The sequence below is a fragment of the Electrona antarctica genome (genome assembly GCF_951216825.1).
Source record: "Electrona antarctica genome assembly, chromosome: 17".
NCBI lineage: Eukaryota > Metazoa > Chordata > Actinopteri > Myctophiformes > Myctophidae > Electrona > Electrona antarctica.
In genome coordinates, this window is record NC_136798.1 from 46,250,031 (window position 1) to 46,538,388 (window position 288,358).

General features: G+C 42.2%; 4 protein-coding genes and 2 pseudogenes across 6 annotated transcripts in view; 2 read left to right on the plus strand and 4 right to left on the minus strand.

The window, feature by feature from the left end:
* Positions 1-86,877: 86,877 nt before the first annotated feature.
* smpdl3a (sphingomyelin phosphodiesterase acid like 3A) lies at positions 86,878-97,816 on the minus strand. The gene is given in 10 exon segments (XM_079526477.1): positions 86,878-87,429; positions 88,510-88,634; positions 89,720-89,900; positions 92,593-92,649; positions 92,699-92,760; positions 93,014-93,056; positions 93,058-93,111; positions 93,849-93,993; positions 94,650-94,866; positions 97,575-97,816. Coding segments are annotated over 10 exon segments (1,344 nt in total). The 5' UTR covers positions 97,720-97,816; the 3' UTR covers positions 86,878-87,114.
* Positions 97,817-112,651: 14,835 nt separating this feature from the next.
* LOC306940481 (uncharacterized protein) lies at positions 112,652-123,264 on the minus strand. The gene is made up of 4 exons (XM_079525577.1): positions 123,231-123,264; positions 118,379-118,481; positions 117,810-117,948; positions 112,652-113,444 (listed from the first exon to the last, which is right to left on the minus strand). Exons 2-4 carry the CDS (start codon positions 118,463-118,465, stop codon positions 113,386-113,388), a joined length of 285 nt encoding a protein of 94 aa, XP_079381703.1. The 5' UTR covers positions 118,466-118,481; positions 123,231-123,264; the 3' UTR covers positions 112,652-113,385.
* Positions 123,265-134,735: 11,471 nt separating this feature from the next.
* Positions 134,736-136,337, plus strand: LOC306941385 (nuclear factor 7, brain-like; annotated as a pseudogene). Its single transcript has one exon. The product of its transcript is annotated as a nuclear factor 7, brain-like (transcript).
* A 7,843-nt stretch (positions 136,338-144,180) lies between these two features.
* On the plus strand, positions 144,181-238,786 carry cdc42bpb (CDC42 binding protein kinase beta (DMPK-like)). Its single transcript, XM_079526569.1, has 38 exons — positions 144,181-145,219; positions 166,509-166,600; positions 175,946-176,029; positions 178,055-178,150; positions 178,869-179,017; positions 180,378-180,471; positions 182,282-182,482; positions 183,170-183,418; positions 186,893-187,169; positions 188,279-188,377; positions 189,586-189,719; positions 192,631-192,873; positions 193,246-193,356; positions 194,415-194,659; positions 195,764-195,869; positions 196,978-197,102; positions 197,983-198,085; positions 200,728-200,876; positions 201,472-201,569; positions 205,669-205,748; positions 207,617-207,691; positions 207,843-207,917; positions 209,188-209,293; positions 209,593-209,729; positions 214,050-214,189; positions 216,935-217,016; positions 218,647-218,863; positions 219,837-219,899; positions 220,047-220,285; positions 221,280-221,426; positions 222,874-223,081; positions 223,862-223,959; positions 225,714-225,798; positions 226,778-226,895; positions 228,678-228,795; positions 234,627-234,735; positions 236,033-236,094; positions 236,710-238,786. The coding sequence occupies exons 1-38, from the start codon at positions 145,045-145,047 to the stop codon at positions 236,794-236,796; spliced, it is 5,076 nt and encodes a 1,691-aa protein (XP_079382695.1). The 5' UTR covers positions 144,181-145,044; the 3' UTR covers positions 236,797-238,786.
* Positions 238,787-255,396: 16,610 nt separating this feature from the next.
* On the minus strand, positions 255,397-272,691 carry LOC306941166 (eukaryotic initiation factor 4A-I-like; annotated as a pseudogene). The gene is made up of 12 exons (XR_013792575.1): positions 272,354-272,691; positions 270,974-271,022; positions 270,508-270,615; positions 269,940-270,066; positions 269,298-269,456; positions 269,220-269,256; positions 268,352-268,458; positions 267,253-267,432; positions 267,055-267,185; positions 266,190-266,271; positions 264,236-264,311; positions 255,397-256,469 (listed from the first exon to the last, which is right to left on the minus strand). The product of XR_013792575.1 is annotated as a eukaryotic initiation factor 4A-I-like (transcript).
* A 1,794-nt stretch (positions 272,692-274,485) lies between these two features.
* Positions 274,486-288,358, minus strand: part of LOC306941167 (uncharacterized protein) — a gene marked incomplete at its 3' end in the record, with an annotated part of 15,386 nt that continues 1,513 nt past the window's right edge. Inside the window, exons 2-4 of the mRNA XM_079526478.1 lie at positions 281,329-281,427; positions 278,704-280,104; positions 274,486-274,490 (exon numbers count right to left, since the gene is read on the minus strand). Of these exons, the coding sequence (XP_079382604.1) occupies positions 274,486-274,490; positions 278,704-280,104; positions 281,329-281,395 (1,473 nt within the window). The 5' untranslated portion in view covers positions 281,396-281,427. The remainder of the gene's footprint in view (positions 274,491-278,703; positions 280,105-281,328; positions 281,428-288,358) is intronic.

Sequence of the window (288,358 nt, forward strand, 5' to 3'; positions counted from 1 at the left end):
TAAAGAAAAATATATACTGATAAAAAATGCCATCATTATCTTCAATTCTTCATACAACAAAACACGAAAACAGCTGATCGACAAGCTTAAAATGTGTAGATACGCGACCCCATGTGAGCTTGTAGATCACCTATTTTCCCTATTTACAAAGGATTTTAAAGTTATATAAATGTTTAGAAGCATTGCAGTGATGAAAATAGGTTTTCAATGTAATGGGTCCTCTAGGCCCAGGTGTGCATGGTCTTTTAGATGGGTCCGTCCCAGGGACATTTTATGAGTCCCACTTTACTGATGTTAGAGTACAGTACTGAGTACAGTGTTGCATCCCAGTTCCCCCGGAGGGTGACATGATTGTGTCCTTTCTCAATTTAGTGAGTCTAAAGCCCAAACCACACCAAAGGGTCAGCATGCAACTCCTTGGGTCCAAACGGTTGCAAGGAGTTGCATGGTGACCATTTGGTGTGGTTTGGGACATTGAATTCCATGCGTTGAATCACTTGGGACAACGTGGAACGACGTGTGTCAACGTGCACCACTGGGACGACCGCTGGGACAACGCTAAAACCGTCTCCGTCTCAACCCTTTGGTGTGGTCAGGGCTTTAGGATGCAGGCTATTTGCATCACTGCATTGCTTAAAATAGAGACTAATGTAGGGTTGGTGTGGTTAAAATATTTAAATAAAACACATGTCTGTATAAATTCAGCAAACAATGTAAGAAAAACACATTTAAACACATTATACTTCATTAACATTTTGGAGGCAGTACAGTAACAAACTATGCTAAAAGGATGACGCAAAAATCACCCGCGGGCTTGTTTCTATTGTGGTGCGCAAACTGCGCATTACACTCAATTCATCATCATGACATACAATACACCATACATTTCATATCAGCAACTCTTAAGAGTGTGTGTGTGTGTGTGTGTGTGTGTGTGTGTGTGTGTGTGTGTGTGTGTGTGTGTGTGTGTGTGTGTGTGTGTGTGTGTGTGTGTGTGTGTGTGTGTGTGTGTGTGTGCGCACATGTATTTTGATTGCACATGCAAATTGGTTGTGTGCATGTGTGCCTATGTGTGTCCAATTGCCCATGTAATCGTTCTTGAATTTGGTTACATGCATAAATGTTACCCTGTATACCTACATACAGTACAGTATGCATACATATTTTGCCTGTACTATCCATGACCCATATGAGTTTTATTATGGTAATTTGGGTCCATGCTGCTTCACATATTTTTCTAAGAATTGGAGTTTGGAAGCACTTGTTTTTCATTTCATTCTTCTGCTGCCTCCTGCATTATGTGCAAATTCAAAACTCAGGTACTGTTGAGTGATATCCAACGAGCACTCCCAAACTCTGACACTTAGAAAAAAAATAACCTGCACAGAATTTCTTGACAGGAAGTACAGCTCATAACATATCTACGTGGAAAGCTTTACAGATTAAAAGAGGATAATTCAAGCTTTCCATACAGCTGCAATGTTGGTGAGTTAGACGTTGTTTAATACAATTAGAAAGGTTTGGATTGAATGGGCTGTCAATGGGAAGTTGCACCTAGGTAGCACCTTGCTGGCAAGATGGCAGCGGTGTGCATATGGGTCAATAACGCCCGAGTGAACCGGGTATTTTCAACGTGCGACACCGTCATGTAATGAATAGGCTGATCTAGGATCAGATAACTGATATGGTATAGGCAGCAGACTTTAAATATAATTTTAGTGGTTGTAAATGTAAACTATGTATTGCAATGTTATGTTATCCAAATGATAATAATATTTTGATCCTATTTAACGGTCAATTAAAAATGTCGTGGGTCAATGGTGGATATATATCGGCTAACGTAAACCTTGGTGCAGATCCATGTGTCTTTATCCACGTGTGGTGTTGGCTTTGGTTTTTCCTACACGGCTGTATCTGAGGAAATGAAACAGAGTTACAGTCACATTTTAAAACAGGACACTGTCATTAAACATGCAGTATATAAAACACAGTCTGTGTTTCCCTAAAAGGAATGTGAACAACTGTATTATTCACATCGTTCAGTTTTGTGATTATCATTCACAGTGGTGTCATGCTCCTAGAACGCAGTACCACGCCGTGGTACCAGTAATCTTTTGACGTGCACGCGCAGGGACGGAACGAAACGGTGCACGTGCGTGCACGCTATAACGCGTCCCCCTAGATTCAAGAGAAGTCACCACCAAGACGCACCAAGTACCCAGTGGTCTATGTTTACTGGCGCCCCGCTCCCCCCTATTTTCAACACTGTGTCAAGTACCGTGCCGAATTCAAATGGCTACTACCGGTACTTTGCATAACAACAGCTTTAACTGTGTACGTAGCCTATACAGTAAGCATGCACACTTGACTTACAGCAGTAGGCTATGGCTCCAGTAGGCTACTGCTGCTGTGTGGTGTTCTCCTCCACCAAAGATTCATTCGTCCAAAGCAAACTTTTTAGTTTCGCTAGTGTTCAGTAAAGATGTCTGTCTGACTATTTTAAGTCTACTTTAGTGTGTGTCTAAAACTCATACACTATTTAACAATAGGCTTGGCCATGCAGCTGTTCTGTGTGCATGCCGCGATGCACACGTGCGTGCACGTGCGTGTGTGTGCGTGCGCGTGACGTTCCGTGGTATCAGGAAAAAAATCACCATGACACCACTGATCATTCATTAAGTTCTCAACAACACATCACAAGAACCTCTGCTCACTGGAGTGGAAATTCACTCTTATGCTGCGTTCACAGCATTATTAGGCTCTAAATATGATTGCTTCTGGACTCTGATGCTACTAATCAGTGTTGTAATGTTTGTACAAACAGTATGGAATGAGAGTACAGTGTGCTGAATTAAAATCAGGTGATTGAATCTATAAAATATAGACGTGTATACTTTACCATTCTCATAGTCATCAGGGTGGTTGATTACTCCATAGTCACTTGTGTCACCTGAAGGGAAACAAAATGAGTCTTAATGTGATGTTTATAATTGTTATTTCAATAATGGTCCCTGGAACAAGACATGTTCCAGGGGCCGTGGTCCACGGCCAAATACATATCATTTTGGGGGGTCCTTGACACGAATAACTACTGGTTTAGAATGCATTTTGTAGAAATGGCCTCAGGTCTTAATGAGTTAATGGGATGATTAACATGATTGGTTCAAAGACTGACCGTACTGCAGCGGGCAGTATAGGTCATCATCTGGATCTCCTCTTTGATTGGTCGCCTGGTCGACTGTAGCTGAGGCCTGATTGGTTCCCTGAGACTCAATGACTCTGTTAATTAAAATAAATAAATATGTATCGGTGATGAAGAATAAACCAATATGTAATCCACTGCTGTCATGATGATGAATATACAGAGATCAATACTGTACCTACCTGACATAGGCTGGATCTGTCAATTAAAAACAATATACATTATAACATCAATATCTGAACCAAATACAAACATAATCTGGGTCATTTCATTCTCATTTCATTTCAAACCTTTTCAAAAAAATAGCAGATCTACAAGCTCATAGCACGTCACTTCGTGCCACACTATGAGTTTTTTTGAAAAATCGTGAACATTTATGTAAATCACAGGCACAAAACACATTTCTAACAAATCCAATTAATCTGAACCTGAAAATGTATGACTCTCCTAACATGAATGTTCCACAATAACACCAAATGAGACCAGATTTAAATCATTGGATTGGAAGTTTTAAAAAGTGCATACTGTACCATTTTCATAGTCATCATCAGGTTGGTTTATCTGAGACTCAATGACTCTGTAATTCAAATATAAATATGTATCAGTGATGAAGAATAAACCAAGATGTAATCCACTGCTGTCATGATGATAAATATACAGAGATCAATACTGTACCTACCTGACATAGGCTGGATCTGTGAATTAAAAACAATATACGTTATAACATGAATTCACTAAAGTCACTTTCTTCTTCATGTTAACCCAATCTGGGTCATTTCATACTTGGAAAACATTTTTCTTTTTTTTAAGATTATTATTTTTTGGCTATTCGCCTTTTTATTGATAGAGCAATAGATGAAAGTAGGCTGACAGGAAATGGGGAGAGAGATGGGGGGGGGGGGTGACACGCAGTAAAGGCCATCGGGATCGGGAGTCGAACCCGCGGCACACTGCCAGACTGGATTACCAGCCAAGGTGCCCAGGCAGCTACGCCAGCCACCCGGGCCCGGAAAACATTTTTTCTAATGAATCCATTTAATCTGAAGCTGACAATGAATTGACTCAGATTTAAATCATTGGATTGGACGTTTAAAAAAGTTTATACTGTACCATTTTCATAGTCATCATCAGGCTGGTTTATCTTCCCATAGACGCTTGTGTCGCCTAAATGTAAATGACATGCATTAATGTGGTGCTTAATTCAGTTATTTCAGTGAGGGTTTTCTATTCTATTGTGCAAAAAACAAACACAACTGAACTTCCAAAATGGACTTTAAATGTCTAAAGAATGAAGATGTATTTTATTTTAAGTTAGACATTAATTGATGTTCAAAGTACAGTAGAATCAGTTGTCACAGGTGTCCTTAATGAACGTGATTGGTTAAAAGACTGACCGTGCTGCAGTGGGCAGTACACATCATCAGGAGACGCACTCTGATTGGTCGTCTGGTTTGTAGCTGTGCTCCGATTGGTTCCCTGAGACTGAGCGGGTCTGCAATTAAAAGATCCATATTTATCAGCAGTAATGGAGTATAAACAAATATGTAATCTATTACTGCGGTCATGTTGATGAGTAGACAGAGTAATACTTAGTAGTACTCACCTGACACCACATGAACCTGTAAATGAAAAACAACACCTTATAACACAGTATTTAAACCTTATAATTATCATGTCATGAGAGTTGCTCAGTGATTGTAATCTAGATGTAATCCATGGAATGAAATCTAGAGGTAATCCATCTAATGCAGGGCAGTGATGTAAATAGGTTTTCAATGTAATGGGTCCCAGAACCCAGGGGTGGTCTTTTAGATGGGTCCCAGAACCCAGGGGTGGTCTTTTAGATGGGTCCCAGAACCCAGGGGTGGTCTTTTAGATGGGTCCTAGAACCCAGGGGTGGTCTTTTAGATGGGTCCCAGAGACATTGTATGAGTCCCACTTCAACAACATTAGGAGCCTTTTTTATTTTTATTTTATTTTTACATATTGTAGAATTTAACTTATATGGTTATAATATGAGAAATACATACAATTCCAAATTTGACAACTTTAATATTTGCAAAGATGTATGCAAACAGTGCAAAGTAAATAAAGTATATAAAGTATATATAAGTATATCAATTAAATTAAATAGCACCAAAATAAATAAAGTAAAAATGCGATAAGTAAATGTAATACTTTGTGGTACAGTCAGTGAGCTAAATAAAGTATAGTGCAATTATATAGAGCTCAATTAAAGTTCTCAATTAAAGTCTCTAATTGTCATTAGTAACACAAATCAAGGCTTTGTACTTTGTAGTGCATCTGGGACTCCATTGTTCCACTTGGATGTGTGTTTCCCATTCAGTCGGGTCAGCTTGTTATGTTTCTCACCTTTAGATGTTCTGTTTGGCCACAGCAGGAGCAGCAGGATGGACAGTACAATCACAACAACAAGTCCTACTATCAGACCCACATTTAGAGAACTCAGTCCTGCAGGTCTAGGAGACACTGAACGTTGAGACAGGATCGACAAAGACAATAGCATTTTAGTTACGGTATACCTTCATAAATAGGTCTACAGCCCACATTCAGTATAGTCTAGAAAACAATTACAATTATGATGGATGACAGGATGTATGGCATTTTGTGTAAGATATCATTGTCACATGACTTACAAGATAATTTTTTGGTGATACTGATAATAATTTATATTTCTGCAATCAACTTTTTGTAGCATTTTAGGTCCTCCCAGTGGGGGCTCCTCACTCAACAGCAGTGACGACACAGGAATGTTTGTGGGGAAGGAATTAATCGGCATAACGACAAAATAAAAGATTATTAGGCCAAAACGTAAAGTATAGCCACCGATTTGGCACATTTGGGACGGTGCGTCTTCCTTGGTAGCTGCCACTTGGTAGCCTATGCTGGGGAGTGTGCAAGCAAATTATGACACTGATCGGCCCATTGGTGTCCAAGACTAGCTGCTCACAGCAGAGATAATGACTCACCAACAGGTGTGTTCAAGGTGAGAGCATCACTGAACTGAGAGTAGTAAACTGGAACTCCTCTCCCTCCACTGCACCTGTAGACTCCTCCCTTGGACACTGTGATTGGTCCAGTAGAGTTCTGAACAGCCTCTGACACTGTGATTGGTCCAGTAGAGTCCGAGTGTTGGTACCATAGACTGTAAAAAGGTTGGTACCAGTAGTAGTTCCATCCAGAACCCTCCACGGAGCAGTTCAGTGCAACACTGCCCCCTGCTGGGATGACTGTCTTCTCAGCTGTCAGTGTTGCCTTTGGTTGATCTGGTGTTCACATTAGGACATAATGGAGTATGAATGGCTTTTAACTGGAATGTACATTTACTACATACATACACAGTAGAAATGTGCAGACTGGTTATGACGAATTCACTAATTCAGAGATACACATCTGAATAGTGCAGGGTTCCCATGATAATGAAATTCCTGGAAATATTTAGAAATCAGAAAAAAAGAAAAGAAGAAAATAACATTTTGCTGTTGTGGAAAGGTTTATCAATTTATCATCAAAGGTCCTGGAAAAAATATTTGGATATGTATTGTTTTTGGCTATTGATTTAGGCCTAGTTTAAATTTGTATTGATTTAAAAACATTTTCCAAAACGGGTATAATATTAGTCGAAAAATGTAAGATCGTCGGGCTGTGTGATTGCAGCCTAATGTGTACCAGACGTGACAGAACAGATCTGGGGCGCCCGCTGGCCTAGCGGTCCTGCAGGCGCATGCCACATATAGGCGTTTGGCCTGACAGCGTGTTGCGTGTTCGAGTCCTATTCATGAAGACCTTTGCTGCGTGTCTCTCCCCTTCTCTCTCTCCCTCTTTCCTGTCTGTCTTCACTTGATACTATCAATAAAAAAGGCAGAAAACCTAAAACAAATCTTTTTTTTAAAGAAAGAAAGAACAGATCTACAGGGCAAGCTCACAACGTGTTGTAGGCAGCGTGATCCTATGCCTTTAAAAAATTTGCCATGAAATTTGGATTGGAATTATACCATTCCATATTCTATGCTTTATTTTTGCTACACTTCCTGTATTTGGGCATTGCACGTACAGTAGGAGTAAGATCAACAATTATTGCGCTGAATGATTGTTATATAGGCCTGGAAATGGGTTAAATATTCTGGAAACAATTTTGGAAATTCATTGGTAAAAATGTGTGGGAACCCTGATAGTGAGATACATGACAAAGACCTGCTATTCAGAGTCTAGAATACTAGTATCCCAAGCAAGGTACTTACCTGTTAAAGACACTGTGATGGTTTCGCTGCTTTTGGAAAATTGTTGGTCTTTTTGCGTTGACCTTCACACTGGTATTCACCACTGGGATCCTTTTCAGAAGGCCCGAAAATGTATTCAGGGTTTTCACTGGAAGACTCAACTCTATCCTTCCACCACCTGTATGTCCAGTCAGAAGCTCTTCCTGGTAGCGTACACTTCAGAATAAGAGTCTCTCCGATGTACGTCTCAGGCCAGTGTTTGCTGAGAACAGGTGCTTCTGTAGAACAAGAGCACACACACACATTAGGAAACGTTGTGACGTCGACCCCAGGCAGGGTTCGAACCCACAACCTTCCACATGAAAAGCATGTGCTCTAACCACTACACTACTACTGTGATTAGGCCATTCTCAAATCTTTCATTTGAGTTAGGTGTTGTTCTGTCATGCTCATTTTCGCACGACTGGACAGCCTTTTTCTACCAATCAGATTGCTTGGTTGTAACTACCTGTTGTAAAGCTATCATATTATAGTGTTATATTGATCTATACATTGTTTATAACTCACCAGACACAGTGATATCAACAGGGTTGCTGTACTGTGTGTAGTATGTTGGGTCTCCTCTCCCTCCTCGACACCAGTAGGTTCCATTCTCTGAGAATCTGGATGTGTAGGTTGTCTCTCTTGTCACCTGCTTCACTGGTTCAGAGTCTTTGTAGTCTCTGTACCAGTAGATGTTCCATGGAGCTGTACTGTATTCCACAGTACAGGTGAGAGTCACTGTATTTGATGTCAGCACACTGGTTCTGACGCCAGTGTAGTTGGTTTAGCTGTTGATATGAGTATGACAGAAAATAATTAATTGGTGAGTCTCAGTATTTCTCTTAACTGCTAGAATTGGAAAAAGGAAATAAGGAAATAAAAGACAATCAGACAATAATAATAATAATTATAATAATTCATAATAACAACAACTTTGTAAAGAGGGATATTTAACAAAACACACACACAAACCACAATGAATAAACATATTAGTGTTGTAAACAATTGTAAGCATAATGGCCGAGTTTCCCAAAGAGAACTTTCGTAGCGTGAGTACGTGCGGTCCTTATGTGGGGTCTGCTGTGAAGGGTGCAACATGCACTCTATGTTACAGAAGCGCACATAATCGCCTCTCTCAAAACAGGCTACAATGTACCTAAACGTTGTTTTTTTACCCATATGTTGCATTGTACAGCAGCGCAAACTGAAGCCGACGCATAGAGTTATATGAGCTGACGTTTCCTAAATGGGCTGTCACGGGCGATCCGATAATCTTAAAAAAATCAAAAAAAATATGGCCAGTTAGCTAATGTTCTCTAGTTGATACTGAAATAAACGTGTCAGTTTAATTTATACGTTTTTATATTTAAATGAGATTGAGAAAGACACAACTCGCCACACACATATCACTGCAAAGGGTCTTAAAGTGCCCCAGGTCAGTCTTTCAAACTGCTGTGTAGGACAGTTTTGCGTAGGCTAAGAATTCTTTCGGGAAAGGGGTTTGCTTCTAAATGGCTTCGTATGGGAGGCCTTACGCGCTGTTTCCCGAAGCCAGTTAAGGAGACACGTAAGGCAGTGCTCTTGAGAATCTACGCAAGTGGTGTTACCCGAAGCCAGTTAGGTCGCACGTAACGCTGAACCGTCTGCGCACTGCATAGCTAGCTAACGAAGGCTTTTGGGAAACGGCTTACCTACCTAGAGGGCATGTGTGCATGCGCTACGCACAACCTAAAATCCCTTTGGGAAACTTGGCCATTGTCAGTAATGAGTAAGTGATGATGTCACTTACCTGGCTGATACCATCAAGGTGACTTTATCACTTTGTTTCACAACCTGGTTATTCTCTGTAAGACGACCGGTACACTGGTATTCACCACTGTCCTTTGTGCTGTATGGCGTTGTTTTAAATACATAAGGACTCTGAGCAGAGTAGCTGTTAAAGTTAGCACCATCTTTGTGTATTGTATAAGACCAGAGCTTTCTTTCTCCCATGTCACATGTGAACGTAACAGTCTCTCCAGTAAATGCTGGCTTGGGCAGAACGGTCAGAACAGCTGGAGGTCTCTCTACACAAACACATGCATGGGTCAATAATGTATTATGAATCTACAGCAAAACATTGTGGAATAACGTGGGATGTAGTTGTGAAATAGTGTTTATAACTCACCAGAGACAGTGATATAAATGTTATTTTATTTAGAGTAGACAATATTATGTATGTTTTACAACCTGGCCAATTATCATTATGTCAATGAATCCTCCACACACATTTCTGTGTTTTCCCTAGTGTGTGACAGGTGTAAATATGATATTTACTGAGTGAAGACAATAGATAATACATTTACCCTTACCTTCACTGAGTCCACAGGAGAAGAAGCTGCTCACTGAAAATAAATAAATATAATACAAAATGAATGAATTGATGAGACAATAATACACTTTGCATAAATATCTGCATTTTAATTATCCCTAATAAAAGAAAAAAAAAACACCATCTGACTGAAATTCAATTAGAACAATTTTTTTTGACTGTAAAACACGCAATTCTTACATCTACCCTGGCTTTTGTGTTCACCACAGACAGTTTTTAAGTTGCTTGATTCAATCAAATATCTACATTTATTTGATATCCATTTTTATCAGATCTTGTCAATGGAATTGCGTGTTGAGGAGTCTCTATAGAGGGCCATTCCAGAAGCACTTCCACTTGTGCTACCCCACAAAAGGTTTCAGTTTACGTCATGCAGCTTCCTGGGGTTCTGACAGCAGTAGTAACCCACGACTTACACAGTCCTGAGTAACGCCCCTTTATAGCATGTGTACGTGTGTTTACGGTGTTCTGAAGAACATGTTGAAATGCTTTCATAAAGTATGACAATACCAAGCTTTCATCTGAGGCCAGGGGTGGACGGGCATATTCCCGGTGGGCCGCGACCGCAGGGGGCCGCTCAAGTTATGATATTATTTTTTTTTGTCAGGCAGGCAGGCCAATAGGCAGCAGGCCACCGGGAAAGGTCCGGGCCTGCTGCCATTCTGCCAGTGCCATCATGATAATTTCACTGTAGCTGTATCAGTGAGTGACAAATAAACCCTCTATCTTGAATCCTTTTGCCAGCATCATTTTAGTGAGAGCAACAATTTACAATTTACAATTTAGGCATTTAGCAGACGCTCTTAATCCAGAGCGACTTACATTAAGCAAGAACAAAAAAGCATGGGAATACATCACATATATAACATGCATTTATCATGAAACATGCGTAAGCTAAGAACGTAACTAGAACATATCTATATAATGACACTATACATATAAACTATACATATAAACTATATACTATACTATACTATACATATGTACTATGAAGTGCTATGACTACATACAATGCAATTATTGTGCTGTCTACATGAAGTCTGTTTCAAATGCTATCTAAGTCTAAAAAGTGCTATCTAAGGGGGTAGGGTAAGTGCTATGGGCCATGATGGAGTCTGAAAAGGTGTTGTGTGTCAACAAAGGGTTGTGTAGTTGTCTGTTGGTTTGTATCATTTATGTTCTGTAAAAGTGGTGGTATTAGGGCTTGTTTGTTAGCAGTTAGTACACCGCCCGCTCCGTCGCTGGTTGTGGTGGGCTGGTCTGGGCCAAATTTGCGTGAAATTGACCGGGACGGATTTTTGTCCCAGTTCAGCCCTGTCTGAGGTTACACATTAATGCATAGTTTGATGTATTGGAGAAGAACGTATATGTCATTTTATGATGGTGTCTCTGTACTGTATATAGTTGCATCATCACTGCTGTGCATTGGCCTGTTTAGTTTTGTATTGCTTATAGTCAATACAAATATTGTTGAAATTGTAAATATACAGCGAGGTTAAAACATTGGTCAAGATCCTAAATAAAATAAAAACACTAAGCGTCACTATGTAATTTTGTTTTTATTAATAAAATGTCATTTTGTCCAATCTGTATGTTAATATATACATTATAGCTTATATAATGTTGTATTTTGTTTAGATCGTGTCAAAGGTCATGTCTCACCTAGACACAGGATCTGACCTGGCAGGCTCTATTAGCTCAATGGTAAAAAAAATAAAAACTCAGAAAACGGGTTCAACGTGGTTCAACAGAGCTACCAGTAATTGTGTTGAAACTATAAATGATTACTCACAGAGGAGAACGCAGGCCACGGTGTGTAGTTTTATCTTCTCTTGAACGGCTCCGAAAAACCTTCTACTTCCTGTTCATAGTGAACAGGGTTGGGAAGTAACGGATTACATGTAACGCCGTTACGTAATCAGAGTACAAAAAAACGGTAACTGTAACGTCTTAGAGTACATTTTAAAATGTGTAATCTGGATTACAGTAACGGAGGTATAGTAACGGGGGTTACAGGCTTGATTACATTCTCCCCTTCCTTCCCCTCATCAATCTTAGGGCTTCACATAAGTTAAAACACCAAACAATAAAATAATCAGTCGATTACGCATGATGATCATCAGTGCGCTGTGTCGCTGCTGCTGCCCATACAGCATGCACACTGTGGGCACACGAGCAGCGCGCTCGCGTCGGTCCCCCAGCAGCACCAATGGTTTTCCCCGCCGTCAGAATCTAACTCTCCACTGTCTCCAGTCCCCATATACCATATTTATATTATATTTTATAGCGTGATCTGTAGCCAGCGGACACTGACAGCTCTGTAACCGCGGGGACAAGAGAAGGCGGGGTGTGGAGCCTCTGGACGCGGGGACACGGGTGGCCGTGGGTAGTGAGATTCCGACGGGGAGTGGAATGATACGATAGATACTGTTCAAATGGCACACCAGGCTATGCATTGCTCACTATATGATGCGGACATAACCATAACTCCATGGATGGCTCCATGGCTTAGCGTTGATTTCTAGATGCAAACTGAATCAGTCCACGATTAATTACAGCTGTGGATCGCATCGCGCATGGCGAAGTCAAACTGGTTCACTCAATCGCGCATATAACATTTGCGCTAGCAAGCTTATTTGTGTGTGTGTGTGTGTGTGTGTGTGTGTGTGTGTGTGTGTGTGTGTCGTGTCTGCCTGCCTGCCTGTCTGCCAGCTCTGCCTGCCTGCCTGCCTGTCTGCCTGTCTGTCTGTCTGCCTGCCTGTCTGCCTGCCTGCCTGCCTGCCTGTCTGTCTGTCTGCCTGCCTGCCTGCCTGCCTGCCTGCCTGCCTGCCTGCCTGTCTGCCTGTCTGCCTGTCTGCGTCTGCACTCTGTCATGGGAGAACATAGTTGTTAAAGTGCCATTTTTTTCTTTCTTTTTTTTCTCAGGCCTACCAATTTGTACAGCATGCCTTGATTTGGCTGTATACATATATTATTTATATTTGTATATTATAATGATTAGGAATTATTATTATAATGATTAGGAATTAATTTGCCTTTTGTGCAAACCTGTGCCTAGCCGAATAAGACTACATATTAACATGAATCATAATGGTGGTACTTGAGAGCCAAATACTTTCTGAGGTGGTACTTGTAAAAAGGTTGAGAACCACTGATTTAACAATATTTCTGTAGTTTTTTCTTAATTTTATATAGGCTAAACATTCTGCTCTGGTTATCAATGGTAAAACTCTTTTTATGTAATTAAATAGAGGTTTGCTTAAAAGTAATCCAAAAGTAACTGAAAGTAACCCGTTACTTTTTAAATCGTGGTACTCGGATTACGTTACTGACTACAATTTATAGCAAGTAACTTGTAACTGTAGGGGATTACTTTTTAAAAGTAACCTTCCCAACCCTGATAGTGAACTAATAGTTACAGAGAGAGAGAGAGAGAGAGAGAGAGAGAGAGAGAGAGAGAGAGAGAGAGAGAGAGAGAGAGAGATAGGTGGGCAGTTCACGCCATACCATGAGCTCGATCAGCATGCAAGTTTTTAAATCTTCTTCTTTAGTAAACTGCTCTAACTTCCACTTTTTCGGAAGAGAGGCTGAGAAAAAGAAGTGAGTTCATTCCTTGCAGGTCCAACAAGATTATTTTTCTTATTAGAAGTAGAAATCAACACGTTGCATTAAAATTACACATTCCATGATTGGACTCAGGGTCACTGTATGCTCATTCATAAAGTATCATTATTGTTACAGGTCTCTCCATTCCAGAGATAATACTGATTATGTCATTTTGACCATGACCTTAGACCTTTTAAAGTCTGTTCTGGATGTTGGTTTTAAACTCATCCGCCGCCTGGAGGGCTCAACTTGGGGAGCTTCCCCCCAGACCATACGCGTATCCACACAAGCCCTGGTCCTACCCGTAGCAGAATAACAAGGTAGATACTGTCATTAACAGCGCCCTCCGGATAGTAACCTGCCAGTCCTGGCTGGAATTGCTCCAGCCAGTCTCCGACGGGATGCGGCTACGCTAAGCCCTGGCAAGAAAAGCCCAGAAGTACGACTGGCATATATTGCACAAAGCCACAACAACACCGGCACCACCAGGCAGGCTCAAGTCTCGCCATCCCTACAACGAGGCAGCTCAAGAGATGCTACAGTCGATTCCTGAGGACTTGCCCAGAGACGCCTGGCTGGCATCATCCTGGAAACAGTCGTGGGAGACGGCCGGGCCCTCCCGGATCCAACAATATATCCGGGACCCAGCAGGTGGCGTAAAAGGAGAAGACATGCCACGCCATCTATGGACCTCGCTGAACCGTCTGCGCTGTGGCGTGGGACGCTTCAAGTCATCTATGAAGAAGTGGGGCCTGTCGGACAGTGCGGCATGCGAGTGTGGCGAGCCTGAACAGACTGCCGAGCACATCATCACAGACTGCCCCCTATACAGCCCACCCTCAGAAGCTGGCCTTTTTTACTTAGGACCGGAGACGAGGGCATGGCTGTATGACACTGAGTTGGCCATCTGATGATACACGAAAGAAGAAGAAGAAGTCTTAAACTAAGTAGTAGTTCAGATGTTTTTTAACTTAAGTTGTATGAAATACTTGCAATTAATATGGTGGTGGCAACTGTATTAATTGATTGCCCGAGTCCCGTGGTGGGAGTTCTGCTCTGGTTTTGGTGAAATATTAAGTACGTAGTTCCGGTCATTTTGTGGAGGGCACTGGGGCCACGCAGTAAAAGTAAATTCATTCACAAAACCGATGTCATTTGTATCATTGACCTATTTCTAAAATATTAGTGCAACTTTCGTTCATTTTTTACCCCTCTATTACACAGAACTATGTTTTTTGTGTCCATATCACTACGCCCAAAAATAGTTGCATGTGATAGAGGGGTCAAAGTTGAACGAAAGTTGCACGAATATTTTAGAAATAGCCTAGGTCAACAATACAAATGACTTTAGTCAAAGCGGCAGCGGTGGCCGAACGGATTGCGGAGCGGTCTTGATCCCGGCAGGTCGCCAGTTCAAATCAGCGGTCCAACACTTTGGATTACCACCGTGTGCCCTTGAACAAGGCATTGAACCATGCACTACGATGAAATGTTCTATGAGCAGGGCCTGGCTGGAAACAAGTTCTTGAGCTTAGCCCAGATACCCTGGGTAAATAAATATAGTAATCATTTCATTTCAGTTTTGTGGATTAATTTACTTTTAATGCGCGGCCCCCTGTGCCCCCCACAAAATGACCAGAACTAATATTCACCAAAACCAGAGCAGAACTCCCACCACAGGACTCGGGCAATCAATTAATACAGTTGCGCAACCACTATTTGAATGGCAAGAATTTCATACAATTAAGTAAAAAAAATGTGAACTATCCCTTTAACTGTTTTGACAGTCTGGGTGGGTCAGTGAAGCGTCCCCGTTTTTACTACCCACTTTCGCACCAGTGAGGGGTGGGAGGGGCTAGCCCACACCGGGCCCGCAGCAGTCAGCACAGAAGTCAAGGCAGACGGCTGTGTGGAACGTGAAGCACAACGGAGCTGCGCTTATGAGAAACAACACAAATAAAAACTTCGGCAAAAACAGAAGCCCAACACGAGGATAAAGGAAACATTCAGTCCAAATGTCCAGTTTGCTAATTCACTACAACTAGCCTACTTGTGTTGAAACTTTGAATTTAAATAAATAAATGTAAATGTATGCTATGTGGTTATTATCTGTCGAGGTTAAACCTTACATAGGCTATACTAGCCTACTAAATTGGACAATATATGTAAAATAATGTAGCCTTTCCATAGGAGTATTTTTTTGTATTTGTCCAAGAAGAATACAGCCAGTAGCATATTTGAAATAACTAAAACATAACTCATTTACCTCAGAGAATGTTTTCATTCTGGATAAAATCATAAAAATGGTATATGGTCTAATCTAATGGAATAAATGGATGATCAGATGCACTAGTTTTCACAACTCATCTAACTGTAACTAGGGCCGTCACCTTGCCCCCCCGCCCCTCCCACCCCTCACTGGTGCGAAATGGGGGTTGAGAAATGACAGAGTTAAACAACCATGCTGTTTGAATGCTCATACATACCCAGCCAGCCAGCCAGCCAGCCAGCCAGCCAGCCAGCCAGCCAGCTACCCACACATAAGTCCGTAAGGGAGTGGTTTGCACCACTCAAAAATAGCAATGCATGTTAAACATTTTAACAACACTGTTAGCCTACATGCGTTTGTGTGGCCCGGAAGATTAGCTGCTACTAAGGTAGTAGCCAATGTGGATCCAAATAAACAATCGAATGCAGGGTGCACAGGGTAGCATATCAACAGTATCATTCCATTTTGTGCCATGTTTAAAATCTCACATGTTCATATAATGATTCAAGGTTCAAGGTTGTCCTTTATATCTTGTATAGATAGATAGTCAAGATAGATAGATTTACATAAGAGTAAAACTTATTTTTGTTTGGCTTTCTTCAGACAATGCAGCAGCATAGATAATAACAAAACATGATACAATTATGTGATTTTGACTATAGCCACGGTGCACGCAGCACGCACTCCTGCGAGGGTGCACTGGACGTGTGTGACGAGATGGTGTCACATACGTGATGGAAAACACAACAGTATAGGCCATTGTGGTGGTAGTCTATTATCTTTCTGAGATCTAGCCTGGGTGCAGGGGGCGTGGTTTTGTTCCTCAATCGTTTGTGGTGGTTTCCTGCCTCTCTACATGCTTGTTGTGAAACCGTAAATACATACAGTAGAATAGCAAGAAGTGTAGCCTATTAAACAAAGTGATGAAGTCAAATGATCACTTGTAGGATGTAGGTAAATATAAAGACAAACAACCGATAATGTGGAAAGTTTAGTGTATCCATGTTTTTAGACAGCATTGTTTTATTTCCATAGCTGTAGCAGTGCAGTGGTAAGCAGCAATACACTAAAGACAGTGATGCAGGAGACATTGACATTATGAAATGTAATGTAAATAACTATACAATGATGGAAACTGTTTACACAGAACATCTTAAAAAGTAGTTAAAGTCTGAAGGAAAGAATGAGCATTGAAATGCAGTACATGCGCCTGACAGGCTAAATGCATTTGTTGCACAATTGAATCTTTATCTTCAGAGGTGTACATTGTTACATTAGGCACTGTCTAGAGGCGGCCCCCGAAGGACAACACACTTTACACAGCAATGTCTTCCAGCGTGGCAGATGTGCAGCGACCGGATAGCTCTTGTGGTGGTATAGCCTAGATATCTTTCTTTCTGAGGTCTAGCCTATTGGTGCTGAGACCCCCCCCCCCCCACCATGGACCAAACACCCTGAGTGATGTAATTACTCTGTCTACCGGTGCAGTATAGGTCGTGTTGTAGCGGTCATATCCTACATATGAAATATGAGCAATTTAATAGAGTGATGAAATATATATATTACAATATAATTTGTAAAAATAATAATATTAAATGGGCAAAGGCCAGAGCCATGACTCATCATGTGCATGGTGTAGCTACTGTAGGGTCTGAGCACTGAAAGAGGATGTGGTTTTGTTCAGGTCTTGTTTGTGTTTGTGGTGGTTTCCTACGTCTCTACATGCTTGTTGTGAAACCCTAAATGCATGGAATAGCAAGAAGTGTATTAGACAAAGTGATGGAAGTCAAATAATCACGGATAGGTTAATATAAAGACAAACATAGGGTAATATGGCAAGTTTGGTGGAATGAAGTTTAGTTTATGCATATCTTTAGACAGCAATGTTTTTGTTTTACAGCTGTAGCAGAACATCTTAAAAAGTAGTTAAAGTATGAAGGAAATAATGAGCATTGAAATGCAGTACATGCGCCTGACAGGCTAAATGCATTTGTTGCACAATTAAACATCTTTATCTTCAGAGGTGTTACATTAGGCACTAGAGGGGCCACCCGAAGGCCAACACACTTTACCCCACAGTCTTCTAGCATGGCGGATGGTGGGCATGGACCAGATAGCAACACGGTAACACCTCTTTACAATGACATATCAGTAGGAAACCTCCCCCGTGTCATTTGTCAGCAAGCAGAGCAGCAAATGGAATACATGCCGTCATGCCATATAAAAGTGAGATGGAGAGAATGGCTCAGTAGTCAAAGTTGACAAGTTGTCCTACACCAAAAAGTAACCACATTTTGTACTTTAAAATGATGAATTATGCGATATAGAAATACTCTGGTAAAAATCCGGTTCAAAATTTACTTAAGTAAAAGTACTAAAGTATATTTGTATCAAAATGTATTTAATGCTTAGAAAAAAGAAAAGAAGAAGTGCTTCGTGGGTCCTTTGTGTAGAAAAACTGCAGACGGGTGGTCTTTGGAGAGGGTTTCAAATAATACAGCACACAAGTTCTTTAAAAGTTCTATACCTTGAATGAGTCCAAATCAATGTGGAAGGAGGTAAGAAGGTGGCGAACTATAAAGAGGGTCCAAGACAGCTCTGTGCAGTTGAAGTAGAAAAATCCTTTATTTCATGAAGATTAAAAACAACAAGGGTTAAAAAACGACCAAGACGTTTCGGCCTGCATGGGCCTTCATCAGGGTCAACTGTACTTAATGCTTGTTCTTTTATAACTTTAGTCATTTCAAACATTATTACTTGGAGAGACTGGTAAAACTGTCTTAAATACATGACGCATGTCATAATAATAATAATATTGATAAGAGAAGTGGGAGGAGTTTCTACAACAAACTGCTTTTAAATAAAATGCTAATTATATACAAGCACACATACCGGATGAACCATGTTTATATTCAAACTTCAGTCAAATGTAACAAACTGAAGCTACTGCACGTTTATTCTAAAATATATATTAAAAAAAAACATCTTCACATAGCCTACTTTAAAAATATGCAAATATAAACACTTATTTGACCAAAGTAAAGAAACATATATACTGATACAAAATGCCATCATTATCTTCAATTCTTCATACAACAAAAAACAAAAACAGCTGATCGCCAAGCTTAAAATGTGTAGATACGCGACCCCATGTGAGCTTGTAGATCACCTATTTTCCCTATTTACAAAGGATTTTAAAGTTATATCAATGTTTAGAAACATTGCAGTGATGAAAATAGGTTTAAAATGTAATGGGTCCTCTAGGCCCAGGTGTGCATGGTCTTTTAGATGGGTCCGTCCCAGGGACATTTTATGAGTCCCACTTTACTGACGTTAGAGTACAGTACTGAGTACAGTGTTGCATCCCAGTTCCCCTGGAGGGTGACATGATTGTGTTCTTTCTCAATTTAGTGAGTCTAAAGCCCAAACCACACCAAAGGGTCAGCATGCAACTCCTTGGGTCCAAACGGTTGCAAGGAGTTGCATGGTGACCATTTGGTGTGGTTTGGGACATTGAATTCCATGCGTTGAATCACTTGGGACAACGTGGAACGACGTGTGTCAACGTGCACCACTGGGACGACCGCTGGGACAACGCTAAAACCGTCTCCGTCTCGACCCTTTGGTGTGGTCAGGGCTTTAGGATGCAGGCTATTTGCATCACTGCATTGCTTAAAATAGAGACTAATGTAGGGTTGGTGTGGTTAAAATATTTGAATAAAACTGCATGTCTGTATAAATTCAGCAAACAATGTAAGAAAAACATAATTATAAACACATTATACTTCATTAACATTTTGGAGGCAGTAGAGTAACAAAACTATGCTAAAAGGATGACGCAAAAATCACCCGCGGGCTTGTTTCTATTGTGGTGCGCATTACACTCAATTCATCATCATGACATACAATACACCATACATTTCATATCAGCAACTCTTAAGAGTGTGTGTGTGTGTGTGTGTGTGTGTGTGTGTGTGTGTGTGTGTGTGTGTGTGTGTGTGTGTGTGTGTGTGTGTGTGTGTGTGTGTGTGTGTGTGTGTGTGTGTGTGTGTGTGTGTGTGTGTGTGTGTGTGTGTGCGCGCACATGTATTTTGATTGCACATGCAAATTGGTTGTGTGCATGTGTGCCTATGTGTGTCCAATTGCCCATGTAATCGTTCTTGAATTTGGTTACATGCATAAATGTTACCCTGTATACCTACATACAGTACAGTATGCATACATATTTTGCCTGTACTATCCATGACCCATATGAGTTTTATTATGGTAATTTGGGTCCATGCTGCTTCACATATTTTTCTAAGAATTAGAGTTTGGAAGCACTTGTTTTTAATTTCATTCTTCTGCTGCCTCCTGCATTATGTGCAAATTCAAAACTCAGGTACTTGGGCTGTTGACTGATATCCAACGAGCACTCCCAAACTCTGACACTTAGAAAAAAAATAACCTGCACAGAATTTCTTGACAGGAAGTACAGCTCATAACATATCTACGTGGAAAGCTTTACAGATTAAAAGAGGATAATTCAAGCTTTCCATACAGCTGCAATGTTGGTGAGTTAGACGTTGTTTAATACAATTAGAAAGGACTTTTCTGTTTGGATGAATGGGCTGTCAATGGGATCGTTGCACCTAGGTAACACCTTGCTGGCAAGATGGCAGTGGTGTGCATAAGGTCAATAACGCCCGAGTGAACCGGGTATATTCAACGTGCGACACCGTCATGTAATGAATAGGCTGATCTAGGATCAGATATAACTGATATGTTATAGGCAGCAGGCTCGTATTAAACTTTACATATAATTTTAGTGGTTGTAAATGTAAACTATGTATTGCAATGTTATGTTATCCAAATGATAATAATATTTTGATCCTATTTAACGGTCAATTAAAAATATCCTGGGTCAATGGTGGATATATATCGGCTAACGTAAACCTTGGTGCAGATCCATGTGTCTTTATCCACGTGTGGTGTTGGCTTTGGTTTTCCTACACGGCTGTATCTGAGGAAATGAAACAGAGTTACAGTCACATTTTAAAACAGGACACTGTGTCATTAAACATGCAGTATATAAAACACAGTCTGTGTTTCCCTAAAAGGAATGTAAACAAACAACTGTATTATTCACATCGTTCAGTTTTGTGATTATCATTCACAGTGGTGTCATGCTCCTAGAACGCAGTACCACGCCGTGGTACCAGTAATCTTTTGACGTGCACGCGCCTCTGGTGCTACTAATCAGTGTTGTAATTTTTGTACAAACAGTATGGAATGAGAGTACAGTGTGCTGAATTAAAATCAGGTGATTGAATCTATAAAATATAGACGTGTATACTTTACCATTCTCATAGTCATCAGGGTGGTTGATTACTCCATAGTCACTTGTGTCACCTGAAGGGAAACAAAATTAGTCTTAATGTGATGCTTATAATTGTTATTTCAATAATGATCCCTGGAACAAGGGACCACCCTATCATTGGACCACCCTATCATTTTCAGATAGGGTGGTCCACGGCCAAATACATATCATTTTGGGGGGTCCTTGACACAAGTCAGGTCTTAATGGGTTAATGGGTTGATTAACATGATTGGTTCAAAGACTGACCGTACTGCAGCGGGCAGTATAGGTCATCATCTGGATCTCCTCTTTGATTGGTCGCCTGGTCGACTGTAGCTGAGGCCTGATTGGTTCCCTGAGACTCAATGACTCTGTTAATTAAAATATAAATATGTATCAGTGATGAAGAATAAACCAAGATGTAATCCACTGCTGTCATGATGATGAATATACAGAGATCAATACTGTACCTACCTGACATAAGCTGGATCTGTGGATTAAAAACAATACATTATAACATCACTATCTGAACCAAATACAAACATAATCTGGGTCATTTCATTCTCATTTCATTTCAAACTTTGGCTATTAAAAAATAGCAGATCTACAAGCTCAAAGCACGTCACTTTGTGCCACACTATAGAGTTTGTAGATCTGCTATTTTTTGAAAGATTGTGAACATTTATGTAAATCACAGGCACAACAAATTTCTAACAAATCCAATTAATCTGAACCTGAAAATGTATTTACTCTCCTAACATGAATGTTCCACAATGACACCAAATGAAACCAGATTTAAATCATTGGATTGGACGTTTAAAAAAGTGCATACTGTACCATTTTCATAGTCATCATCAGGTTGGTTTATCTGAGACTCAATGACTCTGTAATTAAAATATAAATATGTATCAGTGATGAAGAATAAACCAAGATGTAATCCACTGCTGTCATGATGATGAATATACAGAGATCAATACTGTACCTACCTGACATAGGCTGGATCTGTGAATTAAAAACAATATATGTTATAACATGAATTCACTAAAGTCACTTTCTTCTTCATGTTAACCCAATCTGGGTCATTTCATACTTTTTTTTAAGATTATTATTTTTTGGCTATTCGCCTTTTTATTTACTTTCATCTATCTAGCGATAGATGAAAGTAGGCTGTCAGGAAATGGGGAGAGAGATGGGGGGTGACACGCAGTAAAGGCCATCGGGATCGGGAGTCGAACCCGCGGCACACTGCCAGACTGGATTACCAGCCAAGGTGCCCAGACAGCTACGCCAGCCACCCGGGCCCGGAAAACATTGTTCTAATGAATCCATTTAATCTGAACCTGACAATGAATTAAATCATTGGATTGGATGTTTAAAAAAGTTTATACTGTACCATTTTCATAGTCATCATCAGGCTGGTTTATCTTCCCATAGACGCTTGTGTCGCCTAAAAGTAAATTACATGCATTAATGTGGTGCTTAATTCAGTTATTTCAGTGATGGTTTTCTATTCTATTGTGCAAATGAGGAAAAACAAACACAACTGAACTTCCAAAATGGACTTTAAATGTCTAAAGAATGAAGATGTATTTTATTTTAAGTTAGACATTAATTGATGTTCAAAGTACAGTAGAACCAGTTGTCACAGGTGTCCATAATGAACGTGATTGGTTGAAAAACTGACCGTGCTGCAGTGGGCAGTACACATCATCAGGAGACGCACTCTGATTGGTCGTCTGGTTTGTAGCTGTGCTCTGATTGGTTCCCTGAGACTGAGCGGGTCTGCAATTAAAAGATCCATATTTATCAGCAGTAATGGAGTATAAACGAATATGTAATCTATTACTGCGGTCATGTTGATGAGTAGACATAGTAATACTTAGTAGTACTCACCTGACACCACATGGACCTGTAAATGGAAAACAACACCTTATAACACAAGTATTTAAACCTAATTATCATATCATGATGGTTGCTCAGTGATTGTAATCTAGATGTAATCCATGGAATGCAATCTAAAGCAGGGCAGTGATGTCAATAGGTTTTCAATGTAATGGGTCCCAGGGGTGGTCTTTCAGATGGGTCCCACAACCCAGGGGTGGTCTTTCAGATGGGTCCCAGGGACATTTTACGAGTCCCACTTAAACAACATTTTCTTTCTTTACATATTGTAGAATTTAACTTATATGGTTATAATATGGTTGTAATGGTTATATTCATGTAGAAAAATATATCTGAAAGAAATACATACAATTCCAAATCTGACAACTTTAATATTTGCAAAGATGTATGCAAACAGTGCAAAGTATGCAAAGTATATAAAGTATATATAAGTATATCAATTAAATTAAATAGCACCAAAATAAATAAATTAAAAATGCGATAAGTAAATGTAATACTTTGTGGTACAGTCAGTGAGCTAAATAAAGTATAGTGCAATTATATAGAGCTCAATTAAAGTTCTCAATTAAAGTCTCTCATTGTCATTAGTAACACAAATAAAGGCTTTGTACTTTGTAGTGCATCTGGGACTCCATTGTTCCACTTGGATGTGTGTTTCCCATTCAGTCGGGTCAGCTTGTTATGTTTCTCACCTTTAGATGTTCTGTTTGGCCACAGCAGGAGCAGCAGGATGGACAGTACAATCACAACAACAAGTCCTACTATCAGACCCACATTTAGAGAACTCAGTCCTGCAGGTCTAGGAGACACTGAACATTGAGACAGGATCGACAAAGACAATAGCATTTTAGTTACGGTATACCTCCATAAAGGTCTACAGCACACATTCAGTATAGTCTAGAAAACAATTACAATTATGATGGATGACAGGATGTATGGCATTTTGTGTAAGATATCATTGTCACATGTCACATGTCACTTACAAGATCATTTTTTGGTGATACTGATAATAATTTATATTTCTGCAATCAACTTTTTGTAGCATTTTAGGTCCTCCCAGTGGGGGCTCCTCACTCAACAGCAGTGACGACACAGGAATGTTTGTGGGGAAGGAATTAATCGTTATAACGACAAAATAAAAGATTATTAGGCCAAAACGTAAAGTATAGCCACCGACAGGGCCAGATTAACACTTCTGAGGGCCCCTGGGCACTGAAGCTCGAAGGGCCCCCCTTAACACGCGCGCAACGTTTTGGAGCCGTTTTGGGGCCGTTTTATGCCGTTATATTGGCCTATTTCTGGTCGCCTACCCCCCCCAGAGTGACAGCCAATCTAGCGCATTGTTGCTGCTTTACACACAATTGCACTTTTCAGCTGCCCTTCTCACCAACAATAAAACACTAATCTTTTTAGACACCATTTATTTCATTCGGATTAGCAGGGAACTTTTCTGTGGAGCTAAAAAAGAATATATATTTTTCTTTTTTTAGGGGCCCCTGGTGCCCAAGGGCCCCTGGGCACGTGCCCAAAGTGCCCATATGGTAGATCCGGCCCCACCGATTTGGCACATTTGGGACGGTGCGTCTTCCTTGGTAGCTGCCACTTGGTAGCCTATGCTGGGGAGTGTGCAAGCAAATTATGACACTGATCGGCCCATTAGTGTCCAAGACTAGTTGCTCACAGCAGAGATAATTACTCACCAACAGGTGTGTTCAAGGTGAGAGCATCACTGAACTGAGAGTAGTAAACTGGAACTCCTCTCCCTCCTCTGCACCTGTAGACTCCTCCCTCGGACACTGTGATTGGTCCAGTAGAGTTCTGAACACCCTCTGACGCTGTGATTGGTCCAGTAGAGTCAGAGTACTGAACAGCATCCTGCATGATCAGTGAGTCGTTCTTTTGGTACTCGTAGTTCCATCCAGAACCCTCCACAGAGCAGCTCAGTGCAACACTGCCCCCTGCTGTCAGTGTGGCCTTTGGTTGATCTGTTGTTCACATTAGGACATAATGGAGTATGAATGACATTTAACTGGAATGTACATTTACAACATGAATACTCAGTAGGTTATGACAATATACACACACAAACCACAATGAATAAACATATTGTAAACAATTGTAAGCATAATGGCCGAGTTTCCCAAAGAGAACATTCGTAGCGTGAGTATGTGCGGTCCTTACGTGCGGTCTGCTGTGAAGGGTACACTACGTTACGGATGTTTCCTGTAATCGCCTCTCTCAAAACAGGCTACAATGTACCTAAACGTTGTTTTTTTTATGTTGCATTGTACAGCAGCGCAAACTGAAGCCTACGCATAGAGTTATATGAGCTGACGTTTCCTAAATGGGCTGTCACGGGCGATCCGATAATCTTAAAAAAATAGAAAATCGAAGAAAAAGTATGGCCAGTTAGCTAATGTTCTCTAGATGATGCTGAAATAAACGTGTCAGTTTAATTTATACGTTTTTATATTTAAATGAGATTGAGAAAGACACAACTCGCCACACACATATCGCTGCAAAGGGTCTTAAAGTGCTCCAGGTCAGTCTTTCAAACTGCTGTGTAGGACAGTGCGTAGGCTAAGAATGCTTTCGGGAAAGGGGTTTGCTTCTAAATGGCTTCGTATGGGAGGCATTATGCGCTGTTTCCCGCAGCCAGTTAAGGAGACACGTACGTAAGGCTGTGCTCTTGACAATCTACGAAAGCCAGTTAGGTCACACGTAACGCCAAACGAAGGGGTTTGGGAAACGGCTTACCTAACTTAGAGGGCATGTGTGCATGCACTACGCACAACCTAAAATCCCTTTGGGAAACTTGGCCATTGTCAGTAATGAGTAAGTGATGATGTCACTTACCTGATACCAACAAGGTGACTTTATCACTTTGTTTCACAACCTGGTTATTCTCTGTAAGACGACCAGTACACTGGTATTCACTGTCCTTTGTGCTGTATGGCGTTGTTTTAAATACATAAGGACTCTGAGCAGAGTAGCTGTTAAAGTTAGCACCGTCTTTGTCTATTGTATAAGACCAGAGCTTTCTTTCTCCCATGTCACATGTGAACGTAACAGTCTCTCCAGTAAATGCTGGGTTGGGCAGAACGGTAAGAACAGCTGGAGGTCTCTCTGCACAAACACATGCATGGGTCAATAATGTATTATGAATCTACAGCAACACATTGTGGAATAAAGTGGGATGTAGTTGTGAAATAGTGTTTATAACTCACCAGAGACAGTGATATAAACTAAGTTGCTGTAATGTGTGTAGTATGGTGGGTCTCCTCTCCCTCCTCGACACCGGTATCGTCCACTCTCTGAGACACTGGAGGGACTGAATGTGTAGGTTGATCCACCTGTCTTCACTGGTCTAGACTCCCTGACCCAGTAGATGTTCCATGAAGCTGTACTGTCTTCCACAGTACAGGTGAGAGTCACACTGTCAGATACCAGTACACTGGTTCTGTCTGATACCAGTGTAGACGTTGGTTGAGCTGTGTGGTTTATGACAGAGAAGAAAATCACACTAGTGTGAAGTGAGGCTCTTATCATCATACATCATCATGTATCATCACATTCCGTGCTCAGCCAATGAAATCATCACATTTCGGGCTCAGCCAATTAACTCATCACATTCCGTGGTACAAAGACACAAAGCTGTGCATGGGAGGGGCTAGTGCCTCTCAAAAAGTATTATTTCACAAATAAATACAAACTCAGGACAAGTGGGATTTTAAAACATGCATGTACATACACACACGCGCGCGCACGCACACACACACACACACACACACACACACACACACACACACACACAGACACACACACACACACACACACACACACACACACACACACACACACACACACACACACACACACACACACACACACACACACACAATACCTCTGCCCTGAAGCACTGCTGATTATAGAGTCCCATTTCCCACATCCTTACAGTACATTCATCTCTTTATGGCTACAGTACTACAGAACCATAGTTAAACCATCATATTAATGTTATGTTATTATCATGAACATAATGTCAGTGATGAGTAAATGATATGACTTACCTGATACCGTCAAGGTGATTTTATCACTTTTCACAACCAGGTTATCCTCTGTAAGACGACCGGTACACTGGTATTCACCACTGGCACTTGTGCTGTGTGGCCTTGTTTTAAATATAATAATCTGACCATAGTAGCTGGTAAAGTTAGCACCATCTTTGTGTATTGTATAAGACCAGAGCTTTCCTTCTCTCATGTCACATGTGAACGTAACTAACTCTCCAGTAAATGCTGGGTTGGGCAGAACGGTCAGAACAGCTGGAGGTCTCTCTACACAAACACATGCATGGGTCAATAATGTGTTATGAATCTACAGCAACACATTGTGGAATAAAGTGGGATGTAGTTTTGAAATAGTGTTTATAACTCACCAGAGACAGTGATAGAAACTAAGTTGCTGTACTGTGTGTAGTATGGTGGGTCTCCTCTCCCTCCTCGACACCGGTATTGTCCACTCTCTGAGACACTGGAGGGACTGAATGTGTAGGTTGATCCATCTGTCTTCACTAGTCTAGACCCCCTGACCCAGTAGATGTTCCATGAAGCTGTACTGTCTTCCACAGTACAGGTGAGAGTCACACTGTCAGATACCAGTACACTGGTTCTGTCTGATACCAGTGTAGACATTGGTTGAGCTGTGTGTTTTATGACAGAGAAGAAAATCACACTAGTGTGAAGTGAGGCTCTTATCATCATACATCATCATGTATCATCACATTCCGTGCTCAGCTAATGAAATCATCACATTTCGTGCTCAGTCAATTAACTCATCACATTCTGTGGTACAAAGACACAAAGCTGTGCATGGGAGGGGCTAGTGCCTCTCAAAAAGTATTATTTCACAAATAAATACAAACTCAGGACAAGTGGGATTTTAAAACATGCATGTACATACACACACGCGCGTGCGCGCGCGCACACACACACACACACACACACACACACACACACACACACACACACACACACACACACACACACACACACACACACACACACACACACACACACACACACACACCTACCTGATACCATCAAGGTATATAAATATACACACACACACACACACACACACACACACACACACACACACACACACACACACACACACACACACACACACACACACACACACACACACACACACACACACACACACACACACACACACACACACACACACACACACACACACACACACACACACACACACAATACCTCTGCCCTGAAGCACTGCTGATTATAGAGTCCCATTTCCCACATCCTTACAGTACATTCATCTCTTTATGGCTACAGTACTACAGAACCATAGTTAAACCATCATATTAATGTTGTAAATGATCATGAACATAATGTCAGTGATGAGTCAATTATATGACTTACCTGATGATACCGTCAAGGTGATTTTATCACTTTTCACAACCAGGTTATTCTCTGTAAGACGACCGGTACACTGGTATTCACCACTGTCCCTTGTGCTGAGTGGCCTTGTTTGAAATACATAAGGACTCTGACCAGAGTCACGGTGAAAGTTAGCACCATCTTTGTCAAATGTATAAGACCAGAGCTTTCCTTCTCCCATGTCACATGTGAACGTAACAGTCTCTCCAGTAAATGCTGGGTTGGGCAGAACGGTCAGAACAGCTGGAGGTCTCTCTACACAAACACATGCATGGGTCAATAATGTGTTATGAATCTACAGCAACACATTGTGGAATAAAGTGGGATGTAGTTGTGAAATAGTGTGTTTATAACTCACCAGAGACAGTGATAGAAACTGGGTTGCTGTACTGTGTGTAGTATGGTGGGTCTCCTCTCCCTCCTCGACACAGGTATCGTCCACTCTCTGAGACTCTGGTGGGCCTGAATGTGTAGGTTGATCCACCTGTCTTCACTGGTCTAGACTCTCCGTACCAGAAGATGTTCCATGAAGCTGTACTGTCTTCCACAGTACAGGTGAGAGTCACACTGTCAGATACCAGTACACTGGTTCTGTCTGATACCAGTGTAGACGTTGGTTTAGCTGTGTGCATGACAGAGAAAAAAATCACACTCGTGTGAAGTGAGTGGCGGTCTTATCATCATACATAATCATGCATCATCACATTCCGTGCTCAGCCAATCAAATCATCACATTCCGTGGTACAGACATAAAACTGTGAAAAAATGAGTAATTATTATTTCACAAATAAATAAAAACTTAGGACAAGTGTTTTTTTGAGTGGTGTAAACCACTCCTACAACTGGCTTTTGTGTGCAGAAAAAAATGAGCATTGAACGGTCAGAACAGCTTTTGTTGTATCTACACAAACACAAAAGTAGAATTAAACTAAATGCTACATCATGTCCCTAAATCACAAAAAGTAAGTTGACTAAATTTACAAAATATGATTTTATACCTATAGTATAAAACTGACATTTGTAATGAGAGGATGAAGTGTGTAAAGGTGTAAATAATATGATATTTACTGAGTGAATAAAGACAATAGACAATAGATAATAAATGAATCCTCACCTTGACTGAGTCCACAGGAGAGGAAGATGCTCACCACTAGAGAAAAACATTTGATGAGACAATATCAAGCTAAGCATGAACTGCATTCATTATTCCTATTTAACACAATTCCAACAGACAGCTAGTTGGCTCATGTTCAATTAGAACAAATACATAATAACCTGAAAGGGTATTTGACTTCAAAACACTTCTGCGGTTATTATAACATCTACTCTGGCCTTTTGCACCCCAGACAGTTTTTAAGTTGCTTTATTCAATCAAATAGCTACATTTATTTGATATCCGTTGAGGAGTATCTATAGAGGGCATTTCCAAAAGCAATTTCACTTCTTCTAAGTTCTAAGTTCTAACCCACGAATGAAAAGGTTTCAGTTTACGTCATGCAGCTTCCTCATGTTCTGACAGCAGCAGCAACCCACGACTTACACAGTCCTGAGTAACGCCCCTTTATGCATGTGTACATGTTTACAGTGTTCTGAAGAACATGTTGAAATGCTTTCATAAAGTATGACAATACCAAGCTTTCATCTGAGGCTACACATTAACCCATTGGGGTCCTCATGTCAAGGACCCCAAAAATTATATGGAATTGGCCACCGACCCCCATCTGAAAATATGTTGTTCCAGGAACACCCCCAGAGGCAAAGACATGAGTTAAAAACGTTCGCTCTGAAAGAATATACATTCCAGATTTGAGCGTCATTTTCACGATTTTTCAAAAATAGCAGACCTACAAGCTCATAGCGCGGCACTCGGTGCCGCGCTACGAGCTTGTAGATCTGCTATTTTTCAATAGCTAAAGTATAACAATGCTTTAAAACACCAAAAGGGGTTTCCGCCCAAAATGGGTTGATGTATTGGAGAAGAACGTATATGTCATTTTATGATGGTGTCTCTGTACTGTATATAGTTGCGTCATCACTGCTGTGTGTTGGCCTGTTTAGTTTTTTATTGCTTATAGTCATTCAAAATATTGTTGAAATTGTAAATATACAGCGAGGTGAAAACATTGATCAAGATCCTAAATGAAATAAAATGAAATAAAAACACTAAGCGTCACTATGTAATTTTGTTTTTATTAATAAAATGTAATTTTGTTTTTATTAATAAAATGTAATTTTGTTTTTATTGATAAAATGTAATTTTGTCCAATATGTAAGTTAATACATTATAACTTATATAAGGTTGTATTTTGTCTCCCTGCTCTTCTATCTACATACATTTAGATCGTGTCAAAGGTCACGTCTCACCTAGACACAGGATCTGACCTGGCAGGCTCTATTAGCTCAATGGTAAAACTCAGAAAACGGGTTCAAATCCGGGTAGAAGAGTAAAGTTACATATTTACAGATTGAATGAATTCAAACTCATAATCTTAATAATAACTATAAATAATTACTCACAGAGGAGAACGCAGGCCACGGTGAGTAGTTTCATCTTCTCTTGAACGGCTCCGAAAAACCTTCTACTTCCTGTTCATAGTGAACTAATAGTTACAGAGAGATAGAGAGAGAGAGAGAGAGAGAGAGGGAGAGAGAGAGAGAGGGGTGGGCCGGGGGGGTGGAGTTCACGTCATGCAATGGGCTCAGCATGGAACTTCTTCTTGCTCTAACTTCCTCTTTTTCGGAAGAGAGGCTGAGAAAAAAGATCTTGCAGGTTCTTTTCTGATTAGAAGTATAGAAATCAACACGTTGCATTAAAATGACATCTTCCATGATTGAACACAGGGTCACTCCATGCTCATTCATAAAGTATCATTCTTTTTGTTACAGGTCTCTCCATTCCAGAGATAATACTGATTATGTCATTTTAACCATGACCTTAGACCAGCTGTGTCCAAAGTGCGGCCCGCGGGCCAAATACGGCCTGCAGCTTCATACCTGAATTGTATTATGATCAACGGCCCACCCAACAGTATGGGACATTAGAGTTTGGTAACCTGGGCATTTCCCACAGTATAATTTGTCAGTGTTCCTTGTATTTTTTTTACCTTTTACCTTGCTTGCTTGGTTATACATTTGGAAAATGTGACATAAGGCTGAAAAAAGGCTGAGATACACGTTTTGTTCACAGCACACACCTGACCATTGATATGATGATGATGATAGTTAAATAGACTCGTTTAAATCCGAAGCTAAATTGTTAGCCCTTGGTTGTTTTAATATTTTCCAATATGGCCCTCTTTGAAAACAGTTTGGACACCCCTGCCTTAGACCTTTTGAAGTCTGTTCTGGATGTCGGCCTTAACTGTCTTGACAGTCTGGGTGGGGCAGTGCATGGAAACCACTTACCCATCTCACATCTTGAGCGAGGTCATGCACACACACTTGGACCATTATTATTACCCAAGTATCTAGCCAAGTATAAATATCTACACCAGTGGTTCTCAAAGTGTGGTCCAGGGACCCCCAGGGGTCCTCGAGGGGCTTCCAGGGGGTCCCCGGCCAACATTAAAACCAGTTTCACCACTTTAACCCTTTACATCGGCTATTTCAAAACAGCCGATCTACAAGCTCACAACGCGTCACACTGTGAAACATTGTGTTGCTTGTGTAGATCTGCTATATTCAAAAAATAGCAATGCATGTGAAACATTTTAACAACACTGTTAGCATACATGTGTTCGTGTGGCCCCCAGGAAGAGTAGCTGCTACTACAGTAGTAGCTAATGTGGATCCAAATAAACAATCAAATGCAGGGGGCACAGGGTAGCATATCAACAGTATATCATTCCATTTTGTGCCATGCATGCATGTTTAAAATATCACATGTTCATATAATGATTCAAGGTTCAAGGTTGTCCTTTTTAGTTATATCTTGTATAGATAGATAGATATATTTCCATAAGAGTAAAACTTATTTTTGTTTGGCTTCCTTCAGACAATGCAGCAGCATAGATAATAACAAAACATGATAAAATGATGTGATATTGACTATAGCCACGGTGCACGCAGCACGCACTCCTGCGAGGGTGCACTGGACGCGTGTGACGAGATGGTGTCACATACGTGATGGAAAACACAACAGTATAGGCCATTGTGGTGGTAGTCTATTATCTTTCTGAGATCTAGCCTGGGTGCAGGGGACGTGGTTTTGTTCCTCAATCGTTTGTGGTGGTTTCCTGCCTCTCTACATGCTTGTTGTGAAACCATAAATACATACAGTAGAATAGCAAGAAGTGTAGCCTATTAAATAAAGTGATAAAGTCAAATGATCACTTGTAGGATGTAGGTAAATATAAAGACAAACAAAGGATAATGTGATAAGTTTAGCGTATTCATGTTTTTAGACAGCATTGTTTTAATGTCATAGCTGTAGCAGTGCAGTCGTAAGCAGCAATACACTAAAGGCAGTGATGCAGGAGACATTGACATTATGAAATGTAATGAATGAAACAGAACACCTTAAAAAGTAGTTAAAGTCTGAAGGAAAGAATGAGCATTGAAATGCAGTACATGCGCCTGACAGGCTAAATGCATTTGTTGCACAATTTAATCTTTATCTTCAGAGGTGTACATTGTTACATTAGGCACTGTCTAGAGGCGGCCCCCGAAGGCCAACACACTTTACACAGCAATGTCTTCCAGCGTGGCAGATGTGCAGCGACCGGATAGCTCTTGTGGTGGTATAGCCTAGATATCTTTCTTTCTGAGGTCTAGCCTATTGGTGCTGGGACCCCCCCCCCCCCCCCCTCCCCCCATGGACCAAACACCCTGAGTGATGTAATTACTCTGTGTCTATCAGTGCAGTAGAGGTCGTGTTGTAGCGGTCATATCCTACATATGAAATATGAGCAATTTAATAGAGTGATGAAATATATATTACAAATATCATGTGTAAAAATAATAATATTAAATGGGCAAAGGCCAGAGCCATGACTCATCATGTGCATGGTGTAGCTACTGTAGGGTCTGAGCACTGAAAGAGGATGTGGTTTTGTTCAGGTCTTGTTTGTGTTTGTGGTGGTTTCCTACGTCTCTACATGCTTGTTGTGAAACCCTAAATACATGGAATAGCAAGAAGTGTATTAGACAAAGTGATGAAGTCAAATAATCACTTATAGGATAGGTTAATATAAAGACAAACATAGGGTAATATGGCAAGTTTGGTGGAATGAAGTTTAGTTTATGCATGTCTTTAGACAGCAATGTTTTTGTTTTACATGCTGTAGCAGAACATCTTAAAAAGTAGTTAAAGTATGAAGGAAATAATGAGCATTGAAATGCAGTACATGCACCTGACAGGCTAAATGCAATTGTTGCACAATTAAACATCTTTATCTTCAGGTGTTACATTAGGCACTAGAGGGGCCACCCGAAGGCCAACACACTTTACCCCACAGTCTTCTAGCATGGCGGATGGTGCGCATGGACCAGATAGCAACACGGTAACACCTCTTTACAATGACATATCAGTAGGAAACCTCCCCCGTGTCATTTGTCAGCAAGCAGAGCAGCAAATGGAATACATGCCGTCATGCCATATAAAGGTGAGATGGAGAGAATGGCTCAGCAGTCAAAGTTGACAAGTTGTCCTACACCAAAAAGTAACCACATGCACACACATTTGCAGTGGTGGAAAAAGTACTCACATTTTGTACTTTCAAATGATCAATTCTGCGATATAGAAATACTCTGGTAAAAGTCCGGAATTCAAATTTTACTTAAGTAAAAGTACTAAAGTATATTTGTATCAAAATGTACTTAATTCTTAGAAAAAAGAAAAGGAGAAGTGCTTCGTGGGTCCTTTGTGTAGAAAAACTGCAGACGGGTGGTCTTTGTAGAGGGTTTCAAATAATACAGCACACGAGTTCTTTAAAAGTTCTATACCTTGAATGAGTCCAAATCAATGTGGAAGGAGGTAAGAAGGTGGCGAACTATAAAGAGGGTCCAAGACAGCTCTGTGCAGTTGAAGTAGAAAAATCCTTTATTTCATGAAGATTAAAAACAACAAGGGTTAAAAAACGACCAAGACGTTTCGGCCTGCATGGGCCTTCATCAGGGTCAACTGTACTTAATGCTTGTTCTTATAACTTTAGTCATTTCAAACATTATTACTTGGAGAGACTGTTAAAACTGTCTTAAATACATGACGCATGTCATAATACTAATACTAATATTGATAAGAGAAGTGGGAGGAGTTTCTACAACAAACTGCTTTTAATTAAAATGCTAATTATATACAAGCACACATACCGGATGAACCATGTTTATATTCAAACTTCATTCAAACTCATACAAACTGAAGCTACTGCACGTTTATTCTAAAATATATATTAAAAAAAACAACTTCACATAGCCTATTTTAAAAATATGCAAATATAAACACGTATTTGACCAAAGTAAAGAAAAATATATACTGATAAAAAATGCCATCATTATCTTCAATTCTTCATATAACAAAAAACGAAAACAGCTGATCGACAAGCTTAAAATGTGTAGATACGCGACCCCATGTGAGCTTGTAGATCACCTATTTTCCATATTTACAAAGGATTTTAAAGTTATATAAATGTTTAGAAACATTGCAGTGATGAAAATAGGTTTTCAATGTAATGGGTCCTCGAGGTCTTTTAGATGGGTCCGTCCCAGGGACATTTTATGAGTCCCACTTTACTGACGTTAGAGTACAGTACTGAGTACAGTGTTGCATCCCAGTTCCCCCGGAGGGTGACATGATTGTGTCCTCTCAATTTAGTGAGTCTAAAGCCCAAACCACACCAAAGGGTCAGCATGCAACTCCTTGGGTCCAAACGGTTGCAAGGAGTTGCATGGTGACCATTTGGTGTGGTTTGGGACATTGAATTCCATGCGTGAATCACTTGGGACAACGTGGAACGACGTGTGTCAACGTGCACCACTGGGATGACCGCTGGGACAACGCTAAAACCGTCTCCGTCTCGACCCTTTGGTGTGGTCAGGGCTTTAGGATGCAGGCTATTTGCATCACTGCATTGCAATAAAACACATGTCTGTATAAATTCAGCAAACAATGTAAGAAAAACATAATTATAAACACATTATACTTCATTAACATTTTGGAGGCAGTACAGTAACAAAACTATGCTAAAAGGATGACGCAAAAATCCCCCGCGTGCTTGTTTCTATTGTGGTGCGCATTACACTCAATTCATCATCATGACATACAATACACCATACATTTCATATCAGCAACTCTTAAGAGCAATATAGATATATGTACGTGTGTGTGTGTGTGTGTGTGTGTGTGTGTGTGTGTGCGTGCGTGCGTGTGTGTGTGTGCGTGCGTGTGTGTGTGTGTGTGTGTGTGTGTGTGTGTGTGTGCGTTGCGCATGTATTTTGATTGCACATGCAAATTGGTTGTGTGCATGTGTGCCTATGTGTGTCCAATTGCCTAAATGCATAAATGTTACCCTGTATACCTACATACAGTACAGTGTGCATACATCTTTTGCCTGTACTATCCACGACCCATATGAGTTTTATTATGGTCATTTGGGTCCAGGCTGCTTCACATATTTGTCTACGAATTGGAGTTTGGAAGCACTTGTTTTTCATTTCATTCTTCTGCTGCCTCCTGCATTATGTGCAAATTTAAAACTCAGGTACTTAGGGCTGTTGACTGATATCCAACGAGCACTCCCAAACTCTGACACTTAGAAAAAAAATAACCCGCACAGAATTTATTGACAGGAAGTAGCTCATAACATATCTACGGTGGATTTTTATGAAACAAAAACTTTACAGATTGAAAGAGGATAATTCAAGCTTTCCGTACAGCTTAGACGTTGTTTAATACAATTAGAAAGGACTTTTCTGTTTGGATGAATGGGCTGTCAATGGGAAGTTGCACCTAGTTAGCACCTTGCTGGCAAGATGGCAGCGGTGTGCATAAGGTCAATAACGCCCGAGTGAACCGGGAAAACTTTTACTCAGGAGGAGAGAGAGACAGCTGTGGGAAGTCTGATCATATGTTTCGTTGCACGACAGTGTTGTACATACAAAAATATCCAGCCTACTAGCTAAGAACGAGATGCGTTGAGACGCGTTGTGAGCTTGTAGGTCGGGTATTTTCGACGTGCGACACCGTCATGTAATGAATAGGCTGATCTAGGATCAGATCACTGCAGCGCAACTATAGGCAGCAGGCTCATATTATATTTTAAATATAATTTTAGTGGTTGTAAACTGTATTCCAATGTTGTGTTACGCGTGTGGTGTTGGCTTTGGTTTTCCTACACGGCTGTATCTGAGGAAATTAAACAGACTTACAGTCACATTTTAGTGAGTGTATTATTCACATATCATTCAGTTTTATCATTAATTAAGTTCTCAACACGTCACACGTAGCTCTGCTCACTGGAGTGGAAATTCACACAACAAACACTTATTTGATGTATTACCATGTTTTGTTCTTGCTTACTGTAAATCGCTCTGGATTAAGAGCGTCTGCTAAATGCCTAAATTGTAAATAGTAAATTGTATGCTGCGTTCACAGCATTATTAGGCAAAATGTGATTGCTTCTGGACTCTGATGCTACTAATGAGTGTTGTAATGTTTGTACAAACAGTATGGAATGAGAGTACAGTCTGCTGAGTTAAAATCAGGTGATTGAATCTATAAAATATAGACGTGTATATATATATACTTTACCATTCTCATAGTCATCAGGGTGGTTGATTACTCCATAGTCACTTGTGTCACCTCACCTGAAGGGAAACAAAATGAGTCTTAATGTGATGCTTATAATTGTTATTTCCCTGCAGGAACAAGACATTTCAGATAGGGGCGGTCCATGGCCAAATACAAATTATACAACAGGTCGTCTGGAGGAAGCAATCTGATTGGTTCAAACAGCCATCTAGCCGTGCTTCAAGCGAGCATGATGGAACGCCTAATCAAAACATAAAAATCAGCTGCACTGTTCTCCCAGAGTGCAGCCAACCGGGTGACTAGGCTGGCAATTTTCTTGGTACATTTGTGGTCGTAGTGGCTAAAGTTCTCAAACTCTGCCCGAACCCGACCAGGCCCGGCCAGGCCCGGCCCGACCCGACGTTTTCGGGCCGGGCCGAGCCCAAACAATTATGCTAATTAGTCGGGCCGGGCCGAGCCTCGGGCTCGGTGATTTTCCGCGATTTTGTTCTTTTTCTTTCTTTTTTTAAAAGAGTGTTATTATAATAAAAATAGCAATTCTGTTATTTGTGTAATGTTATTGTGTTGTACTGTATGTATTTATTATGAAGAGGGCTGCGCTAGTCGATTCACTTGTGACAGGAGGAGGACTGGAGACGGGGGTCGCATCGCACTGGCATTTCAGACTCAGAGGCCTCTTACACACATGTCAAACCACGTGACTTCCATTGGAAAAGCATTGAGCTTGAGGCGGCCATGAACACAGACAGAACAGATCATGTCCATCCGGCATGTGTGTACGAGGCCAGAGCAGCAATTGCAGCCTGCCCCGCAGTCCTGCACTGCGCGCAGGCAGTACAGTAGAGAGAACAGTGAACGGTGTGAGACTTGCTTGCTTGCCTTGCTACCGCTGGTTTCCCTCTGGTTTGCGCACTAAACGAGCTAACCACCAGTTAACTTGCCAAGTTGCCATATGCTTAAATATTTTATAAAATCAATCGGATTATCACAGCTGAAGAAGCGTCAGGTTTTCGTCATGTTGCAGTCTCGTTAACCCAGCTGGCTGCGATAAATAAAACCTAATTATTAATCAACGTCACCAAACGATCCATGGTGATATATAACTACACGCTACACGTATAGCAACTTCACTTCAGAGGAAACTAAGGGAGGGAGCTGCAGCTGCTATTCGTGTTTAGCCTACTCACCAGTCAGTCACCACCACCACTGTATGGAATCCATTAGAATGATTGGAAATGGAAGTTATGGAACATTAATAGCCTATTCTAACGTGAGTTACATACATCCTTTATTTCGATAAATCCGTTGATCTCCGTTCTCACTTTCACACTGAGACACGGCGCCGCAACGCCGATCTACAAGCTCACAACGCGTCGCGCTGCTTTTTTTTCTCTCTCTTTTTTTTCTGTCGGGCTTTTGTCGGGCTTCGGGCTTAACATTATGGTAATTGTTAGGGTCGGGCCGAGCCTCGGGCCGACCCAGTTAGGGTAGGGTCGGGCCGGGCCATAATTTTTGGGCCCGTTGAGAACTTTAGTAGTGGCTACATCTGTCATACAAAATAGCGAATATCCTAGTTTTAATGAAATTGAGTCAACGTGTCTTTTTTGTTTGTAACTGTTATATAATCGCATATCATATTGTGGTTTAGAATGCATTTTGTAGAAACGGCCTCAGGTCTTAATGGGTTAATGAACATGATTGGTTCAAAGACTGACCGTACTGCAGTGGGCAGGATAGGTCATCATCTGGATCTCCTCTTTGATTGGTTGCCTGGTCGTCTGCAGCTGAGGCCTGATTGGTTCCTTGAGACTCAATAACTCTGTTAATTAAAATATGAATATGTATCAGTGATGAAGAATAAACCAAGATGTAATCCACTGCTGTCATGATGATGAATATACAGAGATCAATACTGTACCTACCTGACATGAGCTGGTTCTGTGAATTAAAAACAATACATTATAACATCAATATCTGAACCAAATCTGGGTCATTTCATACTAATTTAATTTACTTTGGATATTTAAAAAAAGCAAATCTACAAGCTCACATCGCGTCACTTCGTACCGCACTATGAGCTTGTAGATCTGCTATTTTTTTGAAAAATGGTGAACATTTTGTGCAAATCACAGGCACAAAATACATTTCTAACAAATTCAATTAATCTGAACCAGAAAATGTATTGACTATCCTAACATGAATGTTCCACAATGACACCAAATTAAACCAGATTTTAAATAATTGGATTGGACTTTAAAACAGTGTATACTGTACCATTTTTATTTCCATGTTATCATCAGGCTGGTTTATCTGAGACTCCATGACTCTGTAATTAAAATATAAATATGTATCAGTGATGAAGAATAAACCAAGATGTAATCCACTGCTGTCATGATGATGAATATACAGAGATCAATACTGTACCTACCTGACATAAGCTGGATCTGTGAATAAAAAACAATATACATTATAACATCAATATCTGAACCAAATACAAACATAATCTGGGTCATTTCATACTCATTTCATTTACTTTGGATATTCAAAAAATAGCAGATCTGCAAGCTCACAGCACGTCACTTCGTACCGCACTATGAGCTTGTAGATCTGCAAAAAATAAATAATTGTGAACATTTTGTGCAAATCACAGGCACAAAACACATTTCTAACACATCCAATGAATCTGAACCTTAAAATGTATTTACTCTCCTAACATGAATGTTCCACAATGACACCAAATGAAACCAGATTTTAAATCATTGGATTGGACGTTTAAAAAAGTGCATACTGTACCATTTTCATAGTCATCATCATGTTGGTTTATCTGAGACTCAATGACTCTGTAATTAAAATATAAATATGTATCAGTGATGAAGAATAAACCAAGATGTAATCCACTGCTGTCATGATGATGAATATACAGAGATCAATACTGTACCTACCTGACATGAGCTGGATCTGTGGATTAAAAACATCAATAGTTGAAACAACTGAAAACATGCAGCAACAATTGTTTAGTCTGTTTCTTCCTTCATACTTTGGCTATTCAAAAACTAGCAGATCATGTCACTTGTAGATCTTCTATTTTCGAAAAACTAATTTCTAACAAATCCGATTAATCTGAACTTGAAAACTATCCTAATGAATGTTCCACAATATAACACTAAATGAAAGCAGATTTAAATCATTGGATTGGACGTTTACAACAGTGTATACTGTACCATTTTCATAGTCATCATCAGGCTGGTTTATCACCCCATAGACGCTTGTGTCGCCTAAAAGTAAATAACATGCTTTAATTTAGTTATTTCAGCATTGGTTTCTATTTTAGTTAATTATGAGGAATAAACAAACACAATTGAACTTCCCAAAAGGACTTTAAAATGTCTAAAGAGTGTATGTAGTGTATGTATTTTATTTGAAATTAGACATTAATTGATATTCAAAGTAGAACTATATTTATCAGCAGTAATGGAGTATAAACAAAGATGTAATCTATTACTGCGGTCATGTTGATGAGTAGACAGTGTAATACTTAGTAGTACTCACCTGACACCACATGGACCTGTAAATGAAAAACAATAACACAAGTATTTAAACCTAATTATCATATCATGATGGTTGCTCAGTGATTGTAATCTAGATGTAATCCATGGAATGAAATCTAGAGGTAGTCCATCTAATGCAGGGCAGTGATGTAAATAGGTTTTCAATGTAATGGGTCCCAGAACCCAGGGGTGGTCTTTTAGATGGGTCCCAGAACCCAGGGGTGGTCTTTTAGATGGTTCCCATGCAGGACCCAGGGGTGGTCTTTTAGATGGGTCCCAGAACCCAGGGGTGGTCTTTTAGATGGGTCCCAGAACCCAGGGGTGGTCTTTTAGATGGTTCCCAGGACCCAGGGGTGGTCTTTTAGATGGGTCCCAGAACCCAGGGGTGGTCTTTTAGATGGGTCCCAGGGACGTTTTATGAGTCCCACTTTAACAACATAGGAGTCATATTTTGTCATGTTTACAAATTGCAGCATTTGAATCCCATTTCATTTTTATATGATTATAATTAAATTCATGTAGAAAATGTATCTGAAAGAAAGAAATACAATTCCAAATTTGGCAACTTTAATATTTGCAAAGATGTATGCAAACAGTGAAAAGTAGGCCTATATAAAGTATAAGTATATAAAGTAAATTAAATAGCTCTAAAATAAATAAAGTAAAAATACAATAAGTAAGGGTTGTTTACGGTGCATTCACCCAACCTCCTCATCCACCCATTCCTCCCAGTCGTTCACAACGAACGGTGGGACACGACCACGTCACCACCCGGCGACTGGCTCTAGTATACTAACGATAGGGTCCCTAACCCTGGGGTGGTCAAGTTTTATCCTTTATTGTCTCCACCAGGCCGAAGGCATGGGGAGAGAGTATGTTTGTCTCCACCAGGCCGAAGGCATGGGGAGAGAGTATGTTTTGCACTCCGTCCGTGTGTGTGTGTGTGTGTGTGTCCGTCCGTCCTTCTGTCCGTCCGTTACCAGCTAATCTCCGGCACCGTTAACCCGGTCGATGCCAAACTTTTTACACACACTCCCTGGATGCCAACGATGAACCTCTGCCCCACATTTTCCAGAACGGCCTGTTATAGCGCCACCATGAGGCAGCTTTTCAAATGTTTTACCTAAAACTGCACCGATCTGCGTGAAACGTTGCATGCACACTCCCTAGAGGCCAAGGACAAACCTTTGACCTGCATTTTCCGCATCTGCCTTTTATAGCGCCACCAGGAGGCCGACTTTTGTAAAACACACTCCTCCAGATTCTGTCCAAAAATCTCACAAATCGTTACACAGTATCTCTATGGTCATGTGCTCAAGTCGGATCTGTCGTGAAATCTTTCACACATTTTCTTACTAGGCTGAGGAATATATCCCACCCTTTTCACATTGGCCTGTTATAGCGCCACCAACAGGTTAAAAATTGTTGCAAAAAACAAACAAACAAAAAAACATGTTTATATTACTCCTAAACATTGTTTTGCATTCATTGTTTATTTTGTTGAGTTAGCCACCACCAGTATCATAAGCCGAGCTATTTCTCCATAGGGGAGGAACTTTAGAGTACTGCTTTTATATTGCCCTTAAGAAGCAGTGGCCTATATGTATTATATAGAGTGCTGCTACTCATGATGATATTAACCCATTTTATCCTGTTGCTGCATGTACTCTTATTCTGCTGATTTGAAATATCTTAATATTGACTTCATAATAATGAATTGATGTTGGTTAATCACATAATTGCTGCTGCTATTGAGTTTAATAAAACCTTTTGTAATTTTGATACACACGTCTCTGCCTGCCTTCATCAATGTAAAACAAATCTGTGTTGGGGAGTCATTAAATGTTCCGGGTGTTCAGTGTTATATGTTAATAAATATCTCCTGGGGCGCAATTCCCCAGGTGGCGTAGTAGGCTATAGGTCAATCCTTATCACCCCGTCACACTAACATGCTGTCTTCATCAGTATAGCTGTCAAACCCACAGCTGCTATAGTTCATTTCCAAAGTGATCAAGCTGACCATTTAATTGCACAAAATAATTTGATCATTATCTATAGCTGCTATAGATAGGTGAGTATGTGAATACCAATGATAGTACCAATGATATTTCAGGATATTGTTTACTAATGAATTACATTGTTTCGGTACTTTGGTGTTTAAACTTTAGCATTCCTACTTCATCTATAGTGTAAACTCTAAACAACTATCCTCTCTCTCTCTCTCTCTCTCTCTCTCTCTCTCTCTCTCTCTCTCTCAATTTAAATAAAGGTGAAGTGAAACAAAAATGCAGTAAACCGCGGCGAGACAGAAAACCATGAGTTCTCCAGATACCGTGTAGCTACTGTAAGGCCTGACAACTTAAAGGGGATGTAGTTGTGTTCATGACTTGTGTTTGTGGTGGTTTCCTGCCTCTCTTTTGGAATGCAAAAAAGAACAGAAAAGCAACCAAATTAATAAAGCATGACGTGTATTAGACAAAGTGATGAAGTGAAATGATCCCTTGTACGAACAATGTAGGTTAATATAAATAGAAACATGGGGTATGTAGGATTTGGACTGAAGTTGAGTGTAATGTTATATATATACAGTATAAGTGCAGTGGTATTAGCAACAGTATTTGGGTAGAGGAAGTGACGCAGGAGACATTTTAGACTATATATGACATTTATATAACCAGTTTAATGACCAGATCTGTGTAGAAAGAACATCTGAACAGTAGTTAAAGTATGAAGGAAACAATGTGTTGCCAGAGCACATCTGCAGGAAGCAGTAACATAGTGCAGGGTTTCTCTAAGTGGCTGCCGTGGCACCCTAGGGTGACCAATCAGAGCCCACTGGAATCTGTTTGTAAACGCCCCTTAGAAATAAACCTTCCACACCGAAGTTCTATGCATTAGTCCAGGGGTGGGCAACTTTGACGATGGAGAGAGCCACTATATTTCCACACTCACTCCAGAGGGCCGCATTGCATATTACTGTCGTAGCAAAAATAGCCAATCTATAAGCTCAAAACGCGTCGCGCTGCGACGCGTTTTGAGCTTGTAGATCAGCTATTTTTGCTATATTTGAATTGAAATACTGAATTACTTTTTGCTTTTATTTTATTAGAATCCTGAAAAGTAACCTTTTTATTGATTTTCAAATGGATTTAGTTTTAGTTATTATAACGTTATGAACTAAATACAAATTGTACACAAAAAGACAATACTACTAATACTAGTTGTTAAGTACTAGTCATTTAATACTAGTCATTAAGTATAATTAAAGCAGGTCATGTTTGCATGTTTGGAATTGCAACAGCTGAAATCAATAGTATTCTGATATTAACCTGCGGGCCGCACTAAGTGAAGGTGGGGGCCGCATGTGGCCCCCGGGCCGCCAGTTGCCCACCCCTGCATTAGTCTAAAGTTGTTATGCTCAGTAGATCAAAGGGGCGACCAAAAGTTCACCTTTCCCTCTTTCTATTTGGCAGGTGAAGTATTAGAGGTTGTAAAAAAGTTTAAATACTTGGGGCACATAATCAGGGAAGATCTGTATATGATGATGATGATGATGTGCAGCGCCAGTGCTGTAAGCTATATGGGCAAGCCAACATGCTGGCACAAAAGTTTCATATGTGTGTGTACAATGTTAAAATAGCACTTTTTAAAAACTACTCCACTCCACTATATACAGCTCACTTGTGGTGCCGATATAGCAATGCGAAAATGAAAAAAAGTTCAGGTGGCGTATCATGATGCTTTTACAATCTTCCTGAAACTCCCAAGATGGACCAGTGCAAGTGAAATGTTTGTGACTAGTAGTAATGTACCCACCTTTCATGCTGAACTGACAAATTTCAGATTTATGTGTAGACTGAAGGAATCAAATAATGTATTAATTATGGCCTTAACAGGGATCACACAGAGTGATACAATCTTTTCCTCATGTTTCTGGAAACACTGGAGGCAATGTTTATATGTTTCAATTTGATAAGGACTGTCTGGAGTGAAAATAGTCTCTTTTTTTTTTTTACTGTGTCTTGTTTTTCCCTGTTTGTATATGGACCCATTGTGTCTGAAATAAAGTTTTCAATCAATATTTCTATATTACAGTATTGGTTCTTTTACTAAAGTAAGAAATGTGAGTACTATTTCCACCACTGGCTTTAGAGCACCAATTATATGAAGATAATGTTGAAAATGGGTGTAGATAATGAACTCAGAAACCTAATCAGTAGGATTGTATTAGTATCCTATCTGCTCAATGTCGTGCATCCCCATTTCAATAAAAGGAGAGATCACACCAATAATGAATAAGCGAATGTTTATTGGAAGGATTATTTTGGCAGCAATTTAACAAGCAAAATGGCAAACGTTTTATAGCAGAAGATTGTGGCGAAAAGAGAATGAAGTGTCAGAGGCAGTGATATTTAAAGGCAGAGTCAAATCACCTGCTGCAAAGTGCTTGGATTTGCGAACGGATTTTGACAGTGTGGGAACAGAAATGACGAGCTATGATAGTGCTGAAAGGCCGAATAAAAGCGTTGGTTTAGATCTTCCTTATTGAGCCTTCGCTAAAAGCTACATATCGAGATGGAGTCCCAGTCTGCAGCAGTGGGCCTCAACTTTTACATGCCGTGACCCTTCCAGACTAATCATAATTATGTGAACTGGGGACCCTCCAAAATAATCATATTTGAACTGGGAACCCCCCAAAATAATCATATTTGAACTGGGAACCCCCCGAAATAATCATATTTGAACTGGGGACCCTCCAAAATAATCATATTTGAACTGGGAACCCCCCAAAATAATCATATTTGAACTGGGAACCCCCCGAAATAATCATATTTGAACTGGGGACCCTCCAAAATAATCATATTTGAACTTGGGACCCCCAAAGATAATCATATTTGAACTGGGGGGGGACCCCCCAAGAAAATCATATTTGAACTGGGGACCCCAAGTCAAAAGTCAAAGTCAAAATCGTACGATTTGTCACACACGTTACCACAGTAAAATTTGTTCTCCGCATTTGACCCATCTCTTGGAGCGCTGAGCTGCAGCCAAGGAGCGGTGAGCTGCAGCCGTGCCGCGCTCGGGAATCATTTGATTAATTGATTTGACCCCCCAATCTAACCCTTTGATGCTGAGTGCCAAGCAGGGAGGCATTGGGTCCCATCTTTGGTATGACCCGGCCGGGGATCAAACCCCGAACTCCCAGTTTCAGGGCGGACACTCTAACCACAAGGCCACTGTCTGGTTTTAACTGGGGACCCTCCAAAATAATCACATTTGAACTGGAGACGAATTTGAAGTTCTCGAGTTACGTGGATTACAGACATACAATACGTCGTACTTACCGGTATTTTATGCATTCTTTGTAAGATAAGGAGTCATGTTGTTAGAGGGTGGTCTTTAGAGGAGACTCACATGGCATGCTAATACAAACCAGTAACAATTAGAGTAAATCGACGATCAAAATGCTGATTAAAGACTATTAAAGGGTCACTTCACCCCTTTTGCAACCAGATCTTATTTGAATGGCGTTTGGGAGACAAGAAACACTTTCCTGGTGTTCCTCACTTCCTGCTGTACAAAACAAAAACGTAATCCTATTCTTTTACTCATTTATCTATCATATTAATGAATGAATTGGCGGCAGCACTACCGCTGCGCCATCTAGTGGTGATTCCAAATATTTGAGGAGTTTCGCCTCTTTATATAGAATCTCTTTGGTCTTACTGAGACGACATGAAAACTTTCCTATTTCGGAAGGCCTTTACGTGTTGAACTGTTGTCGTCTTGCGCTTGATTTATTTTTTTATAAACTTTTTTTTTTTAACCTTCTATGATTGATTATATGTTTTTAACCATGCTGTAGCACTCTGGGATTCCTTGTGAATCCAAATAAATACAAATAAAATTCATTATTATTATTATTACATGTAGACCAGGAAGTAAGTGAGACCAGTGTCCATGACATCATGGACACTTTGATAAAAAAAAAACAGGAGAGTTATTCTCGTCTCCCAAACATCATGGTTGCAAAAGGGGTGAAGTGTCCCTTTTAATGCTTTGTACAACACCATGAAGTACTTGTGGTCCATTTTGAAAAGCTTTTGCACCCCTATGTGGAGAATCAATGCTACTACATGGAACAGTGTTACCATGTCAAATCAAATCACACCCATTCACATTGCTTAACATGTTGGTTAACAATAGCTGTTTAAAAGTACATTTATACTTTCAGTACAATTTTGAGATATGTGTACTTTACTTGAGTATTTCCAATTTCCCATAATATGTGACATATTATGCTAACCAAGCTTAATCTCATCTGCTAAGCCTATAGATGACATTTCAATCCTAAAAGTTTACATTAAACAACATGTCTGGGTCTAACATGGGACCTATGGGGGCTTCCAGTAGACTACTCGGATCCAAATATTGTACTTTTACTCCACTTCATTTATTTGAAAACTTTAGTTACTAGTTAGTAGATTTGAATTATTATTACAAAACATACATTAACCACTTCGGCTATTTTCGGCTATTATCAAAAGACTTTTATACATTTAAATACTTGAAATGAGACATTCTGCATAATTAGTATTTTTAATTTAGGTTTTACTAAGTACATTTGATGCCAATACTGTTGTACTTTTACTCAAGTACATTCTGAATTCCTGACTTTTAACTTGTAACAGAATATTTCTATATTGCAGTATTGGTACTTTTGGTGAGACATGGCAGGTGAAATCATGACTTTTCAAAAAAAAATGTTTTACTATTTTGCTTCCTAAACATGTTTTCTTTCAAACAAAAGCAAAATAAACATTCAAAATACAGATTTAGATGTTTATTTTAGTAGTTTATTTTAGCCAATGAAAATCCACCCTCTCTATTTTCATGATTGGTTGTTGGTACTTGGTACAAAGGAAGTGACCATATTTGGATCAAACCACAGTCATCCCGAGGTCCATATGGCATTATATGTTGTTGCCAAGGTTTGGATGAGATATTTTGTCTCAAAATAGTGGCTTCAAATAAAACGTTTTGGAATTTTACAATACAAATCTTTAAAGGCTGTTTTCTCAAAATGAGTTTTCCTCATACCTGAATGTTGTTCATTCACAGCCTGATTTATATCACATTTTATATCTAAAAACATGCCGAAAATTGGTTGGTTGGTAATTAGAGATATCTAAAATCCCCTGTAATTTTCTTTGTCTCTAATATGTCAACAAAATGAAACAATAATTTTGAACCTGGCTTTATCCGATCTTCAGATTTATCGTCCCGAAATGTATGCAAATGAGCGCATATAGTGCCTAATTTGCATATTTAAACAAATCATTTCAGAAAACTTGTAATATAAAAAATCTTAGTTGTAATATAAGTAATCAACTGGAGAAGTTTCATTGTGATAGCTATTAGTTAACTTTTTCCCCCTATTCACCTACCATGTCTCACCTTAAGTAAAACAGTTGAGTACTTTTTCCACTGCTGGTGTTCAAATATTTTTTCAAAAATACAATGCTGTAAGTTGTAACTCACAAGTTGTAACTGTACACAGCTGCTTCTCATTGATGCATATATCTTTATCAGATGTCCAGGTTAACTGAAATAATGTGAGGCTGTTTAAACCTAGCTTGTGTGACCTCTGCTTCAGACATTTCAAACACTTTTTTCCCTATTTCTCTTGCCATCTACTCTTAATGTTTTTTTAATGTTTGTTCTTATCTTTAGTCATTAAAACATATGGAGAGACTTTCAAAACTATCTTAAATACATGACACGTTTAATATTACTAATACAGATATTGAAAAGAGAAGTGGGAGGAGTTTATATGGTAAATATGGTAAATAACGCTATATATTTTCAAAACCTTCCCTCCTCGAGCTGGCTGTATGTAAGCCATTGCGTCTTATGACCCTATGAAGTGCTGGACCCACGTGTGCTGACCTGTGCACCTTTTTAAATGCTCTGGACGATTGTAGTCGTGCATACTTAGGTAAGTATTGTGAGGACAATATTTGCTGACCAATGAAAGACTAACTTTGCCTAAAACGCAAACATATTGTAGGCTATAAGGCATAGTAGACCTATGTCATTTTTACCACATGATATGTCGTTATACGACATAAAGATGGTTTTCTTTTACCACATAAGAGGCCGTTCACCACCGTAGTTGTTTGCATTAGGACATAATGGAGTACGAATGGCATTTTAAACTTTCATCAAGAGTGTGTAAAGAATCTGAAGTCTAGAGAGAAAGAAAGGTGTGAGAATTGTTGAAACACAATCACTATTTTATTCAAGAGCGCTCCCAGAAATCACACCACACTGAAGTATCATGTAATCTCCCCCAGTAGGCCTACAGTCTTACACTCTCTCTTATACACGTCTAGAGGTTCAAAATAAGCACACCACTAATGTAACTAGGGATGCACGATTCATCGGTAGCATAATCGGAATTGGCCGTATCGGCTATATTACAATAATACAAATAATAAACTTCTACATTTAATTTGTGTACTCATCTCCTTCAGTAGTCATTCAGTTATGTGAAAACAGACACTTGGAAAAGAGTATTGATTGATTGAATACTTTAATAACAGGCTTTGGGCCAAGTCCCTATATGGCCTATAATATAGGCCATATAATATCGAAATCGGTCAGAATCGGTATCGGCAGATATGACCCTGCAAATAATCGGAGATCAGTCATAATTTCATAATCGTGCACCCCTAAATGTAAAATATGGCCTTAAATGGCTGTTTCTTCAGGACTGCAAGAAATAACTAAAACAGACTGCCGGTGACAGGTGAAAGAGTCCCGTTACCTCAGCAGTTATAGTAGCATATGGCTTATGCAGATTCTCTTAAAACAGAATAACCAATTTACATTTATAGAAATGTCATCCAGCTAGTACAACATTTACAACATAAAATACACAGTAGAAATGTGTCTGGTGATGACAAACACTGTAGTTTTGAAAATATATTTTCTTTTTCTTTTTCCCCATTTCATATAAAAGTGGAGAATCATAGCAACAACATTGCTTATTTAGATTGACTCAATATTTTTGGAACAAAATCTTATACAATGAAATGCATATTTAAACAACACTCATACACACACTTGTATAGAGACACATGACAAATGTCTGATATTCGGGAGTCTAGAATACTAGTATCCCAAATTAACTTTAGAAGACATTGTGATGATATTGCTGCGTTTGGAATATTGTTGGTCATCTTTGCGTTGACCTTCACACTGGTATCGACCACTGGGATTTTCAGAAGGACCTAAAATGTATTCAGAGTTTTCACTGGAAGACTCAACTCCATTCTTCCACCACCTGTATGTCCAGTCAGAAGCACTTCCTGGTAGCGTACACTTAATAAGAATAAGAGTCTCTCCGATGTACGTCTCCGGCCAGTGTCTGCTGAGAACAGGAACAGGTGCCTCTGTAGAAGAGACACGCACGCACGCACGCACGCACGCACGCACACACACGGACACGGACACACACGCACGCGCGCGCCCACACACACACACACACACACACATTCGGACACACACACACAGACAAACAACATAACTTCACTGTTAGCTCAATCTCATATAACCACTTTGTATGACAGATTAGGCTAGTTTGTAAACTTCCCATGCAGAGTGCTAGCACTAGTTGACTAGCACTGTGTCTCTATCTCTGAAGACAGATTATGCTTGTTTTTAAAAAATGCCTATGGGTTCCCAGATTGCCAAGACACTGACTCACACAGCTGATGAGGATGTCAGAATGTGACTTTCTACAAAGACATTATTTCTAATCAGTGACAAATATTTATATTGTGATTAGGCCGTTCTCAAATCTTTGATTTAAAAATGGCCATGTGTGTTGTCATGCTCATTTGGTGCACTGGAGAGCCCTTTTCAACCAATCGGAATGCTTGGTTGGAACTACAGTAGGCCTACCTGTGTTATATAATACGAATCAATCAGATGATAGTGTATAGTTTTATGCTATAGAACTCACCAGAGACAGTGATATGAGCTGAGCTGCTGTACTGTGTGTAGTATGGTGGGTCTCCTCTCCCTCCTCGACACCAGTAGGTTCCACTCTCTGAGACTCTGAATGTGTAGGTTGATCCATCTGTCACCTTCACTGGTTCAGACTCTTGGTAGTCTCTGTACCAGTAGATGTTCCATGAAGCTGTACTCTCCACAGTACAGGTGAGAGTTACTGTGTTTAATGCCAGGACACTAGTTCTGTCTGATACCAGTGTAGTCGTTGGTTGATCTGTTGTTCATGAAAAAATATAATTAAACAAATAAACAAATAAATAAGACCCCTGAGGGTGAGAGTCGCGTGCACGCATCCGCCTGGGTGACAGCAGACTGCTGGACGAGCGCTGGTGCTTTGGCGTGGGGGTTAAGATCTTAATTTTCGGGCCTGTTGAGAACTGTAGTTTTCGCCGGCTGCCGGGCGCGGCTGCACTAATAATAACTTTGGAGCAGGCCCGTCTAGAGTTTGAATGGACAGGTATATCAGTCAAAAGGGACACATCGAAGAGGAAGGATGGATGGGGAAGGATCAACATATTGATCTCCATATATGTGCTTAATAGAGCGTCGCAGTCCTGCCCCCTTTCATGACGACACCAGGTCCAGGAAATAATTCCCAATGCATTTTCCCCATAGACATTTCAAAAAGTATTTATTTAAAGACCTTTTAAGCGTTGTACGTTGCCAACTCGAGTCGTGACAAATCATGACAACAAACACAATATTTTGGACCAAACAAATAATTACAGAGAAGAAAAACAACAAAAAGTGTTGTAACCTGCCGTTTTTTCTTCTTTCTAATTATTTGTTCGGCCCAAAACAATTTATTGTGTTTATTGTCATGATTTGTCACGACAAGAGTTGGCTTTGTCCGCGGCGTAAACGTCTTTAAATAAATACTTTTTGAAAAGTCTATGAGGAAAATGAACGGGGAATTATTTTCCGGGTCTCTCGAGGGGGCGACGCTCTATATTGATGACATCAGGGATCTCCATCCCTGATGATGTCACGTGATGTCACGTGATGATATCAAGTGATGTCACGCGCCCGACCAACACACAAACTGACGGGAAATGCACGATTCCATAGTTAACTGCGTGCTTCGGTTGCAATAAATAAATAATAAAGTGTGACACCTAGTAAATTCCCCCCCCCCCCACACACACACACACACACACACACACACACACACACACACACACACACACACACACACACACACACACACACACAGTATGACCTCTAAGATTAGGTTTTAAACGCGTCACATGTTCCATGAATCCCCCAGTGAGGGGATTCATCTCGACCATAACCATAATTAACGTGTTCATAAATATGTGTACAGTAAAGGATCATAAAGTTAATGTCAGGCATGCAATAAGTGTGATGACTTACCTGATACACTCAGAGTGACTTTATTGCTTCGTTTTATGACCAGGATTTGCTTCTTACGCCCAGTACACTGGTATCCACCACGGTGGTCTGGCTGTGCATTAAATACATAGTGATTCACATGATTCTGATGATAGATAGCACCATCTTTGACTAATGTATAAGACCACTTAGACCAGTCATCGTCCTCTCCTTCTCCCATGTCACATGTGAACGTAACAGTCTCTCCAGTAAATGCTGGGTTGGGCAGAACGGTCAGAACAGCTGGAGGTCTCTCTACACAAACACATGGATCAATAATGTGTTATGATTACAGTAAGACCATGCAGTGGAATATAGTGGAACATAGCAGTGGGCGTGGTGTTCTGGTTCCACTGAAAAAATATTGGCCATTCATTTTTCCCATAGAGATTTACAAACATATTTATATCAATTATTTTTTTCTTCACATAATCAAATGTTTTATGGTCATGATTCACCAGGATCGTCATCCTGGATGGCTTGATTCTAGGCGTAAAATAATTGTTTTTTTTGTAAATCTCTATGGGAAAAATGAATGGCTGATTTTAAAGTGGTACCAGAAGACCACACCCACTGCTATGCCCTATAAAACAATAAAAATATATAGTGTGTTTATAACTCACCAGAGACAGTGATATAAGCTGGGTTGCTGTACTGTGTGTAGTATGGTGGGTCTCCTCTCCCTCCTCGACACCAGTAGGTTCCATTCTCTGAGACTGTGGTGGGCCTGAATGTGTAGGTTGTCTGTGTTGTCACCGTCGTCACTGGTCTAGACACTTTGTAGTCTCTGTACCAGTAGATGTTCCATGAAGCTGTACTGTCTTCCACAGTACAGGTGAGAGTCACACTGTCTAATGCCAGTACAGTGGCTTTGTCTGATACCAGAGTAGGCTTTGGTTGAGCTGTTATGATGACAGAGAGATGAGAGAGATTGAGTGTCTGTATTTCTCCCAACTGACAAAAAACTGAACAAAAAAACTAGAAAAAAGTATTATTTCACAAATATGCACGCGCACGCACACACACACTTCCCACATCCTTGAAACAGTATATATTCATCTCTTTATGGCTACAGTAGTACAGAACGATAATTAAACCATTAGCTGCTTACATAAAGACACGTCAGTGTGGCCTTTGGTTCATCTGTTGTTCACATTAGGACACAATGGAGTATGCATGGCTTTTAACTGGAATGTACATTCACTACAATACATACACAGTGTGGCTGGTTATGACAAACACCCGCTATTTCACATGAAAGTATACTCATAGCAACAACATGAGATATTGCTTATTTAGATTGACTCAATGAAATGCATTTTTAAACACACTCAGGGATACACATTTGAATAGTGAGATACATGACCTGCTATTCAGAGTCTAGAATACTAGTACCCCAAGCAAGGTACTTACCTGTTAAAGACACTGTGATGGGTTCGCTGAGTTTGGAAAATTGTTGGTCTTTTTTGCGTTGACCTTCACACCGGTATTCAACACTGGGAGTATCAGAAGGACTGAAAATATATTCAGAGTTTTCACTGAAAGACCCAACACCATTCTTCCACCACCTGTATGTCCAGTCGGAAGCTGTTCCTGGTAGCGTACACTTCAGAATAAGAGTCTCTCCGATGTACGTCTCAGGCCAGTCAGGGTGTCTGCTGAGAACAGGAACAGGTGCCTCTGTAGAAGTAACACACACACACACACACACACACACACACACACACACACACACACACACACACACACACACACACACACACACACACACACACACACACACGTGACTTGAGTGATTATTTATTGATTAGGATAAAATTCCATTTTCTCTATTTAACTCAGCCTCATAACCTTTATTTTACCTGCCAATACAAATTGATTTTAACAACTTTTCTCCCAAATGTAGTTGTAATTTAATCCTCCACATACGTTTTGGTGTTGCGACTGCTAATGTATCTCAACATTTCTCACTGACAGGCACCAACTCAGCTATATTTCTAATGAAATATGAATGATATTTATATTATCCATCCATCTTCAACCACTTATCCGTAGTCGGGTCGCGGGGGCAACAGCTCCACCAGAGAGCAACATTAGTGACTTCCTCCTGGGGGATCCCCAGACGTTCCAAGGCCAGTTAGTCGATGTGTTTCCTCCTTGATCTGCCCCGGGGTCTCCTCCCAGTGGGACGTGCCTCGAGGACCTCCCTGGGGAGATGCCCGAGAGGCATCCTAACCAGATGCCCGAACGACCTAAGCTGGCTCCTTTCCAGGCGAATAAGCAGCAACTCTACTCCGAGTCTCTCTTGTGTGACTGAACTTCTCACCCTATCTCTAAGGGAGATGCCAGCTAGCCACCTGTTGAAGAAAACTCATTTCGGCCGCTTGTATTCGTGATCATAACCATAGGTGAGAGTAGTAATTATATTATGATTAGGCCATTCTCTCTAATCTTTCATTTGAGAACTGCTAGGTGTTCTGGCATACTCATTTTAGCACGACTGGACAGCCTTTTTCTACCAATCAGATTGCTTGGTTGGAACTACCTGTTGTAAGCTATCACATTATAGTGTTATAGTGTTCTATAGATTGTTTATAACTCACCAGAGACAGTGATATCAACAGGGTTGCTGTAATCCGTGTAGTATGATGGGTTTCCTCTCCCTCCTCGACACCAGTAGGTTCCACTCTCTGAGACACTGGATACTCTGAATGTGTAGGTTGTCTCTCTTGTCGCCTCTGTCGCCTGTTTAGAGTCTTTGTTGTGTCTGTACCAGTAGATGTTCCATGAAGCTGTACTGTCTTCCACAGTACAGGTGAGAGTCACTCTGTTTGATGACAGTACACTGGTTCTGACTGACGCCAGTGTAGTTGCTGGTTTAGCTGTTATGACAGAAAAAGATTATTGGTGAGTCTCAGTATTTATCTAAACTGCTATAATTGGAAAAAGAAAATAAGGAAATAAAAGACAATCACACATAAATAATAATAATAATAATAATAATAAAAACAACTTTGGAAAGAGGGATATTTAACAAAACAGACACAAATCACAATGAATAAACATATTTGTGTTGTAAACGATCTTAAGCATAATGAACCTTGGGAGCGTGCTTATACGTGCGATCCTTACATGCGGTCTGCTGTGAAGGGTGCCTTACGTTACGGGTGTTTCTCAAAGGCTCACGTAAGTGCCTCTCTCAAAACAGGCTACAATGTACCTTAAGCACACACGTAAACTGTCGGAGATCCCTAGCAATCGATGCCAGACTTAACTGATTGTTACACGCAACTTCCTTTTAAGGCGCTTACAAATGAAGTGTGGCTAAGTGGGATTGTACCGGCCCGTCAATAGAATAATGCTGACAATTAACAAGCTTTAAGCGCTGTTGTATTGGTAACTGTGGCTGCACAATAGCCCTTTCTTTTCATCATCTAGCTATATCATTACTCAGGGATTCAGGGATTAGCACAGCTGCTCCTTATTCAGCATAAAATCTCCTCATTCCACTCCAGACATCTCAATGAAATATCATCTCTCTTGTTCTTTATTTTACTTATTTTATTTTAGTTTTGCTGCTCAAAGCACCCCCTCTCTCTCTCTCTCTCTCTCTCTGTCTGTGTCTCAATACGAGAGAGAGAGAGAGAGAGAGAGAGAGAGAGAGAGACCGTGAACAGAATGCGCCGATTATAATCTCTTTGTCTTTGATATGTATAGGCCAATTAACCCACAATCAAATGTTATTCTATTTTATTTACTGGCATAATTGGGGCACTATATTGTTTTCATAAAGGCCTACATGTATTGCCGACATGAGACATCACCTGAACTCTATAATTCATGAATCCAAACGTGTTTGGACTGCTTGCTTTGGACATGGACATCTGACAGTAGTCTATATATCTCACATACAGTAAGAGTGGGCTATTATAGCCTCTGTCTGTCTGTCTGTCTGTCTGTCTGTCTGTCTGTCTGTCTGTCTGTCTTACTATTTGATAGGACGGATACCTCCGTTTATGACACTCGGGGTGTTAAGGAGACACGTACGGCTCTTGAGAATTGACGCAAGTGGTGTTTCCAGAAGCCTGTTAGGTCGCACGCCAAACGAAGGCTTTTGGGAAACGGCTTACTGTACCTACCTTAGAGTGCATGTGTGCATGCGTTACGCACAACCTAAAATCCTATTGCGAAAATTGGCCATTGTCAGTAATGAGTAAGTGATGATATAACTTACCTGATACCATCAAGGTGACTTTATCACTTTGTTTCACAACCAGGTTATCCTCTGTAAGACGACCGGTACACTGGTATTCACCACTGGGCCTTGTGCTGTATGACATTGTTTTAAATACATAAGGATTCTGACCAGAGTAGCTGTTAAAGTTAGCACCATCTTTGTCTATTGTATAAGACCAGTCACTCTGCTTTCCTTCTCTCATGTCACATGTGAACGTAACAGTCTCTCCAGTAAATGCTGGGTTGGGCAGAACGGTCAGAACAGCTGGAGGTCTCTCTACATAAACACATGGATCAATAATGTGTTATGATTAGGACCAATGCAGTGGAATATAGTGGAACATAGCAGTGGGCGTGGTTTTCTGGTTCCACTGAAAAACCGGCCATTCATTTTTCACATTGACTAGAGATTTACAAAAATATTTATATCATTTATTTTGTAAAATGAATGTAATGAATGTGTGCGTTTGACTGTGTGCGTGTGACTGTGTGTGTGTGTGTGTGTGTGTGTGTGTGTGTGTGTGTGTGTGTGTGTGTGTGTGTGTGCGTCCTGAGCATGACGTTAAACTGCACCATTGTAACTACCATCGTCAATGTAGTAGGTGCATGGATGCATTTGCAATATCTGTGGACTATGAAACTTGCATGCAAGGCACTATTCACCAGTGGAATCTACCAACAATCAACGCTACCTGACGGCCCCTCCTATGAAGAGCTTACTGGCGGTACGTCCGTCCGCTGTCGGACTAACCCGGAATGGGTGGACTTCCAGGCACATGCATGAGAACAACTACAGTCTCTACAGAGAGCGCTTTAACACCAAGCAACAGTCAGAGATGGGCAGTATTTGAAATACATGTATTTGAAATACGTATTTGAAATACTTTTTTGTATTTTGTAATTTGTATTTCGCTGGGATGGAAAAAATGAGATGTATTTTGTATCTAGATACTTTCAGGTTGAGTATTTTCTGTATTTCAAATACATAAAATACTTTTTTTGTTTTAATGTAATTTTATTCTCAAATGGACACATGTTAAACATTTACACAGCCTCAGGTTTAAACTAGGGGCAAAACACACGCACCCATACACACAACACAACACAATGTGTGATGTCACTTCTATTCCGCCTTCTGATTGGCTTACACTCAAATTGAACCACAAATGAGAGGCAGAGTAGGGCGGGCCTTCAGTTGATCATGGAGACTTACCTCACAAGGCAGCAGGCTCACATCTCCAAGTTGCAAACTGAACCAAATGATTACTTGGTTCCCCCGGAGATAAAAAGGTATGTAATGTATTAATCTAAACATGATTTTTGGATATTGCAAGCTAAGGCAAGCTTACAACAGGATACATTTAAATATTAGTAAAGTAGTGGAAGGTGGAGGGAGGCTTTAGAGCTGGGCATGTCTGACCCTGGACAGGCAGAACATGTGTGGACACATGGAAGTGAACAAAACGGGGCACATCAAACAACCAACATATGTTAAATAAATATGTTTGTTAAATTGTTCTACTGTTTGGAGCCTAAATGTGCAGTTGCAGTACTATTTCAACACAGGGTGGGTGTATAATTCTATTTTTGGTGTTTTGTTTGGCTGGATCAGTCACAAAAACACACCTGACTGCAATGAATCTCATTAAAAAGTAACAGTTGCCACCTAGTGGCACGTTCAATATAAAACCTGTCCATGGACCATGCCCTCTTTGAACTCTCATTTTTAGCCTTTATAATAATGAAGTGCCTTTTTGTTGTGATATCATGCTGTTCAGGTTAAATTATTAATGGCAATTCATTGATAATCTATTCATCTTAGTCATTAGTATCTTGTTTACTTATCTTGTTTTTTATTGTTGGTTTAAATTTACAATTGGTGGTAGGCCTAATCAATCAATCAATCTCTTTCTACATTTTTCTTGAGGTAGAAGTCAAAGATGAGTGACAGTGAGGAATCAGATGGCCCATCTGCCACACCGCCATGGCCAGAAGTTGAACCAGAAGAGGCCACAGCTGCAGCAGACACAGACACAGAACTGTCCAACGGCAACTGTGCAATACTGGATGGGAAATTCTTTAAAATTATTCAGCAGCATAGTGAAAGTGGAAAGATACTGGCAGAGTGTCAGATGTGCACATCTAAAAAATCAATAATAAGTGGCACACTCCAGGCAACATCAAATTTTAAAACTCACATGAAAAGGAAACATAAAGAGAAACTTCCGGAATTTGAACAACATAAACTACAAGTATCCACTGGGAAAAAAATAAAGGCTGCCACTTCCGAAGGCCCAAGCAAAAGTAGGCAACGTACATTATTTGACTGTGCGCCAGTGACACAAAACAAAATTGACACTTTAGTCACAGCATTTGTTGTAAAAGGCATGCACGCATTATCCACTGTGGAGCAAGCGGAATTTGTGGATTTGGTGCAAGGACTTTCCCAAGATGGTACCGTTATGTCAAGGAGGACACTTGGGAGGAGGATAAATGCCCAATATAATAGTCAAATTGCCGACTTGAAGGAAGCACTGAAGAGCGTAAAACAGGTTTGCACCACTGCCGATATATGGTCAACAAAGAAAACCAGTTTTTTGGGAGTCACTGTTCACTGGATAGTTTCTGAGAGCGTAGATCATCTGCCCTGGCTTGTAGGCATTTCCCCAGTCCACATACATACAACAGAATTGCTGAACTACTGGAGTAAATCCACTCTGAGTATGGGCTCACACCTGACACTGTCGTGGCTACTGTTACTGATAATGCAAGCAACTTTGCCAAAGCCTTTAGAGAATTCAACATCACACTAGTTTCAAACCAGCATGATGATGAGACAAATGATCTGGAAGAGGAGCTAACATTTGTGGAGATTGATCCAGAGGGAGAAGGAGTGACAGAAGGTTCCATCATTCTGCCATCTCACATCAGGTGTGCAATGCACACACTCAGTCTGGTATCAACCACTGATGCAAAAAATGCTATAAAAGGAAATGCAACTCTCTCTAGATTGAATCATGCAGCCATGGGAAAGTGTTCAGCTCTGTGGAATGCTTCTGGGAGACCAAAGAGTGCTGAAACGATCCATGGCATTATCAAGCAGGAATTAAAGACACCCTGCGTTTGTAGGTTTATGACTGTTTGAGCCAGTTGACATCTTTACGGGAGAAGCTTCCTCTTGTCATGGCTGCCTTGGACCTTCCACACTTCAAAGAAGTAGAGCTCGAATTCCTAGATGAATACTGCCGAGTCCTCAAGCCCATAGCCACCTCAATTGATAGGCTTCAAGGACAGAAGGACTGCTACTATGGACAGCTCATACTGTAGCTACGCTCTTTACTATTCAGGCAAAACTCTGTGACTTGCGATCTTCAAATCTGCGATACTGCTCTCATATCTTGCAAGCCACCATAACTGGCTTTGAGAAAAGGTTCAGTAGCTACTTGGAGCTGAAGACCGATATCAACGAAGCCATCCTGGCTACAGCAACCCACCCATTTTTCAAGATGAGGTGGTTACCTCTCAGACTGGCTGCAGAGAAGAAGAGGATCCATCAGCTGTTCCTGCACTCAGCTGAAGAGCTTGGCCTTCTGTCCGAAAGTGAGACTACCTCATCAGCCGGCGCTGAAGAGAGTGAAGATGAGTTCTTCGTCTTTGCTGATCATGCTACAGCTACAGGTAGACTACTCTCACACTTTAAGTTAAACTGCAATTTCATGAAGTAATCATCAATACATACAATTTCATATTGGATCAGAATATTAATCAATTAAAAAGTAAATTAGTAGTTACTTTCATGTTATGATTTTAAAAAAGAATAGTGAATTGAATGTAAATTCATAATAACACCCTTCCCTTCTTTGTCTCTAATGTCTCCAATCCCATAACAGAAACTGAAAGCCAGAACTCATTGCCCAGCCACAGCAAAGCAGAGTTGGAGGTGCTTCACTTTCTGGAAGACAGCAGAAAGGACCTTTCCTCGCTGGATTCATATCCTTTGATCAAGAAACTCTTTGTGAGATTCAACACCACTTTGCCGTCATCTGCACCAGTTGAACGTCTCTTCTCCTTTGCTGGTATGGTTTACCGCCCTCACAGAAGGCGATTATCAGCTGAACTGTTGGAGAAATTAGTGGTACTAAAAAACAACTAACTGAACTCAGGCCAATGTGTCCGCACATTGACAAATGAGTCCATGGCAAGAGATGGCCATGTCTGTGAATCTTCTTTTCTTTTTTTTTTAAAAGAGGAACGAGGGGTATGAAAAATGTTCATAAAATAACACAAACTTGCTTTTGTTGTAATGTGAGATGAAAGCACTGACAGTGATGATCATAAGATGCAGTTATTGAAAATAATGGCAAAATGGCAAGACATGGCCATGTTTGTGAATTATCTTGGGGTGGGGTTAAAAAATGTTAAAAAAACATTTTGTTTTTGTTTTTTGTCACTGGCATATTGACAAATATGTTCCCCTGATGATCATAAGATGCAGTTATTGAAAATAATGGCAAGACATGGCCATGTTTGTGACTTCTCTTGGGGTGGGGTTAAAAAATGTTAAAAAGAAAACATTTTGTTTTTGTTGTGTGTGATGACATTAATTTCTGGATTTTTTTTTTGTCACTGGCATATTGACATATGTTCCCCTGATGATCATAAGATGCAGGTATTGAAAATAATGGCAAGACATGGCCATGTTTGTGACTTCTCTTGGGGTGGGGTTAAAAAATGTTAAAAAGAAAACATTTTGTTTTTGTTATGTGTGATGACATTAATTTCTGGATTTTTTTTTTTGTCACTGGCATATTGACAAATATGTTCCCCACAAGCCAGCATAGTGGAGTCAGTTTCAGTTCTTGACTTTGTGAATTGATTACTGAATAAAGTTCAAGTTGTGGCATCTGTGTGGCCTCATTTATTCACCATGTCCATGGAAACAACAAACACAGCCATAAAGTCTGTTTTTCTTATGCATTATTAAAGATAGTTTACTTTTGTGATAACTACTGTGTGCATAACACAATTGGTCAGACAAGCCTAATATTATTTGTGTTGCTATTTGTATACTACAGTATGCAGCCAGTTCAAAGATATTGCCACATTTTCTTTCAATCTAACACACTGTTTCTTACAATGGATAATCCGGCCATTGAATTTGACACTAACAGGTCCAAACCGTTTTTCACCACTAGATGGGAGTGTTTGGTTATCTATGAGTTACCATACCATTTGTGGGTCCTGTTAAAATAAAATATAAAGTGTATTAGACATTCTGACAGGTCATTAATTTAATATTATATATCAATTATGAATTTACTTATCATTATACACATGTTCATGAAAATGTATTTTCAAAATACGTATTTGTATCTCAAATACATTTCTCAGACCAGTATTTGTATTTTGTATTTAGATACATCTTTTGACCCAGTATTTGTATTTTGTAACAAAAGCCCATCTCTGGCAACAGTGCAAGGCTGAGCTCACACCTTTCATGCAATTCTCTGTGCTCGTTGGGTGTTGTGTCATGGCCGCCCAGCGGCCCAATGCATTTCCAATGCATTGACCCAACATTGTGTTGTGTGAGGGGGAGGGGCGCAGTCGTCCGCCCCTCCCCCTCACACAACACAATGTTGGGTCAAACCATGTGACCTCCATTGGAAATGCATTGGGCCGCTGGGCGGCCATGACACAACACCCAACGAGCACAGAGAATTGCATGAAAGGTGTGAGCTCAGCCCAAGACTAAGAACTTTGTTTCCTATGGTGAACCAGCCTAGAGGACATACCCACGGACTGGTTGTCAGAGGGTTTCCACAACTTGGGATGCCCGCCCAAAGACAAGGAAGAAAGGCTGGCAAAGTGTGCCATTTCTGCTGCCCTTTATGGCGGAGCTGCCACTGCTTGTGGCCAAGGAGTGCTGAGTGTGTGTTGTATCATGAGGACATATCCATGAGTTTGTGAATGTAACTGCTCCATAACAAATTGTAAATAAATAAATTGTTAAACTGTGTGTGTGTGTGTGTGTGTGTGTGTGTGTGTGTGTGTGTGGCAAGCAGCATTAATAACTGAGAGGATGAAGTGTGTGTGACGGGTGTAAATATGATATTTACTGAGTGAATAAAGACAATATATAATAAATTAATCCTCACCTTCACTGAGTCCGCAGGAGAGGAAGCTGCTCAGCACTGAAACACATTTGATGAGACAATATAAAGCTCTGCATAAAATATATATTTTTTAAGTTTAATGAGTCATATTTAACGCCAACATACTGTAGATTCAAGTTCAATAAGAACAGAACAATAACTTAAAGAGATATTGAAACAAATGTGTTTCAACAGATGTACTGTATATACCGTAGAACACACATGTCAAACTCAAGCATTAGTACAGGACAGGATTTGATTTTGTCTGTTTGCCTGTAGATCTTTTTTCCTCAGTTGAATGGACTCAGATAGAACCATAAGAAATTAATGCAAATGATTTGATTTACTTTCTCATTTTACTATATGAAGGCAGATATTGGTGAGGATCATAGAGCAGCAAACTGAGCTTTAATCATGCATTTTCAGTTTTTAACGCATGCAGTTTCATTGTTTGCACGTATATTGCTATTAAGGGACTTATTCGATACATTTTGTTTGCCTGTTGAAAAATGTTTTCACTGACGAGAAATGCGACTGATTTTATTTATATTTTACTTTAATCATTATTTTAATGATTATTGTTAGTCCAATCATAATATAGGCTGTGTTAGGTCCTGGTTCAATGTTATGTGCAAATTTGCAATCATTTCAATACGTTTTAAATAAACATTGAACCAGTCCGGCCCTCGACTTGTACCAATTTATTTTATTTTGGCCCACTCTGTATTTGAGTTTGACATCCCTGCTATATATAGACGTTTAAAAAAACAGCTAATCAACGTCTAAGCTAAGCCTAGACGGCAAAAACAAAAAAAATAGACCAGTTATAACCCTAATAGCGGACTATTGCTCAGTGGGATGATTATTTTAACTGAGTGTATGACAGGTGCAAATATGATCTTTACTGAGTGAATAAAGACCTTAGATATTCAATCAATCCTCTTTTCGACTGAGTCCACTAGGAGAGGAAGCTGCACAGCACTGCAAAAAAAATAATACTGAAGAAAAGGCGGCGATCCAAGCACTCAAAAAGGTATAAAAAAGAGGAGAGGGTGGATGTAAAATCTAAAATTATTAAAATATAATCTAGCACTTTTGTGTTGCTGATTGTTAAAATGTGTAATGTCTCTGTTTGCCTTGTGGGAGACTGGTCACTGGTGTGTCAAAGCTGCTGGCAGCTTTAGATGGTGAAACATCATGCCACAGTGTGGTAGTTGTATATGCTGGGGGGGACGATGGTCTCGGCTGGCCTTCCGCCTCTGAGAGGTGGAGCTCCAAACAAGCTGGTGCTGTTGTGCATTAGGGCTAGAGCTGACAGGATTACCTGCCCCTCAGCCAGATACTGCCACTGTTAAAAGTATTTTAACTTCAGCAAGCATATTTTGTGCTCTATTTTGTATTTTGTATTGGTTTGCTGTTTGCATCTAAATTGGGGGGGGGGGGGGGGGGGGGGTTAAGTCTGCGCAAACGTCTTCGGTTTGGTGTGGGAAAAACAAACATCTGCCAAACAGACTTTGGTTACATTTTCGAATTATTATTGATTGCTAAATGTCACAAATATTTAGTACATGAAATTATTAGCTGATAGTGTCTCGGTCCCTTAAGGGTCCTCGTTTTGTAGGGGGAGGGTGTCACAGCGCCCTGTAGTTTGGCCTACTGGGGCCTGTGTATTCCTGTAGACCTATGCATATAAAGGGTCGGTTGGGGAGGGGGGTTTGGTCAAGGGCAATGCTGGATGGATAGGTGTGGGGCTTTGTGCGCACACTCCCGGTGAACTGGGAGGAGCCTCCACCTTCTGTTGTATTCAGGTTGGCCTTATTAAAGGGTACTGAATGACTGGATTTTGTATATTGGATCAGAAAATGTTGTGAGGGAGTGTCTTATGTTGGACAACGTGAACTGTGTTTTGTCATTTTCAAGTCTGGCCTGTTTCTGTCTCGTATCTATGTCCCTGTTCCTCTACTCTTAAATGCTTCAAGAAAACCGGTAATCTTAGTTGCTGATAGAAGGCCTGGTGTGCTGGATACAGATTGAATTGGTTGAGCTGAAATTCATTTTGGAGTTTGTCTTAATGTTGGTTTATAGTTATCTTAGGTAAATTATGTCTGGTACGTTGGTTATATTGGTTTGGTTAAGTTGGTTTGGCAGGTGTATGGTTTGCGCAGATTCCCATCCTTAAAAATAATAATAATGAATTGACTAGCACTTTTGTGTTGCTGATTGTTAAAATGTGTAATGTCTCTGTTTGCCTTGTGGGAGACTGGCGTGTCAAAGCTGCTGGCAGCTTAGATGGTGAAACATCATGCCACAGTGTGGTAGTTGTATATGCTGGGGGGACGATGGTCTCGGCTGGCCTTCCGCCTCTGAGAGGTGGAGCTCCAAACAAGCTGGTGCTGTTGTGCATTAGGGCTAGAGCTGACAGGGTTACCTGCCCCTCAGCCAGTTACTGCCACAGTTAAAACTCTCTTAACATCAGCAAGCATATAGGGTGTGCTCTATTTTGTATTGTTATTGGTTTGCTGTTTGCATCTAAATTGGGCGGGTAAGTCTGCGCAAACGGTTCGGTTTGGTGTGGGAAAAACAAAACATCTGCCAAACAGACTTGAATTATTATTGATTGCTAAAATGTCACAAAATAATTAGTACATGAAATTTGGATTATTAGCTGATAGTGTCTCGGTCCCTTAAGGGTCCTCGTTTTGTAGGGGGAGTGATGGATTTATAATTAAGATAAAACCCATTTGTTGCATATAAAATGCAAAAGGGACCAAAGATATAAAGGACTGTATTATACTGAATTACTGAGCCACACAGGGCTAAACTATAAAAAACTACTCTTGAGAAAGTACTCAAAGAGTACACAGAAATACTCAGCACCACAACTAGGCCGAGAGCCTATGACCAAGTTAACCATTAGTTTTAACTCTTTTAGAAAAATACCTTCAAGTCAATAAAAAGATGAAACCACCAGGAAGAAGGATTGTCCAGTCCGAGCAATTATGGTTTAGTTAATTCATTTTCAGATCAGAGAGACAGAACAGATCCGCATACAGCCAAATTACTCTCCCCTGTACCACCAAAAGGGCACAGGGTAGTCTCTGACGAACAATTCATTACAAAGGCATTAATACTGTAGAATTACAATTGTTGATACACTTTCATTGGCTCAATACACAGTTAATTTCCACAATGCCACGCTGGCACTAGGTGTCGAACGCTCATTGGACCAGCACATAGCTGATGAGACTGATATTGGGACAACTTCCTTAGTTTCCGTCATGAAAGCCATAAACCGGGAAAGCGTGGACGCTGGCGTTGCCATGGCAACCTGAAGATAACATTCTTTCCCTGCTAGCAGAGACAGAGAGAAATACTCCTATCTACTTTCTCACTGGGCACCAAGGTCAAATGCATGTAGTGTTTATCCAAATAGACCTCTCAATATGCCAGCTAACTTTTGACTACAGGCAGACAGTATGGAGCCTAATTAAGATATAAAATCTGAGCTTGGCGTCAGGCAATCCATAATATAATATGATATAATAATATAGGTCTGAGATGATTAGGCCTGTGGAGGGTGATAAAACTGATGGTCAAAGGGCAAGATGACAAAATATGAACACTTGACACATGTCCACAAAAAATACCAAAGTAGCAGATCTACAGATCCATCAACTCCATCACGTTTTGTGGATGAAGTGTCAAATGTGATCAATAATCAATCTTCAGGGAATTAAATTAAAATAATATAAGGGTCAATTGGGAGATGAGAAATAAAATTAACTCTATACTAAGGCAGTGGAAACAGGAACAATGAAAAATAAAAAAATAGTTTTGACTTAAGACTAGGCAAACAATCACTCCTTATTTAGATGGTACTGTGGGAGAGAGACAGAATGACTTTTCTCTCTCGATCTTCTATCTTCGGGGTTCTCAAAGAACTCAGCAATGTTGCAGCGTTCCTACGCCGTCGAAAGTGTCATTTGACAACAAAGTTCATTGTGGCTCATCAGAGCAGACACTGGATGGTCTTTTCTTGGCTCGTTGTCGGAGCCGAATCTTCGCCCCGCCCCCCAGGATGGGTGACATAACAGGTGACCCATAGGTGACAATCTCAGCCTACACTTTCTCATTGACAGATACTTGATCGGGAGAAAACGGCCGGAGATGCCCCTAACAGTTCTTATACCAAGCAGAGCTTGGAAAGGGGGGACAGGGTAATTGATGATGTCGTGTCGCTTCCTGGCGAGTCCATTAGTACCATGAAGGCCAAATATAGAATCAAGTCTATCCAGGGGAGGATATATGCCTAATCAAGTCAAACTCAAGGTGATGAAAACAAAATAATAAAATGAAATGGAAGGGAAAGATGTCCCTATTCTAAATATCTCAATGTAAGGTCAAGGGGTGGTTCGGGGATAATAAAGGTTAAATGTTTACAATGGAGGGATATTCCAAATTATGAATCAACTCTAAAATAATAAAAATATGATGAGGTGGGATAATGAATCCTAATGGAATGGAATTTAGATTGTCCAAAGATGGGATAATTCAGTTTACATAATCTATATAATGAAGCAGATCTGGGATCTGGAAAATGAATAGTCAAAATACCATATTAATTAATTGAGGGGAGAAGGAATGATCAAATGAATCCTAATACTAGGTAGGGAAGGGTAACAGCGTTTTAGCAAAATACAGTGTCTTAGAAAAGAAAAACATGGAAGAAAAACATGAAACAATTATGTGTATGGTGAAACATGAGTGGAATTTTGAATTGGTTCCCGATGGGAAATCTATGGGCCGATGGCATAAGGCCTATACTGTTCTAGGGGGTCGGGCCTAATACTGTTTTTTAAACGGTTCTGAGTGGGTCGGGGTCTAAGGGCAAACCCTAAACTTAAGGGAAAAGGGATCTCGAGGTCGACAACACATTCCTTCACTATTCTCCATCACTTCTTGTTGACCTCTAGATTACTCTGTCCCGGGTTTGTTCCTGACCACGAAACCACCAGAAATCCGTATCTGAGAGATAAAAAACAGAAAGACAAAAAACAACTGGTGAATGAAATGAAACAACAATAATTATAAATAATTCATCAACAGGGTAAACATCCACAGGGTATAGTTTTAAAAAAAAAAAAAAATGAAAATGACTGTTCTACCAACCGCGCATGTTACACAGCTATGGTGAAAGTAGGGCGTGTAGGTAGACAGGGTATGGTTTAAAAAAATTAAAATTAAAATAATAATAAAAAATAATATTAATATTTGTACTTCTCCTGACCGTTCTTACAGTACGTATTTCACAGTTATATGGAGGGAGGGTACTTAGAGAGACAGACGTTCTCACAGCACGCATTTCACAGTTATATGGAGGGAGAGTACTTAGAGAGACAGGTCAAGGAGAGAGAGATAGAGAGAGAGAGACCCAGCGTTCTACGTACGCATTTACACAGAGATAAACAACTGGAGGGAGGTTACGTAGAGACAGGGAGAGAGAGAAAGATATCCCAAGAAGAAAACTATTTAATTGTTTTCTATAATACTGGTGCAGTGATTAATCCGTTAACACAGGAAACACAGCTTGATGATGACAGAATAAACGCACAAGTCTATTTTGCCCTGTATTTGCACTGGACTTTAAGACTATCATGCATAATATGGCATGGCATTGCAAACACGGACAGAAATAAACAAAATGTAGGTCATCACTCCTAAAAAAACACATGTATGCTAATGTACTTATCAAATACGCTATTAATGACGTAGCTAATGTCACGTATATGACGCCAAAAAAAGAAATTGTGAGATCACAAGTTCTACCTGTAGGAGCCTGCAGAACTCGTTCCAGGCAGAGAAAAAGAGAGAGTAGAGTACAAATAAAAATAAAATAATAAGTATTATAATAATAGGGAATTTAAAATGTCTTGGGAATGAATGGGTGACACCACTCAAAAAAATAAATGAAATGAAATAATAACAAAATAATAAATGAATGAAATCAATAAGGGGATTGGTTGAAATCAGTAATAAATTGTCATGATAATGGGCATTTAAATGTTGAAGGGGACCTATCTAAAATTGAAAAACCATGGCACAGCCACTAGGCAATTATAAAGTGTATGAAATGATGATAAATGGCGGGACACGGAGCCTGACCGATAAATAAATCAATAGTAAATAGTCGTCACGCATCCCTAATATTATCACTAATCATTAGAATGGAGGCTATACGCAAGTACCCGTACTGTCACACTCTAAAAAAAAACAAAAAAAACAATCAAATGGTGTTTCACCCACACACATATACACATGAACACGGACAAACACATATGCACGCACACACGCACCCTGTGCGTAATTGTCTCAGCTACTGACACACGCACGAACGCATGCACACACATAGACAAGGGCAACATATCCGCCCACAGGATAAACGTACTCACTCAGTCACTCTAAATACAAATAAAATTATGTACAGCGTAAATAGGTGACATTGAACGAATGGCACGCTACACACACACCCACATCATTCAACTATTAGGCCTAAAAGAAGAATAACTGTTCTACGGGACAAACACATACATCCATTCAAACACAAGACAGTGATATACACACCTACGCACGAACACGCACGCAGACAGACAGAGAGGCCCACAGGCAGATAGAGAAAAAGGAGAGAAGGAGAGAGAGAGTTGGAGGCATGCGTTATCACACGCACGCACACGCACGCACTCAGTCCCAAAGAGGGAGTGAGAGACTAAATTCCTTAGATAAGAAGCCTACACACTCTAAAAACAATGTAAAAGGGGTGATAAAAAAATGGTGTAATCAAATGGTGAAAGGAATCACAGACCTTTTTACGGTATAAAAAGAACCTACTCTACTCTCGCACCCCCGTCGAGGTTTGAGAGAAAGAAGACTATAAATTAAGTAACATGTATGGGTTCCTACAGCGAGATAACAATAAGGGGATCAAGCAAACGATAACCACATGTAGGAAGGCAAACATATTATAACAGATAAGAAATCGAAGTGGAAAGTAAAATAAAGGGTGAGGATGATGTGCCCATCGATGGTTGCGCTACATCCTGAAAATCTAAAGTGGAGGAAGAGTAATGTGACTGAGACATGTTCAGGGATTAAGTCCCAGACATGAATGTACGGCAATAAATTATAATAACAGTATAATCTATGAAAGTAACAGAAAGGTAAATTACTTAACTTCAGAAAAGCAAGCTGGGAGAATCACGTAGGCAGACCGGACCCAGACAGAGGGCACCGAAGCGGAGAGGAACCGTCGTACGGACAGACGATCCAGATGGGGGGGGGGAAATCTGTGGAGGACCGGTCAAGCTAAGCTGTATAACTCATGCTTCGTTCGTTCGTCCACAGATCCGCGGCTTGTATGTTCCCAAAAATGGGGAGGATCGGTTCCAGAAGTGAACATGCATCGACCAAACCACTGCTCCAAAAATATGACTATGGACTTCGTTCTTCCGGCAGGAAAAAAAAAAAAAAAAAAAAAAAAAATGAAAATGGGGATGGGGCTGGTTCCTTTTTGTCGGAGGTGCTAATTAAATAAATTAGACTTATACTCGGAAAAAAGACGGTTCGAAATGGACCAATTTGATGGATTTATAATTAAGATAAAACCCATTTGTTGCATATAAAATGCAAAAGGGACCAAAGATATAAAGGACTGTATTATACTGAATTACTGAGCCACACAGGGCTAAACTATAAAAAACTACTCTTGAGAAAGTACTCAAAGAGTACACAGAAATACTCAGCACCACAACTAGGCCGAGAGCCTATGACCAAGTTAACCATTAGTTTTAACTCTTTTAGAAAAATACCTTCAAGTCAATAAAAAGATGAAACCACCAGGAAGAAGGATTGTCCAGTCCGAGCAATTATGGTTTAGTTAATTCATTTTCAGATCAGAGAGACAGAACAGATCCGCATACAGCCAAATTACTCTCCCCTGTACCACCAAAAGGGCACAGGGTAGTCTCTGACGAACAATTCATTACAAAGGCATTAATACTGTAGAATTACAATTGTTGATACACTTTCATTGGCTCAATACACAGTTAATTTCCACAATGCCACGCTGGCACTAGGTGTCGAACGCTCATTGGACCAGCACATAGCTGATGAGACTGATATTGGGACAACTTCCTTAGTTTCCGTCATGAAAGCCATAAACCGGGAAAGCGTGGACGCTGGCGTTGCCATGGCAACCTGAAGATAACATTCTTTCCCTGCTAGCAGAGACAGAGAGAAATACTCCTATCTACTTTCTCACTGGGCACCAAGGTCAAATGCATGTAGTGTTTATCCAAATAGACCTCTCAATATGCCAGCTAACTTTTGACTACAGGCAGACAGTATGGAGCCTAATTAAGATATAAAATCTGAGCTTGGCGTCAGGCAATCCATAATATAATATGATATAATAATATAGGTCTGAGATGATTAGGCCTGTGGAGGGTGATAAAACTGATGGTCAAAGGGCAAGATGACAAAATATGAACACTTGACACATGTCCACAAAAAATACCAAAGTAGCAGATCTACAGATCCATCAGGGAGGGTGTCACAGCCCCTGTAGTTGGCCTACTAGGGCCTGTGTGTATTCCTGTAGACCTATGCATTTGGCTTCCCACAGGTTCTTCTGAGTTGCTGATCAGGTGCATTGGGAGCACCTGGCCAGTGTTCCCAAGGTGCACTATAAATGGCTGGGCGTTGGCCACGCTCAGTCTCCCTCTCCTTCCATGAGAGCAGCAGCATTTGTTTGCACCATTCAACACCCCACACTACACTCACCACACATCCACTCACTTACACTACTGATCTACTGATTAACACACCCCACTTAGTATGTTAGTATTGTTTGATGCATATTAAGTTGTTTATATTGTAAATAAATATTGGTTTGTGCACTTTTGAACAGCCGTGTGTCTTCCTCCTTTGTTATGGCCCAAGAGCCAGGTCATAACAACATACTTATAACTAAATACATATGGAATAACTAAAAAAGTGACTTTTCAGGATTCAAATAAAAAAATGGCAGAAACTAATTCAGTTCCAATTAAAAATAGCAAAAATAGCAAGGTGCCTGCCTGACAGTATACTGTAAGCAATGTGGCCCTCTGGAGTGAGTGTTATTATAGACAGTGGCCCTGTCCATCATCAAAGTTGCCCCCCCCCCCCCCCCCCCTGATTTAACAGTGTTTTAAAGTAAATTCAATTAAGCACCATGTTCCCAAGTGCAGCCACATATTTTGTTTCAATGATGTTGCTTCAAATAGTAGTTCAATTGAGCCACTAGTAATAATAATTATAATATAAATATACTCACAGAGGAGAACGCAGGGTAGATAATAGACTCCATATTCTGCTGTGATGGACAGCTCTGAATAACCTTATTCTTCTTGTTCACAGTACACTGAGAGAGAGAGAGAGAGAGAGAGAGAGAGAGAGAGAGAGGCCGGCCTACTGGTCAGCTCCCAGGTTTTAAAGGGGATGTGGTGTTGTTCAGCTTGTGGTAGTTTCCTGCCTCTCTCTCTCTACATGCATCTCTCACTCTCAGGGTGGACATTCTACAAAACCACTGAGCAAAGATTTCAGTTAAAAACGTTCGCTCTGAAAGAATATAATTATATTCAAAAATGTGCGCCATATTTTCACGATTTTTCAAAAATAGCAGATCTACAGGCTTGTAGCGCGGCACTAGGTGCCACGCTGTGAGCTTGTAGATCTGCTATTTTTCAATAGCTAAAGTATAACATAATGCTTTAAACACCAAAAGGGGTTCCCGTCCTGAATGGGTTAAGACAACGTTTGTGGACGGAACCAAAAGCTGGATGTAGGAGGGGCTAGTAGCGCCCCTCAAAAAAGTGGGGATCTCATATCTAGCGGCATAGTTGACTAATGTAAAAAAAAAAATCAAAGTGTGAAGTGAGGGGCGCTCTTATCATTATACATCATCATACATCATCTCATGAACAACTGAATTTATGCGATTGGTTGGTTAAATTTACGTCATACTTGGCAGACATTTGACCTAATTTCCCCCTCCTTGTCAATGGCAAATATTGAGACTTGTGAGGACTAGGGTTGACAGATGTCCCCCTGTGCGTGGGCCAGTCCCTCATCTCCAAGACTTTTCAGGCGTCCCACAAATTGAGACCCATAACATTGTGACTGGCATGGCATCAGTGATCAAAATGTAATGTCCTAATAGTTAGTTCCCTAATTAATAGTTGGGCTTTCTCTTGTAAAGCTCTCTTGTTGTCTCTTTTCCTGCAAGTTGTGTTGTTAAAATATCATGAGAAATATCCCCTATAGGCTACAGTACCAAGTTGGCCATACCACCCATGACCACAATTATCATTTTAAAACCAAATGTGAGACACCAGAGGGGTTTAATAACAAAATAATAGGCAATATTAGGCCTATGGTCGAATTTGACATCAAGACATTTAAGTTGCTAACCCCGTCCCGTCCCACTTACACAAGAGATACTTCTGTCCCTCAAATTAATAGTTTGGATCTGAAAATCACTGCTAGATTTGGATCTGGTCACCCTAGTCGGGACCCATATGGGGTTTTTGGCACTGTTTTATTGGTCATGAGTGAATATCACTTTATTTTAGAGCGGCACCAGCCCCTCCTATGCCCAGCTTTGTGCGTGCGTCTGTGTGTACTAAATTGATTGTGATTATGTATGATGATGATGAGAGCACCCCTCACTTCACACAAGTGTTACTTTTGAGGGGCGCTAGCCCCTCCTGCCTTATAAAGGATATATACACCGTAGAACCTTATGTGAAGTGAAGTATAATTTAAACAAAAGACAAGGATCTCTCTGTTCACAAATACGGTCAGGAACATTACCATTAGCACTGGAGACTGCAGGCAGGTTTAATGTCACTCCCGGAGAAGAGATATTGCTTGTTCTGTAAACTTGGTGAAATTGAAAACGAGGTTCACTTTTTCTTTTATTGCTCTAAATATGATGACATAAGGGATATTTTGGTTACTAAGATGTCTTGGGGATTTCCTAGATTTAAATGACTATGAAAAAATGGGGATATGTTTTGCCAAAGGGACTTTTGTTGTGGCAGATTTTGTTTGTCAAGCTTGGGAAAGAAGACAGAGTACTCTGTATAACTCTGGGCTGTAATGTGATGAATTATAATGTAAACATGCTGTAAATGCAATTGTGAAATGGTGTCTTATAAACCCATGAGGGTTGGGCACATTGTGTGCAGGACACAAAAATAAATAAACAATCAATCAATCAAAAAAAAATACAGCTTTTGTCTTATATTTGCCATTGACAATGAAAGAAGAAATTAGGTCAAATGTCCGCCAAATATGACTACATTTGTGGCAACACAAACATTAAATGCCATTGACAATGAAGGGAAAATTACGTCATATGTAGACGAGCAAGTGATTGAGGACTGAGCAAGTGATTGAGGACTTTGTGGCCTGGAGTCACCTGAACTTGCTTCAGCTCAATGTCTCCAAAGGAGATTGTGATTGACTTTCGGAGAGCCCGCCCCACCCCTCAGCCTGTTTCCATCGGGGGGGGGTGGAGGTCGAGGCAGTCAAGTCATAGGCCTACAAGTTCCTGGGCGTGGAGCTTGACCATAAGCTGGACTGGTCAGTTAACACAAACTGTCTGTATAATGGCTCGTACACACTTGCCTGATATTTGCTCCGATAATGCTGTCGGGGATAATTTTTGGCGCTCGCCGACAAAACTCCCGATCTGACGCAAGATCGGGGCTTTGATCGCCAAAGTTTTGCTCGCTGTGTGTGAAAGGCTCTGCGAGAAGATATATCGGCGATAAAAGCACTCGCCGACGCCGTCCCGTTTCTGAATATAGCAGGTTTGATATTTGGCTCCCTCGCCGACTGGACATCGTACAGTATGAACTGGGTTGCAACCGCGTCCCGAGAAGACCATACATACTACAGCCAATGAGAGCACAGGACAGCTGTACTCACTCACTGACACTGTCTGTCTGTCTGTCTGTCTGTCTGTATCGATAGATGATCATGATAATATATAATATAACCTTCATTCCTTGGGTAAATCCCTGTGTCGTATAGCTATATTAACGCAATGTTGCTGTTAAATAGTCTATAAAACCAACGCATTTCACTTGAATAATGTTGATAAAACCGCATCGGAATCAACAGTGCAAGCTTTTGGACCTTGTGCGCTGTGTGTGTGTGTGTGTGTGTGTGCACATACGGAGAGAGACAGTTATTAAAATCAAGATTTAACGTCCTGTCTCGCTATAGCGCACGTATAGGCTATACACACATTTCGCCCTGTGTAGCCTGGCTATTCCTGTGTGTGTGGCACACAGAGAGAGAGAGAAAGAGAGATAGAGAGAGAGAGGTGTCCACTTGTATCATGGTATCCTGCACGTGCGTGAGATGTCAAAATGAATTGGAATAAAAAACAAATAATGTAGCCTATATGTATCGGGTCTGGATCGCATCTTGGTGAACTCTTGCAGTGTGATCCCTAGTCGGCGATCAATCGTTTAGTGTGAAAGCCACAAAGATAAAATTTGACAGGTCACGGTGTCACGGTGTGTCAGGTGAGGACCGAGAAGCAGAACCAAGCAGGAAAACTGACGGTCCAATGATTTATTAACACAGAAGCTCACAATGCACATGTGGCAGGTCATAAGCAGACATCAGGAAACACAGTAGCATAGACTATAATCTGGCAAGGGAAGACTGGACGCAGGGAGGTTTAAATACACAAAGACTAACTAGATACATGTGCAACATAACTACAATCAACACATCATTGGTTGAGACTAAACAAGACACAGGTGAAATACAATAGCAATGCATGCAGGTGAGACAAGGCAGGTAACAACAAATACAGGAAACACTAGGACATCACTACATAATACAAGTATGCAAGAACAGTCTGATATCGTGACAGTGAAATACATAACGATCTGATGACTCGCCGACAACTTTAAAACTCCTACAATGTGTAGGGGCCATAAGAAGGGTCAGAGTAGGATGTATTTCCTGAGGACACTCTAGGTCGTCCTCAGACGAGCCCTCCATCGTCGCCTCCAGTCATCCCGGTTCCCCATACATCCGGCCAGCTCGTTGGTGCTTTGCACTACTGCATCTTTCTTGAGTACATCCACATATATTAGCATGGGACGTCCTCGTGACCGGTGCCCATGTGTTGGTTCCCACAGCACCAGTTTGCTGGCTGGGAGCTCTTGGTGCCTCTGGCAGTGTCCTGCGAGTCTCATTCTCCTAGCTGCTATTTTGTCGCTCACCCTGAATATTCCGGCATACAGATTCTCATTGGTAGCATGTGTACTCTTGCTGATGTTGAGCACTACACGTAACATTCTGGCCTCTTTCAACATCTGCATTCCATACATTCCATAGGGCTAGACCACACATGAACATATGACATCATCAACTTGCGACAGGAGCAGTCCCTATTGAGTGCAAAATTTGCAATTTATGAAAGAAATATTTAAGGTTTTTTTATTTTGTAATTTTAGTTATAGAGGGCAAGTATAATGTTTTAAGGCATATTTGTCTCATTAGCCAGGGATCCTTTTAAGAACTCCTTTATCCCAAGGGCCATTAGACTATAGAGCGTCGCAGTCCCGCCCCCTACCATGGACCAGGAAATGAATCCCAATGCATTTTTCCCATAGTCATTTCTTAAAGTATTTATTTAAAGACGGTTACGCCGCGGACAAAGCCAACTCGAGTCGTGACAACTCATGACAACAAATACAATATTTTGGACCAAACAAATAATTACAAAGAAGAAAAACAACAAAAAAAGTGTTGTAACCTGCCGTTTTTTTCTTCTTTCTAATTATTTGTTCGGCCCAAAAAATTGTGTTTGTTGTCATGATTTGTCACGACTCGAGTTGGCTTTAAATAAATACTTTCTGAAATGTCTATGAGGAAAATGAACGGAGAATCATTTCCTGGTCCAGGGTAGGGGGCGGGACTGCGACGCTCTATATAATGAATCAATGGGTGCCGTGGGGGGGAGACGAGGGGGCAGGGGTTTGGCCAGTTAATGTATTTGTTTTGTTTTTTTAGTGGCGTTGCACTCTTAAATCTCTCCTTTTCAGAGACCAAACTAGATGACTCAGTAAACGATTCCGAAAGAGATTATAGGTTATAACATTATCAGAAAGGACAGAGACCGCTCAGGGGGGGGAGTGTGTATATACATAAGAAACAATATTAATTATAATGTACTCTCTGAATTAGGAAAACATTCGGAATCCATCTGGGTGAAGATCATTTTTCAGACCAAAACCAATTTTACGACCATATTGAAGAGGACTTAACAGAAATAGGAAATTTAGAGACAGTCATTTTAGGTGATTATAATACCCACATTTACCGTAAAGACACCATCATTTTCAAATCATTTTCCAGATTTTGTAATTTACAAATTCACTCAACTGATAAAGCACGTTACTAGGCCAGCTTCTCACTCCACAATCGACCTAATATTGACATCCGACCTGGCCAAAATATCTCTAAGTGGGGTAATCAAAAGCAGTTTGAGTGACCATAACATTATCTTTTGCACACGTACAATTCACAAATCAGCAGTTCACTGTCATACTACCGTTAAAAAAAGATCCATGAAACAATACTCCAATGATGCTCTCACAGCAGCTCTAGAAGAAATAGACTGGTCTAACATATTACATTGCACCTCAGTGGAAGACGCTTGGACCTCCTTCAAAATAAAGTTTCTGGCTATCCTGGATAACATTGCTCCCACAAAAGTGGTGAGAATCAGGGCCCGTACAGAGCCATGGATGAGGGGAGAAATATTGCATGCCATCAAACTGAAAAACAAATACTACTCTGAATATAACACAAATAAAAATGTCCAAATCCATGACAAATTCAAAAAACAACAAAATATAGTAAAGAGATTAATCACAAACGCCAAAAAAGACTTCATTAATGATAATATTGAATCAAACAAACAACATCCAGAACAATTATGGGAGGCTCTAAACAAACTTGGTTGCAGCAACAAACTTCAAACGAAATCGTCAAATTTCTGTATCATTTCAAGCGGTTCCCTTATCACTGACAAATTGCTTGGTAGCAAACTGTTTCAATAATTTCTTCACCAATATTGCCACACAGTTAGTAAATAAACTCCCCCCGCATTCTGGCTTTCGATACTGTCAATCATTCAATCCTACTGGACAAGATGAAGGCGACTGGCTTTGATAGTACTTCATTATGTTGGATGAGGTCCTACCTTGAAGGTAGAGAACAAATGGTTGACATAAACAGAACCATGTCCTCCCCCCTCCCAGTGAATTGTGGGGTTCCCCAAGGAAGCATATTAGGGCCATTACTTTTCCTACTATACATAAACGACATGAGCGTTTATGTATAGTAAACTGTAAGCGGTTCTTGTTTGCCGACGACTCAGCACTCCTGATATCGGGAGAAAACAAAGCGCAGGTTGAGGAAGCCCTTAGTATAGAACTCACCAAAATCCGAACCTGGCTCACCGACAACAAACTCTCATTGCACCTCGGTAAAACGGAATCCATCCTTTTTGGGTCCAACCATTCCCTGAGTAGGACAAATGCAAATGATTTAAGGTCCGAGTCGATGACATAGTAATCTCCAGCAAAGAAGAGGTCACATATCCAGGATGTATCCTTGACAATAAACTGACAGGGGATAGCATGGCAACAAGGGCGATCAAAAGAGTAAACCAGAGGACAAGATTCTTGGGAAGAATCTCCTCCTTTATTAACAAAAAGGCCCTCAGGACCTTAGCTGGAGCCCTCATACTGCCCATTTTTGACTATGCTTGTACGTCCTGGTTCTCTAACATCTCAATGGCACAGAAAACCAAGCTTCAAACTTCCCAAAACAAACTAATCCGACTTCTTATTCACCTAGGGCCCATGACCCACCTATATGCGGAGCATTTTGACAGCATAGGCTGGCTCAGGGTGGAAGACAGAGTCAAGCAATTGAAGATGAGCCTGACATTCAAAATTGTAAATGCAACTTTACCCTCCATGCCCTCAGTACCCACTTACTTGACTAATTACTTTAAAAAAAAGTGAGCAATACCCACAGCCATAATACTAGAGGGAGCGTGAACAACGATCTGGTGCCACCCATTTATAAAACAAATATGGGCAAATTCACCTTCCAAAGCACTGCTACCCAGGTGTGGAATGCCCTCCCCCCATCCTTCAAAACAAACAAATCTCTGGCTTCCTTCAAGACAGGCCTAAAAATGCACCTATCAGCAGGTCAAAGGGAGAGGAGGTGATCACCCCAGCCTCTTTATACTAATAATCCCCTACCGATTAACTTCAGCCCCAACCTGTGCATACTGTATATTTCATGTTTAGAGGAAATTGATATGCTGTTATATCAACTGTTGTTACTGTGTTAAATTATTATTCATGTCATGTGTGAGTGGATGGGACCTGAATGGAAACAAGGCCGCAAGGTCTTTCTTCGGTGAAATCCTTTTTTGGATGCCTGACTGTACATTGTGCTGTTTATATGTTGCCTAATCAAATAATCAATCAATCAAAAAACTCATGCCTTTTAACTTATAGCTATTGCCTCTTATCAAATCGGATAACCAGTCACATTAATTCAGTTGTTCATGAGATGATGTATGATGATGTATAATGATGAAGAGTGCCCCTTACTTCACACAGGTGTGATTTTGTTTTCCTACATTTAGTTTTTCTATTGCAAAGAAAATCTCATTTCTTTTTGTCGACTTCAGCGTGAAGTCGGTCACATTGGCAGGTCTCCAAATCCCCATATATGGTAGGATACACATTCACAGACAGACCTGTAGAATGTATAGATACCATGATAAGGGTTCATTGTCATCGGCTTCCCTGATTGGCCAACCCAACCCATCGGCCACACTGATTGGCCTAGCTTCTCTTGTCATTTGTGCCACCGCACCGATATAAGTGGTAGCGAGTGCATTAATACTCACTAGTTTGGTGATACTCATTAGTTTGATTATACTCACTAGTTCACCAGAATATCTTGTTGGTGTATAAAATGCACCGATGGACAGTGAATTTGAAAGGAGCGCCCAACGGTAGCTTACTTGGTGCTGCAGTGGCAGTTGGACACAAAGTGTACTACTTTGGAGAGGACCCTGTGCGCGTGTTCGACACAGTGTCTTTGTGCTGGAGGACGTTGCACACAGTGACAACTGAAAGAGTAGTTGCCCTTGATGTCCCCCCCTTGCTCGTCAACCACACAGCTGTGCTGATAGAAGATATGATCTACCTTTGGGGTGGGTATCGTGAACCCAATAGTGAGCACTGGAAAGTTCTTTATGCGTTTGATGTCGACGCCCACAGATGGTCCAGACCCGAGATTTCCGGCACCGTTCCTGATCCGAGGCAGCACGCCTCAGCCTGTGTCTTGGGGAAGGTCATGTTTATTTATGGAGGATGGAACCAGCTGACTGGATGGACTAATGACATGCACAAGTTGGACACCACCACGATGGTCTGGACTTTGATTAACACCAGAGGCACTCCGCCACCTGTTTCATCTCACCCTGTCACCATGATCGGGACAACGATGTTTGTATTTGAGCACCAGGACAACATCAGAGTGTTTGACACAGAGACCAACCGCTGGCTGAGCTCTCCTTCTGGACAGCTGCTTCCAGAAGAACGCAGGAGTCATTCAGCGTTTGTCCACAATGGAGAGCTGTTTGGTGGTGAAAACTATAACTTCAGTTATTATCATTATAATAATAATGGTGGTCTGTGGAAATTCAATCCAGAGGACTTCTCCTGGAAGAAGGTTGAGCCAATGGGGAATGGCCCGTCTCAGGTGTATTACCACCACTGTTGCACGGTGGGAGATCGTATCATTGTCTTTGGAGGACACGACGGAGTGTCTACATACCCTGATGACCTGCATATCTTAGACTTAAATCCTAGTCTCAAGACATTATGCAAGCTGGCAGTTATTCAGTACGGTCTGGAGCAGTCAGAACTCCCACATGACATCAGGTGGGATTTGGCTGCCATGACTACCAACAGCAACAGATGATAGAAACGTCCCACTTAAAGATGGAGTGCTGCAATTTTTTTCCACCCTAAAACGTGATCATCAGGTATTATTACTTGCGCAAGCAGAGCGCGCGCGCAAGTACTAGTTTCGCCCAGGACGATGCGTATGCACCGTCCCAGCAAATGACGTAATGACTACTCGTGCCTGATACGGCAGTGGTGCCAGACTACATACATGTATACATACTGTAGGAGCATTACCTCTAATCCTCCCGACACTAAAACATAGTGTCGTCTTTATTACGTCATCATTGAGAGCTAGTCATCATTGAGAGCTAGCATATGACGCCAGTTATACCCTGACGTCATATTCTGGGACGGTGCATACGCATCAAAAGTAACCACAGTATACCACTAATCAACTTACAAATTACATATAAATATACATAGAGGCATTTCCTGTAATCCACCCGACATTGATCGAGATATACGTCACCATCGAAGGCATTGGGTCCTTTTAATCTCTTTATTACGTCATCATTGAGAGCTAGTCATCATTGAGAGATAGCTATACCAGTTATACCCTGACGTCATATGCTGGGACGGTGCATACGCATCAAAAGTAACCACAGTATACCGCTAATCAACTTACAAATTACATATATAGAGGCATTTCCTTTAATCCACCCGACACTGATCGAGATATACGTCACCATCGAAGGCATTGGGTCCTTTAATCCACATCTTTATTACGATATACTTCATAATACTACTTTTTTACGTGCAAAAAGTAGGTACGTAGCAAATAGCTAAACCTAATAATTCAATATTTCAATCGTTCTTTCAAAGAGAAGCTGAGATTTGACAGTTTGTAGCGGTCGACAGTACTTGCGCGCTCTGCTTGCGCACTACGCCTACTTGTGTGCAACAAGCAAGTAGGCACTCGACAGAGTGCAGTTCTAGTTATAATATATTTTTTCTTCTTCAAAAAGTGTACAGTATTTGTAAAAATGATGTTTTAATGTGGACACGCCCACCAGTGCATTAAGTATACGTACATGAGTTTAACCTTAGCACAGGGCTACTCAACTTTGGATGGCCCAGGGGCCACTCAGCAAAATGCCAAAAGTCCAAGGGCCGCAAGCCCAAATAATGTTGGTCGTATATTGGATTTAGTAGTCTAAGAATTGAGGAAACATACAGAATCTGCCTACATTTCCATCTATATAAGGCCAAACCTCATTGAACAAAAATATTGTCATGACATGGAATAATTAATGATGAAATGAAGTTACAAAATGAGGCTTTTATTCACAGAATGTGAATAACATGAACATATTACTGTTGCAAATGAATAAAATATGAGAGGTAGGTTAGAGGCCAATACTACTGAAATAAAGCCTGGTACAAATAACATGTACCTAAATTACAGAAACAAACATAACTTGTTCCTACTTTTTTTTGTTTCAGGCTCTGTGGATATAAGGCTCTCTGGACATAAATAAAATATTCCAAGTCAAGAAACAGGCTTTATTTACCAAATGTGAATATTTAAGTGCAATGTAACAATTGTGTTACGTGCAATAAGGCAAAATACTCAAATTAAATATAGGCCTGTACTTGAAATTAAATGAGGCCGTTATTCTTTTTGGAACAATAAAATAAGTCTTGTTAAAAAAATAGCCAAAAATAGTTTCTTAAGGGTTCATGAAAAACATCTGACTTCAGCTTGCTTGACAGGCTGTTATAATTGGTCCAGACCTGTAAATACAGTAAAAGACAAACACAGAATCATGAATATCTTTCAATGACATTCAGTCACACTTTACTTAAATTCACTCACATGAAAATTAAAACGAATATTACATCTATTAAAGAGGAGGCAGGAGAGAGACGACATCGGGGACAGTAAACACAGCTACGTGACACAAGAGAGACGGGGCAGGGAGAGAGGGAGGGGGAGAGAGAGAGAGAGGGAGGGAGGGGGAGAGAGAGAGAGAGGGAGGGAGGGGGAGAGAGAGAGAGGGAGGGAGTGACAGGGAGGCAGGGATGGAACGAGAGAGAGGGCGAGATAATTACTTACTTAATGTGAGACTTGAGTCTGCATTTTCACCACTAATCGTCTCAGGTCTGGCTCGTATGCAGAGGTTGCTGTGCGTAGACAGTCGTGGAGGTGCTTGTCACTGAGAGCGTTGCGCTGTTTCTACTTGATAATTCCCATAGTAGAGAATGCACTTTCACACACACAGGTTGAGCCGAAACACGTCAAGATCTTCTTTGCACAAAGAGTGATGGTGCTGTATGACTCGCCAGGCACATTGTGATTGCGCAGCTGACTGACTTGTGAGCGTAACATTGGGAAGTGCTCGAAATCAGAGTCGACAATCTGAGCTTGATGAAGAGAAAGCTTCTCTCTGAAGGCTGAAACATCATTCACTAACAGGCAGCACTTTGTCATTTCCTTGAAGCTTCAAATTGAGGGAATTTAAGTGCTTGGTTATGTCCGCCAGAAAAGACACTTGTAGTGCGAATTGCTCATCGCTGACATAATACAGATCACTCTGCTTCCTCTGAGTAATGAACTCTCGAATCACAGGCAGTAAGTCCATAAACTTCTCCAGTACGATGCCTCTGCTCAGCCATCGGACTTCAGCATGCAATGAGAGGTCTTGATATTGTGTGTCGTATTCTTCAACCAATGTGACGGAATTGTCGGTGCTTAAGTGAATAACCAGTAAAAAGTCCATGATTGTCAAACACACGTCCTCTCCTCTTGTCTGACCAGTTAATGGCAGAAGTACCAGAAGTTCCTCCTTGAAACAAGTGCCATTAAAAAAACGTACCCAAATCATGAGCTGTGCTGTGTCTGACATGTCAGTAGACTCATCTATGGCCAAGCTGAAATGGTTTGATTTCTTGAGATCTTCTATCATTTTCAAAAACAAATCATCAGAAATGTTTTCCACACGTCGGCAGAGCTGTTGCCAGCAGAGCACTTTTTGAGGCTAATTATTCAGAAAAACCCAGACCACAGAAAATCCACTGAATGTTCAAAGTTCAGGTTTTTTGGGTGCAAGAAAGGTAAAAGAAATCGTCACCAGGATTTTATCCTTTAAGAATAATTATCATGACAAAGATCTGGACTGGATTACAGTAATTGTGGCATAGGAGCGGAATTAATTTAATCCCTTGTTGGGTTGCACATGGTTTGTTGAACTCCATCTGGTATTGTGAGTGTGGGCCACTATATGTCCACACTCACTCCAGAGGGCCACTATATGTCCATACTCACTCCAGAGGGCCACTATATGTCCACACTCACTCCAGAGGGCCACTGTATTTCCACACTCACTCCAGAGGGCCAGTGTATTTCCACACTCACTCCAGAGGGCCACTATATGTCCACACTCACTCCAGAGGGCCACTATATGTCCACAGTCCACACTCACTCCAGAGGGCCACTATATGTCCACACTCACTCCAGAGGGCCACTATATGTCCACACTCACTCCAGAGGGCCACTATATGTCCACACTCACTCCAGAGGGCCACTATATGTCCACACTCACTCCAGAGGGCCACTATATGTCCACAGTCCACACTCACTCCAGAGGGCCACTATATGTCCACACTCACTCCAGAGGGCCACTATATGTCCACACTCACTCCAGAGGGCCACTATATGTCCACACTCACTCCAGAGGGCCACTATATGTCCACACTCACTCCAGAGGGCCACTATATGTCCACACTCACTCCAGAGGGCCACTATATGTCCACACTCACTCCAGAGGGCCACTATATGTCCACACTCACTCCAGAGGGCCACTATATGTCCACACTCACTCCAGAGGGCCACTATATGTCCACAGTCCACACTCACTCCAGAGGGCCACTATATGTCCACACTCACTCCAGAGGGCCACTATATGTCCACACTCACTCCAGAGGGCCACTATATGTCCACACTCACTCCAGAGGGCCACTATATGTCCACACTCACTCCAGAGGGCCACTATATGTCCACACTCACTCCAGAGGGCCACTATATGTCCACACTCACTCCAGAGGGCCACTATATGTCCACACTCACTCCAGAGGGCCACTATATGTCCACACTCACTCCAGATGGCCACTGTATTTTCACACTCACTCCAGAGGGCTGCTACTTTTTATTTGTAATCCTGAAAATAAATTGTTTTTATTTAATTTCAAATGCATTTAGTTATACTTATTTTAACTATACAATACATTGGACATAAAAATACAATACAAATGTAATACTAGTCATTAAGCTACTAATATAGACTGAAGTAATTAAAGAGGGTTATTTTTGCATGTTTGGAATTGTAAAACGCTCCATAATATATCAGTATTTGGATATTAAGATAACAAATGACACAGGGCCTCAATTCAACGTGTGACATGATCACATTTTAATTGTACAAAAATGAAAAGTCCAATAAAAGACAAAACATTGCAATTATATACATAATATGTGTTATATTCACACAACGATGTCCCATTCATGAATAGTTTGCTCTACAAAGTGTAGCGTTTATGACATGTGATGCTTTGTGATGTTTTTAAAAAAGAAAAATAATGGGTGACTTATGTGCAAAGATTTTCTTGTCAGATGTGCTGCCTAACTGTCCCCAATAAAAAAAACTATAAAAAAGTAGTGTAGTGTAGTGAAATAATTTCTAAACTCTTAACATGACATTTACATAATTTTGATTACTTTGACTGTGCTACTGGTATGTATGCTACTTGCATAAAGAGTTTGAGTTTAGACGATGTACAGTAAGTAAGTAGATGAGCTATAGGTCCATGCCACAAAACAGATCATTTGAGTGCCATGTTCATGAAGCTACGCAAGCTCAAATACAACAATATTGATTTGCATCCATTCACATACAAATAGAAAAATAAGAATCAGTGCTCCTAGGCTAATGTATCCCTTCTTGTCACTATTACGTTGTTGATAGATGCTTGTTTATACAGTATGTTGGCTACTTATTGTGCAAATTTGTTTTTCTTACCACAAATATACAGAATGTTATTTAGATAGAATGTTGTTTAAACAGATGCTAGGGTCATACCTGGTATCTTAGTATATTTGAGGCACTATTGTTCCTTCTGTACTCTACGTATGTAATCTCCCTTATGGTTTAACAGGCTCTATATCAAGGGGGCAGGCAGGCTTTCCAACGTTGAAGCTCTCCTCCCTAGTGGTAGGAGGAGGGACTACAGGCGGACCCGTGGATTCATGACCGGGAAACCCCGTGCAGCTGGGCTTTAACATTGAGCGCTCGGTTGCACTTCCGCATTTGACCACCAAAATTTGGTGGTCAAATGCGGAAGTAGACGTTCTGAGACGGTACTTCCGGCAGTCTTCCGGGTGCTTCAAAACGCCACTGAGCAACTTCCACTGACATGAATAGCGGAGGGGGCGGAGCTTCGCGCCAGTTCAGTCTCTATTATATATATACTCTATGCTCTATATACACAGAATAACCCTTCCTACTTCCTTAAGGGGCCCCTTCCCTACTTCCTTCACAGGTGTTACCGATGCTACTAATGAAGGACTCTGTTCCATTCTGGTCTAACAGAGTCAGCGTGCTGTTATTGTGCATGTTGGCTCTCTGGAAACACTCTGCTACACCAGTGAGGTCACAAAATAGTGTCCTTAGTTGAGTGGGTCCATTTGGTTACATTTTTACACTCTTAAAGTGTTATATGGGCGTCCTTTGGGAACCGCTTTACACTAACTGGAAAAAAGCCTTAATTAGTATCAAACTCCACACAGAAAGGCCCTTTCGCCAACCCCGCCTCGGGTATGGGCACTGATGACGCGGAGGAGGAAACACGCCGCCAGAACCCACAGCGTCCCGAGCGGGAATCGAACCCAGGACCTTCTAGCTGTGAGGCGACAGCACTACCAACTGTGCCACCGTGCCCCCGTTAGTCTAGTTTTAGTCTAGTTTTAGTCGACTAAATATCATACGATTTTAGTCGACTAAATGTACAGTTGATTTAGTCGACTAAAATGTATTTTGGCAGGCCTTGATGCCGTCGTAATGCCTGTTTTTACACTTAGCCGATCTACAAGCTCACAACGCGTTGCAGCGTGACGCGTTGTGAGCTTGTAGATCTGCTTGTAGATCTGCTATTTTCAGCATGCAACCAAGCGCAAAATAACTTGTACTGGATCGCTTGTCCACTAGTCCCTTTCTAACATTTTAGTCTAGTTTTTATTTGTTGACGAAATTGTCAGTATATTTGGTCATAGTTTTAGGCGTCATAGCTTAGTTTTCATTTAGTTTCCATTTAGTTTTCGTCAGTGAAAAAAGGTAGTCGACGAACATTTTTCGTCTTAGTTTTAGTCGACGAAAACAACACTGGAGTCCATTACAAACTCCATTCCAGTCCCTTTGTGACACACTTGTCATACGACTCCTGGTCCAGGTAGAGCACGGCACACACCTGCGTGAGCCTGCAGTCTCCCTCACACGTCTCACTGCTGTCGTAGCTCACCATGAAGTGGTGGAAGTACGTGTCAAAGTGCTTGGTCTGTGGCAGCCGGAGGCTCAGCGCCAGCTGCAGTAGACTCTCTGGCCCGAGGTCCGCCAGTCCGAAAGCTTCGGTCATGACGTACTCCAGCTTCCAGTCGGGAGTCTGCTTCTCGTTGGCTTCCGTCAGATTGAGGAAGTACTGCCAGATGTCCTTCGGGAGGAGATAGAGACAAGCTCAGGGAAATGTCCTATTCATACTAGTTCATGCTTTCCTTTCATCCATTTTGAACTTTTCTTCATATAACTGGCATTCACTTGTGCTCATTATAAGTAACATGGCACCATTTCCGCCTACCAGTAGACAGGTTTGGTAATTTCAAGCAACATTTAATTTTTGTGTTGCCTTCCAGGAATAGAGCACCGAAGTCTGACGTCAATATCGGTACAGGGCGCAAATCCACGGGTTCATGTACTTTTTATTTGCATTGTAATCCCCATAGGGGGATTTTAGATCGCCTCAAATAAGAACTGTGTTTGAAAAATAAACAAATCATCCAGGCCGCTTCACTCATATGGATATGAAGAATCAACTGACTGAGAGAAAACGCTAAAGTTAATGCTGAATTAGTTACATTTTCGCTAGAAACAGATTGTATCATATATGAGTGACTGACTGTCATAAAAGATACAGAGACGGCTGCTTTATTTTTGGATTTTTGGACGAGCGAGTGATGCCAGGACTTCGGCGCTCTATAGAAAGTCAGCCGTTTCTCTATTAGCTTTGATTCCCCATTGATGATGTCACTGGTAGGCGGGTTTCTGAACTGTCCACAGCCCTCCTCTGAGACACAGTGAGTGAGAATTAGCATTAGTGAGGTCCAAGTATGTGACGATAGGTTGAAAATGGGCGAAGTTGGTCCTTTAACACATTTAGACCTGAGAACGATTCTACAAAATGTCTTCTAAATCATGACAGTTTTCTGGAAAAACCCATGTTTCTATGTCAGTGGTGCTCAACCTTTTTCATGTCAAGAACCCCCAGAATTATCTGTATTTCTTCTATATAAAAACGTTCACTCTGAAAGAAAATATATTCAAAGATTTGCGCCACATTTTCACGATTTTTAAAAAATAGCAGACCTACAAGTTCATAGCGCTATTTTTCAATGCTTGAAACACCAAGAGGGGTTCCCGCCCAGAATGGGTTAATAAAATCACCATCCTTAAAAGGTTGATGTCCTCAGAATACATGTAAACGTGTGAGTGCAACTGTGCGTGCGTGCGTGCGTACCTTCACAGTGTAGTGCAGGGGGTCATAGTGGTACATGCGGAAGGAGGGGTTGTTGGAGTAAGGCTCCCACACACTCCTGATGGGCGTGACGGCCGGGGACACGAACAGAGAGCCCACCGCCTTACCTGCAACACAACCAAAGGGGTGTAGTGGCTCAGCCAGATGGGAAAACTGTGAGGTTCCCAGTTCGATCCCGGGCTCCCCCAGAGTTAAGGTCCCCACACACAGAGCGCATTTTTCGGATTTTTAGCTGCGTTTCTCCATCGGTTTTCCGAAAAACGCGTCCAGTGTGCAACCACCTTTAGTGTGTGTCAAATCTATGTAAGACACTGTGGATAAAAGCACTATATAAATGCAACCCACCATTTATTTAACCAAAGAATGAGAACAAAGTGGGGTATGTGCGTCCGTGCGTAAGTCTGTCAGTGTCGATTTTGATTTAGTTGAAGTCATAGTCTTTTGAACAAAACTGTATTTAGTTTCCGTCATATTTTAGTCACCTGAAATGTTTTAGTGTTAGTCGACTAAATATCATCAGGTTACAGTTGATTTATTCGACTAAAATGTGATGGCGTAATTACACTTGGTTGCGTGCTGAAAATAGAGCAATCTACAAGCTCACAACCCGTCACACTGCGACACATTGTGAACTTGTAGATCTGCTATTTTCAGCGTGTGTAAAATGTCTTTTAGTTCTACTGGATCTCTTCGCCACTAGTCCTAGTCTAGTTTTTATTTGTGGAAAAAACTGTCAATATATTTAGTCATAGTTTTAGTCTCATCATAGCCTCGGAAACCCAGACGTTTTTATTTCCAGGGAGAAAAAATAAAAGTCTGGGACAGAGTCCACTTCAATTCGGCATAGAGTAGCGCAAACGTCGATCACTCTGCTGATTTCTGATTGTCTGCACCTTTGTTAAATTGACGCGCACACGCACACATACACACACACACACACTCCTCTCTCTCTCTGTTGCTCGAATTAATTAGTCTCATGTCGCGCAGCTGCGTCTAGATTCTCCCGGCGGATCCTGCCGGGAGGACCCCAGGCTATACTAGTCTCATCATAGCTTTTTGTTTTTATTCGGCTGACGAAGAATCTTCGTCATAGTTTTAGTCTCATCATAGTTTATTTTTAATTGTGTTTTTATTCGGTTAACGAATATCTTCGTCATAGTTTTAGCCGGCAAAATCAACACGCGTGCGTTACCTCTGTGGTCCAGCAGCACCATGACGCTGTCTCGGTGGGTGTGGCCATAGAAGTGTCCGTCGATGACGTGGCTGTAGTTCCTGTAGATGGCCACTAGTCTCTGGTTGTAAGTCTCCCTGATGGCCGTGGTGTTCCTGGCATAGGGCAGGTACCCCACTGGAACATGACCTATGATATACACCTGTACAACGATAGTGGAAAACAGTACCACAATGTTTTTACTTCATTAAAAGTATCAATGCTAAAACGAAAGAATAAGGTCGCGAATACAAGCGGCCGAAATGAGTTTTCTCCGACGGGTGGCTGGCATCTCCCATAGAGATAGGGTGAGAAGTTCAGTCACGCGAGAGAGACTCGGAGTAGAACCGCTGCTCCTTCGCCTGGAAAGGAGCCAGCTTAGGTGGTTCGGGCATCTGGTTAGGATACCTCTCGAGCGTCTCCCTAGGGAGGTCCTCGATGCACGTCCCACTGGGAGGAGACCCCGGGGCAGACCAAGGTGCAGATGGAGGGATTACATCGACTCACTGGCCTTGGAGCGTCTCGGGATCCCCCAGGAGGAAGTTACTATGTTGCTCTGGAGAGGGAAATCTGGAGCTCTCTGGTGGAGCTGTTGCCCCCGCGACACGACTACGGATAAGCGGTTGAAGATGGATGGATGGATGCTCTGTTACAAGTGTATATTTTTAGAACTTACACTCAAAGAAATACAAAAAGGTAGAGTGGAATTAAGCAATATTACACGAGAGGGGGTGGTTTAACGTCATTAATGCACGCCTTAATGCGATGCTGCAGGAACGAGCCCGCAGGGCGAGTTCCGAAAGCACGCTAGAAGGCTTTTTCAGCCAATCAGATTGCTTCCTCGAAACGACCTGTTGTATAATGAATTAATGTTCTTTTAATACATGAGCTTCCGGACAGCCCAGGGAGACTGCATGCAGTGCAGCCTCCTGAGTTCCATACATGTGTCTCCTTTATAGACAAACAAGAGACTCCATAGGCTGGAGGTGTGGTTTAGTGGACAGAGTCAAACATGGATCTGTGCAAGAATAGTTCTTCTGACAGACAACTAACAGGTGAATACTGAGGGATCTAAATAGACCTGCAGAGACAGGCCAAATCCTTTCAGTGTAACGGTCATATAGGATCTTCTGTGACTGTAATCATGAATAAGAATAGTGTAGTATTGTCATAATGCTATTACACAAGTAAAAGTCCAGAATTCAGTACCAAAAGTAAAAGATGCTCATTGTGCGAAATGTATATAGGGCTGAAGTGGCTGTGTCGTGTCCATGGTTCTTATTCTCATGGCTGTGTTGTGCAGTGTCCATGGTCCTTATTCTCATGGCTGTGTGGTGCAGTGTCCAGGAGGGTACAGGCTTTAATCCTGACCTAACCCTTACCGCAACCACGACGCAACGCATGTCAGACCAACCCATGTCGGGAGCGATGGGTGTTTTCTGCATGCCGGACCTTTGGGGTGTCGGATAAGCGTGCGCACCCCGTCCAGGGTTCTTATACCTTCTCATGGCTGTGTTGTGCAGAGTCCAGGGTTGTCTTACCTTCTCATGGCTGCGTTCTGCGGTCTCCAGGGTTGTCTTACCTTCTCATGGCTGCGTTCTGCCGTCTCCAGGGTTGTCTTACCTTCTCATGGCTGTGTTCTGCCGTCTCCAGGGTTGTCTTACCTTCTCATGGCTGCGTTCTGCCGTCTCCAGGGTTGTCTTACCTTCTCATGGCTGTGTTCTGCCGTCTCCAGGGTTGTCTTACCTTCTCATGGCTGCGTTCTGCGGTCTCCAGGGTTGTCTTACCTTCTCATGGCTGTGTTCTGCCGTCTCCAGGGTTGTCTTACCTTCTCATGGCTGCGTTCTGCGGTCTCCAGGGTTGTCTTACCTTCTCATGGCTGCGTTCTGCGGTCTCCAGGGTTGTCTTACCTTCTCATGGCTGCGTTCTGCGGTCTCCAGGGTTGTCTTACCTTCTCATGGCTGTGTTCTGCCGTCTCCAGGGTTGTCTTACCTTCTCATGGCTGCGTTCTGCGGTCTCCAGGGTTGTCTTACCTTCTCATGGCTGTGTTCTGCCGTCTCCAGGGTTGTCTTACCTTCTCATGGCTGTGTTCTGCCGTCTCCAGGGTTGTCTTACCTTCTCATGGCTGCGTTCTGCCGTCTCCAGGGTTGTCTTACCTTCTCATGGCTGCGTTCTGCGGTCTCCAGGGTTGTCTTACCTTCTCATGGCTGCGTTCTGCGGTCTCCAGGGTTGTCTTACCTTCTCATGGCTGCGTTCTGCGGTCTCCAGGGTTGTCTTACCTTCTCATGGCTGCGTTCTGCGGTCTCCAGGGTTGTCTTACCTTCTCATGGCTGCGTTCTGCGGTCTCCAGGGTTGTCTTACCTTCTCATGGCTGTGTTCTGCCGTCTCCAGGGTTGTCTTACCTTCTCATGGCTGCGTTCTGCCGTCTCCAGGGTTGTCTTACCTTCTCATGGCTGTGTTCTGCCGTCTCCAGGGTTGTCTTACCTTCTCATGGCTGTGTTCTGCCGTCTCCAGGGTTGTCTTACCTTCTCATGGCTGTGTTCTGCCATCTCCAGGGTTGTCTTACCTTCTCATGGCTGTGTTCTGCCGTCTCCAGGGTTGTCTTACCTTCTCATGGCTGCGTTCTGCGGTCTCCAGGGTTGTCTTACCTTCTCATGGCTGTGTTCTGCCGTCTCCAGGGTTGTCTTACCTTCTCATGGCTGTGTTCTGCCGTCTCCAGGGTTGTCTTACCTTCTCATGGCTGCGTTCTGCGGTCTTCCAGGGTTGTCTTACCTTCTCATGGCTGTGTTCTGCCGTCTCCCAGGGTTGTCTTACCTTCTCATGGCTGTGTTCTGCCATCTCCAGGGTTGTCTTACCTTCTCATGGCTGTGTTCTGCCGTCTCCAGGGTGCTCTGCAGCCACTGGAACTGTCCCTGCAGGGTCACCTCATGTTGACGGTGATCCGGTCAGGACTGTAGGTACAGGATTGGTGTTCACACTGACCACACGCAGACCAGGCCGGACCAGCTGAGAGTAGAAGCCACCTGTACGCACGCACTGCACGCACACCACACACAGGCTAGTCTGAAGCTGCACACACACCCACACGTGCTGCACGCCCCCCCCCCCCCCCCCCAATGCTGATCACAGTGCCGCAGAAAATAAATGAATATCTACATTGCCAATCACGTACTGTATGTGCCACCGAAGAATTATTACAAATGCGTCCAAAAGGACTGACTGTCTGTCTCAATAAAATCAACTACTAGTGCTAACACTAGTCCACTGTGCTTATACCTTCTCTCAGCGTCAGCAAGGCCTCGGGTTGCAGCCAGCGTACCCCACAGCTTGGCGGCTGCCTGGTAGATGCTGTTAGTGCTGGTTGGCATCTGATCCTGACGGGGTGCATACTTAGTTTAGACTAGTCATTGGTTAGACATGGGTTAAGGTTAGGTTTAGGTGTCTCAAACCCTCACCCTAACCTCCCACGGGGCAGCACACCTAAACCTAACCTTAACCCATGTCTAACCAATGACTAGTCTAAACTAAGTATGCACCCCGGAAATAGGAATATGGAAAACTAGTCTAACTAGTCAATTGATTCAATTACCTGCAATTAGAAAGCTTGAGAATCACTTGCTACAGCCACATCGAATCAATCTCCTGTTATGGGGGTCATATCTTTTCAAATGGGGATCTGCAGGCTAATAATTATGTATCAGTTTGGGTTGTCCTTGATATGAAAATATTTGACAGCCACTGCTCTACAACCAGGGGGTTTCTCTTCTTGTATCACTCACTATCGGTGGGGCTGACCTGCATACATTTCATTGCATTTTAGAAATACTACTTTTTTGAGTGGTGCAAACCACTCCAACAACCAGCTTTGTCTGTACCTGTACGTGTACCCGTGTACCTGTACGTGGTACCTGTACGTGGCCACAGGTGAGCATGGTTGCTATGGTCAGTGTGTGACGTCACTGCACCACTCAGTTCACACAGGTGTGATTTTTAATCTGTATGTGATACCTAACCTTAACCCATGTCTAACCAATGACTAGTCTAAACTAAGTATGCACCCCGTATGGGATGAATAAAGATTGATTGATTGATTGTTTGATTGATTGATTACCTGTGGCCAGTAGTCATGGTTTCCCAGTGCAGGGTACACAGCCATGCTGGGGTAGTGGTGTGTGATGGTGTCTGTCATGTTCCTCATCACCTCGATCACCATGTCTGTAGACAGCTCATCTACTGGAACATGAGGAGGACTGTCCCTGCGAAGTACGTTTTATTTATAATATCAATGCATTGCTCTGTTGAAATATTTGACAAAATATCCAAAAATATCAATAGTGTGAAAATAGCTGATTGATTGATTGATTTATTGATTGATTGATTGATTGACATAAACTACTACTACTACATTTGTATTTCACAGTAAGCAGAATGGGAAACATTTCAAACAAAAGTACAGGTCAATACAAAAACTGCTACTTGAGGATAGAACCAGAACAAGCACAAAGACTAGTTTACATAAGGGTCCTCCATTTTCAATTCATCGGCGATCTAGCAGATCTACAAGCACATGATTTTGTACAACATATTGAAAGCTTCAAACAACATCCAAGCAGATATATATGGGGGCCAGGGGCCGCAGGTTGGGAAACACAGGTCTAAACCATTTTGGGTGGGAACTCCTTTTGGTGTTTTAACTAAGCATTATGTTATACTTTAGCTATTGAAAAATAGCAGATCTACAAGCTCATAGCGCGCCACCGAGTGGCGCGCTACGAGCTTGTAGGTCTGCTATTTTTGAAAAATCGTAAAAATGCGGCACAAATCTTTGAATATATATTCTTTCAGAATACTTTTTTTTTTTTTTTTCGACGCCAGGCCTTAAATGGGCTAAAGAAGACAAACAAACACAAACCCTGTCCAGACGATGAAGTCGGGCTGCGGCGTGACCTGGGTCATGTGACTGAAGGCCGACTGGATGAGGCGGTACGGCGAGTCGCACAGGAAGTCCCCGTAGGGCCCGGCGCCAGCGGCAGCGGCCCCTTTGGAGGATAAACACACCTTGGTGGGGTCTGGAGCCCCCTGGTGGAAGGAGGGGTCCAGGTGTAGGTCTGTGATGTGCCAGAACCTTCCTAGAGAGAGAGAGAGAGAGAGAGAGAGAGAGAGAGAGAGAGAGAGAGAGAGAGAGAGAGAGAGAGAGAGAAGAGAAGAGAAGAGAAGAGAAGAGAAGAGAAGAGAAGAGAAGAGAAGAGAAGAGAAGAGAAGAGAAGAGAAGAGAAGAGAAGAGAAGAGAAGAGAAGAGAAGAGAAGAGAAGAGAAGAGAGGAGAAGAGAGAGAGAGAGAGAGAGAGAGGATATCAATATGTCCACATGTAGCTTAACTTGAGCAACGCTGCAGATTGATTGATTGAAATATGTATTAACAGTTTGGAGAATGACAGTACATTTCAAGCACAACTCAATACAAAAACTGTTAACTGTGGACGACACCATAAAGCATTACACTAGGGTCCACCCTTTTCAATTCATCAGAACATGTAGAGACGTACAAATATATATACACTACTACTATATAACCAAAAACAGGAAATCATCATAAATCATAGATAACAATCATCATGGATAACAATGAATCATAGCTAATAGGCCTATTCATTAACTTTAATAGACCTATTGCTTACTCCACTATACGTGCAGGTATTCGAGCCTCAATTCTTACTAAGTAATTAAATAACTAAAAGGAATAATTAAAACCAGTGTTGGGCAGGTTAAGCTACATGTAGCTGACCCAACAATGGGAGCAATTTATAATAGGATAACCTTATCGATCGATTAACCGGTTAGTTGATAAGTGGCGTTTAAAAAAAGAAAAGCTGTGAATCTTCATTTCCCTCAAAATAATACAAAAGACATATTATATATATATATAGGGATGTCACAATCTCATTAACAAAGCAAAAAGGGTGAAGTGTCCCTTTAACAACCTGTAGTCCGTGGCAAGACTTAGCCTCATCAGTGGCAAATTCTAGATTTTATTTTTGTATTTTATTTTTTTACCATTATAATATTGTCATCTTGATCCAAATACTGAATGTCATTCTCCAGGTTTTATTCGGAATATTTACTATTTACACATTAGGAGTCCTTGTGGACTCCTAATGTGTAAATAGTAAATTACAGTGGTTCTCTAACTTTTTTTTTTTTTTTCAAGGACCCCCATTACTCTGAGAGTGTACAAATGGAACCGAATTGAGGGTTATTTGGTTCCATTTGTACACTCTCAGAGTTTAGGGATATGGCTCTATGTGTTTCTGGTAATAATATTATTCTCCGCTCGTGTGTGTATGCCCATGGAAAAAATAGAATTTTGACAAAAATGTCCAACACAAGTCAGCATGGCGATGTCCCCCTGGTCAGGAGACATAGAAAAGACAAGGGACAAAACAGGAGAGAAACAGTACTATGTGTATAGGCTATGCCATAGCCTATACACATAGTACTGTTTCTCTCCTGTATTATAATAGTAATGATAGTTATAGGAACCAAACAGACCCTTAACTCTGAGGGTACCAGGTCGTCTCGCCCCTTTTCCAACTCGCCCCCGCCCCTTTTCCAACTCGCCACAGAATTTCGAAAAGTGAAGACGGCTCGCCACAGAATTTCGGAAAGTGATGACGGCTCGCCCCGAGCCGTGGAGACCAGGTGGATTTTTGAAAATGACTCAAATCATGAAGGCAGCGTGCAATTTACGTGGAATCTTTCGGCTACTATTGTGAATCAGTGGACCATGACAGCTTAAACACAACTCTTCTTTACTTTCAAAACTCAGAGTCAATAATAAGGCAAAGCAACATCATCACACATCATGTTGTATGTATGTCAAGACTGAAGGGGCGACCGCTCTTCCCGTTGGGGCGACCGCTCTTCCCGTTGAGGCGACCGATCTTCGCCGCTTTGGGCGAGTTGGAAAAGGGGCGAGCCGTCTCGTATTCACTCTGAGAGTGTACACATGGAACCAAATGGACCCTAAATGGTACACTCTCAGAGTTAAATTAACATTTATTTTACAATATAAATTGGGCTCTCAGCAATGCCATTAAATGGGCGTCCGTAGCTAGCTGGCGGTCGTTGAAATAAAAACGGTTGAAAACCACTGCTAGAGCCGTACAAATGGGGGTCTGCAGGCAGATAAATGTCAATATGGGGGTCCTTGACATGAAAACATTACATTACGTTAATTAAACATTAATATTATAATGGTCCATAACCTATACAGTGTGTGTAGCCTATGGAATGAAATGAGAGAGAGAAGCATGGAAATGCCATCTAGTCAAAGCAGGTTATTGATTAAAACATATGAATAGAATGGAACAGTGTAACCATTCCTTATTGATTAAAAAAAGACATTTTGCATATAATTGTATATAATTATATATAACAAAAGGATGCATAGCAAGCGACTGCATCTTTAATTCCTGCAAAGTGACTCCAGTTCAATTCATACTTAGGATATGGTAGAATAAATTATATATATTATATTATATATATATATATATATATATATATATATATATATATATATATATATATATATATATATATATAATGTACGATTGTTGATTGATATGTATTATTGATGGAGAAGGGGTGGGAGCAATTCTATGATTCTTCTCACTCCTTTTTGAATATGCAATCTTTGTACTGTTATTCGTATTCTTATTCGTATTAGCATATATTTGTTTTTAAAATTGCCATTATTCAAAAGAAACATTTCAAATCAAATCAAGACATGATAACTGAGACAATGGATCAGATGTAATAAGTTATATAGTTCAACTCACCAATGGTTGACGAAGAAGGGTGCAGGTTTTTTGCAGTGGGCGCTGCACCCACGGCCAGTGGATCAACACCCAGCAGCAGTGTACTAACAACACAAAACACAACACTACTACACGTTCCTGCTGCCAGGTGTAGTAGCAGCTCCATTTAAAAGCTTGTTTAAACCCGTTGATGAAGTTGTTGTGCAGAGCGTCGGAACTATACTAGCAGCTATGTGTGTAGGATGATACCAACACTTTTTACATAGAACGATCATCATCATACAAAGATCAACAGGAAGGCTGCGTGTTTACTTTAGTTCACCGTGCAAGCGGGTTAATCCAGCCTTGCGGAAAATAGCCGATCTACAAGCTCACAACGTGTCGCCGACGGGACGCGTTGTGAGCTTGTAGATCGGCAGTAGCGCTACTGGCGCAGCACTTCCTCTGCCGTCCGTACGTAAATAAAACCTCCCAGTGTGGCAGTGTTGCCAGTTCTTGCGTGAGAAACAAGCAACCGGGTCTATGAAAACAAGCCAAAAGAGACGCCTTTCATTGAAGACCCTAACAGGAGGAGCAGGAGCCCTCGTACAAGGTTTCTTCGACTATGCATGCACCTCCTGGTACCACAGCACCTCAAAGGCCCTTAAAACAGACTTTCCAAAACAAACTGGTCAGGTTACTACTTGGCCTCACTCCCTGAACATAGGGCAGCGGTGGCCTAACGGTTTGCGGAGCGGTCTTGATACCGGAAGGTCGCCAGTTCGAATCCCCGGACCGACACGTTCAAATTACCACCGCTGAAGTGCCCTTGAGCAAGGCATTGAACCCCAACCATGAAATGTTCTATGAGCAGGGCGTGGCTGTAAACAAGCATCTTGAGCTTAGTCCACTTACCCTGGGTAAACAAAGAACTTTGCTTTGCTTTGCTTAACCCATCTCACCCCTGCCCATTTTGACAGGCTGGAATGGCTTAGGGTTCAATTGATTGATTGATTGAACATAACATTTCACAGTAGGCCTATGTAGAATACTGTGAAAGACTCATAGTCTACTTTATTTACAGGGGCCAGTTTCGAATTCATACCTTAAACCATTACATTAGGCTATAATTAAAAATATATAATAATAATAATAATAATAATAATAATAATAATAATAATAATAATAATAATAATAATAATAACAATAATAAATAAATATTGGTCCTGTCATGTGCGCTTGATGATTTTTTGGGTTCCTCCATCCCTGGCATAAAATGATTTCAAATTTTGGTGGCCCTTGACTTGAAAACAACATTAGGAAACAACCCCAAAAAAACACAATCCGCAACTGCAAATATTAACGACAAGTTAATATTCTGATGAAAATGGAGGACCCTTGTAAACAAGTCTTAGTGCTTTTTCTGGTTTTATCCTTGTAGCAGTTTTTGTATTGACCTGTACTTTCGTTGAAATGTTATGTAATGTACCCATTCTACAAACTGATTGATAATTGATTGATTGAAATCTTTATTCAATCTTTACAAGCAACTTTACAGAAAAAAACAAGCCCAGACGCTTATAACAAGAGGACATGGCAACCCGACCGTCACGAAAAGCCTGCTGGTTTCTATTTACTGTTCAGTGTTCACATCCGGTCTAGAGCCCGCCCTACTATATCCGGTCATTTACCCGGACAAACACACACATGAACGTTTCCGTATGCGCTCCGTAGAGCCGGACGGATCAGGGACCTGCAGAGTGATGTATCTCTAGTCTAGTCTACTCTACTCGCGTAGCCTGCTGCCAGACAACTATTCCACAATCTCTAGTCTGGCTCAGTCGAGCTGCAGCGTACACTGCAGACCCAAAGACAGAAGAAGTAACAGAATAAAAGTGTTATATGGCCAGAAATAAATTAGTACTTTTTTCCACCACTCTGAATTGTAAAGAAGAAGTAAGAACAGACCTGAACAATACTGTGAAAGTTCAGTCTAACCGTGCAACGGCGTGGTTACAACAGCAGATGGCAGCAATTTATCTGTAATAGAAAGCAAATCCAGTCCTTCCGTGGGATTGATTGATTGATTGATTGATTGACAATTGAAAAGTTTGTAGAATGGCCCTGGGTATATTTCAAGAAAGTAAATTTTCAATTCATCAAGAAAGACATTTAATTAAAGACATACACAACTATGCAAAATGAAATAGAAATAAAAATCATCAACTTTATACACAGAAAAAAGGGAATATGTGAACAGTATAGAAACATAGGGGGGGGGGGTACTTTTTTACAGGGGCCAGTTTCTAGTTGCAGCCCTCTTTGAGAGTGGTTTTGAAGGAGGCTAGGGATTCACATTTCCTAATGGCTGTTGGTAGGGCGTTCTACTTTTTAGTGGCATAGGAGCCACATTAATTTAACCCCTTGTTTGAGCCGAATCTGGGTTGCAACGTGGTATGTTGAACCCCCTCCCATCTATACAAAATGATCTATTTGACATGTTTCTGTCATTTCAGACAGTGTGTGTGTCCTTACAGCCCACATCTATTCAAACACCGCACCTGTTTGCATAACAAAGCCAGGCAGAGGTCTGCACATCACTTAAAACAAACACACACATAGTAAACAAATGTCCCCACTTGAAATATGGACACATGTATGTTTAATCCAGCATATTGGTTGCCATAGTGAATTTCCACAAATGCAAAAAAGAGAAAAACTTTTCTTTTCTTTTCTAGAGCATGTCTGAAATAAGTGTCAGAGCTGAAATCGACATGTAAATATGAAATAAATGCTTAAACATGTAGCTAGGTGTAATGTTAGAGACTACTGTACAGAAGTGAACCTTTCAAGCCTGTTTACTCAACTCGCTGTTTTCTGCAAGACATTACTCTATAAGCCATATCTCCAAAACTGGTGGGTCAAACTGAATATATTTGAAGCTATGGTTCCCTGCTTTCATATGACTAAAAAAACAAAAAAAACAATGGCAGTCAAATTTAGTCACTTAATTTGTTAATAAGGTCCTAACTATTACATTATTCTGAGACAAATGTCCCATTTTTCTGTTTAATTTTGGCATGAGGCATTGAGGGAGATGGCTAGTGACATAACGGGAACATTTATGGAACATTAATACTCAAATAAATGCTCAAATGTAGGCAAATCAATAGGCGGAATTGGGCCAGAGGAACGTTACAAATTCACATGAAGGTATTTTCAAACTTCTGTAAAGTTGTAGGTTTCTGTGAAAAAGGCCAGCTCAATTACTGACCTGTGGTCAGCTGACCTCCTCAATGTAGAACAGCTGGTTGACAGGGGGCAACTTAACCCTAGCCTATCCTAGCTGTATTCCCAATTTGCTGCACATGTATCTCCTTGTAATCAGCACAGCAAATCTTATAGCAGGTGATGCCATGTCTTTTCTTCTTTTTAGTAGTGAACACAGCAGTGTCTCTTTGACTCTTGCAACTGTACCACCACAGGAGAAAAAAATGCAAGAATTAGCTAGCTGACTCATCATTACAGTATCTAATGTTAACAGTAATGTGGGAAACTGATGGTTTCGACATTGGACATTGGAAGAAAAGATAGTCACCACTATAATATGCTTATAATATGCGTTGCCAATCATGCCCAAGTCAAATAGACACAAGAAAGAAAATAATTGGAGCATAGAAATTTCACACCATTCTGCCAAGTTAAAGGGTCTGCAACTGACAAGCTTTCCCAGCTACACAGCATCCGTGATAGACGTCTCCAAGAACCTGTTGATTCTGTTCTTCGCATGGAGGATGTATATAACCTTATTCCAGAGAGTCTTGCTGGTGCCAATTTAGAAACAACTGGTTATCATCGAGCCTGCAACCAAAAGTTTACAAAGAACCAGGAACGCTTACGCTTACAGAAAAGGTCTACTGAGGCATCTCAGGTAGCTTCAATATAGCGGTCACCTCGTAAACGAGCTTCATCCTCTGCCACACCTGCCACACATCCTCTGTTCCCTCCAGAGTGTATCTTTTGTGGAAAGCTTGAAGTAAAAGTGTTGGGAAAGACCTAAAGATGCATTAAGTTTCCAGTATATAAGAATAGCGATGGAGTATTTAAGGAGCCTATGGAAACAGATTGAGCCTCAAGTCTTGGTACTTGGACTTCACCGTCTCCATCGCATGGTGCAAGGTGAGGACCTGTTTGCAAGAGAAGCGAACTACCATCAGTCATGTCGCAAGTCTTTTAATCTGAAGTATTCAAATCATAACCGATTCACATCACAAGTTGCCCTTGATACTAACCCTGTCAGTGAAACAGAGAAGAATCTCATGGCTGCTGCACATCAGATGACATTTACTGCTGTGCTTGATATCATTCAGGATCTAGTGATACGGCAGAACAAGATTGTCCACTTTGCACCACTGCGTCTCATCTACACACAAGAGTTGGAGAGAAATGAGTTCCCAAATCCTGAGTACAGACGTGAGAGACTGAAGAGCAAACTTAAGAAGCATGGGGGGGTTGCCTTTGCTAAGTTCAAAGCAGATGACAAAAGTTGTATGACCTATAACTTAGTATACAGTGCTAGCGTATTTGTCTCAGATGCTGTGGCCCATGCATATAAGCTGGGGAGCAAGGACAAGAATGAAAACGTGGCCCTACTAATTTGTGGTACAATCCAGAAGACATTACGTGAGTCAAAATCACTTCCACAGCTGATGATCTGATCTTGGCTTTGGATAACCTCCTCCCAACTGATCTCCTGGAGTTCCTGACCCTCATCATTTCTGGTGATGCTGACATGGAGAAGTGTGACAAGACGAGACGACTGTATTTACATTACAAAAAATATAATAACTATTATCTTCAGGGGGGTTCACTGGGCTCTTCTCCATGTTCGGGGCCTACCAGCGATGGTGTCGCACAACATCAAACCGGGCTCAATACTTTGAGAAGATGCTGGAGATGTGTGACCTAATCGAGGACCCAGACAGCCCAAGGGCTGGAAAACATCGAGAACTTGAGAGATCTGAAGTCAAGAAATCGGAGGAGGCAGTTCAGCGGACTATCACTGCTATTCGAAACTTCACCAATCCTTTCTCCTTGGTTGACAAGCCTCTACAACACCTCTACAATCTCGCATCTGGTCCACCTGCTTCCCCAGAGGTGGAGTGTGATGAGGAAGCTGGTGAGCAGTCCAAGCTAGCTCTCATTCAAGATCATTTGTAAATGGGTCTTCTGAGGAGATGTTCTTTGAGCCAATCAAGAAGATGAAGCTCAACACAATGGATGCCTCAAACAAGACAGTCAAGCTCACTGCCTCCCAGGGAAAGGTAAGAGAATTCATTCTCCTTGTAGATGATATTATTGTATACACGCCACGGTATACTGAGTAAAAGTGTATTGTATTGTTTATTGTTCATCTTTGCAGGTAGTGCAGTACCGTGAACAGAGTGACCTTGCCTTCATGCTACTCACTGGCCCTTTTTGAAACCGCCTCCTCGCCACTCGCCCTACACACTTGCACTCCGTATGCGCGTTCACGCAAGGCTGTGCCATATTAAGTGCCGTCCGAAACCAAGCAGCCTTGAGTGGAAGTGGCTTAAAGCACTTGCCGATCTAGACTCGATTGCCTTGTGCAGCCCTGCTCTCTGTCCGAATGGAAAAGTGCAGTGCATTTCCAAACTGTTTTTCATACCCAGCACCCTAATCAAGGGAACTTGATTCAGCTGGAGGGGCACTTCCTGACGAGGGAACCTCCCGAGAGCACTTCAAGTCAAGGGACTGGTTTCAAAAAGGGGGATCAAGTCCCAAAACATGGATGAACCCCTAAACCTCCCAGCCTAGGCACAGCTGATGGGTTTTTCAACAAGACTAACAATGAGAGGCTGCAATGCTCCATTTTCTGATGGAAGATGCTCCAGAAGATGTGCTTTATCCTAATGAGGCATCCAGGATGGCAACGCACTCTTCCATGTCATGTCGAACCTCCCACCAACGTTCAAGGGGATTTTTTCTCCAGGCTCTGGATCCTATGGTGGCTAAGAAGAATTTCATATTCTCAACTGACACATATGTTACGAATCATAAGTCTAGGGGTAGTAGGTAGGTAACATGTGACTGAAGAACAAGGAAACCGTGCTCAAATGGGAAGTTTTATTATAAAACTATATGAGTACCACAGACGAATAACAGTCTAAGTCCACACTATTGATCCATAATATATAAATGATAGATAAGGGTTCAGGACAACGAGGCCTTTTCGTGGAGGGGTCAGTCTGAAATTTGGACTTAGACTGTTTTTCGTCTGTGGTACTTTATATATAATAAAACATAACTCAAAATATATATTTACAATAAGGCTCGATAACAAACAAACAAAATAAACAAACAACGCCTTTCCGAAAGGCGGACACAACATGGGTTTAAACAATAAGGTTTTAGATAGTTGACAGTTAGTACTCTAGTTGTTACACATATCAGTAGCAGCGGGTCGGGGGAAGATCCTAGTGATGTTCCCCGGCGAGCTGTCAGACATGAACTGGCTAAGTAGAGAACACAGTGCACTGCTGCAGCGAGTGCACGCGACCGGCAGCCAATCAGGAAGCCAAGCGTTGATCAGACGCTGGGCTAGAGCCGGCCCCTTGTTGATGGAACTACAAGGCAAACACAGCCAATCCAACCTGGAGTGGAGAAGAACACATATATAATAGGAGGCGCCCTCTATTCCAATATATGGTTCATAACAAGTCTACTGGATGTATAGCTATATATATATATATAATAAGAGATATCAAAGATAGGTCTAAACATATATACAATATAACTATAACAATACCACCAGTTACCTCATATAGATATATACATAATATTAACCAATAAATATATATATCTGAAATGGTGCACTACTGTAATTTCTCACTAACTTGTTTCAGGTAACCACATGTGAGATACCTGGGCTGGAGTCATCCCAGGAAGAGACAGACACCCGTGTTGTTCTGTACCTGCTGTATGCCGCTCAACTGGGGCACAAGGCGGCTGTCGTGAGGACACCAGACACCGACATTTTATTCATCCTCCTGCACCATGCCCAATCCATCCCGCTGACCGTCTACATAGACATTGGGACTGGAAAGCACAGAAGAATGTTAAAGATGGAGTGCCACGATTTATTCCACCCTAAAACATGATCATCAGGTATTATTATAATATAAGGAGGAAGAACTTTTTCCAAAAAGTGTACAGTATTTGTTAAAATCATGCTTTTATGTGGACATGCCCACCAGTTCATTAAGTATGCCTGGTTTGCCTGGTGGGTGGTGATGGGTGGTGATCCACCTGAACTGAAGCCGCACCCACAGCTGTAGTTTTATGATAAAGGGGGAGGGGTTAGCTGAGGGGCTGTTAGTGTGATTGATAGATAATTTTGAGTTATGGTAGATCTGTTATTTTGGAGTTTGGTGGATGGAATTGTCAATTTCCCTTGGGCCCAGACCGTGTTCATATTTTGTCATCGTGCCCTTTTACCATCGGTTTTATCATCAGCCTACTGCCTGTTTACTCTGGGTTGTTCTCCTTATCCTATTTATGTCATGTCACCCTCCACGTGCCTAATCATCTCAGCCCTATATTATCATTTATATTATGGATTGCCTGACGCCAAGTTAAGATTCACTGTCTGTCCCCAGTCAAAAGTTAGCTGGCATACTGAGAGGTCTATTTGGATATAACACTGCATGTATTTGACCTTGATGCCTAGTGAGAAAAGAGATAAGCTGCTCAGGGGGAGTCAGGGAGTATTTCTCTCTGTTAAGAGTTCACCGCTAGCCGGGAAAGAAATGTTATCTTCAGGTTGCCATAGCAACGCCAGCCTCAGTGCTTTCCCGGTTTATGGCTCTCCAGGACGGAACTAAGGAAGCTGTCCCAATATCAGTCTCATCATCCATGTGCTGGTCCAATGAGCGCTTGACAACCAGTGCCAGCGTGGAATAGCGGAAACTAACTGTGTATTCAGCCAATGAAGGTGTATCAACAACTGACGTATTCTACAGTATTAATGCCTGTGAAATGAATTGTTCGAGAGAGACTACCCTGTGCCTTTTGGGGGTACAGGGGAGAGTAATTTGGCTGTATGTGGATCTGTTCTGTCTCTGATCTGAAAATGAATAGACATTAATCATATTGCTCGGACTGGACAATCCTTCTTCCTGGTGGTTTCATCTTTTTATTGGTTACTTAAAGGTATTTTTCTAAAAGAGTATTTCCTGCTCAGATCAACATCTGGATGTTGATCTCTCTGCTTAAAGTAATCCTGTTAAAGCTAATTGTTAACCTGTTGTGGTGCTGAGTATTCATCAGTACTTTTAAATACTTCCTTAAGAGTATTTTTTTATAGTTATAGCCCTGTGTAGCTCTATAATTCAGATATACAGTCCTTTATATCCTTGGTGAATCATTAATTGTCCCTTCTGCATTTTATATGCAACTAATTGGTTTTATCTTCATTATAAATCCATCAGTGATGTCACTATATTACTGTTTATTTCATTGGCCCGTTTGACTGTCAAGGGTTCAGCCTCCAGGAAGAAACCCTAAATACAAAGTTAATACACCATTACACATAAAAACGACTCCAGGGTGTCTAATGAAGTACTGTCACCTCATAGACACATGAAAAACTGGCAAAATACAAACATTGTCCATCTTTCTTTAAATGTCAGTGAACTGGCAGAATCAACGGGGGCAGACTACTGCACAACATTACTCGGCCTGTATGTATTTACAGGGGAAGATGTGACCAGCACCTTTAAGGGCAAGGGCCTCTGAAAAAGCTGCAGAGCTATCCATGGTATATAATGCAGCCTTCAGGTGAGTATCTATTCAGATGTTCAGTAGCATGTCATGGCAATCAGACTCCCGCCTTGCAGAGACAACCTAGTGACACACATCCACCGTGTCAACCACCGCCTGGCCATCTACAAGCAGGCAGCCACACCAATATACTGGTGCCTCATGCCCTATGATCCAAACCAAGGCTGGGAGAAAAATGAAGAGGGAACCCTGGAACCGGTGTCTTGTGGCCCAAAACCCTCCCCACTTCACCCATTGACTTGCTGGAGGAAACCGTTGAGGAGATGGATGGGGAAGAAAATGAAGAACAAGATATTGATTGGTATATGGTGCATTTATTGATTATGAAGACATGGATGATGAATGAAGATCATTTGCCCTTGACATTTGTGTAATATATGCATACATTTTCAAAATGCAGTCAGTAGCCTATATAACTTACATGCAACCCCAATGCACAATTTCTGCTGCTGTGCTAATTGATCTATGTTTAACAGACTGCAGAGACCTCTATGCGAAACATTTAAAAACCCAAATCGAGTTGGGAGAGGTCCAAATTGAAATAGGAAGGAGAAGAAAGATGAAGTTAGACCTCGACATTGAAATAGGAAGGAGACAAAGGAGGAAGTTGGACCTCGAAATTGAAATGATGGAGAAAGCAAGTATGGTCATCATTTCAATGCAGTGTAAGCATGACTGAAACACAATGTATAGTAATCATAATTTCCCCTCTCTCCTAAGGTTCCAACAGCTCCAACTAAATAAATAAAAAATACTATTAAATGCATGTCATCTCTCTCATTAATGTACAGTAGGCTAGTTATTCGTCCACTGAAATAGTCTAGGGGATCAATATTATATTTTTACATGTATTATTTTGTTAATTATTTTGTTCTTAATTGTAAGGTCAGTTTAATATTGGCTATCTTCTGAATGTGGTTTATCTTCTTTAAGCTATTTGAGTACATTTGTCCTTTTTGCAATGTATTTATCAGGTGTAAGTTTCTATACGAGTGTATTTTTGGTGTAATTTATTATAGCTGTATATTATTATAGTTTGAGTTAATTTAGTTAGTGGTCATTGTGAAGGATTATACAAAAATTAAACCAAAAGGTGCTTCAATGCCAAATACGATAGATACACAAAGAGTAACGGAAATTATTCTTTACTGCAAAGGTTTAACAAATTAATAGAATAACAAAAAAGGAGAGGAAAACAAATCATCCAAAATAGCTTTGGGCAATTCTTTCCCTGACAACCGTCCCCTCAGGGTTGTCAGGATAGTGATGTGGGATGTCATCCCAGTCCCTGTCCTCCAGCCCTCTCCTTCCTAATCGTTGCAATATTGTGGAGGACAGAGCATGCTACAGTTATGTTGCATGCCCTGTACGGGGTGACTCTGAGGTGGTTGAGACACTGGAATCGGGCCTTCAGCACCCCAAATGTCATTTCGATCCGTGAGCATAATTGTAGTGCTCTGTAGGGGTCTGGGGTTCTGGGAATGGGGTCAGGAGGTAGGGTTCACACGGATACCCCTTGTCTTCCAGGAGGTAGCCTGGGAATTGAACACAAATGCAATAGTTATAGTTAGGGCTGCATAAATAGCAGGATAAAACGGTGGAAAAAAATTGTGTGACTATACCGAGTTCCAGTCTCTGTCCCAGAGTGCAGGATCTAAAGATCCTGGCGTCATGCGCTGACCCTGGCCACAGTGCCACAACATTGTTGATTAGGAGGTCAGCATCACATGTATCATCTGAAACCGTCAAATGAAATGTGTTAATTTAGCCTATATGTAAGCTAATTAATGCATATATTTAACATGAACAATGAGTCATTCTTACTTATGCTGTGGTACCACTTTCGATTAATAAAATCCCCCTCATGGTCACCTGAGGGGCTTTTTCTTTTTATACGGGAACAATCTAGAGCCCCAATGACATTTGGAAATCCTGCAAAATTAAATAAATAGTTTGGTTAATTTACTGTTCGAAAGTTTCACATTATTATTAATAATAATAATAATAATAATAATAAACTTTATTTGTATAGCACCTTTCATACATAAATGCAGCTCAAAGTGCTTCACAGGGCAGGACACAAAAATAGAATACAATAAAACACAGTCAAGTAGTTAAAATGATAGAACAATGGCAAAGAACAAAATAAAAGTATAAAAACATAGAGAAAAAATAAATAAAAACACAACATGCAGTAAATCAGACTATCTTGACTTAAATTCATGTTACCGCCAATTTGGTAGAAGTCCTCCTTGATAACGTTGATGTTTCTATGGCCAGGGAAGGTGATGAACACAGGTGATGAACACAGTTCTTTTAAGGCAAGGTATACTCTGCGGATTGTCCTAATCAAAATGAGTCCATATACAAATATAGGTGTTGAATTAACAGTGGAAAAAGTCATTGGTTTAAGAGCTGTTTCACAAAACGAGGCGTAAGACATCAGGATTTGGTTAAACCTGGCTGTTAGTCTGGTCCGGAGCAGGTTAAGGCCAAAGCATTCGTTTCCATGGGAACGAATGTGGCATTGCTTTCATGAAACCGAATCAAGCCTCAACATATCCAGGTTAACTGGCCAAGTTAATCTGGCAAGATTAACCAGTTTTCATGAAATCGGTTAATCGCTGATCAAGGCTATAATAAACCAGGATATCTGTTAAATCTGGGTTTAATCGCTAATCCAAGTTTCATTTCATAGGCCCCTGGTCTACTGTATGGAATCCCCCTTCCAGTCTTTGGAGAGGGCAAACTTAAATTATGTGCTCCATAGTTTGCTCCTCGCCACACGCACACAGTGGCCTTGGGCTACTGCCCCATTTGTGAAGGCTGGCCAAGCAGGGGCCATGTCCAGTCCTGAACCTATTAAGCGTACACCACTGTCTCGTTGGGAAGGTGGTGCCAGGGACCTGTTGGTTGGGGTCTGACACGATGACACAGGCACACAACCGCCTGTGGGACTGAGAGCGCACTCCACAAGGAGCATATCGGCATCATGGGCGCTCTACAAGGGCGTTTCGATTCAGGATGTCTGCACGGCGGCAAGTTGGTCCTCACCGTCAACTTTCGCTAGATTCTATAACCTGGACTTCTTAAATTACCTCTGTTAACATGTAGCGTCTATGGAGTGACGTCACGCTATCAACACTAACCCCAAAAGGGGGCGTATTAAGGGGGGTGGGGAAATTCTGTGAGATAGGCTTATTAGGAGTGGAGAGAGAGAGAGAGCAGCACAGAGTGAAGAGAGGAGAAATGTTTGTGAAGAGAAATTAATGTAACACACATTGTTTTATAAATCTTGACCAGATTAGTGAAAAAGTAATCTGTAGAGTTGAGTTGCAAGTGTTGGACTGGTTGATGGACAGTGATTTCAACAAGGAATTACAAGGACGTTTTCCAGCTTCACTGTGACTGTATGCTGTTAGCATGCTAGCTGGCTAAGCTAGTTGGACAGTGTATTATGATAGTGGGAGGAGGTAGCCTGTTTAGCTAAAGCAGTCAACTCCTAAACTACTAAACCTTCCTGAAGACGTCGCCTGAAGCAATACATCCCAGATAGCGGGTTGAGCTACCAGGCAACGCTCTAACCTTCCTCTGGCAACGTGGGACCTGCCCCTCATCTCTTCTGACAGACTCTGCCCAGCTAAGTCCATTGTTCACCATCCACCTGCATGTGTAGGCTGCACTATGCATCAAAGACACAGTGCTCACACCACCACCATTCTTCTGAACTGTAAGTTGCCCTTTGACTCACAAGAGTGAAGACACAGGCCTGCAACGGGGGGTTTTGAGTACTCATTTTATTTGGTTTATTTTTACATGCCGGCTTAGATAGTTCATGTGTTAAAGGTTATAAGGTATTATAATTGTGAATACAAGTTAACTGAAATGGTATTGTAAAGTGCATTTTGCTGAGTATCATCTACTGTACCAGTGAGAACTTTATTCTGTTTTTTATTTTAAGATAATTTTATTTGAAGTAAAATTATAAAAGACATCTGGTTGTTTTTTCTATTTGCTTAGATAAGGATTTCATAATAAGGTGTGCATTTAAAAAGGTTTAAAAAGGTTTAAGCTAAAAAGGTTAAAGACGAGTGATTTCATTGTAATTAGTTAATAAGGGAGCTCAAGTTTATATTTAAAATATTAAAACTGCTAGGTACTTTTAAGTTAAAAGAACTTAGGGGCCCTGCCCATAATTCATAAGGGGTAAAAGGGGCAACATTTGTTTGTTTGTTCAGTCAGCCATGGTGACTGTTGAGACTATTTACTTCTACTTTCTACTGTATTTCTTTTCTTTGTCATTTTTTCATTGTATTTGCCATTCGTTTATACAGGGTGCAGGTGTCACGGCAAGCCCCCCCGGACCACCCCTGGCGGGGAAGCGCTATCATTCTAATCTTGCATAGGACCACCTGACCTGAGTCCTAGAACTGGCACTGCATGTTTGATTTATCAACGCAATATGACATTTATTTTTGCCCTCTCAAAAATTGCAATTGACCCCTCAGTCATTTCATCCTGCAGCCGGCCCTGCTCCCTACCCAAACACTGAGGAAACTTGTTGTTTGATTAAACATAATGTGCCACGAAAAATAGCTTCCAATAGCTTGTTATTTTTGCGCCGAGGAGGTATGTGTCCATATCGCCTTGAACAGCCAAAAAAATACATCTCCCTCCGGCTCCCACAGACTAGTGAGTGAAGCGCAGTAATGCATGATTTATTCTTCGTCGTACAACGTGTTCCGTGCTGAAAATAGCGGATCTACAAGCTCACAGCGTGTCGCGTCCGCGACGCGTTGTGAGCTTGTAGATCCGCTATTTTCAGCACGAGGAGATATGCAGGCTGTGAGAACAGAACATTCAGACACTTTTGCCATCACAATAAAAGCATGCAGCTTTCAGAAGTTGGCCCATACACTGACACCACGCTAGACAGGAACGCCCAAAAACGTCACATCCGGTTTTAGCCTGGGGTAAGAATTTTCTATGGCTGCCAATGCAACTTGGTCCAATCCTTAATCACATACGGACAAACATCTATGCCGATGCTATCTAACTTGCGGAGGTAGCGTACGGCCTTGTCCACGGGCAACAGATCTTTCAACGTATGGCATTGCAAATACGTTTGATAATCGCTACTCTGCTCAATATTGTTTTGAAAATGCCGCAAATTGCATTGCAGTGAACGAGCGCAAATCACAACTTCCCCCGGGGGTGGGCGGAGTCACCGTTTGAGGCGCTGATTACGCGCCGTGGTGTCAGTGTATAAAGTATTAAAAATTTGCTGGCATTTCACATTACAAAAGAGCTATTATTTGGATAATGGTAATGGATTGTAAAAGTTGTCACTTTATTAATCCCAAAGGTTGGAGTTCATTCCCAATAGCAGACTTTATTCCTATGGGCTGTGGCAATAATAATATTATTTTTAAAAAGAACTATAATAGTGCATTTTTTGGAACCATGAACTTTAGTTCAACATTTTTAATGATGAACTATGAACTGAACGAGTTCATTTAAAAAAAAAATAACTGTGAACTGAACTAGTTCATAAAAATAAATAACTTTCCCAACACTTCCACCTGGGAGCACAGCTGCAAGCTGTTGGACTAATTGTGACTTCATTATTAAGTGCCAGCTTTCTGTGTCGGTTCTTGACCCGGAACTACTTCGTTTTACGAACGGCACTGCGGATGCGCGACCCCGTCTAGGATCACTAAAGAAGGAAAAGCCAAGCAAAAAAAAAAAGAAAATCAATAATAGCCTATCTGACGTAACGTTCCGCCAATAGCGGGTGCAGGTTGGATTCTAATTGGCGGAACGTTCCATCACAAGCAGTACATTTGTTAAGTGTATTTCGCCCTGTGAGGTGTACTTCTGTTGTGTTTATTTTGACACAGTAAAGACTGTAGTGCTGCCAGTCTGGTTTCCATCTCTGGTTCCACACAACACTCCCGGGTCACAGCGTGACAGCAGGTCGAGGGCCTCCTCGTTCATTTGAGCTATTCTGCGTGCCATGTACCTGTAGTCATATCAAGTTTGTAATCTGTTTGAAGAGAAATACTGTACATATATTGAAGTGAAGGGCAATACTGTACATGTATCTGACAATAAAGTGATCAATGGAGTTCCATTTTGAGAGTCTCATTCACAGCTGAAATCAGGCTTTATTCAACTGCCTATAAGTAAAGAATGTGACATTATAGAAGGTCTTTTTCTGGGTAAAGTACATTTGATCTATTTTGTGACATTGTCGTCATTGGTACAAATGGCCAAATAGCCTGGCAGAGTTAAGAGACAGACTGAAAACAATGCTGGCAGTCAAAGGCTGCTGAAGGCTGGCTACGCGAGGCGATGTATATATGGGACTGAAGAGGCTAATGTAGTGTGTTTTGTAATAATAATGAATATCTAGAAAGTAGCAGTAACTAAAGTTTTCAAATAATTGTAGGGGACTAAAAGTAAAATATATGCCAGTAGAAGTACAATTTAAAAATAGAACTACTCCAGTAAAAAAGTAAACAAACAAAAACAAAACAAAATCAAGTATAGTACTTGACTAAATGTAGTTACTTTCCACCTCTGAGTGGGGCTCCCTGCTTAGTCTCTCTCTCTCAGCTAAGATCCTTGACTGAAACACCTGTTTTAAGATTATTAATTACCGTTGAAATACAAAAACAAATCACCAAAAGTCGCTACATTGTACCTGCAGTGACCTGGTCACTAACGCTTGGCACATTAAAAAACAACAACAAAAAAAACAATCATAACATTATTGACTGCTGCCCCCAGTGGTGTGGAGGTCTACCAAAAGTCACACTTCCTGTCGGACAGGAAGGGGGGGGGGTTCTCCTAGACCCGCCTCATGCTGCTGTCCTCCATCACACAGATATTCTCAGGCTTGGAATAGTGGGAGGGATCAGCCCTGTCAATCAGTCTGAAACCCCGCCCTCAACGGCTCCACTGCATGGCTCCTCCTCCTCTGCTGCAATCAATCTGAAACTCCGCCTCTCAACGGTTCCACGGGCTCCTCCTCCTCAGCAGGCAGGTCTGGAGAGAACACGGAAGGGAAGTGATGTCATTGTTCACACAGAATTGATGCACCACTGTGCACAACCTTCAGGTTTAGTATTTTAAACTAACTTGTGATTGGACAGGCCTTGATCAATGCTGCTTTCGGGGAACTAAAGCCTACAGTTTGCAGGTCAATTAGAAAATTATGCCAGGCCAGCAGTCATGTTGGCTTGTGGTAGATGTTTTTGTCAACATTCCATTTTTGCCACGGACATGCCAAATGAGACAATACTATTACCAGAAACACATAACAGAATAACAGGTTGCCGAACGGATTGCGGAGCGGTCTTGATACCGGAAGGTCGCCAGTTCGAATCAGCGGTCCGACACGTTAAAATTACCACCGCTGAAGTGCCCTTGAACAAGGCATTGAACCACTACGATGAAATGTTCTATGAGCAGGGCCTTGCTGGAAAGAAGTTCTTGAGCTTAGCCCAGATACCCTGGGTAAATATAGTAATCATTTCATTTCAACTCTTGAGTGTTCAAATGGAACCAAATCCATTTGGTTCGATTTGAACACTCTGAGTTAAGGGGGTCTTTGCAAATAAAACATTTGAGAACCACTAGTACTAAAACTCTAAGAAGAGAACACCAGCACTCACGGACATGTAATTTAAGGCACTTTTATTCTTTTCTGATTGGCACTGTATGCTGCAGACAGCAAAACGTACGTGTTTCGGCTTGGAGCCTTCGTCAGCGTTGCATGCTATAAAAAACAGTGTCACTTTTATAGTGTCCGGGGGTGTGACACCTTCCCTTGTCCGTGTCGATACAAATAACAAACAGCCAAAACCCAAAAGTGCAAACATAATATAGCAAAAATACAAATACACATTAATATGATAAACTCTGAAAATTAATGCGAGCATTTCATGTCAGTCTCAGTCCTTTAGCCAATAATTATGAAGGTACAGATAATTAAAGATGCAAAATGCAAAATTTAGGCATAAATGGCTAAGTCCTTGATGGGGGGCGGGGGGTTGTACATGATTAAACATTGCAGGTATTTGAGAATATATTGTTAAAATTAGCTGCAAAGTTTTTTTCTTTTTTTTGACAAGACAGGTTGAGCAACAAACCGAAATTAGAGAACACTTTAAAGTTGACTAATACAGGGCAAGTCTTAGGGCCTCTCTTCTCAAAGTATATTTAATTGAAGTCCACCCCTCTCTCAAAGTGGTCATTTAATCTACACATGAGACAAGGGACTCATAGTAGCCTGAAGAGTTTCCTATGTATAGGGTCCTCGTCTCAATAACCATTAATGGAAAGAGTCACTCCATGTTTTCCACTACTATACTTAAATCCATTTTGAAACCACACCAATACAAATACATTTAGACAAATAAATAATGATATACGTGCACGACGCATGGACATATTTCATCCAATGTCTCAATAAAAGGCTACTGGTATCTTTTGTCCACGGCTCGGATCTTCAATGGTGCTTTATAAAGTAATAATTTGGCAAATTGCCTGGATACTAAAAGGTGTTTAAAACCTGTAGAAGCTATCACCAGACAGAACCAGGAACGTTTGTTTGATGTCATCCCATGTTTCGTGTTTTTTTCTTTATCCAACCGGAGGTCCATTCTGACAGGCTCCTCCTTCACACGTAGACGGTGTTGAAGCATCCACCCCTGGTCCCGCCCCTCTTCGCACCCATTGGTTGCCGTTTCGTGGTTGGACAAAAATCCTCTCTCCATCCACTACCATTGAAATAATGTGTTTCAGTTGCTTCGTATTGATATTCTGTGCATTCAGTTCTTATTTTAAACTTGGTGTCAGTAAAAAGGAACATCACAGGTGCAGCATGGTGACTGGGCATATCATTTGTTGTTTGTTTTTATTTTTTTCCAAAAAATGTTTTAGCAAATTTAACATAAACAAGGCGGAACCAGGGCGGAACAAGGCAGAAAGAGCCTGCTGGTTAGTCAGTCAGGGACCAATCAGAAGGCTGACAAAGGGTGAATTGCAGAAGTTGTGAACAGCCCTTTCTTCATGATTGATAGGCAAATTTTCGACATACTTAGCTACAACAGCTTCTCCCAGACGGGCAGAGATTTCTAGAACTCGATCATATTCGGGTTTTGCCAAAGACACTCAAGCCCATATACACAGCAAAGGGTGTATCAGGATCTTTTGAATGTTGGTGATGAGCAATGAGCACCCTCCTTATACTTGGCAAAGCAGTTATACTGCAATAGCTGTGCAATTGCCATTGCCAGATTTCGATGCCCCATGTTCCAGTTATGATTTAATGTCTGAACCATGCTCTATCATGAAAATAAATTGAAGGAGTAATGGTGGATAAGCGGGGACCACATGTAATTCCGACGGAGCATTAGTCCAGTCGCGTCTGCCCCCGTGCTTGCGGTTATGGTTAGGTTAGGGGTTGAGGTGGGTTGTCGTTTGTCGGACCAATGACTAGTCAGAACAACGTACTGCACCCGTTGCAACAACAAATGAGTCAAATGTTGACTTATGTTGCAACATCTCATGTCTTAGCATTGAGCTGCCTTATTCAAATCAATAGCTTCATCATACTTGCTTGAACCAAACTGTTTTAAACGCTCCTTGTAAATGTGAACAAGTTCTGCAAGCCTAAAGATAGGCGGCTTTACTACAGGCCTGGAAGTCGGATAAGCCTCCGACAGTTGATATGTGGCTAAGGGAGCTGGGAGGAGTGCTGCATTTGGAGAAAATTAGATTTACCCTGTCGAAAAGGGAACCCTTATTTCAAAGAATCTGGTCACCCATTATTGAGATGCTTGTTGTGTTGGACTGAAGTGATTGAATACGATATTGTTCTGCCCCGTAATGTCATCTAATTAATGTAAATGTTTTTTAGATTGTGTTGTGATGTTGTTTCTGTCCTCGGAGTGCGGTGTAGTCATCAGCCATGTCGGTTATTATTTTATTGTTTTTGTCTTTTTCTTTGACTGTTATGTTTTGTCTCTTTTTATTGTAAGTCTTGTTTTGTTTGTATGTTTCTACTATTTTTTTTGACCAATCTGTAACGTGTTGCTTAAATATTACTGAAATGCCTGTATACCATATACATTTATATCATAATAAACAGATGTATTTTAAAAAAAAAGATAGGCGGCTTCACTGGACTCTTCACTGGCAATTTTGGTCTCAAATATGTAGCTGACTGACTCAGAGATTTGGATCTGCTTCCTTCTTGTGTTGAACCTGATTATTTGCAAAGGGTGATATTTTATTAGCTCCTGAGCTACAGCATGTCCAGCACTTAGTATAGTGCAAGTAGACGCCCATCATTTAGACACAATCATTTATCCTTCAGTCAGATGCATGGTCATGGCCTGCCTCAGGTTTCTCACAAAGAAAGCATATTGCCTTTTGATCGTGACATGTTCTGGGAAGCTTGCTTGTGCTGCAGCCCTCTTCTGAATCCGAGGAGGATATATATAGTCTCTCTTGAGATCTTTTGTATTTGAATAAAATCTTACATCTAGCATATGATACTGCAGTGCATCATTTTTTCGTAGAGTTTCCTCTATACCTCCATCCTTTCCTCTCACCATCATCTAATCTGGTTTGGTCTAAATCAATTAGCATAATATCTATTGCTATGTTGCTATCCGGAATCAGCATTATGTAATTTTCGTTTTGGTGACGATTCATTTTCATTTGTATCTTGCTGACAGACAACACTGTGTCCATTTTGTCTTAAGTCTGGCATCGATCGCTGCAGACATCCTCTACAATTTGAAGGCTGATTTTGTATGAAAACTATCGGTGGACAATGTTTCCATAGCATGCATAAGTCTCTCTCTCTGCTGATGTTCTCTCTGGTGTTGTGTGTCAAAGACTGAGCCCAGCCACAGCATGCAACTACGGTATATAGAGGAGAGCTTAAAGGGTAAGACCACTTTTGTAGAGGTTTGGGTTGTGTACAGGTACCTTGCCATGATGTAACTCCAAATAAAAAATAGAAATTGATAATTCAAAATATGCTCGTCATTGACTTACATTGTACGCTGAAACAGCTCTCGAAGTCACTCTTTTAGTACGTAAACAAACACAAACAAAGTTGATTCAGACAATGTAGAGCATCACCCAAACTCATGTTGTTTTATTTTTTATAAATGTTAACTTCCTGTTGATTTTACTATTTAATTTAATATCTGGATCCGGATCCACGGATCCAGTCTGGGTTTTCCTCCTAATAAAAATGGCGAAATCAACAGTTAGTTACTGCGAGAGTGAGTGAAACTCATTTCGGCCGCTTGTATTCGCGACCTTATTCTTTCAGTCATGACCCACACTTCATGACTTCATGGACTGACAGATCATGTAATAAATAAATACCTGCCCCCTGAGGCTGGTGGTCTCCGGGGTCGTCGTTGTTGTCATGACAACAGATGTGTTCCGGGGGCCAACGCAGTTCCCCGCTCTCCACCTCCCCCCCCTCACTGAGGTGCACCACGATGGAGGGGGTGAAGATGTGCTGGAATAGAAATAATACACTTAGTCACTTAACGGTATTACTTTGTTAACTTAAGTGGTCAATGGCTCTAAATTGTGATAGTAATCATTGCGATAGTATAGAGTGTTTGTTCAGTATATCAGTGTTAAATACCTCTACAGTATATTGTGACAGTATTATCATTGCTATCCAGCTCTTTAGTAAAACCGAAACAAATTATAAGTAAAATAAATCTACGATTTTCTGGAGAAAGAAAGTACTTTTTCAAACTTCATAAATTGAATAAACAATATATAAAAATACGAATGAATAGCACCGGCAGTAACACATCTACAATCTCACAACATCAGGGAGACGGAACATTTTGTTCTCCGTGTCTGTATGCGTGTCTGTGTATTTGCGTGTCCGTGCGTGTGCGTGTCCGTGCATGCGTGCGCGTGCGTGATTCCACCTGAAAGGGCATCCTCTTCTCCCCCGAGGCTCCGCCCATGCTGAAGTCCCCTCCGGACGAATCACAGCTCTTCATCACCTCTGTCATGTCGTCCAATCAGAGCCTAGAGATGGTACAAAGCAGTCACTCCATTTAAGTATTAGAAGAGGAACATCACGGGGTGCATACGTTTGTTAGACACATACTAACAGTTCGACAGGCATTAGTCCGGTTAAAACTAACCCGTGGCAGGTTAAAACTAACCCGTGGCCGGGTTAAAACTCACCCGACACTTACAACTAACCTGTGGCGGGTTAATACCTGACACGCATGTCGGCTCCTGACATGCGTGTCAGATTAAGATTCGGCATTAAATGCCATTAATCCACCAGAGATTGATTTGTAGAAAATAAACCAGTTGCAGCTTTTAAACTACAGCAGATTTAAAACATGGTAGACTAGTTTCATCCCACGATTTTTGCAATAAATGTTTTTCACACAGTGTCAACTATCTAATGTAATCCTGGGCGCTACACTCCCTCTGCCAACCTGGGGAGAGCAACGGACTGGCCTCATGCTTCCTTCAATGCACGAGGAGTCCAAGCCGCTTCATTGTTGTAAAGAAGTGGTTTGGACTCCAGGGGGGGTTTCCCCGGTATAGGACATAGCGCGTGGAAGGAACACGTTATTCCAACCAGTTCCTTTCCCTCCCTCTGGTTTTTCTCCAGTGTGGACAATCTGTTGTGTCTTCAGATTACCTAATGGTTCGTACACACGATATTTGCTCCGAATATGCTGTCGGGAGCATTTTTGGCGCTCGCCGACAAAACTCCCGATCTGACGCAAGATTGCTCGCTGTGTGTGAAAGGAGGTGCGAGAAGATCCAGCGCCGATAAAAGCGCTCGCCGACGCCTTCCCGAGCGTTTCTGAATAGCTAGCAGGTTTGATATTTGACTCTGTCGCCCTGTGTCGTAGATATTAGTAGCTATATTAACCCAATATTGCTGTTACGCATTTCACTTGAATAATGTTGATAAACCGCATCGGAATCAACGCTGCAAACTTTTGGACCTTGTGTGCTGTGTGTGTGTGTGCGTGCGTGCGTGCACATACGGAGAGAGACAGAATTATTTAATGAGAATCAAGATTTAACATCCTGTCTCGCGCATGTAGGCTACACTAATCACAAGCATTCGCCCTGTGTAGCCTATAGGCCTATCTCACAGCATTTCCCCGCCCCCTTTCCACGCCCCCTTTTGGAGCTAGTGGTGTTATTTTTTTTGCGGTCCATAGGCTTCCATGTTAAAAGAGGTATTTTCACAAGCCACAAACTACCGTTTTGTAAAGGTAAGGTTTATTCTACTTATTTGAGTTGTTATACCATTGTGTTTTCTTCATATTATTATCGGTCTTTGACATTTTAACATTAGGAAATGTACTTAGATTCTCCAGAGAAAAAAAGTGTAAATGCCTAATGTTAAATGACACCACTATCAACCGGAAGTGGGCGTGGAAAGGGGGCAGCCTATTTCTGCGTGTGTGCACACAGAGAGAGAGAGAGAGAGAGACGTCCTAGTGTCGGTCTGGGGTCTCGCGCTTGTATCATGGCATCCTGTGCGTGTACGTGAGATGTCAAAATGAATTTGTGAACTCTTGCAGTGTGTGATGCCTATTCGGCGACCAATAGTTTAGTGTGAAAGCCAGCTTGCACTAGAGGTCCCATCTGTACAGTCTGAACTGGGAAAATCTGCTTTCTGCTTCGATGCCCCTACTTCATGGAACACTGTGTGTGTGTGTGTGCGTGTGTGTGTCCGTGTGTGCTTGTGTGCGTGTGTGTGTGTGTGTGTGTGTGTGTGTGTGTTGCGCACAGGTGGTGAAAAACAACCATGCAGTTTTCGTGCTTAGACGCACCCAGCCAGCCAGCTAGTACCCAGCCAGCCACCCACACACAGCTCCGTAAGGGACTCAAAAAGGAATACCCCAATATCCTATGGACAATTTAATAACCTGCTTTTAAATCTCCCTACCTCGATATGTGATTGTTTTTTAACTTATGCTTTATTTCACTGCTTGTGTGTTATATCTTTATGCCTTATACTTGTAGATTTGTGTTTGTGTTTTATATCTGTCTTAATTTTTGATTGTTGTGTATGTGATCTAGGCAGCACTGCATGCAAATGAGGGTGAATAAATAAAGGTTTCAAACTTTCAATCAATCAATCAGTTCTGATTGACATAAAGAAAGTCTTGGTAAACTATTGACTATACTGTAAGATGTTGGTTCTTCTGTGTCTCCTTGCTGAATGCGTGTGGTCAGGAACAGTGGGTCATTGGCAATTATACCACAGGTCGTTTCGAGGAAGCAATCTGATTGGTTGAAACAGCCTTCTAGCCGTGGGTTAAACCAGCACCGTTCACCACCTAATCAAAACAAAGAATTCAGCTGCTCTGTTCTCCCAGAGCGCTAGCAAACTCGGTGGCTAGGCTAGCTAGTTTCTTGGGACATTTGTGGTCGTAGTGACTACATCTGTCATTAAAGAAATATATTCTTTCAGTGATTTTCTTAGTTTTAAGGGTAACTGTTGTATAATTGCAATATTACACTCGAGTAACTTACTACCACGACAGGGATGCGGTGAGGAACGAGACGAAGTCGAGTTCCGCAAGCATCACTGAAGTGGCAATAATCACGTTAACCCACACCCTCTCGTGTAATATTGCTTAAGTGTGCTGCTATATATAGAGTGCCACAGTCTGATCCCCTGGTCTGCGGAAGTAATTTCTCTATGGAGAATCAAATTGGGTCATCGTAAAAATCGTCTCATATAAGAGTTGTGGTCCAAAAACAAACAAACTGTCTCGGCGATATTGTCGGGGAGGTGTGTATAGTTTACGACAGTCAGTCACTCATATTTGATACAGTCTGTTTCTTTTTTTTTTTTTTACAGTCTGTTTCTAGCGAAAATGTAAAGATGGAATGCTGTCAGTGCCAATTTTTCCAGTTTTCCATGTGTTTATGAGGTGACAGCACATCATTAGACCCCTTGGTGTGGTTGTTATGTGCAAAGATACAAATGAAAAAAACAGTGATAACAGTGACATCACAATATCATCCCCTCCCCTAACCCCTCCCCCTTTATCATACAACAAGAGCTGTGGGTGCAGCTTCAGTTCAGAAGGATCACCAGGCAAACCAGGCATACTTAATGAACTGGTGGGCGTGTCCACATAAAAACGACATTTGAACAAATACTGTACACGTTTTAAAAAAAATAAAATCTTCCTCCTTATCTGATGATCACGTTTTAGGGTGGAAGAAAAATCACGGCACTCATGTTTAACCAAATCGTCAGCAGTAACATTAGCGTTTTCTCGTAGTCAGTTGATTCGTCATATCCATATGAGTGAAACGGCCAGGGATGATTTGTTTATTTTTCAAACACACAGTGAGGCGATCAATTGATTGTGTGTGTGTGTGTGTGTGTGTGTGTGTGTGTGTGTGTGTGTGTGTGTGTGTGTGTGTGTGTGTGTGTGTGTGTGTGTGTGTGTGTGTGTGTGTGTGCTATATGCCTACTGTATGTAAAACTATTCAAATGACCAGACATCAGACAAGTCACACACACACACGCACGCACACACACACACACACACACACACACACACACACACACACACACACACACACACACACACACACACCACCTCAGTGTATGACATCAGACGAGTCATACACACACACACACACAGATCAGACACACACACACACACAGAGTCACACACACACACACAGATCACGTGACAACTGAGGGACTGTACAGAAGATGATGATGATGATGATGATGGTAATAATAATAATAATAATTATAATAAGCCTATACATTAAACTGTTAAACTGATCTGAGACAGTGTCTCCTTTGTGGAAAACCAAACTCCTACCGCTCATTCAAAGACAACATAACAGGTTAAATATAGTATTTATTTATATGTGTCTTCATTGTATATTTTGAAACAATACATATATTGTTTTTTAAATGTTGTTTTTAAATTGCGGTTTCGCGCCACGTTGTGAGCTTGTAGATCGGATATTTGCACTACTTCCTAGACATTTGTTTTCTAATTCATGGAATTTCTTCGATTTTTTTTGGTTCGATTCTGCATGAAATTACTGAAAATATCTTTCAATTCAATTTTTAATTCATATTTTTTTAGTTTTTTTTTTGCTTTTTTGGGAATCTTTTTTTTAAATGTTGTGAAATAAATAATAATTACAAACTAAATGTAGTTAACAAATAATAGAGGGACTCATAAAAGTGTGTCCGCGAATGGACCCGACCCACATTCATACACCAATGGCAGCAGAAACCATCAGAAACATCAGGAGCAATTAGGGGTTCAGAGTCTTGCTCAAGGACACTTCGACACTAACCCGGGTTCGAACTGGCAACCTTGCGGTTACTATCCAGCCACACAATATAGCGCTAATTTAACACTGTTACTGAACACACACTCTATAGCAATGATTACTGTCACAATATAGAGCTATTTAACACTGTTACTGAACACACACTCTATAGCAATGATTACTGTCACAATATAGAGCTATTTAACACTGATACTGAACACACACTATAGCAATGATTACTGTCACAATATAGAGCTATTTAACACTATTACTGAACACACACTATAGCAATGATTACTGTCACAATATAGAGCTATTTAACACTGTTACTGAACACACACTATAAAGCAATGATTACTGTCACAATATAGAGCTATTTAACACTTATTTTAAAGAGATGGAACGACTCAACGAGAGATGGGAGGTGGAAATCATTACAGCTGATGTTACAGTGATGAACTGTGTTCATACCTGTTGAGACTCGGTCGCTGATAATCCTTTCCCGTTACGGAGACAGAGACAGAGAGCTTTGTTCTGAAGAGAGAGAGAGAGAGAGAGCTTTGTTCTGAAGAGAGAGAGAGAGCTTTGTTCTGAACCAACAGGAAGAATAATGTACTGGAGAACTAGAGTAGAGACATCACCTGGAGAGAGAGAGAGAGAGAGAGAGAGAGGGAGGGGGGTGCGTGAGAGAGAGAGGGAGAGAGAGTGACACAGAGAGAGATACAAAGAGAAAGATAGAGAAAGTGAGACAGAGAGAGAGAGAGACACACACACACACGCACGCGCGCGCACGCACACACACACACACACACACACACACACACACACACACACACACACACACACACACACACACACACACACACACACACACACACACACACACACACACACGAGAGAGAGAGGGAGAGAGAGTGACAGAGAGAGATACATAGACAAAGATAGAGAAAGTGAGACAGAAAGAGAGAGACACACAAACACACACACAAGAGAGAGGGAGAGAGAGTGACAGAGAGAGATACATAGAGAAAGATAGAGAAAGTGAGACAGAAAGAGAGAGACACACACACAAACACACACACACACACACACACACTATAGTCTACACTTTGGCGGTTATGAAAATTGCCACCATTATTTGAATAATAATAACAGTGATGTGTAGCACACACGCACTATACCCAGATCTAAAGTGCTTTACATAGATTGTGTATTACATTCACACACACACACACACACACATCCACACACCGATGGCGGAGGAATTAACCATGCAAGGCACCAACCTGCACATCAGGAGCAATTAGGTGTTCAGAGTCTTGCTCGAGGACACCAACTCTGAGGGAGCTAGCCCACAGGGATCGCACTGTGGGAACCTCACTGTTCCCATCCGGCCACTCTATACCCCTGAGCCATCTGTGGCTCAGGTCAGGTACGTCACCCCTGTAAATAACTTTATCACCCTCGGCACCCCCTGGATCATCATGGATGACATTGTTCTTTTATTAAAGGTATATTCAGTCATTCAAATACGACTTACTGATCGAGCCTTGATGCACATGCGGTTGGCCTGTTGCACTTCCCCCCACTGTAGAGCGTGCATGTGCACATTTAGTTACCAAATCACCCAAATCACTGAAAGGTTTCATGACATAGATTTTCATTTGTTTTTCTTTTTCGTTTTTCTTTTAGGGTTTTATGACCTCAATTGCAACCCACCTAACCTGAACTTTGAACATTGAGTGGATTTTCTGTGGTCTGGAATCTTCTCTGTAACTAACCCGTGGCTCCCGACATGTGTGGCAGGTTAAAACTAACCCGTGGCTCCCGACATGTGTGGCAGGTTAAAACTAACCCGTGGCTCCTGACATGTGTGGCAGGATAAAACTAACCTGTGGCTCCTGACATGTGTGGCAGGTTAAAACTAACCCGTGGCTCCTGACATGTGTGGCAGGATAAAACTAACCCGTGGCTCCTGACATGTGTGACAGGTTAAAACTAACCTGTGGCTCCCGACATGTGTGGCAGGTTAAAACGAACCCGGTGCGTGGCCTCCCGACATGTGTGGCAGGTTAAAACTAACCTGAGGCCTCCCGACATGCGCGGCAGGTTAAAACTAACCCGTGGCCTTCCGACATGTGTGACAGGTTAAAACTAACCTGTGGCTCCCGACATGTGTGGCAGGTTAAAACGAACCCGTCGCGTGGCCTCCCGACATGCGTGGCAGGTTAAAACTAACCCGTGGCCTCCCGACATGCGCGGCAGGTTAAAACTAACCTGTGGCCTCCCGACATGCGTGGCAGGTTAAAACTAACCCGTGGCCTCCCGACATGTGCGGCAGGTTAAAACTAACCCGTGGCTCCCGACATGCGTGGCAGGTTAAAACTAACCCGTGGCCTCCCGACATGTGTGGCAGGTTAAAACTAACCCGTGGCTCCTGACATGTGCGGCAGGTTAAAACTAACCCGTGGCCTCCCGACATGCGCGGCAGGTTAAAACTAACCCATGGCTCCTGACATGTGTGGCAGGTTAAAACTAACCTGTGGCCTCCCGACATGCGTGGCAGGTTAAAACTAACCCTTGGCTCCTGACTTGTGCGGCAGGTTAAAACTAACCTGTGGCCTCCCGACATGCGCGGCAGGTTAAAACTAACCCATGGCCTCCCGACATGCGTGGCAGGTTAAAACGAACCCGTGGCAGGTTAAAACTAACCGGTGGCTTCCTGTGAGGTTAGGTTTAGGGTTGGGTGTTGGACTGGGTGTTGGACTTACGTGAGTCCGCTCTACACCACATATCTTCTTCCTGCTCCTTTTCTGTAAAAAAATAAAGTATAGTAATAAAATGATAATCACGTGAAGCCATAAATTAAACGAAATAAAGACATAATATCTTTGGTGAAATTAGCCCGATCTATAAGCTCACAAGGTGTGCTAAGTGCCATGTCGATAAGGCTGGAGAAGGAGGTGTTGTCGATCTGTTTCCATCACTGCATTTAGTTTCACTGATGCCACCGTGTGTGTGTGTGAGTGTGTGTGTGTGTGTGCGTGCGTGCGTGCGTGCGTGCGTGCGTGCGTGCGTGCGTGCACGTGTGCGCGCCCTCGTCCATGAATGTGTGTGCAACTGTAAGTTCGTCATACCACCCATGCCCTGTTCCTTCTATAATTGATCGGCAGACTGTCAATAATTAATCGGCACCTATTGATCCAGTTACAGTGATGGGCATGCAGGTTCTAAGTACAGTTTAAGTACTATTACACATGCACGCGCGCACACGCACACACACACGCACACGCACACACACGCACGCACACACACACACGCACACGCGCACACACACACACACACACACTGTGTGTGGCCTTGTTGCACAACAGGTTGTGATGAGTGCCCTCTTAGGCTCTCAAGTGCAGATAGTGTGAACATTCACGTCACACATCACAGGAGGCTAGACCAAGTCGAGACCGAGACCAGATTTTCCCAGTTTTCTTTTTTCTCATCATTGCGAGAGCAGACAGGCGGACAGTCAGCTGCACTCAGCCGGGAGGCCGAGACAGACAAACCTGGGCATCGATCGTTGGACGCCTCCCCGGGTCCTGGTACGGCCCACGATATCGCTGTTTTATGCCAAAATGCGAGTGATGCAAGTTATGCAATGCTATGTGTGATACCATATCACGGTACCACACTAGCATTGCATTACTTGATGATGTCTATATAGAGCGTCGCAGTCCCGCCCCCTGTCATGACGACGCCAGGCCCAGGAAATGATTCCCAATGCATTTTTCCCATAGACATTTCAAAAAGTATTTATTTAAACACGGTTAACAAATAATTACAAAGAAGAAAAACAACAAAAAAGTGTTGTAACCTGCCGTTTTTTTCTTCTTTCTAATTATTTGTTCGGCCGAAATAATTGTGACAAGGGTTGGCTTTGTACGACGCTTAAAAGGTCTTTAAATAAATACTTTTTGAAAAGTCTATGAGGAAAATGAACGGAGAATCATTTCCTGGGCCCTGGTAGGGGGCGGGACTACTTTGATGATGGAGAGGGCCACTATATTTCCACTCTCACTCCAGAGGGCCACTATATTCCCACTCTCACTCCAGAGGGCCACTATATTTCCACTCTCACTCCAGAGGGTCACTATAATTCCACACTAACTCCAGAGGGCCACTATATTTCCACACTCACTCCAGAGGGCCACTATAGTTCCACACTCACTCCAGAGGGCCACTATAGTTCCACACTCACTCCAGAGGGCCACTATATTTTCAGTCCATACTCACTCCAGCGTACGACCAAATTATTTCCACACTCACTCCAGACGGTCACTATATTTCAATAACTTGTTTGATTTTGTCCTTCGACATTAAATGAGAAAACGCAACATTTTGCATATTATTAAACATTCACTTGCGTTCATCATGTTCTATTTTTGTACATGTGTCAAATCACTCGCAAACACACGCACACACACACGCACACACACACACACACACACACATCTCTAGTCTTTCCACTCGTGGTTCACAGTGGAAACCAGGGCAAGGTTTCAAAGGTCATGACTCAGCCCCACTCCGCCTCTGATTGGCTGAGGGCAGTGTGACGTCATCAGTGGAAAGTCGCTCTCATGCATGGAAGTGATGCTGTAGCGTGCCAAGCTACCTACGATCTGCACTGGCTCCATTACCCAGCAGGCATTGGGTGTCTGCAGGAGAGAGAGAGAGAGAGAGAGAGAGAGAGAGAGACAGACAGACAGACAGACAGACAGACAGACAGACAGACAGACAGACAGACAGACAGACAGACAGACAGACAGACAGACAGACAGACAGACAGACAGACAGACAGACAGACAGACATCTAATTTAAGCTACAGTGTAAATAGAACTTTCTCCAGCTCTTTACTGTAATAATAATAAAAAAAAGGAAATATATTCTCAGGTCAGGATGCCAATACTCTTTCACTTTCATGGGCAAACCTTCATTCAGTTAGGTACCCAATTTTACCTTAAGTGGTTGGCTGGTCTATTGTAGTGTAGTGCAGAAATTAGATGTATGCTTTACCCAAATTAGTGAATATAGCATATCTACAAGCTCACGTCACAACGCATGGCTTAACGCCGCATTGTGAGCTTCACCACTTTTCAACTTATCTTCATATAAGTGGTCCTCCTCACTAATGTTCATGATAAAATAGCACATTTGTTTTGTTGTGTTGTGCTGTTGTGTCATTAGAAAGCCTACTTTCCTTTCACATGTATATAAATGGTACTTTTTGGCCAAAAGGGGATTTTGTTTCCACCGGAAAAAAATACTTTTAGTTACTCCACTGCGCCTTCTACTGATATTGCCCAGAGAATAGAGCTCCGAAGTCTGACGTCACTTTCAGTAGAGGTCGTCAATCTCCAGGTTCATGTATTTGTTTATTTGCATTGAGATCCCCAAACGGCGATTTTAGGTCGCTTCATATAAGAACTGTGTTTGAAAAATAAACCGACCACCTCGGCGTTTCTGTCAGGGGAGTGGCTGTGCGTCGTTAATGATGTCCATTCATATTTGATACAGCCAGTTTCTAGAGAAAATGGAATTAATGTGACCGCAAAAGCCTTGAAACTACATATGAATGCAATGTCGCTGAGCATATACGTCACGCCCAGCTGTCAACATATTGCGTTCCTGAGATTCCTCGTTGACGTAAGCTCAGCTGGTGGTGACTCGACTCGTACTAACCACGATACATTATATATCAATCAAATAAAAATAAAAATAAACGTAATTAACGTTCAGTTTCTGTTGTGCGACGGGCTGCGGGCAGAAGCAGCCTACCCGGAAATGTAGTCTCTGAGCTAGTCTCATAGGATGGCTGTGGTCAGTTCAGAAACCCGTCCACCAGTGATCCAAGCTAATGGAAAGAAACTACAGGCTTTCTATTCCTGAAAAGTTGCAATGCGAAAATGGAAGACACAGACCAGGTAGAAAACAAATGTGCTATTTTATCATGAACATTAGTGAGGACCAATTATATGAAGATAGGTTGAAAAGTGGTGAAGTGATTATTGGAAATTATGGAATTTCTGGATTTCTCTTAATGACAATACAGAAAATAAATGATTTGAATTCATGAACAATGTTGCTTTTCTGGGAATGTTTTAAAATAATAATAATTAAAATCAAAATGTAAAGACACGCATTTCTGAACACAGAAGCATAGCATCCGCAACCAAGATCAAAAGAGCCCTGTTGCAATGCACTTCATTATAATACATAATGTGGCCACTCTCTTATATCAGGGGACTGAACATGCAAAATGTCTAGACGATCGAGGAGGATCAGATTTTAATAGATTGCTGCTGCAGTGGGAATCTTTTTGGATTTATTCTCTAAACACGATGTCTCCTAAAGGAATGAATGTCTCGTACTGCAGGGGTTCGCAAAGTTTTTGGCTGGGGACCCTCTGACAAATTATAATAGACGGCTACAATATCCTTAATAATAGACAAAATACATCATAAATCAATACTGAAACCAGGTATAATCAGTAAGGAAATCTATGCAGGCAGTATGTGTACTATGTAAACTCTAAATTTCCATTTTCCAGCCATTCAGTTATTTTTTATTTTTTTGAAAATAATTTGGGGACCCCCCCAAAATAAATTTGGGACCCTCTGAGGTAGCCTGGCTAATAAGCCAGACTAATATCACACAACACTGTCGCGGTATATTAGTCTGGGCTGGCTCCACTTGGATTTCATTTCCCGGGGGGCGGGTTCAAACATTTTCTCTTTGACGCAATTGGTCAGAGCTACTGTCAGTCAAAGGTCTCAAGCATTGAACGTCACTGTACCAAAGCCCGCCCATATTGCATACCGTGTCCCGATTGGCCCGACCTGTTCTCGGTTGTAGGAAAGAGGCGTGCTACTGAGCCTCGCCAGACCCTAATCCGCTGGCAGGCAAATTTCTTTTTGCCAACGGCTGATTCGGTCTGGTTTATTAACCAGGCTACCTCTGAGGGGTCGCGAAATATATAGTGGCACAGTGCAACTGTAATGAATGAAAGTGACTGGCTGCCACATAATGTGCAGGCTTCTAAAAGTCAAAATGATGCTTCAATGCTTCATTTCAACATTGTGTGCCCCTCAACATTCAACATTGTGTGCCCCTCACGTCACAAGAGTGTGATTTTCTTTATACCTGAACAGGAAAACTATAGGGCATAGCAGTGGGTGTGGTTTTCTGGTTCCACTGAAAAATCTGCCATTCATTTGTCCCACAGAGATTTACAAAAATATTGATGGAGCCGGCCAGCAACTCTACCTCTGACCTCAAACCCTCCATCTACTGTATGGAGCTGACCTGTTCTGCATATGTTGATCCTACCCCACCCGTCCTTCCTGTTCTGGCATTCCCTATGTTGATCTGACCTCATCAAACCCTGTACACTCAAGACACACTCCATATATGGCCAGTGCAGAATTAAAGCCAGCGCTCTCCCAGCAGTCTGCCATCTGCCGTCACCCAGGCGGATGCGTGCACACAAACTGTCATGAACCTTGTATTTCACTGGCTAAACCAATAACAGTGCAGACAGTGCCGTTACAATTTGGTGACACTGGCCTGGAAAGTTTTTATATATTTTTTGCCCATGCAAAGTTTACAACGGACATTATATTCTTGGCATCTTTGACAGACAAGAATTCAAAATAATGGCGATAAATGTCTGATCTTTCTGTCTGCTCAGCGCATCGTATGCTACGTCATAACTGTGCGCAGGCTGTGACGCACGCATTCTAAAAGAACAGATCTACAAGTTACAATGCATCTCTGTTGTTAGCTGTTGATAGCTTGTAGATCAGTTCTATTTTCGCATGCAACAACTTGCTGCTCTGAGTACATAAATGAATGAATGAACAAACAAAAACAAATGACGCTCATTTGTAACGAGTAACACAGCGTGTTTTGGCGGAGTAAATAGGTATACTACTCGTTACTGGGTAAAGTAATAATATTACAGTAATATATTACTTGTAACTCGTTACTGCCCAACACTGTTTGTAATGCACAGCACGGGGGATTTGAAACCCACAGCATGGATGATTTGTAACCCACATCACGGGTGATTTGTAACCAACAGCACGGGTGATTTGTAACCCACAGGACGGGTGATTTGTAACCCACAGCACGGGTGATTTGTAACCCACAGGACGGGTGATTTGTAACCCACAGCACGGGTGATTTGTAACCCACAGCACGGGTGATTTGTAACCCACATCACGGGTGATTTGTAACCCACAGCACGGGTGATTTGTAACCCACATCACGGGTGATTTGTAACCCACAGCACGGGTGATTTGTAACCCACATCACGGGTGATTTGTAACCCACAGCACGGGTGATTTGTAACCCACATCACGGGTGATTTGTAACCAACAGCACGGGTGATTTGTAACCCACAGGACGGGTGATTTGTAACCCACAGCACGGATGATTTGTAACCCACAGCACGGGTGATTTGTAACCCACAGCACGGGTGATTTGTAACCCACAGCAAGTGTCAGACTAACGGGAGGACACACACACACACACACACACACACACACACACACACACACACACACACACACACACACACACACACACACACACACACACACACACACACACACACACACAACACACACACACACACACGCGGCTGTGGTCACTAACCTGGCCAGAAAGTACAGAGAAGAGATGTGAAGCAAGGGTTAACACCTGCTGTGCAAGGAGGAGTTTCTCAGTATCTAAACTGAAAGTATTGTCACATGCTCGCTACAAAACCTCCAACAGCTGCACTTTCACAGAAATACAGTCAACTTTAAAGACCGGTGAGTACAGCAGAGAAAGAGGTAATATATGTAACAAAGAATTAAAGGTTTGTTAAACTGTATCTTCCGATATTTTCATATTCCTTGAAATTGGTAAACATTACATGTTTTCATGGAGTATAGAACACCTTTCAACATGATTGTGCTCAATTCCAATACAATTCCAATACAATTCCAATACAATACAATACAATACAATCCATGGCAGATAGTATTCAGATCAAGTGGGTTGGCCATCTATCGCAGTTTGCAAAGAGCAACATTGTATTGTATTTATTTAAGGCCGTGTGCGGTAATAAGTTCCTTTGTACCTATCCTCGCCTAGATCCAAAGGTTACACGAAAGGGTGCGCTTTACCGTCATTACTGGCACTCCTGCGTTGCTGCAGGTGCAGGAACGAGCCGATGAGCAAGTTCCGTAGGCAGCGCACTAGGTGCCATGAATGACAGTAACACCCTTGAGTGTAACATTGCGTTTACCCTATAACAAAAAGGAGAAAATAAAACTCAACTAGAAAAAGTGCCCTTCTGGGCACAGGTCTCCACCAGGAGGATAGGAGTGTGTGTGATGTTTGGCAAAATGTTTAGCAGTAATATAATCATGTTTTGTGTGTGTGTGTGTGTGTGTGTGTGTGTGTGTGTGTGTGTGTGTGTGTGTGTGTGTGTGTGTGTGTGTGTGTGTGTGTGTGTGTGTGTGTGTGTGTGACGCGGCTTGGCCTGTTGTAGCGCCACCATGAGGCTGATTTGAAAACTGTCAAGTGGCATTTCTTCCTCAGCCTAGTGGGAATATGCATGCACAGTTTCACCGCAATCGGACGCTGCGTTGAGTAGTTGTGACAATTTGTACAAAACGGGTACAAAGCGGGCTACTCCTGAAAGGTTTAGAAGCCAATCGTAGGCAATGAAGGTGGATTATGAGACATCAAACAAACGCGTCTTGATCACATGACTATGGAGAGCATGTGTACCGATTTGCGTGAAATTTTGATAAAATCTGAAGGAGTAATATTAGAAAATGTGTTTTACATATGTCGGCCTCCTGGTGGCGCTATAAAGAGCAGATGTGAAAAATTCCAGGCAAAGGTTTTTCCTTGGCCTCTAGGGAGTTGGCATACAAAGTTATCCACAGATCCGTGCAGTTAGAGGTAAAAACTGTTTTCGGCGAGTTATAGCGCCACCATGAGGCTGAGTTGAAAATGTTCACGTGGCATTTCTTCCTTGGCCTAGTGGGAATGTGCGTGCACAATTTCACGGAAATCACACAATGTGTTCATGATTTGCAGCATTTTGTTTGAAACTGAGCACTGCTGCGAACTTTAGAAGACAATCTTAGCCAATCAGGATGGAGTCTGAGAAATCTGAAAGACCCGTTTCGTTGAATGGCTCTAGAGAGACTGTGTACCAATTTGCGTGATGTTTGGACAAAATCTGTAGGTGTACTGTCCAAAAACTTGTTTTGCACAAAGCGGCCTCCTGGTGGCGCTATAACAGGCCGTTCTGGAAATTCTGGGGCAGAGGTTCATCTTTGGCATCCAGGGAGTGTGTGTGCAAAATTTGACATCGACCGGGTTAACGGTGCCGGAGATTAGCTGTTCACAGACGGACGGACGGACGGACGGACACACACACACGGACACACGGACGGACGGACGGAGTGCAAAACATACTCTCTCCCCATGCCTTCGGCCTGGTGGAGACAATTATAAGCTGATTTTTATGTTTTGATTAGGCGTGCCATCATGCTCATTTGAAGCAATAGATGTCTATTTCAACCAAGGGATCAGATTGTTTCCTCGAGACTACCTGTTGTATAATGGACATTCATTAGGTATGCCAGCCCACGCAAGAACAGTGAACAAGGAAAGACTGCTTTCATTGTCTCCACCAGGCCGAAGGCATGGGGAGAGAGTATGTTTTGCACTCCGTCCGTCCGTCCGTGTGTCCGTCCGTCCGTGTGTGTGTGTGTGTGTCCGTCCGTCTGTGAACAGCTAATCTCCGGCACCGTTAACCCGGTCGATGTCAAATTTTGCACACACACTCCCTGGATGCCAACGATGAACCTCTGCCCCAGTTTCAAACAGAATGCTGCAAATCATGGACACATCGTGTGATTTCCGTGAAATTGTGCACGCACATTCCCACTAGACTGAGGAAGAAATGCCACAAGAACATTTTCAACTCAGCCTCATGGTGGCGCTATAACTTGCCGAAAAGTGTTTTTACCTCTAACTGCACAGATCTGTGGATAACTTTGTATGCCAACTCCCTAGAGGCCAAGGAAAAACCTTTGCCTGGAATTTTTCACATCTGCTCTTTATAGCGCCACCAGGAGGCCGACAGATGTAAAACACATTTTCTAATATTACTCCTTCAGATTATATCCAAATTTCACGCAAATCGGTACACATGCTCTCCATAGTCATGTGATCAAGACACGTTTGTTTGATTTCTCATAATCCACCTTCATTGCCTACGATTGGCTTCTAAACCTTTCAGGAGTAGCCCGCTTTGTACCCGTTTTGTACAAATTGCCACAATTACTCAACGCAGTGTCCGATTGCGGTGAAACTGTGCATGCATATTCCCACTAGGCTGAGGAAGAAATGTCACTTGACAGTTCAAGTCAAATCAGCCTCATGGTGGCGCTACAACAGGCCAAGCCGCGTCACACACACACACACACACACACACACACACACACACACACACACACACACACAACATCCTCCTGGTGGAGACCTGTGCCCAGAAGGGCACTTTTTCTAGTTTGGTATGCGCCACACAAATGGAACAAACTTCAAAACTCTCTGGAAGTGGTTGCATTGGTCCCCATAGAGACATTTAGGGTGCTTATTGGGGCCACTGACTGCACCTGTTTCATGTAATACTATATTTATGTGCAGCTGTGACATTGTAATGTGGTTGAAATGATTGGCATTGTATTTCATTATAATTTATTGTGTTTAATGTGGGTGTCCTTCAAAAAGAGAGCTTATTGCTCTCAATGGGCTTCCCTGAATATAAATAAAGGAAAAAGAAAGAAAGAAAAAGAAAGATTCACAACTAACTATCTAATACTTTCCCTTTTTTATTATCAGAGTGTGTAGCAATGGCCTCTGCCAGTGTTCTCCATTCCGAGGAGCAGTTCCTGTGTTCTATCTGTCTGGATGTGTTCACTGATCCAATCAGCACTCCATGCGGACACAACTACTGCAACACCTGCATCACACAGCACTGGGACGGCGCTGATGTGTCTAAATGTCCTTTGTGCAACAAAACCTTCTATAGGAGACCAGAAGTCTCTGTCAATAAAGTGCTCTCTGAGATGGCTGATCAGTTCAGGAAGTCACTGCAGCTGAAAATAAATTCCAGCATGAACCAGGAACCTGCAGAACCACACAAAGTCTCCTGTGACGTCTGTACCAGCACCAAACTCAAGGCCCAGAAGTCCTGCCTGGTGTGTCTGACCTCCTACTGCGACACTCACCTGGAGCCTCACCACAGAGTTGCAGGGTTAAAACGGCACAAACTAATCGACCCTGTGAAGAACCCGGAAGACTTGATGTGTAAGAAACATGACCGACCTCTGGAGCTGTTCTGTAACACAGACAACATGTGTATTTGTCAGTTCTGCACGGAGTTAGACCACAGGTTACATAGAGTTGTCTCTCTGGAAGAAGAGTGTGGCAAAGACGGAGGCTGAAGTTCAGCAGATGATCCAGGAGAGACAACTGAAGATTCAGGAGGTCCAACTCTGTGTAGAGCTCAGCAGGAAAGATGCAGACACAGAGATAGCAGAAAGTGTGCAGGTCTTCAATTCTCTGATCAGCTGTATTGAGAGAAGCCAGGCTGAGCTCATTGATGTGATTGAAGAGAAGCAGGAAACAACAGAGAAACAAGCTGAAGGCTTCATCAAAGATATGCAACAGGAAATCACTCAGTTAGAGAAGAGAAGCTCTGAGCTGAGGCAGCTCTCACACACTGAAGACCACATCAACCTCATCCAGAACTACACATCCATCAACACCCCTCCAGCCACCAAGCCACCACTGGACAAAGGTCAAGGTCCATCAGTCTCCACATGTGGGGACTATGAAGACAGCTGTGGCTCAACTGGAGAAGACACTCAGTCAAAAGATGGAGAAGAAGCTGCGTGATGCTGAGCTGAGGAGCATCCAGCAATATGCAGTGGATGTAACTCTGGACCCTGATACAGCACACTGCACACTCATCCTGTCTGAGGATGGAAAACAAGTGAGTCATGGAAATGTAAAGAATAATCTCCCAGACAACAAAGAGAGATTCTCTCAATGTATCAATATCTTAGGGAAACAAAGCTTCTCCGCAGGAAGGTTTTACTATGAGGTTCAGGTTAAAGAGAAGACTGCCTGGTCTTTAGGAAGGGAAGGGAGCAATCAAACTGAGTCCCCGAAACGGTTACTGGTCTATATGGTTGAGGAATAGAAATGTGTACAAGGCTCTTGCTGGCCCTGATGTCCTCCTCGCTGTAAATCGTAAGCCCCAGAAAGTTGGCGTGTTTGTAGATTATGAGGAGGGTCTGGTCTCCTTTTATGATGTGGAGGCCAGAGTTCATCTGTACTCTTTCACTGGCTGCACTTTCACTGAGAAACTCTATCCATTCTTCGGTCCTTATCTTAATAATGATGAAAACTCTGCTCCTCTTATCTCTCCTGTCAACCACACAGGCTAATTTTCATTTACAAGATACTTTGTAAATTAGACTAATTCACTTTCCTGGTCACTGTGCACTAAAACATGACATTCCGAATTAGACGATTTTAAATCTAATTTTCAGCTGAAATCATTCACATATTTCTGCAGAAAATTTGTATAAATGTTAAAATTGTTGTATGAATCAAACTCATAATTATAGCACTGTGTTATGTGCAAATAATGAAACCTTAACTTTAACATAAAGTGACAAAGGGTATTTTGATATTGTTATTTGTTGGAATCTTAGAACTAAACGCTTATTTTGGAATACATAAGCATTGCTTGTAGTTCCTCCTACTCTTTAAAATTCAGTTTTAAATAAATAATGAAGAAACAAATACATGATTTTGTATATTTTGTTTTGTTTTTACGCTAATGTAAGAATACAAATATTTTCACATCACAATCAATGTAAAACAAGATTGACACTGGAATCTGCACTCTGAGCCCGAGGAGTGCAAGTTTTGATTTAGTTTTAGTCATACTCGTTTCCACTTAATTTTAGTCATATTTTAGTCATCTGAAATGTTTTAGTATAGTTTTATTCGACTAAATCTAATGAGTAATGCCTGGTTTATCAGCCTTACTCATCAACGAAGAGCTGATTCATACTTTGCTGCATGCCGAAAATAACATATGGCAAGCTCACAATGCATTGAGTTTTTGTCATCATAACTTAGCCTTTATTGTTAAGAAAGGTAGTCTATGAACATTTTTTGACAAAATCAAAACTCTGAGGAGCACACATTTCTCGTTCAAATTATTTTCAAGGTTTCAGGATTTAAAAATAAATCCTTTTTTTAAATGTATTTATTTTTGTAAAACTTTCACATATCATGCATTATGATGCATTGTGATCTTATAGATTGGTATTTTCGAATAGCCCCGAAGTATAAATAGGCTTCTTCATTCAACAAAAACAACGACACATTGCCACGTGACACAATGTGAGCTTGTAGATCTGCTGTTTTTTGGGAATAGATTTTGTGTAGATGGGGAAAGAAAGCTGGTAAGGCTGAGCTCACACCTTTAATGCAATTCTGGTGCTCGTTGGATGCATGTTGTGTAGTGTCATGGCCGCCCAATGTATTTCCAATGGAGGTCACATGGTTTGACACAACATTGTGTTGTGTGAGGGGGAGGGGTGTTTCGACTGCGCCCCTCCCCCTCACACAACACAATGTTGGGTCAAACCATGTGACCTCCATTGGAAATACATTGGGCGGCCATGACACTACACAACATGCATCCAACGAGCACGAGAATTGCATTAAAGGTGTGAGCTCAGCCTAAGGGTGCACTCACACGGTTAATGCAATGCTCTGTGCTCGTTGGGTGTTGTGTCATGGCCGCCCAGCGGCCCAATGCATTTCCAATGGAGGTCACATGGTTTGACCCAACATTGTGTTGTGTGAGGGGGAGGGGCGCAGTCGAAACGCCCCTCCCCCTCACACAACACAATGCTGGGTCAAACCATGTGACCTCCATTGGAAATGCATTGGGCCGCTGGGCGGCCATGACACAACACCCAACGAGCACAGAGAATTGCATGAAAGGTGTGAGCTCAGCCTAAGTGGTTAAGAAGGGTATTTTCAGTGGTGTAAAGTAACAAAGTACATTTACTTATACTTACTTAAGTATAATTTTGATATATTTGTGCTTTACAAATATATAGCCGATCTACACTCTCACGGTGCGAGTGCGACACATTGTGAGCTGGTAGCTACATCTGCTATGTTCAAATGGTTTTTATACATTTGAAAACTTGGAATTGAGACATTCTGCATAATGAGTAGGCCTACATGTACTTTTGGTACTTTAAGTACATTCTGATGCCAATACCTTTGTACTTTTACGCAAATACTTTTTTTAAATTCCTGACTTTTACTTGTAACAGAGTAGTTCTCCATTGCAGTATTGATACTTTTACTAAAGTAAAACAATTGAGTACTTTTCCCACCACTGCCTTCAGTAATGATGCTACGACAAATGAATATTAATATGATTACTGTATATTCATATAGTCATATAACTGAATATTAATGTTGGTGGTTTTGTTTACTGCATATTATTAACCTATTAAAACCAGGAAAGCATCTGTGTCGTCATTTTACATAATTTCGCCTTTTTTTTATGACTTTTATATATTTTTCTGTTCTGCATGTGTCCGTGGAGTTAGACCCCCAGGTGTGGTTAGAATATTAAATATTGTATTTTTGGTTTCTTCCTCAAAGCTGATCCAATTGAGTCAAAAGGTCCAATCACTTTAGTGACATCTTTTTTATTTTATTTTATTTTTTACTCAAAGCTTTGCTTCTGTGTGTGTCCCTGGAACAACATATTTTGAGATGGGGTATGCGAACAGATATATTTGGGGTGTCGTTTTTCAGAGAACTTGTTAGGATGTAAAATCACAATGACAATATTTGTAGAATAGGCCTCTGCTCTTAATGGCTTAATACAAAGTGCATTATGCTATGTGGCTGGTGCTGAGTGAGTTACATAGAGCGTTAGTAGGTCATTTCACAACTCATAAAGAATTAAAAAAGCACCACGATGATGACCTACATACCACCCCCAACAGCTGGCTGCAACGGCTGCACGTGCATGTGAGTGTCAGCAGGGGGAGCTGTTTAACCGCTTAAACGGGTCAATTGATCCTTATTCAGTTCACACATGTTCTGGTGAACATTAGTGCGTTTTGCACACACACACACACACACACACACACACACACACACACACACACACACACACACACACACACACACACACACACACACACACACACACACACACACACACACACACACACACACACACACACACACACACACACCTTTCCTTAACATAGCCGACCACACCCAAGTGTATAGCCTTCTGAACCTCAGGACACGCGCGCGCACACACACACACACACACACACACACACACTCACACACACACACACACACACACACACACACACACACACACACACACACACACCCTGCGGCGCAAACGTGTTGACTCACATCTTCTGGGTTCCTTTGCCCGTCTTTCTGTCTGTCTGCCTGTGTGTGTGTGTGTGTGTGTGTGTGTGTGTGTGTGTGTGTGTGCGAGAGAGAGAGCGAGAGAGACAGAGAGAGAGAGAGATTTGTGAGCTGTTGTGACAGGAAAAGGATGTCAAATGGAACAACCAACTAGGTTTTCTGTAGGCCTATTACATTTATTAAGCATTCAAATGCTTAATAAAAAAATAAGGATGTATAGCCTACATCAGATTAACATTAATTTACTGTAAAACTTTCAAATAGTAGCAAAGCACATTATGAATAGTATAGCCTCTAGTACAGCAGTATTAGGTACTGGTAGCCTTTTCCTGTCACTACAGCTCACATCTCTCTCTCTCTCTCTCTTTCTCTCTCTTGCGCGCACACACACACACACACACACACACACACACACACACACACACACACACACACACACACACACACACACACACACACACACACACACACACACACACACACACACACACACACACACACACACACACACACACGCCTCCTTTTGTAGGAATGTGGCAGGAGGCAGGGACTTCCTGAAACATTTGCAGTCACATGACCACTCCCCCTCCCCCTCCCCCTCTCCCATTAGTTAGTATTTACACATCTCCACATCTTGCTACTATAGTCTACTACTAGTCTATTACTAGTTCTAGGCTAGTAGGCATTACATGTAGTAGTTTGATCCGGTTCCACAGATAAATATTTTGAAAATAGCCGAATCCTACAAGCTTATTTCCAGTCGTGTAAACTGTAAAGTAGGCCTAACTTAGTGCATTTTCTTAAGTACAATTTTGAGTTATTTGTACTTTACGCGAGTAATTCCAATTTCCAATACTTTTACTTCCACTCCACTGTATATCAGATCAAAATATTATACTTTTACTCCACTACCTGTAGATTTTTTTATTTAATATTATTACACAACAAAGCTTCAGCCCTATTACATTTCGGCCATTTGAAAATAGCCAATCTACAAGCTCAGAATGTGTCTGGAATCTCTGGATGCGATTTTAGATGACTATTTCTATCTATTTGATGTATTGCCATGTGTTGTTCTTGCTTAGGTTACTGTAAATCACGCTGGATTAAAAGCATCTGCTAAATGCCTACATTGTAAATTGAATGAATGAATGAACGAATGAATGAATGAATGAATGACAATGGACGAAGACTCCCGGTGGGGGCTCCTCCCTGGTAGGTGAACCGGTAGCAGTGTTGATTCCGTCGACTAAAACTAAGACGAAAAATGTTCGTCGACTACCTTTTTTCACTGACGAAAACTAAATGGAAACTATATGAAAACAAAGCTATGATGACTAAAACTAAGACTAAATATACTGACAATTTCGTCAAGAAATACAAACTAGACTAAAATGTTAGGAAGGGACTAGTGGACAAGAGATCCAGTATGAGTCATTTTACACTTGGTTGCATGCTGAAAATAGCCGATCTACAAGCTCACAACGTGTCGCGCTGCGGCGCGTTGTGAGCTTGTAGATCGGCTATTTTCCGCAAGTGTAAAAACAGTCATTACGACGGCATCAAGGCCCGCCAAAATGTATTTCATTTTAGTCGACTAAATCTACAGTTGATTTAGTCGACTAAAATCTGCAGTGACAGCAGTGACAACACACAACTTTGTTTGGGGAGGAAACAATTGGCATAATAACTAAATTGTGGAGAAAAAGGGGGTCAAAAGCTAAAAATACAAACTAAAATAATTTAAAAAAAAGTGTGTAGGCCCTAGATATATTAAAAAGCACACCCTATAGCCAAGCTTTATTATCAAGTGTTTATTTTTGCTGCATCGGAGAACATGTCTGAGAGTGAAATCAAATTAACATTTTAATATTGAATAATTAGGGTATGATAACAAATAATATTAATTAGGGAAATTGACTTCCACTTTTACTTTTACTGTTCATTTCTATCTTTAATGGATTTGCTTTCACTTTTTTCGCTGTTTAAATATTCCCCTTTTTAAGAATGCGGTGCTTGGAGTTGAGCCGGGGCGACTGGCGACTGGCGACACCAGTCTTCCGGTGTCCATGTAAGATACATGAAAAGACATGAAAATACATCATTAGGCCTACAATATATTCTACAAAATGAAATACATGTATCACGTAAATGCATAATTGCAATACAGTATATTCTACAAAATTAAACATATAGGCCTATTACATAACTATTAAATAAGATCTTATCAAACTTATACATTTGATTATGATGATGATTATTAGTATACTACTACTACTACTACTACTATACTACTACTACTACTACTACTACTACTACTACTACTACTACTACTACTACTACTACACATTTACCTAATTACTGTACTTAAGTACAATTTTGAGGTAGGCCTATACTTTGATTATTATTACAAAGCATACATTAAACACTTTAGCCCTATATAAATCGACCATTTGTAAAAGCATTGTGATGCAATATGCATTGTGAGCTGGCAGATCTGCTATTTTCAAAAGATTTGTACACATTTGAACATTTTGAAAACTTGTCAAATGGGACATTTAATGAGTATTGGCTATACTTTTCTTTTGTACTGTAAGTGCATTTTGATACCAATACTACAGTACTTTTATCAAGTAGGCCTATATTTTGAATTCTGTACTTTTACTTGTAACAACTTTTACATTGCAGTATTGATACTTTTACTACTAAATGCGTACTTTCCCCACCACTGAACAGTATGCGATAGCACTGCAGTATACTATAGTAGGCTACTTATAGGCTGTATCTCATGCAGTGTTACTTGTGCTGTGTGTGAAACAACAACAGTGTGTTCCAGTGCGTGGATGGACTGGTCAGTCACTAGTGTGAGAGAACAGGTGACGTCAATACCAGTTCGTTCCCAGTCCGTGTCAATCACGATGACGCGACGTTTGTCACGTATCCATGGCGTTTCCGGTCCGGGAGGGGGCGGGTCTTATTCCCTCCCCTCCCGCAAATCAGCTGCGTCAAGTCAGCTGGAACTAGCACGCGCAGCACAACAGCTGCTGTGTGGATTGGATGGTGAACTGCAAAATAAAAGCATGGAGTAGACAGAAAGCAAGCATCAAGAAGTAGGCGTATCTGTGTCAAACAGTGAAGTTCTTGGGACTTTAATATTTGTCCCATTAAAGATTGTGCTAGAACCTAAGCCTACCCCCTTTACCCGTCGGGCAGAAACCGCATAACTCCATATTTTAACTTTTGTTATTGGTAAATGAATGTTCCACTTTTCCAGTGTCATACAAAAGTAGCAAAATCACTGAAGTTCACTGTGAACTGAGTGGTGCAACTCCCCTCTCTCCCCCCCCCCCCCCCTCTCTCTCTCTCATTAGCAGGCAACAGTGCAGCACTATCTCTCTCTCTGTTTATGGCACAACAGCGCCACTTTTGCCCCTACTGGTACTCATGGTCACACACATGGGTTGACTCACAGTCACATAGGTTAACACGGACATTGCTGTTCCTTGGAGTGGTTGCACCACTCAACAATTAGCAGATCTAGGCCTACGAGGTCAAAACGCTACGCGTTGACTGGCATTTCTGCTTTAGAAGAATATATTTAAGAATATAAAATTACAAATAAGAAAATGAGTGACAGACTTGAGATCACCCTGAGCACATTTAGCCTACTCTTTAACTGCTTTTTCCATGTTCTACTTATGGCGCGGAAAGCCGGCATCATAACCACTAAGCCAAAGGGATATCCTCATGACTCGGGGGAGTCATTATAGGCCTATAGAACAGTACCATTTCTCAAACTTTTTTAAATCGACCCATCACCCAGGGACGGATGGACCTCCACGAGGGCCACTGGGCCGCAATCTTTTTTTAGCATCTTTTATACCTAAATTTAACACAATCAACGGCCAATGAATGGCCCCAGGAGCCCTTGTGAAAACCCAGTAGGCTACCGCATGGTCCAGTGTCCCCAAAGGGTGTCTAGCCATGGCCAAGGGCCTTGATTTTGTACTTTCAGTTCACTGTACGGTCCAATAATTATGTAAAAATATGTAGGCTACCAATAATACATTTAAATGTGTAGGCATATGTTAGACATACGTGTAGGCCTATGCAGATTCATCAGAAAACAACACGTGGAACAATCTTTGGCTTCAGACAGACAGACAACATGAATGAATGAATGAATGAATGAATGAATGAATGAATGAATGAATGAATGAATGAATAAATAAATAAATAAATAAATAAATAAATAAATAAATAATGGAGGATGCTGAGGAAAAATCCTCGTAGCAGTTCTTGTATTGGCCTTCACTTTCGTTGAACTGTAGCCTATAGCTATTCTAAAAACTGTGAATACAATTTTCAATCCATCAACCAGACAGACAGACAGACAGACAGACAGACAGACAGACAATTTACAATTTATTTCAGTAAACCAAGATGGCACTTTCCAGCTGGCATCCAGCTTTTTATGTGTCACTTTTTTTGATTGATTCATTGATTGAAGTATTTCCAATCCAATCCAATTTATTTATAGAGCACGTTTAAAACAACAAAGTTGACCAAAGTGCTGTACAATTAGGCAACAGGCAACAATTATTTATTAACAGTTTGCAGAATTACAGTACATTTCAAGCACAACGCAATACAAAAGACTTGAGTGGACGACCCAATGAAGCGCTGCTACACAGTACTCAAACATACGCTTTTATTGTGCTGAACCCAGTGGCGCACAGCGGAAGCAGCGTGCTGCTGGTTTGTGTGCGCTGTGTGTGTTGACTCGCCCGGCAGCAGCAAGCAAGCAGGTCAGGATAGATCCTCCATATTATTCCTGCTGCTGCTAGCTCCGTTCCAACCACACCGGCAAAAAAAAAAAAAAAAAAAAAAAAACACAACCACCACACACACACACACACAGTACTGCTGCCACTCCCGAATTCCTCCTGACTGCTGCTTTTCTTTGTGTTTCGGGACGAAAAGGACAGGGACATTGTGGACACTTTCTAACGTGGACTTTCTAAGCATGACGAGGAGGATGAGGAGGGCGATGATGGACGTGATGGTGGACATCTGATCTCACTGGACTGGGCTGTGTGTGTGGGGAGGGAAAGAAGAATGATAATCCCATGGTGGCTCCACCAACAACCTGGGATCATCAGCCCACACCACCACGTCCAGATCTGTGATCATCGGGATTCAAAGACCAACAACGGGACAGAATCAGCAGTCGAGGCCTCGATCGCTGACTAGAATAACCGTGGAAATAAATCAGATCGGCTAGCAAACGGTGGAGGATGGACGGGAGGGATCGCAGATTTTTTTCCTCCATGGATTAAATAGGAAGCCCAGCAGCTAGCCTAACGGCGGCTAGGCTAACTAACACAGCAGTATAAAGTTGTGTACTGTGTGGCTGTGGTTGGTTGGGATCGATCGCTGGTTTGTAGAAGGCTGGGTGTGAAGCCAGTAGGACTTGTTCTAAAGGTCCTCTGACTCACTGACGTGGTGATTTATACAGTGTTTTTTTTTTTTTGGGAGGTATTGTGTTTTATTTTTTTCTTCTTTTTTTTGAACCCCCCCCTGTACGGACTGCACGTCAACGAAAACGTAGCTTTGGGATCTATTCAATAAAAATAAAATAAAGTTGACAAGATGTCAGCCAAGGTCCGCCTGAAGAAGTTGGAGTCTCTGCTCCTGGGAGGCACGCAGGAGAACCCCAGCTGCCTGAGCGTGGAGACTCTTTTGGACCTGCTCATCTGTCTGTTCAACGAGTGCTCCAACTCCCCCATGAAGAGGGAGAAACACGTCCAAGACTTCCTGGAGTGGGGTGAGAGATTGTTATATATTGTTAATTTTGTTATTGTTGTTTCAGAGTTTTGGGATATTTGGGATATTGAAGGAATTGTAGCAGTGGTTCCCACTATAGGGGTCCTTTTTGGGTCTGTAACTCCGAGAGTGTACAAATGGAACCAAATGGACCCGTTCCATTTGTACACTCTCAGAGTTAACTTGACTTTGATTTTACAATATAAATTGGGGGTCCCAGAGATAGAAATGCCATTAAATGAGGGACGGTAGACTAATTCACGTCAAACTGGGGGTCCTTGAAATTAAAATATGGTTGAGAATCACTGCTAGAGCTGTAAACAATATTCTTTTATGGGGGTCCCTGGCATACCTTTTTAAATGGGGTGTCCGCGGGCTAATGAGTGTCATTTTGGGGCTCCTTGACATGAAAAAGTTTGGGAACCACTGGATTATGGCCCCCTTTTGAGATGCAGCATCTCATTTTCAAAGGGGGACCCTCCTAGCCCCTTTCGGGACCCTCCTAGTCCCTTTCGGGACCCCTTGGTTATATTTTCTGTATTTGGGGCGTCGGGGGGGACCCGACAATTAAGTTACAGTATACTGTAAGGGTCCATTTAAAGCCCCCCCTCAATCAATCAACCAACCAACCAGGGGGTCTAGCTGAGAGCGTTACGGGTCCATTTGGTTACACTTGTGTGCTCCCAGAGTTATGGTGCTCCTTATTGAACTGACAAAAAGATTGAGGAGCAAAATGTTGCTCTTCTAGGCCTACAAGCTTTCTTCTGATTCGCGACGAACCTCTGGTCCATGGAAGCCCCTCACCACCTGTTTAGTGCAGGGGCTTCTCCACGTCTGGCCCCTGGACCCCCCCCCCCCACCCCACCCAATTTAATATCAGTTCAATATTATGTCAAGGGGAGGAAGATGAGGATGTTTAGGCCTGTCACAAAGATGCAAAAACGATATTATACTATATATCTTGATTGACTTAGTCTTTTATACCACTTAAATGGTATAAAAGGTTGGTTTCTCCAGATGGGTGAAGTGAGAATCGGCCGATTGATCGGAATGAACACCTCTGAATTGGGGGTCCAAGAAGGCCTCATACGTATCATTTTTGGGAGGTCCTTGACCTTGACCTGAAAGGGTTTGAGAACAACATGGTATAATCCTGTCTGGGTGGATGTCTACTGCAATTTGCAATACTATGTTAAATGTTAGAGTTGCAACGTTGACAGCCCATAACACCCAAACAGAAAAGAGCTATCAGATTGCACATTAAACCATGCTTAACTCACCAACATTGCAGCTGTACGGAAAGCTGGACTAATCCTCTTTCTGTCCGCAAAGTATTTGTTTCATAAAAATCACACTCGTGTGAAGTGAGCGTCTGCCATAGACCTGTGTAAACACCTGTTATGAGCTACTTTCTGTCAAGAGATTCCGTGCAGTGTGTGTGTGTGTGTGGCGTGTGCGTGTTCTCCCCGTGTCCCCTAGGGCAGTGGTTCCCAAAGTGGAACCAAATGGACCCTTATGGATCTGTAAATCTGAGACTGTACAGATGTACACATTTGTACACTCAGAGTTAAATTAACATTGATTTTTTTTTTATACAATATATATTAGGGGTCCCACTGATAGAAATACCATTAAATGGGGCTCTGTAGACTAATATGCATCACTGCTAGAGCCGTAAAAGTCTTCTCTTATGGGGGGGGGTCCCTGGAATATCTTTTCAAATGGGGGGTCCGCGGGCTAATTAGTGTCCATTTGGGGGTCCTTGACATGACGGTAATCTACGGGCGCCTGATGGAGGGGAAGGGACCCCTGCACACACACACACACACACACACACACACACACACACACACCATGACCTCATGCATTGAAGGAAGCATGAGGGTCAGTCCGTTGCTCTCCCCAGGATCGGCTATTTTCACTCAGTTTGGGTCACGGCGGGGAGAGACGTCAAATCTTCCTTTTTGGGGTCACAAGCTAAAACGTTTTAGGAGGAACCTGCCCGGTCTAGTTTGGTCTGAATGGATGTTTGTTTAATTATGTGCACAGTCAGTCTGCTGTGTACTGTTGTATGTGTGCATGGTATGTACAGTATGTGTGTGTGTTGTTGCATGTCCATGCATTGTCCAGTGGTTGTGTTTGCGTGTTGTTGTTGTATTGTCCCGTGTTGCATTGTGGGTACATTCCTGCCGCCTATATGTAACGGGCTACATGGTATACTATAATAAGCTGCTGGTGATTTTCATTAACAATTTAGGCCTAAGTTCGATTCTGCAAATGTCTTTATAAAACATGAGCGTTTTTCTGAAAAACCTGCGTTTCTATGTCAGTGGTGCTCAAACTATTTCATTTCAAGGACCCCCCCCAATATCATATAGTAATTGGCTGCCGACCCCTATCTGAAAATATGTTGTTCCAGGGACCTTCCAGAAGCAAAAGATTTGAGTTAAAATGTTCACTCTGTAATAATATATTATTCAAAGATTTTTCAAGTTTTTTTTCAAGCAGACCTACAAGTTGCTTGTAGATCTGCTATTTTTCAATTGCTAAAGTGTAACATACTGTAATGCTTTAAAACAGGGTTCCCAACCCGTGGGTCGCGACCCCTCGGGGGGTCGCCAAATTATTTTAGGGGGTCCCCAAATTATTTTCAAAATAAAAAATAAAAAATAATAATACATTTTATTTTCACGATTTTTCAAAAATAGCAGACCTACAAGCTCGTAGCGCGCCACTCGGTGGCGCGCTATGAGCTTGTAGATCTGCTATTTTTCAATAGCTAAATTATAACAATGCTTAAAACACCAAAAGGGGTTCCCGCCCAAAATGGTTTAAGGTTATTTTAGCAGTCAATTTATATTGGGGGTCGGGAGGGGGCGGGGCGGGGGTCCCGAGACATTGCCAAAGCATTTCCGGGGGTCCCCGGCCAAAAACGTTGAGAACCCCTGCTTTAAAACACCAAAAGGGGTTCCCGCCCAGAATGGGTTAAGCATGCCCATGAGTTCAGTTCCACGTCCCACATGGGCCCATAGTGTCAGGTATTTGATTTATCAACAACATCGAACGAAAAGGTCTAGGGATCATGTGGCGATGAGACATCTTCGCCAATATCGATATCCGATATAATTAATTGAATTGCTGTTATGGCCGATAACACACAGGGGTGGCACGATTATGAAATTATGATTATTTTCATCTGCTGATACCGATTCTGACCGATTCCGATATTATACAGAGGACCACAATGGAAACAAGTGTAGGCCCTATAGGGGCTTATTGGCCCAAATCCTGTTAATAAAGTATTCAATCACTCAATAAATAGCCTATACTCTTTTTCCAAGTGTCTGTTTTCTCACAACTGAATGACAACTGAAGGAGATGAGTACACAAATTAAATGTAGAACAAAATGTGGCTTTTGTTGTAGACTAGAGGTACTAGACACTTTTGATTTATATTGAACTCATTGATGATTTTTTTTACATGTTTAATTTAAAAACATTTTTGCTGGTGAAAACCGATTCAATAATCTGTATTATTTTGAGACCGTTTCCGATACCGATATGGCATTTTTATGGCCGATATGGCCTATTCCGATTATGCTACCGATTAATTGTGCATCCCTACCGATAACCGATATTACCGATGTAGATATGATCTCATTCTGTATTAAAAAAATATATATATATAATAATTTTGTCCATTCTGAAATATACATGTAACAGGGTATATCGGCACTGCAGGCTTAATCAAGTCAGATTTAACTTTAATACCGTATATTTATTGTGAGCTTGTTGATCTGTTACTTTGGGCTCGTTTGTCTGATTATTCAGGCCGATGCCGATTAATCAAATGACCAACTAGAATTGGCCGATACCGATAGACTAATTCACGTCAAACTGGGGGTCCTTGAAATTAAAATATGGTTGAGAATCACTGCTAGATTAATCTCATATCACTAACAAGTTCAGAACTTTATGTTTGGTGCACTAGATTTATGTCTCTGTTCGCAGTGTTGTTTTCGTCGACTAACACTATGACGGAAAATGTTTGTCGATTACCCTTTTTAAAAACTAAGCCATGATTACTAAAACTATGACTAAACTAAATATACTGAGAATTTCGTCGACAAATAAAAACTAGACTAAAATGTTAGGAAGGGACTAGTGGATAAGAGATCCAGTATAAGTAATTTTACTCTTGGTTTGCATGCTGAAAATAGCAGATCTACAAGCTCACAACGCGTCGCAGCAGCGGCTATTTTCAGCAAGCGTAAAAGCAGCCATTACGACTAAAATATGTGACTAAAACTAAAATCAAAATATTCTGCCAAAAACAACACTGCTTACAAGCTCACAACACGCCGCTTTCAAGATTTGTTTTGGAATGTCTTTTTTTCTCTCCTTTTGGTTTCTTCATGAACTGGAAATCATTGTTGCATTTTGTTTTTTGGGAATGATGTTGTTGAAAAATAGAGATGCTCCGATAATCGCCCAGTGATCAGCAATTGACCCTATCCGGAGAAACCGATCTTTTACATTTAAAGGAGCATTCAGTGATTTGAGTGATTTGGAGAACCACCCAGTCCGCCCCGGTAACAAAATGTGCACATGCACGCTCTACAGTGGGGGGAAGTGCAACAGGCCAACAGCATGTGCACCCCACTCGATCATGATTGGAGGAAGGCCCCTCTCATCCTGATTGGATGAAGGCTTTGCCACCCGCCACCAAAACTGAAACTAGGGTTTTTTGACCCCAGGGGCTCACTGGGGACAGGGAGGAACTCCTTATATGGTCAGCACACTCTATAGTAGGGAGGATTATCCAGAAAAAATAAGTGATATTTAGATTAAGTCAAATCACTGAATATACCTTTAAGTGGTATAAATGTCAATCAGATATATAATATAACATCATTTTTGCATTTTTGTGATAGGCCTAAACATTCTCCCCTTCCTCCTCACACACACACACAGGAACAGTTTTGATTTCAGATCATAGTGATCGGGATCGTTCCCCCCCCAAAAAAAACCCTGATCGGAGCATCCCTAATATTGCAAATGTTTTGAAACAAAAAAATTTAAACACAAAATGTAGGAAACCAAACATGAAGGGACCCAAAAAACACATGTCCGCGACCCACAAATGTTTATTTCCCACAGACTGTGCAGTGCTGAGTCTGTGGGTTGGCATCCTTTAGCTCCCATTCTGAACGGGAACCACTTTTGGTGTTTTAAGCATCATGTTATACTTTAGATATTGAAAAATAGCAGATCTACAAGCTTGTAGGTCTGCCATTTTTGAAAAACGTGAAAATGCGGCTCAAATCTTTCAATGTATATTCTTTCAGAGCGAACGTTTTTAACTCAAATCTTTGTCCCTGGAACAACATATTTTCAGATGGGGGTCGGTGGCCGATTACATATAATTTGTAAGGTATACACACAGGTATTCCTATATACAGTATTCATTTTTTTTTTTTTATGAACACCATACATTTGAAAGTCAGAATCTTCAATAGATCAATTTCTATGTACCAAGATCACTGGATGCAAGTATAGTGCAGGAATATACACAATGATTAGTCTTTAGGGTGGTTGTGTTCCGTTTGATATCCTTCTCCTATCACAGCAACTCACAAATCTTGCTGCTGTGTTTGCACATTGTTGTACTTCGCTCAGCAGATATGGGAGTTTTTTGTCATTGGTCATGTTTTCAAAATCTCCGTGTGTGGTTGTAATCTATGGGAAGTATGTGTCTCTGATGTCTTGGTACAATGGACAGATGGTTAGGAAGTGTAGCTCGGTTTCCACTTCATTTTGTGTGCAGTGGGTGCATAGTCTTAACTAGAGGCGGGATCGAGGCATACACAGTGCTGCCTTGATCCCGCCTCTAGCTGCCGCTGATTGGCCAGGCCGTTTGGTGGCCGGAGCATCAAGTCTGCCTGAGAGTTCCCAGATGGGAGCAGGAGGGGGGAACCCAGTGTACTCTCTGCTGCCCCATCTGGCGGAGTCAGGTTAGCATAGTCTGTCTTCTCTCAGGATACAGGTCTGCCTATGACGGCCTTTCTCAATAGCAAGACTGTGCTCATGAAGTCTGTACCTAGTTAAGTTGTTCTTTGTTCATACAGTATTGCATACTTTGTGTGTGTGTGTGTGTGTGTGTGTGTGTGTGTGTGTGTGTGTGTGTGTGTGTGTGTGTGTGTGTGTGTGTGTGTGTGTGTGTGTGTGTGTGTGTGTGTGTGTGTGTGTGTGTGTGTGTGTGTGTGTGTGTGTGTGTGTGTGTGTTTGTTTGTTCCATTCGTACACTCTCAGAGTTATAGACCTGGCTGTAAGGGTCCATTTAAAGCCGCCCTCAATCAACCAGCTGAGAGCGTTACGGGTCCACTTGGTTACATCTGTGTGCTCCCAGAGTTATGGGGCTCCTTAAACTGACACAAATGGACCCTTACAGGTCTGTAAGTCTGAGAGTCTACAAATGGAACCAAATTGACTTACTTTATTTTAAGGCAACACAAATTTCGAAACGTTGCAACTTGTTGCCTTAAAGGGGAAAACCACCCATTTTCAACATTTTACTATGTCATTAATATACCTTAGAGCTGTTGTGTGGAAATAATAAAAAAGTCCCCCCATTTTGTTTTTCCTAGAACTGTAATTATGAAAAAAATCATTAACATGGTGAAACACATCTTGATGACATCATAGATGACCTCTAGTTTTAGGAAACACAGAATGGGGGAACCTTTTTATTATTTCCACACAACAGCTCTAAGGTATATTAATGACATAGTAAAATGTTGAAAATGAGTGGAATGCCCCTTTAACCCTTTTAGAAACGTTGCAATTTCGAAACGTTGCGATCTGTTGCCATTTAGACCTGAGGACGATTCTATAAATGCCTTCTAAATCCTGACAATTTGACATGTCAAGAGGACCCCCAAAAATATATGTAATTGGCCGCCGACCCCCCCGCCCCCCTCTCTCTCTGAAAATATGTTGTTCCAGGGACACCTCAGAAGCAAAGATTTGAGTTAAAAAACGTTCGCTCTGAAAGAATATATATTCAAAGATTCGCATAGATAATATATATTCAAAGATTCGCTCATAGCGCCGCGCTAGGTCTGCTTGTAGGTCTGCTATTTTTCAATAGCTAAAGTATAACATAATGCTTTAAAACAACCAAAAGGGGGTTCCCGCCCCAAAATGGGTTAAAATAAAGTAAGTCTCGGAGCTCTAAAAACTGGTGTGCGGATGTTCTTCCTCTTCCTTGATGGTCCTTGGGATTAAAACTATTTTTTTCTTCGAACAACCGGTATTGCAATTAGTCGGGAAGTCCACATAGCAGCAGCAGCTCTGCCATTGTTATCAGATAAAACCGGTTCACGGACTTCCTAAATGTGATGGAATGGAACCCATTCTGGTTCCTCCATGATGTTGGATCCGGCTCCTCCGGTTCTGCCGGTTCCGGAATTCAGTGTTGATTTTTGTCACAGCACATTTTTTATTTCGTTTATCATAGTTTAGTCACCTGAAATGTAATATCATACGATTTTTGGGTCGACTAAAACCTACAGTTGATTTTGTCGACACAAATGCATTTTGCCGGTGCCTTGATGGCGTCGTAAATGCCTGGTTTTACACTTGGTTGCGTGCTGAAAATAGCCGATCTACAAGCTCGTAACTTGTAGATCTGCTATTTTCAGCACGCAACCGCACATTCAAGGACTTGTCTTTTAGTTCTTACTGGATCTCTTGTCCACTAGCCAGACATTAAGTCATTACATTTTTTGACGACATTATATATATTATATATTTATATATATATTTACTCTGTTTTAGTCGGTCCGTTTTCGTCATTGAAAAAAGGTCGTCGACGGCCATTTTCAGTCATAGTTTTAGCTGACGAAATCAACACTGTTCCAGATCCCAACTCTACCATGAAAGAATTTAGACCTGAGGACGATTCTACAAATGTCTTCTAAATCCTGACAGTTGTTTTTGAAAAATCCATGTTTCTATGTCAGTGGTTCTCGTGGTTCTTCATGTCAAGGACCCCCAGAAATATCTGTAATTGGCCGCCGACCCCCATCTGAAAATATGTTGTTCCAGGGACCCCCCAGAAGCAAAGATTTGAGTTAAAAACGTTCGCTCTGAAAGAATATATATTCAAAGATTTGCACCACATTTTCACGATTAAAAACAAATAGCAGACCTACAAGCTCGTAGCACGGCACTCGGTGGCGCGCTATGAGCTTGTAGATCTGCTATTTTTAAATAGCTACAGCATAACATAATGCTTACAACACCAAAAAGGGTTCCGCCCAAAATGGGTTAACAGGGAAATAAAACAAAGCTTTTATTTGTATTTTTATTCTTACAAAGACGCAATCTACCAAACACAATTTGTGGAACTTTTTGCATAGCAAAGATGCGTCATCACTCCTTTTAACCAAACACTATCCTACTATAAATACGCCACGTCTCTCGTGTGTGTGTGTGTGTGTGTGTGTGTGTGTGTGTGTGTGTGTGTGTACGGTTGTAATCCACGTAACTCGAGAACCGTTTGCCCCACCGACTTCACATTAGTTCACGCGCCTTCCGCACCCCCGCAGGGAGTGCAGTGCCCGACATCGAGTTGGTCGGACCCACGGTTCTCCAGAACCGCCCACAAAAAGGCTCTGCTCAGGCGCTGCCAGTGGGCCTAATCAGCCTAAAGCCCCTCCCTCACCTGTGCAATGTCCAGCCTCTGCCTCAGCCAATTGATTGCCATGGCAACCCCACACACCTGACAATTGATTAGCCTACTTAACCAGTCCACTTTTCACAGTCAGGCAGTTTGCCCTCTTCACACACAGGCAGATACAGAGATCTCCATGTGGGACACAAACAGACAGTTAAAACGGGTGCTATGACAAGTTGACAACGGGTATTATTAGCACGAGGCCCGCCAGGAACATAGACAATTAGACACGTAGAATAGCGTACCGTGCCACACCCGGAAAAGCCGTTTTAACAGCGATGTATTATTTAATGCATGTATTAATACGATCGTATTAAAAGCTACCGTTCGTTAGCTTTGTTATGCTTCTGAGCCAATGGCCGCGGCCATTTTGAAGATGCGCGCGCATCCACTTACATTGCCTGCTCTGTTTTCAGACGGCTTTATCTCCAGAAGCGACATTGCAGGGGTCGTTTTGTCCCAGACAAGCGTTTTCAACGGCCTGTAGCAGGCGCTGTGATACTCGCAGTCCACTTTTTCCACCACCGACCGAGAGAACAAGCACCAGCTTCGTCAACACACACGGAATGGTTTCATAGTAAAATGCGATTACGGATATTTGGCTCTTCAAAGTAAGTGTCACGCGCGATAAAACCCTGGCAGGACGCGACGGATGGATTAAATAATGGTAGCGGTCAAACGGTTAAGTTCCCAAGTTGCAGGTACAGGTCTAGTATAGATAATGACAGCCATGGATATCTCACCCATATCTATTACTGTCGGTTTACTATCCTACCAGGACCTCTAGTACCGCTGGCTTTATCTACCTACCAGGACCTCTAGTACCGCTGGCTTTATCTACCTACCAGGACCTCTAGTACCGCTGGCTTTATCTACCTACCAGGACCTATAGTACCGCTGGCTTTATCTACCTACCAGGACCTATAGTACCGCTGGCTTTATCTACCTACCAGGACCTATAGTACCGCTGGCTTTATCTACCTACCAGGACTTCTAATACCGCTGGTTTTATCTACCTACCAGGACCTCCTAGTACCGCTGGCTTTATCTACCTACCAGGACCTCTAGTACCGCTGGCTTTATCTACCTACCAGGACCTCTAGTACCGCTGGCTTTATCTACCTACCAGGACCTATAGTACCGCTGGCTTTATCTACCTACCAGGACCTATAGTACCGCTGGCTTTATCTACCTACCAGGACCTATAGTACCGCTGGCTTTATCTACCTACCAGGACTTCTAATACCGCTGGTTTTATCTACCTACCAGGACCTCTAGTACCGCTGGCTTTATCTACCTACCAGGACCTCTAGTACCGCTGGCTTTATCTACCTACCAGGACCTCTAGTACCGCTGGCTTTATCTACCTACCAGGACTTCTAATACCGCTGGTTTTATCTACCTACCAGGACCTCTAGTACCGCTGGCTTTATCTACCTACCAGGACCTCTAGTACCGCTGGCTTTATCTACCTACCAGGACCTCTAGTACCGCTGGCTTTATCTACCTACCAGGACCTCTAGTACCGCTGGCTTTATCTACCTACCAGGACCTCTAGTACCGCTGGCTTTATCTACCTACCAGGACCTCTAGTACCGCTGGCTTTATCTACCTACCAGGACTTCTAATACCGCTGGTTTTATCTACCTACCAGGACCTCTAGTACCGCTGGCTTTATCTACCTACCAGGACCTCGTTTAGAGCTTGTTGTGTAGATCTGCTATTTGCTCAGATCCCATTTTGGGTGGGAACCCCTTTTGGTGTTAGCATTATGTTATACTTTAGCTATTGAAAAATAGCAGATCTACAAGCTCATAGCGCGGCACCGAGCTTGTAGGTCTGCTATTTTTGAAAAATCGAAGAACCACTGACATATAAACATGGCTTTTTCAGAAAACTGTCAGGATTTAGAAGACATTTTTAGAATCTGATCTCAGGTCAAAATGGGTTAAAGCCATCAATGTACGTAAAAGCATAGAACACAAGGCGTTTGCCCGACAGCAACTGTATGTGTTATTATAATCTTTCTTGCTAAAAACACAACTCACTCATGACTATTTACCATATATGTATAATAATATACCTGTGTCAGACCGAAAAAATGTGTAGTTTGGTAAATGTGCTAAATGTGGTTTGTTGTTGTTTAAATATGTACGGTATTATCTTAACATATTCTGGGCGGGAAGTGGAACCCCTTTTGGTATGTTATACTTTAGCTATTGAAAAATAGCAGATCTACAAGCTCATTTCATAGTTTTCTGAAATACCTATGATTCTGTATCAGTGGAGCTCAATATTTCATGTCAAGGACCCCACAATTATATGTAATTGGCTTGTAGATCTGCTATTTTTCAACAGCTAAAGCACAACCAATGCTTAAAACACCAAAAGGGGTTCCCACACCAAAATGGGTTAATATCAACGCCGCCATCATTTAGCTGGGGACCACCTGGAACCCCCTCAAGGACCACTGGTGGTCCCCGGACCCCACTGGTTGAAAACCACTGCTGTAACCACTGCGTAACCACCTGAATTACATTGTTACTTTTTAGCATGGTGTGTACATCTTTACCCCAAAGATGCAGTATGTCATGAGGAAAGCTGGATGCAGTGTTGTTTTTGGCAGCACATTTTAGTTTTAGTCATAGTCTCTTCAATAGTTTTAATTTAGTTTCAGTCACATTTTAGTCACCTGGAATGTTTTAGTGTTAGTCTAGTTTTAGTCGACTAAATATCATACGATTTTAGTCGACTAAATCTACAGCTGGTTTAGTCGACTACAATGTATTTTGGTGGGCCTTGATGCCATCGTAATGACTGATTTTACACTGTAGATCGGCTATTTTCAGCATGCAACCACTAGTCCCTTCCTAACATTTTAGTCTAGTTTTTATTTGTTGATGAAATTGTCAGTATATTTAGTCTTAGTTTTAGTCCTCATAGCTTAGTTTTCATTTATATTTTCCATTTAGTTTTCGAAAAAAAGGTAGTCGACGGACATTTTTAGTTTTAGTCGACGATATCAACACTTATGCTAGAATATTTAGGACAGACTGAAAATAACTGTTATACTTGGCACTGTGAGCTTGTAGATTTGCTATTTTTTGGTGAAGAGACTTGGGACTTAATTGTCACCAGTGCCCTTATCCGTAAACCTTTTTTTTTTTTTTTTTTTACTATTTTGAAAAACATTTTAAAATTGTTCAACTACTCGAACTATTAACTATGAAGTTATTAAAATAGTAAAAATAATGGGGGGCCTTGGTGTACTGTAGGCTGAAAAAGAATGCACCAAGTACCGTGTTACCAAGTATAGAGGGTCTAAGTGGGGACATCCACACAAGATCTACAAGCTATGAGCTTGTAGATCTGCTATTCTTTTTAAAACCGTGAAAATGTGGCGCGAATCTTTGAATATAAATGATTTCACAGCGAACGTTTTTAACTCATATCTTTGCTTCTGGGGAGTCCCTGGGACAACATATTTTCAGATGTGGGGGGTCGGACGACGGAGGCCAATTACATATAATTCCGGGGGTCCTTGACATGAAAAAGGTTGAGAACCACTGACATAGAAACATGAGGTTTTTCAGAAAACCCGTCTTATTTAGAAGGCATTTGTACAATCGTCACTCAGGTCTAAATGGGTTTAGATAATTGACACTGGGTGAAGAAATGGGTTGCAAAATCGTAGGATAAAATTTATATTAAAAAAAGGGCACCCTATAGGGGGTATGCGCGTGACATCATCATCATACCCGGAAGTTATGCGGGAATGCCTACCGAGTGGCACAAAACTACCTTGACAGCCCATACATCCAAACAGAAAAGTCCTATTTGTTTGCATTAAATGACTTTAAACAACATTAAATTCACTTTGTCACTCACTTTGCCACTCGATTTGCCACTCGATCAGCCAATCACTTTATGCATGCGCATACCCTCTATAGGGTGACACCACGGCGCCCACTTTTGGAAGCCCTGATGTAGGACAATCACATGGACGGAGGAGCCCTGGAGATGCAGTCCGTCCGTCAGTCAGCCCCCCCCCCCCCTCACTCACACAGTCTATAAATGCAGCATGAACACGCTCCCTGGCGGTTTGGTGCCCTTGCTTTGTGTCCTAGTTTAGAGTGTTCCTCTTCTCTCTCTCTGCTGCAGAGGTGAATGAACGCACGCTGCATATTCGCTCCCCTTATCAGCCCCTGCACTGTGACTAGAGAGAGACACAGACACGTGTGTGTGTGTGTGTGTGTGTGTGTGTGTGTGTGTGTGTGTGTGTGTGTGTGTGTGTGTGTGTGTGTGTGTGTGTGTGTGTGTGTGTGTGTGTGTGTGTGTGTGTGTGTGTGCGTGTGCGCAAGACTCGTGAACTGCTCTGTTTACGTTGTGTCAAAGTGATAGTGCTGTTTTTGAGGAAGTGGAGTGATAGCTCCTCTGATAGCGGTGAGCCCGCCTTATATAATTGTTTTCTCTCTTCAGTATTATCAAGGCCTGTCACAATTGTAATTACATAATTACCTGGATTATTATCATTTTTTTTGTTGGAGTTTGGAGTTACATTCATGGCAATGTAAACTACACAACCCAATCCTTGAATTGGCAGAATTGAATCATTAAGACCCGAAACACATCCGTGTCACCTTAGCTTTTTCCTAACTTTTAGCTATTGAAAAATAGCAGATATACAAGCTCATAGCGTGGCACCGAGTGCCATGCTATGAGCTTGTAGATGTGCTATTTTTGAAAAATCGTGAAAATGTGGCACAAATCTTTGAATATATATTCTTTAACATTTTTAACTCGTAGGGGTCAAATCTTTGAATATATGTATTATTTCATGAGTGAACGGTTTTAACTCAAAACCTTGCTTCTAAGGTGGGGGGGGAGGTGGCCAATTTACATATAGTTTTGGGGGTCCTTGACATGAAGTTAGTTCGAGAACCACTGATATAGAAAGATGTATTTTTTTCAGAAAACTCAGGATTTAGAAGACCATTTGTAAAAATCGTCCTCGGGTAAATGGATTTAAAAAGCCAGAATCTTCAGAATGTGATGGTTTGCACTAATGTAACCCAGCAGGAGGAAGGGAGGAACGTAAAGGTATTAGGAGTCTTGTTTGGACACGAATGGATTCAATGATTCCTGCAACACATTGTTCAGACGATAACATGGGCCCCGGTCTTCCTTTATTGGCTTCTTGATAGGGCTGTTAAAACATTGGCATCAATCAATCATTACACAACACCTGGCGTTGACCTTTGGCATTCCGCGGCGGTGCAACGTAATTGAGAATGTTTATACCCAAGTGCTGTTATTTAACCCATTTAGAGAAGATTCTACAAAATGTCTTCTGTTTCTATGTCAGTCATTCTCTAACATTTTCATGTAAAGGACCCCAGAGATTATATGACTTTGGCCGCCGACCCCCCCCATCTGAAAATATGTTGTTCCAACTTTCAAGGACCCTCCAGAAGCAAATATTGGACTTAAAAACGTTGCGCCACATTTTCAAGATTTTTTCAAAACATAGCAGACCTACAAGCTCGTAGAGTGCCGCGCCATACGAGCTTGTAGATCTGCTATTTTTCAATAGCTAAAGTATGACGTAATGCTTAAAAACACCAAAAGGGGTTCCGGTTCTAAATGATTCCAATGTGCTTTTACTTGAGCATTTAAATACTTGGGCTTTTGAAGATTACGTCATACTCATATGGCAGCCAAGGCTATGGGGTTTGTTTAGAGCCCTTAGTTCTGACGACATGTCTATTGACTTTAATGTTTGTTTAGGGCACTTTAAAGTCTATGGACTTTAACCCATTTAGGCCTGACGTCGATTTTTTTTTAAATCATGACAGTTTTCTGGAATACCGATGTTTCTATGTCATTGGTGCTCAATATTTCATGTCAAGGACCCCAAAAATTATATGTATTCGGCCACCGACCCCCATCTGAAAATATGTTGTTTCAGGGACCCCCCAGAAACAAAGATTTGAATTGAAAACGTTCACTGAAAGAATATATATTCAAAGATTTGTGCTCACATTTTCAAAAATCACACCTGTGTGAAGTGAGTGGTGCAACTCCGTCGGGGGGTTCCTGTGGGTTCCAGGAACGCACCCAGGGTGCCGGCTCGATTCCGGCGAGCCGCCCGCGTCCGAAACGGTTGAGAAATGACAGAGTTACCGTGTGGCAGTCCCTCTACTGTACCCTCTACTGTACTGTACTGTCACTGTGCTGTAGTGGCACACCCGAAATCACCATATATGCAGTTAATATGTGCGTGTGTGTGCGTGTGTGTGTTAGGTTGCGTACAGGTGGTGAAAAACAACCATGCTGTTTTCGTGCTCAGACGCACCCACCCACCCAGCCAGCCAGCCAGCCAGCCACCCACACACATAGCTCCGTAAGGGAGTGGTTGCACCACTCAAACAAATAGCAGACCTACAAGTTCATAGAGTGCCGCGCTACGAGCTTGTAGATCTGCTATTTTTCAACAGCTAAAGCATAACATAATGCTTAAAACAATAATGTTTGTCTAGGCACTAAATAACAACGTATATAAGACGCCATGGGGCCGATATAAATACATCTTGTAACTTATTTTGTTGAGAAACAAGCCAGGATTGGATACAGTCTACGGACCACCCTCGCCAAATACAAAAGTCTAAAAAACAAAGGCGCCCCTCACTTAAAACACAAGTGTGATCCTTTGATACTCTTTGGCAGTGGTTCTCAATTAGTCGTACGGCGGAACCACCAGTGGTCCTCGAGGGGGTTCCAGGTGGTCCCCCAGCTAAACGATTGGAGAGCCGGTGACCAAAATGGACCCTTATTAGATTATTTTTTTACCAGATGGACGACCCATTTTGGTTTCATTTTTACATCTGCAGTATGACTTTAGTTAATTTACAAGAAGTCAGAGAATGTAGAAGAATTGTTATGTTGATCAGAGATTAAAATAGGGTGCAACATTTGTGTACTCATCTCCTTCAGTAGTCATTCAGTTGAGCAGAGATTACAATAGGGTGCATTTTGCATCCCAAAACGCAGTTTATAGTTAAGGGATGCAATAAAACAACGACCTCTGCATCCACGGGATGCACTACTGTACTACTGTACTGTTTTTTTATTCTAGTTTATTTTGTTATGTTGTTCTCAACGTTTTTGGCCGGGGACCCCCGGAAATGCTTTGGCAACGTCTCGGGACCCCCGCCCCGCCCCGCCCCCTCCCGACCCCCAATATAAATTGACTGCTACAATAACCTTAAACCATTTTGGGCGGGAACCCCTTTTGGTGTTTTAAGCATTGTTATAATTTAGCTATTTAAAAATAGCAGATCTACAAGCTCATAGCGCGCCACCGAGTGGCACGCTACGAGCTTGTAGGTCTGCTATTTTTGAAAAAATCGTGAAAAAGAAATTAAAAAATAAAAATCTTTTTCTTTTTTTTTTTTGAAAATAATTTGGGGACCCCCTAAAATAAGTTGGCGACCCACGGGTTGAGAACCCCTGGACTAGTGGACAAGAGATCCAGTGTAAGTCATTTTAACACTTGGTTGCATGCTGAAAATAGCCGATCTACCGATGAGCTTGTAGATCGGCTATTTTCAGCAAGTGTAAAATCGGTCATTACGACGGCATCGAGGCCCGCCAAAATACATTTTAGTCGACTACATCAACTGTAGATTTAGTCGAGTAAAATCTTATGACATTTAGTCGAGTAAAACTAGACTTAACACTAAGACATTCCTATAGTGACTAAAATGTGGCAAAAACTTTAGGACCCTCTCGAAAACGAGATACTACTATATCTCAATGGGGGGTATTCCTAAATAAAGAATTTCAAACAACAAAACCAAAGGAAAACTATTCAAAAGACTATATGACTAAAGCTAAAAATCCAAAATGGCTGCCCCAAAACAACAGTCATGCTAATAGTGGTAGTGTTGGTTCTCTGTGTATTCTGCATTAGGAGGCTATGGCTTTCTCTAGGGTGTGTCCTGTTGGCCTGGTATTTTGGGTTTCTGCATTGACGCTTTTCATGTTTACATGTCAACTCATGCTGGTCAGTGTACTGGTTCGACCGGTCTGTCTGTCTGTCTGTCTGTCTGTCTGTCTGTCTGTCTGTCTGTCTGTCTGTCTGTCTGTCTGTCTGTCTGTCTGTCTGTCTGTGTCTCAGTGTCTCTACATATATGTACATATATACAGTATTATCCATATACGTGGCATATATGTGGACATATACAGCATAAGGCATAATCTGTGTGATATATTTCCTCCTACTGTGTAAAGCACATATATGAACCTGGATATTATTATGGCATATATATATATATATATATATATATATATATATATATGTGTCAGCATATATTCCGCATTATACTAGCTATATATTGGCACAATTATGTTCATATATTTAACCCATTTTGGGCGGGAACCCCTTTTGGTGTTTTAAACATTACGTTATAATTTAGCTATTGAAAAATAGCAGATCTACAAGCTTGTAGGTCTGCTATTTTTGAAAAATCCTAAAAATGTGCCTCAAATCTTTCAGAAATTTGTCATGATTTAGAAAACATTTTTTTTTAGATTTCGACGTCAGGCCTGAATGGGTTAAAGTAACACCATAGTAGTGCATGCACCACCGTGTGGGAATCCCTGGAGTGGGTTCATTAGCCCCCCCCAAAATATATATAAAAAAGAATCGATATCCCGATATCGAAGGTATGTTTAAATTAGTTAAAACAGGCAGGCCACAGGCTTTTACCCTAGACTAGACTTGTCTTTTACCAGGAATGTACACACACACACACACACACACACACACACACACACACACACACAGGCACACACACAGGCACACACACAGGCACGCACGCATGCAGAGAGAGACGCTGTCCTACAGAAACAAACAAAACGTCAAGATCATGAATCTGTCTGTCTGTCTGTCTGTCTGTCTGTCTGTCTGTCTGTCTGTCTGTCTGTCTGTCTGTCTGTCTGTCTGTCTGTCCGTCCGTCCATATTGTCTTCAGGAAGTGGCACAACTCCCACAGTGGGGGAAAAAAAGGAAATTGCGTGCATGCGTTTGTGTGAGATATTCTCATACTTGCGAGGGACATTTTGTGTGCCAGTTTGATTCGTATACTTAAAAAGGGTATCTTTGAAAAACAAAGAAAAGGTCCCGCACACTGTCAGACACTTGCCAAAATGTCGCTATTTATTGGGTCGACGTTTCGGTCGATTAGACCTTCATCAGGACAGACAATGATTCCTGTCGTGTTGTACTTTAGCTGTTGAAAAATAGCAGATATACAAGCTCATAAATAGCGTGGCACCGAGTGCCGCGCTATTTATTTATTTGTTTATTTGGATCCCCATTAGCTACTACCTTAGTAGCAGCTACTCTTCCTGGGGTCCACACATAAAATACATTACAATCAATACAGTCATATGAAATACATTTTACAAGACTGTAAGAAAAACAGTTAAAAAAATAAAATACAACTAAATATAAAACAAGTGATTAATAACATTGCATATATATACAATTTCAGTTTGAGTAGCCTACCGTTACAGTATGAAATATTTTAAACAGTGCTCAATGACTCAAAAAGCAAGTGACATGAGATATTTCTTTAACTTATTTTTTAAAATGAACTAGCTATGAACTTGTAGCTCTGCTATTTTTTTTAAATCGTGAAAACGTGGCGCAAATCTTTGAATATATATTCTTTTAGAGGCCTGACTTGTGTGCCAGCGTTGTGTGCACACCGACATAGCAGATATCTCACGCAACGTTGTGAGCTATACCAGATTAAAAAGGACACACAAAAAAAAGAAACGGCTACAAAATAAATACAAAATATGACATTCATCAAATTGCTTTCCTAAAATGGGGATTACGGATGTCCTTCGCGCGCGCGCGTGTGTGTGTGCGTGCGCATGTGTCATGATTTTAAACTGCTCCGTTGTAACTACCACCGTTAGTGCACTGTGGGTGCAGATTTAACTCATTCAGACCTGAGGACGATTCTACAAAAATGTCTTCTAAATCCTAAAAAGTTTTCTGAAAGGTTTCTGTCAGTGGTTCTCAAACATTTTCATGTCAAGGACCCCCCAGAAATCTTATGAAATTGGCCGCCGACCCCCATCTGAAAATATGTTGTTCCAGGGACCACAACAACCCCCCCTCCAGAAGCAAAGATTTGCCTTTAAAACGTTCACTTTAAAATAATTTTCACGATTTTTCAAAAATAGCAGACCTACAAGTTCATAGCGCGGCCGCGCTATGAGCTTGTAGATCAGCTATTTCTCAACAGCTAAAGTACAACATAATGCTTAAAACACCAAAAAGGATTCCCGCCCAGAATGCGTTAAGATCATAGGTTAAGATGCATTTGCAACCTCTGCGGACGGTGTGCTTCAACACGATGGCTTAGTAGATACCGACGCATCGCACCTTTCTAGCGGTGTGTCGCTGTGAAATCCACCCACATTTAGATTTTTTGTTTTAGTCATGGTCTCTTGAATAGTTTTAGTCGCATTTTAGTCACCTGGAATGCTTTAGTTTATAGTTTTAGTCGACTAAATCGACAGTTAATTTAGTCGACTGAAATGTATTCTGACGGCCTTGAAGCCGTCGGAATGGCTGATTTTACACTTCTACAAGTGTAGAAGTGTACTTCTACAAGTGTACTTCTACAAGCTCACAACGCGTCGCACTGCGACGCGTTGTGAGCTTGTAGATCGCTATTTTCAGCACGAAACCAAGTGTAAAATGACTTATAATGGATCTCTTGTCCACTAGTCCCTTCCTAACATTCATTTTAGTCTAGTTTTTATTTGTTTGACGAAATTGTCAATATATGTCATAGCTTAGTTTCCATTTAGTTTCCATTTAGTTTTCGCCAGTGAAAAAAAGGTAGTCGACAGACATTTTTCGTCTTAGTTTTACTCGACGAAATCAACACTGATGCAACTATGACCCGGCCAGGTCATACCAAAGACTGTAACAATAATAATAATAATAAAACTTTATTTGTATAGCACCTTTCATGACATGAAATGCAGCTCAAAGTGCTTTACACAAAAAAGAAAAGAAAAGCAGGGCATAAACAATACAGTGAGGACATGAATAACATTTTTTTTAAAAAGACAGATAAATCAATTAAAAGCAAGGGTGTAAAAGTGGGTCTTGAGCTGAGCTTTAAAAATGTCTACAGAGGCTGCCTGTCGAAGGTACAGTGGGAGTTTGTTCCACGCCGTCGGCCCGTAGAAGCAAAAAGCTGCTTCCCCGTATTTTTTTGTTGCCATTTTTTTAGGCAAAGCGAGCAGGCCAGCAGTGGAAGACCTTAGGGGGCGGTTTGGGACATATTTCGGCAGGCAGTCATGTAGGTAGGAAGGTGCGAGACCATTGAGAGCTTTATAAACAAGTAAAAGAATTTTAAAATCAATCCTAAAAACAACCGGAAGCCAGTGCAATGAGGCCAAGACTGGAGTAATATGTTCTCTCATCTTAGTTCTAGTTAAGACTCTGGCTGCTGCATTTTGGTTGTAATCTGTCAGTTGATTTCTTAGGCAATCCAGAAAAAAGTGCATTGCAGTAATCAAGCCGAGAAAAAACAAAGGCGTGGATTAGCGTTTTTGCATCGTGCAGTGACAAATAGGCTCTGATTCGTGCAATATTTCTAAGATGAAAAAAGGCAATCTTGGTAACATGATTAATGTGTGAATTAAAATTCAGTTCAGAATCAATAGTGATCCCCAAGTTCTTTACTGTACTGTTACTTTCTACAGTGGGACCCAATGCCTCCCTGCTTGGCACCTACGATTTGGGGGGGTCAAATCAACGAATCAAATGATTCCCGAGCGCGGCACGGCTGCGGCTCACCGCTCCAAGAGATGGGTCGAATGCGGAGCACAAATTTCACTGCGGTAACGTGTGTGACAAATCGTACAACTTTGACTTTGGTGGGCTTTTAGACTGGATCAGGCTTTCCACAGCTACCCCACACAACACAGCAGGCACACAGCAGAAGCTCTCAATGTACGTTTAATCATACAACTAAATATACAATAACTAAACACAAATCTCACTTGAATTGGATTGCAATCATTTGCAAATGTTGTGTTTCCAGTCAGTCAGTTGATGGTCTGTTGTTGTGTTTCCAGTCAGTCAGTTGATGGTCTGTTGCTGTGTTTCCAGTCAGTCAGTTGATGGTCTGTTGCTGTGTTTCCAGTCAGTCAGTTGATGGTCTGTTGTTGTGTTTCCAGTCAGTCAGTTGATGGTCTGTTGCTGTGTTTCCAGTCAGTTGATGGTCTGTTGTTGTGTTTCCAGTCAGTTGATGGTCTGTTGTTGTGTCTCCAGTCAGTTGATGGTCTGTTATTGTGTTTCCAGTCAGTTGATGGTCTGTTGTTGTGTTTCCAGTCAGTTGATGGTCTGTTGTTGTGTCTCCAGTCAGTTGATGGTCTGTTGTCGTGTTTCCAGTCAGTTGATGGTCTGTTGTTGTGTTTCCAGTCAGTTGATGGTCTGTTGTTGTGTCTCCAGTCAGACCCTTCACCACCACGGTCAAAGAGATGCGGCTCCACCGAGACGACTTCGAGATGCTGAAGGTGATTGGCCGAGGAGCCTTCGGAGAGGTGAGACCTGACGTCTGTCTGTCTGTCTGTCTGTCTGTCTGTCTGTCTGTCTGTCTGTCTGTCTGTCTGTCTGTCTGTCTGTCTGTCTGTCTGTCTGTCTGTCTGTCTGTCTGTCTGTCTGTCTGTCTGTCTGTCTGTCTGTCTGTCTGTCTGTCTGTCTGTCTGTCTGTCCTCTCCGTCTCTCCTCTCCTCTCCTCTCCTCTCCTCTCCTCTCCTCTCCTCTCCTCTCCTCTCCTCTCCTCTCCTCTCCTCTCCTCTCCTCTCCTCTCCTCTCCTCTCCTCTCCCCTCCCCCCCTCCCCTCCCCTCCCCTCCCCTCCTCCTCTCCTCTCCTCTCCTCTCCTCTCCTCTCCTCTCCTCTCCTCTCCCCTCCCCTCCCCTCCCCTCCCCTCCCCTCCCCTCCCCTCCCCTCCCCTCCCCTCTCCTCTCCTCTCCTCTCCTCTCCTCTCCCCTCCTCTCCTCTCCTCTCCTCTCCTCTCCTCTCCCCTCCTCCCCTCTCCTCTCCTCTCCTCTCCTCTCCTCTCCTCTCCTCTCCTCTGTGAATGTCGGTCTATGTCTGGAATGTAGCAAGCATTTCTTTGCATTGCTGCAGCACGTGTGTGTGTGTGTGTGTGTGTGTGGGGGTGTGTGTGTGTGTGTGTGTGTGTGTGTGTGTGTGTGTGTGTGTGTGTTGACCTGACTCAGCAGGACACAAATATGCGGTGTATTTGCTTTGACAAAACACGCACACACACACACACACACACACACACACACACACACACCTATTCCATTCTACCCCAATACACGCACGCACGCACGCAATTTAAAAACGCCAACTATTTGACAAGAACCTTTGCAATGCGCTTGAACTATCACTTTACATGTGGTTTAAGTGATGTTTCTGTTTCCCTTTGTGATATTCCAGTAACAGTGTTAACCCATTCTGGGCGGGAACCCCCTTTCGGTGTTTTAAGGATTATACGATATGATACGATACGATACAACTTTATTGTCAGCTTTCACTGAAATTTGCTTTGCGTCCATGATGTCACCGTTCAAGATACAGACAGGACATACACAATACATTACACAAGGTACATTACAGGACACAACTCACAGAAGCAGACAGGAACAAGAACAATAGAACATATCCTCTTGGTTTACCGATTTTGGTGTAAAAGCAGAACAGACTGGTGTACAAAAGAGTTCTTTAGCCTGTTTTTCTTATATTTTGGGACTCTAAACCGCCTCATGGAAGGCAACAGTTGATATTCATCATTTAAAACATGTAAGGGGTCAGAGGAGATGCTCTTCGCCAGTCTAAGCATGCATGCTCTTGGTCTGGGCTTCTTTAAATGAATGTAACACGACCTCAACAGGCCTACCAACAATTTTAGCGCAGATCTTAATTTGGCTATACAGTTTGTTCTTATATACCATTGATAGGCTGTTAAACCAGGCCGTGCTACAGTACAACATCACAGTTTGAACAACAGACGTATAGAAAAGAGACAAGATCTGACTGCTAGCACCAACCGATCTAAGTCGGCGTAGGGAGTACATACGCTGCTGGATCCTCTTACAAATATAGTCAATATGAGATGACCATGATAAGGTGACGTCTATCATCACCCCCAGATATTTGTAAGATGGGACTTGTTCAATAGCTGAACCATGGATTATGTTATACTTTAGCTATTGAAAAATAGCAGATCTACAAGCTCATAGCGTGGCTACGAGCTTGTAGATCTGCTATTTTTGAAAATTGTAAAAATGTGGCGCAAATCTTTGAATATATATTCTTTCAGAGCGAATGTTTGTAACTCAAATCTTTGCTTCTGAGGTGGGAGGGGGTCCCTGGAAGTTGGAACAACACATTTTGAGATAGGGGTCCGCGGCCTAATACAGATAATTCTGGGGGTCCTTGACGATGGTTGAGATGGTTGAGAACCACTGACACAGAAACAGATTTTTTTCTGAAAACTGTTAGGATTTATTGAGGCATTTGTAGAATCAATGGTAGGTCCAAATGGGTTAAATAGCTCTATATTGAGATAGTAATCATAGAGTGTGTGTTCAGTAACAGTGTTAAATAGCTCTATATTGAGATAGTAATCATAGAGTGTGTGTTCAGTAACAGTGTTAAATAGCTCTATATTGAGATAGTAATCATAGTGTGTTCAGTAACGGTGTTAAATAGCTCTATATTGAGATAGTAATCATAGTGTGTGTTCAGTAACAGTGTTAAATAGCTCTATATTGAGATAGTAATCATAGAGTGTGTGTTCAGTAACAGTGTTAAATAGCTCTATATTGAGATAGTAATCATAGAGTGTGTGTTCAGTAACAGTGTTAAATAGCTCTATATTGAGATAGTAATCATAGTGTGTTCAGTAACAGTGTTAAATAGCTCTATATTGAGATAGTAATCATAGAGTGTGTTCAGTAACAGTGTTAAATAGCTCTATATTGAGATAGTAATCATAGAGTGTGTGTTCAGTAACAGTGTTAAATAGCTCTATATTGAGATAGTAATCATAGAGTGTGTTCAGTAACAGTGTTGAATAGCTCTATATTGAGATAGTAATCATAGTGTGTTCAGTAACGGTGTTAAATAGCTCTATATTGAGATAGTAATCATAGAGTGTGTGTTCAGTAACAGTGTTAAATAGCTCTATATTGAGATAGTAATCATAGTGTGTTCAGTAACGGTGTTAAATAGCTCTATATTGAGATAGTAATCATAGTGTGTTCAGTAACAGTGTTAAATAGCTCTATATTGTGACAGTAATCATTGCTATAGAGTGTGTGTTCAGTAACAGTGTTAAATAGCTCTATATTGTGACAGTAATCATTGCTATAGAGTGTGTGTTCAGTAACACTGTTAAATAGCTCTATATTGTGACAGTAATCATTGCTATAGAGTGTGTGTTCAGTAACAGTGTTAAATAGCTCTATATTGTGACAGTAATCATTGCTATAGAGTGTGTGTTCAGTAACGGTGTTAAATAGCTCTATATTACATACATATACAGTAATCATTGCTAAAGAGCGTCGCAGTCCCGCCCCCTTTCTGAACGACAAGTGGCCCAGGAAATAATTCCCCGTTCATTTTCCCCATAGGCTTTTCTTGAAGTATTTATTTAAACCATTTTGGGCGGGAACCCCTTTTGGTGTTTTAAGCATTATGTTATACTTTAGCTATTGAAAAATAGCAGATCTACAAGCTCATAGCGCGCCACCGAGTGGCGCGCTACGAGCTTGTAGGTCTGCTATTTTTGAAAAATCGTGAAAATGTGGCACAAATCATTGAATATATATTCTTTCAGAGTTTTTAACTCAAATCTTTGCTTCTGGGGGGAGGGTCCCTGGAACAACATATTTTCAGATGGGGGTCGGAGGCCAATTTCACAAGATTTCTGGGGTCCTTGACATGAAATAGTTTGAGCACAACTGATATAGAAACATAGGTATTTCAGAAAACTGTCAGGATTTAGAAGACATTTTTTAGATTTCGACGTCAGGCCTAAATGGGTTAAAGCCGTTTGATCGGCTTCAATTTGACCGTATTCCGAATCCAATTCCGTCTGTCTTCCTCGTTTCACCACTTCCTGTTTCACTCGTTTATCTCGTATCCTCCTCCTGTCTCAGATCTCTCTCTTGATTGGATGAGATTGGTATCCCGACCTGAGAATTTGAGTTTTCTGTTTATCGACCCATTTAGACCTGAGACCAGTTTCTACAAAATGTCTTCTGAATCATGACAGTTTTATGAAAACCCATATGTTTCTATGTCAGTGGTTCCTCAAACTATTTCATGTCAAGGACCCCCAAAACTTATATGTCTGAAAATGTTGTTCCAGGGACGCCCCCCGGAAGCAAAGATTTGAGTAAAAACATTTGCTGTGAAAGAATATTATTCATATGCGCCACATTTTCACGAAGAAATAGCAGATCTACAAGCTCGTGGGCCGATGTACGAGGTGCCACATGTGAGCTTGTAGATCGGCTATTTTAGCAGTATGCGCCCAGGGGTTCACGTGGATTCATTTATATATTCTTGGGCAGCGCGGATTTGCCAAAAAAACGGATCGACGGGCCCACGTTGGCCCACGTTGGGTGAGCTTGTAGATCTGTTCTGGTTGTGGCAACGAGCAGGCATGCCTGGAGATTCAAGAATACTATCGTCATGACATCATGGAGTGTGGTCTAGCTAGCTATGAGTTCTGTGTGTGTCGCGATTGGTTACAACAAGTGAACAGGAAGTTAGGTCAGGGCAGAGGCTGGATTCCCGGGAAGTCTTAACAGGAAATACCTGATACCTGAGCCAGACAGGAAGTAATGACCAAAAATAGAACCCCCCCCCCCCCCCCCCCACCCCCCCCCAACTAGTCTCCGGTAGCCAGCCAGTGTTGATTTCGTCGACTAAAGACTAAGACAAAAATTGTTCGTTGACGAAAACTAAACGGAAACTAAACTGTTAGGAAGGGACTAGTGGAGAAGAGATCCAGTATTTATAAGTCATTCTTACAATTGGGTTGCATGCGGAAAATAGCCGATCTACAAGCTTGACGCGGTGTGAGCTTGTAGATCAGTTATTTCCAGCAAGTGTAAAAAACACAGTCATTACGACGGCACCGAGAACCGGCAAAACACATTTTAGTCGACTAAATCAACTGTAGATTTAGTCGACTAAAATCCTATGATATTTAGTCGACTAAAACTAGACTAACACTAAGAGATTCCAGGTGACTAAAACATGACTAAAACTAAATGAAAACTACTCAAGAGACTATGACTAAAACTAAAATCTAAATTTTCTGCCAAAAACAACACTGGTAGCCAGACAACTATTCCACAATAACCGTCTATAGAGTCTGGAACTACCCAAAGTCTGAGTAAGGAAGATGCCATTTCCGTTTCACGAAAACATATTTGAACATTTCTTCAGAGCTTACTTCTTTGCTCAACCTTTTGTAGCAGACCTACCTTTTATAGCAGATCTACAAGCAGATCTACAAGCAGATCTACAAGCTCGTAACGCGGCACTCGGTGCCGCGCTACGATCTTGTAGATCTGCTATTTTTCAATAGCCAAAGTACAACATAATGCTTTAACCTATTTTGGGCGGGAACCCCTTTTGATGTTTTAAACATTGTTATAATTTAGCTATTGAAAAATAGCAGATCTACAAGCTCACAGCGCGCCACCGTGTGGCGCGCTATGAGCTTTTAGGTCTGCTATTTTTGAAAAATCGTGAAAATGTGACTCAAATCTTTGAATATATATTGTTACAGAGTGAACATTTTAACTCAATTCTTTGCTTCTGGGTTGGGGTCCCTGGAACAACATATTTTCAGATGGGGGGGGGGGGCGGAGGCATATTACATATAATTTTTGGGTTCCTTGACATGAAATATTGAGCACCACTGATACAGAAACATGAGGATTTTGAAGACATTTTTTAAATTTCGACGTCAGGCCTAAATGGGTTAATTAAAACACCAAAAGGGGTTCCCGTCCTGAATGGGTTTAACAAAAAATACCGAAAATTGAAGCTCAACATATTCCAGTCATCCCATCATCAACGTGTCGCCGTGAGCTTTTGTGAAAACATTTTTGTGACGCAAGGGTAAAAGTGCTCATTCACTCATTTACACGGACAATTATATATGCGGTGATAGCATGTTAATTTGCTTAACCCATTTAGACCTGAGCTCGATTCTGCAAAGGCCTTCTAAATCCAGTTTCTGTCAGTGGTTCTCAAACTATTTCATGTGAAGGAACCCCCAGAATTATCTGTATTTGGCCACGGACCCCAATCTCAAAATATGTTGTTCCAGGGTCCCCCCACCCCAGAAGCAAAGATTTGAGTTAAAAACGTTTGCTCTGAAAGAATATATATTCAAAGATTTGCGCCACATTTTCGTGATTTTTCAAAAATAGCAGACCTACAAGTTCATAGCTTGTAGATCTGCTATTTTTCAACAGCTAAAGTATAACATAATGCTTTAGAACACCAAAAGGGGTTCCCGCCCAGAATGGGTTAACGCACGTCTTAACGAGCGCCGTCGAGTCGTTGAGTGTCAGTCGTTGAGTGTCAGTCGACTTCCTGGCCTGACTTCTGAACAGGAAGTTCCATGAACGGCGTGCGCGTCTCCAGCGGAGCGGCAGGAAGTGTTTTTCCAGATAAGCGTAGCTTGTAGCATTTCCTGTTTATCACCAGTGGGCGTAAAGTAACTTCTAACCCATTCTGAGCGGGAACCCATTTTGGTGTTTTAAAGCATTATGTTATACTTTAGCTATTGAAAAATAGCAGATCTTCAAGCTCGTAGCGCGGCACCGAGTGCCACACTACGAGCTTGTAGGTCTGCAATTTTTTTTGAAAAATCGTGAAAATGTGGCGCAAATGTTTGAATATATAGAGCGTTCGTTTTTAGCTCATATCTTTGCTTCTTGGGGAGGTCCCTGGAACAACATATTTTTAGATGGGGGGGTCTGCAGCCAAATACAGATAATTCTGGGGGTTCTTGACATGAAATAGTTTGAGAACCACTGACATAGACACACAGGGACATTTGTAGAATTGTCCTCAGGTGTAAATGGGTTAAGTACATTTACTCTTCTAGGCGGTGCGTGGCATGAATTGAAAAGGCTAATGGTGTTATTTCAAACATACTGTATGAACATATCTATAGTATTTCCAGAGTATTTCCAATTTCCAGTACTTTTACTTCTACTCCACTACATGTCTGAGGCAAATATTGTACTTTTATTCCACTACAGTTATTTGAAACCTTTAGTTACTTTGGATTTATTATCACAAAACATTAGGGGTGTTATGTAACGATACATTTTAACAGCGATACAATACGTATCACGATACGTAAACACAGACACAGTGATTCTCTGGCAAATTGATGGACATTGTATTTGAATTTTGAACACATACGGACAATCCCACGCCTTGACATGAACACAGAGAATACACACATTAATACAAAACATGCATGAACCACTTCAGCTCTATATACATTTCAGCTATTTTCAGTAGTTTTGGGTCCCGGGCAAATATCTCATTTCGGTTTTTGGGTCAACAGGCTGAAAAGTTTGAGAACCACTGGTTTAGTCGACTAAATCTACAGTTGATTTAGTCGACTAAAATGTGTTTTTGGTGGGCCTTGATTGCGTCCTAAAGCATGACTTTAGGACGTAGGAATTATGTGTACTTGTTGACGGAATTGACAGTATATTTAGTCATATTCTTTTGTCATCGTCGCTGAGATTTTTTTTGTTAGTTTTTGACAGTGAAAGGAAGGTCCTCGACCGACTACATTTATTATCAAAACGTTTACTAAAGTGTGAGAAAGAAGGGTGTGTGTGTGTGTGTGTGTGTGTGTGTGTGTGTGTGTGTGTGTGTGTGTGTGTGTGTGTGTGTGTGTGTGTGTGTGTGTGTGTGTGTGTGTGTGTGTGTGTGTGTGTGTGTGTGTGTGTGTGTGTGTGTGTGTGTGTGTGTGTGTGTGTGTGTGTGGCTTAGTCATCCTGGCTCTGAGTCAGAATCAGGGCAGCCTTAATGTTTATAGAGAGAGAGAGAGAGGGGGAGAGAGAGCGAGAGAGAGAGTGAGCGAGAGAGTGGGAGAGAGAGAGAGTGGGAGAGAGAGAGTGGGAGAGAGAGCGTTGTTGTGGCAACCAGGTATGGTTGTTGTGACACACCTCTTCTTTGGCAGATAAATGGTACACGCACACACACACATGCACGATCAGACTTGTTTTGACCGGGGCAGAAGGGATTTAGAAATGACAGCAGCCTATTGTGTCGAAATTGAAATTAAAATGATGATTAAAATGATGATTAAAGTAGTCAGAGCCCAGAGCATGCAGCTAGGGATGAAATACAGACTCACAGTACGTGAGCATGGGACTAACAGCGGGCGACCGACGGCGAGCGTCGCTTGAATTTCATTGGATATCGCCCACTATCGCCGGGCAACGTCGCCCAAAGATGAATTATTTGTATCTTTTCGGCCGACGTTCCCCCGCCCACTTTTCGACCATCGCCTGCTATCGCCTCTTATCGCCAGTAGGTGCCAGTAGGGTCCCATTGACAAATAATGCACTTCCGGAAAATTCGTCTGGCCGTCGCCCGCTGTTAAAACGTACTGTAAATGTTTCAGCATGGCCCTTAAAATCGAGTGCCGTCGACAGACATTCTCCGTCTTAGTTTTAGTCGACAAAAACAACTCTGCTTCCATGCTAGTTCCATGCTACGTTTAGCAGGTTAGCGTCCTTCGTGCTATAGTTCCATGCTACATTTAGCAGGTTAGCGTCGTCAGTGCTAGTTCCATGCTACGTTTAGCAGGTTAGCGTCCTCCGTGCTAGTTCCATGCTACGTTTAGCAGGTTAGCGTCCTCCGTGCTAGTTCCATGCTACGTTTAGCAGGTTAGCGTCCTCCGTGCTAGTTCCATGCTACGTTTAGCAGGTTAGCGTCCTCCGTGCTAGTTCCATGCTACGTTTAGCAGGTTAGCGTCCTCTGTGCTAGTTCCATGCTACGTTTAGCAGGTTAGCGTCCTCCGTGCTAGTTCCATGCTACGTTTAGCAGGTTAGCGTCCTCTGTGCTAGTTCCATGCTACGTTTAGCAGGTTAGCGTCCTCCGTGCTAGTTCCATGCTAGATCGACCGCGCTGTTTAGCATTCGGCCAATACTTCCCGGTTCAACAGCCGCATCACGGGGTCCTGAATTTGTAGTTTGTTTTTGCAGTTTTCGCGTGGCAAGGTTTACAGAGGTGCCCAAGAACATGCCGGAAGGGGAATGTGAATTGTTTTCCTGAGGCACTGACACTCTGTCTCTCTGCATTCCATGTATGTGTTGTTGTTCTTGCTTACTGTAAATCACTCTGGATTAAGAGCATCTGCTAAAGGCCTACAATGTAAATCGTAAGTAGGGTTGGCTGTATTATTATTATTAATTATGCCTCTATGGGTGTGTATTACTCATAGAGGCACAAGCTGCCAAATGCTGGCGTGGCATCGTCATCATGTCCACAAGTCTGTGCAGCAACGCACATTGTGGCGGCTGTGGCTCAGGAGGTAGAGCAGGTCGTCCAATGATCCCTGGGTCGGCGGTTCATTACAATGTTGACATGTTATTGCTCATAGCAGCTTGTAAGTGGTTCACGGAATGGAGCATAAGGACAATGTCAAAAAAGGTCAGAACTTGACTGCAGAGATTTGTTGTGGTGGTGGTTTGGTTTTCATTGACTGCAACCAATGTTCTGTCCATTATTTGTCTGTGTGTGTGCGTGTGTGTGTGTGTGTGTGTGTGTGTGTGTGTGTGCGCGTGTGTGTGTGTGTGTGTGCGTGCGTCAGGTGGCGGTCGTGAAGATGAAGAACACGGAACGTGTCTATGCCATGAAGATCCTCAACAAATGGGAGATGTTGAAGAGAGCCGAGGTACCACACAGACACGCCCACTGGCCTACAGACACGGCCACTGGCCTACAGACACGCCCACTTGTCTACAGACACACCCACTGATATAAAGCCACACCCAATAATCCTAGGTCTCTATACTGCCTCCCCCTGGCCAGCCGGGGGCCTGATGGAGGAGGAAAACCAGGATTTCAGTAGATAATTGACACTGGGTGAAAAAAAAGGGGTTACAAAATCGAGGGATAAAAAAGGCCTGTCACGCCTCCCCCTGGCCAGCCGGGGTGCCTGATGGAGGGGAAAGGAACTGGTTGGAATAACGTGTTCCTTCCGTGCTACGTCCAACCAGGGAAATTCCCCCGTCAGGTGTAAAGGAGCAACTTGGACACTCAGGCATGAAGGAAGCATGAGTTCAAGTCCGTTGCTCTCCCCATGTCCCCCATATATGGGGACTAGGTTGGTGGAGGGTGTGTAGATCCCAGGATCACATTAGATAATTGACACAGGGGTGAAAAAATGGGGTACAAAATCGTGGGATAAAAATTATATATAAAAAATAAAAAAAAAGGCCTGTCACAATAATTTGAGGTGACCGCAATTATTTTGCATAGACTTATTAGAAATGGTGGAAATAGATAATGCGTGTGTACTTTGTTTGTTTTTCTGCCCCCCCCCCCCCCCCCCCCCACCCCCCCCCCCCCCCCTCATTGGCGGGACACTCCCTTTCAATGGCTTTCTGCCCTCGAGTCACGGCACCCAATGTTGTTTTCGTCGGCTAAAACTTAAGACGAAAAATGTTCGTCGACTACCTTTTTCCATTGACGAAAGCTAAATGGAAACTACATGAAAACTAAGCTATGATGACTAAAACTAAGACTAAATATACTGACCATTTCGTCAACAAATAAAAACTAGACTAAAATGTTAGGAGGGGACTAGTGGACAAGAGATCCAGTATAAGTCATTTTACACTTAGTTGCATGCTGAAAATAGCAGATCTACAAGCCCACAACGCGTCGCGCTGCGACGCGTTGTGGGCTTGTAGATCTGCTATTTTCAGCAAGTGTAAAAACAATCATTACGACGGCATCAAGGACCGCCAAAACACATTTTAGTCGACTAAATCAACTGTAGATTTAGTCAACTAAAATCTTGTGATATTTAGTCGACTGAAACTAGACTAACACTAAAACATTCCAGGTGACTAAAACTAAATGACAACTATTCAAGAGACTAATGACTAAAACTAAAATCAAAATTTGCTGCCAAAAACAACACTTACAGCACTCCATGTTGAGAAGCACTGCACTAAAAATACCGTCGCTTTCAGTGATCCGTGGCCAGATGGTCTGACCACTAAAACGTGTGTCATGTAATGAAGCGATGTGATGGCGACACAATAATAATAATAGTAATCTTTATTGTCCTGAAGGACATTCGTCTTCACGGTTCTGTTCAAACGCCCACATCAAAACGACACCCAACACCAAGACAATACAAAAACACAAGGTTCCCACTGCATACAGTCTTATCGGCGGGGGACGATTCTACAATTTCTAAATCCTGAGAGTTTTCAGAAAAACCCCATGTCTCTATGTCAGTCGTTCTCAAACATTTTCATGTCAAGGACCCCCACAAATTATATGCAATTGGCCTCCGACCCCCATCTCAAAATGTAGTTCCAGGGACCCCCCCCCCCCCCCCCCCCCACCAGAAGCAAAGATTTGAGTTAACAGCATTCACTCTGAAAGAATATATATTCAAAGATTTGTGCCGCATTTTCATGATCTTTCAAAAATAGCAGACTTACAAGCTCGTAGCTTGTAGATCTGCTATTTTTCAATAGCTAAAGTATAACATAATGCGTAAAACACCAAAAGGGGTTCCCGCCCAAAAATGGGTCAATGCCGCAATGATGGCCGAGAGGACAAAACCCCTGCTAAAACGGACCTTAGGTCTTAGTATCTTTGTCCAGATGGCACGAGGTTATATTATATTAAAAAGCCATACAGAGGATGATCAGTGGTGACGGATTGTTGTCCATTACAGACGGCGTGCTTCAGAGAGGAGAGGAACGTTCTGGTGAACGGAGACTGTCAGTGGATCACCACCCTGCACTACGCCTTCCAGGACGACAACTACCTGGTGAGTACAGTACAGTACAGTAGAGTACATTATAGTACAGTATACCACCCTGCACTACTGCCACTTGAATTAAGGTGACTTCATTGATTAACATCAAATCGGGCCTGTCAGCTCAAACCCACAATGCAATACTTTGTTTTCAAGAGTGTTGCGCACAAACGTCGGATGCATTACAAAGTTACCATGGAACAGCAATGTCCGTGTTAACCTTACCTATGTGACTATGTGTGTGACTATGAGTACCAGTAGGGGCAAAAGTGGTGCTGTTGTGCCAGAAACAGAGAGAGATAGTGTTGCACTGTTGCCTAGTGCTAATTACAGAGAGAGAGAGAGAGAGAGAGGGGAAGGGGGAGAGGGGAGTTGCACCACTCAGTTCACACAGGTGTGATTTTTTTCTTATCAACTAGTCAACTAGTACCAGCAAGGTCGACTAGTGGATTTAATTTTGAATAGTCGACCAGTTGCATAAAGCTCTAGTACTACTGCACTACTATACTGTACTATACTGTACAGTATAGTACAGTGGATCGCCACCCTGCACTACGCAACTAACCGCCGCCCCGTGTCAAAGAGTTAACGTGCCGTTACTCTTTTTTTGCGGTCTTGAGCTAAAGAAGTGTGTATATGACGTGGTGTGTGTGTGTGTGTGTGTGTGTGTGTGTGTGTGTGTGTGTGTATGCGCGTGTGTGTGTGTGTGTGTGCGTGTGTGTGTTTTCAGTACCTGGTGATGGACTACTACGTGGGAGGAGATCTGTTGACGCTGCTCAGTAAGTTTGAGGACCGTCTCCCAGAAGACATGGCCCGGTTCTACGTGGCCGAGATGGTCCTCGCCGTGCACTCCATCCACCAGCAGCACTACGTGCACAGGTAGGGGCCATGTGTGTGTGTGTGTGTGCGTGCGTGCGTGTGCGTTTACACTTGCCTGAAAATAGCCGATCTGCAAGCTCACAACGCGTCGCAGCGCGACGCGTTGTGAGCTTGCAGATCGGCTATTTTCAGCATGCAACAAAGTGTAAAATGACTTATTGCGAAATCAGTGAGCCATTTACTATGTAACCCAGCAAAACATGTCTGTCTGTCTGTCTGTCACGCTGTGACACCACCCGCCCGCCACCAGAGGGCGCAGCTGTATCACACACAAAAAAACCATACACACACTTTTACTTGTAACGAAGTAGTTCTAAATTGCATTATTGGTACTTTTACTAAGTAAAACAATTGAGTACTTTTCCCACCACTACATCCTATATACGTACAAACGACATTCTGTAGACCCATTTAGGCCTGACGTCGAAGTAAAAAAAAACTTTCTCTCTGAAAGAATATATATCCAAAGATTTGTGCCGCATTTTTAAGATTCTACAAGCTCGTAGCGCGCCACTCGGTGGCGCGCTATGAGCTTGTAGATCTGCTATTTTTCAATAGCTAAAGTACAACATAATGCTTAGTTAAAACACCAAAAGGCGTTCCCGCCCAGAATGGGCTAAAGCACAGCTCAAGACCCACTTCTACACGCCGCTGCTTTTGATTGATCTTTTACATTTTTTTTGTTATTAGTGTCCTCACTGTATTGCATTACTGCTGTTATCTCGACCAGCTCAACCAGCTCGACCAGCTCAGTGGCCTTGTGGTTAGAGTGTCCGCCCTGAAACTGGGAGGTCGGGGGTTCGATCCCCGGCCGGGTCATACCAAAGACTGTAAAAATGGGACCCAATGCCTCCCTGCTTGACACTCACCATCAAAGGGTTGGATTGGGGGGTCAAATCTACTAATCAAATGATTCCCGAGCGCGGCGCACGCTGCGGCTCACCGCTCCAAGAGATGGGTCAAATGCGGAGAACAAATTTCACTGCGGTAACGTGTGTGACAAAAATCGTATGACTTTGACTTTGATGACTTTGACTTTGATCTTTCATGTTGTATGCCTTGCTTTTCTTTTCTTTCTTTCTCCATTGCTCTGTAAAGCACTTTGAGCTGCATTTCATGTCATGAAAGGTGCTATACAAATGAAGTTTTATTATTATTACATCTATGTATGGCCTCATAGATTGTGTGTGTGTGTGTGTGTGTGTGTGTGTGTGTGTGTGTGTGTGTGTGTGTGTGTGTGTGTGTGTGTGTGTGTGTGTGTGTGTGTGTGTGTGTGTGTGTGTGTGTGTGTGTGTGTGTGTGTGTGTGTGTGTGTGTGTGTGTGTGTGTGTGTGTGTGTGTGTGTGTGTGTGTGTGTCAGGGACCTGAAACCAGACAACGTGTTGCTGGACGTTAACGGACACATTCGACTGGCAGACTTTGGGTCCTGTCTGAAGATGATGGAGGATGGAACGGTAAGACACACACACGCAGGGTGCATACAAATGGGCGGCAGTGACTCAGCGGTAGTGTGGCCGGTATAGTTTGCCGGATGGGAACGGTGAGGTTCCCGGTTCGATCCCTGTGGGCTCCCCCAGAGTTAGTGTTGAAGTGTCCTTGAGCAAGACTCCCTAATTGAATGTAATGCACAATCTATGTAAAGCGCTTTGGATAAAAAGCGCTATATAAAATGCACCATTTACAGTAGTCACGTTTGGACACGTTTTTTTGTTTGTTGGTTTTTGGGGATTTTTTTTCGAAATCCTGCCGAGACACAAGTTGTTGTTGCTGACTTTGTAATTATGTTAATATGGCTGTTAAAATTCAGGTCCGAGTCCATGACTATACTGCACCACGGTGTTAGGCTTGGGTCGTGTGTGTGGTTTCTAACTAGTGTGCCGAGTGCGGACTCGGCCCTACTCAGCATTCACCACTCGGCCAGCGTGTTCTCAGCTAGAGTCCAAGACAAAAAGAAAGAAAGACTGACCGACTGGGCTTGCACTTCTCGTATCCGGCAGGTTGAATCTATTCATTCCAGTGTTGTTTTCGTCGACTGAAACTAAGACGAAAAATGTCCGTCGACCACCTTTTTTTCCACTGATGAAAACTAAATGGAAACTAAATGGAAACTAAACTAAGACTACATATATAATATTGACAATTTTGTCAACAGATACAAACTAGACTAAAATGTTAGGAAGGTACTGGTGGACAATAGATCCAGAATAAGTCATTTTACTCTTGTTTGCGTGCTGAAAATAGCAGATCTACAAGCTCACAACGCGTCGCGCTGCGACACGTAGATTTAGTCGACTAAAACTAGACGTAACGCTAAGACATTCCAGGTGACCAAAACGTGACTAAAACTAAATGAAAGCTATTCAAGAGACACTGACTAAAACAACAATCTAAATGTGCTGCCAAAACCAACACTGGTCTAATCTATTCATTCCATGGAAGAGTGAACTTGAACACAGCTTCTGAATCATTCGTTATTTAGAGTCGGAGAATATTGTCAGAATGTACAAATGTGGGAATACATTTCTTACTCAGAATTGTCTTCACCAATGTGTTTGTAAAGGTGTACTGTCTACTAACATATCCCACATTGGTTTATATTCAACCACCCTAGGGGGGAATTTTTGACAGCTGCTGAAAGTTGGGGTACCATACAACCATTATAAGGCAACATGTTCTAAATTTCATTATGCTTTAAGTAGCATGTGACGTGTCAAACTAGGGGGTTTTCATCTTTCCGAATCCATTCCAAGCATTAGTTTTGAAACACTCCTCGGGCTAAAAAACTGCCATAGCCGTATAACGAATGCTTGGAATTTCTTCAATATTACTTTCCAAAAGGTCAAGAAAACATAGTGTACTTGTTTCCTACATTTTTTGTTTTTATTATTATTATCATTTCAAAACATTTTCAAAAATACATTCCCAAAAAAGCATCCCCCCCCATGAATTAAAAACAAATTCAACGATTTTTCCCCCCAGTAATTTCATGAGGAAATCAAAGCAACATTTTAAGAAATTCCATAAATTAAGTACTAGTGAAAATCTACAAGCTCACATCTACAAAAATCTACACGCTCAGATCTACAAGCTCAGATCTACAAGCTTGTAGATCTGCTCTTTTCACTCGTTTGGGTCCCCGGGGGGAGACATTATACATTTCTCTTTCGGGTCACGGGGCTAAAACGATTGGGAACGGCTGAATGAGACTACAAGTATAATGTGGACTACAAGTGTAATGGCGTCTGTGTGTGTGTGTGTGTGCAGGTGCAGTCGTCGGTGGCGGTGGGCACTCCGGACTACATCTCCCCAGAGATCCTGCAGGCCATGGAGGACGGGATGGGCCGCTACGGGCCCGAGTGTGACTGGTGGTCGCTGGGCGTGTGTGTGTACGAGATGCTGTTTGGAGAGACTCCCTTCTACGCCGAGAGCCTGGTGGAGACCTACGGCAAGATCATGAACCATGAGGTAACAGGCGGCGTGCACCACACGCACGCACGCACGCACGCACGCACGCACGTCTAAGCACGTCTAAGCACGCACGCACGTCTAAGCACGCACGTCTAAGCACGTCTAAGCACGCACGCACACACGCTTCTACGCCGAGAGCCTGGTGGAGACCTACGGCAAGATCATGAACCATGAGGTAACAGGCTGCGCGCATCGCGCGCACATACACGCCCTTCTACGCAGAGAGCCGGGTGGAGACCTACGGCAAGATCATGAGCGCGTGCACACACACGCGTGCGCACGCACACACACTATACCAGTGGTCCGATTAAATTGTGAGTCAGTGATTTGTGAATCGTGGAGCTCAAGAAACGCATCACAGGGGGGGGGGGGGGGGGGGGGGGGTTTAGTGAAATTTGTCAAAATGCTCGCAGATCTACAAGCTCTGCGTCATGGCATGCTGCAATGTGTTGTGCGGCTTGTACTATCAACTATTTAGTTAAAAGAAAAAAAATAAGAATTGTGCCATCGAACGAAGCTCGGGGGGGGGGGGGGGGGGGGGGGGTCATGTCCTGCAGCTGCGTCTAGTTTCTCCCGGCGGATCCTGCCGGGAGCTGCCTATATGCCATAGAGAGCATAGGTGAGTTCCAGTCTGGCCCTGAGTCTGAACCTCGTCTGTCTGTCCCGTCCGTCCGTCTGTCCCAGGAGCGTTTCCAGTTCCCGTCTCACGTGGGGGACGTCTCGGAGGACGCCAAGGACCTGATCCGCAGCCTGATCTGCTCGCGGGACCGCCGCCTGGGCCAGCGGGGCATCGAGGACTTCAAGGCCCACCCGTTCTTCCGCGGCGTGGACTGGGACAACATCCGCTCGCTGGAGGCCCCCTACGTCCCCGACGTGTCCTCGCCCTCCGACACGTCCAACTTCGACGTGGACGAGGACATCCTCAAGAACCCGGTTAGTTTTGGTTTTTTTTAACACGAGGCCTGCCAGGAACATAGACACGTAGAATAGCGTATGGTGCCACACCCGGAAAAGCCGTTTTAACAGCGATGTATTATTTAATGCATGTTTTAATACGATCGTATTAAAAGCTACCGTTCGTTAGCTCTGTTATGCTGTTATGATACTCGCGGTCCACTTTTTCCACCACCGACCGAGAGAACAAGCACCAGCTTCGTCAACACACGGAATGGTTTCATAGTAAAATGCGATTACGGATATTTGGCTCTTCAAAGTAAGTGTCACGCGTGATAAAACCCTGGAAGGACGCGGCGGAGGGATTGAATAATGGTAGCGGTCAAACGGTTAAGGTGTTGAGAAAAAAAAAGTCTTCTAAATCCTGACAGTTTTCTGAAATACCGACCTGTTTCTATGTCAGTGGTGCTCAATATTTCATGTCAAGTTCGCTCTGAAAGAATATATATTCAGAGATTTGCCCCACATTTTAAAAAAAATAGCAGATCTACATGCTCGTAGATGAGCTTGTAGATCTGCTATTTTTCAATAGCTAAAGTAATGCTTAACCCATTTAGGCCTGACGGTTTTCTGAAAAAACGTTCATGTTTCTGTATCGGTGGTGCTCAATATTTCATGTCAAGGACCCCAAAAATGATATGTATTATGCCGCCGACCCCCCATCTGAAAATATGTTGTTCCAGGGAACCCCCAGAAGCAAAGATTTGAGTTAAAAATGTTGAAAGCTGCAAATACTTCAGCTTATGCTCCAAAGGTAATAAAACATTAGAAGCGTAGAATATTTGATTAAAATGGAGTCAAACTGTTAATTTCAAGGACGGTCGGACCCCCAGTTTGACGTGAGTTAGGCTACGGACCCCCCATTGAATGGCATTTCTATCTCTGAGACCCCCCCAATTTACATTGTAAAAACAATGTCAATTTAACTCTGAGAGTGTACACATGGAACCAAATGATGTGTACACTCTCAGAGTTGCAGACCCATAAGGGTCGTTTTGGTTCCAAACTATCATTTAGTTGCTGGGGACCCCCTGGAACTCCCTCAAGGACCCCTGAGGGTCCCCCGGACCCCACTTTGAGAACCACTGAGCTAGAAGACAACAACAACAACAACATTAAAAGGCCAGATTCTACAAATGTCTTCTAAATCCTGACAGTTCTCTGTCGCTTCTTTTGGGCTTTGTTTTCATAGACCTGGTTTGCTTTTTATTCTCACAAAATCTGGCAGCCCTGCTCAGTCACAATACTCCAGTAAACGGTCAGATACACGTCAGACATTGCAGATCTACAAGCTCACAATGCATTGTAGATCAGCTACTTTCTAGGGATGGGATCTATTATTGTCTAAATTGATTTTTATATATATATATATAGTATACACTGCAGGGGTGCCCAAAAGGTAGATCGCGATCTACCAGTAGATCACAAAGGCTGTGCAGGTAGATCACATGACATGCCCCTAAAGAGTATTTCATTTAAATATATTGAAGAAAAAAAACGATAAAGAAAAAAAAACATTTCTCCACCTCTATTTCTCATTCCATGTGCATTTGTCTTATACTGTACAGAATGTAACACAAACTCTACTATTCCGAAGCCCCCTCAGGTACATATTTAAACTATTTTCAGCAATGGTATAATAATTTGGTGGGTAGATCTTGCCGAGCTGGTCATTTTGAAAGTAGCTCTCAAGTCAAAAAGTGTGGGCACCCCTGGTATACAGTATATATATATATATATATATATATATGGCAATACTGCCATCCAATGGCTGACCACAGTAAGTGCATTTCAGCAATGCTTGTTTCATGATTGTTAATCGACAGTCACCAATGTTTAATTTATCTTAAATTCAATTAAATTTAGTTAAAAAAACAAAAGTAATAATAATCTGCCCAACGATGATGTCACTGGTGGATGAGGTTTCTGAACTGCTAACAGCCCTCCCATGATGAGACACAGACCGAGTAGACAAAAAAATGGTGCTATATTTTATCATGAACATTAGTGAGGACTGAGGATATGAAGATAGGTTGAAAAGTGGTGAAGTGGTCCTTTTAACCCATTTTGGGGCGGGAACGCCTTTTGGTGTTTTACGCATTATGTTATGCTTTAGCTATTGAAAAATAGCAGATCTACAAGCTCGTAGCGCGCCACCGAGTGCTGCGCTACGAGCTTGCATCTAGGTCTGCTATTTTTGAAAAAAAGTGAAAAAATTCTTTCAGAGCCAAAGTTTTTTAACTTAAATCTTTGCTTCTGGGGGGTCCCTGGAACAACACATTTTCAGCATATAATCTTGGGGGTCCTTGACGTGAAAAACACCACTGACATAGAATCGTTCCCAGGTCAAAATGGGTTAAGTCGATGTTTAGCAAAAAAAACACACAGTGAGTTAACCCATTTCGACCTGAGGACGATTCTACAAAATGTCTTCTAAATCCTGACGGTTTTCTGAAAAAACCCATGTTTCTATGTCAGTTGGTTCTCAAACTATTTCATGTCAAAAATGATATGTAATTGGCTGCCCCCCCCCCCCCCCCCCCCAATATTCCAATATTTACGCCACATTTTCACGATTTAAAAACTCGGTGCTGCGCTACGAGCTTGTAGATCTGCTATTTTTCAATAGCTAAAGTATAACATGATGCTTTAAAACACCCAAAAAAGGGGTTCCCGTCCAGAACGTGTTAAGCGGCCATTTATAATTAGTTGCGCGCCGGCCGGTGTCACGGATCTAAAATAGGCGATCGTCAGATCACCTATTTTAGATGCGTGACACAGATACGCTTCCATAATAAATCACGTATTTCCAGTGTTCATTTTGTCGATGACCTTTATGGAAACTAAATGACCCTGTTTAACCCATTTCGACCTGATTCCAGATTCTACAAATGTCTTCTAAATCATGACAGTTTTCAGAAAAACGTATGATTTGCGTCACATTTTCACGATTTTACAAAAATAGCAGATCTACAAGCTCATAACGTGCCACTCGGTGGCACGTTATGAGCTTGTAGATCTGCTATTTTTCAATTGCTAAAGTATAACACACCAAAGGGCGGGAACACCAAAAGGGGTTCCCGCCCAAAATGTGTTAATTATTTATGAAGGTGTGTGTGTGTGTGTGTGTGTGTGTGTGTGTGTGTGTGTGTGTGTGTGTGTGTGTGTGTGTGTGTGTGTGTGTGTGTGTGTGTGTGTGTGTGTGTGTGTGTGTGTGTGTGTGTGTGTGTGTGTGTGTGTGTGTGTGTGTGTGTGTGTGTGTGCTATTTTAACACAACTAGTGCCGGGATTCCTTCAAAATAGAAGCTTGGGAGCAGATAATTATGCTTATGACGTAACCACACGTCGTACGGTCTGAACCAGTTAATGATGAAACTGTAACGGGTAAGGGCTAGTGTGTTAAATGGACCGAACTTAAGTGTACTCTGCTTTTTGCCTCCTATATAACTCCAGGACGTGGGGCCTCCGGTCAGCCACACGGGCTTCAGCGGACACCACCTGCCCTTCGTGGGCTTCACCTACACCACGGACAGCTGCTTCTGTGACGGAGGAAACTCCTCCTCCTACTCCAACAACTCCTCCTCTTCCACCTCATCCACCACCTCCTCCTCTGCGGTGGCGGGGGAGGAGGCGGGGGGTGGAGCAGGCGGGGTGGAGGAGGTTGAGGCCTTCCAGAAGAGGATTCGGAGGCTCGAGGAGGAGAAGCGAGAGCTCAACCGCAAACTGCAAGGTGAGCGACGTCGTCTGTGTTTCTTTTGGGTTAGCAGAGTTTTGATTTTAGTTTTTCGTCGCAGTCTCTTGAATGGTTTTCATAGTCACATTTTAGCCACCATGCGGGAATGTCTTGGTGTTTAGTCTAGTTTTAGTCGACTAAATGTCATACGATTTTGGTCGACTAAATGTACGTCTGATTTAGTCGACTGAAATGTGTTACAGCAAAGTATCAATGCTGCAATGTAGAAATACAGTTACAAGTCCCTGAATTCAACATGTGTGACCAGATTTGACTGAGACCCTGCCATCGTGCAAATTCCAGCTTTTCACAAGAGGAGAAATATATATTTTTTCCAAAATAAGTTAATAGCACAGGCAGACATACTAGAGCATGTCTGAAAGTGTCAGAGCTGAAATCGACATGTAAATATGAAATAAATGCTTAAACATGTAGCTAGGTGTAATGTTAGAGTCCACAGAAGACATGTAAATATGAAATAAAATAAATGCTTAAACATGTAGCTAGGTGTAATGTTAGAGACCACAGAAGTGAACCTTTCAAGCCTGAATGAAAATTCAAAAAAATCCAATGGCAGTCCCTCAGTCAAATTTTCAGTCACATTTACATGAGTCAAAATAGTATTTACCATCTACTTAGCTCACAATGTGTCACATCCCGACACATTGTTCTATTGGAAAAAAATCACACCCGTGTGAACTGAGTGGTGCAACTCCACCCAACCACCCACCCCCCCTCCTCTCTCTCTCTCTCTCTCTCTCTCTCTCTCTCTCTCTCTCTCATTAGCAGGCAACAGTGCAGCACTATCTCTCTCTCTCTCTGTTTCTGGCACAACAGCGCCACTTTTGCCCCTACTGGTACTCATAGTCACACACATAGGTTAACACGGACATTGCTGTTCCTTGGAGTGGTTGCACCACTCAAAAAAGTTATATTTTCATTGATGAAAGTGTGTGTGTGTGTGTGTGTGTGTGTGTGTGTGTGTGGTGTGTGTGTGTGTGTGTGTGTGTGTGTGTGTGTGTGTGTGTGTGTGTGTGTGTGTGTGTGTGTGTGTGTGTGTGTGTGTGTGTGTGTGTGTGTGTGTGTGTGTGTGTGTGCGCATATAGAGTCCCCGGCCAGGGGGGGAGGGGCAGGGACTCTGTCCAGAGATCGAGAGATGAAGAAACTCAACGAGGAAATAGAACGACTGAAAAAGAAACTGGCAGGTCAGACACGCACGCGCACACGCACACACACACGCACACGCACGCACGCACACACTGTAACAATCGCCCTCTTCACAGCAAGGCAAATCATTAACTAAGGAATAAATCGTCAGGATCATGAGTGAGGTTTTTCTCTGAACACTTTATGTAGAGATGCTTATATATAACGTAATTGACAGAATCAAAGGTGAACAGTACACACTTCACAAGTGACGTATCTCCTTGTCTCTTTCCCCTATAAACAAAATACACAAACAAGAAAAACAAACTCAAACCGACAGTCAATAATTACATTCACGGACCCCCATCTCAACATATGTAGTTCCAGGGACACCCCCGGGAAGCCAATGTTTTAGTTACAAATGTTCGCTCTGAATTATATATTCAAAGATTTGCGCCACATTTTCACGACTTTTCAAAAATAGCAGACTTACAAGCTTGTAGCACGCCACTCGGTGGCGCGCTATGAGCTTGTAGATCTGCTATTTTTCAATAGCTAAATTATACACCAAAAGGGGTTCCCGCCCAAAATGGGTTCATCCAACGCAATGAACGAAACGCGTGGGGTACCCCCTTATAGTATTTAATCCTCCAAGAACAACTTTGGAATGGCATCACCACCAGTAGCAGCAGCGCTTAAGACTCCAAACGCTGGCAGGTATCACCAAATTATTAAAAAAAAAAAAAAAAAAGGCTATTTGGCTGAATGGCTGGAAAGTGGAAATGAAGAGTTTACATATAGTACACATAGTACATGCATACACCTTCCCTAATGATTATATCTGGTTTCAGTATTTATTTATGATGTATTGTCTCTATTATTAAGGTTATTGTAGCAGTCAATTTATATTGGGTCCCGAGACATTGCCAAAGCATTCCCGGGGGTCCCCGGCCAAAAAAGTTTAGAACCCCTGCCCTAGTACACTTGGGTGGTGGCATCAATCAGTCACTGACACCTGTCAATCACCCCCCTGTACCAGACCCGTTACCTTTCACATATGAATAGGAAAGAACAAGACTCTCACAATCCACAATGTTGCATAGCTCTTTTTTCAAAATAAATAACATGCGCAGTGAAATAAAGCAGAACGACATTAATAATGTGCTTTTGTCACAACACACACACACACAGACGGTGTTGTAAAAAACCCAAAAATGAAATGTACAACGACTGAATGAAGCCCCGCCCCTCTCCTGGGTTTTCCTAGACTCCGATAGGCTGGAACACCAGCTGGAGGAGGCGGTGACGCTACGGCAGGACTACGAGAGCTCCGCCTCCAAGATCAAAGCCCTCGACAAACAGCTGAAGACCCTGAGACAGGACAAGGACGATGTGCACAAGGTAACACGCACACACGCACGCGCGCACACACACACACACACTAGGGCATTCACTTCTAGTCATTTTTACTAGTTGACTAGTTGCCTAGTTTACTAGTCGACTAGTCGACTAGTTGTTAAACCACCTTTTATGTTTGAAAAAAAAAAAAACGTTTTTTTTTTTTTTTTGGAAATAAATATTTGTACATTTAAAAACGGTGTACATTGGTGACTATAACTATAATCTACCTGATATTGAGGCCTACAAAATCGGGGGGAAAAAAAAAATGAACTTTTTTTTTTTCAACTAGTCGACTAGTACCAGCAAGGTCGACTAGTGGGTTTACTAGTCGACTAGTAAACTAGTTGCTTAATGCCCTAACACACACACACACGCACAAACAGGTACAGGCTTTAGTTTCCGACACTATTATTGGACCGACAACCTATACTTCAAACCAGTGTCGTTTTCGTCGACTAACACTATGACGAAAAATGTTCGTCGACTACCTTTTTCCACTGACGAAAACGACATGAAAACTAAATAAAAACTAAGCCATGATGACTAAAACTATATGACTAAATATACTGTTGATTTTGTCAACAAATAAAAACTAGACTAAAATGTTAGAAGGGGACTAGTGGACAAGAGATCCAGTATTCATTTTACAATTGGTTGCATGCTGAAAAAAGCAGTTTTTCAGCAAGTGTAAAAAACAGCCATTACGACGGCATGAAGCCAATATACATTTTAGTCGACTAAATCAACTGTGGATTTAGTCGACTAAAATCGTATGATATTTAGTCGACTAACACTAACACATTCCAGGTGACTAAAATGGGACTGAAACTAAATGAAAGCTGAAAGTCGGACTAATGCTCTGACGGAATTACCATCGGACGTTTGTGTGCTAGGACAGTTTGTTTAAAACACCAAAAGCTGGACATAGGAGGGGATAGCGCCCCTCAAAAATAACATTAGGTTCCAATATGGCGGCATATTTTCCAATAAGGTTGCCAATAATGTGCATTTTACATGAATTACCATACTCGGAATCCATTCATGGCATATTTCAAAGTGATTTGGTAGCTTTTGAATGACGTATAGGTTCAAACGGGTGTGAACACAAACATTGTTTTGCTACTACCACCTACGACTAGTTTAGAGTGTTTGGGTGTAAAAAAAAAATCATGATGTGTGATGATGGGAATTTGAGTCTTTGTGTTAGGATAAAAAATAGCCCATTTGCTCGTCTATATATGGCGTAAATTCTCCATTCATTGTCAAATGCATTTAATGTTTGTGTTCATTTAATGTCTGGATCTGCACTATTAGCTGAATATAGGAGGGACTAGCGCCCCTCAAAAAAAATCACACTCCTCAGAGTACTATAGACGAAAAACAGTTTAAGTCCTTAACCCATTTTGACTTGAGATCAGATTCTAAAAATGTCTTCTACATCCTGACAGTTTTCTTCGATTTTTCAAAAATAGCAGACCTACAAGCTCGTAGCGCGCCACTCGGTGGTGCGCTATGAGCTTGTAGATCTGCTATTTTTCAATAGCTAAATCATAACATAATGCTAACACCAAAAGGGGTTCCCGCCCAAAATGGGTTAAAGTGGACTTAAAGGGATAGTTAAGATTTTTTTTAACTTAAGCTGTATGACATACTTGCCATTAATATAGTGGTTGCAACTGTATTAATTGATTACCCGAGTCCCGTGGTGGGAGTTCTGCTCTGGTTTTGGTGAATATTAAGTAGTTCCAGTCATTTTGTGGGGGGCATTGGGCCACGCAGTAAAAGTAAATTAATTCACGAAACGAACGCCATTTGTATTGTTGACATATTTCTAAAATATTAGCGCAACTTTCGTTCAACTTTGACCCCTCTATCACACAGAACTATTTATTGGGCGTAGTGATATGGACACAAAAAACATAGTTCCGTGTGAAAATGAACGAAAGTTGCACTAATACTTTAGAAATAGGTCAACAATACAAATGACGTTCGTTTTGTGGATTCATTTACTTTTAATGCGTGGCCCCCTGTGCCCCCCACAAAATGACCGGAACTACTTAATATTCACCAAAACCAGAGCAGAACTCCCACCACGGGACTCGGGTAATCAATGAATACAGTTGCAACCACTATATTAAAGGAGAATTCCATGCTAGAAGGCTTTCTTACCTTAATTTGTAGTTGTTACGTCCCCACCAAAGAGGTCCAGGTGTTATTTTGTGCAAAAGCGCATTATTGGCTATTTCCCCTATCATAAGCCCTCAATGAATTGCATTGAATTGCATTGAATTGAATGGGGCTATGGGGTGTTATGCTAATTTGCTTATTTCCATTGCTCAATAATCAATATTTTTTGTATATATCCTCTCTTCATAATGTAAATAGTATCCCGAGCGGCACACTTTACTACTTATTTCGATGGAAATAAGCAAATTAGCACAAAAACCCAACCCCCATTGAGGGCTTATATTAGGGGAAATAGCCAATAATGCACTTTTGCACAAAATAACACCTGGACCTCTTTGTTGGGGGCGTAACGACTACAAATAAAGGTAAGAAAGCCTTCTAGCATGGAATTCTCCTTTAACCCATTTTGGGCGGGAACCCCTTTTGGTGTTAGCATTATGTTATGCTTTAGCTATTGAAAAATAGCAGACCTACAAGCTCACGAGCTTGTAGGTCTGCTATTTTTGAAACATCGAAGAACGACTGACATGGAAACATAGCTTTTTCAGAAAACTGTCAGGATGTAGAAGACATTTGTAGAATCTGATCTCAGGTCAAAATGGGTTAAGTTAAAAAAATAAAAACTCTGAAGGCGCAGTCCCAAGGTAGCTTGAAGGAGAAATAATCACACTCCTCTTCTCCTCCTCTCCTCTTCTCCTCCTTCTCCTCCTCCTCTTCTCCTCAGCAACTGTCGGAGTCTCTGGAGCGCCTGAAGGCGCAGTCCAAGGAGCTGAAGGAGGCGCACGGCGCGCGGCGCCTGGCCGTGCAGGAGTTCAGCTCGCTGTCGGAGCAGATGTCGGAGCAGCGCTCGGCCAAGCAGCGGCTCGTCCGCCAGATGCGCGACCGCGACGACGAGGCGGACGCCGCCGGCCAAAAGATGGACGCCATGAAGCAGGACGTCCGGAAGGCGGACCGCGCCCGCAAGGAGGTATAGGGCATTCGCTTCTAGACATTATTTACTAGTTGACCAGTGGTTTACCTACTGTACCTAATATGTAGTTAAATAAATATTTGTACATTTAAAAACTGTGTACATTGGTGGCTATAACTATAATCTACCTGATCTTGAGGCCTACAAAATCGGGGTGGAAAAATTTAAGTTGAATAGTCGACTAGTTGAATAGTCGACTAGTTGAATAGTCGACTAGTTGAATACGAAACGAAATGACTCACGAGCCAGGAAACAAATCAAATTGCTCAGGGCCGGCATTGCATATGTACAGAAAAATGACCTCTGTGTGTGTGTGTGTGTGTGTGTGTGTGTGCGTGCGTGCGTGTGTGCGTGTGTGTGCGTGCACAGCTGGAGGCACAGGTGGAGGAGTTGAAGGCGGAGGCGTCTAAAGAGAGGAAGCTTCGTGAGCATTCAGAGATCTTCTCCAAACAGCTGGAAGCTGAAATACAAACACTGAAGGTCAGAGGTCACTCTCCTCCTCTCCTCTCCTCTCCTCTCCTCTCCTCTCCTCTCCTCTCCTCTCCTCTCCTCTCCTCCCCTCTTCCCTCTCCCTCTCATCTCCTCCTCATCTTTAATTCCAATCATCAATGGCATAGTTCCACATTGATGTTTTCTCATGCCAATAAAGCTCCTTTTGAATTGAATTGAATTGAGATGAAACCATATGAAAATGTCATGTCACTATTATCGTGGCTAAAAAAATTGTAATAAAGTGGTATTGTCGCAATAATCAAAATACGCTGAAAACTGTTAACACCCCGAGCGGCAAAATTAAATAATCCCGCTGCGTGCCCAGGATGGAGATTAATCAAAAGGTCCGCCTTTAACCCATTTTGGGCGGGAACCCCGCCCAAAATGTTTGTAATTTAGCTATTGAAAAATAGCAGATCTACAAGCTCATAGCGCGCCACCGAGTGGCGCGCTACGAGCTTGTAGGTCTGCTATTTTTGAAAAATCGAAGAACGACTGACATAGAAACATAGCTTTTTCAGAAAACTGTCAGGATGTAGAAGACATTTTTAGAATCTGATCTCAGGCCTTAATGGGTTAATCATATCATAACGGAGCGCACCAGTCTACATGCTGGTATAGCGTCGATTGAGCAACATTCAATGTCATTTCCGGGTTGGGACGTCATCCAAAGTGGTCCCCCTCCATTTCAGTGGATGGGAGGAAAAATCAAGTCAATTCTAACCAAAGATTGTGTTTTTGACGGCCCATCGCGGTACCGTCGCTTGACACGTTTAGAAGTAATCATACTTCCCGTTGTTGTCGATCCCCTCGGTGGTGTTTTGGCTACATCTAACTACTTCTAGCTACTTCCAAATTGGTGCGGGGCAACCTTGAAATAGGCCCTGAAGCTGCTAATCACTGGGCACCCTGAACATTAGGCCAAAAATAGTAGATAGTGTCCAAGCCGTAGTTTTCGACTTTGACGTGTTTTGACGTGCATGTGTGTTTGTGTGCGTGTCCGTGCGTGTGGGTGCGCGCCTGTGTGTTTGTGTGCGTGCGTGCAGGTGAAACAGGGGGGAGGCGTGTCGGGCGGCGGCGGCGGAGGCCTGGAGGAGGTGTGTAAGCTGAAGACGGAGCTGGACAAGAAGGTGGTGTTCTACGAGGAGGAGCTGCTCAGCAGGGAGACGTCTCACTCGTCGGAGGTGAAGGGTCTGAGGAAGGAGCTCCACCACTCTGAGGGCCTCGCGCTGTCCCTCAACAAGGAGCTGCTGGTGCTCAAGGACAAGCTGGACAAGGCCAACAGAGACAGGTGGGTGGAAGGCTAGGCTAGGCTACACACTAGGTTACATACAAACTGGACAAGGCAACAGAGACAGGTGGGTGGAAGGCTAGGCTAGGCTACACACTAGGTTACATACAAACTGGACAAGGCCAACAGAGACAGGTGGGTGGAAGGCTAGGCTAGGCTACACACTAGGTTACATACAAACTGGACAAGGCAACAGAGACAGGTGGGTGGAAGGCTACGCTAGGCTAGGCTACACTAGGTTACATAAAAACTGGACAAGGCCAACCGAGACAGGTGGGTGGAAGGCTACGCTAGGCTAGGCTACACTAGGTTACATACAAACTGGACAAGGCCAACAGAGACAGGTGGGTGGAAGGCTACGCTAGGCTAGGCTACACTAGGTTACATACAAGCTGGACAAGGCCAACAGAGACAGGTGGGTGGAAGGCTACGCTAGGCTAGGCTACACACTAGGTTACATATAATCTGGACAAGGCCAACGGACAGGTGGTTGGAAGGCTAGGCTAGGCTATGGTATACAAATTGGACACAGCAAACAGACGGGTGGGTGGAAGGCTATGCTAGGCTAGGCTAAACACTACAGTAGGTTACATACAAACTGGAAAAGGCCAGCAGACAGGTGCATGGAAGGCTACGCTAGGCTATGCTAGGCTAGGCTATGCTATGCTACACACTAGGTTACATACAAGCTGGATAAGGCCAACAGACAGGTGCGTGGAAGGCTGGCTACACTACGCTAGGCTATGCTACACACTAGGTTACATACAAGGCAAGCTGGACAAGGCCAACAGAGACAGGTGGGTGGAAGGCTAGGCTACGCTACACACTAGGTTACATACAAGCTGGACACAAGCTTACATGCTAGATGTTCATAAACAAGAGTTTGCTGCCCCTGGCAGTTATGACTGAGTCATTCTTGTTTTATTATTAAAATGCCTGTAGCCCTACTTAATAGTGTGTGTGTGTGTGTGTGTGTGTGTGTGTGTGTGTGTGTGTGTGTGTGTGTGTGTGTGTGTGTGTGTGTGTGTGTGTGTGTGTGTGTGTGTGTGTGTGTGTGTGTGTGTGTGTGTGTGTGTGTGTGTGTGTGTGTGTGTGTGCGCGCAGACAAGCGGAGCTGGACGACGCTGTAACAGCTCTGAAGGAGAAGCACGAGCGAGAGAGAAACATCCTGACTGAAGACAACCGCAAGCTAACAGCAGAGACAGACCGGGTACTGAGACACTGTGTTACTAACATACAGTTGGAGGCCATCGATATTGTCCTTTTCTTTTTGCTGAGGTTTGCGTGATCTGCGCAAAAGGACAGTTAACCCATTTTGGGCGGGAACCCCTTTTGGTGTTTTAAACATTATAATTTAGCTACTGAAAAATAGCAGATCTACAAGCTCATAGCGCGCCACCGAGTGGCGCGCTACGAGCTTTGTAGGTCTGCTATTTTTGAAAAATCGTGAAAATATTTATTTCGAAAACTGGAGGATTTAGAAGGATTTTTTAAAATTTTGAGGTCAGGCCTAAATGGGTCAAATGATAAGGGACAATATCGGTGGCACCCAACTGTAAACATTGTATTGTCACTATAGTCTCACTATGGCCCAGACGGTTGCCTCCCACAATGTTCAAAATGCTTCCGGTCATCAGTGTTGATTTCGTCGACTAGGTAAATGACGGAAAATGTTCGTCGACTACCTTTTTTCACTGACAAAAGCTGCATAAGAACTAAATAAAAACTAAGCCATGACGACTAAAACTGAGCCTAAATATACTGTCGATTTCGTCAACAAATAAAAACTAGACTAAAACTAGACTAAAATTGTCACGTTCTAAAAAAAAACAGTCCACTTCCTTCTTTAGGTACGCATGCATTCACATTGGAACGATCCGTATCTGAATACACTTCAACGGTCCAGAGACCTAACCTGACTCCGCCAGATGGGGCAGCAGAGAGTACACTGGGTTGTCCCCCTCCTGCTCCCATCTGGGAACTCTCAGGCAGACTAGATGCTCCGGCCACCAAACGGCCTGGCCAATCAGAGAGTTCCCAGATGGGAGCAGGAGGGGGGGAACCCAGTGTACTCTCTGCTGCCCCATCTGGCGGAGTCAGGTTACCAGAGACCCGCCCCCCATGCGGTCCCGGGGACGGTTGGGGGCGATCTGCTCCCGGGAACGGTACGCATCATTCACACTACCACAACATCTGCCAAGTGGTCCCGAGTGCGCACCCGGGACCATAGTGTGAATCGCCATCGACAAAATCAACACTGGTTCCAGTTGTGTGTGTTTGTAGATCTATAAGTCACGTTGACCCCTGTTCTTCCACAGCTGTGTGTGTTTGTAGATCGGCTGACGTCTCAGAACCGCCAGCTGGAGGACGAGCTGCAGGACCTGGCGTCTAAGAAGGAGAGCGTGGCGCACTGGGAGGCTCAGATCGCTGAGATCATCCAGTGGTACGTGTGTGTGTGTGTGTGTGTGTGTGTGTGTGTGTGTGTGTGTGTGTGTGTGTGTGTGTGTGTGTGTGTGTGTGTGTGTGTGTGTGTGTGTGTGTGTGTGTGTGTGTGTGTGTGTGTGTGTGTGTGTGTGTGTGTGTGTGTGTGTGTGTGTGGCATTCACTTCTAGTCATTTTTACTAGTTGCCTAGTTTACTAGTCGACTACTTGTTTAACTACCTATTATGTAAAACAAAAAAACTTTTGTATAAATATAAAATGGAAATAAATATTTGTACATTTAAAAACTGTGTACATTGGTGACTATAACTATAATCTACCTGATCTTGAGGATCTGTGTGTGCCGCGCTATGAGCTTGTAGATATGCTATGGTGGAAGCAGCATACTCTGAACTGAGTGGGTTGGGCACTACAGTATTTGAAAGGATGGTCAGGGCTTTTTTTTGAGCAGCTGTCTATTATAGAAAGAAATCAAGGCTCTCCAAATTGGATGCCGGTCATTTTTTTAAGTGGTTTTCACAATAATTCTCCCAAGGGAATTTCTGTCTTTGATAGAATAGATACAGGAGAAATAAATAATGACGGAATGTATGTAGGCACTAGAACAATTTATATATGGAGAAAGAAGACGATGCTTCCTGTACCCGTGATCTGTATCCTGAAGCACTTGTTGTCGTGTTTTCCAAGTTTGTGCATCTACTGTTGTTTGTGTTCGAGAAGTTCTTGTTAAATGTAAACACAAATAATGATGGTTTGTGTGTGTGTGTGTGTGTGTGTGTGTGTGTGTGTGTGTGTGTGTGTGTGTGTGTGTGTGTGTGTGTGTGTGTGTGTGTGTGTGTGTGTGTGTGTGTGTGTGTGTGTGTGTGTGTGTGTGCACACAGGGTCAGTGATGAGAAGGATGCTCGGGGTTATCTTCAAGCGTTGGCGTCTAAGATGACAGAAGAGCTGGACTCTCTACGATCCACTGGACTGAGCAGACCCATGGTAACGCACACACACACACGTTTTGACACTATGACTCTTCCACACAGGAAGAGAGAAGTGTTAGACAGGCTGAGAGCAGTGAGACAGTCAGAGAGCAGTGAGACAGGCAGAGAGCAGTGAGACAGGCTGAGAGCAGTGAGACAGGCTGAGAGCAGTGAGACAGGCATAGAGCAGTGAGACAGGCTGAGAGCAGTGAGACAGGCTGAGAGCAGTGAGACAGGCATAGAGCAGTGAGACAGGCTGAGAGCAGTGAGACAGGCTGAGAGCAGTGAGACAGGCTGAGAGCAGTGAGACAGGCTGAGAGCAGTGAGACAGGCTGAGAGCAGTGAGACAGGCAGAGAGCAGTGAGACAGGCAGAGAGCAGGGAGACAGGCAGAGAGCAGTGAGACAGGCATAGAGCAGTGAGACAGGCTGAGAGCAGTGAGACAGGCTGAGAGCAGTGAGACAGGCAGGGAGCAGGGAGACAGGCAGAGAGCAGTGAGATAGGCAGAGAGCAGTGAGACAGGCAGAGAGCAGTGAGACAGGCAGATAGCAGTGAGACAGGCAGATAGCAGTGAGACAGGTATCAGGCAGTGAGACAGGCAGAGAGCAGTGAGACGGGTATCAGGCAGTGAGACAGGCAGATAGCAGTGAGACAGGTATCAGGCAGTGAGACAGGCAGAGAGCAGTGAGACAGGTATCAGACAGTGAGACAGGTATCAGGCAGTGAGACAGGCAGAGACCAGTGAGACAGGTATCAGGCAGTGAGACAGGTATCAGGCAGTGAGACAGGCAGGTGTTCTCATTAGTATCAGTGAAGTGGGTTGCTGCTCCCTCGGTGGACCAGCACACACACACACACACACACAACACACACACACACACACACACACACACACACACACACACGTGCGCGCACACAGAGCACCAGAACTAGGTCTGACAGAGAGAGACGGGCCTCATTCTTTTTATATCTTTACATTTTTAATCCCACAATTTTTGCAACCCATTTTCTCACCCAAAATTATCTAATGTAATCCTGGGCGCTACACTCCCTCTGCCAACCTGGGGTGAGCAACGGACTGACCTCATGCTTCCTTCCATGCATGAGGAGTCCAAGCCGCTTATTTTCACTAAGTTTCCCTGGTTGGACATAGCGCGTGGAAGGAACACGTTATTCCAACCAGTTCCTTTCCCTTCCATCAGGCACCCCGGCTGGCCAGGGGGAGGCAGTATAGAGCGTCGCAGTCCCGCCCCCTCGAGAGACCCGGAAAATAAATCCCTGTTCATTTTCCTCATAGACTTTTCAGAATGTATTTATTTAAAGACGTTTATGCCGCGGACAAAGCCAACTCTTGTCGTGACAAATCATGACAACAAACACAATTTTTCGGGCTGAACAAATAATTAGAAAGAAGAAGAAAACGGCAGGTTACAACACTTTTTTGTTGTTTTTCTTCTTTGTAATTATTAGTTTGGTCCAAAATATTGTGTTTGTTGTCATGATTTGTCACGACAAGAGTTGGCTTTGTACGCTTTTAAGGTCTTTAAATAAATACTTTTTGAAATGTCGAGGGGAAAAAGCCATTGGGAACTATTTCCTGGGCCTGGCGTCGTCATGAAAGGGGACGCTCTATACTATAGAGACCAGGATTACTGCATTTTCTGCAGTTTCTTGTGAGGGTACAAAGGGCAAAGCCAACTCGAGTCGTGACAAATCATGACAATAAACACAATATTTTGGACCAAACAAATAATTACAAAGAAGGAAAAAAAATGTCTTTGTTCGGCCCAAAAAATTGTGTTTGTTGGATTTGTCACAACTCCAGTTGGGTTTGTACGACGCTTAAAAGGTCTTTAAATAAATACTTTTTGAAAAGTCTTGTGAGGAAAATGAACGGGGAATCATTTCCTGGGCCCTGGTAGGGGGCGGGACTGCGATGCTCTATAGAGTAGGAGAGTAGCGACACGCTTTGATCTCACCGCAAAGCGGGTGCCTATATGGGCTATAGTTCCAAACATTGCTCCTATATGTCTGGAACTATCCCATTGAGATATAATGAGCACTTCCGCATTCCATTGTTACAATGGGAGTCAACGCTAGTGTCCAGCCACTCTCTTACTATATGACTCTGGTATGGGTGAGGGAGGGTGTCCTTTTTTCACTGTTTCAGTGTCATTTTTACACCAATTCACAAATCGCACATTATTAGGACTAGGCCTGATACAAATATTGTGTGCGTGCGTGTGTGTGTGTGTGTGTGTGTGTGCGCGCATGCGTGTGCGTGCGCTCAGGACTAGGGCTGTGAATCTTTGGTTGTCCCACGATTCGATTCTGATTCTTGGGGTCACGATTCGATTCAAAATCGATTCTCAATCCAAAAACGAGCATTTTTTTTCCAGATTCAAAAGGATTCTCTATTCAAAATGATTCTCGATTCAATACATAGGATTTCATCACCATCTACTCCAGTCTTGAACTGAAGTGACTACAGTAACTTGAAAATAACTGAATATATGATGTTTACTGTGATTAGGGTAGGCTTACATTTCATATCATATCATATATCGATTTTTGGAAATTATGAATCGATTTTGAATCGTTCATAACGGTGAATCGCGATTCTAATTCGAATCGATTTCTTTTGACACCCCTACTCCAGGACCCTCTGTGGAAGGTGCGCCGCAGCCAGAAGCTGGACATGTCTGCCCGTCTGGAGCTCCAGTCTGCCCTGGAGGCCGAGATCAGAGCCAAGCAGCTCATCCAGGAGGAGTCGCGCAAGATCAAAGCCGCCAACATCGCCTTGGAAAGGTCACTAATATAATAATACTCCCTGTTCCACTAAATGTACTCCCTGTTTCTATGTCAGTGGTGGGTGCTCAACCTTTTTCATGTCAAGGAACCCCCAGAAACAAAGATTTGAGTTAAAAACGTTTGCTCTGAAAGAAAATACAGTATGTTCAAAGATTTGTGCAACATTATTATTCAAAAATAGCAGACCTACGTAGCACGGCCGCGCTATGAGCTTGTAGGTCTGCTATTTTTCAATAGCTAAAGCATAACATAATGTTTTAACCCATTCTGGGCGGGAACCCCTTTTGGTGTTTTAAACATCGTTATAATTTAGCTATTGAAAAATAGCAGATCTACAAGCTCATAGCGTGCCACCGAGTGGCGCACTACGAGCTTGTAGGTCTGCTATTTATGAAAAATCGAAGAACCACTGACATAGAAACATAGCTTTTTCAGAAAACTGTCAGGATGTAGAAGACATTTTTTAGAATCTGATCTGAGTTTGCGTAGGCATGGATGGATGGTTCTCGTCTTTCGACGGTAAATTAAATGTCATTTTTGACAGAGTTTGAACAGGTATATGGATGAATGGATGTCCTTGTTCTTTCGACAGTAAACTAAGGGAGTCGGAGAGGAGGAGCCACGACATGGAGGAGCAGATGGAGACTCTGAGGATGGACCTGGAGGAAAGTCGCTCCCGTTCGGACAAAGGTTGGTGTTACTCCTATCCCTCCTCCTGACTCCTGCCAATAACTCCTTTAACAATTAACCCAGGTGATTTTCACCCGGACAATAGGCCTATCTCACAGCCCCCTTTCCACGCCCCCTTCTGGTAGATAGATAGCGGTGTCATTTAACATTAGCATTTACACGTTTCTTTCTCTGGAGAATCTAAGTACATTTCCTAATGTAAAAATGTGACAGACCAATATTATTATGAAGCAAACAAGATGGTAAATCAGCTCGAACAGATAGAACAAACCTTACCTTGAGAAAACAAAAGTTGTAGACTTCTTAAATTACCTCTGTTAACATGTAGTGTCTATGGAGTGACGTCACGCTATCACCACTAACGCGGAAAGGGGGCGTATTAGGGGGGCGGGGAAATTCTGTGAGATAGGCCTATTATATGTTTGTCATTTTCATAATGTCGCTGATGTCTGAGGTGGGTGGGTCTTTCGGTACCTTCATGATGCTCAGTGACATCATAGAAGGTAGGTTTGTTTCCCCGCCCACAGCAGTTTTTTCCTACAGGCAGGTGTTCGGGTGAATTTCACCCGTGTTTAGTGATAGTGTGATAGAGAAAAATCCCATATACACCCACATTGGACTTTTGTTTTCTTTTTCTTTTTCCTTCTTTTTTTTTCACTGGACCATTCCCAGTAATGGGTGGACCAAAGGAGAAGTTCACAGCTCCATTCTTTTTTTTTTTTTTTTCATTCTTCTTTTTTTTTGCACATATTTGTAAGATAATACCCACATTTTCACCCCCCCCCCCCCCCATGATTATCTATTTTTAGTTTATTTTTTAATGAAGTCATGTTGACATATTAAAGAAGAATACCTCAAGTTGCCAACTCGCCATGGTATTGCTGTACTATTTTGACGAGACATATCTTTTTAATTGAACAATGGGTAAAATGTATCCGTGTTTAGTGATGGTGTAACAAAAGTTAAGCAGTGTTCTCGGTCAAATGAATGTGTTATAAGTAAGGCCAAACGGAATCTGCGGGTTTCTTTCTGTTTTTCTGCGGTGACTCTGGAGGAAAATCTGCGGGATTCTGCGGAGTGTTTTTTTTTCCTTTTAAGGTTTTAGACAGTTATCCAGGACTATAATCAATGTGTTTAGAGCAAAAATAACTCTAAATATGCGAAATAAACCTTAAAGTACCACAACAAAGTAATTAAGATCTATTAGTCAAATGTTCGACTTCATCCATTTTTATTCAATAATAATTCACTCCTTCATGAACATCCTTTAGTAGAATTCAAATAACAAATGTGAAATTAAATTACAATGGGTCCATGAACATACAAGCCAGCCAGCCAGCCAGTCCATTAGCCAGCCAGCCAAAAAGCCAGCCAGTCAGTCAGTCAGCCAGTCCGTTAGCCAGTCAGTCAGTCAGCCAGCCAGTCAGTCCATTAGCCAGCCAGCCAGCCACTCAGTCCGTTAACCAGCCAGCCAGTCAGTTAGCCAGTCAGTTATAGCCAGCTAGTCAGTCAGTCAGTCACTCAGTCAATCAGCCAGCCAGATAGCCAGGGGCCAGCTTGGGGGCTTCCTCAAGAGGAATATCTGCCTCAACCAGAGCCTTTATAAAATCCAACACAAACTTCTTCCTCTCAGCAGTACATGGGTCTTGGAGAGGCAGGCAGCCAGGGTTTCAGTCCTAGATCGTACTGCAAAACAAAGACAATGTGTTAAAACCCTAGCATCCCTATTCTGAGGGTAACATTAGTTGAAAATAGCAGATCTACAAGTTCCCAAATGATGCCTCATGCTGCGACAGTGCGACTAAGTGGGTGTCTAAAAATACTGAACATGAATCCAACACAACACTGCACTGTTTGACATGGTGCTGTCTAGGGGACTAGGGCACCAAAACAGAGTGGGCACTAGGAAACGGTGGGCAGACTGGGCACCAGGGATAGGTGGGCACCAAAACAGAGTGGGCACTAGGGAAAGGTGGGCAGACTGGGCACCAGGGATAGGTGGGCACCAAAACAGAGTGGGCAGCAGGGATAGGTGGGCACCAAAACAGAGTGGGCACTAGGGAAAGGTGGGCAGACATGGGCCCCAGGGATAGGTGGGCACCAAAACAGAGTGGGCACTAGGGAAAGGAGGGCAGACTGGGCACCAGGGAAAGCTAGGCACCAAAACAGAGTGGGCACTAGGGAAAGGAGGGCAGACTGGGCACCAGGGCAAGCTAGGCACCAAAACAGAGTGGGCAAGCTATATTAAAGCTATATTAAAAAGTTGAATCTGCAACACAATTTGATATGGGGTCCCTGGCTCCTGCTTCATCTCTCTCAGCTAAAGGTTTTCTCTCAATTCAATTCAATTCAATTCAAATCAAAATAGCTTTATTGCCTGGCATGAGAAAACATACGTTTACATTGCCAAAGCAAAAGTGAAACGAGACAATCAAGAAAACAATCTATGTACAAATAAATATGAATATAAATAGGAATTAAATAAAGGTGTACCGTGTAACTGTAAACAGATGTGTTACATTAACATTTTGAGTAATACTATCTAAAAATATTTCATATTCTCTCACACACACACGCACGCACGCATGCACTCACTCACTCACTCACTCACTCTCTCGCACGCACGCTCTCTCCAAACACACACACACACACACACACACACACACACACACTTTCGCTCTCTCTCGCACGCACATCGCATGCAGTCTCTCCAAACACACACACTTTCTCTCTCTCTCAGCTCTCTCTCGCCTCTCGGAGCGATCGAAACGCAGCAACGCTGCCCAATTTTTTTAAATTTAGTTCAGCATGTTAACCAAACCAGCTAAGCTACAATAGTAGCCTAAATGTAAATGCTACTTACCCAAATCACTCGCACTCCTGTTGCTTCAGACGCGCAGTGAAATACCTGTTAGGTAATCCATTGTGTGTTGGCAAACAAGAAACAACACCCCCCGCGGCCCCCATCCGAATAAAAGTTATTGAATGACGACGAAGACGCGTGTCACTCAGCAGTCGGCTCCTCTGCAGTAAATCAGACAGGACTTCCGACAGCTTTTGAAGTTTTGATAAAGTTATATTAAATATTCTCGTCCAGAGCCTCCAACATATTAGTCAGCAGTAGAGAATGAGGGGAGGAGGGAGGGGCGGGTGCGTCCACTGGTTAATATTATGCTGGCCTGGGTAAAGTAAACTACAACATGAACGTGTTAAATTTCCGCGGAAATTCCGCGTCGTTTTCATCGGAACACCGCGGCCGCGTATTCCGTTCGGGCCTGGTTATAAGTACAGTACTTACATAAACTTGGCTACTTTCCACCACCTCAACTCCCCCTAACCCTAAATCCTTCTAGCTCCCACTCAGGTGTTGCGTTAGTCCGCTAATTGCCGGTAATTAACTTTTTTTCGAGTGACACCAGGAGAATATTCTAAATCTCTCCAGAACACCCTGCCCGGTTGACAGTGACACTGCGCTTTATTAGAGTTGTTATCACCGCAAATCAACCACATTTCATCAGCGTCTTCTTTCAATGCAAAGTATGCATTTACGCACCTGCTTGTCATTAACCCATTTTGGGTGGGAACCCCTTTTGGTGTTTTAAAGCATCATGTTATACTTTAGCTGTTGAAAAAATAGCAGATCTACAAGCTCATAGCGCGGTGATAATGTGCCTCAAATCTTTGAATGTATATTCTTTCAGAGTTTCAGTTTTTAACTCAAATCTTTGCTTCTGGAGGGTCCCTGGAACAACATATTTTCAGATGGGCGTCGGCGGCATATTACATGTAATTTTTGGGGTCCTTGACATGAAATATTAGGTCAGGCCTAAATGGGTTAATGCATGAAGACATGTAAGACCATTATTTTCTTTTTAAATCAAATAAAATAAGATCTTCCCTTATAACTGAAACAAACTAAACTACTCCTCATTGCGCGCTACTCTCTCTCTCTCTCTCTCTCTCTCTCTCTCTCTCTCTCTCTCTCTCTCTCTGTCTCTGTCTCTCTCTTTCTCTCTCTTTCTCTCTCTCTGTCTCTCTCTCTGTCTCTCTCTCTCTCTCTCTCTCTCTCTCTCTCTCTCTCGCCCCCTCTCCTCCTCAGGTTTGAAGCTTCCAGATTTCCAGGACTCCATCTTTGAGTATTTCAACACGTCTCCCCTCGCCCACGATCTGACCTTTAGAGTGAGTTCTGTCTGTCTGTCTGTCTGTCTGTCTGTCTGTCAAACCAGTGACCTCTTTATAATAATAATAAATATAGCTGCAAGCAGCGATAAAGCGGGACCAAGATAGAAGAAGAACAATGCGCAATAAGAACAATATGCACAAATAAGACTGACGAGCTGAGTTGTCTGTACCAGGGTTTGAAACAACAACCTTGCGGTCCAAGGGCAAGAGCTCTACTGACTGCTACACGGAGACAATCAGTTACTCCATTGTTAACAGGAAAATCATTCAGTGTTAGTTCAGCATAAGTACTCAAACTTTTAGAAATGAGCAGATCTACATGCTCATACATGTCCCGGTACAGTACAGTATGGTACGGTACAGTACAGTACAGTGCAGTACCATATGGTACGGTACAGTACAGCACAGTATGGTACAGTACGGTATTACACTATTGCACTTATTACACTATTGCACTTATTACACTATTGCACTTATTACACTATTACAAAATTAGACTTATTACACTATTTCACTATTAAACTACTATTACACTACTATTACACTATTACACTTATTACACTATTACACTACTATTACACTATTACACTTATTACACTTATTACACTATTACACTAAATACACTTATTACACTATTACAAAATTAGACTACTATTACACTATTACACTAAATACAATTATTATAGCTATTACAAAATGAGACTTATTACACTGGGGTCAAAAAGTGAGGTCAAATGTAATCTACTTCAATATTTCTATAGTTGAGTCATCACAAAACATGCAGCACACAATGCATACACCGAGTTGAAATTACCCAGATTTGAACACACAACCTTGTGGTCCGAAGGCGAGAGCTCTACCGACTGAGCTATGCAGACACAGTCAGTTGATTCATTCTAAACAGTAACATCATCCAGTATTCATATAGGTATTAGGTGCAGAAGAAGAAGTTTCACAAAACAGCAATTTTCATTGGCTCATAAAAACTTCATTTTTTCACTTAAAAGAACAGAACACAAAAGTTGTTCGGCATCAAAGTGTCATTGCCAACGGTCAAACGGTTCATGAGATATGCACGTTCAAAGTTAGCATTTTCAATTGAGTACTATAGCGCCACCATTTGGCCAATGGTCATGGGCTTCGCATAGTCACCATTTGGCATGGCCCTCTACCATGTTGACAAGCTCCGTGAAAACCGACTGCACGGTTCAGCCAGAACAGCTATTTGTGGCGGAAGGAGGAGAAGAAAAATAAACACAAAAGCAATAAGTGACCAAAGTCACTTTGTGACTTCTTGGTCCCTTAATAATAATAAAGCTTTATTTGCACCTTTTAAGAACCAGTCACAAAGTGCTTTAACAGAAAAACATATATAAAGACATAGCAAGGAGGCACACAATAGAATAAAATACATTGTCAATAATGCACAAAATCACAGAAGAAACCATTCAAAAAATCACATGGGTAAGGTGTTGAATGCAGCTTTGTAAAAATGAGTCTTTAGGAGTGATTTAAAACGGGGCACAGACTGGGCAAGCCTGATCTCCAGGGGCAGGGCATTCCAGAGAGACGGTGCCCGGATTGCGAATGCCCGGTCGCCTACAGTTTTTTTGCAGCCTGATTTTATTGACAGAAGGGCCGTGCCGGATGTTCGTAGCTCGCGAGCATGGCTCGTAGGGGTCGAGTAAGTCAGAAATGTAAGATGAAGCGGATCTAGCTTTGAAAGTGAATAAAAGTATTTTAAAATTGATTCTGTATGAGACAGGCATCCAATATAGGGTGGCCAGAATAGGGGTGATGTGATCAAATTTTCTGGTGCCTGTTAGGAGGAGACTTTGACCTTTGACCTCTCTCCTCTCCCACAGCCTAGCTCTGTCACTGAAATAGACACCCCCCAGGTGTCCACGCCCACCTCCCCCTCCGAGTCCCCTGAACTGGAAGTGAGTGACGTGCACGCACGCACACACACACACACACACACACACACACACACACACACACACACACACACACACACACACACACACACACACACACACACACGCACACACACAATATGCACCATTGGTAATGTGAGCTTTGTATTTCTAGGAACCGGTCAAGTCTCCCGTGGCCCCTCCCACCCCCTCATCGACCTATCAGACGTCACACCTCAGCCATCCAAAGGTACTGTTTTATAACACCGGATCGTTAACCCATTTTTGGTATTTTCACCAAATGAGACAAAAACTGTTCTAATCATGTATGACAACTTATAACGATGTTTATATTATCATGAGTGCTGGTCATAATGCATTATAAGTGGAACAACAGCACATTTTAACTCATTCTGGGCGGGAACCCCTTTTGGTGTTAGCATTATGTTATGCTTTAGCTATTGAAAAATAGCAGATCTACAAGCTCATAGCGCGCCACCGAGTGGCGCGCTACGAGCTTGTAGGTCTGCTATTTTTGAAAAATCGAAGAACGACTGACATAGAAACATAGCTTTTTCAGAAAACTGTCAGGATGTAGAAGACATTTTTCGAATCTGATCTCAGGTCAAAATGGGTTAACTCACCCAGTGCCAGGGCGCCATCTGGTGGAGGGTCTTCGTTGCCATGCATTCATTGTGAATGAGCGATACTCTTAACTTGAAAGCCGCGTTGGCCGGAAACCGCTGAGTCAGGAAGTAAAATCCGCTATTTAACATGTCCCGCGATTGTCATTCAATCTATCTACCCAAAACGTATACTTTGTTTTTATTTCAAAAGATGAAACACGAACAATGAAACAGAAATCAAACATAAATGTGAATACAAGAAAACAAAAATACATAACAAAAACAGAGACAATAAAAGAAATCAAAGAAAAACAGAAAAACAGCTTGACAAACTTCAAAAATACAGCATTCTTCAGACAGTACAGGACAAGGCAGGGAACAGCAGGAGACATGACTCATAATATAATATAATATACAGCAGATATCCAACATTCAAAGCATTTTTATAGACTCAACAACCCCTACTCAGCACTCTTAGACCTCTACACATACACCGAAACACCCAAGTACAATATTACAGAAGTCCATTTAAGTATGAAACTTTCCATTTTTAATTGTCAAAACGTATACTTTTGATATGTGAAATTCTAGCGTTTGGATACATCAGAGGCAAACAAAGCTTGTTTTGGGTCTAAAAAGCGATTCCCGAGATATTTACGTTCTAAGATGCTGTGTGAAATGGGAGTGTTACATGGGGGTCTTAGTTTTAGTCATCATCGTTTTTATTTAGTTTCCGTTTAGTTTTCGTCTGTGGTGAAAGGCAGTTGACGGACCAATTTTTTTTCGCCATTGTTTTGGTTCACAAAATCAACGTGTGTGTGTGTGTGTGTGCGTGTGCGCCTGTGCGTGTGTCTGCGTGTGTGTGTGTGTGTGCGTCCGTGCGTGTGTGCGCAGCCTAAAGCTCACCAGTTGAGTATCAAGACGTTTTCCAGTCCGACCCAGTGCTCACACTGTACCTCCCTGATGGTGGGACTCATACGACAGGGCTACGCATGTGAAGGTACGTGCACACACACACACACACACACACACACACACACAGGGCAGATATGACAAATCTAAAATGTGAAATCACAGACACATTTTAACCCTTTTTTTTGTTTACAAAATAACAAAAATAGTTGCTATTTAATTTATTTATTTTTTATGTACGGATTTTTTTTCCAACATTGAAACGGTTAACTGATTATCTCAAATGATTGCGATTATGTCATAATTTTGACAGGCCTACGCCTCTTGTTGGTGTTTATTCCCTGACATCTCTCTCTCTCTCTCCCCCCTCCCCCACCCCCCCAACAGTGTGCTCGTTCATCTGCCACGTGGCGTGTAAAGACCACGCCCCCTTGGTGTGTCCCATCCCCCCCGAGCAGGCCAAGAGGCCTCTGGGAATTGATGTCCAGCGGGGCATCGGAACGGCCTACAAGGGCTACGTCAGGGTGAGACTCTTTTAACCCATTTTGGACTGAGGCCGATTTAAAAAAAAGGCTTCTAAAATCCTAAATTTTTTTCTGAAAAACTCATGTTTCTGTGTCAGTGGTGCTTAACCTTTTTCATGTCAAGGACCCCCAGAATTATCTGTATTTGGCCGCAGACCCCCAACTGAAAATATGTAGTTCCAGGGACCCCCCCCCCCCCCCCGGAAGCCAATATTTTAGTTAAAAATGTTCGCTCTGAAATATATATTCAAAGATTTGCGCCACATTTTCACGACTTTTCAAAAATAGCAGACCTCCAAGCTACGAGCTTGTAGATCTGCTATTTTTCAATAGCCAAAGTAGAACATAATGCTTAAAACACCAACAGGGGTTCCCGCCCAAAATGGGTTAAAAAAGCTTCTTTGCGAAACGTGAGCGAACGTTTCTGCTTTTCTCGGACCACGGGCAAAAAAAAACGTGTGCGTTTTTTTTTATTGTCGAATAGGCATAGGATATTTTATACACGATTTTTTTCCAGACAAATGACTGAATTACCCCCCCCCCCCGCCCCTGAGCATTTTTCACATTATTTATTTAACTACATTGCAAAAGCAGCATTACCTTTCATGTTAGTTGCTGCGACTCGAGAGTGAGGTCTAGCCAACACCAACTCGGGATTCCTGGATCACTGCCCTCCACAATTTCCTATCCATCAGGTTCTTGAGCTCTGCAGTGTTGTCAGCCAAGCTGTCGCGCCGCAGCACGTCAACATAGGTGGTGCCGCTTCTTTCCCCTCCTGGCTTTGCCCTGTGGTTGGCTCCCATAGGGTCAATTTACTTGCCTCAAGTTCTGGGTGCCTGACGCAGTGCCCTGCCAGTCTCTAGTTCTGGGTGCCTGATGCAGTGCCCTGCCAGTCTCTAGTTCTGGGTGCCTGACGCAGTGCCCTGCCAGTCTCTAGTTCTGGGTGCCTGACGCAGTGCCCTGCCAGTCTCTAGTTCTGGGTGCCTGATGCAGTGCCCTGCCAGTCTCTAGTTCTGGGTACCTGACGCAGTGCCCTGCCAGTCTCTAGTTCTGGGTACCTGACGCAGTGCCCTGCCAGTCTCTAGTTCTGGGTACCTGACGCAGTGCCCTGCCAGTCTCTAGTTCTGGGTGCCTGACGCAGTGCCCTGCCAGTCTCTAGTTCTGGGCGCCTGATGCAGTGCCCTGCCAGTCTCTAGTTCTGGGTGCCTGACGCAGTGCCCTGCCAGTCTCTAGTTCTAGGTGCCTGACGCAGTGCCCTGCCAGTCTCTAGTTCTAGGTGCCTGACGCAGTGCCCTGCCAGTCTCTAGTTCTAGGTGCCTGACGCAGTGCCCTGCCAGTCTCTAGTTCTAGGTGCCTGACGCAGTGCCCTGCCAGTCTCTAGTTCTAGGTACCTGACGCAGTGCCCTGCCAGCCTCTAGTTCTAGGTGCCTGACGCAGTGCCCTGCCAGTCTCTAGTTCTGGGTGCCTGATGCAGTGCCCTGCCAGTCTCTAGTTCTGGGTGCCTGACGCAGTGCCCTGCCAGTCTCTAGTCCTGGGTGCCTGATGCAGTGCCCTGCCAGTCTCTAGTCCTGGGTGCCTGATGCAGTGCCCTGCCAGTCTCTAGTTCTGGGTGCCTGACGCAGTGCCCTGCCAGTCTCTAGTTCTGGGTGTCTGACGCAGTGCCCTGCCAGTCTCTAGTTCTGGGTGTCTGATGCAGTGCCCTGCCAGTCTCTAGTTCTGGGTGTCTGACGCAGTGCCCTGCCAGTCTCTAGTTCTGGGTGCCTGATGCAGTGCCCTGCCAGTCTCTAGTTCTAGGTGCCTGACGCAGTGCCCTGCCAGTCTCTAGTTCTGGGTGTCTGACGCAGTGCCCTGCCAGTCTCTAGTTCTGGGTGCCTGACGCAGTGCCCTGCCAGTCTCTAGTTCTGGGTGCCTGACGCAGTGCCCTGCCAGTCTCTAGTTCTGGGTGCCTGACGCAGTGCCCTGCCTGTTTAGAACCTAGCTCGAGTTTCACTTTATTTGATGGCATCTTAGGAAAGATGTAGACCTAATTTGACACCCCTCTGCAGTGCTCTGCTACTGCAGAGCACTGCTACATTTCACATCACACACACACACTCACACACACCATAATTCACTCGCGCCCTTTTGTCTTTCTTTCACCAAATAAATAATATTCACTTACGTGAATTCACTGAATAAATAATGAATAATAATAAAATAATAATAAATAATATTCACTTACGTGAATTCACTGAATAAATAATAATAAAATAATGATAAATAATATTCACTTACGTGAATTCACTAAATAAATAATAAAATAATAATAAATAATATAGCTGCAAGCAGCGATAAGGCGGGACCAAGAAAGAAGACAATATGCAATAAGAACAATATGCACAAATAAGACTGACGAGCTGAGTTGTCTGTACCTGGGTTTGAACCACAGACCTTGCGGTCCATGGGCAAGAGCACTACTGACTGAGCTACACGGAAACAATCAGTTACTCCATTGTTAACAGAAAAATCATTCAGTGTTAGTTCAGCATAAGTAGTAGTCAAACTTATAGAAATTAGCAGATCTACATGCTCATAACATGTCCCGGTAGAGTACAGTACAGCACAGTATGGTACAGTACAGTACCGTATGGTACCGTATGGTACAGTACGGTACAGTACAGCACAGTATGGTACAGTACGGTATTACACTATTGCACTTATTACACTATTGCACTTATTACACTAATACACTATTACACTATTGCACTTATTACACTATTACACTATTGTACTTATTACACTATTACACTATTGCACTTATTACACTATTACACTTATTACACTATTACAAAATTAGACCTATTACACTATTTCACTATTACACTAATACAGTTACTAGTATCTCTATTATTGTGATGCCATGTCCTAGTGCCTGATGGGTCAAATTTGTCCCAAACAGACATTGCCAAATATCTCAGACAAACAGAGTCAAATGTAATCTACTTCAATATTTCTATAGTTGAGTCATCACAAAACTTGCAGCACGCAATGCATACTCTGAGTTGACAGCACCTGGATTTGAACCCATGACCCTATGCTCCAAAGGTGAGAGCTCTACCGACTGAGCTATGCAGACACAGTCAGTTGACTCATTCTAAACAGTAACATCATCCAGTATTCATATAGGTATTAGGTGCAGAAGAAGAATTTTCACAAAACAGCCATTTTCATTGGCTCATAAAAACTTCATTTTTTCACTTAACAAAAATGTACCACGATTATGTGTCCGTATAGGTCCAAAGTTCACGTGTAGAAGTTTCCGTGCATTTTGATCAAAGATCCTGGGAGGAGATACATTTGAACTGTTTTTCATATAATTCAAAATGGCGGGTGATCTAAAGGTCAGAGGTCAAAAGTCAGAACACGAAAGTTGTTCGGCATGAGGAGACACATATGTGTGTGGGTCAAACGGTTCATGAGATATGCACGTTCAAAGTTTGCATTTTCAATTGAGTGCTATAGCGCCACCATTTGGCCAATCGTCTTGGGCTTCGCATAGTCACCGTTTGGCATGGCCCTCTACCAGATTACCGAGTTTCGCAAAAAACGACTGCACGGTTCAGCCAGAAGAGCTATTTTTGGTGGAAGGAGGAGAAGAAGGAGGAGAAGAAAAATAAACACAAAAGCAATAAGTGACCAAAGTCACTTCGTGACTTCTTGGTCCCTTAAATATTCACTTACGTGATTCACTCAGGGAAACCAGAGCACTTGTTTGAGCCAGAAAACCCCCAGACCACAGAAAATCTACTGAATGTTTAAAAGTTCAGGTTTTGGCGCAAATTTGGTATATATACTTTCAGAGCGAACGTTTTTAACTCAAATCTTTGGGGGGGGGGGGTTCCTGAAAAAACATATTTTCAGATGGGTGGTCGGCGGCCAATTACATATAATTCTGGGGGTCCTTGACATGAAATAGTTTGAAAACCACTGACATATAGAAGGTTGAAGGTTTTTCAGAAAACTGTCAGGATGTAGAAGGCATTTGTAGAATCGTTCCCAGGTCTAAAGGTGTTAACCCATTTTGGGGGGGAACCCCTTTTGTTGTTAGCATTATGTTATGCTTTAGCTATTGAAAAATAGCAGATCTGTGGCGCGCTATGAGCTTGTAGGTCTGCTATTTTTGAAAAATGACAGAAACATAGCTTTTTTTCAGAAAACTGTCAGGATGTAGAAGGCATTTGTAGAATCGTTCCCAGGTCTAAATGTGTTAAAATTCCGGACTTGTACATTGCGGTAGTATTGATTGATACTTTTTTCTCCCCCTCCTTCCACCGCTGTCAGATTCCTAAACCCACGGGGGTGAAGAAGGGCTGGCAGCGAGCGTACGCCGTGGTGTGTGACTGTAAGCTCTTCCTGTACGAGGTTCCAGAGGGGAAGTCCACCCAGCCCGGAGTGGTCGCCAGCCAGGTCCTAGACCTCAGGTACTGTGTGTGCGTGCGTGTGCGTGTGCGTGTGCGTGTGCGTGTGCGTGTGTGTGTGTGTGTGTGTGTGTGTGTGCGTGCATTAGTGCATTCACTTCTAGTCATTTTTACTAGTTGCCTAGTTTACTAGTCGACTAGTCGTTTAACTACCTATTAGCCTTTTTTTTTTTTTTTTTTTTTTTTGGAAATAAATATTTGTACATTTAAAAACTGTGTACATTGGTGACTATAACTATAATCTACCTGATCTTGAGGCCTACAAAAGGGGCCTAGTCAACTAGTACCAACAAGGTCGACTAGTGGATTTACTAGTCGACTAGTAAACTAGTCGACTAGTTTACGTGTCGTGCTGCGTGCGTGCGCGCGCGCCTTGGTACTCAGCAATGGGTTGGATTGGGGGGGTCAAATCAACTAATGATTCCCCAGCGCGGCGCACACTGTGGCTCACCGCTCCAAGAGATATGGGTCAAATGCGGAGAACACATTTCACTGTGCGACTTTTGACTGTAGATCTGATCATTTAGCCAAACTTTTTTTTGCTATGTTTGAAAATCCACTATTTTATTAGTTAGATTGTTTGTATAGTGTATTAACCCATTTTGGGCGGAAACCCCTTTTGGTGTTTCAAGCATCTATTATACAATTGAAAACATGTACGCAACCCAATACCCAAAGTCACCAGCTACTACGTCACTGACACGCTGGCCGAAGCAGGAGCAACACACACTGCAACAACACACTAACACGTCACAGACTTACCCTCCGCGTCGATCCACGGCTATCTCCTCATGTCGCGCCGCACGCCCACACTCAACACCACCCGCGTAACAATTGTCATTGCACTGCCACTAAAGCCGCCTCCCGTCCAGACTCACAAACAATATCAATATCAATAATAAACACAAACACGCCACAAGCACCGACACCCCCGCCTAATTTGTTGCCACGTCTATGACAACAAGCACAGAAAAAATGCCATTCAACACGCTACTTACACACACTACCACTCGCTTACAATACGCGGACCTGGCAACACTACATTCCCTCTCCCATTTGCTCAAAGCCCACCACGTGACCCACACACACACACATACCAAAAGTAGACGAAGCAGAACTACACACCGCACACACTGATTCTAACTTGGACAGTTACAATCATGCACACACGACCGCGTCGACACCTGGCGTGGTACAAGCGGGACAAACCGAGGCGCATATATGGATACGAACAACAACACCAACACTACACGCACACGCGCGCGCTGCAACAACAAACAGCTACGTACAGTGTGTGTGTGTGTGTGTGTGTGCGTGCGTGCGCGGGGGGGGATTTTGGATCGCCTCGCGATGCAGCGCAAATGGCACTACACTACACAGGGCTCGACAGTGCGACTAGGTACTCGCATTTGCGACTTAAAATATCACCGTGCGAGTTGTAAAATTCTCTTTGTAGCACCGGTGCGACTACAGAATCCGCCCTTTAAAGCTAAAAGCTGCACAGTTTACATCCTAAATAATGTGTCACTCTCTCGGTTCTGCACCGCTGCTGGAGAAGTATAGCACTGTCGAAGGCAGCGCAACTAATCCCCCCCCCCACACACCCCAGAGAGGGAGGAGAGAGAAGAGAGCGAGAGAGAGAGAGAGCACACACGTCTTCACCCCAGGGAGGGAGACAGAGACAAAGGCAGAGAGATAGAGAAAGACACAGCTTTCCAGTCCTTACATTTTTTTCTCCAATTGACCAGCAGAAAAGTGAGCAAACTCTAATCCACATTGTTAGACAAAGTAGTGTGCCCTGAAACTTTCTTGGAAATGTGCATGTTGCCTGCACTGGCAGCCAGCCGCGATGTAAGATGAGCCTGTGCATTTCACGGTTTTCACCCTATATAACTTCAACGCATAGGCAATCAAGTCAAGACCATTAATTAATGACAGCTGTGTAGGGGTGACGATTGCGTGATGCTTCTATGTACAGGATTCTATAGGTCACCACTTTTGGTGTGACACACACACGGCTTCTGTTTACAATGCGTTGTCAACACGTGCTGAGTTGACAAAGATTGACAGATTTAGGAGAACACTGATAGTTTATCCAGTAAACAGCAGTTTCATGTGTGCTTATTTTAATTTAATTTAATTTGCTTTGATGTGAAAATAAAATACAACAAATAATAATAATACCCATCCGTTACTACATGTGAAGGGAACACTACTGGGTTTAAAAACACAGCTGAAACATGAAGTGGAGTCTGTCAAATCTCGCAATTTCCTTCTTCCCATTGCGCTGCAACCGAACTAGGATGAGCCGCCCGAAGGGCGGCGAAATTCTAGTTATGTTACACTTTAGCTATTGAAAAATAGCAGACCTACAAGTGCCGAGTGCCGTGCTATGAGCTTGTAGGTCTGCTATTTTTTTTTTAAATGTGAAAATGTGCCTGAAATCTTTGAATATATATTGTTACAGAGCGAGTTTGTAACTCAAATATTTGCTACTGGGAGGGTCCCTGGAACAACATATTTTCCGATGGGGGTCGGCGGCCGATTACATATATATTTGGGCATAATAATATTGAGCACCACTGATATAGAAACATGAAAATTGTCATAATTTAAAAGACTTTTTTTCCCCCCGACGTCAGACCTAAATGGGGTTAATTAGATTGTTTTGTATAGTGTATTAAATCGATTTGTTTGAACTGTGACCATCTGTTGCGTGCTGATGTTGTGTCTTTTGCCTTTTTGCAGAGACGAGGAGTTCTCCGTCAGTTCCGTCCTGGCCTCGGACGTCATCCACGCCACCCGCAAGGATGTACCCTGCATCTTCAGGGTATGTTGACCTTTCACCTTTGACTGAGAAAGGAGAGAGGCCGCACAGCTCGTAGTCACGATGCCATCACATTTTTATTTTTCCAACGTTTCGTCAACAAGTTGCCTTCTTCAGGGACACTTTTTTCTTTTTTTTTGGCGCATGTACGGCAGCGTACATGTGCGAAACAGCAAGGAGTATGGTGCAGAAGGAGAGGCCAAGGAATAAGACCTAGAGACGCCCATACACGTCCTTAGCACCCCGTGGTTTTGATTCTAAAGACGTGTATACACGTACATGGTATAAGAATTAAGCACTGACTGACCTTGTCGGGTTATCAGTATATAGGAGACAGCATTTAAAGGTATATTCAGTGATTTCACTTAATTAATCACTTCTTTGTTTTTCTTTTTTTTTGTGACAATCCTCCCTACTATAGAGTGTGCTGACCATATAAGGAGTTCCTCTCTGTCCCCAGTTAACCCCTGGATAGCCTCGGAAACCCAGACGTTTTTTTTTTCAGGGAGAAAAAAAAGTCAGGGTCCGAGTCCACTTCAATTCGGCATAGAGTAGCACAAACATCGCTCACTCTCTGCTGATTTCTGATCGTCTGCACCTTTGTTAAATTGACACACACGCACACATGTACACACACACACACACACACACACTCCTCTCTCTCTCTCTGTCGCGCTAAGTAATTAGTCTCATGTCGCGCAGCTGCGCATAGTTTCTCCCGGCGGATCCTGCCGGGAGCTGCCTATGCCATAAAAAGCATAGGTGAGTTCCAGGCTAACCCCTGGAGGTCAAAAAACCTTTTTGACCTTTTTGACCCCAAGCTCGAGCTTGTAGATCAGCTATTTTTGAAAAATCTTTCAAATGCTTCTTTCAGAGTGACGGCTAAATACAGATAATTCTGGGGGTCCTTGACATGAAACAGTCTGAGAACCACTCACATAGAAACATGGGGTTTTTCTCAGAAAGCTGTCATGATTTAGAAGACATTTGTAGAATCTGCTCTCAAGTCCTAAATGGGTTTTAACCCATTTGGGAACCCCCCTTTGGTGTTTTAAAGCATTATGTTATACTTTAGCTATTGAAAAATAGCAGAACTACAAGCTCTTGTAGGTCTACTTGTAGGTCTGCTATTTTTGAAAAATCGTGAAAATGTGCCTCAAATCTTTGAATATATATTATTACAGAGTGAACATTTTAACTCAAATCTTCTGGGGGGTGTGTCCCTGGAACAACATATTTTCAGATGGGGGGGGCGGAGGCATATTACATATCATTTTTGGGATTCCTTGACATGAAATATTGAGCACCACTGATACAGAAACATACGTTTTTTCAGAAAACTGTCAGGACATTTTTTTTCTTGTAGATCTGCTATTTCTTTTAAATCGTGAAAATGCGGCACAAATCTTTGAATATATATTATTTCAGAAGACTTATTTCGACGTCAGGCCTGAATGGGTTTTAACAATTTGTGTGCCCAAGACGTCCACAGACGTCCTGGGAATTACCGCCATGTGGTGCCCAGGACGTCTGTGGAAGTCTTTGAAAAAAACAAAAACCAAAAAAAATGTTGAAAATGTTGAAAGGGCACACAAACTGTTAAATTGTAATGTTTCCGTCGTGTCCTTCCTAGGTGACGTCGCTGCTCCTCAGCTCCCCGGCACGCGTGGTCTCCCTGCTGCTGCTGGCGGAGAGCGAGGCGGAGAAGAGGAAGTGGGTGGGCATCCTGGAGGGCCTGCAGAACATCCTGACCAAGAACCGCCTCAAGACCCCCGTCGTGCACCGCATGCACGAGGCCTACGACTGCACGCTGCCCGCCATCAAGAGCACGCTGTCCGCCGCCATACTGGGTGAGTGGCACACACACGCTCGCTCGCTCGCACACACACACCAGTGTTGTTTTTTGGCAGCAAATTTTTATTTTAGTTTTAGTCATAGTCTCTTGAATAGTTTTCATTCAGTCACATTTTAGTCACCTGGAATGTTTTAGTGTTTGTCTAGTTTTAGTCGACTAAATCTTAGTCGACAAAAATGTATTTTGGCGGGCCTTGATGATGTCGTAATGACTGTTTTTACACTTGCTGAAAATAGCCGATCTACAAGCGCGTCGCGCTGTATATATATATATATATATATATATATATATATATATATATCTCTCGTTTGATATCATTGAAAATGCGCTAAGACGTGTACACACATCCTACAAAATGGCTTCTAAATCACTATTTCATGTCAAGGACCCCCAGAAATTATATGTAATTGGTCGCCGACCCCCGTCTGAAAATATGTTGTTTCAGGGACCTCCCCCCAGAAGCAAAGATTTGAGTTAAAAACGTTATATATTCAAAGATTTGCGCCACATTTTCACTTTTCAAGTGCATTTTCACCTTTCATTCTTTCACTTTAAATTTCCCCATTTGACATGAATGGGAAAATGCGAAAACTTACATTTAAGTATTTTTTTCCCCTCTGAGACCGTAAACGCTACATAGCTACTGTATATAGCTACAAAACTTGGAGGGGGTGTTCATAATAATTTACTAAAATGAATTAACTCGTGATTATATCGGTCGGCCTCATGGTGGCGCTATAACAGCCCACTTTAAGATTTGGCTTATAACTCTTGAACCATAGGTCGTAAAATAAAAAATTCCCCATGACGCATCTCCCCATACAGGCCACGCCCGTTTCCGTCTGGGCGGGGCCTATATAAGCGATTGCGGCAACCACACATTTCAAAATTCTGCCTCTCTCTCTCTCTCTCTGTCTCTCTGTCTCTCTCTCTCTCTCTCTCTCTCTCTCTCTCTCTCTCTCTCTCAGATCGGGAGCGTATCGCTCTCGGGACAGAGGAGGGGCTGTTTGTCGTAGAGGTCACAAGAGATGGTGAGTGCACGCACGCACACACACACACAGTCACACACACACACACACACACACACACACACACACACACAGAGACACTTATTCAAGCAGCTTCACTAATACTGAGATGTGTGTGTGTGTGTGTGTGTGTGTCCGTGCGCGTCGCAGTGATCGTGCGCGCCGCCGACTGCAAGAAGGTCTTCCAGATAGACCTGCTGCCGCGCGAGCGCCTGGTGGTGCTGCTGTGTGGGCGGAGCCGCCACGTGCACCTGCACCCGTGGGGCGTGCTGGAGGGGGCGGAGACCTACGACACCAAGCTGACGGACACCAAGGGCTGCCAGGCCATGGCCACGGGCCAGCTGAGGCCCGGAGGACCCAGCTGTCTGCTGGCTGCCGTCAAGAGACAGGTAATAATTAACTAACTATGAGACCTAGCAGAACATGTCTGTGTGTCTGTCTGTCTGTGTGTGTGTCACGCTGTAACACCACCCGTCCGCCACCAGAGGGTGCAGTTGTATCACACACAAAACACACACAACTTAACTTAAAAAAAACAAAAAAAAAACACACATACACACACTAAAAAAAATAACTTAAAAAAACTTAACTTAAAAAAAAAATCTTAAAAAAACACAGCCCAGCTGTCTGCTGGCCGCCGTCAAGAGACAGGTAAATATACTTAATACACACCGGGCCAGCTGAGACCCGGGGGACCCAGCTGTCAAGAGACAGGTAATATACTTAACGCCATTTTGGGTGGGAAGGTTGGAACCCCTTTTGGTGTTTTAACCCATTTAGACCTGACATCGAAATTTAAAATTGTCTTCTAAAATTTAAAGACATGTTTTTTTAAATTTCGATCAGGTCAGGTCTGGACATGTCATGATTTAGAATCTAAATCATGTCATGATTTAGAATCTAAATCATGACAGTTTTCAGAAAAACCCATGTTGGCTAAAGGTAGTAAGCTAATAAAAATGACTAGAAGTGAATGCCCTAGTTTAGACCCAGGGGACCCAGCTGTCTGCTGGCCGCCGTCAAGAGACTGGTAATAATAACCACGACGGGTCATTTTAGCACCGAGTGCCGCGCTACGAGCTTGTACATCTGCCCTTTTAGAAAAAATCGGGAAAATGCGGTGCAAATCTCTGTATATATTCTTTCACAACCAACGTTTTTAACTCCTATCTTTGCTTCTGGGGGGGGGGGGGTCCCTCCCTGGAACAACATATTTCCAGATGGGCGTTCGGCAGGCCAATTCATTTTGGGGCTCGTTCCCAAGTAGGCCGGTGGTTCCAGACGGGCACATGGTCTAGTATTTTTGATAATCACTGAGCCTTTCGCTGTGTGCGTGTTTGCGTGTGTGTGTGTGCGTGTGTGCGTGTGCGTGTCTGTCTCCAGGTGCAGTGCTATGAGATCACGCGGTCCAAACCCCACTACCGTAAGCTGTGGGAGGTCCAGGCTCCGGGCATCGCTCAGTGGCTGGGCATGGTCCGGGACCGCCTCTGTGTGGGATACCCCTCTGGCTTCGCCCTGCTGGCCCTGCAGGTAATTAAAACCCCGTTTTGGGGGCGGGAACCCCCTTTTTGGTGTTTTTAAAGCATTATGTTATACTATAAAATAGCAGATTTTTTGAAAAATCATCAAATCTTTGAATACCGGTATATGTTATTACAGAGTGAACTTTTTTTTAATTTTATTATTTTTTTTATTTCGTTTTTTTTTGTGGCTTTCGCCTTTATTTTTATATATTTTTATGGAGGGACAGACAGTAGGCTGACAGGAAATGGGGAGAGAGATGGGGGGGGAAGACATGCAGTAAAGGCCGTCGGGATCGGGAGTCGAACCCGCGGCACACTGCCAGACTGGATTACCAGCCAATGTGCCTGGACCACTGAGCCATGGCCCAGACTCAGAGTGAACTTTTTAACTCAAATCTTTGCATCTGGGGTGGGGGGTCCCTGGAACAACATATTTTCAGATGGGGGGGCGGAGGCATATTACATATAATTTTTGGGGTCCTTGACGTGAAACATTGAGCACCACTGATACAGAAACATTTTTTTTTTCAGAAAACTGCCAGGATTTTTGAAGACATTTTTTTTTATTTCGACGTCGGGCCAAAATGGGTTAAGGCTCACAAGGCTCCTGTTGATTCTGGTTCCATTTGAACACTCTTAGAGTTACAGTAAGAGGGTCTCAACATTTGAGAAGTACTAGCTGGACTCCTAATGTGCCATAGTGTCGTAGTAAATAATTGCCATACTGTACTTATTCTGAAGAAAACTTGAAGACTTGACACTTGACATTCAGTAAGTGGGTGTTATGATCATCAAAATAAGAACATTATAATGGTGTATAAAACAGAAAATGTAAACTTTGCCACGGACAAAACCGAGTCTTTGCCCCGGACACATTTTGTGGCCAAATTTGACTGAGGGGCTGCCATTGGATTCTTTTGAATTTTCATATCATATGTCATGTGAAAGCAGGTAATCGTAGCTTCAAATTGACATATTGGTTGTTCAGTTTGACCCACCGGTTTTGGAGATGTACTGTATGGCTTATAGAGTAATGTCTTGCAGAGAAAACAGCGAGTTGAGAAAACAGGCCTGACAAGTTCACTTCTGTGGACTCTTAAGGAGGAGTCTGCCTGCGCTATTATTAACCCGTTTTGGGGCGGGAACCCCTTTTGGTGTTTTAAACATTGTTATAATTTAGCTATTGAAAAATAGCAGATCTACAAGCCACCGAGTGGCGCGCAACGAGCTTGTAGGTCTGCTATTTTTGAAAAATCGTGGAAATATTTATTTCAAAAGATTTTTTTTTAAATTTTGAGTTCAGTTCAGCAGGCATATACAGTAATATATGGGAGTTTACCGGACTTTGTTGGTAAATGTACTAGGTGTTTCCTGACATTTACTCGACCGTATACCATTCTTTTTTGCGCAGTGCCCTGTGTTGTGACGCCTCCTCTCCTCCCCTCCCTCAACAGGGCGAGTCGTCCCCGGTCAGCCTGGTGAGTCCCGGCGACCCGTCGCTGGCCTTCCTGTCCCAGCAGCCCCTGGACGCACTGCACGCCGCCGAGGTGGGCACGGAGGAGCTGCTGCTCTGCTTCGCCCAGCTGGGCATCTACGTGGACCCGCACGGGCGCCGCTCGCGCACGCAGGAGCTGATGTGGCCCGCCACGCCCGTGGCCTGCAGTACGTAACCACTACAATACGTGTGTGTGTGTGTGTGTGTGTGTGTGTGTGTGGTGTGTGTGTGTGTGTGTGTGTGTGTGTGTGTGTGTGTGTGTGTGTGTGTGTGTGTGTGTGTGTGTGTGTGTGTGTGTGTGTGTGTGTGTGTGTGTGTGTGTGTGTGTGTCAGTGTTGTTTTAGTCACATGTTAGTCACCTGGAATGTTTTAGTGTTCTAGTTTTAGTCGACTAAATGTCATAAGATTTTAGTCGACTAAATCTACAGTTGATTTAGTCGACCAAACTGGGTTTTTTTTGGCGGGCTTTGATGCCGTCGTAATGGCTCATTTTACACTTGTAGATTGTAGATCTGCTATTTTCAGCATGCAACCAAGTGTCAAATGACTTATACTGGATCTGTTGACAAAATTGTCAATACATTTAGCTTAGTTTTAGTCATAATAGCTTCGTGTTCATTTAGTTTCCATTTGGTTTTCGTCGACGGACATTTTCCGTCTTAGTTTTAGCCGACAAAAACAACACTGGTGTGTGTGTGTGCTTGCGTGCGTTCGTGTGCGCGTGTGCGTCATCACACAACCAATAATTTAAGTAACCTAACATTTTAACAATTAAGTAATATTATGCCGTGCATACTGTCAAATGATTTACCCATAAAGAAAACATTGTGAAATAAAAACATGCTCTGTGTGTGTGTGTGTGTGTGTGTGTGTGTGTGTGTGTGTGTGTGTGTGTGTGTGTGTGTGTGTGTGTGTGTGTGTGTGTGTGTGTGTGTGTGTGTGTGCAGGTTCCACCTCGTCCTACCTGACTGTGTACAGTGAGTACGGTGTGGATGTGTTTGACATCCACACCACAGCGTGGGTCCAGACCGTCTCTCTCAGGAAGGTAAATATTCAACCGGCAATCCTCTTTCTATACCTGCTTCTTTTTCTTCTTGTGCTCGGTACATCTTTAAACCCATTTTGACCTGAGATCAGATTCTAAAAATGTCTTCTACATCCTGACAGTTTTCTGAAAAAGCTATGTTTCTATGTAAATGGTAAATGGTAAATGGCGCATTTATATAGCGCCTTTATCCAAGGCGCTTTACAGAGATTGTGCATTACATTCACCCATTCACACACACATACATTCATACACCGATGGCAACGGAAACCATGCAAGGCACCAACTAGCACATCGGGAGCAATTAGGGGTTCAGTGTCTTGCTCAAGGACACTTCGACAGTAACTCTGGGGGAGCCTGGGTTTGAACTGGCAACCTTGCGGTTACCATCCAGGCACTCTACCCCTGAACCACCGCCGCCCCTATGTCAGTCGTTCTTATTTTTCAAAAATAGCAGACCTACAAGCTTGTTTTAAACCCATTTAGGCCTGACGTCGCTCTGAAAGAATATTATATTCAAAGATTTGTTGCCGATTTTTACGATTTAAAAAAAAATAGCAGACCTACAAGCTTGTAAGTGCGCCACTCGGTGGCATGCTATGAGCTTGTAGATCTGCTATTTTTCAATAGCTAATATATATATATATATAACATAATGCTTAGTTAAAACACCAAATGGGGGTTCTCGTCCAGAATGGGTTAAACCCATTTAGACCCGAGGACGATCATGACAGTTTTCTGAGAAAAAAACACCTATGTTTCTATGTCTGTGGTTCTCAAACTATTTCATGTCAAAGAGCCCCAGAATTATCTGTATTCGACCGCCGACCCCCCCCCCCCCCCCCCCCCCATCTGAAAATACCCCAAGGAGCAAAGATTTGATTTAAAAAACGTTCGCTCTGAAAGAATATATATATTCAAAGATTTGCGCCACATTTTCACCATTTCTTTCTAAAATAAAGTGCCGCGCTACGAGCTTGTAGATCTGCTATTTTTCAATAGCTAAAGTATAACACTGTGCTTCTCAAAGCGGAGGGGAGGTGGGGGGGTGTCTCAGTCGATCCCCCAGGGATGTGAAATGAATACATTGTATTTATTTTTGAGGGTCACTAAGCCCCTCCAATAGAGGGTATGCGCGTGACATCATCGTACCTGGAAGTTATGCGGGAACGCCCACTGAGTGGCAAAAAACTACTTTCTGGCCTTGACAGCCCATGCATCCAAACAGAAAAGTCCTAGTCTGATTGCATTAAACAATGTTAAACTCACCAACATTGCAGCTGTACGAAAAGCTTGAATGATCCTCTTTCTATCTGCAAAGTTTTTGTTTCATGAAAATCCACCATAGAAACGTTACGAGCTACTTTCTGTCAAGAAATGCCCTGCATTTGATTATGTTTCTAAGTGTCAGAGTTTGGAAGTGCTTGTTTTCAATAACACAACATTTTGCTGCCTCCTGCATTATGTGACATTTAGAAACGGGTGGTACGGCAGGACGGTTGAGTGATTTCCAACGAGCGCTTCCAAACTCCAACACTCCATGCTGCTCAATGTTTTGCCACTCAGTCTAGATGAGGGGGGCGTGTCCTGATGGGAAAATCATGCATGTGCATACTCTCTATACACGGCTTTTGAAGATTACGTAATATGGCGTCCAAGTCTGTTTTTTTTATAACACTTATGACATGAATCGTTTGCCAGCCAGCCAATTCTATGGACTTTAATGTTTGTCTGTCTGTCTGTCTGCCGTGTAGATCAGACCTCTGAACGTGGAGGGGACATTGAACCTGTTGGGATCAGAACAACCCAGACTCATCTACTTCAGCAACGAGTCCTCAGGTAAACAAACACCTCACATCCTCGCATGATCTTGTAGAACATCAGCTTGGACACAGAATCGGCAGGTTTTTTTGGAACATTTTCTGAAATTGTGTATTGGGTTTTCAACCCCTCTCATATCAAGGCCCATTATATATAGTTTGGGCATTTGAGAGGGACCATAGACCCTTCCTTCAGGCTTGGCCCCAACCCATTTAGGCCTGACGTCGAAATAAAAAAAAAACGTTCGCTCTGAAAGAATATGTATTCAAAGATTTGTGCCGCATTTTTACGATTTTTCAAAAAAGCAGATCTACAAGCTCGTAGCGTGCCACCAAGTGGCGCGCTACGAGCTGCTATTGTTCAATAGCTAAAGTATAACATAATGCTTGGATAAAACACCAAAAGGGGTTCCCGTCCAGAATGGGTTAAAAACATGAGAAACATGAAAACAAATTTAGACCTTAGGACGATTCTACAAAATGTCTTCTAAATCCTGACGGTTTTCTGAAAAACCTCATGTTTCTATATCAGTGGTTCTCAAACTATTTTTGGCTGCGGACCCCCATCCGAAAATATGTTGTTCCAGGGACCCCCCCAGAAGCAAAGATGTGAATTAAAAACGTTCGCTCTGAAATAATATATATTCAAAGATATCCACCACATTTTCACGATTTTTCAAAAATAGCAGATCTACAAGCGTGTAGCGTGCCACTCGGTGCCGCGCTATGAGCTTGTAGATCTGCTATTTTCCAACAACTAAAGAATAACATAATGCTTAAAACACCAAAAGGGGTTCCCGTTCTGAATGGGGTAAGAAGTTGTGAAAATAGCCGATCCACAAGCTCACAATGCGGCATGAAGCGTCACTTTGTGAGCTTGTAGATTTGCTATTTTCTCTAGTTTGGGTCCCGGCAAACGTCTAATTTGGGTCTTGAGCTGAAACCTCTCTCTCACTCTCACTCTCTCACTCGCTGTGCTGTTCTCTCCTCCCCACCAGAGGGGGAGCTGTCTATTCCAGAGGTGTCGGAACACAGCAGGAAGTTGATGGTTCGAACGCGCAGCAAGAGGAAGTTCCTGTTCAAGGTTCCAGAGGAGGAGAGACTCCAGCAGCGGAGGTATATATACTTCCTGTTTGTGTTGCACGGACTTCCTGTTCATAATGTAGCATTTGGTCCAAATGAGTTAGTTCAACGTTGAGTTAGTTCAGTGTTGAGTTAGTTCAACGTTGAGTTAGTTCAACGTTGAGTTAGTTCAACGTTGAGTTAGTTCAACGTTGAGTTAGTTCAACGCTGAGATAGTTCAACGTTGAGATAGTTCAATGTTGAGTTAGTTCAACGTTGAGATAGTTCAACGTTGAGATAGTTCAACGTTGAGTTAGTTCAACGCTGAGTTAGTTCAACGCTGAGTTAGTTCAATGCTGAGTTAGTTCAACGCTGAGTTAGTTCAACGTTGAGTTAGTTCAACGTTGAGATAGTTCAACGTTGAGATAGTTCAATGTTGAGATAGTTCAATGTTGAGTTAGTTCAACTTTGAGTTAGTTCAACGTTGAGTTAGTTCAACGTTGAGATAGTTCAATGTTGAGTTAGTTCAACGTGAGTTAGTTCAACGTTGAGTTAGTTCAATGTTGAGAGAGTTCAATGTTGAGTTAGTTCAATGTTGAGTTAGTTCAACGTTGAGATAGTTCAACGTTGAGTTAGTTCAATGTTGAGATAGTTCAATGTTGAGTTAGTTCAACGTTGAGATAGTTCAACGTTGAGTTAGTTCAACGTTGAGTTAGTTCAATGTTGAGTTAGTTCAATGTTGAGATAGTTCAATGTTGAGTCAGTTCAATGTTGAGTTAGTTCAACGTTGAGTTAGTTCAACGCTGAGTTAGTTCAACGCTGAGTTAGTTCAATGTCGGGAGGGCAGCCTGGGATGCGTCCCCGTTTTTCCTACCCGGTTTCTCCCCAGTGAGGGGTGGGAGGGGCCGGGGGCCGTCTGGACGGCAGGCGTCTGTGGAACTTGAAGGACAACGTAGGGACATGTAAATACTTTGGCGAAAACAAAAGCACAACACCAGGATAAAGGAAACATTCAGTACAAAATGTCCAGTTTGCTAATTCACAACTACTACTCCTACTTTGGTGTTGAAACTTTGGTGTTGAAACTATAAACTTTCACGACAGCAGATGTAATTCATGAAAAGGCTACAGCAGTGAAGTCGGTTCACGGAAGCTGTTGTAGGCTGTGTGGGGATTGTCTGACGAGGTTCGCAATTTTTGCAATTAAGTAAAAAGAATCACACCCGTGTGAACTGAGTGGTGCAACTACACATTTACTGTTATAGTTACTGTACATTACACAACATCTGTTGAGGAATAACTATAAAGATTGATTATATAGAGATTGATTCACTCTGACGTGATATCTGTGATGTCAGTGACGTCACATACTAACCATAGCAACCATGCTCATTTTTGAGTGGTGTAAACCACTCCTACAACTGGCTTTGTTAGTTTACGTGTCTGTCTGTTCGTACCAAAAAATTAGCATGGTTGCTATGGTCACCCAGTTCACACGGGTGTGATTTCATTACGTCAGACATTACGTCAGACCACAGCTGATAGTCTATATAAGACCTTACACCACTCAGTTCACACGGGTGTGATTTTTTTGGTACGAACAAACAAACACGGGTACACGCGTACAAAGCCAGTTGTTGGAGTGGTTTGCACCACTCAAAAAAAAAAATAATAATCTTGGGAACCCCCTCCAAAATAATGTGTGTGTGTGTGTGTGTGTGTGTGTGTGTGTGTGTGTGTGTGTGTGTGTGTGTGTGTGTGTGTGTGTGTGTGTGTGTGTGTGTGTGTGTGTGTGTGTGTGTGTGTGTGCGTGTGCGCGCGTGTGTGTGCGCGCAGAGAGATGCTGAGGGACCCAGAGTTGCGGTCCAAGATGATCTCCCACCCGACCAACTTCAACCACGTCGCTCACATGGGACCAGGAGACGGCATGCAGGTTCTGATGGATCTGCCTCTGGTACCGTTCGCTATACTCCAATTTAATAATGTCCTACTGTTCTAATAATGGACCTGCCTCTGGCACCGTTCGCTATACTCCAATTTAACCCATTTTGGGCGGGAACCCCTTTTGGTGTTAGCATTATGTTATGCTTTAGCTATTTTTGAAAAATCGAAGAACGACTGACATAGAAACATAGCTTTTTCAGAAAACTGTCAGGTTGTAGAAGACATTTTTAGAATCTGATCTCAGGTCAAAATGGGTTAATGTTCTAATGGACCTGCCTCTGGTACCGTTCGCTATACTCCAATTTAATATGTCCCACTGCACTTTGATCTGTTTCAATTTGTTCACTTTGATCTATTTCAAGACATTCTACTGTGGGGTTTGATCCATTTGTAATGCATTCTACTGCAGTCTGTTGGGTAGGGCAAATGATATATTCTTAAAACATTAAACTCTATAGCAATGATTACTGTCACAATATAGAGCTATTTGACACTGTTACTGAACACACACTCTATAGCAATGATTACTGTCACAATATAGAGCTATTTAACACTGTTACTGAACACACACTCTATAGCAATGATTACTGTCACAATATAGAGCTATTTTATTTTAACAAAGACATACCACTTACCTTTAAATAGGAGAAGCAATACAAGAACAATCTAAGGAATTGGAAAACAAATGTTATGGAAGTAGTGTAAATATGCTTTGTTTTTGTCTACTATAGTCTATTCCGTTGGGGAACCCCTTTTGGTGTTTTAACTAAGCATTATGTTATACTTTAGCTATTGAAAAATAGCAGATCTACAAGCTCATAGCGCGCCACCGAGTGGCGCGCTACGAGCTTGTAGGTCTGCTATTTTTGAAAAATCGTGAAAATGCGGCACAAATCTTTGAATATATATTCTTTCAGAACGAACGTTTTTTGTTATTTTTTTCGAAATGGTTTAAATGTCTTGAGCTGCAGCCTTTTCTAGTCGACTGTATTGCATTGTAGTTCATTCCTAAATGCCCTGTTGTGCTGTACTAATGTACTTGTGCATGTGGTACTATTGTTAAAAAAAATAATCTGCTCTCTACTCTTGTGTTTCTCAGCATGATGCCATGAGTTTTCACCCTAATCTCTGACAGGAGGGAATAGACTCTATCCTGTATTCCTCTCTCCTCCACCCATCACTCTCTCCATTAGGATCCTAGTAGAGATTACATTGCACGACTGACTCTCAAAATCTCTCTCTTCCAATTTTTTACTTTTTTTTTTTAGAAAATTCCTGATGAATTTTCTTTTAGACTCTCTGCCTAATTTATACTTCGTAGCACGGCGGTGTGTCGCTGGTCAAAAAAAGAAAAGAGGAATTACTCTGTTTATGTTTATTTTTTTGATATGGACATCACAATCACATTATTATTATTATTATTATTATTTGTTTATTTATTTGATATGGACATCACAATCACATTATTATTATTATTATTATTATTTGTTTATTTATTTGATATGGACATCACAATCACATTTGCACAATTTGTAGATGCGTTGCCTTACAGGGTGTTTTCACCACCTGTCCACAGGAGACTTTTCTAAAAAATACCGTAACACTTTAGTTTTCAAAAACCCAACCCAAAAAAAATAGCCGCCCACTACCTAATATCAGCCCAGGTTCTGACACCATTTTGCGTAATAACCGTCTCGTCCAAGTAACCGCCCTCGTCCGTATAAACGCCCATGGGCCGTTGTTTGCAAATTTAGTCCGCCTCATTTATATTACGGTATATATATATACTGTATATACAGTATATATATACACCGCGTGTTGAGTTTGCAAAGCAAAGTTCTTTGTTTACCCAGGGTAAGTGGACTAAGCTCGAGATGCTTGTTTACAGCCACTCCCTGCTCATAGAACATTTCATGGTTGGGGTTCAATGCCTTGCTCAAGGGCACTTCAGCGGTGGTAATTTTAACGTGGCGGTCCGGGGATTCGAACTGGCGACCTTCCGGTATCAAGACCGCTCCGCAAACCGTTCGGCCACCGCTGCAGATCTCCTATTTTCTGCGCGCCACTCACTGTGGCCTTTTGTCTTTTTGATTTATGTCCTTTACTGAGAAGGCAGACTGTCCGAATGAGTTGTTACACCTGGGAACAATACAGTTTAATTACCACTTGTTTGAGGCTCTTGTAGTTTCTCTACCAGTCCAGAGAACAAAGCTTTTCCACTCTACTCTACGAGCCGACAAGGCGTTGTTGGCTTGTAGGCAGTGTTGGAAAGTAACTGTGTATTTTTAAGTACATTCACTGAAGTACTGTGCTCATGTACAAACGGAAATCTGGCGATCACATGATCTAGTTATTCCAGTCACTTCACTGTATCTCTAGTGGCAGAGAGTCAAACGGTGACTCATATGTTAGCCTACGGCACCATCTAGTGGTAAACACTGAATACACAGTGTTGATGTGCTGCATTACCAAAGCAAGTGTCAAAGTATATAAATTATATACAGTTGGAGGAGGTACAGCATTGTGTAAACATAAAGTATACAGTTGGAGGAGGTACAGCATTGTGTAAACATAAAGTATATACAGTTGGAGGAGGTACAGCATTGTGTAAACATAAAGTATATACAGTTATAGGAGGTACAGCATTGTGTAAACATAAAGTATATACAGTTGGAGGAGGTACAGCATTGTGTAAACAAAGTATATACAGTTGGAGGAGGTACAGCATTGTGTAAACATAAAGTATATACAGTTGGAGGAGGTACAGCATTGTGTAAACATAAAGTAGATACAGTTGGAGGAGGTACAGCATTGTGTAAATAGAGCTATGCCACATTGCGTCGTTATATACATTTTATATATATAATATACAGAGTATAAAGCTTTCTATTGAAGAGAAGTAGTTTGACAGAACCGTATCTTAAAGACCAGAGCTTTTGCAAGTTCTGGAGCGGACGTTTAGCACTAGTCTTATCCGTTTAGGTTTTGAGAGAGGTCCGTAGGTTTTTATTTATTCTATTTTCTGTCCGGCGACACACCCGCCCACCGCGCGACGGAGAATAAACGAAGCCTCCTCTCTCCTTCTTCTCCTCCTCCTCCACTCCTTCCAGTCCACCTCCAGTGATGTCACTTCCTCCCCCCGCCCCCCCCTCATCTCCCCTCCCTCCAACTTTGAACATGTGTATCACATGACTCCTCTGTCCGCCGGGGTCTTCCTGCAGACGGACTCCTCCTCCTGCTCCTCCTCTCCCTCCTCTTCCTCTCTGGGCAGGGTAGGCCTCTCCTCTCTCTCCCTCTCTCTCTCCCTCCCTCTCTCTGCCTCTCTCTCCCTCTCTCTCTCTCGCTCTCCCCCGCGAGTGCGGAATCGCCTTCGCGACCCAATAAGGACAGTATAGTAAATCCTCTTCCCCCCCCCCAGCGTCCCGCAAGTAGGGAAAGTCGCGAGGGTGGGCGTGACCATTTACTCAAACCCCGAAGGAGATTCCGCACTCGCCTCTCTCCCTCCCGCTGTCTCTCTGGAGCCACATCCCAATACTCTAATGTCCCTCCTCGCGTCGTCCACTCGCGGACCGTGGATATGTCACCAAATAGTAGCCCGGGGCGCTTTAAACCCATTTAGACCTGAGGACGCATCTGTGTCATATTATAGCTTTTAACCCATTTTGGGCGGGAACCCCTTTTGGTGTTTTAACTAAGCATTATGTTATACTTTAGCTATTGAAAAATAGCAGATCTACAAGCTCATAGCGCGCCACCGAGTGGCGCGCTATGAACTTGTAGGTCTGCTATTTTTGAAAAATCGTAAAAATGCGGCACAAATCTTTGAATATATATTCTTTCAGAGCGAACGTTTTTTTTATTTCGACGTCAGGCCTGAATGGGTTAATGACGCAAAATTGTACCGTAGGGCGTTTAAAGGGAACCAGGCGGGGCCATTTTATTTATTTTTGCACTGGCCCGCACATCGGACCGCTTTTTTCCCGCCGACCTCACGCCGACTGCTCGGTGCCGGGGTTCTTGTATTCTTTATTTTGTTTTTTTTACTGACGATAAGGTTAGAAAGAAGTTCAGTCAGGGTTAGGAATCGGTTTACTGGGGGTTAAGCTTAGGAATTGGGGTTAGGTTTTAGACATAGTTTTACTGAGGTTTAAAGGGCCACTTCACCCCTTTTGCAACCAGATCTTATTTTAATGATGTTTGGGAGACAAGAAACACTTTCCTGGGGGTTTTATGTGGGTAATTTGTGTTTTTAGATATTTCAGTATTTCAAAGTGTCCATGGGCTCCATGATGTCATGGACACTGGGCTCACTTATTTCCTGGACTACATGTTGTCTCAGTAAGACAGCCCTCCCCCTATCCACAAGAAGGAGCAGTGGACCAAAGCAGTATGGGAATTGTAGTCCAGGAAGGAAGTGAGCCCAGTGTCCATGACATCATGGAGCCCATGGCCACTTTGAAATACTAAAATATCTAAAAACACATATTACCCACGTAAAAACCCCAGGAAAGTGTTTCTTGTCTCCCAAACATCATTAAAATAAGATCTGGTTGCAAAAGGGGTGAAGTGGCCCTTTAAGGTTAGGAATAAGGTTAGGTTTAACCGTTTAAACATCATTTACGTTAGGTTACTTTAGGAATACCAGGCTGAGCAGTTCCGCCGGCTGTACGCGAGTACAGATCTTTAACTCTTGAGAGTGTAAAAATGAAACTAAAATGAATTAAATCAAATATCTAATGACTGAATCAAGCAACTTAACCCATTCCAGGCGGGAACCCCTTTTGGTGTTTGAAGCATCGTGTTATACTTTAGCTATTGAAAAATAGCAGATCTACAAGCTCATAGCGCATAAGCATAGCTTATAGGTCTGCTATTTTTGAAAAATGGGGAAAATGCGCCACAAATCTTTGAATATTATATTCTTTCAGAGCAAACGTTTTTACCTTTACTTCTGAGGGGTTCCTGGAATAACATATTTTCAGATTGGGGGGTCGGTGGCCCAATTACATATCATTTTTGGGGGTCCTTGACATGAAATATGGAGCACCGCTCATACAGAAACATGAGGTATAGAAAACTGTCAGAATTTAGAAGACATTTTTTTTTTCATTTTTTGACGTCAGGCCTAAATGGGTTAAAGACCTACTGTATATTGTAGATTTAATGTAGATTTTCACACTTTTTGACCATATTATTGTCCGTGGTCACCATATGGCCATACCTAGGTGGTATAGGACGTGGAAATGAGAGTATTGGGACGCGCGGCGTCCTTCTCTTCCATCTTCTCTCCATCGCGTTCATCCCTCTTTCACTCTCTCCTGTCCCCCCCCCCCCTCCTCCTCCCCCCCTCCCACCCACCCACCCTTCTATTATTTCTTTCTTCCGACTTGTCGTCTTTTCCGTTGTTTCTCCTATTTGTTTGATGTTGTTTTTTATTTCCGTCGTCGTCGTCATTCAACCTCTCCGCCTCTCTCTCTCTCCGCCACTTCTCTTCCTGAACTCTTTTTTTGGCTTCCCACCTCACTTCCTGTGTGGCCGATTAACTTCCTGTCCCCCCCCGTCGTCCAATCACCACTCACCCTGTCTTCAACGGAGGGTCTGTGGGGCACGTTTTAACTGTGTGTGTGTGTGTGTGTGTGTGTGTGTGTGTGTGTGTGTGTGTGTGTGTGTGTGTGTGTGTGTGTGTGTGTGTGTGTGTGTGTGTGTGTGTGTGTGTGTGTGTGTGTTTTTGTGTGTGCGTGCACGTGTGTGTCCAATCGCCGTGGATGGATGCGTGCGTGTGTGTTTGCGCGCACACTTGTGTGTGTGTGTGTTGGTGCGTGCGTGCGTGCGTGCATTCAGAGTGCATCGGCCTCTCAGGATGACTCGACGGCGAAAGAGAAGCCCCGCCCCCTGTCCAGCATCTCCCGCCAACAGAGAAGCAGAACGCACATCACTAGAACGGCCTCAGGTACACACACACACACACACACCAGTGTTGATTTTGACAGCAACATTTGATTTTAGTTTTTAGTCATAGTCTCTTGAATAGTTTTAATTTAGTCTCAGTCACATTTTAGTCACCCGCCATGTTTTAGTGTTAGTCTAGTTTTAGTCGACTAAACGTCATGGGACTTTAGTCGACTAAATCTACGGTTGATTAACATTTATTTTGGCGGGCCTTGATGCCGTCGTAATGACTGATTTTACACTTGCTGAAAATATGTTCAGCAAAACTATTTTCAGTAAAATGTCTGGTACTGTATCTCTTCTACCACTAGTCCCTTCTTAACATTTTAGTCTAGTTTTTATTTGTTGATGAAATTGTCAACATATTTAGTCTTAGTTTTAGTCATCATAGCCTATAGTTTTCATTTAGTTCCCATTTAGTTTCCATTTAATTTTCGTCAGTGAAAAAATGGTAGTCGACGAACATTTTTTCGTCATAGTATTAGTCGACGGAATCAACACACACACACACACACACACACACGCGCGTGTGTGTGTGTGCGTGCGTGGATTAAAGGTTCTCAGTCGCCACTCGACTGATTTCAGTCATTTGGATTCCAACAGAAGCCAAAGCCGTGTCTTCTGTGAAAGCGTGCATTAGCCGTTTTGAAGATGAAAGGGTATTTGTGACCAGATTTGACTGAGAGCCTGCCATCGCGCAAATTCCAGCTTTTCACCAGAGGAGAAAAACTTTATTTATTTATTTATTTTTCTTCAAAAATGAGTTTATAGCACAGGCAGACTCTTCACATACTAGAGCATGTCTGAAATAAGTGTCTGAGCTGAAATGGACATGTAAATATGAAATAAATGCTTAAACATGTAGCTAGGTGTAATGTTAGAGTCCACAGAAGCGAACCTTTCAAGCCTGTTTTCTCAACTCGCTGTTTTCTGCAAGACATTACTCTATAAGCCATATCTCCAAAACTGGTGGGTCAAACTGAACAAACAATATGTCAATTTGAAGCTATGGTTCCCTGCTTTCATATGACATGAAAAAAACGAAAATTCAAAAAAATCCAATGGCAGTCCCTCAGTCAAATTTTGTCACATTTGTTATATGTGATCAGACTATAGCAATAGAATACAAAGTTTAAGAAGCGTCTTATGAATTGGTCCTCAGAAATGTCGGCCCTAAAACATCATTACATTTTCAGTCTTGAGATTTCATTGTGCTTTATTCTGTGTGTTTGTGTGTGTGTGCACGTGCGTGCGTGTGCGTGTGTGTGTGTGTGTGTGTGTGTGTGTGTGCGTGCCAGACTTTGGAGCAGCGGGCTCATCCAGGAATGCGTCGGACCTGGACCAGGACTTTGATAAAGAGGTACGTCATGAAGAAACCACTTAACCCATTTTGGGGCGGGAACCCCTTTTGGTGTTAGCATTATGTTATGCTTTAGCTATTGGAAAATAGCAGATCTACAAGCTCATAGCGCGCCACCGAGTGGCGCGCTACGAGCTTGTAGGTCTGCTATTTAAAAAAAAAAAAATCGAAGAACCACTGACATAGAAACATCGATTTTTCAGAAAACTGTCAGGATGTAGAAGACATTTTTAGAATCTGATCTCAGGTCAAAATGGGTTAACACATTTAAAGCCGGGCGGTTCTCTCCGGGTGCCCTTTTATCAGGCAAAAACTACTACTGCATCTCATTTTCAAGGGGGATGGGAACCCATAAAACATGAACAAGATACATTAGAAAATATACAGTACACAGATACAGATAAGCCATATAGGCCTACACCCATAGAAATGTCCAATACCTACTGTACATGTTTGTTCTTTTTCTAAAACAAATGTATTAAAATTAAATGAAACGTATTCTTTCCCCCACCCTCCCTGTCCGTCTCTCTCTCTCTCTCTCTCTCTCTCTCTCTCTCTCTCTCTCTCTCTCTCTCTCTCTCTCTCTCTCTCTCTCTCTGTCTCTCTCCCATGCAGCCTGACTCTAACAGCAGTAATCTCAGCTCCCCTCCATCCCCGACATCTCCACATCGCAGCCAAACCACACTGGACAGCCTGGACTAATGCACACACACACACACACGCACACACACACACACACAGACACACACACACACTTCTAGCCAATCGCAGGACAGAAATCAGATGGTATAACGTGGGGTCTGAAAACTTTTAATTTAAAATAAGAAATTATGAAATCTCACTTTCTTTCTTTCTTTCTTTCTCTCCTTTTTTTCCACGAGGTTTGATAAAGGTGTTTGTGTTGTTGTACAGAACCGGAACGACGTCTGATTTCTCTTTTTTTTTTTTCTCATCGCACGACGGACGGCGTCTCGCGCGGTGGTCTTGAAGATCGGTCGCTTTCAAAACATATTACTTTTCGACGAGCCTTGCCGTCTTTTTGGACGTATAACAGTATAGAATCGGGCTCGTGATGCAATGCCAATTTCTTTTTTTTCTCCCTCCTGTTTTAACCCTAAAGAAAAGAATTGTTTCACTTTTTACCTTTTAAAGATGTGTTGTTGTTTTTTTCGTTTTTGTTTTTTTCAGGGTAACAATATCGCTCTAAAGACAGACGCACGCCATACACACACGCACACACATACACACGCACACGTGCGCCATCTTCTGTCTTTGTGCTAAAAGCAGGGCCCTCATTCATCAACATTGTGTACAAACTCAAACCATTCTTAACGGTTCTTTGAATCATGAGTGAGACTATATGCTCCCGTCTGCCCACAGAAATGGCTGTTTTACCCATAATGTGAGTACTAGTATAATCCCACAAATGGGATAAAACAACCTTTACGGATACATTTTCGGATACATTTTCCGTTTTCTCCTTTTTTTTCCTTTTTTGTTTGCTCATTTTAACGCTGTCCGTTCTAGTGGCTCTATGCACACACGCCATTTTGGAAAGAACTTGGGCCCCCTTTGCTACTTCCTCCACAGGTGTCACCGATGATAGTAATGAAGGCCCTGTTCCATTTCCATGGTGCTGCTATTGTTGCATGTTGGCTCTCTGGAAACACTCTGCTACACGAGTGGGTCTCAAAAAGGTGTCCTTGAGCGCCCGCACGGTTGTGTGACTCAACATTAAAATAGTTTGAGAACCACTGCGCAATAAATGGAACAGAGCCTTAATTAGTATCATCAGTAACACCTGTGAAGGGAGTAGGGAAGTAGAAAGAGTTATTCGGTGTGCACGGAGCCCCATTGGCTGAGATGAACTTTAGTCCAGACATTAGTAGTCCATAACAGAACGGTGTTCGTTCATCTTAAACCTCACGGCGATGATGATGGTCATTGGGTGAATGTCAAGTGTGTGTGTGTATAAAATAAATCAATGCAAATCATGATTTTTTTTATTTTTTTGCAACGATTACAGAAATTAAAAAAAAGCACACAGTGAGTCTTCAAGTGTTAGCTACGGTAATTTAAAAACAAAGTTTGAGTGAGACACCCCCCCGTTTTAAACGTTGAGGCGAACAGAATGATTTGCATAATAAGGCGTGAAAAGAACCCACAATGTTGTACTGTTATTTACTTATGCTGTAGGACCTACGTCACGCAATTCCAGTTCTCCACCAGTAGGTGGTACCCACCATTCAGAGTTAACGTTTTTAGGGGGGGGGGGGGGGGTCCCAGGAACAACATATTTTATTTTCAAATGGTGGTCGGCGGCCAAATGCATATAATTTGTGGGGTCCTTGACATGAAATAGTTTGAGAACCACTGACATAGCAACATAGGTTTTTCAGAAAACTCATGATTTAGAAGGCTTCTCTCAGTATTTGATTTTTTTTCCTGCAATATCCCGCCCCATATTTGCATACTGGGCCCTGGTTGGTTATAGCCTGGTTCCAGACGAATCTGGTTGGCTCATCACCACTTCGGCCGTGAAGTCCTCCCACAATTGAGAGGGGCCAGACTTAATCTGCCTGGGGTAATATGCATTGAGAGGGGCCAGACTTAATCTGCCTGGGGTAATATGCATTGAGAGGGGCCAGACTTAATCTGCCTGGGGTAATATGCATTGAGAGGGGCCAGACTTAATCTGCCTGGGGTAATATGCATTGAGAGGGGCCAGGCTTAATCTGCCTGGGGTAATATGCATTGAGAGGGGCCAGGCTTAATCTGCCTGGGGTAATATGCATTGAGAGGGGCCAGGCTTAATCTGCCTGGGGTAATATGCATTGAGAGGGGCCAGGCTTAATCTGCCTGGGGTAATATGCATTGAGAGGGGCCAGGCTTAATCTGCCTGGGGTAATATGCATTGAGAGGGGCCAGACTTAATCTGCCTGGGGTAATATGCATTGAGAGGGGCCAGGCTTAATCTGCCTGGGGTAATATGCATTGAGAGGGGCCAGGCTTAATCTGCCTGGGGTAATATGCATTGAGAGGGGCCAGGCTTAATCTGCCTGGGGCAATATGCATTGCAAAGGCAGATGAAGAATGGCTATGCGAGGCTAGCATGATGTGACACACGCCGTGAGCTTGTATATCTGCAAAAAATTGAATAGCCAACATATACTACAAATATAGATTAAAGTGGTTAGCAAACATTTTGTATCAAAAGAAACAATTGTTGATTAAATCAATCAGTATTTAGTTAGGCTGACACTTTAAAATAAAAGGCGCTGGAGAAAATTAAAAGGGATTTTCTTTATCCCGGATTAATAACACAAAAAAAGGAAATGTTAAATGATGCTAAAGACGACGATGGACCCCTATACTTTGAGAATCAGTGGTGTATAGAGCGTCCCTTTCACCGTCCGGAGGAGAATGTCCCATTCATTTTTCCTATAGACGTTTCAGAAAGTATTTATTTATCCCATTTAGACCTGGCGTCGAAATAAGAAAAAATTTCGCTCTGAAAGAATATATATTCAAAGATTTGTGCCGCATTTTTACGATTTTTCAAAAATAGCTATACCTACAGTACAAGCTCGTAGCGCGCCAGCGTGTAGATCTGCTATTTTTCAATAGCTAAATTGAAGCTAACATAATGCTTAGTTAAAACACCAAAAGGGGTTCCCGCCCTGTTAAAGACCTATAAGCCTCAGACAAAGACAACTCGGATGGTGACAAATCATGACAATAAACAACATTTTGGGCCGAACAAATAATTAGAAGAACAACTCGAAAAGAGAAAAAAAAGTGTTGTACCCTGCCTTTTTTGAGTGTCACTGTTGCACAGCCTAACACAGACACACACAGGCCAGTGAGGAGGGCTTGTACAGTACAGTACAGTACAGTACAGTACAGTACAGTACAGTACAGTACAGTACAGTACAGTACAGTACAGGTACAGTACAGCACCACTCACTTCAGACGGGTCTGTTTTTTTTCTTCTTTCTAATTATTTGTAAAAAATGTATTGTCATGATTTGTCAGGAGCCGAGTTGGCTTTGTCCGAGTCTTTAAACTAAAGGTCTTTAAATAAATACTTTTTGAATGTAGTTAGGTAAAGTTAGCTTAAGTTGTGGCAAATCTGCAAAAGAAATGCTTACCACTAGCTTTCTTCACAGAAATGTGTTCATAAAGGTGTCTTCTATCACAGAAAAATTTGTTCCAACCCAACTCCCTTGGGAAACTTTGTAACAGCTGCTGAAAGTTGGAGTACCATTATCAACCAATATAAGGCAAAGAATTCCAAATTTCATTATACTTTATGTAGCATGTGACATGTCAAACTAGGGGGTTTTCATGATGCTGAATCCATTCCAAGCATGAGTTTTGCACGAAAATACTCCTTGGGCTAAATTCGGCCATAGCCACTTGCCCAAATGTGCTAAACTCATCGCATTTTTAGGCAAAGGAGTGTTTTTTGTGCAAAACTAATGCTTGCAATGGATTCAGAATCTTGAAACCCCCCTAGTTTGACATGTCACATGCTACTTAAAGTATAATGAAATTTGGAATTTTCAGCAGCTGTCACAAAGTTTCCCAAGGGAGTTGGCTTGGAACAAATTTGTCTGTGATAGTAAACACCTTTATGAACACATCTGTGAAGAAAGCTAGTGGTAAGCATTTTTTTTGCAGATTTGCCACAACTTAAGCTAACTTTACCTAACTAATGGGAAAAAATGTATGGGAAATTATCTCCCGGGGCCATGAAAGGGGGTGGGAATGCGACGCTCTATTGTACTTATAACTGTGCGTGCGTCTGTGCGTGCGTGTGTCTGTGCGTGCATGCGTGAGTGCACGCGCTCACCTTTGGACAAACGGCAAGAATGTTGTACTCAACATTGTACATATAGGATATTATTAGGACAGGATTTAGACGAGTTTCTGTGCCATGTTGATGAATGAGGCTTCTAGACAGACCGACAGAGACTGTCATATCTGTTGGAGTTCGTAATAAATAAATAAAAACACTGTATTAAAGAAAGAAAGTTGCACATCGTTTATATTCCAGATTTAAGAAGGAACAAAAAAAATAATATTATTATTAATAATAATCCTTTTTGATTTTTATGTCGCCGGTTATATTTCCCTGTTTTTTCCTGTGTATAGCCTTCATCCACCTAAGTGATGCCAACTACCCACACACACACGTACCCCCAACCCAAATACCCGACTACCCCCACACACACACACACACATACCCCCACCCAAATACCCAACTACCCCCCCCCCCACACACACACGTACCCCCACCCAAATACCCAACTACCCCCCCCCCCCCCCCCCCCCCCCCCCCCACACACACACAACTTTCCCCAGCCCCACTCAAATTCACCCAACCTCCCCACCCACGCCCACCCGAATGCCCCCCACATCCACCAAAATACCCCTACTACCCCCACCTCCACCCCAAAAAACACACACCCCCCCTCAAATACCCCCTACCTACCCCTACCCAAATGCACCCAGACTTTTATGGTTGAATTGAAAAAAAAAAATACAAAAAAAAAGGTTTTTATTTCTGTAATTATTGAATTATTGTTAGAGACATTAAGCGGACGAATAAAAGAATATCTGATGACCCGTTTGTTTGTTCCCGTCTTTTATTGGCTGCCTCTGTGCTCTCTCGTCTAATGCAGTACGTGCTTCTCAACCAGCGGTCCGGGGACCACCAGTGGTCCTTGGGGGGGTTCCAGGTGGTCCCCAGTTAAATGATGGAGAGTTTGTAACCAAATGAACCCTTATTCGAACTGTAACACTTGGGAGCGTAAAATGAAACCAAATGGACCCTTACGGGGGTCCATGTGGTGTCATTTTATGCTCAAGAGTGAAATTATCATCTGTATTACTTAATTTCAGTGTTGGAACTAACGCCCTTACATTAAGTCACTTCACATAAAGAAACTTATTTTGGCTGTAACTTTTAACATACCTCTTTACATTTTCCCATTCAGTAACGCCATTATAGTTACTGTGTTTTCGATGGGTGAGTTAGTAGTTACCCACGGGTCACGTAATGTAATCCAAAAGAACCGTCTTTCTCCTGCCAGTGCAGAGTCATGTAAACTGACATGGTGCGCTGAGTGCACTCAGAGTGAAACACATTCCACATTAGAAAGAGAAAGTGGCTTCCACAGGGCATAACGTCATCATAATAATGATTGGTCAACATAATGTAACATAGGGTAATTACTTTAGGCCTGTCTGTGCATGGGCAGGGCATCATTATTATATTCATATCATTAGACTGGATATTGTCTGTGATTTTGGATATTGTACTTGGCATAAGTGTTCTATTACTGTTTTTTAGAGTAGAGCTTAAAATACACCACAACTGGACCAGTGACATTATAGGGAATATTTTTTCCTTGAAAACAATGTGTCTGAATTGGAAAATCTTAAATACTGGTGAATATATATATTTTTAAAACCTTTATTTTTTTTGTAAAGTAACTTTCATAATTTAGTAACTAGTAAAGTAATTAGTTACTTTTTCAGACTAGTAACTAACTAATTACTTTATAAAAGTAACTTGAACAACACTGCTTAATTTACACCAGTGTTTTTAACCAGTGGTCATTGAGTGGGTTCCAGGTGGTACCCAGTTATTATGGAAAGTTGGTAACCAAATGGACCCAAACCAAATAGACCCTTACGGGCCCATTTAGTTTCATTTTATACTCTCAAGAGTTGCATTATTGTTAAACATCTGCATTCAAGGTTCAAGGTTCAAGGTTTCTTTATTTTGTCTCCCAAGGGAGAAATTTGTCTTGGACCCCAAGGACCCGTCCTGCAGCATACAGATACAAAACAATACAGTACAATACAAAACAATACACAATACAAGACATTACTTAATTTACAAGAAGTTTACACAATTAGAGAATGTAGACAAATTGTTGTTTTGATCAACGTTTGCCTGTTATCTCTCCTAATGCTACCAACATCAATACAGCATGGAACTGTGGATAAATCCAACGACAACATATTCTTGTTGGGTCTGAGAGTCTAAATGTCATCAAATGGTGGTCCGTGGCTCAAATGCAGAATAAACTAGAAAAAGTTCCCCTCGGGGGACAGGTCTACTCTCCACCAAAGGGTGCCATTTGTTCATCCGCCTTTGATGGCAATTGGATGATTTGAGGCATTTTGTTCAAAAAATGTGTTTTGCAAAAATCCAGCTGTTGGTGGTGCTACAACAGGCCAATGGGAGAAGGGTGGGATATATTCCTCAGCCTTGTAGGAAAGTGCGTGAAAGATTTCATGTGAATTGCACGCTCCGTCCATGATTTCAGGCGTTTTGTTCAAAACAGGCCAATCCCAAGCACATGACTATAGAGATACTGTGTAACGATTTGCGGATATTTGGACAAAGGAGTGATAGCAAAAAGTTGGCCTCCTGGTGGCGCTATAACAGGCCGTTGTGGCAGAGGTTCGTCATTGGCATCCAGGGAGTGTGTGTGCAAAGTTTGGCATCGACCGGGTTAACGGTGCCGGAGATTAGCTGTTAACAGACGGACGGACACACACGGACGGACGGACGGACGGAGTGCAAAACATACTCTCTCCCCATGCCTTCGGCCTGGTGGAGACAATAATGGACCTTGATTCAAAACCACTGATCTAATGCCTGTGTTTTATTATCATGATTAATTAACACATCCACTGTGTTCATTTTGACAGTATATTTTGACAGTTTTAGTCTTTTGAACAAAATGCCATTTAGGTTGTAGTCATATTTTAGTCATCTGATAAGTCATTCAGAGCCATATTGTAAATAACCATCCATCATGCACATAAGCCACTTTGTAATTGAATTGTCTTCTGAGTATTAAAGAAATACTCTTTTACAAGCGGTGTTGTTCTTCCATACCGGTATACATGTTGCAGGCAAGTTGCCCCTAGACTTCAGAACAGTCCGTAACACTTAATTCAAATCTACAAAGTAGGCCTAACTAACTATAGCCTAGTAACTAAAGTTTTTAAATAAATGTAGTGTAGTAAAATAACTATTTGGATCTGAGATGTGGAGTAGAAGTAAAAGTATTGGAAATTGGAAATACTCCAAAGTAAAAGTACCTCAAAATTGTACATTCCACCACTGGTTTCTGACTGACGTGTTGTGCCATCTGGAAGCATATTTGACTTTAGATTCCTCTGCTGCCTGCTGCCATCTAGTGGCTGGTAGCAGTGTTGATTAATGTTCGTCGACTACCTTTTTTCACTGACTAAATGGAAACTAAATGAAAACTAAGCTATGATGACTGCAACTAAGACTAAATATATTGACAATTTCGTCAACAAATAAAACTAGACTAAAATGTTAGGATTACGATTAAGTGACTAGTAGTGGACAAGAGATCCAGTAAAATAGCAGATCTACAAGCTCACAACGCATCGCAGTTCAGCAAGTATAAAACAGTCGTTACGACAGCATCAAGGCCCGCCAAAATACATTTTAGTTGACTAAATCAACTGTGGATTTAGTCGACTAAATCAACTATATAATGTAGTCGACATCATGAGTCTTATGATATAAATATTATAAACATTCCAGGTGACTAAAATGTAACCAAAATTAAATGAAAACTATTAATAGACTATGACTAAAACTAAAATTTGAATTTGCTACATGCCTCAACGTCTATTCAAATTGTTTTTGGAAAACAATGAGGACTCCTGGAGGATGGAAGAGACTAAATAATGAAAAAATAAACATTAAAAATAAATTAAAACAGTAAATGAAAAAACACGCCCCCTCACGAAGCCTATTGAAGGACAAATATCAGTCACCAGAAAAAAAGGACCTGGGTGTTTTTTGATGAATCTATCATGGTTAAAGTGGAGTTTGAAGTGATATGGGTTTGTATAAGAAGGGGGCGGGGCAGCTAAAATTAATATCAAATATCTAAATAGTAAATACTGAATCGAGCAACTTAAAAACTGGCTGGGGTGTTCACATAAGCCTGAGTAAACGATAAAATGGCCAAAAGGTTTTTTATTTTGAAGAGATCGTCCACCAATAAACTGCCAATAAAACAGTGCCCTTAGATTTGCCAATAAAACAGTGCCAAAGCCCAACAAAGACATAGGTATGGTACACGCACCGACGCACGTTGCAAAAAAAGGATGCTTTCATGCTGACCTGTCAAACTTTAGTAGTTTATTGTAGGGAATTGCCCGTCTTTGCATAGCAGGCTTGGCTGCCTACCTCGCTGCTGAAACTTCAGTGCTATGTTTATGTATTATTATGTTTATTCTAGCATCTGTGCGTGATATTATGAGTGCGTGATTATTGTGTTGCGTTTTAAACAGCTTGGGTAAATCCACCAAACAGCGGTGGCAGCGCGGTGTATTTCCTGGAGCCATGTGGATGGAAAACATAAAAGCAACAGAACACAACTTGGTCAGAGGTTGGTGTCCACTGACTGACTCTGATGAGAACCTTCTAGCATCAACGCTTATCGCTACCATGATGCCAGTGATCAAGTTACACAGAATGAGAATAGGTATGTCTAAATGTGGGGTCCGGGGACCCCCACGGGTCATTGAGGGGGATTTTAATTTATCCAACATAATTTATTAACATGTGTAATTGGAAGTGATGCCAAATAATGGGATGAATCTAGAGTTGCAATACCCTCCATTACAACTTAGGCATTTAGCAGACACTGTTAATCCAGAGCTATTTACATTAAGCAATAACAAAAAGCATGGCATACATCACATATAAAAAGTAGTTATCATGAAACATGCGTATGCTAAGAACGTAACAGTGAAGTATCTATATCATGAAACTATATGTAAACTATACATAGGCCCTACTATACATACTATATATTATACATGTGTACTATAAAGTGCTATGACTACATAAAATGCAATTCTAGTGCTGTCTACGTAACATGCTATAAGTCTGTTTAAAATGCTATCTAAGTCCGTCCATTGACTCCACTCATCCAATTTGCTTTTGCGATCTGCTTGTATTAAACGTTAAACTCACCAATATTGCAGCTCTAGGCCAAGCTTGAATTGTCCTTTCAATCTGCCGAGCGTTCGTTTCATAAAAATCCACCGTAGACATGTTATGAGCTACTTTGTCAAGAAATTCTCTGCAGGTGATTCTTTTGAGTTTGGAAGCACTCGTTTTTATTAACGGGTCATGCTGCTGCCTCTGCATTATGTGCAAATGCGAAACAGGTGGTACGCAGGGCCGTTCAGAGACTTCGACGAGTGCTTCCAAACTCCAACACTTAAAAAGAATCACCTGCAGAGAATTTATGCAGGTGCATGAAATTGCGGCCAGGATTTTCAACCCTTTTCATTTCAAGGCCCATTATTTATTTGGCATCTGAGCCACGGACCACCATTTGATGAGATTTAGCCTCAGACCCAAAACTAAAGAATATTGGGTAACCCTTCATTTTACGGTACGGTAATTACCAGGTAACTACCAGGTAATTACCTGGTAATAATAGGTAAGTACCTGGTATTACCTGGTAACAACCAGGTAGTAGTTATAAGTATTTGCCCATTAATTACCTGGTAATTACATGGTAACTTCCAGATACATTACTCAGTAATTACTATGTAATTACCAAGTATTACCCAGTATGTATAACTATTTACTGTATAATCTCCTGGTAATTATATGGAACTTACCATGGTAAATGACACACTGGTTGCCAGGTAATTACCAAGTATGTTCCTGACAATTACCAGGTATTTATATGTTTTTAGTATGTAATTACCAGCTAACTACCCGGTATTTACTCTGAAACCAGGCACGATACCCTGGTTGCAGGTACTATAGGTATGTAGGTACTATAGGTATACCAAGTATTTTCAACAACTACCAGGTATTTACTCTGCTACCAGGCAAGTTACCCAGTAGGTAGGTACTAGGTCATTACCAAGTATTTTCCTAACTACCAGGTAATAACATGGTAACTGTATTCACTGTGTTTACATGGGTACTACCCATGAAACACGTGGGTAGTAGCCTACCAGGAAATTACCAGTTGTACTAGGTAATTTCCTGACAACTACCATGTAATTACCTGATAGGTACCCAGTAAGGAAGGAGGAACTGTACTGTAAAAGGAAGCGTGCTCTATTTCCATGATATTACCATGTACCTACCTGGCAATTGTAGATTATAATCCTCCCCATTACCCATCAGGGTGTATTTTGAACTTTGAATTTGAACTGGCAATAACTGTTATTTACCAAGTATTTACTGTGTAAATTAACAGGTAAAACCAAGCAAGTTAACGTGTAAGAAAGGTGGAACTGTACTGTGAAAGGAAGCGTGGTTTGTTTCCATAATATTACCCTGTACTTTCACTGTAACAAACCACGCTTCCTTTCACAGTACAGTTCCACCTTTCTTACACGGTAACTTGCAAGGTTTTACCTGTTAATTTACACAGTAAATACCTGGTAATTAACAGTTATTGCCAGTTCAAAATTCAAAGTTCAAAGTTCAAAATTCAAAATACACCCTCATGGGTAATGGGGAGGATTATAATCTACAATTACCAGGTAGGTACATGGTAATATCATGGCAATAGAGCACACTTCCTTTCACAGTACAGTTCCTCCTTTCTTACTGGATACGTATCAGGTAATTACATGGTAGTTGTCAGGAAATTACCTAGTAACAACTGGTAATTTTCCTGACAACTACCAGGTAATTACATGGTAACTGTAATCACTGTGTTTACATGGGCACATGGGTAGCCTACCAGGAAATTACCAGTTGTTACTAGGTAATTTCCTGACAACTACCATGTAATTACCTGATAGGTATCCAGTAAGAAAGGAGGAACTGTACTGTGAAAGGAAGTGTGCTCTATTGCCATGATATTACCATGTACCTACCTGGTAATTGTAGATTATAATCCTCCCCATTACCCATCAGGGTGTATTTTGAATTTTGAACTTTGAACTTTGAATTTTCAACTGGCAATAACTGTTAATTACCAGGTATTTACTGTGTAAATTAACAGGTAAAACCAAGCAAGTTACCGTGTAAGAAAGGTGTAATTGTACTGTGAAAGGAAGCGTGGTTTGTTACAGTGAAAGTACAGGGTAATATTATGGAAACAAACCACGCTTCCTTTCACAGTACAGTTCCACCTTTCTTACACGTTAACTTGCTGGGTTTTACCTGTTAATTTACACAGTAAATACTTGGTAATTAACAGTTATTGCCAGTTCAAAATTCAAAGTTCAAAGTTCAAAATACAAAAAATACGTTTACATGGGTACTACCCATGGCAATAACTGTTAATTACCAGGTATTTACTGTGTAAATTAACAGGTAAAACCTTGCAAGTTACCGTATAAGAAAGGTGGAACTGTACTGTGAAAGGAAGCGTGGTTTGTTACAGTGAAAGTACAGGGTAATATTATGGAAACAAACCACGCTTCCTTTCACAGTACAGTTCCACCTTTCTTACACGTTAACTTGCTTGGTTTTACCTGTTAATTTACACAGTAAATACTTGGTAATTAACAGTTATTGCCAGTTCAAAATTCAAAGTTCAAAGTTCTAAATACAAAGAATACGTTTACCTGGGTACTACCCATGGCAATAACTGTTAATTACCAGGTATTTACTGTGTAAATTAACAGGTAAAACCTTGCAAGTTACCGTGTAAGAAAGGTGGAACTGTACTGTGAAAGGAAGCGTGGTTTGTTTCCATAATATTACGCTGTACTTTCACTGTAACAAACCACGCTTCCTTTCACAGTACAATTCCACCTTTCTTACACGGTAACTTGCTTGGTTTTACCTGTTAATTTTCACAGTAAATACCTGGTAATTAACAGTTATTGCCAGTTCAAAATTCAGAATACACGCTGATGGGCCCAGGCGGTGGCGTAACCGTCTGGGCACCCGACTGGTAATCCAGTCGCAGTGTGCCGCGGGTTCGACTCCCGAGCCCGACACGGCCTTTACTGCATGTCTTCCCCCATCTCTCTCCCGTTTCCTGTCAGCCTACTGTCTGTCCCTTCAAAAACCAATAAAAGGCGTAAGCCGCAAAAAAATATCTTTAAAAAAAAAATAATAATACACCCTGATGGGTAATGGGGAGGATTATAATCTACAATTGCCAGGTAGGTACATGGTAATATCATGGAAATAGAGCACGCTTCCTTTTACAGTACAGTTCCTCCTTCCTTACTGGTTACCTATCAGGTAATTACATGGTAGTTGTCAGGAAATGACCTAGTAACAACTGGTCATTTCCTGGTAGGCTACTACCCACGTGTTTCATGGGTAGTACCCATGTAAACACAGTGAATACAGTTACCATGTTATTACCTGGTAGTTGTCAGGAAAATACTTGGTAATGACCTAGTACCTACTGGGTAACTTGCCTGGTAGCAGAGTAAATACCTGGTAGTTGTTGAAAATACTTGGTATACCTATAGTACCTACATACCTATAGTACCTGCAACCAGGGTATCGTGCCTGGTTGCAGAGTAAATACTTATAAATACCGGGTAGTTAGCTGGTAATTACATACTAAAAACGTATAAATACCTGGTAATTGTCAGGAAAATACTTGGTAATTACCTGGCAACCAGTGTGTCATTTACCATGGTAAGTTCCATATAATTACCAGGAGATTATACAGTAAATAGCTATACATACTGGGTAATACTTGGTAATTACTGAGTAATGTATCTGGAAGTTACCATGTAATTACCAGGTAATTAATGGGTAAATACTTATAACTACTACCTGGTTGTTACCAGGTAATACCAGGTACTTACCTATTATTACCAGGTAATTACCTGGTAATTACCGTACCGTAAAATGAAGGGTTACCGAATATTGTTGTCGTTGGATAATATTTTGTAAACAATTTGTATTCACAATTTGGTTGGGAACATGGTAGGGGTCCATTTCACGCTCTCAAGAGTTAAAGATCTATAAGGGTCCATTTGGTTACCAACTCTGTCATTTAGCTGCATGGGGACCACCTGGAACCTCCTCAAGGGCCACTGGTTGAAAACCACTGAGCTACAGGATGCTCATTAGCTGACAAAACAAACGTACGCTTACAATACCATGAATAAATTGCATAATAAATAAAAGGCAGTGTTTATTTGTTGCAAATGAAATGACTACGGTATATAAATGCATGTCATGTTACATATTTATAATTCCTGTCATTATTTTGTCAGCACGGGAAGAGCTTCGGCGCATGTTCTGACCTGCAAACAGTGTGTAACCTGATACCAGTGATCAAGTTACACAGAATAGGTACATGTCTAAAGTTTGATCAATATTAAGTTAATAAAGCGAGGAGATTAAATTATAAATAAGTCGCCGACAGGCACATCGTATGGGCCGTGTTGTCAGACGCGCTCCGCGCCACAAACAAAAGGAATTTGTTTGGTCCAAATAATGCGTTTAAGGGATTTATTAAAGCAGTGAAATGTAACTCATAAGGGTGTTAACATAAATCAAGATAATCACAGCGATCAACGTAAATAAAGTAAAATAAAGCAACCCACACAATCAATCAATCACATTAACACCAGCGACAGCCCATTCATTTCATTGACCAAAGTATAATCAATCAACATCACAATGATCCAATTCATGGCTCCTACAAAGTTTGGTAACACTTGCTATGCATGCATCCCTTCTCATATGATGGATCTCAGGGTCCGGGGACCCCATGTTGATAATTCCTCTGTTAATGTTTTGTTTTCTCAGATAACTCTTCGGCACCGCCCCCGGTGAAACCCAAACATCCCTCTCGCGGTCGGCCCGGGAAGAGCTTCAGCGCATGTTCTGACCCGCAAACACACCAGAGAATTCACACTGGAGAAGAGAAGCACAGCCATACTGGAGAGAGGCCTCACAGCTGTGATCAGTGTGGTAAAAGCTTCCGCCATAAAGATGACCTTGTAGCACACAACAGAATACACACAGGGAAGAAACCCTTTGCCTGTGATCAATGTGGTTGATCACAGCCTGAAAAGGCTCCTAAAAATGCTAACCTTTAAACCTTATATTAAACACACATAGATACGGAAGATGCTGGTTATTATTCAGAAGATGCTGGTTATTATTCAGAATGAATCATGTCTTGTTTCTCTCTTCTTTAAGATGAGATCGGCGACATTCATGGGAATCTCCTCCACCGTGGTGTTGTAGAAGGTCTCGATGTCTCGCAGGGTGCGCTTGTCGGACTCGTCCTCTGTGACCATGTTAATGGCGACGCCCTTCCTGCCGAAACGACCGCCGCGCCCTATCCTGAGTGGAGAAGAGGAGGAGGAGGATGCAGGATTAGCATTTGATGAAGTGTACAGTATGGTGGACGAGTGGGCTCAGTGTCAACGTTAGTATCAACCAACTACTTCACCACATGGTAAAGCTACAAACTTTAGGCTTCGGTAAACCCCTACATAACACGTAGTTCACCCAAAACATGTGTTATTTTCCATCATTATTCCCATGAAGCCTTGAATTAAAGGATTTTTGCCATATTCTTAAGCCAATAACTCAGCGTCGTCTCCTAGAGAGCAGGGGTTCTCAACGGAAACGCTTTGGCAATGTCTCGGGACCCCCGCCCCCCTCCTGACCCCCAATATACTGTATATTGACTGCTACAATAAACTTAATAATAGAGACAATACACTATAAATAAATACTGAAACTAGTTATAATCGTTAGGGAAGGTATGTATGCATGTACTATGGCTGGAAAATGGAAATTAAGTGTATACATATAGTACACATTCAGTTGCAATTTTTATATATATATATAAATAATTTGGGGACACCCAACATAATTTGCCCCGCCCCCCCCCCCCCCCCCCCCCCCCCGGGGTCTCGACCCACGGGTTGAGAACCCCTGCTATAGAGCGATGACCCGGTCGGATTACCCAGGAACTTGACACAAAGTCAGTAGGTAGGTACTAGGTCATTACCAAGTATTTTCCTAACTACCAGGTAATAACATGGTAACTGTATTCACTGTGTTTACATGGGTACTACCCATGAAACACGTGGGTAGTAGCCTACCAGGAAATTACCAGTTGTACTAGGTAATTTCCTGACAACTACCATGTAATTACCTGATAGGTACCCAGTAAGGAAGGAGGAACTGTACTGTAAAAGGAAGCGTGCTCTATTTCCATGATATTACCATGTACCTACCTGGCAATTGTAGATTATAATCCTCCCCATTACCCATCAGGGTGTATTTTGAACTTTGAATTTGAACTGGCAATAACTGTTATTTACCAAGTATTTACTGTGTAAATTAACAGGTAAAACCAAGCAAGTTAACGTGTAAGAAAGGTGGAACTGTACTGTGAAAGGAAGCGTGGTTTGTTTCCATAATATTACCCTGTACTTTCACTGTAACAAACCACGCTTCCTTTCACAGTACAGTTCCACCTTTCTTACACGGTAACTTGCAAGGTTTTACCTGTTAATTTACACAGTAAATACCTGGTAATTAACAGTTATTGCCAGTTCAAAATTCAAAGTTCAAAGTTCAAAATTCAAAATACACCCTCATGGGTAATGGGGAGGATTATAATCTACAATTACCAGGTAGGTACATGGTAATATCATGGCAATAGAGCACACTTCCTTTCACAGTACAGTTCCTCCTTTCTTACTGGATACGTATCAGGTAATTACATGGTAGTTGTCAGGAAATTACCTAGTAACAACTGGTAATTTTCCTGACAACTACCAGGTAATTACATGGTAACTGTAATCACTGTGTTTACATGGGCACATGGGTAGCCTACCAGGAAATTACCAGTTGTTACTAGGTAATTTCCTGACAACTACCATGTAATTACCTGATAGGTATCCAGTAAGAAAGGAGGAACTGTACTGTGAAAGGAAGTGTGCTCTATTGCCATGATATTACCATGTACCTACCTGGTAATTGTAGATTATAATCCTCCCCATTACCCATCAGGGTGTATTTTGAATTTTGAACTTTGAACTTTGAATTTTCAACTGGCAATAACTGTTAATTACCAGGTATTTACTGTGTAAATTAACAGGTAAAACCAAGCAAGTTACCGTGTAAGAAAGGTGTAATTGTACTGTGAAAGGAAGCGTGGTTTGTTACAGTGAAAGTACAGGGTAATATTATGGAAACAAACCACGCTTCCTTTCACAGTACAGTTCCACCTTTCTTACACGTTAACTTGCTGGGTTTTACCTGTTAATTTACACAGTAAATACTTGGTAATTAACAGTTATTGCCAGTTCAAAATTCAAAGTTCAAAGTTCAAAATACAAAAAATACGTTTACATGGGTACTACCCATGGCAATAACTGTTAATTACCAGGTATTTACTGTGTAAATTAACAGGTAAAACCTTGCAAGTTACCGTATAAGAAAGGTGGAACTGTACTGTGAAAGGAAGCGTGGTTTGTTACAGTGAAAGTACAGGGTAATATTATGGAAACAAACCACGCTTCCTTTCACAGTACAGTTCCACCTTTCTTACACGTTAACTTGCTTGGTTTTACCTGTTAATTTACACAGTAAATACTTGGTAATTAACAGTTATTGCCAGTTCAAAATTCAAAGTTCAAAGTTCTAAATACAAAGAATACGTTTACCTGGGTACTACCCATGGCAATAACTGTTAATTACCAGGTATTTACTGTGTAAATTAACAGGTAAAACCTTGCAAGTTACCGTGTAAGAAAGGTGGAACTGTACTGTGAAAGGAAGCGTGGTTTGTTTCCATAATATTACGCTGTACTTTCACTGTAACAAACCACGCTTCCTTTCACAGTACAATTCCACCTTTCTTACACGGTAACTTGCTTGGTTTTACCTGTTAATTTTCACAGTAAATACCTGGTAATTAACAGTTATTGCCAGTTCAAAATTCAGAATACACGCTGATGGGCCCAGGCGGTGGCGTAACCGTCTGGGCACCCGACTGGTAATCCAGTCGCAGTGTGCCGCGGGTTCGACTCCCGAGCCCGACACGGCCTTTACTGCATGTCTTCCCCCATCTCTCTCCCGTTTCCTGTCAGCCTACTGTCTGTCCCTTCAAAAACCAATAAAAGGCGTAAGCCGCAAAAAAATATCTTTAAAAAAAAAATAATAATACACCCTGATGGGTAATGGGGAGGATTATAATCTACAATTGCCAGGTAGGTACATGGTAATATCATGGAAATAGAGCACGCTTCCTTTTACAGTACAGTTCCTCCTTCCTTACTGGTTACCTATCAGGTAATTACATGGTAGTTGTCAGGAAATGACCTAGTAACAACTGGTCATTTCCTGGTAGGCTACTACCCACGTGTTTCATGGGTAGTACCCATGTAAACACAGTGAATACAGTTACCATGTTATTACCTGGTAGTTGTCAGGAAAATACTTGGTAATGACCTAGTACCTACTGGGTAACTTGCCTGGTAGCAGAGTAAATACCTGGTAGTTGTTGAAAATACTTGGTATACCTATAGTACCTACATACCTATAGTACCTGCAACCAGGGTATCGTGCCTGGTTGCAGAGTAAATACTTATAAATACCGGGTAGTTAGCTGGTAATTACATACTAAAAACGTATAAATACCTGGTAATTGTCAGGAAAATACTTGGTAATTACCTGGCAACCAGTGTGTCATTTACCATGGTAAGTTCCATATAATTACCAGGAGATTATACAGTAAATAGCTATACATACTGGGTAATACTTGGTAATTACTGAGTAATGTATCTGGAAGTTACCATGTAATTACCAGGTAATTAATGGGTAAATACTTATAACTACTACCTGGTTGTTACCAGGTAATACCAGGTACTTACCTATTATTACCAGGTAATTACCTGGTAATTACCGTACCGTAAAATGAAGGGTTACCGAATATTGTTGTCGTTGGATAATATTTTGTAAACAATTTGTATTCACAATTTGGTTGGGAACATGGTAGGGGTCCATTTCACGCTCTCAAGAGTTAAAGATCTATAAGGGTCCATTTGGTTACCAACTCTGTCATTTAGCTGCATGGGGACCACCTGGAACCTCCTCAAGGGCCACTGGTTGAAAACCACTGAGCTACAGGATGCTCATTAGCTGACAAAACAAACGTACGCTTACAATACCATGAATAAATTGCATAATAAATAAAAGGCAGTGTTTATTTGTTGCAAATGAAATGACTACGGTATATAAATGCATGTCATGTTACATATTTATAATTCCTGTCATTATTTTGTCAGCACGGGAAGAGCTTCGGCGCATGTTCTGACCTGCAAACAGTGTGTAACCTGATACCAGTGATCAAGTTACACAGAATAGGTACATGTCTAAAGTTTGATCAATTAAGTTAATAAAGCGAGGAGATTAAATTATAAATAAGTCGCCGACAGGCACATCGTATGGGCCGTGTTGTCAGACGCGCTCCGCGCCACAAACAAAAGGAATTTGTTTGGTCCAAATAATGCGTTTAAGGGATTTATTAAAGCAGTGAAATGTAACTCATAAGGGTGTTAACATAAATCAAGATAATCACAGCGATCAACGTAAATAAAGTAAAATAAAGCAACCCACACAATCAATCAATCACATTAACACCAGCGACAGCCCATTCATTTCATTGACCAAAGTATAATCAATCAACATCACAATGATCCAATTCATGGCTCCTACAAAGTTTGGTAACACTTGCTATGCATGCATCCCTTCTCATATGATGGATCTCAGGGTCCGGGGACCCCATGTTGATAATTCCTCTGTTAATGTTTTGTTTTCTCAGATAACTCTTCGGCACCGCCCCCGGTGAAACCCAAACATCCCTCTCGCGGTCGGCCCGGGAAGAGCTTCAGCGCATGTTCTGACCCGCAAACACACCAGAGAATTCACACTGGAGAAGAGAAGCACAGCCATACTGGAGAGAGGCCTCACAGCTGTGATCAGTGTGGTAAAAGCTTCCGCCATAAAGATGACCTTGTAGCACACAACAGAATACACACAGGGAAGAAACCCTTTGCCTGTGATCAATGTGGTTGATCACAGCCTGAAAAGGCTCCTAAAAATGCTAACCTTTAAACCTTATATTAAACACACATAGATACGGAAGATGCTGGTTATTATTCAGAAGATGCTGGTTATTATTCAGAATGAATCATGTCTTGTTTCTCTCTTCTTTAAGATGAGATCGGCGACATTCATGGGAATCTCCTCCACCGTGGTGTTGTAGAAGGTCTCGATGTCTCGCAGGGTGCGCTTGTCGGACTCGTCCTCTGTGAACATGTTAATGGCGACGCCCTTCCTGCCGAAACGACCGCCGCGCCCTATCCTGAGTGGAGAAGAGGAGGAGGAGGATGCAGGATTAGCATTTGATGAAGTGTACAGTATGGTGGACGAGTGGGCTCAGTGTCAACGTTAGTATCAACCAACTACTTCACCACATGGTAAAGCTACAAACTTTAGGCTTCGGTAAACCCCTACATAACACGTAGTTCACCCAAAACATGTGTTATTTTCCATCATTATTCCCATGAAGCCTTGAATTAAAGGATTTTTGCCATATTCTTAAGCCAATAACTCAGCGTCGTCTCCTAGAGAGCAGGGGTTCTCAACGGAAACGCTTTGGCAATGTCTCGGGACCCCCGCCCCCCTCCTGACCCCCAATATACTGTATATTGACTGCTACAATAAACTTAATAATAGAGACAATACACTATAAATAAATACTGAAACTAGTTATAATCGTTAGGGAAGGTATGTATGCATGTACTATGGCTGGAAAATGGAAATTAAGTGTATACATATAGTACACATTCAGTTGCAATTTTTATATATATATATAAATAATTTGGGGACACCCAACATAATTTGCCCCGCCCCCCCCCCCCCCCCCCCCCCCCCCGGGGTCTCGACCCACGGGTTGAGAACCCCTGCTATAGAGCGATGACCCGGTCGGATTACCCAGGAACTTGACACATTAATTCAAGGCTTCACAGGGTGTGAAATCGATAGAAAGTAAGACATGTTGGGGTGAACTACGCCTGTAAGCAATTATCAACACTAGAACAAATAGTTGTGTCCACTGCATGAACCAGCCTTGTGTCTCACTGAGCAGAGTTGACTGGGATTAAAATGGACTGCTTTGTCTCTTCCCCTGCCAGATATAAGACTCTGTGACAATGTGGGCCACTGCCTTGCCCAGTGGCAGGGGGCCAAAAGATACATCTTAATTGGTAAATGATCATTGGGTCTGTCAATGATTTGCTGACAAGTCCTAAGTTAAATGCTTGCGACACGTTTGAGGATGTATATTAGTTTGCCTGCGCGACGAATTAGGGAAAGTATAGTCTCACAGCTAGTCAAGCAGAAATGTGCAAAACACCGAAACTGCCATCACAGAACCAATGAAGACTTTTAGGAGAGACAAGGTTAATTAAAAGAGGTTAGGAGGCGAAGACCGTACGGTGGACTCCAAGTTGCGCCCTGGAAGGAAAGAAACATGCGCAATGGGCTACGTAGATGCAGCCAACACTTCCGCGTTCAGCTTCCTTGGTCTCAATTGCGCATGTTTCTTTCCTTCCAGGGAACAACATGGAGGCCACCATACGGTCTTCGCTTCCTGTCCTCTTTTAATAGTCCTTGGGTGAGGAGACACAATGAGAAGTCACCGTGGCTGGGCGCTTCCGGTGCAAAACCGACACCGCTGAGATGATGCCTTTAACACCCAGAGTTGTATTTTGTCGTAATGCCAGTATTGTGCATCTAAAATATAGCCAATCCACAAGCTCACGTGTTGCAGCGCTAAACATTGAGCACTTGTAGATTCGCTCTTTTTGGGGGGGGGGGGGGGGGGTGGCACAAAGTATGTATAGATGGAGCAGACCTAGGGTAAACAAAAGATGTTGGAAAAAACAAATCAGTGAAATATTAGACTTGCCAATTGCACTAAAATTGCATGTCTTGAAGTAGTAAGTCACCGTCAACCATTTGTTGTAGGCCCTTGGTCTTCAAGTCAAGGGAACACTACAAGAGAAAGGGTAGTGGCGCTTGAATTTTGAAAGTGTTGCATTTTGTTTTATCATGTCTGCTGTTAAGTCGTGAGTAGGGACGGTGAGGCCCCGTCACTGTGGAGAGCAGACAGGACACTCTACCAAAGAACATTCAGTCCTTTCACCAACACAGCAGCTGGGAGGAGAGGGAACCTTGGATAAACTGTTTTTCTTAGCATTGTGGATTCTTGTCAAAAGTAATTATTCTCTCTAGATCATTTATCATTCTGCACCACATACCTGCGTGTTGCTTCCCAATTTCTGGAAATTCTTGTAGATCTGGTCTTTGAAGCCTCTGCTCAACATCTCAGCCTCATCCAGCACGAACACCTTGATGCATTTCGAGGCTGGGGAGTAACAGAAGGAACGCATAATGATAATCACGCAACTCAACAATCTACTTGAGCCTAAACCACTACTACATGCCATATTTCAGCCAACCCTGAAAGAAATCCTTGATATACCAAAGAAGTCTGCACCACTGTTACTTGCTGTTCAACTAATCTTTATAGAATCTATAGATGCTGTATTCAGAAAATGAGGTTTCTGATCATTGCTCTGAAGCACCGGTGCTCTGGGACGGTCCAGGCCAACAGAACACTGACCTGGCACCCACAGGAGACCAGTGACATCCAGAGTCAGTTGACACGCATGGATATCATCACTATACAGCCAATATTCAGGATGCACACAGATTAGACACAACAACGGACCGACATGCGGAAACAACGGTCGGACATGCGCTGTTCCGTGCTTGCGTTTAGGGTTTGAGGTAGGTTGTCGGTTAGCTTCTGAATTTTGGACACCGCTACCCTAGGGTCCCTGACAGCTTATTCCGCACTCCATGGGATGCAGATGTACATACTGTTCACGGAGAGCCGTGGCGCCACTTGAGTGTTGGTGAGATGTTTCAAAGATGCATAACACAGCTATAGGAGACAACGGAAACGCGTACGAAACCACATTAACCGTCGATGGCGTTAAGTATTTTTAATCTCTGAAATTCTCTCTTCCTCACTTCCCATGTCCCGCCTCCCACGACGCAACAGCATTATAAACATCCTGCATTCACGTGGTCGGCCAATCAGAGGCAGTAACTAGGACGTGCAGCTAGCCAGCTAAAGAGATTAATCACAAACACCAAAAAAGACTTCATTAATGATAATATTGAATCAAACAAACATCCAGAAAAATTATGGGAGGCTCTAAACAAACTTGGTTGCAGCAACAAACTTCAAACGAAATCGTCAAATGTTTGTATAATTTCAAGCGGTTCCCTTATCACTGACAAATTGCTGGTAGCAAACTGTTGCAATCATTTCTTCACCAATATTGCCACACAGTTAGTAAATAAACTCCCCCCGCATTCTGGCCTGTACGGTTCTGATCACATTAAATCACAGTACGCAAAACTAGGAGCTATAAACGACATTCTCATTCAAACCAGTAACAAATGAAGAGGTGCTAAAAAAAAAACTAGTCGCCCTTCAGCCAAACAAGGCCACCGGTCATGACAATTTACCAACCAGATTCCTCAGAGACGCTGCTGTCTCTATAGCTCCTATAATAACCCACATTTCAAACCTATCCATCAGTCAAAGCCACGTTCCTCAGGAACTTAAAATGGCGCGAGTAATCTCCCTGTTCAAAAAGGGAAGTAAATTAGACACGGGAAACTACCGCCCTGTCTCTATCTTGTGTTCAATGTCTAAAATCATAGAGAGAATAATTTATGAACAAATTAGCAGCTACTTAAGCGAATGCAATCTGCTGTTCGAATTCCAATCTGGTTTCAGAACATCACACTCCACTGACACATGCCTATTATATTTGAACGACTACATCAAACATGAGGTAGACGCGGGTAAATACTGTGGGATGGTCATGCTGGACCTTCAAAAGGCATTCGATACGGTCAATCATTCAATCCTACTGGACAAGCTGAAGGCGACTGGCTTTGATAGTACTTCTTTATGTTGGATGAGGTCCTACCTTGAAGGTAGAGAACAAATGGTTGACATCAATGGAACCATGTCCTCCCCCCTCCCAGTGAACTGTGGGGTTCCCCAAGGAAGCATATTAGGGCCATTACTCTTCCTACTATACATAAACGACATGAGCGCCGCATGTAACTGTATGCTGTTCTTGTTTGCCGACGACTCAGCACTCCTGATATCGGGAGAAAACAAAGCGCAGGTTGAGGAAGCCCTAAGTATAGAACTCACCAAAATCCGAACCTGGCTCACAGACAACAAACTCTCATTGCACCTCGGTAAAACGGAATCCATCCTTTTTGGGTCCAACCATTCCCTGAGTAGGACAAATGTAAATGATTTTAAGGTCCGAGTCGATGACATAATAATCTCCAGCAAAGAAGAGGTCACATATCCAGGATGTATCCTTGACAATAAACTGACAGGGGATAGCATGGCAACAAGGGCGATCAAAAGAGTAAACCAGAGGGCAAGATTCTTGGGCAGAATCTCCTCCTTTATTAACAAAAGGGCCCTCAGGACCTTAGCTGGAGCCCTCATACTGCCCATTTTTGACTATGCTTGTATGTCCTGGTTCTCTAACATATCAATGGCACAGAAAACCAAGCTTCAAACTTCCCAAAACAAACTAATCCGACTTCTTATTCACCTAGGGCCCATGACCCACCTATATGCGGAGCATTTTGACAGCATAGGCTGGCTCAGGGTGGAAGACAGAGTCAAGCAGTTGAAGATGAGCCTGACATTCAAAATTGTAAATGCAACTTTACCCTCCATGCCCTCAGTACCCACTTACTTGACTAATTACTTTATAAAAGTGAGCAATACCCACAGCCATAATACTAGAGGGAGCGTGAACAACGATCTGGTGCCACCCATTTATAAAACAAATATGGGCAAATTCACCTTTCAAAGCACTGCTACCCAGGTGTGGAATGCCCTCCCCCCATCTCTCAAAACAAACAAATCTCTGGCTTCCTTCAAGACAGGCCTAAAAATTCACCTATCAGCAGGTCAAAGGGAGAGGAGGTGATCGCCCCAGCCTCTTTATACTAATAATCCCCTTCCGATTAACTTCAGCCCCAACCTATGCATACTGTATATTTCATGTTTAGAGGAAATTGATATGCTGTTATATCAACTGTTGTTACTGTGTTAAATTATTTTTCATGTCATGTGTGAGTGGATGGGACCCGAAGGGAAACAAGGCCGCAAGGTCTTTCTTCGGTGTAATCCTTTTTCGGACAAAAAAAATGCCTGACTGTACATTGTGCTGTTTGCATTTGTATGTTGCCTAATAAAATATTCAATCAAAAAAAAGTCGCCGCTCGGGCGGCGGTACAATGGGAAGTCAACAAGGAACTCAAGGAAGAGACATTTCAAAAAAAGATTAAAAACGGCATCGGCGGTTAAGTACACGTTTCCGTTGTCTCCTATAGCTGTGTTATGCATCTTTGAAACATCTCATCAACACTCAAGCGGCGCCGCAGCTCTTCGTGAACAGAGAGTATGTACATCTGCATCCCATGGAGGGCGGAATAAGCCGTCAGGGACCCTAGGGTAGCGGTGTCAAATTCATAAAAGCTAACCGAGGGTTCCGAAAGGGGCTAGTTGTCGTTCTAATGACAGTCGGACTAAACTAAAGCCTGTAACCCAATATTCAACATCTCTTCTACTATGTCTAATGGTTGTACAATATGCCCCAAATTTACAACCTACTCGTAATAAGGTAAAAGCAAATCAAGTAGACTAAAGGCTCATACATAGTCTGGATTTTCGGTGGTTAGGTGACCACCAAAATACAACATGACGTCACGAGCCGCGGTGAAGAGCAAGCCACTGCCCCAGCCCCTCCATGTTATTTCAGCTCCGGTGGTAAGCTCACCACCGGAGCGGTGGTCACCTCATCACCGAAAATCCAGACTATGAACTTGCGGTTGAGCATGTCGAAGACACGTCCGGGGGTTCAAACCACGATGTGTGGGGCCTCGGCCTGAAGCTTCGTCACCTCTTTGCGGACGTTAGGCCCTCCGTTACAGGTGTGGCAGCCAGTACCCATGTAGGGCCAGGATCACCTTCTGGATCTGTGGGAGTTATAGGGAAGACGGATTCGATGTTACCACCATGTTCTCGCACCTTTATTCACCACAATGCCACCCGTCTTGTAACAGGATGCCACAAGCCTGAACATAATCCTCTGCGGGGGCGACTGACCAAAGGAACAGTCACCCGCACTCAATCATGTGTCTTGAAGTAGTTCGATCACCATTATGTCAACCACTTGTACGACCTTGTGCTTCAAAGTTTGTTCATGTGAAGCCAAGGGAACACTACAAGAGAAAAGGTGGCGATTTTGACGCCGACTTAATGGTTGCATTTTGTTTCAACATGTCGTCTGTTGTTAAGTCGTGAGTAGGGACGGTGAGGCCCTGTCACTGTGGAGAGCAGAAGGGACGCTCTACCAAAGAACATTCAGTCCTATACCAACACAAGCAGCTGGTAGGAGAGGGAACCTTGGCTAGATAAACTACTTGTTGTGAGTCAGCGTTTGTGCCAGCAACACTCACCTGCTGAGCCAGCTCCCTGGTAGGGGCCAGGATCAGGGCCTGTGTGCCCTTGAGCTCCACATCAATCTCCTGCAGGATGGAGATGTCTTCCCCGTCCCAGACTGGGCCTGAGCAATCACATCATAACCTGTATGGGGACAGTGAGGACACTATAACCGTCTGACGTTTCAAGGCTGATTTATAAATCGGTAAGAGTGCGTCACTTGCTGAAATTGGCTGATCTATAAGATAAACGCACTGCACATGTGACACACTGTGACCTTTTAGGGTATTTTCGGAGCATGAGTACTGTAGGTTAAAATAGTAATAGTTTTGTGTCCACTGCATGAACCAGCCATGTCTCACCACGCAGAGCTGCCAGATATAAGACTTAGTGACACGACATGACACAGCCTTGCCCAGTAGCAAGGGTCACATTTCATCTCTAGATGCAATGCTTCGTACTAATACAAAGCAGTGCCTCAATTTATGGCAATGTGTCCAGAGCCTCTTTTGGTTGCCAAACATAACCAGTATCAACCGTGATCCAAGTCCTAACTTGTTCTTTTTAGCAAGAAATTAAACCCACTTTCCCTTGACACAAGGGATACTGGCTCTCTGCTGGATACCAGAGGGCTTCTCAAAACCATAGGCATAGATTCCCCTGAGCAGATCCTCACACAGGTTCATCTCATCAAAACTGTCCACGATCTGGTTCCGGCAGAGAGAGAGAGAACGCAAACAGAGAAAGAACACATCAGAACAAGTGTCAATAAGGGAAGCGATCAGTTAAAACCAGGAAAGCATCGGTGCCATTTTAGATTTTAGCTGTACAATCTTGCATGGTGGCACAACGCACTGCAAGCTTGTACATCTGCCATTTAAGAACATTTTGGGAGAGTCTGGGAAGTGTGCAAACTGTTTTAGAAGACATTGGTGGAATGAACCTCAGGTCTGAACGGGTTGGGTAACATAGGAAATGTTTATCCAAGTATTGCAGTCGGGATAAAAAAAAAGAAAATACTGTTCAAAACAAATAGTTGTCCACTGCATGAACCAGCCTTGTTTCTCACTGAGCAGAGTTGTCTGGGATTAAAATGGACTGCTTTGTCTAATTGTCTCTTCCCCTGCCAGATATAAGACTGACACTGTGGGCCACTGCCTTGCCCAGTGGCAGGGGGCCAAAAGATACATCTTAATTGGTAAATGACCAACGCATTTGCGACACGTTTGAGGATGTATATTAGTTTGCCTGCGAGACGTGCCAGACTTAGGGAAAGTATAGTCTAACATAGCTAGTCAAGCAGAAATGTGCAAAACACCGAAACTGCCATCGCAGAACAAATGAATAGACTTTTAGGAGAGCGTGTGATACAATTCACTTTCTAGAACAGTGGGCGTAGGTTTGTTGGCAGCCGATACATTGACTTTAGATGTACAAAGGCATCGCCTGTAGGCAGAGATGTGATGGTCCGCCTCGGCTAGACTAGGTTTTAAAGTGCTCACCTGTGGATGTAGTTCTGTTGGTGGGCAGGTCGTAGTTGAGGACCAGGGAAACCTGCTGGACATCGATAACTCTGGCCTGAGGACACAAGAACGGTCATTAGTCACCGACAAACATGCCGACACTAGATCCTGTATTTTGACTGCCCTTGAGTGGCTCCACCAACACATTCTGGGAGGTATGGAGACTTTTCTTCCCATATGTACAGATGATAAACTCTTCAGAGTGTTGCATGAGGTCAGGTGTGGTGCATTAATTGTCACCAGGGTGTCGTTTTTGACGGGAGTGCCGTCCAGCTGATTATTAACATCTACATGGTTCAGCTTGCTGCTGTGCATATTCAAGTTTCCATTTTTGGTTCCGCATTTGGGATCAAAGGGATACATTTATGAATCAATTCAATGACAAGCATTCATTGAATATGTACATATCTAAAACCTACTGTTAACAAAATGCAATAAACAAAGCTTTAAAAATGACACGCTGCAAGAAAGAACACCTGTGCGTTGGCCGTTACTTTTACACATCAACAGCTTACTGGGGTGTACAGTAGATGGCAGAAAGGGATGCACACGCAGATTAGACACACCAACAGACCGACATGCGGAAACAACGGTCGGACATGCGCTGCTCCATGCTTGCGGTTAGCGTTTGAGGTCGGTTGTCTAATGACAGTCAGACCAACACTAACAGTATGTCTAAACTAAAGCCTGTACCCGACAGAAGCACTAAAATCAAAATGCTTTATCCTCGCTGCAGTACAGCCATCACTTTGTGCCGTTGGCATCAGTAAAACGATAACCTCACCCTCTAGAATGGCAGTGTAAAAACTAAGACATTGTGAGTTTATTTAAATAGCATTCTTGTAGTCTGCTGTTAAGTCGTGAGTAGGGACGGTGAGGCCCTGTCACTGTGGAGAGCAGACGGGACACTCTACCAAAGAACATTCAGTCCTTTCACCAACACAGCAGCTGGGAGGAGAGGGAGCCTTGGAGAGACACATGGAATTCATGCTTGGGTGCAGTGTTGATTTAGTAGACTGAAACGAAAAATGTTCGTCGACTACCTTTTTTTACTGACAAAAACTAAATAGAAACTAAATGAAAACTAAGCTATGATGACTAAAACTAAATATAGCGACAATTTCGTCAATAAATAAAAACTAGACTAAAATGTTAGGAAGGGACTAGTGGACAAGAGATCCATTATAAGTCATTGTACACTTGGTTGCATGCTGAAAATAGCAATCTACAAGCTCACAACGCGTCGTGCTGCGGCGCGTTGTTAGCTTGTAGATCGGCTATTTTCAGCAAACCTAAAATCAGCCATTACGACGGCATCGAGGCCCGCCAAAATACATTTTAGTCGACTAAATCAACCGTAGATGTAGTCGACTAAAACTAAACTAACACCAAGACATTCCAGGTGACTAAAATGTGACTGAAACTAAATGAAAACGTTAAGAGACTATGACTAAAACTTGCTGCCAAAAACACTGCTTGGGAGCCAAAGCGTTGGCATGATGGCACTGGATCAAAACGACGCAGTCTGCTGAAAATGGGATTTGGAAATGCATCATTTTTGTCAGGCATTGCTCCTGATGTTCCGGTTGGTGCCTTGCATGGTTTCCGCCGCAATCGGTATGAATTGATGCACTATGTAAAAGCGCGTTGGATAAAGGCGCTATATAAATGCACCATTTAAAGTCAATGCTCTGCATAACAGGAAAGATAAGCTGGGTGTGTCTGCATCAACGTTCCCGACTTGGTGCAAACCTTCCACCACAGACTGTCACCGAGAACTTCTGGTTGTCATTTATCGATTTGAACAAAAACATCCAACTATGCCAACTTCTGCCAAGCAGAGTTCCCCAAATAGCCCGCCCATTCATTACAAGAAATCTGTATTTACAACCACTCTACAAAAAGGTGTGCCCACAGGGGATAGTTTATGTACCAGAAGGTCAGTGGTGATGAGGACTGGACCCGGAGCGGAACTCCCTCATAACATCTCTCTCCTTCTGGTCCATGTCTCCGTACTACAAGACAACAGAGGGAGGAAGAGAAGCGCCATTCAGATCAAGTATGCACCACAAGAGCCTTTAAAACAGAAGACACCGCCACAGAGCAACATTTGTTTAAAAAAAAAAAAAAAAAAAAAAAAAGTGTGACGATTGCATCCTTCTGCTAAGAACATGGGGTCGTGAAAAAACAAATTGTTGTGTCCACTGCATGAACCAGCCTTGTCTCACTGAGCAGAGCTGACTGGGATTAAAATGGACTGCTTTGTCTCTTCCCCTGCCAGATATAAGACTCTGTAGGCCACTGCCTTGCCCAGTGGCAGGGGGCACAAAGACATCTAAATGAGTTAACAAAAACATTTCTGCTAATTTGATCAGCTAAATTCATCAATCCAAGTGATTGTCCCACATCTCTTCCCCACATCTTCAGTTAATTTTACTCCGTTAGGTCTGTGGCTTACATAAAGTTACAGACCCATAAGGCTCCATTTGGACTCCGGACGTGGCGCCAGTGATCTAAATCAGTGGTTCTTAAGTGGGCTCCGGGGACCCCCAGGGGTCCTTGGAGGTAGTTCCAGAGGGTCCCCAGCTAAATGACAGTTTGTAACCAAATGGACCCTTATGGGTCTGTAACTGAGAGTGTAACAAATAGACCCATTGGGGTCCATTTGTACACTCCGAGTCAAATTAACATTGATTTTACAATATAAATTGTGCTACGTAGTGTCAATTTGGGGGTCCTTGACATGAACGTTTGGGAACCAGTGATCTAAATAAACCCGCCATGGTGAGTAGTCTTACCAGGGCGGAGACGGTGAAGTCCCTGGCGTGAGTCTTCTCGGTGAGCCCTTCCTCCTGGTGTTGATGAAGATGACTGCCTGGGTGACGGTCAGGGTCTCGTACAGGTCACACAGCGTGTCCAGCTTCCAGTACTTTGTTACAAGTAAAAGTACGGAATTGAAGTACAAAAGTATCGGCATCAAAATGTACTTAAAGTACTAAAAGTACTAGTTTATGTAGAACTGACGGGAGACCCTCCAGGGTCAGCTCCTCTTTCTTCACCAGGATGTGGACGGGCTCACGCATGAGCTTCTTGGTGACCTCCAGCACATCAGCGGGCATGGTGGCAGACACAGCATGGAGGCAGACACAGCATGGTGGCAGAGACAGCAGCACAACCTGGGTGAGGACAAGGTTAATTAAAAGAGGTTAGGAGGCAAAGACCGTACGATGGACTCCATGTTGCGCCCTGGAAGGAAAGAAACATGCGCAATGGGCTATATGCAGCCAACACTTCCGTGTTCAGCTTCCTTGGTCTCAATTGCGCATGTCTTTCCTTCCAGGGAACAACATGGAGGCCACCATACAGTCTTCGCTTCCCGTCTTCTTTTAATTAACCTTGTCCTCACCCAGGTTGTGCTGCTGAGGAGACACAATGAGAAGTCACCGTGGCTGGGCGCTTCCGGTGCAAAACCGACACCGCTGAGATGATGCCTTTCACACCCAGAGTCGACTTTGCCCAGATTTGTATTTTGTCGTAATGCCAGTATTGTGCATCTAAAATATAGCCAATCCACAAGCTCACGTGTTGCAGCGCTAAACATTGAGCACTTGTAGATTCGCTCTTTTTGGGGGGGATGGCACAAAGCATAATCATGTATAGATGGAGCAGACCTAGGGTAAACAAAAGATGTTGAACAAATAAATGTGACAAATCAGTGAAATATTAGACTTGCCAATTGCACTCAAATTGCATGTCTTGAAGTAGTAAGTCACCGTCAACCATTTGTTGTAGGCCCTTGGTCTTCAAATGTGAAGTCAAGGGAACACTACAAGAGAAAGCGTAGTGGCGCTTGAATTTTGAAAGTGTTGCATTTTGTTTTATCATGTCGTCTGCTGTTAAGTCGTGAGTAGGGACGGTGAGGCCCCGTCACTGTGGAGAGCAGACAGGACACTCTACCAAAGAACATTCAGTCCTTTCACCAACACAGCAGCTGGGAGGAGAGGGAGCCTTGGATAAACTGCTTTTCTTAGCATTGTGGATTCTTGTCAAAAGTAATTATTCTCTCTAGATCATTTGTCATTCTGCACCACATACCTGCGTGTTGCTTCCTAATTTCTGGAAATTCTTGTAGATCTGGTCTTTGAAGCCTCTGCTCAACATCTCAGCCTCATCCAGCACGAACACCTTGATGCATTTCGAGGCTGGGGAGTAACGGAAGGAACGCATAATGATAATCACGCAACTCAACAATCTACTTGAGCCTAAACCACTACTACATGCCATATTTCAGCCAACCCTGAAATAAATCCTTGATATACCAAAGAAGTCTGCACCACTGTTACTTGCTGTTCAACTAATCTTTATAGAATCTATAGATGCTGTATTCAGAAAATGAGGTTTCTGATCATTGCTCTGAAGCACCGGTGCTCTGGGACGGTCCAGGCCAACAGAACACTGACCTGGCGCCCACAGGAGACCAGTGACATCCAGAGTCAGTTGACACGCATGGATATCATCACTATACAGCCAATATTCAGGATGCACACAGATTAGACACAACAACGGACCGACATGCGGAAACAACGGTCGGACATGCGCTGTTCCGTGCTTGCGTTTGAGGTAGGTTGTCGGTTAGCTTCTGAATTTTGGACACCGCTACGCTAGGGTCCCTGACAGCTTATTCCGCACTCCATGGGATGCAGATGTACATACTCTGTCGGACTAAACTAAAGCCTGTAACCCAATATTCAACATCTCTTCTACTATGTGTAATGGTTGTACAATATGCCCCAAATTTACAACCTACTCGTAATGAGGTAAAAGCAAATCAAGTAGACTAAAGGCTCATACATAGTCTGGATTTTCGGTGGTTAGGTGACCACCGAAATACAACATGACGTCACGAGCCGCGGTGAAGAGCAAATCACCGCCACCGCCCCAGCCCTTCTCTGTTTTTACTCACCACCGGTCCATGTTATTTCAGCTCCGGTGGTAAGCTCACCACCGGAGCGGTGGTCACCTCATCACCGAAAATCCAGACTATGAACTTGCGGTTGAGCATGTCGAAGACACGTCCGGGGTTCAAACCACGATGTGTGGGGCCTCGGCCTGAAGCTTCGTCACCTCTTTGCGGACGTTAGGCCCTCCGTTACAGGTGTGGCAGCCAGTACCCATGTAGGGCCAGGATCACCTTCTGGATCTGTGGGAGTTATAGGGAAGACGGATTCGATGTTACCACCATGTTCTCGCACCTTTATTCACCACAATGCCAACAGTCTTGTAACAGGATGCCACAAGCCTGAACATAATCCTCTGCGGGGGAGACTGACCAAAGGAACAGTCACCCACACTCAATCATGTGTCTTGAAGTAGTTGGGTCACCATTATGTCAACCACTTGTAGGCCCTTGTGCTTTAACGTTTGTTCATGTGAAGCCAAGGGAACACTATAAGAGAAAAGGTGGCGATTTTGATGCCGACTTAAGGGTTGCATTTTGTTTCAACATGTCGTCTGTTGTTAAGTCGTGAGTAGGGACGGTGAGGCCCTGTCACTGTGGAGAGCAGACGGGACGCTCTACCAAAGAACATTCAGTCCTATACCAACACGAGTAGCTGGTAGGAGAGGGAACGTTGGATAGAAAAACTAATTGTTGTGATTCAGCGTTTGTGCCAGCAACACTCACCTGCTGAGCCAGCTCCCTGGTAGGGGCCAGGACCAGGGCCTGTGTGCCCTTGAGCTCCACATCAATCTCCTGCAGGATGGAGATGTCTTCCCCGTCCCAGACTGGGCCTGAGCAATCACATCATAACCTGTATGGGGACAGTGAGGACACTATAACCCGTCTGACGTTTCAAGGCTGATTTATAAATCGGTAAGAGTGCGTCACTTGCTGAAATTGGCTGATCTATAAGATAAACGCACTGCACATGTGACACACTGTGACCTTTTAGGGTATTTTCGGAGCATGAGTACTGTAGGTTAAAATAGTAATCGTTTTGTGTCCACTGCATGAACCAGCCATGTCTCACCACGCAGAGCTGCCAGATATAAGACTTAGTGACACGACATGACACAGCCTTGCCCAGTAGCAGGGGTCACATTTCATCTGCAATGCTTCGTACTAATACAAAGCAGTTCCTCAATTTATGGCAATGTGTCCAGAGCCTCTTTTGGTTGCCAAACATAACCAGTATCAACCGTGATCCAAGTCCTAACTTGTTCTTTTTAGCAAGAAATTAAAGCCACTTTACCTTGGCACACAAGGGATAATGGCTCTCTGCTGGATAGCAGCTTATTCCCCCTGAGCAGATCCTCACGCAGGTTCATCTCATCAAAACTGTCCACTGGTTCCAGTTGCTCTGCGAGAGAGAAGGCAAACAGAGAAAGAACACATCAGAACAAGTGTCAATAAGGGAAGCGATCAGTTAAAACCGGGAAAGCATCGGTGCCATTTTAGATTTTAGCTGTACAATCTTGCATGACGGCACAACACGCTGCAAGCTTGTACATCTGCCATTTTAGGACATTTTGGGAGTCTGGGAAGTGTGCAAACTATCGTTTTAGAAGGCATTTGTAGAATGAACCTCAGGTCTGAACAGGTTGGGTAACATAGGAAATGTCTACCCAAGTATTGCAGTGGGGATAAAAAAAAAAAATATATATAGGCCTACTGTTCACCGACGTTAAATTGTTTAAGAGAAATATGGCAGGACATACCTCAATGATTCCATCTGGATCCATGCCCTCGGGGCCATTGTCTCGGTCTCTGAAATCACAAGAGGGGAGCCATGATTATATATATTATACAATAGCTACAGGATCTCTGGTCTACTTCCTTTGCATCCCACACATGCAATCTGGCATCATCATATTACAATTTCCTGAAGTACATGCATACAACAAGATACTTGGGTTAGATTAGGCAACATGTTTGGTCAGAGTTGAAACTCTTTTTAAAGCGTAAGACCACTTTTGAGGTTTGGGTTGTGTAGTTACCTTGCCATGATGAAACTCAAATGTGGACAAGAATTTAAAACAAAAAATGTTCCAGTGATTAGAAATTAATAAAAAAATATGCCCCTCATTAATGACTTACATTGTACGCTTTAATAAATCAGCTCTCAACATCACTCTTTTAGTACATAGACAAAGTTGATTCAGACAATATAGAGCATCACCAAAACTCATGTGGTTTTATTTTTTCATAAAAAACTATTTGAAGACCTGGATCCAAAACAAAACAAGTTTACATTTTTATGAAAAAGGTTTGTGATGCTCTATATTGTCTGAATCAACTGTAAAGAGTGACTTTGAGAGCTGTTTTAGCATACAAAGTAAGTCAATGAGGAGCATTATTTTGAATTATCAATTTATAAATCACTGGAGCAATTATTTTTGGAGTTGCACCATGGCAAGGTAACAACACACAAAAAAAAAGAAAAAGTTGTCTTACCCTTTAAGCAGCACAAGTGAATGAAGAGGGGACAAAAGTGTGAGTTAATCATCTAACATCGGTTGCAGCAGGGGAGAAGAAGTACAGGTAATATTTATAGTGCTGGATCGTAGAAATGAGAGCAAGATATGAAGATATATGCGACATAGGAACGTGGCATGATGATGTGCAAGGTTGACCTCACGAGGAGGGTGCAGTACTTAGTTTAGACAGTTTTTGGTTTAGACTAGTCATTGGTTAGTCCTACAACTACAACTTATCTCAAACCCTCACCCTAAACCTAACCTCCCACGGGGCAGCACACCTAAACCTAACCATAACCCATGTCTAACCAATGACTAGTCTAAAACTAAGTAGGCCTATGCACCCCCCTCAGGATGTACAAGGCTAGCCCTAAGAAAAATACAATAAATGAGATCACAAAATAATGACTAAACACCCTTACAGGATGGAAGTAGTAAGGTTTAACATTAAAATAAGGAGATACAACAGGACAATGAATAACAATATGGAATTGGACTTAGGAGCTGACTAATGAAAGGGTAAACAAATGCTAAGGGTCAATTAATGAGAACTCAGAATTAACACAAAACAAAGATAACAAAATATAACTTAATCAAAAGAACCAAAGAAAAAATAACTCACAAAACAAATGAAGGCAAACAAAGGAAACGGCAACATGGGTGGTGGAGGACAAGCAGGCGGGATGGCGTCTCTGCTACAGAATTAAGCTGTCATTCTCAAGGTGCTGCCACACGGTCGAAAGAGCTGTGCACGTTCTCGGCTGCGCGCAGCTTAAAGCTTGAGTTTTTAGACAGCTGGTGGATGGAAATTAAGCTCCACCTCCGCTGAATTCTTGCGCGACGGCCAGAATCCCGGAAACGCTCTCCTCCGCTCAAGTCTTCCGCGGAGGTGGAGCTTCTTTTCCATCCACCAGCTGTCTAAAAACTCAGAATTTAAGCTGCGCGCAGCTTAAGAAGTGCACAGCTTAAGACCGTTTTGCGCTATGGTGTGGAGACGGTGTCACAGCAGTCTGACTGAGCACTTTTATAGAGAGCAGGGCCATTGCCCAGCCAACCAGGACCAGGGCGTGAACAGGAGGAACGAATGAGGAAGGAGGGGAGGTCCAGACAGGACCTGATTGCAGCCACCTGCTTTCAATCACCCACTTTACTCTGCCAGTCAATCACCAGCACCACACCCATTCTCCACACTCCATTCACCCCCATTCATGACCTTACAGAGAACACAAAAGGAACACATGATAGTGATGCACGGGCCGGCCCGTTGCCCGCAGGTCCCACGGGTTGTCCCGCGGGGCGGGTGCATGGGTCAAGGTTTTCAGCGCAATTACTTAGCTTAGCCCCTGCCTTTTTGACCGTCAGAGAAGTGTCCTCTCCATCCTGAACTGCATGTTAAAACAATTCCCCTCTCGGCTCTCGCCCCTCTGAGGCTCTGAGTCTGAACCTGTGAACCTGGCCGTCATCAGCGCAATGAGCGCATCTGCATTAAATCTTTCTTGGCCGTGCAGGCGTGGAAAGTGCGCACACACAGAATTAAAGGATCGTTGTGAGCGTTGTGAGCTTGTAGATCGGCTATAGAGAGGGTGTGCGGTACCGCCGCACACCCTCTCTCTCTCTCTCTCTCTGTCACTTCTAGGGCAGGCAATCAAGCAAATGTGATTATGCATGCGAATGATGTGCGATACTTAATATTAATAGCGTCATAGCAAGCAACTGCTCATTTTACTTTGATAACCAGTAATTTGGGCTGCAGCTGCAGCAGGGCAGACTGGTTGGGTCATTTCCTAGTGTTTAAAATGAGATATTCCTCTAAATCTGTGTAGAAATGTAAAAGAAAAATAAAGGTGCCTCCTCTCCTCTCGCTCTCGAAAATAAATTGAACTTGCTGTTGAAAAGCTGGTCGTTTTTTTCTTTTTGCGGGCCGCGGGGCGGGCGGGTTGTTGATTAATATATTGTTTTGCGGGGCAGGTTGGTGCGGGCAACACTAGAACACAATATAACACAGGCCACAAGTTATACAAACATATTACAACTTATCACCCTTATTCCCAAGTTAACCAAATACAATAATAAATATAGCTGCAAGCAGCGATAAGGCGGAACCAAGCAAGAAGGCAAGAACAATATGCACCATAGAAACATGGAAGACTGAACATGAGAAAATATAGCTGAGTTGAACAGTAAAATCATTCAGTATTTTTGATGACAATTATGTGTGTCCTTGTTTTGGGCATGTAATTATGCATTCACTACAGTGTGTCCGCTGTTCATGTTTTCACGTACAAACTTCTCTTCAATTGGGATTTCAGTTAATGGTCCATAGATTGTGTGTAGAACAGGGCAGGAATTTCACGGTGGCCATGGCCGTCGTTGCCCCTCTCTTTGGCCGTGTGCCCCTCAAAAAAATATATGCCCAGACGGCCACAGTGGCCGTGGTGCCCCGACCGGCACCCACAGCAGTTCATTTTACCGTTTTTCCTCTGCACAATTTTCCAGTCATTAGGTAACCAATGTTCCCCTCACGTCCCGCGCAGAACAAATCTGTGTTGTAGTTGTGTTGCCATTTTTCAAGTGGTTTGATTATTTTGCGTTACTTGCGTGCCTTAATAACTACCCCACCACTGGTCGTCATGACACACGCCACGCACGCGCACACACACACACACACACACCCGCACGCCTCCTCCTCCGCGCCACGCATACACGCACTGACAGAGTAAACTGCCTATAGTGTAGCTAATCTAGCTATCCGGTCAAACTGCAAAAATCACACCCACACAATCCTCACAACAACACACGTTATACAAAATACAGACACAAACTCTTCCTGTAACTCCAGAATCCAGATTTTGAGAGCTTGTACAAAAATAATCTCCCCCTACCCAATCTGTAATTATGTGATGTGATGCTAAAGTTGATTCTGAATTGTGCCTGCACTTAATAATCATCACTAGGCTTATAGCGTACTAATAATAACAATAATAATTATGCGTGTGTGTGTGTGTGTGTGTGTGTGTGTGTGTGTGTGTGTGTGTGTGAGAGAGAGAGTGTGATAGGGCTTTGCACATTTGCTACGACATCACACTCTAATAATGTAATACGACTACATAGTAATCCTAGCCATTCCATTAATTAAGGGTAATTGGTCATACATCATTACATGGATTTCAACCACTCAGTGAACCAATGCATAATAATTAAAATAATTGAAATGGTTTTTATTGATTGAATAGTTTATTAACAGTTTGTAATAAAGTACAGTGGTACAGTTATACAATAATGCTAAAAGGATAACACAAAAGGGGGATTGTTTCCAATGTGGAACTATGGTGCCCCATTGGGTGTCAGAATCAGAATCAGAATCAGAATCAGTTTTATTGTCACATCACAGGTTTACAAGGTAAAGAAGTGGGTGAAATTCGTTTTTGTACATCGTTCCCATCGCAACGTTAATTTCCATAGAAAGAAGAGGGGGGGGAGAAGAGGGGTGGGGGGCAGGTGGGAAGGAGATCAAAACAAGAGAGCAACAGAATCTACATATTTACAAAAACCTGAGATAATAATTAAAAAAAAACTAAAAAACTAACTAAGGTGCCTGAGCATAGCAGCAATGTATGTATACTGTGCATGTTATACTTATACTGTGCATATACATATGGACGTTAAGGTGCTTAGAGAAAAAAGAGCAATAGTAATGGAACACAATATTGATTGATTGATTGATTGAACAGTTTTCAGAATCTGTACATTTAAAATGTATGAGTAATGTATGAGTGCAACAAACCATGTACAACTCAGATTCGGCACAAACAAGGGTCTAAATTATTTTCGCTCCTATGCCACCAAAATGTGGAACGCCCTACCAACAGTCATTAAGACATGTGAATCCCTTGACTCCTTCAAAACCGCTCTCAAAGGGCACCTACGGATGGCTGCAATTCGAAACTGGCCCCCGTAAAATCGGAATCCCACCCCCCCCCCCCCTTTGTTTTCCCCCTCACTGTATATGTTTCTTTTCCCTTGTTAGTGTAATGCTTTATTGGGTCGTCCACTCACAGTTAACAGTCTTTGTATTGAGTTGTGCTTGAAATGTACTGTAATTCTGCAAACTGAACAAATATATAAATATTTCAATCAATCAATCAAAAGAGTGCATTAAATGATAGCATTACCTGAAGCATTAAAAAAGGGAGAATTTTACATCATAGCGTCTCAGCAAATAGGCATAGTGTCTATTTTACATCATGATGATGTACGATGATAAGAGCGCCCCACACTGGTGATTTTATTAACACGTAGACTGCCGGGTAGTCTTCCCCGCTAAACCAGACTTTCCCGAGTTTAATTTTATTGAGACTGGAGGGCGCTTTTGATAACTTGAGACATCATACGTGTAATGGCAATCCTTCACCTTCCAAACTTTGTTGCACATTACTTCACAGGTGGTGGAAGTGATCGTACGCAGCAGTGCACACAGAAACATGACAGATGGATGTCCAGTCGTAGAGCTCAGTTTGACTGTATTTATTGACAGTTGTACAGATGAGATGAACATACCAGTGATAATATATAGCGATTATCCTGTTCTTTTGCCTGCTTCTGGCTGCTGGCTGATAAGAACGGTGTGCTCCCACCATTCCCTGTGTCTAACCTGAATCACTGCACCTGAGTGCCCCCTAAATACACACCCAGTGCTGTCAAATCTAAAGCCCGCCACCAAGTGTTCAAAAATAGTATGCCAACCTAACAAATAATAAGTCACCAATGGCTCCTACACCGGCCCCTAATTGTCTCAAGTGTAACGACACAATTACCAAAATTAAACATATAGGAGCCAATATCAAATTTACATTTTTCACCATTTTTTCTTTTACACTTTCAAAATATAACAAAAAATAACTGTTGGCATTCAAAGTTCTTTAAAATGAGGTTTCAGTCTCTTGGAGCCTTGTGGTGCATTTAATGCTCTTCAGTCTTTCAGTCTTTTTCTTTTCCTATGGCCAGGGGTTCCAGTGCATGGCTCATATTGGGATCTGTATGTTGGAGTGAGTGTATTGAAGTCCAGAGGCACGGCTGCATGGTAGCCGTCTTGGTTTCCATAGTACCTCGCTGTCTGAGGTGGTTTGCAAACCTTAGCTGGCATCTTCAAGTTCTCTCTGGGTTTCTTGGATGGAGGTAATTCAGTGTGGGTCTGGGTTGAGGACCTCTTGTCTCTCCTTCTAATTTTCCTGATTTCAGTTGGCTGTCTGTGACCATGTTTCAGTTTGTTCTTCCTCATGAGCTCTTTCAATGTCTCTCTTGATTTAGCAGCCACCTTTTCTGGAGGTGTCTTTCCTTCCATCACATTTGTGGCCAAAATGCTTCCACTGTGCTCCCCCAGATCTTCTATCTGGCTTGGAGCTCCATTTGAGGAAGCAAGTGGTGCGTCCTGATTCTCCTGAATGTTTTCAAAATACTTTTGTATGAGATAGTCAATTGCCTTCTGACTGATTACTGGGGCTTCATCATACAACCAGTTATCCATGTTCAAATTGATTACTGGGGCTTCATCATACAACCAGTTATCCATGTTCAAATCTTCCTTTTCAGGATTCTGTACAATGTCGCCAACTAGTGGCTGGGCATCACCATTGCCCCCAGACATGATTGTTCAGTTCTCCAATACTGCTTCCAAGCAACTCACCCTATAGAGCTGCGCAGGTGTTTCCAATCACCAGCTGATCAGCAGCAGCATCGGCCATGAACAAACAATCTGTCCTCTTTCCTCTTGCAGATCTTTGAAGTCCTTCGTTTCACTCATAGAGCTACGTTCTTACTTAATGTAATGGCAATCCTTCACCTTCCAAACTTTGTTGCACATTACTTCACAGGTGGTGGAAGTGATCGTACGCAGCAGTGCACACAGAAACATGACAGATGGATGTCCAGTCGTAGAGCTCAGTTTGACTGTATTTATTGACAGTTGTACAGATGAGATGAACATACCAGTGATAATATATAGCGATTATCCTGTTCTTTTGTCTGCTTCTGGCTGCTGGCTGATAAGAACGGTGTGCTCCCACCATTCCCTGTGTCTAACCTGAATCACTGCACCTGAGTGCCCCCTAAATACACACCCAGTGCTGTCAAATCTAAAGCCCGCCACCAAGTGTTCTAAAATAGTATGCCAACCTAACAAATAATAAGTCACCATCCTAATGGCTCCTACAATACGTTTTAATAACTTATGAGACATCATACGTTTTCCGCGGCTTGGAACCTGCAGCTTGTACCTGTATTGGACGTTTGTAGTGGTTGTGGTTTGTGGTGGTTGTGGACAGCTGCTAACAAACGTCCTCCTGCTGCAACAGCTACAAATACACTGTGTAGCTTTGCCTCTTTGTTTCCTTTGCATCTGCCCGTGTGAACACAGTGTCGAGTAGAGATGTCCGCACCCGTCCCCCCCACCGCAGTGAGCACCAGGCTACATCTCCAGGTGCTCCTTTGAGAACTAGTGCAAAATAGTAATGTTCACCCCTGAATATACTAGTTCTGTTTTTCTATTCACCTCCCTAACAACATACAAGTGTTTGATTTGATGATTGATTTGATGCTAGCATCAAATATCCCTTCTGTCCTGTCTTTTCAAGTGACCAGTTATTGAAACTCTAGATTGTCTTCTCCAGTGTGGATACGCTGGTGTATCTTCAGGTGACTTGACTGCTTGTAAGTCTTGTCACAATGTTCACAGTGGAAAGGTTTTTCTCCAGTGTGGACACGCTGGTGTTTCTTTAGGTTACGTGAATCACTGAAACTCTTGTTACAATGTTTACAGTGGAAAGGTTTTTCTCCTGTGTGGACAAGCTGGTGCCTCACTAGGTGACTTGAATGCTTGAAACTCTTGTCACAATGTTTACAGTGAAAAGGTTTTTCTCCAGTGTGGACATGCTGGTGTCTTTTCAGGTAAGTTGATGCGGTAAACCTCTTGTTACAATGTTTACAGTGGAAAGGTTTTTCTCCAGTGTGGATATACTGGTGTATCTTCAGTTGACTTGACTGCTTGTAACTCTTGTCACAATGTTCACAATGGAAAGGTTTTCCTCCAGTGTGGATGAGCTGGTGATTCTTTAGGTAATCTGAATCCCTGAAACTCTTGTTACAATGTTTACAGTGGAAAGGTTTTTCTCTAGTGTGGATGAGCTGGTGTCTTTTCAGAGAAGCTGACCCAGTGAAACTCATGTTACAATGTTTACAGTGGAAAGGTTTATCCCCTGTGTGGATATACTGGTGTGCTTTCAGATAAGTTGACCTAGTGAATCTCTTCTTACAATGTTTACAGTGGAAAGGTTTTTCTCCAGTGTGGACGAGCTGGTGATTCTTTAGGTGACTTGAATGCTTGAAACTCTTGTCACAATGTTTACAGTGGAAAGGTTTTTCTCCAGTGTGGACACGCTGGTGTCTTTTCAGGGAAGTTGATGCAGTAAACCTCTTGTTACAATGTTTACAGTGGAAAGGTTTTTCTCCAGTGTGGATGAGCTGGTGCCTCAATAGGTTACTTGAATGCTGGAAACTCTTGTCACAATGTTTACAGTGGAAAGGTTTTTCTCCAGTGTGGACACGCTGGTGTCTTTTCAGGGAAGTTGATGCAGTAAACCTCTTGTCACAATGTTTACAGTGGAAAGGTTTTTCTCCAGTGTGGATATACTGGTGTATCTTCAGGTGACTTGACTGCTTGTAACTCTTGTCACAATGTTCACAATGGAAAGGTTTTTCTCCAGTGTGGATGAGCTGGTAATTCTTGAGGGAACGTGACGCCCTGAAACTCTTGTCACAACCAGTGTGGATGAGCTGGTGTCTTTTCAGAGAAGCTGATATAGTGAAACTCTTCTTACAATGTTTACAGTGGAAAGGTTTATCTCCTGTGTGGATATACTGGTGTGTTTTCAGAGAGGTTGACCTAGTGAATCTCTTCTTACAATGTTTACAGTGGAAAGGTTTACGTCTAGTGTCGATACGCTGGCGTGTCCTCAAGGGACCTGACTCACTGAAACTCTTGTCACGCCGTCCGTCATCACCGTCCTCACTGGTCTCCTCCCAATCATCACTGTCTTCAGTGACTTCAGTGTCAGATTCAAGTTCAACTTCAACTTCAGAGCAGTGGGAAGAGATGTCTTCTTCTTTATCAACATTTCCTTCTTCACCTTTCACTGCTAGGAATTGTAACATTGACCCATCAGGCTGCACTGGTCTTTGAAGTAGATCATCCTGTTCTTCTTTAAGCTCCTCCTGTTCATCTTTAATATGTGGAGGCTCTGGTTCCTCCTGGAGCAGACTGGGGCTCCTCTCCTGTTTAATAGAATCCTCCTCTTGACACACAACCATGTGCAGGATGTCTAGGAGCAGAACAAATAGGTCATAGTTAAAGGGATTGTGACATAACAATAAAATGTGTTTTTGTAAACAAAACAAAAGTTTAGGTTTTCGGAGCTCAATTGCACCCCCAAAGAAATCTGAACTTCAGTAGATTTTCTGTGGTCTGGGGTTTTCTGGCAGGTGCTCTGGTTTTCCTGCTGCCTGTGATGTCACAATCAGCAAACTATCGCCGTTAATCTATTCTCAAAGTTGGGTCTGGGTCTGCAACTCGCCCTCGTCCGTATAACCCCCCATGGGCCTATATTTGCAAACTTAGTCAGCCTCATTTATATTATATATACAGCGTGTTGAGTTTGCAGACCTCCTATTATCTGAGCGGCACTCACCGTGGCCTCACCACCTCACAACAGCGCGAAAATGTAAGATCTGCAAGCACACAACACGCTGTGGACGCAACACTGGAGCTTGTAGATACACAAAATGACAATCACTTTGAATTAAAACAATTGTTGTGCATAGACTGAGTATGGCACGAATTATACTATAGATTTATTTTGGGGGTGTGGAGGACGCGCACAATTATAGAACACCGCCACCACAAAGTCCCCGTAAAAAGTTGAGATTGAACTCATGCCATACTCGGGCAATCCTCAAGCGATTGTTATAATGCCAAATGGTCTATACTCCGTGACGTTTATATTTTCATTGGGTGTATAAGTCATGTTTTTTATATGCCTTCATCAAACGATATGGAGAGAGATGCCATGCAGCCTACTGTACTGTATATATTGCATCATGTGCAATATAGGTACATAGCAGGTACACTCTCAATTAGGGATTTTCCCAGCGGTTAATTTCACTCGTGTACAACCTTTATTCAAATAGTTGAAAATTTATTCATTAAAAAAACTGAGCACATATATTTTTGATCTATAAGGCCAAACCTCATTTGAAAGAATATTAAGAGTAGGCTGCCTATATGACAGCCTTTTAAAATGTTTATAGCTAATATTGGAATTTTACACAGCTGTGCTACCAAATCACTAATTACATCATGCAAGTCTGTATGAAATGCTTTGGCAGAGTTCAAATGAGCCATTTTATTCTAGATTAACTCCAGGATTGCAGTGAGATAAAAAATAATAATCTATGCCCACCACAAAACCTTTAATACTAGATTCTTAAAATGTAACACAATTCTTCCACGGATGAAGGGAGATGAAGGGAGAGTGCATGAAACGTACCGAGGTGTGGGTGGTCTTCGGGTTCCTGTTTAATAGAGATAGCCCTGGCTGAGTCTGGAGAGTTCATCTTCACCTGCAGTCTGGACTCCACACACTGCTCTGAAATGAAGGAATGGAATGAGGGCTTTAAAAGGATCCCTGGATAATAAGACATATAGTCTTAATACATTATACTCGCGCTCGATAACTAAAGTTGGAAATTGAAAAAAATTCAAAGATCAACAAATCGGTGTAACCAGTTTAAACAGTTGCTGTCGGGAGGAAATCTCATAACCTCATGTTTGTTTTGCTATTGAACACCCTTTACGTCTGTGTGTTGTTTCGAAAATATTGAACCAATGGAAAGTAGTAAAAGACGCTTTGGACAAAACCTCTAACTCCATTGGACCCTCAAACTGTCTGCTAAAGCAGCTATCATACCTGACGAAGACCCACAAGGGTCGAAACGTTGTACCAATACATTTTTGGGAGCAGAGAAACAGTGTGCGGACATCCCTTCCTTTTCAAAGCAGCTATCTCCACCACCTCTCCCCTTCTCAAACTGTCTGCTAAAACAGCTAACTCCACCACCTATCCCCCTCTCATGCAGTAATTAATTTATGTATAGTAATTCAGAATATAAAAATCACACCAGTGTGAAGTGAGGGGCGCTCTTATCATCATCTCATACTGGCCAATCAGAATGCCTGTTGCCTGTGATTGGTTAGCTGATTTGCTCGTTTACATATGACGTAAATTTCCCCTTCAAAGTCAATGGCGTTTCATGTTTTGATGTTTAATTTACGTCATACTTAGCGGACATTTGACCTGAATTCCCCTTTCATTGTCAATGGCAAATCTTGAGACGTTTGGGGACAAAAGCTCACAAGTTCACAACACCATGGAGGGCCCTGAATGGCATGGCCAGTGTATGGAACTCCAACCTCCGCCGTCAAACCAAACTCAGCTTATTCTATGCAACGGTAGTCTGTTCTCCTATACGGCAGTGAATGCTGGATCCTGAAGCCAACCCTGCAGAAGTCTCTAGATGGGTGCTACACCAGAATGCTGCGTGCAGCACTCAACATCAGTAAGAGCACACATGTTGCCAACACAAATCTGTATGATGGAATGCCAAGGGTGAACCAGAAAATAGCAGCCAGGAGAATAATAATAATAAACTTATATAGCACCTTTCATACATAAAATGCAACCCAAAGTGCTTCACATAAAAAATAACAAGCAGCGGAATGCCGAAAAACAAAAAAGCAGGTCAATACAAGACACAATATATACAAATTAGCAAATAAAAATGGCAATACAAAAGTAGAAAATGGTATGGAAAATTGTATCAGACCATTGAATATGAAGACAAGATAAAGTTAAACAAATGCCAAGTTGAAAAAATAGGTTTTCAACTCGCTCTTAAAAACATCAAGGGAGGTCGCCCTTTTAAGGTGCAGTGGTAGTGTGTTCCACAACTTGGGGCCATAGACCCAGAAAGCGGCCTCACCGGTAATTGGTAATTTTAATAGAAGAGTGGATGAAGACCTGAGTGTTCTAGTGGGAACATAAAAATGTATGGAATCCTTAATATACGAAGGTTATTAAGTGCTTTATAAACAAACAAAAAAATCTATTCTAAACTATACTGGTAACCAATGTAGTGTTGACAGGACTAGACTAATGTGATCTCTTCTTCTGGTATTTGTTAATATTCTAGCTGCCGCATTCTGGATTCTTTTTTTTATAGATTTTTGGGTAATTTTTTTTCCCTTGTAATGTTTTTTTCCCTTGTAAAAAGGGAGTTGCAATAGTCTAGTCGGCTTGTGATAAAAGCATGTACAAGTACTTCTGCATCTCTCTGATTTAAAAAAAAGGTCTTATTTTAGCCATGTTTCTTAAATGAAAAAAAGATGTTCTTGTGACCTTACTAAAGTGAGAGTTAAAATGTAGGTCTGAGTCTAAAGTCACACCCAGGTCTGTGACCTCTGTTTTGACATGTCTAGCCAGGGATCCAAGCATTAGCTTTACCTTTTCTCTCTCAGACTGGGGACCAGTGAGAAGGATCTCAGTTTTTCCTTCATTAAGTTTAAAAAAAATACTACACATCCAAAGATGGATGTCATTGAGACAGGAAGTGAGATCACTCAGGGCATTGGGGTCGTCTGGTGAAACAGATATGTGTAGTTGGGTGTCATCTGCATAGCAGTGATAATTAACATTATGGCGTCTAATGATGTGACCAAGTGGCAGCACATATAAGGAGAAGAGGATGGGTCCTAAGATACTTCCTTGAGGAATCCCATACTCTATCTCGACTGGTTCTGATACGGAGTCACCTAGAGAGATAGAGAACCGTCGTTCAGCTAGGTATGAACGGAACCATTGTAGGACACTACCAGACAGACCTACCCATTTTTCAAGTCTGTCAATTAAAATGCAGTGATCAATAGTGTCAAATGCAGCACTCAAATCTAAGAGGATAAGGATAGACACTTTATTCTTATCACTTGCCATTCTGAGGTCACTGACTACTTTTAGTAGTGCTGTCTCTGTACTGTGCTGGGATCGGAAACCTGATTGAAATGTATCTAAAATGTTATTTTTGTTGAGATGAATGAGAAGTTGATTAAAAACTGTCTTTTCAATGAGTTTACTGAGGAAAGGGAGGTTGGATATGGGTCTGTAATTGTGTAGATCAGTGCTATCCAGATTGGGCTTCTTAAGCAGGGGTTTTACCAGGGCCATTTTAAAGGATTGGGGAATATACCTGACTGGATGGAAGAGTTTATTATATTAGTTGTATCCTGGGAAAGACAGTGGGAGCTAGTTTTGAAAAGTTTTGTTGGGATGGGATCAAGGGCACAAGTGGATGGCTTCATTTTTCCTATCAAGGTGCTGACATAGTCAATACTGACTGGCTCGAACGAGGCCATCATGGAAGATGGCGCCTGACCAGGGAAATCCCAGTGAGTAACTAAGGGGGAGTTAGAGGTAAAATTAGGAATAGGATTAACAATTTCAGCCCTGATATTAACAATCTTATCCCTAAAAAAGAGAGCAAAATCGTTACATTTCAGGGCAAGTGCTTGATCATTCGAAACTGTAGCAGGTCTAGAGTTTAGAAGACTATTGATGGTGGAAAATAGGACTTTATGATTTCTTTGGTTATCATTAATTATGTTTGAAAAATGGGTTTGTCTCGCCTTTCTGAGAGCAGTGTTATAGTTATGTAAATGTTCATTAAAATTTTCCAGATGGACATCTAGTTTATTTTTCCTCCATTGTCGCTCAGCTTTGCGGCAGTTTCTTTTTAGCTGACAGAGGGCAGCATTATTCCATGGTGTTCTATGGCTTTTATACCTTTTCTTAATTTGTAAAGGAGCCACTGTATCTAGGGAGTATCTCAATTTGTCATTGAAATCATCTACAAGGTTATCAACTGAGGTCATATTAGATGGAGTAGGAGTGCTCATTAAATCGGGAGAAATTTGCTATTGCTGTCTCATCAAGATTTCTCAAGATGTTGGACAAGGTCAAAGCTTGCCGTGAGGTCCATGAATTCCATTGCTCTAGAGTTAGTAGTAGTACAGTTACTGTATTAATATGAAAGTTCAGATCACCAATTAAGATAAGTCTGTCATAGCTGGTGAGGAGAATGGACATAAAGTCAGAAAATTCAGATAAAAAATTTGCCTCATAGTTAGGTGGACGATAGATGGTAACAATAAGTACCGACTGCTGCGCATTTGAGTGTTGCCAGATATTCAAAAGTAGGGAAATCCCCAAAAGTGCATTTAGTGCAAGTGAAATCATTAGAGAAAACTGTAGCAATTCCGCCTCCTTTTTTCTCCTGTCTAATGGAATATAAGAAATTGTAATTTGGTGGGGAAACCTCTAGCAGTGTGGCTGGAGCAGTGGATGACAGCCAACATTCAGTTAAAAACAAAAAGCTTAGGCCATGATTAGAGATCAAATCATTAACATAAAAAATCTTCTTGTCAGATAGCGATCTTATATTCAAAGGTGCAAAGTACAATACCTTAGATGCGGTAGGAATAGGGACAGTCACGACAGGCTGGGTCGGAATGAAGATCAAATTAGAGGCTATAGCGGAGCGATTTGGGTGTCCAGAATAATGTCTAACAGAGATTATAGCAGGAATTTGGTAGGTACTAGTGGAAGATGAATTAAGCAATATTACACGAGAGGGTGTGGGTTAACGTGATTATTGCCACGACAGGGATGCGGTGAGGAACGAGACGAAGTCGAGTTCTGCAAGCATCACTGAAGTGGCAATAATCACGTTAACCCACACCCTCGAGTGTAATATTGCAATTATACAACAGTTACCCTTAAAACTAAGAAAATCGCTGAAAGAATATATTTTTTTAATGACAGATGTAGTCACTACGACCACAAATGTCCCAAGAAACTAGCTAGCCTAGCCACCGAGTTTGATAGCGCTCTGGGAGAACAGAGCAGCTGAATTCTTTGTTTTGATTAGGTGGTGAATGGTGCTGGTTCAACCCACGGCTAGAAGGCTGTTTCAACCAATCAGATTGCTTCATCGAAACGACCTGTGGTATAATTATGTTTAATGCATGGAGGTTTCACATAGGGGGGGCTAGTGTGCTGGATGGTGGATTTCAGGGTAGGTGAAGAAGAAGAAAAAGGTCCGTGCCCAGTGGAAGAAGGGCTAGGAAATCGAAACTGAGTGGAACAAAAATTCTGGGGGCCAGGACCAGGGGGATGTCAATAACTGACGGACGACTGGGACGGGGTGTCTGTCAGAGGCGCAACGTGATGTCGAATGTGATGATCTATTAAAATCGTGAATGTGACACAGGCGCTTAAACCATGTGTTAAAGCTGTCGATTCTGCTGAAGCACTCATAGCCACCGCGGATGTGGCGAAAAATAGTAATTGGTCCGGAAAGAAAGAACGGCAGACCAGTAGCTTGTAGAAAATCAATGAGGCACAAGTAATCCAGTTTTACGAGTTCGGATGCACGCCGTGAATGAGACTGCCTGCCAGCAAACTAGTGCTGTGGGAACCAACACACAGGCACCGGTCACGAGGACGTCCCACATTAACATATGTGGATGTACTCAAGAACGACGCAGGAGCGCAAAGCACCAACGAGCTGACCAGATGTATGGAGAACCAGGATGACTGGAAGAACTGGCCAGATGTATGCAGAACCAGGATGACTGGAAGAACTGGCCAGATGTATGGAGAACCAGGATGACTGGAATAACTGGCCAGATGTATGGAGAACCACGATGATTGGAAGTGACGATGGAGGTCTCGTCTGCGGACGACCTAGAGAGAGATTTGATGAGGCCGTATTGCTTTGTTTTCAAAATATAAGGTTTTCTTAATTTCCTGAAAAAAATATTTTTTTAATTTCCTGAATTCTTTTGGAGTTAGGTGGTTTCTTCCCGACAGCAGAGATATGTAAAGGTGACCTGGAAATAAATGGAAGGATAATACAATACTGCTGGAACCATGTTGTGTTAGCCCATTATCTTTCTGTTTGTCGAGTAGGCTACAATATTTCTGGTTTAAGATAACAGACAACTATTCAGTATGATATAGTTCATGTCAATGCTGTCTGTTTTCTTGTGCAAGATATAATCATGTAGGCCTACAAAACTATTTCACCCATAGTTTTATCGCTGTTGTAAAGCTGTGAGGTAACAATGAACTTGAAGTATATACACACACTATATAAATTGATAAATAAGGAGAAAACCTTTGTCAAATGAATTCTAACAACAGCAGCGGGTTGGGGCTAAACTGACCATTTGCAGCTGATGAACAAGACAGGGAAACTATTTTCAATGTCATGCATTACCTGGGATGGTCATTGTAGACGCTTTTCAATGGTAGGCCTACTCATGGTTCATAGTAGCCCAAACATTTAGACTCTCGTAGAGGTTTTTTTCGATTCTGACGAATCTCTCAACGAGAGTCTAAAAGACTTGGTCCCCTTTAAGAGGGCTCGTGTTTACGTTTGTGCCTAAAAATCACTCTTACCTTGTAAAAATGCAAAATCTAAAATATAATCCAGATTGCCCCACATGTCCGGCGGGTGTTCGGAAAACAATTACTTCCGTACCGACGGTAGTTTTCAATTAAAAAAAAAAAGTAATCCACTCAGTCCATACTCCTCCATTGTAAATGCGCAACAGAACATTGGCCGCGCCCCTAGTGGCCAGGGTTCTGTTGCGCATTTACAATGGAGAGAAAACCAAGATGGCCGCCAGATTCCGAGACAGAGTATGGACTTTAGTATGGACGGAGTGGATTAAAATATTTTTTTTATTGAAAACTACGGTCAGTACGGAAGTAATTGTTTTCCGAACACCCGCCGGACATGTGGGGCAATCTGGATTATATTTTAGATTTTGCATTTGTACAAGGTAAGAGTGATTTTGAGGCACAAACGTAAACACGAGCCCTCTTAAAGGGGACCAAGTCTTTTAGACTCTCGTTGAGAGATTCGTCAGAATCGAAAAAAAACCTCTACGAGAGTCTAAGAGGGCCACTACACGAGGACGTCGCAGGCTCTTCCCCGCCTAAGTTTGTGAACGATATAAAACTTTACTGCGTCTACATTGCGGTTATGTTAATTATAAGTTTGCCTTACACACGAGACCGGTAAACTGCTCCGTTTTCAAGATAAAGATGCAGTACACATGGCTGGCCTGTAGATGGCCACCAAAAAAAAGAAAAAGCTTATTCTAAAAGTAGGCTATATGAAAGCGTTGGTATTTCACACAGGTGTTGCCAAATAACTAATTATCTTGATCAGATGCGCATATGACATATCTAGGTCATATCAATTTAATGAGCAGAGCAGTGCTGCTTCTCTCTCTGAGTCTGCACACACTGACTGACCAGCTAAAGTGTATGCCTACTAAACCATAATATATGACAAACCTTGGATTAATTCTTCTGAAAACAGCAGCAAGCACAAAGTAAGTGTGTGAGAGAGAGAGAGAGAGAGAGAGAGTGAGTGTGAGTGTGAGTGTGAGAGAGA

Coding starts and splice junctions, on each gene's coding strand:
- LOC306940481 (XM_079525577.1), bottom strand. CDS start 118,465: ATGACAGAGGTGATGAAGAGCTGTGATTCGTCCGGAGGGGACTTCAGC. Junction 117,949..118,378: donor AGAAGAGGATGCCCTTTCAG/GTGGAATCACGC, acceptor TTTCTATTCCAG/CACATCTTCACCCCCTCCAT. Junction 113,445..117,809: donor CCACCAGCCTCAGGGGGCAG/GTATTTATTTAT, acceptor TGTTCTCTCCAG/ACCTGCCTGCTGAGGAGGAG.
- cdc42bpb (XM_079526569.1), top strand. CDS start 145,045: ATGTCAGCCAAGGTCCGCCTGAAGAAGTTGGAGTCTCTGCTCCTGGGA. Junction 195,870..196,977: donor TAACAGCAGAGACAGACCGG/GTACTGAGACAC, acceptor GTTCTTCCACAG/CTGTGTGTGTTTGTAGATCG. Junction 217,017..218,646: donor ATGTACCCTGCATCTTCAGG/GTATGTTGACCT, acceptor TGTCCTTCCTAG/GTGACGTCGCTGCTCCTCAG.